We start from the raw sequence: 208660 nt of genomic DNA, 5'->3' as shown, positions 1-208660 counted from the left end.
TCCAAGTGAGTAAACAAAGGGACTTCCTGACTCCTGGTCCAGTGCTCTTTCCCACACTGCACTTGGTCCCTTGGTCACACTGGCCACTTCTTAAATGTCCAATAGCCACGTGTGGCAAGTGCCTACCATACCAGACTGTGCAGATATGTCCATCAACACAGAGAGTTCCATAGGACCAGCAGCACCAGTCCTTGAGCTAGATCAGGTGCAAAGGATGATACACTTCCCTGCACAGAGACCCTTTTCTCTGCAGGGAGTAAAAATACATCTCAGCTGACTGCATCAGGTGCTCTGTCTCTGCCCTCTTAACAGCAGCTTGCAGGGCCTCTCTCAGCCATGTCCCCAACGGGGCAGAAACAGGCACTGGGGATGGTGGCAGGACTCGATTTCAGGGAGAAAGATTTTGTCCCTGGCTCCCTGTGGGAAGCCTCCTGGTGGCCTAGGAGGCCATCTGGGTCAACCAGAGCCTTCTGTGGAACTGAAGAATGTCCCTTCCTTGAGGAAACTTTGTTTCAGATTCCTCATCAGTATAGTGTGTAATTCAGCCCTAACGTTCCCAGATTGCAATATTCCCTCTAAATGTGATATTTTTGCTGCACAGGCTACAGTAGTCATCAGATCTCTGTGATTTCACAAAGCCTTGCTTGGACTGGTTCCTGCTCATGACATCTTAAACGGTGGAAGGACTTTGAAGGGCTGAGGAGGCTCAAGGCACTGGACCCACATGAATTGGAATCTCCAGTTAGGAATGCTTGGGGATCCCTGGGTTGGCTGTCTTGCACATCCCGGGGGAAGATCAGCTCTGGGCTCTCTGTACTGAAAAGCTGAGCACAATTAGCTTCTCCCACCTTCTCTCTCACCTCTTCTTCTTCCAGCCATGGAGTCCCTGCAATTGCCTTCCTTATTCAGGCCGTGGGATGGACATCGAGGAGGAAGAGGCCCTTGGACTATGTATCAGAGGAGCTGAGTTTGAGTCCTGGCTCTGCTGTGTGGCCTGGGCAAGTCCCTTCCCCTCTCTGGTCCTCAGCTTCCCTTTCTGTAATGTGAAGGAATCAGACTAGATGATCACTAAGGGACCTTCCATTTTGACACTGGAAGGAAGTCTGAAAGTGCAGAGAAAGGAGAAATCAGGGCAGGCCAAGATGGTCAGGAAATAATAACATTAATAGCTAATATTTAGGATTAACATGTACTAGGCATGATACTAAGGGCTCCTTAAACTGTTTCATGCATATCCTCATCAGAATCCTATGAGATTGGTACGACTGTCCTATGAATGAAGATACTGAGGCTCACAGTGGTTTAAGCCAACAGCTAATACATAGCACACAGCTGGAGCTCAAACTCAGGTCATGTCTGCAGATCTCACCTGGGGGAGATGAGATCCACGCTGGACCTCAAAAGATGGGCGAAATTTGGATATGCACAGGGAACCTCTCACAGGTCCACTCCTTTGTTAACTAATTGCCCAACCCCATCTCTCCCACCCTGACCTCTCTGGTTTCACTGAGATTATGGGAACAGCACTGGGCCAGTCGAATAATAGTCAATATTTACTTAGCAAATGAATGGATATGACTCCATGGGTTTCCCGAATCACCAAGTCTGTTGAATGCTCCCCAAGGGGAGGAATTCCTCATGCCATAGGGACCTAGTCCAGGGCTCTGGGCAGATTTCTGGATCCTACCACAGACCTAAGAAATCATACTTTCTGGGGGGTAGGGCCCTAGAGGCAGCATTTTTAGTAAGCTCTCAGCAGTTATCTTAGTACTTCGTAGTTTGAGGGCCTAAGCTTAATAACTGGGTCTTGCAACTCCAAAGTGAGAATTATTTGCTCTTATTAAAGCAGCCAAGAACTCACTGTCATGGACCAGTGGGAGGTGCCTAGCGTGCTAGTACTTCTTTGGGTCACCCTTGCATCAAATCCATGACTTTTGCAAAAATGCTTTGAGTCTAGAAGCTTCCACTAGGTGCCAGGCCCAGTGCTATTACTAACACTCTGTGGGACATGAGCAGTCCTCTCTGTCCCTCACCTTCCTCATCTGTGAAGAAGGGTCAATTCTTTCCCCACGTACAATCCTGGGAATACCTGTAGGCATAGAAAAAGTGCCCTTTAAGATAATTTCATAAAGAATATCATAGGTCAGGGGTTCATCAATTTTAGCGTCTGCCAGAGTCATCTGATCCATTTAGTCTTGGGTGGGGCCTTAGATCAATGATTTTCAATCCTGGCTGCATGTTAGAATCACCTGAGGAACTTTGTTAAAATAGAGGCTCAGGCCCCACCCCATGCTAATTATATCAGGATCTTCGAGGATGGGGTGTGTGGCCTGGGGTTTTCATTTAAAAGCTCCCCAGGTGATTCAAAGTCATGACTCCTGCTCTCAAAGCTGCCTTTCTAACAGTTGGTTCTGATGCAGGTGGTCCCAGGACCTCACTGTCCTGCTTTTTGTTCCAGGGAAAGTGCCTTTTCAGTACCAGCATCAGAGACCAAGAGGACACCAGATCTTCGAATTGGAGAGAAGAGAGCTCTATCCCACTTTTTGTGGGTCACAAGACATTATACCTAGTGGCTATGAAAGGAAAAATTAAACCTCAAACCAAGTCACTATGAGGAGAGCATGTACATGTAATTCTGTCAGGATCTGAAAAATGGGATTCAGGAATGCATTTTGCAAAATTGTGCTTTCCAAGGAAAGGAAATGAAATGGATACAGGGCAGTATGTTGCAAGCTTCTTGTCAAAGGAAGAAGATCCAAGGACAAATGTTGCAAGACTGTGCTGCTAAAGGAAGTGGCTTTTTTGCTCATTCGATTTAGAACAAAGCTTAGAGTTTATCTTGACCACTCCCTTGGCTGTACAGAAAGGGAAACTAAGGCCCGGGGAGGGCAAGGCATGGGGCCGATGTCAGGTGGGGAGTTGCTGACAGAGTTAGCACTACTGGTCTCCTCTACCACCTCCTGCCTGCTGCCTTTCCTCTAGTCTTCGAGTATCCGCTTCTGGTTTTGCTCCAGGCCCCCAGCCCAACGTCTACACTCACATTCTCTAGAACAGCACCCCAGGTCACACAATGAGACTAAATCTGTGAGCCTGGATCTCCACCTGCCAGATAAGAGGGGTCAAAGCCAGCAGGAGGCTGGGGCAAGCTGGAGAGGAAGGAGCTGAGTCTGATGATGTGGCCTGACCTCAGAAAGGAAGCCTGGTCACCAGGGGGAATTTCCCAGGGGTGAGGTCTCATGTCTATGCAAATAATGCGCTGCGATTAACCTGGACCCCAGGATGGGAGAGAGCCCAGAGGAGATACGATCGGGAGACAGGGAAATGGGGAAGGCAAGTGATGGAGCCTGACAACAGAGCGCCGTGCCGGGCTCCTTGTATGCTGCATCTCATTTTGTCCCTGCACTGGCCTCCTAAGTAGGCCCACTGGGAGCCTGAGGTCCGGTGAGGGGAAGGTACATTTGCCCAAGAGAATGCAGTACAACCCAAGGGGAGACCAGGCCTGGGAGAGCAGTGATGAAGGTGGATTTGGAGCTGCTGCCTGCTGACCAGAGTGACAGTAACAAGGCTAGAGTCAGAGACCTCTAGCAGTTTCATTTTGGGTTTCCATCTCACTCACCTGGGGAGTTTTATCCTGGGGACAGCTAAAGGCAAAATGGAGAGGTAGTGACCCTGACTTCCCTTGGGCAAATCCCTGCACTCAGGCTTCCCAAAACCCTAGGTGGGGTGTCTGGCAGTGGCACCGTTAACCCTTTCACTGCCAGCTTCTGGAACACTTCTAGAAAAGTGAACAGAATGGAGTGGGGGCTTTTGAAGGAAAATCTCTCCCTCTGGCCTCTTTACATTTCACTCACGTGGAGCCTCACTATTCCAGGAGGACTTCCTCGGGGATTTTGTTCCTTTAAGGCTGATCCCCCACTTACAGCCTGGTTTTCTGAGGAGCTGGTCTCGCCTCCTCAGAGCAGGGCTGCAAGTAGGAGCAGAGCTCAAGCCAGAGCAGTTGGGGGCAAAGTCTGCCCTCCATAGAGCCTGGTTGTTCGTTCTCCTATTGAAGAATGCACATGAGAGCAGGCAGGCCGCTGATTTCTGGAATTGTGTGCTATACACTAAGGCTGTGTGCCAAGAAAAGTATGAGTGTATACACGCCCTCAGTGAGTGAGTGAGGAGCAAGTCTAGATACTTGGGTGAAGTTTCCTGTATGGCCAGTAGTACGTAGATGGACGACAGTATCTGTATTTCTGAGCAGTCTATTTGTGGGTCCAATCATTTTATTTTGCCCCACGTGGTCCACAGTGTGCGTTTCTGTGTGTGTGTTACCAGCAGTGTGCTTCTGATCCTAAATATACATAGTGTGTCCCCGTGGGTATGGCTGGCAGTGATTTGGAATTCTGCGTATGTGACAAACAGTATTTATGGGCTCTGAGTGGACACAAGATGTGTGGGAGAACAGAATTACTAGCTCAGCACAGGCTTGGGATCTCTAGGTTCATTCCTCCCCTTCCCTGCTCACCCATCAGGCCCTCCTGTCCCTGCCCATGGCTATCTCCAGGTCAAGGTCCATGGCCATCCCAATGGAGTAGTCACTAGGCAGTTCTGACTACAGTTGGCAGCACAATAGGCAGATGGTGGTAGCTGGGAGGGAGGGGTGAGTCCATCCCACAGAAGGAAATGCATGTTCCGGAAACTGCTACAACAGCTGGGCTCGGGGGAAGGGCTCATTCTCAGATGGCTCTGGTTTAGGGCTTCTTTAATTCTTACCTGAAAGGTGGGTACCAGAAGCCTCTGGCCTCACATTCGGCTTTTAAAAGCACTTCCTGCCTTTGGGTCCCCAGGTAATGACATCTGGTTTTGTAGAACTGCCTCCCTTTCCAATTCCCCACGGCAGATAGGGCGGCTTGCTTGGTTTCTCACACCCCCCAAGTCTTTCTTCTCTTTTCTCCATGTCTGCTTTTTCTACCCTGGCTCATACCCTCATCCCTCCATTTCTGGGGAACACTGCAAGCTTATGCAATGGTCTCCCAGCCAGTTTCCTTCTCCACGCTGGCCACAGAGATGTCTTTCTAAAGGACATTTCTACTCACACTGCTCTTATCCCTTGCACCTTTGAGGCTGGCCGGGGCCTGGAGGGTAAGGTCCACACTCTAGCCTGGCCTCTGTGACCCTCCCAGTCAGCGTCCTCATACACTGCATGTGGGGTCCAAGGCCCCCAAGGGCACTTCCCATCGCCTCCACTTCCCACCTCCTTGCTTTTGCTCCCACTGGAGCCTCTGCCTGGAACTCCTTCCTCCTTCAATATCCTTTACTATTGAAAGCTTCTTTCCTCATCTTTGAGGTGTCTCCCACAAGCCCCTTTTCCAAGGATCCCATTTCAGTCCTTCTCTGGTTATGTGGCCTTTGCCTGAGGTACCCCTTGCTATGTACCTTGGTTGTATTTTTCTCATTGTCTTCTTTCCCAACTTAGCTCCTGAGGGGTAAGGAACACAGTGTAGGGACTCAGTGGTCATCAGAGGTTGTTGAAAGAGACTCCCCCTCCGAGTCCATCTCCTCTAGGAAATGGGATCCAGCCTATGTATTAATACCAAAGAGTTGGTATTTACGGGATTCTCATTATGTCCCAGATAGTGTGATCAGAGGCATACATGCATCACCCTATTTAATCTTCAGAAAACCTTGTGAATGTGATTCCCATTTTTCAGATGAGGATATCAATGCATAGAGAGGACAAGCGACCTATCCACTTCTAAGTGGTTGGCCAGGATCCCATTCCAGACGGCCTGCCTGCCTCCATAGATTAACTGCTGAGTAGAAGGCTCAGTTAGGAACTAGAATTTCCTGCCTGTCTAACTCAGCTGTAAAGTGGGGAAATCTGCGTGGGGAAAGCTGGGGTCTGAGAGGCTGGCTAGAAACACCGATTTGCTGCTTTTGGGTTCTGAAATTCGGGTTGGGCAATTTGCCACTTCTCCCTCACGTTCTCAGTGCAATCTGGCTTCCGTTAATCAAGAAGAAGAGGAGGAGGAGGAGGAGGAGATGTCTATAGCAGAGTGGGGTCAGGAGACCCAGGCACTAATGCTGGATCTAGCCTTTAGCAATCCCATGGTTAATTTTCAAACTCATGAAACAGGAGCCTTGGTTTGGATGAGCTCTCAGACCATTTCCAGCTCACCCCATGATGTGTCACCTGTACCTTCGGGCAGTCTGCTTCACCACTTGGTCCCTCGGCCTTGTCATTAGGAGAATAAGGGTGATTGTCCCTGTGCTGCTGTAAAGAAAGTAGTAGCTGTGGAGGATAAGCTACTCCCACAGGATTCCTGGTCTTACTGGTTGCTCTCAACAAAGCCTGGGGCACAGTAAATGTTAGGGGGCTTCCAACAGCCAGCAGTCCTACTGCTACTCTCTCAACAGCTGGAAATGCAGCTGTAGCAGTTCCCACAACCCTCTCCCAGCCAGTCAACCTGGAACATTTCCTTGTGGCCCCAAAGTCCCAGGCTGGAGCATCGGGAGGAGGGTTCACCCTGAAGGGAGAATGCAGGAGTGGAAGTCAGGAGCCAGAGGTGAGGCTGCCGGAGGGAGAAGCCCTGGGCCAGGGCAAGAAGGGAGGCTGGGGGAGAAGGTTGGGGTGGGCAGGACTGCGGGGTGCCATCCCTGTCTGAGGCAGAAGCCCCAGACTTGGGCAAGAAGGGAAGCTGGGGGAGGTCGGGGTGGACAGGACTGCGGGGTGCTATCCCTGTCTGAGGGAGAAGCCCCAGGCCGGGGCAAGAAGCCAGGTTGGGGGAGAAGGTTGAGGTGGGCAGGACTGCGAGGTGCCAGCCCTGTCTGCCTGTGGAAATGCCAAGTGCCCTGGGGCCAGCTGCTTCCTCTGTGACTGTTGTCTGTCAGAGTCATCTGTAAGTGGGAGAGGGAGGTGAGACTTCCCGAGGGCCCCTTCCACACGTAGAACATCACCACCATCCTCCTTTTCTCCCGCTTTGAGACAGTGGTGGTTTGGGTTTCTGCTTTCTCTTTCCTTTTAGTTTTAATTTAGTCCCTGCCACTTCTCTCTGTTGAACTGGGGCCACAGAAGCCATCTCCGGTGTCACTTAGCACCGTGTTCTGGAGAAGGCTGGGTGGCAGGGACACTCACACATCAGCTCTTGAAGATCAGGACCCGACAGTCTAACTCATTACGTCCTTAGCATCAGGCCTGGGGGAGGCATCCGGTCAGTATAAGCTGCCTGAGTACCTGAGCTTCGGAACATCGGCTGCTCCCTCCTCTACCGCAGCTCCAAGGAAAAAGTGTCATCTGTTCTGCAGGCACTTGGGTCCTAAGTGAGATTGTTACAACAGCCTCCCAACTGGCCATGCTCCCTTTACACGTTTTTTTCAAGTGCGTGGCTAGACGTATACCTTCCCCATCCAGAACTTCCAAAGGTGCCCCCTGCGTGGTAAGAGAAAATCCTGACAGCCCCTGTATTTGGATACAAACCCTCATTTCTAATCTCATCTGCCTCGACCCCACACCCTCTGAGAGTCTCCCTCCCACTGAGGCCGATCCCAGACTGCAATCCGCCTTAACTGAAATGTGAAAACTGCACATTGAGGAATTAGAACAGTCTTGTACTAAGTGTACTTGGTGAAGCACTCCGTTTGAACTCTCATTCCTGGTTTCTTGGAATTCTAGAAACCCCAGGGCTCTCTGCTTGTGTGCTCCCCTTGGCCTCAGGGGGCCTCCCCCACATCTATTCTCTGGGATCCTATCACTCTTTCCGTTCCACCCCAGAGCTATTTTTTCCCTTGGCACGTATTTTTAAGGCACTTCCTTGTTTGTCTTTGGATGACTTCTGTCATCAGACAGCTGACTTCTTGACGACAGAGCTCAGAAACCATCTTGGGATCCACTTATTAGCTCCTAAAGGCTGGTGGTGCTGACAGCTGATTGTAGGCAGGGCTGTCCCCTGCTGAGCACTCCAGGTATCACCTCACTTCCTCCTCAAAGGCTAGGAGATGAGTGGAACTGGAGGCTCAGACATGCCACACTCAAGATCATTTAGTGGCAAACGTCTGACTCCACAGCTAGCTCTTAACTGCTTTGTTAATTTATCTTTTGGTAACAGTTACATTAAGTTGGGTAAATCCCCCAAAAAGCTCCCAATGGACCCTCCTGGTATTTGGGCTCACAGCCTGGTGGAGGGAAGAAGTGGAGGACAGAATAAGGTAAACCGTCTTGCTTTCAGCCTCATTATGGCAGAGATGAAGACAGGGCTCCTTAAAGCTGTTGGATCCAACCCCTCACTGTACAAATGTAGAAACTGAGGCCCAGTGAGGGCAGTGGCTGGCCCAAGGTCACACAAGTTTCCCAAACCCCGTGTTCCCTGCACAGCTACTATACTAGACACACTGATTTGCCAAAGTAGGTCAGGCCAGTCAGGATAGGGAGCAGGGCCCTCCAGCCAGCCCACACCCTCATGCCACAGTCACCCAACAGCTTCAGACCTGAGTCTCAGAGCAGAAACACAGCTCACGGAAGGGAGAAGCTGTAGTGGAGCCTGCTGCTTATCAGTGATCTTCACAAAGTAGAAACTTTCCACGGGCCTCCCCAGATCACGATCACATCTGGTGCCCTTGAAGAGCTCAAAAGAGGAAGTTTGGGTTTGGTTACAATGGATGAAGAACGCACAGAGAAATATCTAGGCAGCAGAGGGAGGAGAGGGGACTTAGGATCTGGAGGGGCCTGGGCCAGTCTGCTCAGGATGAATGTGAGCTCAGACTCTCACTCGGGGTTCCCAGGCCAAGAGTATGAGGCTAGAACTCACTCCTGGGTAGGTGAATGCCTCAGGCTCTAATGAGGACAATCCAGGCTGCGAGTCTAAGTAAAAAACACAGATCCCCATTGGAAATCTGCTTCTGTGTCTGTATGTCTGTTTTTATTTAAAGTGGGAAGTGGAAAGGGAATGATTTGGGGACGCCGCCTACAATGTCAATGTGAAAAGAGAAAGTCGACATCCTTTAGTCCAACTCTCTCATTTTGTACATAAGAAAGTAGAGACTCAGGGAGGGAAAGACATTGGCAGGACGCTAGAAAGCGCATGCGTGGCAGGTGCAAATTTGAACCCAGGTATCCAGATTCCTGGTTCTGTCTCTCAAACAAAAACCTGAATGGGGGTGGGTGGTGAAACTGTGGGAGGCCTGGCAATTGGCCGGAAGACATTAACCCGCCCCTCCCCTCCCCGAGAACACTCAGTGGGCACCACACCCCACCATTCAAAGCACACACTCCACTCATTTCACAGACAGAGGCTCAGTATGTTTACGATTCGACAAAGCCCGAACCAGGGCAGTGGCTGCAGCAAGGGATGGAAGCCGGGATGAGCTGAGGAGGAGGAAGATGGGGAGTGGAGATGGATGGGATTTGTGGCTACGGTTCTTCAGCTGCTCACACGTGAGCAGGAGTGACCGTGCTGGGCCTTCAGTGGCCCGTGGGAGGGGAGCCTTCCCTAAACCCCAGTTGAAGACAAGAGCCCACCCCTGATCCCCTCCCCCCACCCCGTCCCTCCCTTAGTCTCCGGAGCGATCAGGCTTGGCCAGGCGGCTGGTGCTGCTGACCGCTTCTTGGCAGAGGTGCTGGCCAAAGCTGGTGGCCCTAGTCCTCGCCTCCACAGATGGCCAGCAAGGCCTTCAGGAAGTCTCCAGAGGTGTCACCCTGGGAGGAGCAGAGGGAGAACGGTGAGTGAAAACAATCCCAATGGCCTCAACACCCCTTCCTCCTAGCTGCTGTTAGCCTCATGTCTCCCAAACACAGAAATATGACTATATCCCTTCTGTGGCTCCCCCACTATCCTCAGGAAAATGGTTTTTTTGTGGTCTGGCTTCACCCCCAGCCCCCGCTTCTGGAAGTGTCTTGGTTCATCTTCCTATTTTAATACCTACCTCTCCTTTATCCTGTACGCTGCCCTCTGTACTCCCCCCAGATCCTGCCTGCCCTTTGATGCCCCCTCCTCTGGGAAGCGTTCTTGCTCTTGGTTCTTGCCTTCCTCCTCCCACATGTGTGAACAAGACCCCTCATTTATTTATTTATTTATTTATTTATTTTTTAAGACCCCTCATTTAAACAAATGCTATGGAGCACTTGCTGAGCCCCAGGCCCTTGCAGGAATTTATGTGAACAGCACTGTCTCTATGACACATCATAATGCCTGGCCGACAGTCGAACTATGGGAGGCCAGGCTCTCCCTCCCTTTAGAGAGGTTCCTGTCATTTTTATCATCTATGCTGTTTTTCCTTTCTTTTGTAGTTTTTGGTATTTGATTTCAAAAATGAGTATTATAAACAACATAAGTCCAAGGAAAGATTATACGATAAAAATCTCCCATCCCTGACTCCCTTCTCCCCAAAGGAAGAGAGAGACATGGTCACTAGTTTCTTATCTGGGTTTCCAGCAAGAGTCTGTGCATGTACTAATAAGCATAGGCATTGGATGTCCCTTTTCTACACACATGGACACACAGCATTCACACTCTTCTGGGCCATATTTTTTTGACTTAGGGAACATCCCAAATCAGCAGATAGAGCCTCCTTATACTTCGTCATGGTTGTATTGTATCCTATCTTATGGATGTACCCACACTGTCCTTAACCAGTTCTGTACGGAAAGCTTCCAGTCTTTTGCTACTATAAACAAGCTGGCATAAATATTCTCCTCCACATCTGTGGGAAGTAGGATCAGTTCCCATATGCAGAATCACCAAGTTCAAAGTGTATACATTTAAAATTTTGAAAACTGCCAAACTACCCTCCAAAGATGTGCTACAAGCGTACATCCCCACCAAGTCTGTGTGAGGTTGCTGTGAGATCTCCCACAGTCTTGTCAACCAAGCACAGTATCAAACCTTAAGATCTTGGCCAACCTCGAAGACTAAAGAAAACAAACCGGCCCCGTAAGTGAAAGATGTCAGACACAAAAGATCACATATCACGTGATTCTATTTCTATGAAATACTCAGAAAAAGCAAATCTATAGAGATAGAAAGCCACCCGATGGGTGCCTTGGGCAGGGGTGGAAATAAGTAAGCAGATACAAGGGACCTTAGTGGGGTGATGGAAATGTTCTAAACTCATTAAGTTTACTAAAAAAATATTGAATGCACCTTAAAGCAAGTGAACTTTATGGTACATAAATAATGCTTTAATAAAGTTGTCTTTTAAAAACAAAAAAATGGGCTATTTTATATAGAAATCCTTCATTATAATAAACCTTTGAGTCAAAAAAATAAATAAACCTTTGAGTCATGTGGAATTTATTTTGGTATATACAATGAAGTATGTCTTTATCAACATCCTGGCTGTTCTCAGAAAGAACTCATTGAGGAAAAGACTGTGGGACTAGAAAGGACTTATAATCCCATGGTCAGGGATCTGACACTCACACCCTCCCCCACCCATCCCTAGCCCTTCCCCCTTACTTCAATGGCTTGGTGGAGAGACTTGTCATATTTCTCAATGAACTCCCGCCGAATGTTGAGCAGGTCAATCTCACTCCGGGAGACCATGATCCTGGTGAGGGTCTTCTCATCTGTGCCAGCACCCTGGTGGAACCAGGTGAGAGGGAGACACAGGGCAGGAGGAGGAATAGGGTCATGTCAGGTAAGAACTCAACTCAGGCCATCTGCTTCTCTTCATTTTCCCTCCTAAACCAGTGTTCTGTCTTCCAAAAATAGTCCTGACTCAGATTCCACTGTGCCTAGGGCTGGCCAGACAGGCAAAAACAACCTGTATGAGTTGAATGGTGTGCTGCCAAAACTCACATCCACCTGGAACCTTGCAATGTGACCTAATTTGGAAATGGGGTCTTTGCACATGTAATGAGTTGAGGGCACGCTGGATGAGGGTGTGCCGCAGATCCAACAACTGGTGTCCTTGTAAGAAGAGGACACATGGGTATATACACAGAGAAGACCATGTGAAGATAAAGGCAGAGCCTGAGGGACGCATCGATAAGCCAGGATTCCTGGCAACCACCAGGAGTTGGGAGAGACACATGGGAGGGTTTTCCCTTCAGAGCCTCCAAAAGGAACCTAACGCCTTCATTTTTGACATCTGGCCTCCTGAACCACGAGAAAATAAAATTTCCATCATCACTCAATCTGTGGTAATTTGTTAAAGCAGCCCTGAGCAACTCACAGGGGGCCCAAGAAGCAGGCACAGGACGTGGAATGCGTAGGAAGCCAGGGCCTACTTCTGCCCCGAGGGATCTCAGGAACACCAGCTTAGGAGTCAAAGCTGGCATATGGTGAGTGCTCAATAAATGGCCGTCATGTTTGGTGACTGCAGGCTGAGAGGCGTCTCAGGCTCACTCCCACCAAATAGCCTGCCCAGCAGGCTGAGACTCTGTTAGCTGGGCAGAGAAGGTGACCAGAGTGGCCTGGGTTTTCAGGAAGCCAGGGCTGGTCCCAGAGTCCAGCACTGGCCACCTCTGTGATCATATGTCACAGGAGACACTGTGCCACCTGCTAGACAGTGAGCTCCGAGGGGGCAGAGACAGAGTCTCTCCCAGAGCAAGGTTCTCCACCTCGGCATTTGGGGCCATCTCCTTCTTTGTGGCAGGGATCCTTCCTATGCATTATAGGATGTCGAGTGGCACCCCCACTCTCATCCCTCCAGATGCCAGCAGCAACACTCCCCAAGTACTGGAGACCACAATGCATCTGAGTATTGCCAAATGTTCCCCAGGGGACAAGATCACCCTCCAGATGAGAACTCCTATCCTAGAACCAGACACAGGGCAGACGCTGATAAACATCAAGTGGGTGGAAACAGTTGCCACCAGTCCTGACCGGGATGGGGGGGGCCTGTGCACATCTAGGTTTGTGGGTGGGCAGAAGCGCTGAAGGGGAAGAGACAAGCAAATTGTTTACCTTCATGGACTTGTAAAGTTTGTCAGCAAAGAAGAGAGGCTTGTTCTTGACACTTTGAACTGGTAGGAAGAGAGAGACACAGGACAGTTGGTCAGGGGTGGGCTGCCCAGACACTGGGCGGGGCTGTGTTCTCCCCCTCCTCTCCCGAGGCCTGGGCCTGGGCCTGCAGGTCACGCCAACCCCTGGGTCATACTCAAGCCTTCATTCCCCGTTCCCGATGCCACCTCCTCTGGCTCATCCCTCTCCCTGGGTGGCAACTCACTTCCTGCTAAGGGGCCTGCAGCTAGCCGAGGTTGGTGGAGGACTCAAAGGGAAGAAGACCCTCATCAACCCAAGGCATGGCGCCTCAAACTTCTAAGTGCCTCAGAATCACCAGAGAACTTGTTTAAAACTCGGATTTTAGGCACTGCCCTAACTCAGATCCAAGAAATATTTTAAGCAGTGGTTCTCAAAGCACGGTTCCTGGACAGCTCCGGCAGCAGTGTCTGGGAACCCAGCAGAAATGCAAATTCTCATGACCCACCCTAGATGTGCTAAGACTGCGACCCTGAAGGGGTGACCAGACTGTCCCACTCTGCCTGGGATATTCCTGGTTTTAGTACAAACCAGAATGACTGGTCCCTACTCTGCTGCAGCCTCATTTTGGAGAACTACTGATTTAGAGGAAGACTGTGTCAGAGAATGACTGTCTGCTGGTGTGATTTAAGGCACTGGGCCTAGCCCTGGGTGGGTGTTACCCCAGAGCTTGCACACTCTGGCTGCGCTGGCAGCCTCTGCTCCCTACTCACCCCCCACCCCAGACAATGTCTGCCTGACTACACCAGTCCCAGTCCCTTCTCAAGGCCTAGGGGGCTCTAGCCCTCAACAGCTGCTGGATATCAAGGCTCTGGGGCCCACGCAGGCAGCTCAAGGAGAAGGAGTCAGAAACCAGTACCGGAAAGCCAGAGTGACCCTGGATATAAAAGTATCTCTGTGAGGGGGGCAGGGGGCAAGAGGTTGGAGTTGCATACCCCAAATGCATGGTCACTTGAGATATGGGTCATGCACCAGCTTGGGAACCCATGGGAAAGGTCACATCATACACCAACCCTCCTAACTCCTCATGTACTGTGTGTGTGTGTGTGTGTGTGTGTGTGTTTGTGTGTGTGTGTACACACCCTAGTCCTGCAGAACACTGTGCCCTATTCACCCTGCCACTGTCCTACCCAGGGAGAGCTGTTCTATCATCCTACCCTGCAGCCTGGAACAAGGCCTCACACTAATCCTGCCAACCAAGCATTGGCAGGACCCCCCTATGGCGCTTGGGTTTATTCTCTAGTACTAGGAGCTTAGGAAACGGCCAAGGCCACACTTGCCCAGGGACTCTGGCCACATTCCCAGTGCCCCCAGCCCTTTCCCGGGATATCCATCCCCTTCCCTCAGTCCCCATAAGTTACCGATGGCCACAAACACGTCCCTGACATCCCCGGACATCTCCTTCTTGATGGTATGCTCCACGTCATAGTTGGTCATCTTGACAAACTCCTGGAAGACTAGCCCCCAGAGAAGCCCCGCAGGTGGGGGGGTGAGCTTCAGTTTTGAGGGTGGGGAGATATTGCCCCTTCCCTGCCCACCCAGCTCCCCTCCCAAGGCATGCCCCTGAAAAGGAGAAACAGACAGCAGGTATGGCTGTAGCCCAGGCCCAAGTGCACTGGGCAGGATCGTTGTGGGAGGGAAATTCTGACCTCAAGGCTGCCTTGGGCTCAGAGCCAAATCTGCGTCAAGTCGGATGCTGCCCCAGAGCCTCAGATGAGTTCTAGGAACCTGGGCTGGGGTAGCAAAACCTGAGCTTGGTTCCTAGTCAAGGCTCTGTCCCGAGCCCACTGAATGACCTTGGGAAAACTCCTCCCCCCTTCTGGGCCTTGCCTTCCTCCTGTGTCAGGTTAGGATGGAGATTAATGTAAATAATCGGAAGGACACAGAAAATTACTATGTGCCAGGCATTATGCTAAGTCCTCTTCATGCATTATATTTTTTTTGTATCTCTACAACAATCACATAAGGTAGGAGTATAATCCCAATTGACATATAAGGCAATTAAGGCACAGATATTCACAAACTTGCCCAAAGTGATATAGCCGATAAATGGGAGATTCAAATTAGGGCAATTCAGCTCCCAAGTCTGTTCTTTCAGCCACTATGCTAAAGCCCCTTAAGTATTTTATAGGGCACTTCCTGAGCACCTAATGTCAGGGCCACCATATACAGGTTCACCCTGTGCAGGGTTCAAAGACTTGTCTGTGGTCCTTGTGCCATCAGCACCCCTCATTGCTTTGTTCCTGGCAGACATTATCAAAGGGCCGTGACACTGAACCTCTGAATCCTCAGCACATCATTGGAAGGAGCCACCACCAATCTGCTGGAGTGGCCTTGGAGGTGACAGCCACCTGTCATCCTGTATCCCAGGCATCCCACCTGCTTCTCTAAGGAGGTGAGGGGAGTTGGCCTGAGGGTGAATGTTAGAAGTAGAACCGGGACCAAACTCCCCACCAGCCACAATATTCCATTGCTGGGGTGAGGAATGGCTGGGTGGACACCTGGCTCCTCTTGTCATAGAAAGCTAAGAGGCTCCCATCAGATTGGGGCATCTTCCTGCTGCATTGGGAAGGGGAGGGACTGAGACCTCACCTCTCCGGAGGTGTGGATAGCTACGCGTGCACAGGATCGTCATGAAACGCGTCTCCAGGGAAGTTTTGTCTCCACTGGGTGTGTCTGCTATTTCCTGCAGATCCCAGATGGGAAGGATTTGGGAGGGAAGATACCAGAAAGCCTTGGTTATTATTCACCTTCACGTCTTCGCCTAGGCCGAGGGCGGTTAGAAGCTGGGCCAACCCACCTCAGGAGGCTGACATTGGCCCCTTCATTCCTCAGCCTCCACATCCCCTCCTCCAATTCCCAGGAACCCTCTGGACTGACACAGAGGGGCTGAGCAGGAGGCACTTCCACTCTGACCTCAGGACCTCGAGACTGGGGCCCCAGGGAGGGCAAACGGCAGTGGGCAAGGGGACTCGGTAGTCTTCCTTCCTTAAGCCCCTTCTGAAAGCCTCTCTGAGGAAGTGTTCCTGCCCACGTGCAAGCAAATAGCCTAGCCAGTGTTTCCCCAAGTGCGGTCAGCGAGCAAACATAGTGTAACACACCACATACACGTGTTTCCACAATGATCTTCCAGCCAGCTACTAGTTCCATTTATATCAACATTAAATTTCCCTTGAAAAGAATTCATTTTGGATTAAAAGGGGTTCGTTTAAAGAAAAATACTCACAGCTGGTGGTATGTAGCACAAATCATATGGGAGGTAAGTGGCTGAAATTTGGGAAACACTTGCCTGGCCCATTTTTTACCCAGTGGGGCTCTTAAGAGGCCCTGAAAGGGAGAGAGAGAACCTATGGGCAAGCCCCCCAACCACTGCCTGACTGGCCACTCAGCCCGCCCAGAGCCACAGCCATTCAGCCCTCACTCGGAGAAGCCATGAAAATCCCCATGAAGAACAGGACACTCACCAAGATCTCAGCAGCCACCTGAGAGTGGGGAGGAGAGAGAGGAGGGAAGAGAGGGAAGGCTTGAGTCAGAGGAGGCAGAGAAGATCGGGAGAGGGTGGCTCTGGGGCCCTGGGTGCAAGGGCAGGGACCTAGCTGGGGGTTGCGGGGGGTGGGGGTGGGCAGTGGGCAAGGAGGAGGGAAACACCTTTCCCTTATCTTTAAGTTGGAGCTCCAAATGAGGATAGGACTGGGAATTAACTTTAAAGTGTTTGCCTGAGGGGGGTGAGGAGGACACAGAACAGGGCACTGTACCTGTCACTCCCGGCCACCCAGGGCGACTCCGGCCCTTAGCCTTCCTGTCTCCAAAGAGCCGCCCAGAAGTTGGAGCAAGAGAAGCGCTGAATCCCCTACACCCTTTACCATAAGGAGTCTGAGACTCATTATTTTACCCCCTCATGTTACAGGTGGGAGAGACAGGGAAGCTGAGGCTGGGAGGGAGGGGGGCCTACAGCCAAAATCAGGTGGGAAAAGCCAGCTGTCTAGTCATTCTACAAGGGTGACTTGATCACTGCATTATGCTGAGTCATTCAGACACTATTCAGTTAGACAAGGAGCAGTGCCCTGGAGTGTCAGGGAGCAAAACACAGCCAGCCTTGTGTGCCCCAGACTGGGTTTTGCCTTTGCCTGTTCCCCTGAAACCCCATGGACTACTTGATTCTATTGGGCAGATCCAAACCATCCTCTTTACAAACTTCACAATAGCCTGGGCTTTAGAAACTTCTTTTCGTTATATAAATTGGCAATGTCTTTCGACATTTTAAATGCATGTGACATTTGATCAAGTAATTACATTGCTAACAATGTACCTTTACTGATATATTAGCCAAAGCCTTTGAAGATACAATACTAGGGTGTTTACTGCAGCATTCTTTGTAATAGAGAAAAAATGGAAACTACTAGTAGATGATTTGTTAAACAGACTATGGTTATCCAATAATGGAAATCCACACAGCTATTAGAAAGAATGAGACTGGTCTACAGTGCTGATAAGGAGAGTCTCCCTTTAAATTAAGCAAAAAAGTGAAGTATAGCATAGTGTTTCTAACAGTGTTCCTTTTATCTAGATAAGAAAAGGTAAAATAACACTCACTCATACTTATTTGCAGGGAAGTCATGCTAGAGGTCTGGTCAATGTCATGGACAGAGGTTACCTTTGAGGAGAAGGGCTGGGAAAGCTTTTGCATTTTATTTTTCTTAAAGTTTTCAGTTTACATTTTCTCAACACACAAATATGTTCTTTTTATGTTTTATTTTAATGTCAAATAGGAGTTATCAGGGCCACTGGGATCATGGGATATTTCTGGTTTTTATTCATCCCTGTTTATATTAAAAACCTAGTTGAAACTTGAACATATCACGGTAAGTGAAATAAGCCAGTTACAAATGGGTAAATATTATATGATTGCAACTACACATGGTGCCTAGCATAGTCAGACTCAGAGATAGAAGGTAGAATGGTGGTTGCCAGGGGCTGGGGGAGGAGGATGGGCAGTTACGGTTTGATGAGTACACAGTTTCAGTTTTACAAGATGAAAAGAGTTCTGGAGATGGATGGTGGTGATCGTTGCACAATGTGGATGTGCTTGACGTCACTAAACTATACACACTTAAAAATGGTTGAGATGGCACATTTTACTATGTGTCAGGCTCTGTTATGTGTCATGTGCATTTTACCACAATTTTTAAAAAGTGAGGCTAAAAAATACCTGGTATGTATGCGTGTATGTGTATATATATATATGATTTTTTTTTTTTAAAGAAAGGGAGATATTTTAAAAATCAAACAAAACGGGCACCTGGGTGGCTGAGTCAGTTAAGCATCTGACTCTTGATTTTAGCTCAGGTCATAATCTCAGGGTCATGAGATCAGGCCCTATATCAGGCTCCAAGTTGGGTGTGGAGCCTGCTTAAGATTCTCTCCTACCACATCACACCAGTCAGAATGGCTTAAATGAACAAGTCAGGAAACAAGAGATATTGGCAAGGATGCAGAGGAAGGGGAGCCCTTTTATACTGTTGGTGGAAATGCAAGCTGGTGCAGACACTCTGGAAAACAGTATGGAGGTTCCTCAAAAGTTGAAAATAGAGCTATCCTACGACCCAGCAATTGCACCACTAGGTATTTCCCCTAAAGACACAAATGTAGTGATCTGAAGGGGCACCTGCATCCCAATGTCTATAGCAGCAATGTCCACAACAGCCAAACTATGGAAAGAGCCCAGATGTCAATTGACGGATGGATAAAGAAGATGTGGTGTGTGTATACACAGACACACACACACACACACACACACACACACAGTGGAATACTACTCAGCCATCAGAAAATGAAATATTGCCATTTGCAACAGTATGGATGGAACTAGAGGGTATTATGCTAAGTGAAATAAGCCAATCAGAGAAAGACAATTACCATATGATCTCACTCATGTGGAATTTGAGAAACAAAACAGAGGATCATGGGGGAATGGAGGGCAAAGTAAAACAAGACAAAAATCAGAGAGAGAGAGACAAACCATGAGATTCTTAATCATAGGAAACAAACGGTTGCTGGAGGGGAGAGGGATGGGGGATGGGGTAACTGGGTGATAGACATTAAGGAGGGTACGTGATGTAATGAGCACTGGGTATTATGTAAGACTAATGAATCACTGACCTCTAGCTCTGAAACCAGTAATACATTATATGTTAATTGAATTTAAATACAATTTTTAAAAATGCAAAAAAACCCACCCCTTCTCTCCCTCTGCCCCTCCCCTTTTCTCTAACTCTCTTTCTCCTCCTCAACAAAAATCAAATCAAAAAGAATCTAACACGTCTTCTTCATTTATTTGGGTCAGAGAACCCCAGACACATTTTTTTCAAAACATCTTTAAGACAAAAATATGTGTTATATGAAAAATGCAGTGGGCTACTGAAACAATTTTCCAAATATTTAACACAGAGGCTTTTCCTATTAGGCTAGCTACTTCATGCAAAAATTAAACTGGGAAGTTCCTCCAAAAGTTAAACATAGAGTAAACATATGACCTGGCAATTGCACTCCTATCTACCTGAGAGACACAAAGATATACGTACATACAAAAACAAGTACATGCATGTTTATAGCAAACAGCATTATTCTTGAGAAATAACCCGAATGTCAAGTAGCTGATGAATGGATTACAAAAAGGTGATACAGCCACGCAATGAGGTAGCAGAAAGAATGAAGTACGACATAGGCTAAATACGAATGTTGAAAATACTAAGTGAAAGAAAATCTCACAAAGGGCCATGTACTGTATGACACCATTTATATGAAATGACCAGAATGGGTAAACTTATAGAGCAGAAAGTAGATTAGTGGTTATGCAGGGCGGGCTGGAAGGCTGAGAAGAAATAAGGAACACATACAGGGTTTCCTTGGGTTCTTCCTAAAATTGATTGTGGTGATGGTTGTGCAAGTCTGTGATGATGCTAAAAGCCACTGAAGTGTACACTTTCAATAACATGGTATATGGATTATATTTCAACAAAACTGCAAAACTTTTATATTAAAAAATAATAGCCTGGGGATTGAATCATCCGAAACTGGCCACAGGTCTTCACTTCACTCTGGATTAAATTGCCTATGTTGTTTGTTGCTCAAACTGGATCATGGAGGGAGGAAAGGAAGCTTTCAGCAATCGCTGTGGGATGAAGGTGAACACCACACACTCATAAGCACTGTGGTAGCAGACCTGGACTTCTCAGGGGTGTGCTAGACATGCAGAATTGAGTGGGGGAAGGAGGAAACGTGACACAAACAGTGCCAAGTACTCCTACACATTATTTTCCCAGGAGGAAGCCGGCTTTGCAGATCTAACACCTTCTGTTTTTGTGTATGTTTTCCTCTGGTGTTCCCATTTCACCTCTAGAAACCTATTTAAGAAAAACACTCCCACATATGATGGAAGAGTTGGTGCCCAGGAAGGGGGCTGTTGAAATAAAGCTTGGTAGTAGCTTCTTAAATGGAATAGTACATAGCCATTAAGTGATGTTGGTTTTGGGGCACCTGGGTGGCTCAGTGGTTGAGCATCTGCTTTCAGCTCAGGTTGTGATGCCGGGGTCCTGGGATCGAGTCCCACATCAGGCTCACTGCAGGGAGCCTACTTCTCCCTCTGCCTATGTCTCTGCCCCTCTCTGTGTATCTCTCATGAATAAATAAATAAAATCTTTTTTAAAAAAAGTGATGTGGGGGATCCCTGGGTGGCGCAGTGGTTTAGCGCTGCCTTTGGCCCAGGGCGCGATCCTGGAGACCCGGGATCGAATCCTACGTCGGGCTCCTGGTGCATGGAGCCTGCTTCTCCCTCTGCCTGTGTCTCTGCCTCTCTCTCTCTCTCTCTCTCTCTCTCTCTCTCTCTCTCTCTCTCTCTCTCCGTGACTATCATAAAAAAAAATTTAAAAAAAAAGTGATGTGTTTTTAAAGATAATTTGAATGGTATTCATGGAATACTCATTTCTAACTGTTCTAAAGCAGGAATCCACTTTTAGATATACATATAAAAAGACAACTAAGTGATTATATGCCAAAATATTAACAATGTTACTAGTAGGTTATGGATTGACTTATTTACTGAGGCTTGTCTCTATTTTCTAGAGTTTCTACAAAAGAATATGTATTACTTTAGAAACCGAACATTCTAGCTCTAAGAAAATGAGTCCACACTAAGACTAATCAGGGCCCAGCATCTGTGAATCTGGACAGGCAACTGAGTTGGGCAGGGCTCCCCTGTTCCCCGCCCCCAGGTTCTCTCTCACCCCTTCGGGCCTGCAGGGTGTTTGCCAGTGCAGCCTACCGCTGCCCCTTGCTGGCCAGAACTGGAAGCACAGCCCCATAGGTAGGCCCTGGGGAAGCAGCATCGCCTAGAGGATGAATTTCAGGGTGGATGGTGGATTTGGGGTGAGCTCTAAGGGGGTAGCCAGGCTCAAAGACCAACAAGGGCTCAATGAGTCAGTCTGTAGTAGTACTTAGTACATACGTGTTGAATAAGTGAATGAAATATGACCTTAATTGGCCACCCTAGGGGCTGGGTTCCCAGGCTAGCCCTCATAAACACACCGACAAGCAGCTGGAAAACCACATTTAAGTGCAGCCTTGGAGTCAGGCGGGCCTGGGTTCAAATTACACCACAGCCACTCAGAAAGCATACACTTGGCTAGGATCTTCATTTTCCTCCAGGAATAAGGGGGGCATAATAAAGTATAAAATAGTCTTAGCATCATGCTCAGTGCTTAGTATGCATTTTTATAGTTTTGCCACTGTCAAGGTCATAGCCAAGAATTCTTCTAGCCCAGGGGCTGCTCTAACACTCCACTCCTTTCTATCAATGGAGCGGACACAGAGTGGCTACTTCCACTCCCAATCCAACAGGGCTCTTTCCAAACCCACCAATTGTCAAGGAAGGGAGCCAGATCCCCGGTCTCTGGTGTCTGTGCCCAATGCCTGGACCTGGGCTAGGCCAGAGGGTGCTGGGAGCAAGGTGCAGGTCAGTGGGGGGAGTGCACATGGCCTTAGGAAGGGCTGCCCAATTATTAGGACCCTTAGGGATGATGGATTTGGGGCCATCCAGCCTCCATGAGAAACCGTCTCCAGATCGAGCTCCCCAGCATGGCAGAAGCAGAGCAGCCAAGAGACCCAAGAGAACCCTTGACTCCCTAATTCATTTAACAAATATTTATTGAGTTCTGACCATGTGGCCACTTTGGACACATCAGTGAGCAAAACAAAGATCCCAGCCCTTGATGAACTCATTGTCTAGGTTCTTCCAGGACACTTCCTTCAACCTTAGTCCCATTTCACAGATAAGAAACAGACCTTTAGCACTCAGACCCCCTTCCCAGAAAGCTCCCAGACTTGCCTTCACTGGGTCAAGTCTACCTGGGCCACTGACTTGCTTTGTAACTTTCAGAAGTTACTCCCCCTCTCTGGGCTTCCATTTTCCCACTGTAACAGGAGTTTGACCCGGGTGGTCTGTAAGTCCCTTCTGAAGGTCTGAGAGCTCTCAGCCTACTCTCTTCACACAACAAATGCCAGTAAGACCAGCACTATACTCATTAGAATTGTTTCTAAAGTTGAGAAAATACTCAAAGTCTTGCTTCTAAGGGTAGAGAGGTGCAAGGAGTCCATGGGTCTACAGATACACCGATTAAATCAGCCACATCCCTGCCAGGAGCTGTCCCCACTCCCAGAGTGCCAGGGCCTGGCACAGACAGGCATTAGCTGGAGCTACCCAGGGTGGGGGGGGGGGTGTTCTCACCTGGGCATCTTCTCGGGCCTGGTTCCGGTCTTCTCCTCCCTCCTCTCGGTTCCCCTGCAGCAGGATAGGTGAGAAAGCTCAGTCCTCAAACATCCACCCTCTTGGTCCCTCAAGCAGCCACAGGACCTTGGCTCAGCCGCCGCTCTGCCTCTCTGAACCCTCTTTCTCAGCTAGAACATGGGGACACTAATCCTGCCTTAGTAGGAGAGACTGATGTGAACATTACATTTGAAGGCACTTAGCCCAAGGGAACTCAGACACAGTAAGCTCAGGGCCTAGTGTCTGGGCTGCAGGAATACAAGCGATGGTGAAGAAAACTTGTAACTTGCAGGTAACATGCAGGTCGCCCACATGGCTTTGTCCTGCCAGCCAGGGGCCCAAAAAGCCAGGCTGAGGGCCATCAGGAAGGGCTGCCTGGAGAAGGTAGCACCAGGCCAGCTTTGAAAAGTGAACATCGAGAGACGGCTTCACACAAGCCAGTCATGGCCTTAGCAGTGGGACTGAGAAGGCAAGTGGGGAGGACACCATTTCTTCATCACAAGTGGGCTCTGACCTCCTTACCCCCCTCCCAACTCCTCCAGGGGCCAGGCAGGCCTGGGGCCATGAACTCACTCACCGTGGCCAGAGAGATCAGGATCCTCCTGAAGTGGCCGGATGTGTCTGAGCTCAGAGCATCCTCTAGGGACTTGTGATAGTCTGAAACAGAGAAACCGGGTGTGGGCAGTTGATGGGTAAGGATGGGGGTTGCTTCTTCTGGAAGCTTAAGTCTTGAGCCAGAGCATGTTGGCAGGGGTGATAGGGATGAAGGAGTTTGTAGTTGGTTCTTGGGAGCATCCAGTCGTGCCACTGTGGCTGGATGCCTCCAGCTCATCACCTCCCTCCCCATCCCAGCTGAGGGCTTCGGGAATCTTGCCTCTCCTGCATCACAGCCATCCTGTCTTCCTTCTCCTACCTTCTGTCCTTTAAGACAGGCGCTGGACCCACAAGCTCTGGCCATACCATTCCTCTGCTCAAAATTGCTACCATCCTAAGAGCTTCTTACAAGGTTTAAACATTTTTGACTGGTACTTAAGATTCTTCAAAATAATAGTCTGACCAAGCACAGACTTCTGAATGAGGGCACAGAGTGACTGCACAGGCCACCTACCCAGGAGCTATCCTCCTGCTCCACAGAGGTCTGGACACTCCCTCCAATCACTCCCTGCCTCCAGGCATTCGTCCAGCTGGGACTCTCTGCCTAGGGTTCCCTTTCCTCAGACACAGGGCCGGGCACGACCAGGGGCTTAGCAAAGCCTCATGCCTGAGAGAGGGGAGATGGGCAGAGCCCATGGGGTAAGGGAACTCTCCTCCCACCACTTCTCAGCAGTACTGGGCCTGAGGCTTCCCACCCTTACCTTCCTTGTAGGCCTCACAGATGGCCCGGATTTCTGCATTGGTCCGAGTAGCGAGGATTTCAATGAGAGCCTTTTCATCCGTGCCAGCTCCCTAGAATGTCAAGACAGGAAGCTTGAACCACAGCCCTGACCCCCATACAGAGGCCTGAGGGCCCCTCCTGTTCCAAGAAACCACCCAGGAGGCAAACACTCAGACCACCAAGGCTTCCTGGATTTTCTCCTTATCTCCAGACCAGAGACAGAATAGTTAGGGGGGGTACATGCCAGCCTGTCAGGATTTCCAGAACCTCCCATGAGAATTGCTTTGGATCAAAAAGAAAAAAGAAAAGAATACGTGGTATAGAGAGGTATGTGTATATAAAAAGGCATACACACATGTGTCTGAATATAAACATTTATGTGTAAGTATATAAAAAGAATGGAGGTCATGCATTGCAGTGTAACAGTGGTCTCTGGGTGGGTAAAAGTTCATAGGCGATTTCTCATTTCTTCTTTTTTGCTCTGTGTAGATTTTCTCAGATATTATTTTGTCAGAAGAGAAGAGGTTTTGTGCACTAAGGGAAAAACATGCTGTCTTCGTTGATACTCTGATTTGAGGAGTGATATGGGGACAGGTACATTAGGTCCTCTGGTCTGAGACAGCTTGGGGAAAGCACTATTCCAAGGTCCTCACTTGGAGCAGCAAGAGGAGGGGAGGGAGGTGAACAAAATGGACTCATTGACAGATTCAAATATGCACGAAACACCTGCAATATGCCAGTCCCTGCAGAAGCCACTGCAGCCACAACTCTAAAAAAAAAAAAAAAAAGTAAGGCATATGCACTGCCCTTGGATTTACTGCCTGTGGGGTGGCCAGTCCATTGGCTTCCAGACCTGAAGGAAACTGAGGCTGGCTGAGCTTTTAATAGGCTCTTAACTAAAAGCAGGCAAGTGGGGGAGACAGCCTGACCCCCAGAGCATTCTAAGACAAGATCTAGCCCCACCCTTCTCCTACCTCACAGGTGGTATGGCGCCTTCCTGGGTTTCCCGTTGGTGAAGTACGAGAATGGGAAAGGTTAGGTCAGGTTGGCTCCCTGGTCCCTTCAACTTCTAAACTCTGTGCTCTCAAACCATTTGCTTTTTTTGTCTTGGCATTTTAAGAGGACAATAACCTCAATTTGCTTTGCCCAGAGAAGGTCTGTTCTTTTGTTAATCCTCTAGGGACCCGAAGCCCTCAAAGCCCTCATGGTTTCGTATGGTTGTCGAGTCGGGCTCCAGAGTCAGATGGAATTGGTCGGAATCCCAGCTGTTATCTCCTAGTGCTGTGACTCTGATCAAGTGACTTAGCCTCTGAGCCTGACTTTCCTCATCTGTAAAATGGGGACAAGATAACAGCCTTGCCTTGAGGGTTGATGAGACACGTAGCTAATACACGTAGCCCAGGATGGGTTACCATATGCTCCTAACACAGGAGAGGAGCCCCTGGTACAACTGGTGCCCTGAGAGGCAAAGCAGCTCCTGTGACAGCTGGGCCAGGACATCACATCCTTTCTTACTAATCAATTGCAAGGTCAGGTCTTCAGAGTTAATGGTGCCCTTCATTCCCATGACCTTGCTTGACCCACTCCAATGTTTGAAGGGCCAGGAAGACTGCTCTCCATTCACAGCTGAAGGCATGGAAGCTTAGAAAGTGTAAGTGGTCCAACATTACATATTGTATTAGTAGCAGGGCCGGACTAGAATAGACTCCAACTGCTAAGGTTTTCCTTCCAGCTCCATCCTGCTTCCTCTAGCTGCTCCTTCAGATCCCTCTGACATCACTGATTACTGGGCGTGTGACCTCACTTGAATCAACCAGAGTAGAAGCCAAGACTTTGGTTTAACTCCTAGGAGGAAGGAACAGAGGTGCTAGCTGGTAGGACATACACAAGTCAGCCTACTACCACAAGGAGAAAGACTCTCTGAGAGTGAAGCCACCACAGAAGAGAAAGAACCAAGGTAAGGGAGAGACAAGAGTCCATAGAACATTATTTGAGTCCCTGGCTCAGCCATGTCTAAAACCAGATGGAGTGCTATACCTTTCAGTTATGGGAACCAACCTTTGCTGTTCATGCTAGTTTGAATCGGGTGTGGGAAGGGCTCTGCGAGGGAGCTACAGCAAACCCACACCTGGGCTTGTAGGGAGCACCTATGCCTCTCCAGCACCCGCAGCCTGAATCCCATCCCTTTGATGCCCATGTCATACCTCCATGGCCTTCTTTAATTGCTTGGCATCGTAATGGGCCGGTGGCATCATGAGCCCTAGAATCAGTCTTGCCAGGTCTCCGGAGATCTCAGACTTCAGATCAGCCATCAAGTCCTACAAAGGCAGGGCTGAGGTCATGCCACTATCAGCACGTGCTCATGTGTGACCCAGGACAAGGAGGAGGTACTGAATGTGGAAACAGGGGCACCATGTGAACGCAGGGCATAGCGAGAGCCTGTGTCGGTCTTTGCTGATGTTTACTATTTAGAGGACATCGAAGAGGGCAGGGGGAAAAAAAAAACCCAAGCAGCAGGAAGACCCACCATCCTTGCAGGCAAGGAGACTGACAGGAAAGGGGGCAGTGCCCGAGGACATCATTCCCACCCTGGGGGAAGTTCGCCAGCTTGCCGCTAAGGCACAAGAATCACTGACACGGCCTTAGGGTGTTGAAGCCTCTGGAATTTCGAGATCCAGAAAATGCTGCATGAAAACAACTCATGTCCCTCATCTCAGCCTCATCAAGCTGAGCCATTTCCACAAGGGTTGATCACAAGGAACCAGGGGATGGAGAGAATGCGTTGCAGGCAGCCCCAAACCAGGGTAGGGGACACTCCAAGGACACGTGACCACAGGGCACCAGGGCCATGAAGACTGGGCACCCAGCTGTGCAGAGCCGGCTGTGACAGGCCAACCCTGGGGGCGGGGTGGGTGTGGGGCCCCAGCCGAGGCCTCACCCTGCCGAAGTGTGACTTGAAGGTCTGGCGGATCTGCTGGCGCTGGGCGTTGCTGCGGTGTGTGATGATGTCGATGATGGTGTCCTCGTCGGTCCCTGAGTCAGCAAAGCCCCATGCATCAGAGGAAGGCCCATGGCCCAGCCTCCCCACATCCCCCCCATGGGCTGTGCCAGTCTTTGTCACGTAGAGGCTGGCTAGCACTCCCAAGCCCCTACAGGAGCCCTGCCTCTGGCCCAAGCTGCCCACTTTACTGGCGTTCCTCCCTGCACCTCCTTCTGTCGGCTCACTAGCTGAACGGAGACCCCCACAAGAGCCGAGAGCCCTGTGCTGAGTAGTCAGGGCTTCTGAGTTCCAGCCCTGGTTCTGGCCATGAATGTACAAGTCCTGGCCCTTTCTGAGACTCAGTTTCCACATCTATGCCATGAAGAGGCCAGATAGTTACTAAGGGATCCTTCGACCTGACAATCTAAATCCCACAGGGCCCTCTGTGTGCTTTCTCGTCAACTCCCTGGGAGCTGGAGCCTAAGTCCTTGTAACCACTATAGAAGGAGATGTCAACTCTGGAAGACATCAGGACACCACCTCCAGCCTCTCAGGTTAATGCCTTCGACCTCAGACCCAGCACCCACCTTTCAAAAGGACTCTTACAGCAGCACCTGGGTGGCTAAGCGGCTGAGTGGCTGCCTTTGGCTCAGGTCATGATCCCAGGGTACTGGGATTGAATCCTGCAGAGCAGGAAGCCTGTTTCTCTCTCTACCTCTCTCTCTCTTTCTCTCTCATCAATAAATGAATTTTTTTTTAATTTTTATTTATTTATGATAGTCACAGAGAGAGAGAAGCAGAGACATAGGCAGAGGGAGAAGCAGGCTCCATGCACCGGGAGCCCAACGTGGGATTCGATCCGGGGTCTCCAGGATCACGCCCCGGGCCAAAGGCAGGCGCTAAACCGCTGCGCCACCCAGGGATCCCGAATTTTTAAAAATCTTAAAAAAACAAAAACAAAAGGACGCTTACACCTGTCATCTAGTAGTAATAGATATGCTCGGTAGATATTATCTTCCCCAAGAGACAAATGAAAATGAGGCCCAAAAGGGGAGGACTTTAAGCTAAGGCCCCAGGGAGGTGAGGTTAGATGGGCAGGGGTGGGGTGGGGCGGAGAGGAGGGGTGGAGAGGAGGGGAAGCTTAATGGAAGCCACACCTGTATGCTCTGTCCCTGCTGACCTTTCTGAGAACAGGGCACCCACCCATAGAGTACTTCTTCCCACTAGCTCCAAATGGAGGTCTCAAAGGGGTAACCAGCAGGGGGTACCCTCCATCCCAGAACTGGGTCTGTATCTCTTAACTTTACACCTGGGGAAATGGACCCTTGGAGGCATTAAAGGATTTGCCCAAAGTCACACAGTGAATCTAAGGCAAAGCCAGGGCAAGAACCCTTATGACCTTAAGCCTTATGACCTAATACCTTCTTCTACACCAGGACACTGTTCCTGAGAGGCTGGGGACACCTTTGGTCTCTAGGAAGGGCTTTGTGCCTAGTTCCTTACAAACCCCCTAACCCCCCTCCTACCTAGACTCAGGGAGCGAAGACTCTCCTCGGGAGGGTAGAGACTCACATAAAATCCTCCTCGTTCTGTGGATCCTAGTTTGAGGCCTCAGCTCTTACTCCTGCCTGGCCCACTGCCAAACATGCCCCACCTGCTGCCCCAGAGGCCAACCCAGCCCTTTCATGTGCCCTTACCAAGTCCCTTCATGGCCTTGCGCAGCGCTTTGGCATCTGCATCAGGGTTGAAGTTATCCACTGGACGCACAGTTCCCTTCAGCTGCAAGAGGCAGAAAGAGACTCAGCAGGTGTCTGGAGGCCCCCCTGGGGGCCAGGCCAAGAGAGGCGCATGCAAGAGAGGGGAAGTTTTCCCCACGAGCTCCAAACCAAGCAGCTTGAGGGGAAAGAGGCAGGGGTGAAGGCACAGCAGACAGACCCCCTACCCTGGAGCTGAGAGAGAGAGAGGACAAGAGACAGACCCAGGCTAGGAGCAGGGCAAGTGCTGTTCAAGCCAGCTTCCTGCCCCAGGAGTCAGCTCCATCCTAGCTGCACTGGGGCCTCCCCCGTCCCTCAGAATCCTGCCCTGTCCCCAAGGCTCTCCTGCCTCTTCCAGAGCCCCCTGCCCAAGCCTGAAAAGGCAACCAGAATTCTGAAATACCAGAACAGGATCTCCCAAACTTCAATCACTCCTAAGTGAGGTTTTCAGTATTTCCCTATTTGCATACACCCTGCACTGTTTCTTAATATTTTTACTTAATTCAACTTTATGTCCCAAGTGCCTACAATGAAGTAAGCACTCAAAAAATATTCACAAAATAAATTAATGAATGAAGATAATTTTTAAATCACTTCATATAGAGAAAACTGGTATTATGTGCCATAAAGAGATGATAGCCCATGCAAACAAATGCAATAAAGAAAAAAAAAAAACCACGGTGCCAAATACCACCAAATTTAATGAGATGCTGCTGCTTGTCAAATGCTCTGAACTTGAAGCTAGCTCTCTCAGTTCTGTTTGTGAAAAAGGAAAGCCAGTGAGTGTGGCACCAAACCAAGACTCTCTCTTTGACGGAATGAGCAAGGTGGATGAAATAAAAAAGGAGTAGCTCTCTCGCTATGTGAGTTTGGTGTTCTTTAATGCCATGGAGGCTCCTCTCACCCAAACTAATTCATTTCTTATATAATTTAAGGTCACCCGCAATGACAGTTCTTGCCTCATAATTTGGGAAATGCTGTTCTAGAACATCAGAGCTCAAGAGCCCTTGCAAGGCACTGAGCTTGCTGTGTCTAACACCTTATCCTGAAGATGGAGACAGAGGCCCAGAAAGAGGTAGGGACCTGCCAAAAATGGCTCAGTAAGTAATAGAGAGAATGCAAGGTTCCAAATGTTTTCACATGGCCCAAGTGTTACCAGTCCCCGGAATGGTTTGCCCCAAGTACTTCTGTGGACCTTGGGTCTCACGATGGTCAGAACAACCTTGAGCCATCCAGTACACCTAGAGGTGCCCCTCTGTTCTGTATTCATGCCTCCAGAGGCCAACGGTCTGACCCAGGATGACACAGGCCCCTCCCCAGAACCAGACATGTCTCCATTCAGCAAGCCCTGTTAGTAGTGAGTGGGCCAGGACACTTCCCAGCGGGTTAGAAGGTGATGCAGGAATTAGATGCCTACCAGAGTGCCCACCCACCAACTCCTCACTCCTAAGAGACAAGGAAGCTTCAGATGTGAGAACCAGTGTCTCTGGTTGGCCACCAGGGGGCAGCTGGGTGCCAACCAGAGCAGCAGGAAGGTGCGAGAGCAGAAGACTGGAAGCTTGTGGTCAAGAGGTCAAGCAGGAGGTGGGGAGGGTCTGACCTCTACTCGGGCCACTGCACTAAGCTCCCACATCTGATAGGCCACCTGCGCTGCCTCCGGGAAGAACTGGCCAGCAGCACTGGAATGGAGGGGGTCGGGGAGAGGACAGGAGGGAACGTCATCGCGGGCCACGCTCCACACATACAACACATGGCCACGCGCGCACACACACACACACACACACACACACACACACACACACACCCCTTAAGGAAAGCCACTTGGCTTTCTTTACCTTCTCTCTAGACTCATGCATTCAGAGCCCTCCCCTCCATTTCTGAGAACCTTCTACCTTCTCTTGAGACCCCTTGCAATGCAGCTTTGCCCGGGAGCCTTCCTGGCCCCAAATTCCAAGCAGAATAGGATTTCTTGAGTCCTCTGACCTCCTTTCTTCTTTATGATCTGAGTGATTGCTATCCGAGTCTCCCCTCTCAAACAAGTCAGTGACCAGCTTATGGCCCTGTCACCTCAATATCTCCTCCTGCAAAGCACCTGGGTATACTGGGTGCCCAGTAAATGTCTGCGGAACTTAAATCAGCCCCCAAGGCACTTGCCAGAGGCTAACAGGACGTTCTCCTATCTCTTACTTACCTGGATCCTTATAAGCTCTGGGAGGGGAAACCCAGAGTACCTAGAGCTCCCCTCCTAGCATACAAATCAGGTCAAGTCATGCCCAATTTAATCTCTTTGGCGGCTCCCCACTCCCCCCAGCAGAGGTTCTTCTGCTAGGAGGAGGCCCCAGGCCCCTCCCACTGCTCAGCCTCCTCTCTTCCTGCAAGTCTCCTCCTCTCACTCTGCAAAAGTTTGGCATCAGTTACAGAAATGTACCAGGCATCCCTAAGCCTGTCCTCCTCCCACCCTCCTTCAGACCTTGTCTTCACCTCCTCCTCTTCCTCACCTTCCTCCTCAGGCTCTACTTCTCCACCTCCAGGAGAGGTAGAGTGCCCTGATGTGTGCGTTCATAGGCACATCTGCTTTCCCCATCCCAGGACCACCGCGCACATCAACTCTGGCCTGTTTGCTTCACGGGGCTGTGGGCTTCCCCAGTGCTCCCCGACAAGGCCTGCTCACAGGAGGTACTTGTTACAAACAAGCTGAATAAAGGAGTATGCAAAGCAGGCACCTGTATTTTTCCCATTGAACAGACAATGAAACTGAGAAGCTGCTATGATGCAGCAGGACCTGGACCCTCATATTCTGATTCCTAGTCACGTCCCCCAGACTGACTTTCCAAGCTCACAAGAGCAGACACCTCTGCGTCTGGGACAGCACATGCCCGTTCACACGTACAGACTTTCACCTGTGCACTGCTCCTGGCACCGAGGAATTCCCAAGATCATCCAATCCATCCATACATCCATCCATCAGGATGAGGGCCAGAAGAGCCCAGGCCTGCCACCCCCGGGGGCCACTCCCTCCCGCCTGGGGCCTGGGAGCCACTTACTCATCATCACCCCCACAGAGCTTCAGCAGAGCCTTCTTGTACTCGCCAGAGGTGTCATTCTGGGGAGAAGGAGAGAAAGGTTACTTCTCACTCACTCCTGAGCTCCCCTCAGACAAGGAGGGAAGGTTCTGCATAGCCTCAAATAGGGGAGGGCTGAACACTTACTCATGGCAGCCTTGACTCTCTTCTGGTTTGGGGGTAGCTGAGCCCTCCAACCAGTGGTACTGACTCTTGGTGGGGGTGGTGGCGGTGGGGGGTAGAGAAGCCCTGATTTGCAACAGTTGGGAATCTCTGTGGTGTAAATCCATCCATCAAGGGATAATTTCAAACCACCAATATGATTTCACCGAACGCAAAATGCAGAGGAAACGCTGGCTGCTCTCCCAAGGCAGGGCAAGCCAGCCCCAGCACACCTCTACCCCCAGATAATCCCCAGCTTGGCCCTCCCAAGTGAAATATTCCACAAAAATAGGGCTTCATGAACAAAAAACACTGGGAAATGCCAAACCCAAACAAACATATGCAGCGTATCTTATACCCCTCTTGGAGCTTCATGATGGATTTAACATATTAAAGGCCATGAGAAGTTCTGAAGTAAACCAGCTGCCTTTACTAGTTTTTTTCCCAACATTTCCCATGAAACATTTTGCATGTAACACCTGTAAAATTCCTCTTTGGAAACATACTTCAGGGAACGTAGCTGGAATTCATAAAGCTTTATCTCACTTGCTGCCCAAAGAAAAAAATCTCAACTCTATTTGTGTCTTGGCCAAGTGTCAAGGGCTGGGCACTCCAGTCATCATAAATCTCCTGTCTTGGGGCCAAGTTCCCCCCCACCCCCCACCCCATCTTCCGAAGCCTGAACTCTCACCGCCCTTGGGATGGAGTCCTCATCCTTAATTCCGCCTGCATGCCCTTCCTAACAAAGCTCCGCCTTCCTTTGGGGCTTTGTGACTCACAAGCGCCGCCAGAGCCAGACGCTTACTTCTCCGTTGAATTGCCTTACATTCTCAGAATGTGCCACGAGGTGAGGGCTCCTGGAATTCCCAAGAGACTCCCAGCTTCCTGGGGCAGTTCTCTTCCCCTGGGAGTGGCTCCCAAGCCCTCTGTTCCTCTCTGTACCCTGTTAGCTCCGCTCACCTTGATCATGCTATACAGGGACTTTTCGTACTTGGTCCGGAATATCTCCCGAATGTCAAGCATGTCCAGCTCGCTACGGGAGACCATGATGCGGATCAGGGTGTTGTCCCGGGTCCCCAGGCCCTGGAAGACAAGTGGGTACAGGGGACAGGAACCTGAGAGGAGGCTAGAGTGCTACCAGCCCCCAGCTTAGTTGAAATACAATTTTTGTGATAAAACATTAAAATTAAGAACAAAAGAAACAAAACATTGCCATTCCCCCTGAAGCTCCCTATGCATCCCTCCCGCTTTGAGTTCCTTCCTCCCTCTCATACCTCAGGCCTGTCCTTGGTTTCCCTTATCACTTTACCATAACTTTGTAACTCTAAGCATATATCGTTTACATTAGTACATCTTGGACCGCTGTATATAACACCACTTTGCATTTATTTCTCCTGTAACCCCTGACCGACATGGGATTGTTTCTAATTTTTTCCTAACGTGGACAATGCCATGAGCATTCTTATGAATGCATGCACACAGGAACCTTCTCTCGGGGGCTGAGCTGTACGACCTCACTCTGGCACAATGAAAGACAGTGAAGGGGCCATAGTCCACTTGTCCTTGTGGGATGGCCACATAGGGCCAGAAAGGCCTGGGCTCCCGGGCCTCAGGTCTATGGCCTCTGGCAACAAATGACTGCATTCATGTACCCTGTTTTGCTCTGGAATCATCATCAGTTTCTGTGTGTCCCATGTGCAAAATAGTGGGAATCGGTGTGCTCAGGTACACGTCCAGAGTAGAATCACTGGGTCACAGGGATAAACAGCATGAGCCTTAATAGATAATAACAAGCATCTTCCAAAGTGGTCTAATCTACATATACTGTACATAAGCATTCCAGCTAATTAATATTTTTGAAATGTGTGGGCTTCCAGCCCATCTGGCTGGGTGAATCAAGTGCAGGCTGTCTTAACACCCTGTGATCAATCATGAGGTCAGAGCAGGTATCAGGGTAGACAGGTATATGACCCAACAGCATCCCAGGCTTGGGAGCTCACCTGGGAAAAGTACCAGCACTCTCTACTGTGGCCGATCCCCTGAGGGAGGGCTCTCTTTGTCTAGCGGGTCCTAAAGACTTGTCAGAGGCTCTACAGTCCTGTGGGGCTGGGGAGAGACCCCCTCCTACAAACTTATCCCCACTGACCCCACTACACACCTTCATGGCTTTGAAGAGCCTTTCAGCGAAATACTCTGGGGTGCTCCGGATGCACTTCACTGAGAAGAGGGAGGAAGAGGTAGAGTTATTCTGGCTGCCTCTGGATGGGTTGGGGTGGCCGGACCCCTTCTTTGTTTTTACCCCTTGGGGACCACCAAGTACAAACCCCGGAAGAACCCAAGTTCCTGATAACCTGAGGTCTCACCCACTTTTAACACAAACCCAGGGCATAAAGAAATCAGTAACTGGGCACAACTGGGTTGTGCATCTTAAAGCCCACTTCATCTTTCCAGTCCTCTGGGGGTTTGCAGGGAACTAGGCCAGGTAGGTGGTAGCGTCAGGTGGAGCTGGAAAAGGTGTTTCTTTAGATTCTGCTGCAGCAAAAATGTACTGGCAGCTACATCACTTTGGATCCTGCTGGCAGAGCACGCCAGAGCCTGATTGTTTGAAAGAGTTGGCAGGTGACAACTCTGGGCAGGAGGATGAGGCTGGGGATATAGCTCTCCCCCAGAAGATACACATACAACCCACCCAGCCTCAGACATACTGACCCTTACAAAGTCTAGCTTCGGGGTCAGGCAAGCCATCATCTCTACCCTCACTTATCAGAGGAGAGAACTGAGGACAGGGGACTTGCTCCAAGTCAACAGCAGATTTGGGAGAAGCCTTGGGTTTGAATCTTGACCCCCACCACTGATTAGTCAGCTCCTGGCATGCCCCATGCCTAGAATATCCCCCAAGTCATTACAAAACTACCCCTTGACAAAGTGATGCAGACTCTGTGAGATGTGGTTTCCTCATTTGTGAAATGGAGATAATGCCCACTCCTGGGTCCTTTTTAAATATCAAACACTCCACACAGCACCCAGCACGTGCTCCACACAAGTCCGCTCTCCTGCTGGTTATTTCCCCAATCCCAGGCTCAGTGCTCTAACTCGCCCTACTGCACGCATTGGGGGAAGGAGTGGCAGGAAGTCAGTGCCTGAGGCTCCATTCCCTGCCTCCCTGATTTCATGCTGCCCTGGCCAACCTTCAGAATTCACTGCCTGTCTGATTTTCTCTTTCCTTGCCCCCATACCATATAATCCCCCCTTTCCATTCTGGGCCTCTTGTCCTGGGCCAGAATCCCAGAATCCCGCAAAGCCCCTAGGAAAGCAAGGTCAGGACATACCCACAGCCAGCATCAGCTTCTCGAAGTCCCCGGACAGCTCCCCTCGGATGCTGGCTTCGATCGGCTTCCCTGTGGTCCTCAGATACTCATCAAACACTGAGTCAGAGAGACAGGGATATTGAGAATGCCCCATAACACAGAAGAAACCAGGACCTCAGGAGGGAAGGCCAGGAGCAAAGTGCCCACCATGAAGGTAGGGCTGGTATTTGAGGAGCTAGCTGACAGGGAGTTCATGCACATCACCAGCCCCCATGCTGCCATGCTGTGTATGACATGAGGCACTGGGTATTCCTCACACTCCAACATGAAGACAGGATTGGTACTCGGATGGAAAGGCTGAGCATCCTGTTAATGACTTTGCTGAGGGACTACACAAACCACTATCTAATAAAATCACTGCCAGTACTTGAATTATAGATGAAGTAACTATCCTGCTCTATTTGTAGAAAAGGAAAAAAGAATGGAATTCTTGGCACAACCCCAAGGGAACAGCTGTAGGTCTTTCTTCTCTGGAACTTACCCAACCGAAGATGCTGCTTGCTGCGATTTCCCAAGATGTAAATGAACTGGGCTTCATCTGTTCCCCATTTCAGTTCCCCTGCCTCGTACAGGTCCTGAAGGGGAAGAGGAAGGACTTCACTGAAAGGAGACAGAACTCACTGGCCAAGCTTATCAACTGCTGCTGGAACCCTAAACTACCAGTAATTGGTAGCCTCAGGACCTTTGCATATACCTGTATACCCTTCCTTTCTTTCTGGGGAAATTCCTACTCAGCCTTCAATGCCTGGATTAAATGTCCCATTTGTTCTCAAAGCACTTCCTGATGTCCCCAAAGCCGAGTTCTCTTTCTTCCCCTCCTCCTCTCTTCTAAGCTCCTATAGTTTCCTGCTTCTTTATTATTTTGCTCCACTGTATATTATAATAACATCTTTATATGCCTGTCTCCCCACTAGGGTATGGGGTCCTCAAAGTCAGGGACTATGTCTTCGCATTCTCTGAATCTACCCCTGCAGTGTCGCTGGCACATAGTGGGACACAAAACACCTAGAATGTAATGATATACCCATAAAAAAGGTGTCTGTATGATTAATATACACCTATCTGTCCCAGTACGTCTGATTTTTTTCATTAGTGATCCCCCAAGTGCTTGGCAGAGTGCCCAGCACATAATAGGTATTCAATACATATTAATTCACTGGATGAACAAATGACAAAAGCTCCAAAAAATATCTCACCAATTTTATATATGTTGTATACCTTTGAAAGCAATTTAAATCCTTTCTTTGACAAAGCACCATATAAAAGGCTGGCTGTGAGTCAGTTAATTCTAGTATTTGATGCAAATTACTTCGCCTCCAGCCCTTCCCTGGATCCCCAAGATCCCCACTTTTGGGGCTCCCCTGCCATGCACCAGTGCCCTCCATCTGTGCTGGTTTACCTGGACATCCTGTTGGACCAAGTCCTCGCTCACCACATCGTCTTGCTCCCTGGTTCCCTGGGCAGAAGAGATACAGGGACATGAGGTTCAAATACTGCAGGCGGGGGGGAAGGCCTGGACACCAGAGGTGGAGACAGGGAGAGCTAAAGAAAGCACGGTGGCCCAGGCGGGTCCTGGAGCAGTGACCTACAGCTGCCACTGCACCAAGATCGAAGCATCTATTTTACGGGAAATCATAGGGTCCCTCCTATTGGCTTTTCCCTTCATCCTTGGAGTTGGGACCAAAGAAGGAGTGTTCTGAGAATGAACAAGGTCCCTTTAGGTGCCCCATCCCAGAGCAAGCCAGAGCCTGTACTGAGAACAGGACCCTGCACAAGCCTTGGTGTGGCTCACAATGCCCACCAACAATGATACTGCAGGAGTAGGAAGTCTGCACATCTTTGTTCTACTGAGGGTTCACACCTTAACCCAAAGAACTCACCAGTGAGGATCTGAGACTTGGGTCCTGAGATCCAAAAGGCTTCAAATCCTATTGGTGTTTCTGCTGCTCCACCCATGCCCTGTGCCCCTTTGACAAAGGATGGTACTCACAGGGCACGGGGCCAGCCCTAGTGGGCATCGTGGTTCTGTAGGTACGGGTCAGGCCTAGGCTTATCTCCTCTTCCCCCTAGATGGTGCATCTCCAGATATCAAAGCCCCTGGTTCTCTTGGAGACTGAGCTTACAATGACGGAGCCTGCACATTTATAATCCATGCTGCGGCACTGCCCACTTGGCGTTAGATGTTAAAAAGGAGCTGGAACTCTCCTCTCCAGAACAAATGGCTTTCCCATCCCTGACGTTCTGATAATTCCCCAGCTGCTTGATATGGGACTGGGATTGCTATGGCAATGGAAGAAAAAGACCTGGGAGCGGCTAGGGTGAAATGTGTATGGGAGGGCAGGAAGTGAAAGGAACAATGAAGTGGCTTAATATCTATATAAAGCTCCCTACAAGTTTGGTCCTTGGAGCTGGCCTTGAAATTTCTCAATGCCTGTCCGCACAGAGCCCATGGTCATGGAGCTTTCCCGGGAGCCGGACAGGTGATGTGGTGAAGCAGCAGAGTGGGGCTGTTTTCTAGCCCCCTGCAGGCCTGCTATTGCCAGAACTTTCTATTATTCAAAGGAACGTAGAAATCTGGCTTTCAAGCAAAAGCTCTTCATTTTTAAATGTTAGCAACTAACTCAAAGTATTTTTTTAAAAAAACACATTGTGTAGGAAAACCCAGGGGGGAAAACAACTTGGCAGATTGAAGTCGGCTGTGGATGCCAGTCTGCAGCCTCTTCATGGTCCTTTTTTATGTACTCTGGGGGTGGAAGGGAGGAGCAGCAGGGCTTGGCTGGGGACACACCATGCAGGCAGCCCCAGAAATGCCCCATCCCTGCTGGTGACTCGGGTGCCTGCAGGGGTGGGGTGGAGGAAGCAATGGCTGGTAAGAGGGAGGCCTGGAAAGGAGGGGTGGGGGTATGAAGAGAGGATGGAGGATTCTCTTGGGCACAAAAGAGGGATGTGTGCAAAGGGAATGCGGGACCACCTGCCTATGCAAACCAGGGGCAACACAGCAGACCCTGGATGCTCGGATTCTACAGCCAGGTGAGCCAGAGAGGAACCATCTCAAGTTCGTGGATAAATGGGCAGTTCAGGAGTGGCCACAGCTTATGAGGACTTTATACCCGACGAGCCACCAAGGAACCCCTCACAGCCACTCTGTCTGGGGCAACAGGATAAAGTTGCCCACAGCCCTCTGCGTGTCTCTGCTGGAGCTTCAGGGAGGACCCCATAGTGGACCAACCTGGAGCAGGACCACAAGCATCTTCTGGAAGTGGCCAGAAGTGTCACCAATGATGTCAGCCTCCAGGTCTCGCTCATAGGCTGCAGGAAAGGAACACAAGCTCTAGTCCCATCCCCGTGAGACCTCAGGGATTTAGGATAAAGGTCCTTGCTGCCCCCAGGGTGATTCAGATATTTGTTACAAATCCCAGAACCCAGTCTCTGGGATGATCATCGAAGGACCCAGGGTGTATCTTCACAGGTTTTTGCACTGACCCCTGACACATGGAGATGGAATCTGTCCACTTCCCTCTATCTCCACTCGTGCTATCCTACTCCAGGTACTGTGGTCACTCACCTGGACAGTGGCTACAGGCTTCTAAGTGTGCCTCCTGCTTTTGCTCCCCTCCCTCTCCAATCAACAGCAACAAGAGTAACTCTAAGAGCCCTCTCTGATCATGGGCTCCCCTGCTTCCTGCTGGACTTGGAATCAAACATCACCTTTCTCTTGGCCTGCAAGGCTCTGTGTGACCCTGTCCTGCCCTCTACCAACTCTGGCCTTATACTGGCTACCAGACTCATTTCTGCCCCAGGGCCTTTGGACTTGCCATTCCCTCTGCCTGCCAGGATCTTCTCCCCATTCTTTACACAATTGGCTCCTTCTCATTTCCTCCCAAGACATGCTTTCCCTGATTCCTGTCATGCTTTCCCTTTTCCTGTCAGCTCATATTCTGTGACACTTGTCTGGGGCAGGCAGGTCCTGCCCAATTAAAGTCTGAATCTTGTTACTTCATAGTGTAACAACATGTCATCATCGTGTTTACCTGTGTATTGTCTGTATCCCTTGTTACCTCATGAATCTATAAGCTCTAGGAGGCTGGGACTACATGGGTTCTCCCCACCACCATATCCTGAGAACCTAGAACATTGCTGCACAGAGCAGCTATTTCTGACATGGAGAAATGATGGACAGATCAGAGGGAAAGAGGGAAGAAGTTGGATGGCCCACCACAGTCTTAGGGTCCCCACCCTTGCAATTACCCTCATTTCATATCTCAAAGTCTTGAATGGTCCCTCCCGCCCATCTCACCATCCTTGTATGCTGCCACCAGCTGGTGGATCTGCTCATTGGTCCGAGAGGCCAAAATCTCAATGAGACACTTCTCATCAGTGCCAATGCCCTGGGAGCACAGAAGGGACACAGGAGTCAGGACTGGGATGGGAGGCCACCACCAACCACGCGTTGGGTTCCTGGAGTGGCAAGAGCTATGAAACCCTCAACACTCAGAGTGCTCCCACCACAGCTCTTAGGCACCAAGTTGGAGCTGCTGCCCTGAGAATCAAAAGACATAGGTTTTAGTCCTGCTCTGCCAGCAGCTTGCTTTGTGACCTCTCATTGAGAAACATTGTCTTTCTGAGCTTCTTTTCTCATCTGTAAAATGGAAATGATGCCAGTTGCTCTGCCAAACTCACAAGGACGTTGAGAAGGCAATCTCTCACGTCGCTAAATTTACCAACATATAAAGTCATATTGAATAGCTCATCTGAGGCAAAGATCACAGGTATACAACTGGCTTCTGTAAAGTGCCCGGTACATTTAAGAGCTTTGATCCCTCGCTGCTTGCTTCAGCCAGGCTGCGCTACACCCAGGTCCTGAACACACCTTTCTTACCTAGCCTGGAATGACCTCAGAGCTTTTGGGCCCAACTTGATCTCTCATATTCTGTGACACCCTCTCAAGCTACCCTGGGCCTGCTCTCCCGACCTCCTCTAATATGCCCTTGGTGTTGGGGAGTTGGGCACAGTTTGCCCTTGTGCCCCTGCATCTTGCTTCCTCAGGGCTGTAAGCTGCTGTGTTGAGGTCTGAGCCAAGGGCCGCTCTACGAGGCCTGTCTCACACCAACATCTGTCCCATATCTGTCCATCTGGAGGAGACTGTGGCACCCCTCTGGGACAGCGTTTGAGCAAGCTGCCTCTTGCAGTGGGGCACACTGCTGGTGGGTGCAGGCCTCACTGAATACTTGCTGCAGAGACCAGAATCTTCCCATTAATCACACCCCCACTTGCAACACATATACTGACCCACGCTTCTTACCGAGATGGCGTCTTTAATTTCTTTGGCATCACAGTAGGCAAGTGGCCTCATGAGACCCACAATCAGTCGTTCAAACTTTCCTGTCAGCTCATACTTCAAGTCAGCAATGAGGTCCTGGGTGGGGGTCGGGGGGAAAGGGAGAGGAGATGGAGGAGGAGGGGGAGTTGCTTATTAAATGTGATTCTTATCACATTTAATGAGCACCTGCCCTGCAAGACACCAGGCTAAGTAAGCCCATGGAAGGGTCACTCTGGGAGGTATGGGCTCCCATCAACCCTAAGAAAGGGGCTTAGAGACGTCAGGCAACTCACCCAAAGTCACACGGTGAGCAAATGGGGGGTGCATGACACGGTGCCTCTTCCCTGGCATTGTTGGTTCACTTGTTTACTGAGTGTCCCTCCCACTGTCTGTGGGTCCACAGGGCTGACACCCCACAGGTCTCGTTCGCCTGTGAGCCCCAACAACCTAGCACAGTGCCCACACATCTGACTAATGAGAAGAGAAAAGGAGGGCAGAACTGTCAGCACGGAGGGCTGAGCTGGAGTAAAACAGGAGGGACCCTGAATGAACACACGGGTGAATGAAATCAGCTCCCTAGCCCCATCCCACCCACCTAGCAGTTGCCATGGTTACCTTGCCGTAGAGGGACTTGTAGCTCTGGGAGATCTCCTGCCTCTGCCTGTTGCTCCGAGAAGTGATGAGCTCCAGTATGGCCTCCTTGTCACTGCCTGGAAGACAGGAGGGCACTGGTGACCCAACCTCAACCTGCCTCCGGGAAGCCCACCAGGGCTGCTCCGGGCAGGCCTCAGCACCAGCCTCCCGTTCATCAGGTGGGGGTGTCAGTGGGGGAGGATCTATGGGGACCTGTTAAGGCCCTACTGAGAAGTATCACAGCACCCACAGATTTTGAGCTCAGAGGGCCTGTGATCTAGTCCCTCATCAGACACATAAGGAAACTGAGGCTGAAAGAGAAGCAAGGACTCACCCTAGCTTTCAAAATGAGACCAGGTTTAGAAAAACCCAGGTATCCTAACACCCAAGACAGGGTTGTTTCAACAAGAGAAATAAAAGAGAATAATGAACACCAAGTTCAGGGTAGTGGTTACCCCCAAGAGGAAAGGCAGGGGTGATGCTTTAGGAGGGGACCCACCAAGGAGGTTTCAACTCTATGAGGAGGCAAGTGCTACTTCTCATGGTGGGTGGCAGGTCCTTGGGTGAAGCTTCTATTATTCTTTAGACCTTTTGGTTGGTCTGAAATATTTCATTATAAAATTATGAAAAATAATAAAAAGAGGAGACAAAAGAATGAGTGAGCCCATCTCAGTACCTCACCCCAACCCTCGCCCCCAGGAGGGTTCGGGGCTGAGCCCACATGTGGGAACACCCCCAAGCTCCCATGAGTCCTGCTCCCTTTCCCAGGGCCCCACTGCTGGTGGCTGAGCACCCACCAAAGCCCTTCATGGCGGTATATAGGGCCTCAGCATCCTGGTTGGGGTCAAAGTTTGGGAAGTCATGAATGGAGCCACGGTACTTGACACCCTGTGGAGAGAAGAAGCAGAAGGTGAACTGCTGATCTTGGCCTTAAACAAGGCTCCCAGCCCCAACTCCAACCCCAGGTCATACTCTCAACCCTGGCCATAGGCAGAGTCTAGGCTGAGTTTCCTTCCCCTAAAATTAATCACTGACTACAGAAAGCCCAGGCAAGGGTACGGACGACTCTCTCTGTACCTCCTGACATAGCCTGCCCACAGACATTGCCATTTCCCCAAGGGACAGTGGCTCCATCGAGCCCACTGGACTATATTACCTTTCCCAGGACCTGAAAGAGAAGAAAAAGCCAGGCTGAATGCGAGGGGTAGAAATGATCCCTTCAAGAATAACAAAAGTTCCTTATATTTTTATGGCACTTTATAGTCTACAAAACCCTTTTGCCTCCCTTAATGTGATTCCAACTTGTAGAAGCACTTAAGATGATCTATTCCACAGAAACAAAGAAACCAAGCCCAAAGAGGGAAAGCCTCTTGCTGGGGGTCCCACAGAGCCCAGATCTCTGGCCTGTTCCCCTCTGCTCTCCAGCTCCAGACACCTGATAGCTGCCAGCTTCTGAGAGTGAGGTCATGGCCCAAGGGAAGCCCAGAACCACCCTCAGAATCAATGCCAAGACAAGATGTTGCCCTTTGGGCTCAGTGAACTGAGCTAGAGACTGGCATCTGAGGACAAGCTGGCTGGATCCTTGGGGTGAAAGGGAGGAGAGGCAGAGCCAGAGGATCTGAGACATTGAACCTGAATGCACAATGGACTGGTTCACAGAGAAGTCAGATGTGGGTCAGCTCCATGGCCCCAGAGAAGTTTGGGGCCAGGAGAGTGGCTGGGGCTGCGGGAGCCTGAGTACTGAGCTCACGGCATGGTGAGAGGGCACTTAGCCTAGGCCAGGCCCAATGCTAAGGGCTGAAGTTTCAGGGAGAAAGAAGACCTGACCCTGTCTTTCATGAGCTTCAGACTCAGCAGACAGAGAGAGAGAGAGAGAGAGAAGCACACAAATTAGCATAGAGCTGGTAATAAATACCCTAAAACAGAGGCAGAGTAATTTGGGAAAATAGTGGAGGTCGATTCCATCTAGGGGAGGGAACCTGTGCAAGGACTGGGGGTGGCTCACTGCAAAAAAGAGCCTCCGACCATCTCCTGCGTCTCCCAGGCCCCACTGAACGGCCTGGCCAGACATTTGGGTGCTCCTTGGTTTATGTTTGCAGTTGCTGCTCCTCTGAGATATGCATGCGTGGGCGCAGGGTTGCTATTTAAAGTTCTGACAGGGCGGGTGACCAGAAAGGGACACGGCCCTCTTCCCGCCACCCGTGAATCCCCTGCAACCTGATCACACCCCTGGGCAGAGGAGGAGAGAGTAACCCAGGCCAGATACCCAGGTCAGAAAAGAGACAGTCTGTTTAGAAAGCCCTAGGAGCGACGGCCCTTCTCACCCGTGCAGTCCCGGCACCTAGTGCAGAGCTTGGAGTAACCAAGCCCTGATATCTGCTGCCTAGGGGGACAGGCACCCGGATGGATCAGTGACCGGATGGATGAGTGACCGCACACATTCTGAGCAGATCAAAGACCTCCTGGAGGTAAATTCTACACTGAGCCCCTAAAGGCTGAGTGACAGCTGGCCCCAAGGGCTGGGAGGGGGGATGGGAAAAGCCGAGTCTAGGAGAAAGGCTTCACACAGGAAACAGCACAGTAAGGTTCTAGAAGATTCTCCAGTGCTCAGTGCCAACATCCAGAGCTGCCAGGACCATGGGACTCTAAGTTGCCAGGAAAGAACAAGAAGAGGAGGTGGAAGGGCAGAGGAGCAGCAAGCTGAGGACCCTCTCCCCTCCATGCAGCTGCTCCCCAACCTCAGCTGCCCCTCCTCCCATGGCAGGTGAGGGATGAGGCAATGTCCTCCAGGGGGACAGGAAGCCTAATGACAACAGGGAGCTTGATCCAAATGTTCCCTTCAACACCGGCTGAGTGAGCAGCGAGGCCAGCTTCCCAGGTGTGTCTTTGCCTAAGGACAATAAACTCTTCCAAGGGGCGGTTATCCCAGGGACCCTTGGGATTGCAACAACTAGAAGAGGGGGACACGATGGGGGAGGGGGCTTAGCGCTGGTCACATTTAGAGGCATAGAGACAGTCCTACAAGTCCCCCAGTCTCCCACCATTGGTCATCCTCACACCAACCTGATGAACTCAGTCTCTAGGTGCCACCTGTGTAGCTGTCCCCACTTCAGGGCACCCAGACAGCCTGGTGCTCCTCTGGCAGACAGGCTCCTGGCCTCGGGCACCCATCGCGGAGGGGCGAGGGGTGCGGAGAGCAGAGAAAGGACTTTCCACCCTGAAATATTCAGCAGGTCCTGCTGCCAGCTGGTGAGCGGCCTGGACCCTGAGGCTCTGAGGTCTCGGGACCCATCCCAGCTGCTGCCTGAGTAGGAGCCTGCAGCCTCTCCCGAGAGACGGCTGCCCAGCCAGGACTCCAGCTTGGAGCGATCGTGACCACACCTGACCTGGGCCTCAGCTCTGCAGCTGCTGGAGGTTCGTGGACCAGTGCCTGCCCCCCTCTTGCCCAGACCTCAGTGTTCTCGCGCCCATCGTCAAGTTCCAATCCAGATCACCCCTGTCAAATGGATGCCACAGAGCTATGAGTCTGGGACCTTTCTGACACCACACCATTTCTTCACATCTTTGGTCCTCAAGATCCCCCCTCTTCTAGAAGGAAGGATGGGGAGGATAACCCAATTAACACAGCAGAAGAAGAAAAAAAAAAAAAACACAGCAGAAATGGACCAGAGAAAAAAGTGGCTTGTTCTGTGCATGGGTGTGGGGGGTATAGGAATGTTGGGAAGGGGGTGTACAGGATGCATAATTGGGCTGCCAATAATCGCAAGCAATAGATACAAACTTCAGCTCAAGAATGGAAGAAGACCTGCTCACACTCTCCAGTTTTTGTCTTTTGCAACCTCCCTCCCTCCCCAAACCCTGGCACTCCAAGCAGGCCAAATTGCTTTTGCTGCCCCCCACACTCTGCACCATCCCTCTGGCCTTCTGTTCCAGCGTCCCCTCCCCTGTGCGCACATCAGCCCCCTCACTCTTCCCCAGCAGCTCCCTCCTCCCCCGCAGCTCCCTCTAGGCATCTTTCCCAGCTTCCACAACCTGCACCCACAGAGCTACTTTACTGCCTCCACACAGAGCATGAGTCCTGCGCATCGGAGGATTCCAGCTCATCTTGTGAGATGAGGGACCCCGCAGGCTCTTACACCCTGGGACTCTTGCTGGCAGACTGTCTACCGGCCCCTGGTCCAAGGCAACAAGAAACCACAGGTCAGCCAGGCAGGAGCATGGAACCTGGAACAGGATTCCAGGAACCTGGAACAGAGCCCTGGAACAGGATTCCAAATATCCATGCCCTAGGTCCTGACCCCTCTGACCTTCCAGGATCTGCTCTCTCCACTTGAGTTGTGCGGAACCCTGCAGTTTGAATGCCTCCCAGGAAGTGGCTCTGGTATGACTACATATGGAAAATGGGGAACAGCAAGTTATGCCTTGGACCTTTGCCCATAACCACTAACACTTTCTTCTCCTGGTCAGAGAGGCCACTTGTGCAAAGTGTGCTCCTCAGAGGCTGACAGGGAGGCCACAGCTAGGACTCTTTTGAGCACTGATCCTGTATCACATGAGAAACTGAGCTCTTCAAAAATTGTGAATAGATATCCTTAAGGCCCTTGTTCACTGGGTGGTGAGTCATGAAAACTGAGGTCCAGAGAGAGTAGAACTTCCCCCAAGATCAAGCTCCTGTATTATGTCTGTGGCCAGTCGCTCTGTGACTGAAGGGAGGAGCAAGAGAGGCCAAGTCAGATGTACCTTGGTTTTATCCTCCCTTCTCAATTCCATCTCCTTTTCTACTGCTAGACAAGAGGAGTCACTCTCAGGTAAAGCCTGGCACAGGACAGTTAACTCTGCCCAAGGACAGAACCCGATCCTGGCCACACCCAGGAGTAAAAGCTCTTCCACCACACCTCAACTTCTACTGTTCAGCAAAGCAGTTACACGGCATGAAAGAGTGGGGTCTCCCAAGCCAGGGAGACTTAAACCCAGATGCATGTAACAAGGGACGCTTCCACTGCCAGAGCAGAGATAACCCTCGAATGCTTTTGCCTGACCAGTAGCCATCTCCCTGGGGAACCACCTCTGGCCCACGCAGTTCAGGTAGCACCAACTCAACCACCGGAATCCAAGTCATCATTGGCTCAGCCAATGAGAACCAGACCTAGGACTTTCCCTGGAATCATTAGGAATAAATTATGTTGTTTCCTCCAGCTTGCTCAGGAAACAGAATGGAAGCCTGGAGCAGCTGGTGGCTAGAGTGCCAAGTTAGGGAAGAACCACCCAAGACTGAAGCCACCCAGAGGAAGTTCAGTTCACAGATGCTGAATCCTGACAACATCATTTGGGTCCCTGGAACCAGCCAAACCTGAAGCCCTGGGCTTTTTAGTCACATAAGCCAATACGCATCTCTTCTGCTTAGGATGTTGTGCATTGTCACTGGTCACTTGCAACTGAAAAGGATGTGACTTGTAATGGGATCAAGCAAAGCCTGAGAACCTCTCCTGCTCCTTTCTAGATGAAGGCACCAGGGATCTGCAGAGTGGGCCTAGGGACTCTGGGAGCCCAGGAAAGGCAGAGCATAGCCTTCAGGAGGGGGGAGGCTCCTTACCTGTGGTTTGGCCATGGTATCAGGTTCTGCAGCAGGTAACACTGTGGAGAAGAAAGAGACCCATGAGATCTGGTCACCTCCATGCTTTCCCTCAATTTCTTCACCCTTCTTGCTTCCTAAGGGAAGTATGCTCCCCCTGCTGTTTTCCAGCTGCCCCCAGCCCTTTGGGTTAAATTACATCCAGACCTGCCTTGGGGCCAGTTGCACTTTTCATAATACACTGAGTAGACTGGCCTGGGTCCAGACACTCACACCAGGATGGGAAAGGGAGACAGGGCATTACCTCTGAGCACACACCACTTCTCCAGGCCATACAGGGCACTTTCCCAGATGTCCCACTTAATCCTCATGGTGATCCTTCCCAGCATCAGATTCTCCCCTTCCACAGAGGAGGGAATGGAGGATGGGGAGTCAGGGAGGTTGCGTAATTTACTCAAAGTCACACAGCTTAAAAGTGAATTCAACAAAGTCCAGATTCCAGAGTCCAAGCTATCTGCACCATGCATACCCTATGTCTAAGTCACCAGGAATGGTTCCAGAAGCCAGGGTTTCACGTTCTGCAGATGAGAATGCTCCAAGAGCTCTGGGCCACCTGCTGCAAATGTCTGAAGGGCTGTGGTTCCCATGTAAGTCAGTGAGCCTTTCTTGAGCAACTGCTCTAATTAGGCACTGAGGATACAGCAATCAATAAAAGAGATTTTTAAAATCCTGCTTTTCTGCAGCTGACTCCATACTGGGAAAGAATAAAAATGCACATGGCAAAAAAGTAAGGAGAAAATATAATGCCTGGTCGGGAGACAGTGACAAGGAGCTCAGGCCAAATGGTCAGAGGATGACATGAGCCATGTGGACACCTAGGGCAGTGCAGTCGAGGGGACTCAATGTGGCTAATGTGGCAGCAGGGAATGGAGGCAGGGGATCAGGGCATGAGCCACTGTAAAGACGCTGGATTTTTCCCCCTCTTTAAGGACAAACTGGACACATGATCTTATCCAAGGGAGTGTAGGAGATAGAGTGAAAAAATAAACAAAAATGTCTTACACCTGAAAAGAAATAAAAAAAGGGCTGTAACTGCCTTGGAAAGGGAAAGAGAAAGGGGGGCCAGGGCAGGCTGGTGAGCACTCTCAGCAGGAAGGCAAAGATGGAACTGAAGCAATTTTCCTGGGACAAGAGGAGAAAGAAGGGCCTGTGCTTTCCATTTCAGTCAGGACTGTATCATTGGATCTGTCTTTTTTTGTTTTTTAAATATTTTACTTATTTATTCATGAGAAACACAGAGAGAGAAGAAGAGACATAGGCAAAGGGAAAAGCAGGCTCCCTGTGGGGAACCAGATGTGGGACTCGATCCCAGGACCCCGGGATCACGCCCTGAGCCAAAGGTAGACACTCAACCGGTGAGCCAGCCAAGTGCCCTCGTTGGATCTTTCTGAGCCATGTCTGTGTACTAATTTTTTTTTTAAGATTTTATTTATTCATTCATGAGAGACAGAGAGAGGCAGTGACACAGGCAGAGGGAGAAACAGGCTCCATGCAAGGAGCCCGACGTGGGACTCGATCCCGGGTCCCCAGGATCACGCCCTGGGCCAAAGGCAGGCGCTAAACCGCTGAGCCACTCAGGGATCCCTGTGTACTACTTTTTAAAAGTAAGAATAAGGGGAATCCCTGGGTGGCTCAGCGGTTTAGCACCTGCCTTTGGACCAGAGCGTGATTCTGGAGTCCTGGGATCGAGTCCCATGTCGGGCTCCCTGCATGGATCCTGCTTCTCCCTTTGCCTGTGTCTCTGCCTCTCTCTCTCTCTGTGTGTCTCTCATGAATAAATAAATAAAAATCTTAAAAAAAATAAAAAATAAAAGTAAGAATAAGGAACTCTATCAGACTTACTCAGCAAGAGTTACAAAGAGTGGAACTAGAAGAGTAGAAACCAGGGTGACATTTTACCTCAGTGCTTTCCAGTCCACCACATACCACACCACCAAAACAAACAAAAAACAAACAAAAAAACAAAGAAACCCCAAACCAGCAACAATTTAGGGAAAACCAGCTCTAGACCTCAGTCTGTAATCCTGCTCTCATTCTGGGGTCACTGGAGACAGACAGTAAGGAGACAGACAGTAAGGAGAACACAGGTTTGGGGGGGGAGGGTCAGACGGACAGAAGTAGATTCAAATAGGTTTGTTCTGTTCTATCCACGTCAAAGCAAATGGTGGGTATTTGTCATTTCTAATGGCTGAGTAATATTCCATTGTGTACATAAACCACACTGGAGGGTATTACGCTGAGTGAAGTAAGTCAATCGGAGGACAATCATCACATGGCTTCACTCACACGGGGAATATATATACGTATTTTAAAGATTTTACTTATTTATTCATGAGAGACACAGAGAGAGAGAGAGAGAGAGAGAGAGGCAGAGACACAGGCAGAGGGAGAAGCAGGCCCCATGCAGGGAGCCGATGTGGGACTCAATCCCAGGTCTCCAGGATCAGGCCCTGGGCTGAAAGCAGCGCTAAACCACTGAGCCACCCGGGCTGCCCTCATATGGGGAATATTAAAAAAAAGTGAAAGGGATTAAAGTGGAAAGGAGAGAAAATGAGTGGGAATTATCAGAGAGAGGAACAGAACATGAGAGACTCCTAACTCTGAGAAACGAACAAGGGGTAGTGGAAGGGGAGGTGGGCGGGGGGTTGGGGTGACTGGGTGACGGGCACTGAGGGGGGCACTTGATGGGATGACTACTGGGTGTTATACTATATGTTGGCAAATTGAACTCCAATAAAAAAATATACAAAAAATAAAATTAAAATTAAAAATAAGTCATCAAAAAAAAAACCAAAACAAATAAGGTTTTGTTACTTATTAGCTATGTGACCTCGGACACATTGCTCATCTCTGAGTTCTAGGTTATCTCAAGTACAAAACCGGGCCTTTCCCTTTCCTGCCTTGTAGGGCTGTCAGAGGCTGAGACATTAACTTATGTCAAGGGCAGAGCGCATGAGGAGGCCAGGCATTCGCTGTGCCGGTGGAAGTTCTGACAGCGCTGTGTCCAGTTTGCCCGGATCCCCAGGGCCTGATCATGAGTCCCCCAAACTGCAGTCAGCAGACAGGCAGGAGGTGGGGCCTGGGGATGAACAGCAGAGGATGGCGGCAATCTGCCTGCAACCCTAGCAGAGCTTGAGGAAACCCTGGTGTTTCCCTGACAACCAGGGGCCCCTCTGTACCAATGTACCAACATGCAACTCTCACCAGGAAGTGGAAATTCCCCCAGCCGGGGATGGGGGGGGGGGGGGCGCCGTGTGTGAACATTTGAGTGAGCTCCTGGGTTTCCCAACCTGGGGCACGGTGTGGGCAGGGGGTGTGAAGGATCCCCCAAGGCCAGCATAGAAACAGGGAAGTGTGCTGGGCAGGGAGGGCTCAGGCCTGTCACCTGTACCTCCAGTCTGGAAGCATTTTCCCTTGGCCTTGTCGCTGGAAACTTCAGCTGCTGGCTGCAGCCCAGGGCCATCTGGATGAGAGCCCCTTTCCAAGGAGAGACGGCTTAGGGCTTAGAGGAAGGGCCTCCCAGTCTTTGGGAAAACATTCCCAGCTCAGAGAACAGTTTACATGTGCTTCATGTGAGTGCAGGCTGGTGTATACACAGAAAGCAAACTTCTTCCAGAACTAGATGTTGAGATTGCAGTTGTGGGGAGGGGTGGGCATCTCCAGGAGCCCCTTCTCTGCGGGCTCAGGGAAGCACTGGAGCTAATCACAGAGGTGCCATTTACCCTGCCTTTACAAGGGTCTCTGAGACCAGAGCAACCCAGAATTGGTTGAATCAGTGTTTTATATACAATGTTTCAGAATCCCAGAGGACTCTTAACCATCCACCACCTCCGGCCCCTCATTTTCTCCTCGAGGTAAAGGCACTTTGGAGAGGATAAGTGGCTGGCCAAGGCCCAGACAACAGCCTGTATCTGTGCCTCTGAGTCCCAGGTCGAAAGCCCCCCACACAACCGTGGACCATGGCCGCAATAGGACACAAGGAAGAGGCCAAAGAAAAACACCTACGTCTGGTTTCCAATCTGTCTGTAACCTCCGACAAGTCAGGTTCCCTCTCTGGACCTCAGTTTCTTCATCTATAAAATGGGGATAATAGCACACCGTCTTTGGGAAAATCAGAGTGGATGAGAAAGGCTTTTATAGATTCCAACCAGGGATTTTCACAGGAGAACCTCAAAACATCAGCCCCAGGAGGGTTCTCCCCCAGGTCACAGGATTCTTCTCTCTCCCCCAAACCTCCCCCCTACCCAATATGTAAGTTTTATCCCCTGCCCCGACTGAAATAGCTTCTCAAGACTGGCAGGTATGGCCCCTCTGCACCTGTGCCTCTCTCCTCCCAAGAACCCTGAACGTCTTCTGATCTGGGCATCCATGAGGGCTCATCGTGGCTGATCATTCCAGAATCCATTCTAGGGTACAATGTCCTAGTGGCTCTGTGCTACTGTGGCCAGCCTCTCTTTAGTTCTTCAGCCTGAAAGCAACGATGTTTCCCTACCTCCCCTTTGGGAGCTCCATCTGATGCCAGAAGGAAGGTGCTAGGGTACAGAACACACCAGAGCTGGCAGGACTTGTGGCTTGCCACTGCTCAAGTGCAAGAGTTGGGGAAACCAACACCTAGACAGGGAAAGGGTCTTGTCCAAATCACGCCAGAGGCATGGGCTTTGAGGTCGGACCTAGCTGGGAGTCACAGCTCTGCCCCCAGTGCGTGATTTAGGTAAAATTACCTTCATTGAATCTCAATTTCCACATCTACAAAATGCACATCGAAATTATCTCCAAGTACTGAAAAATAAACAAAACAGCAGAGGAAGAGCCCCAAACCCAGTGCCTATTCGGAAGTAAAGGCTCAAGAAATCGTAGCTTTTATTATGATAAACCCAAATATTTACAAGATAGGCAGTGTAGCACCATAATAAAGAACGGAGGCTTTGCAGTCATGGCCTGAGTTCAAATGCAGACATTCCAGAAAATTCCTAGTTCATGACCTAGGGCAAAGTTTTCTCTCTGACTCAGTTTCCTTATCTGGGAAATGCTAACCTCATAAGGTTGGGGTTTTTTTGTTTGTGTTTGTGTGTGTGTGTGTGTGTGTGTGTGTGAAAATTTAATGAGCTAAGGCAGGTAAAATACTCAGCATGGCTAGGATCATGTTAAATGTTTAATAAGTGATGGCTTCTGTCATGACAGTCACCGTTAGAGGGGTACTAGGCACAATAAGCCATCAGGGTGCAGGACAAAAATATTAGTTTTCTAAATGTTCTTTTACCTTGTCCTTTCCTGCTGCATTTGTGATATGTATATAAAGTTAAAGACACATGTTAGAGGTTCAGGCTGATAGGCACAATCGCGAGTCTGGACGTCATGGAATGAAGCAGTTGGAGAGGAGAGGGGATGTCAGACAGAAGAGAAACACCAGCATAAGAAAAAAGCATGTCTGTCCTCAAAAGGTACCTTGCACACTTTGGAGGAATAGAGCATATGCTTTCAGGGAGGGAAGAGATGCTGAGTGGAAGGGAGTGAAACCAGATATGTGTGGGGAAGGCAATCTGAGAAAAATCAAAAAATAACACGGAAGGTCATGCAAAAACTCACCCAGACCTCTGTGCCCCAGGAGAACCCGGGGGACTCTAAGTTGACCTGTGTCGCTGCTTGCCCCTTTGGCCCCAGTGACCCTCTTCAAAGCAGGCTCTCAGCTCAGCATTCAAGACCCACAACATCCTTTCTGATTTATCTGTCTTCTCCTCTTTCCTCTTCGTCCATCACCACATCCTTTCCCCACTAAGCCAAGAACCTCTTCCACCAGCGTTTTCTACCCAACCTTCTAGCATCAAAACCAGTGCTTTTCAATTCTGACTTCATTAACCTCACCTGGGAAGTTTTTCTAATTTACCAAAGCATAAAGTCAACCCCCAGAGATTCTGATTAATCAGTTCTGGGGTGAGGCCTGGGCTTTGGTAATTTTTAAAAATTTTCCTAGGGATCCCTGCGTGGCGCAGCAGTTCAGCACCTGCCTTTGGCCCAGGGTGCGATCCTGGAGACCCAGGATCAAATCCCACGTTGGGCTCCCGATGCATGGAGCCTACTTCTCCATCTGCCTGTGTCTCTGCCTCTCTCTCTCTCTCTCTCTGTGACTATCATAAATAAATAAAAATTAAAAAAAAAAGAAAAAAAATTTTCCTAGGTGATTCTTTCAACTCTTCCAGGAATCCAAGAGGGATTTCTCTCTTCTTTGAACCCCTACAGTATTCAGAAACCACCTACATTTGACTGGCTTGGATTCAACCATTGTGGATTTATCATTCCTCGAGTAGATGGAGGCTGCTTGCCTTCAAGGTACTCTAGGAAAAAAATCTCTACTTCAAAGTCTCCAGGTTATGATTCCAGTCTGAGCAATTTTACAGCTCAGTAATTTGTAGGTAAATGGTGGCAGCGCAAAATAATTCTTACAGACATGTTCATACTGTTCTATTTGGTAAAGGTCCAATGAATCTCCCTCCCCTTCCACCAGAAAAACCAGTTTGCCTCCATTTGTACATTCCCTTTTTTTTTTTTTAAGATTTTATTTATTTATTCATTGGAGAGAGAGAGACAGAGACAGAGACAGAGACACAGGCAGAGGGAGGAAGCCTGACGTGGGATCTTGGGATCAATCCTGGGTTTGCAGGATCAGGCCCTGGGCTGAAGGCGGCGCTAAACTACTGAGCCACCCGGGCTGCCCTGTACATTCTTTTTAATAAAAGTGTCTACTGATTCTCTTTCAAGCTGGCTATAACATCTACCTGTCCTCATTAGTATGTAAATTGAATAAAATCTTTGGCACATGGTCATTTTTATATCTTTTGAATCATGACTTTACTGTTTCTTAAAAATTACTGTGTCTGACTCTTTTTTAATTTTTTAAAGATTTTATTTATTTATTCATGAGAGACACAGGCAGGGGGAGAAGCAGGCTCCATACGGGGAGCCTGATGCGGGACTCGATCCCAGGACTTCAGGATCACGCCCTGGGCTGAAGGCAGGCGCTAAACCGCTGAGCCACCCAGGGATCCCCACTGTGTCTGATTCTTTGCTGCACCCCCTTACCACAGGGTACGGCTCATAAGGATTGTTGGGTGAAATGCACTGAGCTGTTTTAATGCTTCTTTAGTGACCCCCTTGGGGGAAAAAAATCACACAATAAAAGGACATCCAGCGTACGGGGCTTGAAACTGTGCTTTATTCCTCATTATATAGCCACGAGAGGAAATAACTTGATATAATTTACCCAATATGATAAAGAAAGATAGTGATTAAGGGGCTCATTTAAAAAAAATTGAGTATGTTTATTGGCAGGAGATGAGGGTAGAATAAAAAATAAACAGATGAGTCTCCCACCCACACAAAGTTGGCAATCTAGTGCAGTAATCTGTCATTTTTTTTTTGATCCTATATACCACTGTAACAAAAGGAAAAAAACTGAGTATTTATCATAAAAATATATTTTATAAGCATGAAATTAAAAGCATATGTAATAAGAGCCCTAGAGTTTCCTCCTGTACCCCAGAAAATCATCTTAGTGCCTCCCAGGATGAGTGCACCCAACTTCAGAGGCCCCCCAGGGAATAAGTTCATGATCCTTCCCCTCCCCTTTTCCTGATGGCTCCTCCCCCAGCCCACAGGAAGACACCAGGACCAGCCCCACGGTCCTCCAGGAGCTAGCTTTTGATGAAGCCAGGCTTTGATGAAGCTGGGGTAAATGCCATTCCTGGCCCTGTGCCTGGGCACCCCCCCTCCAGCTCAAGACACTCGAGTTTCTTAGAGAGCAGTATCTTTGCCTCTCCTGACCCAGAATCATTGATCTCGGCTGGGCAAGGCCCCAGGAGATCATCAGGCTGCCCCAGGTTTGGAATTATGGGCCCGGGTTTGAATCCCAGTTCAGTTCATTTTTGTGAGAGACAGAGAAGTATAGTGTCTAACAGACAGAGGCTGCAGCCTCTGCTCTTTAAGAGCTGTGTGGTCTTGGGCAAGTACTTAGCCTTGTATGTAAAACAGGACGAAAATAGTGCCTCAGAAGAGGCCATGGTGAAGATGAAAAGAAGACACACCTTAGAGCTTAGAAGTGGCCCTGACACAGCAGAAACACTATGTGTATTTAGTAGTGTTTCTTCCCTAAACTTTTGAAGGCTGACTTTCCACATCTGCAAAATGGGCATGGAAGCAGCATCCAATATATCAAGGGGTTCAGCAAGGGCCTGGTGAGTTGGAAGGGTTCAATAACAGAGGTGATGATTTTATTATCGTTTGAGAAGTACCAGGACTCTCAGTTTTTCAGATGAGGAACCTGAGGCTTGGGTCACCTGCTTCCTCAAATACCACAACCTTCCGAGACGACAACGGTAGCACCTGCATCTCTGTGCATAGCACTCGACAGTTTGCAAGCTCTCTCACATCTGCCATCTTAAAATCTCATGAGGTATCAACCTCATCCTCATTTTACAGATGGGCAATGAGGCTCAGAGAACCCAAAGACAGTCATTCCTCCTTTGCTAGTCTCTGGGGGAGCTTCTCAGTCTCAGGAGAGAAGGAAATGCAGTGTAGCTGGATTCCAAGCTGAGAAGTTTATAAGCATAAAGGTCCCTCCACCCCCCAACAAAGACTTCCTCTCCTCCGTTGTGGGGGTGGTGGGGGTACGGACAAGACACGGACTTGCATGCTCAGAAATCAGGGTACAGACCACATCCTGCACTTTGTCTCCACCCAGGAAATATCTTGGAGAAGCTGGGCGGGGTGAGGCTAAGTGATACTATTGGGCCTCCCCAGAAAATTCTAGAAAAAAAAATGCAACATAAAGAGTTAGGCAGCCCCAACCCAGTTCACCAGTGGGGTGCCATGGACCATCTCTTACCCCTCTAGAGAGGAAGGGACTAAGGCCTAGGGGTTAGGCCTGCCTGGGGGCCCAGCTGCTCAGAGGCAGGGTAGAGGCTTAGTGGCCCAAGGCTCCTGCTGGGTGCTGCAGTGCAGATGCTCCAGATGCTGGCAGCTACCCAACACTGCGGAACGTCCCCCACCCCTTCCCAGGGTCAGCTCCAATAGGCAAGGTCCTGTACTTCCCAAGGACGGCCCCCTACTCTGCACATTGGTATACACACTCTGCCCCAGCAAGAGCTATGGCCCTAAAGCAGAAACCACAAATATTTTCTGAATCCAAGCAGCCAGTGCCTTGGGAACAAAGGGTGGAAGGCAAAGGAAGATGGATGAGTGACTGTCACAGCTGCAGAGGGGGATGCAGGCTTGGGCCTCCCTCCCCAGCCCCACCCAACTCCCAGAATCCTGTCTTACAACAGTGGATCCTAGAATACCAGCGCCAGAAGTGGCAGCTAGTTCAGCAGTCTTTGCAACAGACAGCTAACTAATTCAGAGAGGGAAGGACCCTGCCCAAGGACCCCTCCAGCTCCTGGAACTGTAACCCTGCTTTCCACGCACTCGCAGGCCAGTGACCTCTGCAGGGCACAGGGCCTGCCAGCCGGAAGGGCAGGGTCTGTGGGAGCTGCAGCTGGGCTGGTCATTCACCTGGAAGGGCAAAGCAGGACAGGATATCCCTTCTGGGTCAGTGGGGCCAGCAATTTCAGGTGTGCTTTGGGTGGGGCAGGAGGGGGAAGTGAGTAAAAATGGCAGGCTGAGGAAACCAGAGTCCTTTCATCAACCCCGGAGCCATATTTCCAAATTTGGAATTGTCAGGGAAGACCCACGGGGGTTTAGAGAAAAGGAGGGGTAGGAAGGAATCAAAGGCTGGATTCTCTTCCCAAAGGATCCACCCCCCCCCCCCCCCCCTTCAGACAGGGTCTGAAGGTTAGGTCAGACTTCCCAGGCCTAATCAAGACTTCTCAAATTTGTCACCATTCCTTGCAGCTGACAGATAAATCAATTTTAAGGATAGCCATGTCCCCCCAGAGGGGCTGGTTTATGAGCGCTGGACTTGGAGAAGTAAATTGAGGCTCAGAGAGGGAAAGCTACCGATTCAAGGTCACAGTGCGAGTTGAAGGTGGAGTTGGGATTGGATTCAGGGTATTTCAGTCCCATGCTGGTATTTTGGGAGTTAGCTGAGGCCCTAAGCTTTGGGAAGGCCCAAACTGGGCTTCCGGAAGGCAAGAAGGGTGGGGCGTCTGCCTTTAGGGCCTGGTTGCAAGTCGCCGTTAGGGCAGCGGTGGTCCAAAGGGCCCCTCGAGGGTCCCTAGGGAGTGAACAGACAAGCCAGTCACCCACTGGTCTGCACGCCGAGAGCCCCCCCTCCCCCGCAACAACACACCCAGTCCACTTCACAAGCCGCTGGAGGGTCGGGCCGCCTCTTCCTACAGCCTCAGTCTTCAGGCCCCGGCCACACCCTGCCCTGCGGGTCCGCAGACCCCCGTCCGGCTGCCCCCAACCCCAGGTCTGCTAAGCCTCCCTAGACCCCGACCTCCCCCCAAAGCACCGCCAGCATCCAGCGCTGCCTGGGCCCCGCGCCCCCAGCCCCGGGACCACACCGCCGCAGAGTCCGCCCGCCCTCCCCTCCCCTCCCCCGGCCAGAGCGCCTTCGCCTCCGCTTTGCGCCCCCCTAGATTTGCGCCACTGTGCTCCCCCAGGCACATTCAGCCCGCGACCCTCTCGGCTTCCCGGCCCCGCGCCCCACCTGCCCGCGCCCCACCTGCCCGCGCCCCTCCCCGGAGTCCCGCGGGAGGCACGGCTCGGCGACGACTGGGCGTTCATCGCGCCCGCGCGCCCCTGCAGCCCCCGGGCGAGGGGCTCCCCGAAGCCATCTCCTCTCTGACCTCAAGCCACTCACCGCGCGGCGGAGGCTTCCTGTCGCGACCGGCGGCGGCGGCGGCGGGGACGCAGCTCGCGGGTGGGAGCCCGTTAGCCGCAGCGCGGGGCGGGCCGAGCACAGCCGCGGCGCCGGGCCCGACACGTGGCGCGCCGAGGCCAATCGGGCTCGCCCCGCCTTGCCTCCTCCCCCGCAGCCCGCAAGTTCATTCGCTCCCGGAATCTGAGAATGTCACCAGCCGGAGGGGCCCCGCAGGAGAGCCCGCGTCGGGGCTCAGACCTAGAGAAGGTGGGGGGCTTCGGCCAAGGTCGTCGGCGCTCAGGGCCGGACGTCAGGGCTTCCCTCATCCGCACGTTTCCCCCCAAATCCCTACCACTCGCCAAAGCTTCGTTGAGAAACAACATTGAGGCTTGACAGAATTGAGGCCAAGCCCTGTATCTGGTTGATCAGATCACATTCCTCAATAGCCCCATCAGACTGGTGACATTACTTACCCACTTTCTGGAGCAGGAGAGCCCAGAGACGTCCAGTTATTTGACCAACGTGGCACAGCTAGTAACTTGTAGAGCTGGGACTTGAACCTGGGCCTAGTGGCTCCAGAGGGATGCTCATTTGAGCTCGGCTCTGCGGAGTGTGTGGTTAAGAGAAAAGGCAAAGAGACCAGCAGTTAAAATCCAGAGCGGTGTGGAAAACGCCTAGAACACAGAACACCATAAACTATTTGGGAATCCAAAGGAAACAGAATGATTGTCCCCCCAGATATTTGTAAAGACTTCCTGGAGGAGGTGATCCTGCAGTAGAGAGGTCAGTAGTATCTCCCAAACCCTACACCTCCTTAGAAGTTCTGCTTTGGTGAAAAGATAGACTGATGGCAACCCTGGGCTGCTATTCACCTGCTGAGTTTGCATGGACAAGACTTTGATTTTCAATTTGCTCATCCAAAAGATAATGATGAGGCTTTTGCAGAGGGTTGTCCTCAATCTGTCACTAGGTCAGAATCCTCTAAAGCTCCCACAAGAAGACCTGGCTGGAAAGTATATTCTTTCATCTATTTGTAGGGGCCAAGGGCAGGCTGCTCCAAGATGAACCACTTTGGCATGAAGATTATTTTGAGTTAAAAGCAATCTGTACCAACAGATTCAGGAAAAGCTCTTTATTTCCCCCGCAACTGCCTAAATTTACATTGGAAAGAGACTGTACCAAGAAGAGACTTTTTTTTTTTAAGGATTTATTTATTTATTAAAGAGAGAGAAAGCAAGAGCTTGCATGAGTAGGGGGAGGAGCAGAGGAGAGGGAAAAAATCCTCAAGCAGACTCCCCACTGAGCATGGAGACTGACTCAGGGCAGATCCCAGGACTATCAAGATCATGATCTCAACTGACTGAGACCCAGGCACCCAAGAAGAGAACTTTTTTTTTTTTTTTTTTTTTTTTTATAGTCACAGAGAGAGGCAGAGACACAAGCAGAGGGAGAAGCAGGCTCCGGGAGCCCGACGTAGGATTCGATCCTGGGTCTCCAGGATCGCGCCCTGGGCCAAAGGCAGGCGCCAAACCGCTGCGCCACCCAGGGATCCCAGAACTTTTTTTTTTTTAAAGATTGTATTTATTTATTCATGAGACACACACACAGAGAGAGAGAGGCAGAGACGCAGGCAGAGGGAGAAGCAGTCTCCATGCAGGGAGCCCTATGTGGGACTCGATTCCGGGTCTCCAGGATCAGGCCCTGGACTGAAGGCGGCACTAAACCGCTAAGCCACCCGGGCTGCCCAAGAAGAGAACTTTTAACAGGACATTCCAATTTATCTAAGAAACCTATCTTCATAACAAGGCAAACTTTTTTCTCCAGCCATCTCTTACCTTCCTGCTAATGGTCTTTCTCAGACCCCTACTCCACTCCTTAGCTCATATAAGTGTCACGTTGCCACAGTGTCCTTGGAATTTCCATGTCTGTGTGGATTCCCCTTAGTATGAAAGTAAATTAGATTTTCTGCTGTTGATCTGCCTCTTGTTAATTTGAGTCTTCATCCAGCTAGAAGGATCTTGAAAGGCCAGGGAATTTTTTCCTTCCCAACGTATTCATTCCCCCAACAAAATTTATGGAGTACCTGCTGCATGCCAGATGCTGAACTGGGAGACTGAAGTGAGCATATAGGAAGTGGGGCCCTGACCTGTCCACAGGGAGCATTCACTCTTACAGAAGACAGAAGCTTAGGTCATTGTTAAAATAAAGTTTGGGCAGTTGTGATCGATAAAGTGCAACACTGGCCTACAGCAGCCCAATCTAGGCATCCAAATGAGAGTGATGTTAATTTGTGACCAGAAAGATGAATGGAGGGATCCCTGGGTGGCGCAGCGGTTTGGCGCCTGCCTTTGGCCCAGGGCGAGATCCTGAAGACCCGGGATCGAGTCCCACATTGGGCTCCCGGTGCATGGAGCCTGCTTCTCCCTCTGCCTGTGTCTCTGCCTCTCTCTCTCTCTCTCTCTCTCTCTCTGTGTGTGACTATCATAAATAAATAAAAATTTAAAAAAATTAAAAAAAAAGATGAATGGAATCTCATAGGAGACCAAGGAGAAATTAACATAATTACCTTATGATGACATCTGTTAAAAATAAAACCATCTGCCCAAAATAGTGTCATTGAGACTGAATTCACAAACTGGGTCTTGGGAATTAATACTTAATCTGTTTCAACCTCCCCCAGAAAGGTAATATTAACCAGTCAGGAATTTCTAAATCAGTGCCAATGAATCTGCCACTGAGGCCCCCCCCAAGAAAGTTAAGATAATCTTCAGGATAAGATCCTGTAGGTAAGGAAGGTAGCCAAGCTGGAGGAAGAGCATCTCAGTCAGAGGAAACAGTTGGAGCAAATGTTTGAAGGCAGGCATAGGCCTGGGATGTTCCAGAAACGGCAAGGAGGCCAGTGTGGCTGCAGTGGAGTGAGAAGGAGGGAGAAAACCAGGAGAACAGACATAAGGAGGGACCCAATCAAATGGGGATGAGGGAGGGGGCTTGTGGGCCATTGGAAGGACTTAATCTTTCATGCTGAGGCATTTGGGGAGCTGGTGCAGAGTGTTGAGTAGAGGAGGACGTGACATTTGTTTTCTTCTTTCTTTGGGGGCAAAATTCACATAACATAAAATTAGCCCTTTTAAAGTGAACAATTTAGTGACTTTTAATACATGTACATTTTTATCTAACCACTACTTCTGTATAGTTCCAAACCATAGTTCCATATCCCCTTAAAAGAAAATTCGAACTCATGAAGCAACTACACTCCATTCTCCCCGCCTCCAGCCCCCTGGAAACCACTGATTTGCTTTCTGCCTCTATGGATTTGCCTATTCTGAATGTATCATATAAATGGAATGGTACTATGTGGGGCCTTTCCTCTCTGGTTCCTTTCACTTAGCATAATCGTATTAGGGTTCTCCAGAGGAATAGAACCAATAGGGTAGACAGAAATAGATATATATAAGAGGAGATTTATAATAGGAATGGCCCAGGAAGTTATAGAGGCTGAGAAGTCCCATAATCTGCTGTCTGCAAATTGGAGAACGAGGAAAGCCAGTGGTGTGATTCAGTTAGAATCTGTAGGCCTTGGGATGCCTGGGTGGCTTACTGGTTGAATGTCTGCCTTTGGCTCAGGTCATGATCCCAGGGTCCTAGGATCGAGTCCCATATCAGGCTTCCCACAAGGAGCCTGCTTCTCCCTCTGCCTATGTCTCTGCCTTTCTCTGGGTGTCTCTCATGAATAAATAAATAAAATCTTTAAAAAATTTTTTTGCATGCCTGAGAATAGGGATGGGAAGGGGTGGTCTGAGGGCAGGAAAAGATAGACATCCCAGCTCAAGAAGAGAGAAAGCTGAATTTGCCCTTTCTTTGCCATTTGTTTCGTTTGGCCCTTGATGGATTGCATGATGCCCAACCACACTGGTGAGGGCAGTTCCTTAATGTACTGCACCAAATGCTAATCTCTCAGTGAATCAAATGCTCACCATCACAGACACACCCAGAAGTGATGTTCTATTAGCTCTTTGGGCATCCCTTAGCCCAGTCAAATTGACATGTAAAATTAACCATGGTGACAATGGTTTTGAATTCCTCTGTGCTGCCTCACGTGTCCATACTTTATTCTTTTTATGGCTGAATAATATTTTATTGTACGTATATATCACCTTTTGCTTATCCATTCATCAGCTGATGGACATTTAGGTTGTTTCCTCTTTCTGGCCATCATGAACAGTGCTGCTAAAAACATTTGTGTACAAATACTGGTGTGAGTACTTCTTTTCAGTTCTCTTACATATTTACTAAGGGTAGAATTGCTAGTTCATGTGGTAATTCTATATTTAATCGTTTGAGGAACTGCTGATCTGTTCCTACAGCAGCTGCACCATTTAATATTCCCACCAGCAATGCACAGGCTTCTCCATGTGCTTGGCAATACTTGCCATTTTCTGTTTTGTGTGTGTGTGTGTGTGTGTGTGTGTGTGTGTTTAAAAAGATTTTATTTATTTATTCATGAGAGACACAGAGAGAGAGGCAGAGACATAGGCAGAGGGAGAAGCAGGCTCCCTGTGGGAAGCGTGCTGTGGGACTCAATCCCAGGACCCTGGGATCACGACCTGAGCCAAAGGCAGACACTCAACCACTGAGCCATCCAGGTGCACCGTACTTTTTGTTTTTAATGCCATTCTAGTCAGTGTGAAATGTATTATGTGGTTTTGTGTTCTATTTTTATAATTGAAGTATAGCTGAATTTTTTCTTTTCTCTTTTTGGTAGATACCAATCTCATGATTTTGATTTGCATTCCTCTAATGACTAGTGATGTTAAATATCTTTCCATGGGTTTATTGGCCATTTGTACATACATCCTCATTGAAGAAATGTCTATTTAAGTCCTTCACCCAATTTAGTCTTTTTTCCTTTTCCCATCTTTAAATTGGGTTGTCCTTTTGTTGTTGAGTTGTCAGAGCTCTTTATATATTTTGGAAATGATATATTTCTGTGTCAAGAATACTGAATACTAGTGGGGGAGCAAGAGTAGAAGCTGGAGCTCTGTTAGGAGGCTTTTGTAGTAATCTGGATGAGAGATGCTGGTAGCTTAGCCAGAGTGGCATAAATGGAGTCAGTGAGAAGTGGTTAAAGGCTGGATATACTTCAAGGTAAAATTAACACGATTTCCATAAAGGATTGGTTAAAAGGTGAGAGAAAAAGAGAGGAGTCAAGAATGATTTCAAGGATCTTGGTCTGAGCTCCTGGAGAATGGAGTTACTATGAACGGTGATGAACAAAATTTCAGAAGGAGAAATTTGAGGAGTGAAAGTGGGAAAAAGATTGACTTCCATTTTCAACCAGTTTGTTTAAGATTTCTATTAGATATCCAAGAGGAGATGTCAAAGAGGCAGCTGTATACAGAAATCTGGCATTCAAGAAAGAGGTCAGGGCTGGGGATGCATATTTGAAAGTCACATGCATATAACTACTATTCAAGGCCACAGAAAGTGATGAGTTCATCAAAAGAAAAGAGAACTATGGGTCACTCTTATATTAAGAGTCAGAAAGGAGGCACCTGGGTGGCTCAGTTGGTTAGGCATCTGACTCTTGGTCTCAGTTCAGTTCTTGATCTCAGGGTCTTGATCTCAGAGTCATGAGTTCAAGTTTCACAATGGGCTCTGCACTGTGCAAGGATCCTACTTAAAAAAAAAAAAAGATTCAGAAAGAAAAGGGGTGCCCAGCTAACTCAGTTGGAAGAGCAACTCTTGATCTTGGGGTCATGAATTCAAGCTCCATGTTGGGTGTAGAGATTACTTAAATTAAAAACTTAAAAAAAGAAAAAAGAATCAGAAAGAGGAGAAGAACCCAGCAAAGGTGACTGGGAAAGAACTTGCAGTGATGTGCAAGGAAACCCAAGAGTATGGTGTTTTGGAAACCAAGTGGAAAAAAGTGTTTGAATGAGGAGAGAGTGGTCAGCTCTTTGCTGCCCTTAGGTCCAGTAGGACAAGTCCCAAGAATCTATCATTGTATTTAGCGATATGAAGATCCACATATCCTGTGAAGAGCTGACTCAGTGAAGTATTGAGAGCAATGACCTTATAGGAACAGGCTTAGGGGAACAAGTGTCAACTACTTATTTCAGGAGTTTTGCTGTAAAAGCAAGTAAAGAAAATGGGTCATTCCTGGTTGGGGGTGTGGGGATCAAGAGGAGGGTTTTGGTTTGTTTATTGATTTAAGATTGGTGACATCAGGAGTGCCTGGGTGGGTGGCTCAGTGGTTGAGCATCTGCCTTTGGTTCAGGTCGTGATCCTGGGGTCCTGGGATTGGGTCCTGCATCGGGCTCCCTGCAGGGAGCCTGCTTCTCCCTCTGCTTGTGTTTCTGTTTCTCTCTCTGTATCTCTCATGAAAAAATAAAATCTAAAAAAAAAAAAAAAAAAAAAAAAAAAAAAAAGATTGGTGACATCACAGCATATTTGTGAGCTGGTGGGATTGATCAGATAAAGAAATGGAGAGAGATGGGAGCGATATTTGGGGAGAGAATGGGATCTAGTGTACAAGTGTAGGGGCTGTTCGTATCCTTAATTTGCAGTAAAGATGACTGAAGTTCAGAGAAAATATGGTGTTTGCCCAAAGTCAGCCCAGATTGAAAGCCTGGCCCCCTTGACTGCTGGGCCCGGGGCCTCATTCTCTGAGCTGCAGAAAAAAGGCTAATAGATTGTTCATTTTCTTTGACTGAACATCTCATTTCTGAGAATCAGTCCTAAGAAAATAATTTGAAATACAGACAGAGCTTTTGAGGTCCCACACCTTACTTTTAGCCACAGAAAGGAAACAACATAAACATCCAGGGGCTGTGGAGTAGCAAGTAAGTATATGTCACACCACCTCACTGGCTGGTGGACACAAAGCCTGGAAGGAGGCAAATATGGGACGGAAACCTACTAAGATGACTTCATCTTTTTGGTGCTGTTCCAAGCCCCTTCCTACATAGAGTGGCCCTTCCAAAGTGTATGTAAGAGAGACAATGTGATGTGGAGATGTGGGCAGAACAATGGACTGGGATTCCAGACTCTCTCCCCTCCTTGTCTCTCTAATTTCAGAGGAGAAAGGTTCAAGATCTGGGGGCTGGGCTCTGGAGAAGCTGGGAGTGGTCAGATACTGCCACCTGCTGGCCGATGCCAGTTCTGCCGGCCTCCATCAGGATGGTGCGCCCTGTGTGCTGTCCCAGAGGGGGGTCTCACTTTAAGTGCACTCAAGGAAGGAGCCCTGGGGTAATGTTCATAGGACCTCCAGGAAGACCCTCTTCCTCCACAAGAAAGGCCTGTCTCAGTGCCTGGTATTCCTTTGAAAGACTTGGGGGTTGCTCCTCTCTGTGGGAAAGAGAGTTTCTAACCACTTGACATGAAGCGGATTATTTTCAGCCATAGAGTCTCAGTGATGTGAGGATGCTTCGTTTTGGGGCAGGCAGGTCACTTGGAAGGTGGAGAAATGGAGAAATAGCATGCAAACAAAAATTGGCTTAAAAAAAATCACAGAACCGCTTTTCTAATGACTTTTGTTGTTTCTCTTGTTGTAAAAATATTGGGTGTTCATTACAGATAATCAAAAGATGAGGGCACCTGGGTGGCTCAGTCGGTTAAGTATCTGCCTTTGGTTCAGGTCATGATTTCAGGGTCCTGGGATCAAGCCCCGCATCGGGCTCCCTCTCTTCATTCATGCTCTCTCTCTATGTCTCTCTCAAGTAAACAAAAATTTAAATATATACATATACATATATATAATCAAAAGATGAAAATAATTTAAAGCCATAATCCTACAATCTAAAGGTAGCCTACGCCTGCCTTTGGCCCAGGGCGCGATCCTGGAGACCCGGGATCGAATCCCACATCGGGCTCCCGGTGCATGGAGCCTGCTTCTCCCTCTGCCTCTCTCTCTCTCTCTCTCTGTGACTATCATAAATAAATTTAAAAAATTAAAAAAAAATAAAGGTAGCCTACATCAACACTGTAATTAACATCATTTTTTAAATTATATAACAACAACAGCAATGATTATAACAGCAACACTGATGGAGAGCACTTATGTGCCACACACGTATACTTTTATTTACAAAAACCTGGAACTTACTGTAAATATTGTTCTATCCTTGATACACCTTAATTTGTTGTAAACACTATTTTATGTGATTAGATACTCTGAAACACTGAGAATAACTATGCCAAATTCTATTATATGGTAATGTAATTTATTTATCTAATCACCTTGGACATTTAAGTTGATTCTGAATTTTTCAGCATGGCTTTGAGATTGTTTCCTAAAATTTGAATTCCAGATGAAAGAGTAGTGAATATTTTTAGAGGCTCCTTATATTTCCAAATTGCTCCCCCTCCCCTCCATTGAGAGAGCAATCCACACTCTCCTGCACAAGGTAGAAGAGAAACCACTGAACCTTAGAATGCTTACATAGATTTCATAAATCACAAAGCATGTTTGCACGCATCATGTCTCCACAACTGAGGTGGACATAGCAGGCACTATAATCGCACCCAAAAGACCTGACCTGGAAGCCAGGGAAGCCCCATTGCTAAAGCCAGCATAACATAGCTATTTAGTGCCTACCCTAAGATGGGAACTGTTTCCTGATGCCATGCTGTTTCTTGGATCCCGTTAACAGACTCACTTCTTTTAGGTTTAACAGTACTTTTAGGTCTTCAGAAGGCTCCTTTGACGTGAGAGTGTACTATAGACTTTCCGGGCAGCTCATCACCCCACAGCAAAGTCGGGCCAAGGGATTACCTTGACCCCTTGCAGGAAATCTTGGGTCACTGTGAAAAGGGCCTGAAAGCAGCTGTAATTAGAAAAAGCTGCATAGCACTATGCTTTAGAGCACAGTCTTTAAATTAAAAAGCAAATGAGCAAAGAAAGCCCTAGCAAAGAACCAGGGTTCCGGTTCCACCACATGCTAGCTGGGTCATTAACCATTTTTATTCCCCCTGAGATTCTGTTTTCTTAGTTATAATACACGAGTTTTATAGAATACCTACCACACGAGTTTGATGTTGCAATTCACTGAGGTAATGATATAAATCACTTAGCAATTAGCATCTAGCATTGAGACAATAAATATAAGCATTGTTGCTATTATTTTTATTATTTATTAAATGGATAGGGTCCTAATTTATTAATAATAAGAGGTGAGAGTTCTGGTTGGGTTCTACGATCATGCACTTTTGTTTTGTTCTGTTACTATCTGTACAAATAGTAGAGAGAAGGGGATGGGAATAAACTACCTCCTAAGATTCCCTTTGTTCTTACATGTTGAAGACTCTAGTCTCTAACATTCAAGTCTAAGGTTCCATTTACTGTTGAAAATCTCTAAGTGCTTGTTTCGGGATTTTGTGAGATTAGGATTTTATAACTCTGAGATTTTCTATCTAGGATTCCAAGATCCCATGACTCACTCAAAACTCTTTTTTTTTTTTTTTCAAAACTCTATTGAAACATTCCATTTCCGTGGAATGAAAGCTCTTCTTGTAAGCCTGGGAGAAACTTACTCTTCTTGTGGGTTTCTCCTTAAATAGCACTTCTTCAGAAATTCCTTCCTGATCCTTTCTCCAGTGCTCTTTATACACCCCTCCCCATAGGCTCTCCTAGGATCCTGTTCTTCCCTATCATAACAGTGTCCTCGTTGGTGATTAGATACTTATTTTTGTGATTTTGGCTAATATCTGTCTTCTTCATGTCTCTATTGCTTGGTAAAGTAGATTCTCAGTAAATATTTGATAAATGAAATAAATGAATGAATGAATACAAAGCTTCCCTGAGTATTTATTCCCAAGGTCTACTATTCCAGACACAGCCCACCTCCCACCCCCGGCCCACCTGAAGGCTGACACCCAAGAAGAGAGTGACCTTTCTAATTCCAAGATGTTGTCTGGACTGTCTGTACCCCAGCCCCTCTGCTCCCCACTCCTCTTTATTTGTCTCTTTGGGAGCCTATGGGTTAAAGAGAAGGCTATGTCCGTGTTGTTGAAACCAGGCTCATTTATTCATTCAGCAGATGTTTATCTAATGCCCACAAAGTATTAGGCACTGTGCTAGGGGACTGGGATAAAGGGTGAGCAATATAGGCCTGGCCCCAGCTTTCACAGAGTTCACCCCCTAGAGGGTGGGAGACGGACATTCATGACTCAATCACACAAATTCCTGTGAACAACAAACTGTGGTAAGTGTTGTGGGTCGGAGGGGAACAGGGTGCTCCAGGAGCATGTAATAGCTCACAATCCAGACTCAGGACCTTGGGCTCCATGGACATTCTCCAGGGCCATGGGCTGGGCTGGGCTGCATGGATACTCTCTGTGCAATCTCTCCACTGGGGAACAATCAGAGAGAACATGGATTCAACAAGGTGCCCTCCTTAGCTCCCAGCATCTGCCTTGAGAGCACTACACCATCACCTCTCAGGTCCCTCTGGCTCCTCTCAGTGTCCCACATCCTCCTTAAATAGCTGGGGAATCTGAAGCCCAAAGAGAAGAGGCTGCTCAAGGTCACACAGCAAGTGGCAAGGTGAGGCTCTCCATTCTCTGCTAGTTCCCACCCTCCCACACTACTTCCAAGAATGACCATGGAGTTTGTACCGAGGGAATCCTGTTTCAACCAGAAGCCAGGAGGCTTCCTACCTGCTTACAACCAATAGTTGGAAGGTACACCAAACTCTGCAGAAGAGCAGGTGGCTTACGGCTACAGGCTACGTGGGAGGGACTTGCCTGCTGGTGTTTCCTGAGTCACAAACACACATCCGCTCCTGTGGGTGGCTGTGTGGAGTCCCATTCTTTCATTTAACAAGTGTTAAATCTTCAAGGACATACAGCTAGTTGAGCATTGAAACACTCCTTCTTGCTCTTTGCAGCATTGTTTCCAACAGCAAAAAGGAAACACACTATGTGTCCTTTGGTAGGGGAATAATAAAGCCACAGAATATTATGTAGCACTTTAAAAAGTATAAAGGTAGGTCTCTACAGGGAGCCAGGGAACATTGTTGAGGTTTTTTGTTGTTGTTTTTGTTTATAAAGCAAGTTTAAGGAAACTATAGGCCCCGTGGGTGGCTCAGTGGTTGAGCGTCTGCCTTCGGCTCAGGTCATGATCCCAGAGTCCTGGGATTGAGTCCCCCATCGGGCTCCCTGCATGGAGCCTGCTTCTCCCTCTGCCTGTGTCTCTGCCTCTCTCTCTGTGTCTCTCATGAATGAATAAATAACATCTTAAAAAAAAAAAAAAAAGAAATAAAACTATGCACAGTCTGAAATTATCTACAGAAAAAAAATTCACAAAACAATCATTTATTTATTTATGGATACACACCTAGGCTTCTGTAAATGCAGGCAGAGATCTAGAAGAACACATACCCAGGTAGTGACCTCTGAGGAAACGGGGTGGGGGGTGGGGGTGGGGGTGGCAGTCAGGGTGTCAAAGGGAACTTAAGCTTCATCTGTAATTTTTTTTGAAAATGAATTTTATTTACATATTCTTTGCTTCAATAAAATTATTTTTTTAGAAACACCAACCTTTACAGCAAGAGTTGACAAACATTTTCTGCTGAGGACCGGCCGGTAAATATTTCAGGCTCTGTGGGCCGTGAGTCTCTGTGGCAGCCGCTCCATCTGGCAGTTGTAGTGTAAGAGCAGCCCCAGACAGTACGGACTCCCATGAGTGTGGCCTCTTTCCACTGCTTTATTTATGGACACTGAAATTGGAATTTTATAACATTTTCCTGTGTCACCAAATATAGGTTTTTAAGCATTTAAAAATGGTAAGTGCTCCCTTAGGCAGCACATCCACTAAAATTGGAAGCATACAGAGAACACTAGTGTGGCACAAGGATGACACAGAAATTTATAAAGTTTCCAGATATATATTTTTTTTAATGTTAAGCCATTCTTTTTTTTTTTTTTCTTTTTTTTAGCCATTCTTATCTGAGGGCTCTCCAGAAGTGGGTGGCTGCCTGCAGATTTGCACAACCCCACCTGTGGTAACGCCCCCCATTTAAGTCCTGTTCGAGCCCCATCCCTCCCAGACCACATTCACCTGCTCTGTCCTCAAACAGTCCTGTCCTTCAGGCCCCCTCATAACCCTCCTGTGACCTTCAGTGACCCCTCCAGCTGTGTCCCAGCTGGGGGGACACTCCTCTCCTGGCTGCAGGACTGTTTTTTCCTGAGCAGCAGAGCTCTGAACAGCTCTATTCACCTTGGCTGGGTGGGGAGAGTGCTGTGAGGGCACGTCAGGGACCCAGAGAAAGGAATTTGTTTGGAGTCCTAGACTCAGGACTTGGATTTGACTTTGAAGTCAGGCCCTCCTCTCCCTTTCTCAGGAGTCCCTGCCACTTCCCTGCTCACACTCCTCAGCCCTTAATCTCTTCCTGGGAGCCCCTGCTGCCACATCTTCTGAGCTGCAAGGCCCCTGCAATGGACCCCCAGGCCCTGTGCTGGCTGTCCTGTTTCCTGCTCATCTGTGTCATTTCAGGTATGGACATCTATCTCAAATCTTTTTATTCTCCCGGGGTGCCCGGAGACCCCTCCTTTCTGCCTTTCCCAGGAATACCCTGACAGCATGGTGGGGGGTGAGCACTCAAACCCCTAAGATCTGCTCTTCCATGGATTGTCTGTGCTGCCTTGGCAGGATCCCCTCTGTGAGCTCAGCTTCCTCATCTGCACAATGATAAGGTTGGACTGCACGATCATCCAAACCCTTTCCAGATCCCTTTGTGAGAGCACCACATAACATAAAGCACAGAAAGCACTTAGTGCAGAGCCTGGGTGCCCACTGGTTTTTATTTATGATCATTATCCTCATCCTCACATCTTGAGATCAGACTTGACAGCTTCCCTAAATTTTCCCAGGTGGTTTGTTGGCTTGGCAAACCCAGAGGTTCCAAAGCTGGGGACATCTTGATGGCTCCCAGAGAGCCACTTCCTCCCCTCCTCAGCCCAGTGTCTGTTCAGGAAGATGTGTTTGCAGCGTGCTCCCCCCCAAGCGGAGGTCCTGGTGGGCCCTGTCAGAATTGGGCAGCCCCAGCTCTTGGGACCAGGCCAGCCCAGCTCTTGGTTGGATTTCAACTCCAGATCAAATAGAATTTCAGACCCAGGACCCAGAGATACCTCCAGCCAGCTGCTGTAACAACAGCTTCTCAGTCAGGCACACAAAGAACCAGCAAGTACCACGAGCCCTCTCTTATCCTGCCCTGTGATTGGCTTGCTTCTGCTTCATGGAAGGCCTCTATTTATGGAAGCTTGGCTGTTAAATCATAGCTTTATATTTGCATTTGAAAAAAAAATTATTTGTGATAGGTAGACTATCAGCCTTCCAAAGATATCTATATCCTAATCCCCAGAACCTTCCATGGCAAAGACACATTAAGGCTGGAGATGGAATCAAATTTGCTAGTTAATTGACCTTAATGTAGGGAAGTGGTCTCAATTGTTCATTCATTCAGTTGGGCCCAATGTCATCACAAGGGACCTTGAAAGCTGAAGAGGGACTCGGATGGCAGAACAAGGGAGGTGGTGGCACGAGGAAGCTTCCATCCAACAGTGCTGGCTTTGAAGAGAGTTAAATGGGGCCATAAGCCAAAGTATCTGGACAGCCTCTAGATGCTGGAAAAGACAAGGAAACAGATTTTCTGAGAGCCTCCAAAAGGACTGCCAATCCCCGACGCCTTGGTTTTTAGCACAATGAGACCCAATTTAGACTTCTGACTTCAGAACTATAAGATAATAAATTCATGTTGTTTTAAGCCACCACGTCTGTGGTAACCTGTTACAGTGACAATTGGAAATGAATACATTGTTCTTGATGAAAATTTATTGAGCTTTTCTTGTAAGCTAGGCACTGCACTCAGTGCTTCCCGTATATTATCTCATTTAATAGACACAACAACAGTCCTGCGGGGCAGGTGTTTTTGTTTCCATTTTCTAAATGAATAAAATGGGCCTCAGAGAAATTAAATGAATTGGCCAAAGTCACACAGCTAGCTTTTAGTGGAGCAAAGATTCAAAGTCTAGCACCCCTGGTTCTAAAGTCCATATTCCATCAGTGCATCTAGGCTCCCACCCCTTCTCTGGAGTGGCCTAGATAATTCCTCAGAGAATCGTTGTTTTTAGGTGCTAGACTGCAGTGTTCTAGGTCACCTCATTAATATGCTGAGCCCAGCTGACCTCTCTGATGCTTAGTTTCTCAACCTGTAAAAGGGGGATAATAATGCTTGCTGGGTGCTCATTTCCGGGCCATGGCAAGGATTAAACCAGAGTGTGAGTTGAAGAATTCTCTTTCCATGGAACTAAGTGCTCTCCCCATGTAAGAACTTCAGAATAAACCTGCCCCCAAACTACCAAACCTTCCTTAAGCTATTGCCGTACCCTATCCCTCCAAGGCCAGGTGAGGCCCCCATTATAGAAGTTCCCACTACGGAGACCTTAACTTTGTTGTGAATTAATTGTTTTATTGCCCATTGGAACCTGGATGTGTTGGTGATGGTGGTTTGGGACATAAAAAGACAGTTGCTAAACTCCATTGGGATCTTTTCTGTTGCTGTTGCCCAAACACCATACCCGCCCCTTGCCCTTACCCCCCAACCTGCTACCCATGATGGATGGGGATGGCCCAAGACTTTTGTAACTGGTCTTAACAGGATGGTTTAAGAAGAGGTTTGTGATGTGTGTTAGATTGGAAATAAGACCAGTTGGGAGTTACAGCAGTAACTATCAGCCTCCCAAAGATATCAGACAAGGTGTGATCTGACCAGGGTTCGGACTGAGGAGTTGTAGCAGTGGGGATGAAGAGAGAAGGATGTATCCGGGAACTACCAGGGCAGAAAAGAAAGAGCCTCAGAACTTGGTACAAATTGCACAACCTTCTCTGTTTGAAGAGAAAATTGGGGGCTGGGGTGGCAGGCAGGCACACGGAATGGCTCTACGTCCTCTTCCACAGGGAAGAAAAATTGGATCAGTGGTAAAAGCTGAAGATTGAGGGTCAGCATCTTAATGTCTTTCTAGCAGTCAGATCCATTTAGCCTTAAGATACACTACGGTGGAGCTGCCATGGGCTCTGGAGCCAGGCTAACCTAAGTCTGAGTCCCAGGTCTCCTGTTCCTCGGCCTAGTACCTGTGGAAAGTGAGCCTCTGTGAGCCTCAAGTTCCTCATCTGTAAAACAAGAACAATACTTACTTTGCAGTCATTAGGACGATGAAATAAGAAAATGTATAGAAAGGGGCTAGAACAACTCCAGAAACATAGGCACATCAATTATAGCTACTAGTATCATTAAATACTGAGCTCCCTACTGCTAGACATATCTAAGTGCAGGTTAAGTGACCTCTTTTGGAGCATATTCTAGAAGGTTTTGAAATATCGGTGGCCGCTCGGGGAAGAAAGTGTGTAAGTTCCCTTCCATAGCCCACCAGTACTTCCATTTCTAAGGAACTCATTCTAAGGAAGGAAGCTGTCAAAGGTGCATTGCAGAACTGATTATTTTGGCTAAGAATGTGGAAAAACCCAAATACCCAACAATAAAGAAATAAATCATGATACACACCTACCACGAAATACCATGCAAATGGTTCAGGATGTTTTGGTACATGTGTGTTTACTGATGTGGAATGGTAATCATAACATATTACCGAGTGAAAAAGGCAGATTATTAAAAATATGTGTTCTGTTGCTCCATTTTATTTTTTTAATGTCTTTAAAATATTTGCATTTAAAAGCCGTGGAGAACTATGCTTCAAATAGGCATGGTGGTTATCTCTGGATGGTAAGTTTTGGGGTAAATGTAATCCTTTTTCTTGGTTGGTCTGCATTTTATAATTTTTCTCTAAAGAATGAGGGTTCCTTACAGATCTCTGGGGTCTGTCAACCGCTGGGGTGAGGGGAGGACCCAATCTGAGATGAATGGTGAAGGCTCAGGGCCCCACACCCACCCCGTCTCCCTACAGCTGAAGTCCAGAAGCCAGCTCTGGAGAGGTGAAGGCCTCAGGAGCCACAGGCAGGAGGAAACCCAAATCAGGCCCGAGCCAGAAGTCCCTGCAGATAGTACTCCCACAGAGGCTCCTGTGCCCCACCCGCCTCCTCCATCCTGACCCAGGTGTTAGGGAAGGGCCACTTCCAGAAGGTGGGGACTCTCTGAGCCTGCAGGGCCGGGGATCCCCTGGAGCTGCGCTGCAGGGGGAAGGTGGTTCGCTGGAAGGTACCTGTATACTTGGAAGAGGTAGGCCAGGGGTGCCTGAGGTACAAGGTAGAGGAACTTCCTATGCATCAGTGGGAGTGGGGCAGCAGTTCACAATCTGACGACAGTTTTGATAGTGATTAAAGTGGTCCAGAACCTACAATGGGCTTCCATTAGGTACAACTACCAGCATCTAAAAGAAACAGGGGGTGGCTGGGTGGCTAGTGGGTTAAGCTCCTGACTGTGGCTCAGGTCATGATCCCGGGGTCTTGGGATGGAACCCTGCATTGGGCTCCCTGCTCAGCGGGAAGTCTGCTTGTCCCTCTCCCTCAGCCCCTCCCCCTGCTCATTCTCTCTCTCTCTCTCTCTCAAATAAATAAATAATTTTTTAAATGTTAAAAAAAAATTAAGATGAGCTCCCAAGACCCATCAGATGCCTAGTGGTTTAACAGAATGGGGGGCACGGCTTCCCGCAAGACTGGAAACCAATTCTGGGGGCAGCAAGTAGTGCCTGTAGGGAGAAGGGTGGCAATGGGAAGGGAAGGAGGCCGACTGTCCCACCTACCCGTGCTTGAATGTCAGGCTGAGACACCCTGATGTCAGGGACGCCAACACAGGGAAGGCAGAAAGAAAGGCAAAGTTGACCCCACCAGCACTGCTCACGCCACTGCAGAAGAAAATTGGGCAAAGGCTGGGGTATAAAACTAGGTTCAGGAGATTTGTCTGCCCTCTCTCAGTTCAGCCTCTTAAAGTGAGATTTGCTGGGACCCCAGCCCCTGCTAGGGAAGGAGCCAAGGAGCAAGCACAAGGGAGCTCGGGGGATGCCATCTGCCATGTGAGGACAGGCTCTGTGAGGAGTAGATGCCAGCGGATGTGCAGGGGGCCCGTGAGAGGCGAGCAGTGGAAACCAGGTGGGGCCGCTCCCAGTCCTCGAGGGGACGAGGTGGGTGGGGGGTGCTGAGCCCTGGGGGGAGCACGGGCCTCGGCTCCACGCTCTCCCTGGGTGCTCCCGGGCTGGCTCAGGGCCCCATCCCCCGCCCGCCTCGCCCTGGTCCAGCCCCCGACTGTCTTCCAGAATCAAACACGGGGGCAGCCCAGCCGCTGCAGCTGGTGGAGCCCGGGGGCGCGGACACAGGGGACTCGGGCCGGCGCGGCGCTGCCGGGACTGCGCGTGCGCAGAAGGCGAGGCCGGCCAGGGAAAGGCCTTGGTCCTCTTCACAGGCGCCCTGAAGTCAGGGTCTCCAAAATGCCAGTGGGAATGACGACGCTGGAACTCGCAGGCTGGTCTTCAGCTCTCAGTCTCGGACCCCTCACCAGAGAGGAAAAAGCACTGAAAACCGGGATGGGCAGGGAAAGGGCGATTTTAGGGCCCCATGAGGGGACCTCCTGCTCATGGGTGGTGGTAAAGCATCAGGAAACTAATCTATGCCAAACTCATTCTTCTCTCTCCCTCCTTCCTACCTAGACCCAGAGGAGCTCTTTGTCCCCACCGAGGATTAGGAGGTGGTACAGTTGCGCAGCCATCAACCAGTCCTACTTCCCTGCCAGGTGACCAACCCCCTGGCCCAGGTGTCGCTGCATCGGGAGATACCCCCGGAGGAAATCCCAGGGGGTGGGAGAGACATCTCCTTCGATGTGAAGAAGGGCTTCACCATCCACCAGCCCCGAGCTTCCTTGGCTGGCTCCTTCTTCTGCTTGGCCAGCCTGGGCGGCTTGAGACAAATCTCTACCAAGTTCATGCTGATTTACATCAACTGTGCATGGGCCTAGGGCCTGGGTGGGCAGGGAAGGGAGGATATGGGGGAGATGCCTCCTTCAGGGACCTCAGATTCGGGTTCTGTGGATTATGGGACTAAACAATCAACCAGCTTTCAACAACATTCCATGTAGTCAACTATCTTGTCTAGCCAGCCAATCAGCTATTGAGCGACCTTGCATCCATGCAGGCTGTCCATCCACTCACTGTCAATCATGTCACACTATTCCATTCATCTATCTGTCTTCCTTCAAATCAACTATTCCAGTCACCCATCCTCCATCAGATCACCTGTTCCATCAACTACTCATCCTCTATCAGTTCGACCACCCCAACCATTCATCCTCTGCGAACTTAACCAATCCACCCGTTCATTTCATTTAATCGCTCTAACAATCAGTCAACACGTTTGTCACCATTTCTCTCCCATCATTTCCATGGTAGACCCGTCTTCCTCCCCCAAACCCATCATCCAAGCTTCAGCAACATCAGTTCAACTTGGAGAGAACTTCAGCGTGACCTGTATGGCTCTGGGTGAGCCGGAGATTGCTGTGGACTTTATCTGGGAATATCCAGGGCAGAAGGTAAGCAGAGGGGAAGAAGAGGTGTGTATGTGTGTCTGTGGTGATGGTGTGTTGGGCAGGAGCATGGGAGTGAGGAATTAGGATGAGGATCGTGGCAGAGCAGAACCACTGCTAGACCAGTACTCTGAGTGACCTTGGGCAAATCACCTCCCTTTCTCTGGGCCTCAGTTTCCTTGTTTAGATTACTGTATAAAATATATAATTTGCTCCTTTGTTAATTAATCCAACAGTAATTACTGAGCACCCACCACATGCCAGACACTGTACTTAGTGCAAAGACCACAATGATGAGGCAAAAAGAGCTATGGCTTCTGCTGTCTGCAGCTTACCATCTAAATAGGGAGGAAGGAGTGGGAAATGAATGTGATCATGGAGAGAATATGAAGTGCTACATCGAGAATACAATAGGGCAATGTGACAGGGTCTTCTTGAGATAGAGTGGTCAGGGAGTGTTCTCTGAGGTGACATTCAAGTTGAGACTGGATGGGCCCAAATCTCATGAATACAGGGCTGGGCAAGTGCTCAGGCCCCATGGCTGGTGTGTGTAGTAAGAGATGGACAAAATCCATTAGCAACTGTCTCCTGGGTACCTGCTGGAGGTCAGACGTTCCTAAGGTGTTGTTCAACAGATGGTTGTGATGTTCCTTCCTCTCAAAGAACTTACCCCCAGAGCCCTCAGACATCTGGAAAGCAGCTGGGTCAAACGGTAGATCCACCAGCACTGACAACTTCAAAAATTCTTCACAGGGCTTCCTGAAAGAGCTAGAATTTGACATGACCCTGGAGGGGGGGCTAGACCAACAAAAATATGGTGAAGGTGAGCTCCCCAGAGGCCACAAGAGGGAAAGAGTGGGGGAACATTCTCCCACTTGCCCAAAACGAAAACCAAGACCCAGCAAGGGGAAAAGACCACACAGGTGGTTGGGAGACATGGCTTCACTGTGCTGGCCTTTCCCCAGTGTGTTCCTTGGAATGGTAGGGCACCGAAAAATTCAGCCTCAAACCCCTAAAAAAGTGTTTTTAGGAAAACATTGCCTCCTATAACCACCACCTGCCTTGGAGATTCAAAACTCACATGCACATGCGACAGACACAGTGGTCTGAGTCTCAATTTAATTTTGCTTAACTCAGTGTTTCCCAAACAATTTAATAGAACCCCACCTCCCCTCCACACCCCGCTTTGGGGAGGTAGCACCCATTAACAATCACACAAAACCAGAGTGCCACACTGGGGCGGGAGGGGGGGGGGTGCTCCCAGCCAAGGTACTTCCTGTATCTCCTTGGGTAGGGGAGGAGACCCCAGCTTCTCCCCAGGGACCTGAGAAGCTCACATTTGCCACAAAGAACCTGCCCTTTCAGGTGCTCTGATATGCATGTACGACCTTGGGCGAGTCACTGTCCCTTTGTCCTTTTCCTGAAGGAATACACAGTGCCTCTTACTCGCCTGCTGGTGCCTGAGTCAGAGGTGACACCTGGGGTAGCTGATGGACAATTATTTTTTTGTCCTTTCAGTTGGGCCGACCCCCCTATGTCAGCAAGTGGGCCAGTGTTGTTCACCAAGAGGGCCAGGTACAACAGGTGGCAGGGAGCACCCTGTACGTGGAAGAGGCTCAGGTTGGGGACTCTGGCATCTACACCTGCCAGGCCACCAACCTCCAGGGCATGGGGACTGCCACCACCCATGTCCTTGTGAACACAGGAAGCCGTCACATCTCCCCTGCCCCTTCCTAGCGCCCTCCCTGACTGCTGGCATCTTAGTGGAGCCAAGGGCAGACATGGGGGTAGGTTACCATGTGACCCTTGGTGCTTTTGATGCCCAGGAGTTGTCACTCGCACAAGGACTACAAAAGGAACCTTCACATCACCCCTTATACCCTGCTGTCCATCACTGCTTCCACCAACCTCACAGCTTCCCTCCAAGCCCTGACCTGTTCTGATGGCCAGTCTTCACTCCAACATCAGGCCCCATTCCAAGGCTGGGCAAAGCTAGGGCCATTGGGGTACCAATACCCCAAGAGGGAGCCTAGAGCCTCTAGGCAAGTCACTCAGGCCCAGGACATTTTCCTCAATGATCCCTGCCACCAGCAGGGGTCCTCAGTGAGGGGCCACCTCCTCCCTCACCCGGGGAAAACACAGGGGCCAGATAAACTTGTCTGCTGGGGTGAGGGCGTGACCACAGCTTAGCTCCTGGCACCCACCACATGCTATATGAGGGAGAAACCTCACTCCCCGCTTGCCCCTTCTGCAGACCAGCCCCTCTCAATTAAAATGATGCTTTCTAAAGTGCATACTGCAGCCTGAAGTGCTTAGGTTGGGGTAGAAAGTTGGTCAAAGGAGTTTAGAAAATGCTGGACACACTGGAAATTGCAGTGCACATCAGCACATTAAAGGTTCTGAGAAGTCCTGCAGGTCTGTTTAACTTGATTGAACCTAGAGTTTCTCAAACTGCTTGGCTACCAATTCTTTTCTTGGTCATGCCTATTAATGTGCAATGAACTAGTGCATCGCAGACAAACTTTGGGAAACATTGCATGAAGAAGTACGTGTATACTTGACTCCAGAGCTGTTTCCAAGACTCCGAGATGGATAACTTGTTTGCCTGTGGCCGGAGAAACAGCTCAGCACTCCCCTAGCCCTACTAGGGGAGAAATGGAGAAACAGATTTGCATCTGAACTCCTAGAACAAGAAATGGCTGAAGACCAGATCCAAGGGAATGAAGAAGGCAGTCTGGGATGATAGAGCCAACCTCAGTTCTCCTGGACTGACTTTTCTTACTTGCTGGTCTGGGGCCTGGGGCTGGAGCTGGGGAATCTCACTGGCTCCTGTGATCTCAGTTTGCTCTGAAGAGAGATAAGAATGGGGCTTCAAGGATCTTAGATGGCTGAGGGGAGGGAGGTGTATGTGAGAGCATTGAATTAAAATGCTCTGCGCAAGGGAGGGTTTATTTTATCATTATCATGTCCAGCTGACCCGAAGCTTCCTGAGAAGAATATAAAATCCATAGACGGTCTGGGCTGGACAGGCCTGCTGAGGTTAGTCTGGCCACCCCTCTGCACTGATGGGGAAGCTCAGGGCCAGGTTCTGGGGTCCTGGTGCCTGGCATCAGGGGTGGCAGAACGAGTAAAGGTAAGGAGCAGGAGTATGAGAGATTGGAAGTGGGTGGGGGCAGGTAGAGGAAGGAGGACAAAGACCAAGTCACACTTCTGATCTTTCCAGAGCCTGGAAAGAAAAACAAGCACAACAAGCTAAGGGCTGGATGACAGATGAGTTCCTGTCCTGGCTTTGTGGGTCCCACTCCCCACCTTGGTTTCCTAGTCTGTACAGGGATGAGGTTCCAACACTGGCAGCTAAGTGTACCCAGACCCACTAGGTGGCCCTGCGTCCAGGTGACACGGAGACTAAGAGATCCAGAGGGCTGAGGAGTGAGCCTTGCTTGCCTGGGCAGGGGGGAGGAGCACTGGCTCAACTCCTGGGCTGGCTGGACTCTGGGACTGGGAGCAGTGGCATGCCCCATGTCATACCCAGCCCATGCCTTGGCTGGGCTAGGCCCTGGCACCCCAGTCCCAAGAGCTTCCAGTGACCCCCTTTCCAGCTGCTCACCTTTCCCTGTTGATTCCCAGGGTCTGGCCCACTTCCTCCCCTGCCCCCCAGCCCCTAGTCTGACCTTCAAACTATCCTAGAATGGTACACCGTAGTGACTCAAGGGTCATTCGTGCAGTTCCCCTGGCTGTTTTAGAGGAGAAGTAAACTGAGGCTAAGGGAGGGCCTGAGCAGAGGCAGGAACATCTGGGGGAAGCTGACAAGTCAGGACCAGGGGGTTGTCTCTTTGTCAGATGGCCGCAGCAGCCATGGCTGCCCCTGGGAGAAGCTCAGGACTTCCCTGAGTGGAACAGAGAGAACAGGGAGGGACAGAAGGACTCCTCTTGCTTGTTCCCTGGGCCAACTCAAGGGAAGGCACACCTGGGGCCCCAAAGCCCCAAGGGTGATCCTGCATGGCCCGAGCCCCCAGGGTCACTGGGCACACACCGGCTCCCCATCTCACTCCTGCCCTCGGCCCCTCCGGGAGAAAGAAGGCCTCTGCTGTCTTCTCTGGTGAGTCCTCAAGAGGGAGCTGCCACCACAGGCGTCGTGGCGGGCCCAGGCCGGGCCCTAGCTGGCCAGGAAGGAGACCTCGGTGGGGGTGACGGAGGCCAAGGGGAAGGCAGCGGAGGCGTCGGCCCCCAGGACCCGGTACAGCAGCTCCTCCTTCTCTTGCTGGAGCTGTCGCCGCAGCTGGGACTCCTTCTCCAGGGCCTCGCGGGCGAGAAGCAAGTCCTCGGAGAGCTGCCTGTGGATGCAGACGGGGCGGCGCGGCCGCGGGAAGAGCCTGTCAGCGGCTGCACACACCAGCCCCTTCCTCTAGGAGGCCTTCCTCAGGTGGGCCGCCCTCCTGGGCTCCTGGGCCCTCTTGTTTGCAGGAGGCCATTTGATCCGTTGCCAGAGGAACGTGGCCCTCAGGGGCCACAGCTCCGGGTTCAGCTGTACCCCACCACTTAGCTATGCAACCTGGAACGAGTTATTTAGTCTTGCCAAATTTCAGTTTCCTCATTTTGTAAAATGGGAGGGACAATAGGAGGAGGACCAGCTCGTAGAGTAATGAGGATCAGGTGAGATAATATGTAAAGAATTCAATGAATTATGTCTGACACACGATACTAGCCCTCATTTACTAAGCCTTCAGAATGGGTTCATTCATTCATGTGCATTCATTCGTTCATTAGGCCATCCCAGCTAGAAATTTCCTGTGTCCTCTTCCTGTATTGGGCTTTGCCATGGAGCCTGCTTAGCCAGGATGGGGACAGATACCAATCCGGGCACAGAGACTTAGGTTTCTGGGTAGAGCTGGTCCATTGGGATTCCTGACTCCCAAGGAAAGAGGGGCCACATTCCCCAGAAAGGCTTGCCCTTCACCCCTGCCCTCCCCCCGCCCCATGTCAATCCATTCCCTAGGTTCTCTGAGACCTTCCCAACTGGAGATTTTGACCAAATGGTGGTGATGGGAGGAAAGGAGGCAGGGCAACAGCTACCTTGACATAATCATCTGGTTGCGGCCCCGGACATGGAGGTCCTCGTTCTCCTGCTGCAAGGTGGTGATTTTTTCCTCTAACATCAGATTTTTCTCTTTCTGTAACAAATCAGAAGGAGCTCAGAGAAGCCACCAAACTCACATGGCACAATGTGTGCCATCACCTACCTCTTATCTGTGGTCACTGAAAACCCTGACTCATTCTGGACTAGATGTTACATTTCGTGAAGCAGGAAGATTACTTAAGAAAAAAAGTGTAACTAAGGAGTGAACAAGGGGCTGCCAATTTTTAATTCTGCTACACGAGACATAGGAAAAGAATACAGCCACTCCCATCTAACATCTCCATCAGTTCATAAGAGAAAGGATATTTTTGGTTCTCTAAAGTCAGAAGGATATAATCTATATAAATAAAATTCCATGTGTCTGCTATGCTCTTCCACAAGAACGGCTGAACAAAATTCACAGGAACATCTGAGATGGTCTGATTAGAATATGGGTCGTGTGGCACACACAGCAGGGAGATTTCTTCTGGAGTAACATAATCTCTGTTTGGATTCAACCCTAGGTTCCCAAGGCCTCCCTTCTCACGGAAACAAAGCCAGCTGTGTGCTCAATGCCCACCACTCTCCAGGCCTGCCCTTGCTGACTCTGGCTGCCTTTCTATCTGATTTTTCAGCCTTGTTTTCTTCCCTGGTCCCTCCTGATGAGCCAGGGTACCTGCCCTGCTGTCACCCAAGTTATAGCAACAGGAATAGCCAAGAAAAGCACAGGGTCTGGATGAGAAGGGGCCACTGCTTGATCCAGATCAGCCACAGGCCAGCCTCAGCTGTCTCAAGGGTCAGCATGGGTCAAAGCCAGGGCAGGTCAAAGCCAGTGCAGACCAGGCTGGAGCCTCCTCAAAGTCCCTTCCCTCCACGCACTTTACAGAGGAAATGCCCAGAAAGCAGAAGCCTGAGAACACATTCCCCCCACCCCCATCAGCTGCTTCCAAGCACAGACCACTGTTTCCATGAGGATCAGCCGCTTGTCCAGCTCGTGAATACGCTCGTTCTTCATCTCGATAACAAAGTGTAAGCTTTCCAGCTCCTGCTCCCAGAACTGGCTGGGGCTCCCATAATCCTAGACAGGGACACAGAGTGATCTCATTAGACCAGCAGGCAGGGAGAGGGGATGCAGGGAGTACCTGTCTCTCTCCCACTCTGCTTGCAAATCACTGTTTGCCTCTCACCAGTCACCTCCCTCCCTTGGCTCATGGTAAGTGCTTAATACACTTGACCTCATTCTAGCCTAACACTAGCCTCTGAGGCAAGTCCCACTACCACCACAGATGAGGAACTGTCATTCAGATAGGTGATGATGCTTGTGCTAAGTGGTAGGTTAGCTCTTTGCATGTAGTTCCTTTCGAATCCAGAGCCCAAGCACTTCCTATTTTCCCTATGCTTCTCTCTCATCCTTCCTTTCCCCTTCAATGACACAGGGATCCTGTTTCTTCCAGGCCCTTGTGAAAGTAAGAGTGTCAAGTCTGGGCCCTTGAAGAGGGCCTGGCCTTTCCTGTTGCCCAGACCCTGACTTCCCTGGAGATCTGAGAAGGGAAATCCCTCCCTGCCACCTACCTGGATGTGCTTCTTATAGTCTCGGCTCAGAATGGACTCTTCTACCCTCTTCATCTTGGCCTGGAAGACCTCCAGCTGTGACGACAGTTCATCAATGGTCTCCTGGAGAAGGGAGTGGGAGGGAGATGGTCAAAGTCTGGTTCATAAAGGCTGTGGTGGACATCTGCATATCCCAGCGAGGGGGCAGTTTTGGGTTTTTCCATCTATCTTCACTCTGCCCTCCCCAATAATGCAGGTTTGATTTGCTGCAACCACTGCTTGAAACACACCTGCCCCGTCTCTCGTCATAGAGCCTTCAAGGACTCCCTCTGCCCTCAGGGACGATGTCCCAGTGTTCAAGGCTGGTGGTGCTAACTTGGCATTCAAAGCTCACCTGAACAGGGCTCTGCACTTTCCCAGTCTTCCCTCTCACTGCTTCTGTGGCCAGGCACCTGCCAGTCCTCCCGCTGCCAGGGACATCCCTGCCTCCTACTTTCTCGCACCCAAACCAAACCTGGTCCATGACCTTCAGGATAGAGCAGGCCTTTCATATGGCTCACGGGCCCCAGCACTTGGCCCTCACCTCCTCCCCAACCTTACTTCCCTCCCACTCATACTCTTCATCTTAGACTTCTTTCAGTTCCACGGGCAATCCAGATTTTCCTTTTTTCTCCATGTCTTTAAGCACACTGTTTTTTTTCTGCCTAGGGCACTCTTTTTACCCCTCTTCATCTGAAGAATTCCAACCTACCCTTCAGGTTCCAGCTAAGATTTCATCTTTCTGGGGAGTCCCTGACCTGATAAACTGGCTCAGAGGCCTTCCTTCGTGCTCCCACATGCCTGCCTGTATCCACCTGGCAGCCCAGTCACAATGTGGTACCCCAAGATCCTCCAACAACAGTCCTCAGAGAAATAGGCCAATCCTAATCTCAGACCAAGTCCTCCTGAGCTAATAGCCCCATCACCACATCAAGGGGCTGGATACACAGAAGACACTCACTTATGCCCCTCACATCTAAGTAGAGGCCATGCTACTTTCCCTCAGGGCCTCCCCTCCCCCACAGAGTCAGCCATGGCCTACCCTCTCACCTGCAAGGTCGCCTTGGCCTCCTCAAAGGACTGGGTAAGGGCTTCCTTCTCCTGCTCATGTGAGGCCCGGAGGACTGCAGGGAAAGGAGACCTCTGTGAGCTCAGACACCCAGGCCCTTTACCCGAAAGCCTTCTGGGAGGTGCCATGAGGGCCGGAGAACCTGGGTGATCAGCTGGGGCCCACAGGGGCCAGGGGTCTGGGGATGGTCTTATTCATACTTCCTTTCCTGGGCTTGCAGCTGTGCCAGAAGCATAGTAGATATTAATTAAAAGCTTGTGGAAATGGAAACAAGTTGTATCTTGAGAGGAACTGTGAACCCTACCAGAGTATGGGAGCCACCCACACCTCACTTTGGCTAAGACCCTGCAGTAAGCTTGTCCATCTTGTTCACCATGCCCTCATATGCAGAGGGTCAATGTTTTGTAAGCTGGGTTACCCAAACTTTGAAACAATTAAATCGTTACTTATCGAACCTTAGCATAAAACTGCAGTAAGTACACTTGATTTGCCACCCAGAAATCTATGTCGTCCTGGTTCTGCTTCTTCACAACTGAGGAACCTTGAGAGGATCACTTCAAATATTGAAAAGTTCTATTGCCTCAACTGTGAAATGAGTTGTTCTAAGGGATGACTCAAGGATGACATGAGAAAACAACATACATGGGCTTTCCAGACTGGGCAGTGCTGGGCAGATTTGCTATCATTCTCCCAAATCAATATAGTTACATATCTTGTGTTTGTCTCTTAAGATTTTATTTATTTATTCATAAGAGACACAGAGAGAGAGGCAGGTTCCCTGCAGGGAACCCAATGTGGGACTCGATCCCAGGACCCTGGGATCATGACCTGAGCCAAAGGCAGATGCTCAACCACTGAGCCACCCAGGAGTCCCTATAGTTACATTTCTTATCCCACCTCCTCTACAGAGTTCCTCATGGAAAATTCCTACCTTGTCTCAGCTAGAAGAAGACAATGTAAAGTGACGAATCAATGGGTGGGATGAAACAGGACAGAGAGGACAGGAAAGAAAAGTTTCACATGACCAAAAGCCTAGGTATACAGTGGGCCTGTGTCAGAGAGAAAACAATGTTCAGTAGTATAAATGTGATAGAGCTGTCAGAAATTAAAGAGATCAGGGCAGCCCTGGTGGCCCAGCGGTTTAGGGCCACCTTCAGCCCAGGGTGTGATCCTGGAGACCCAGGATTGAGCCCCATGTCAGGCTCCCTGCACGGAGCCTGCTTCTCCCTCTGCCTCTCTCTCTCTCTCTGTCATGAATAAATAAAAATAAAATCTTAAAAAAAAAAAAAGAAAGAAAAAGAAATTAAAGAGATCAGCTATAAAAAATTACAGGCTGAATTTTTTTCCAACTATGGGCCAAATTTGTTAATTTGCCTATCAAGACAGGTTCTGATTCCAGGTAAGATAGAGGATATTGACTCCATAACACTTTGTCCTCCTGAATATAGCTCTAAGACCTAGACAGAATGAATGGAGTAGCTATTTGCAGACTCAGAAAAGTAAATGGTAGCAGGGAGACTGGGCAAGAAGATCAGAATTTGAAGTACCATGGAACCAGTAGTCTTAAACAAGACTTAGAATCTCATGTTTTCAAATATTTCAGGATATAATACAAAACTGCTCAGCATATGAATCCAAATGGCTCAGCACACAAATCCAAAATGGCTCAGCATACAAATCCAAAATTGCTCAGCATACAAAGAAGCAGGAAAATCTTAACTTGGCTGAGAAAGACGTTCAGCAGAAGCCAACACTGAGATGCTACAGATGTTGGAATTATTAACAGAGACTTTAAGGCAACTGATGTAAAAATGCTTCATGAAGTAAGGGTGAGTATTCTTGAAAAGAATGGAAAGTAGAAAGCCTTAGCAAATATATAGAAGCTATAGAAAAGAACCAAAAGGAAATTTTAGAACTAAAAAGTGTAATAAATGAAATTTAGAAAAAACCTCACTGGGTGGGCTCAGTAGCAAAATAGAGATGACACAGGTAAAGAGCCAATGAACTTGAATATAGAGCAATAGAGATTATCTAGTCTTAACAACAGAGAGAAAAACGATTGGGAAAAAATGAACAAAGCCTCAGGGACCTGTAAAACAATCTGAAAATGTCTAATATTTGTGCATCAGAGTCTCAGAAAGGGGAGAGAAAGAGTGCAGCACAGAAACTGTATTTAAAGAGAGAATAGTTGAATGCTTCCCAAATCTGGCAAAATATAAACCTCTAGATTGAAGACACTCACTGAACCCCAAACAACGTAAACCCAAAGAAATCCACACCCAGACACATCATTTTGGATAACTAATGACAAAGAAAAATCTGGAGCAGAACCAGAAAAAAATGGTGCCTTAGAAGAAACAATACTTTGAATGACTGGATTTCTTATGAGAAACCTTGGAGACAAGACAAAGTAAGAACATAAATAAGGAATAAGAACTGCCAAAATAAAAGGACTGTAAATCTAGAATCCTATAGCCATTGAAAATATCCTCAGGAAAAAAAGGTGAAACTAAAACATTCTCAGATGAAACAATGCTAAAATAATCCCCCACCTGCAGCCCTTCTTAGAAAATTGCTTAAGAAACTCTTCAGACAGAAAGCACATGATACCAGAGGGAAACTCGGAACTTCAGGAGTGCAGGAGAGCAACAGAACAGTAAATTCCTAGGCAATAGAATAGACTACTCTTCTTTTTCTTCCCTTGTGCCCCTGAAGATATGAGTGATGGTAAATCAACGTTATAAACAGTGTAACACTTTCTGATGGTGCATTCAATGTAAGTGGATGTAATACCTAAGAGAAGTACCACAAGAAAGAGAGAGGTAGAGACCTGCATGATGGTAGGCTTGCTACATTCCACTGGAAGTGGCAAAATGTGAATTCTAGGTAGACTCTTAAGTATTTTGTAATTCTTAAAGCAGTCACCCCCCCCAAAAAAAAAAAGAAAAGAAAAGAAAGACACCAAAACCAACCAAACAAAAAAGCCTATACAAAGAGATATAGTAAAAAAAAAAAAAGAAAAGAAAAAAAAAAAAACACAGAGACAAGCTAAAATGGGATACTAAATGTGTTACTAAAATGCTAAAATGGGATACTATTTCAAATACTCCAAAAGAAAGCAGGGAAAGGAAAGTAGAAGATTAAAAAAACAGAATGACCAGAAAACAGATACAAAAATAACAGACCTACATCCAACCATATCAATAAGAACATTAAACCAGGGGCGCCTGGGTGGCTTGATCAGTTCAGTGTCTGCCTTTGGCTCAGGTCATGATCTCAGGGTCCTGGGATAGAGAGACCCTGCATTGGGCTCCCTGCTCAGCAAGGAGTCTGCTTCTCCCTCTGCCTTTGCTCCTCACCCTGCTCACCCTCTCTCTCTAAAATAAAATAAAATAAAATAAATAAAATAAAATAAAATAAAATAAAATAAAATAAAATTAAATTAAATTAAAATAAAATAAAATATAAAAAAAATAAAATAAAATAAAAATAAAAATAATAAAAAAATAAAATAAAATAAAATAAAATAAAATAAAATAAAATAGGGCACCCTGGGTGGCTCAACGGTTTAGCGCCGCCTTCAGGCCAGGGCCTGATCCTGGAGACCTGGGATCGAGTCCCACATTGGGCTCCCTGCATGGAGCTTGCTTCTTCCTCTGCCTGTGTTTCTGCCTCTGTGTGTGTGTGTGTGTGTCTCTCATGAATAAATAAATAAAATCTTAAAAATAAATAAATAAATAAAATCTTAAAAAATAAGAATGCTAAATTAAATGGTTCAAACATTGTAAAAAAGACAGAGATTGTCAGAATGGATCTTATTAAAAAAAAAAAAACCCAGCTATGGGCTATTTACAAGAAACCCATTTTAAATATATGTCACAGGTAGATTAAAAAGCAAAAAGGTAGAAAAAACATTAATCAAAGGAAAATTGCTGTGGCTATATTCATTTCAGATGAAGTACACTTAAGAATAAGGAATATTATGAGGAATAAAGAAGGACATTACATAATGATGAAGAGGTTAGTTTTCTAAGAAAACATAATCCTCAGTGTTTATATACCTAACAAAGGAGCTTCAAAATACATGAAGCAAAAATGAACAGAACTGAAAGGAGAAATGGACAAATATACACAATTATGGTAGGGGTCTGCAACACTCTGCAGTATTCAGTAGAAAAAGGAAGTGTAAAATCTGGAAGAATACAGAGGAACGGAACACTGTCAACATCCTGATTTAACTAATTTATAAAGTACAACTTACAGTGGCATAATACACATGTTTTCAAGTGCACATAAAACACTCACAAGATAGACCATATCCTGAACCATAAAACAAGCCTTAACCAGAAAAGGAGCAAAATACAAACTATGTTTTCTGACCATAATGAAACCAAACTGGAAATCAGTCACAGAAAGAGAACTATAAATCTCCAAACACTTATGAGTGTTCAATGAGCCAAAGAGGAAGTCTCAAAGGAAACTAGAAAATATTCTGAACTGAACAAAAATGAAAATACAAAAACATCAATCCATGGGATTTAGGGAGAAATTTATAGCACTAAGTGCTTATGTTAAAGGAGAAGGGTCTCGGGGTGCCTGGGTGGCTCAGCAGTTAAGCATCTGCCTTCAGCCCAGGGCATGATCCTGAAGACCCAGGATCGAGTCCTACGTCCGGCTCCCTGCATGGAGCCTGCTTCTCCCTCTGCCCTGTATCTCTGCCTCTCTCTCTCTCTGTGTATGTCATGAATGAATAAAAAATCTTAAAAAAAAAAAAAAAAAGAGAAGGGTCTCAAATCAGTCATCTAAACTTCCAGCTTAAGAAATCACAAAAAGAAGAGCTAAGTATAAAGCAGGCAAACAGAAGGAAGAAAATAAAGATAACAGAAATCAATGAAAATCAAAATGGAAAAATCAGGGGGAAAAAATCAAGGAAACCAAAAGCTGGGTTGGGGAAAGGATTAATAAAGTTGATGGACCCTAAATAAGACTGACAAAGAAGAAAGAGAATACACAAACTACCAATTTCAAGAAATTAAGAGGAAATATCACCACAGACACAGAAGATATTTATAACAATAGTATGAGACTACTACAACAATTCCATGCATATAAGCTCAATAACTTAGGTGAATTGTAGCAATTCCTGAAGAACCACAAACTACCCAAACTCACCCAAGGTAAAATACATAACCTGGGCATTCCTATAACTAACTATTAAAGAATTTGAATGTGTACTTAAATACTTTCTGGAAAAGAGATGTTTGAGAACAGATGGTTTATTCACAAACTCTGCTGAACATTTAAAAATGATACAATACCAGTTCTATACAATCTTTTCCAGAAATGAAAGGGGAAGGGACAGTTCTCAATCATTCCATGAGGCAAGCTATACCTTGAAACGAAAACCAGATTGATGGTACAGAAAAAGAGCCCTAGTGAACATAGACACAAACATCTTCAGTGAAATATTACCAACTCGAATTCAGAAATACATGAAAATGAATAATACAATGTGACCAAGTAGGGTTTATGCCAGGAATACAAGGCTAGGTGCAAAATTTGAAACTCAAATCAATGTAACCCAAAATATTAACAGTCCAAAGAAGAAAAATCACACAATTATATGAGTCATAGATCTAAGTGTAAAACTTTAAACCATACAAATTTTGGAAGACAATATAGAAGATTTTTGTTGTCTGGGGTTCAGTATTGAATTTTTAAGATATGATACCAAAAGCATAATGAAAAAAGAAAAAATAATAAATTGAAATTTATCAAAATTGAAGACTTTGCTTTGTAACATACATTGTTAAGAGAATGAGAAAAAAAAAAAACCCTACAGACTAGGAGAAAATATGTGCAAATACAAAGGACTTGTATCCAAAATGTATAAAGATGTCTCAAAACTCAACAGTAAGAACAAGCAAGCTAGTTAATGGGTAAGAGACTTGAATGGACATTTGACCAGATGATATACAGACCACAGGTAAGCACAAGAAAAAATGGTCAACATCATTAGTCATTACTGAAATGCAAATCAAACCCATGATGATATATCACCACACACCAATTAGAACAGCTAAGGTTAAAAAAAAAAGTTGGCAAGTATTCAGTGAGAAGCAACAGTGGAATTCCTGTACTGCTCAGGGGAATGCAAAATGGTAGCCACGTAGGAAATCAGTTTCCCATTTCTCATGAGGCTGAACATACATTTACTATATGGCCTATTCATCCTACTCTTGCATTATTTACCCAAGGGAAATGGAAACTTATGAACACACAGAAATCTGTACATGAATGTTCCAAAGAGCCTTATTCACATTCGCTTCAAACTGGAAACAATCCATATGTCTTACAAGTGGATGAGTAAACAATGGCCTTGAAAAGACAAAACTATAGTGATGGGGAACAAATCAGTAGGTACCAGGAATTGGTGTAGGGGTGGAGATGAGTACAGAAGGATAGCCTGAGGGGCACCTGGGTGGCTCAGTCAGTTAAGTGTCGGACTCTTGGTTTCCACTCAGATCATGATCTCAGGGTTGTGGGCTCAGGCTCCCCCGCAGGCTTCACACAGTGTGGAGAGTCTACTTGGGAATTCCCTTTCTCCCTCTTCCTCTATTCCTTCTCTTGCTTATGTGCTCTCTCTCTAATAAAATGAAATAAAATATTAAAAAAAAAAAAGGATAGCCTGATAGAATTGGGGGGAGGTGGAATTGTTTTGTATCAGATTAAGGTGATGATCACGTGAATGTATACCTGTGTTAGAATGTATGGAACGGTACACCAAAAAAGTCAATTTTACTGTGATAATTTTAAAAATAAAAACATGAATAAGTAAATAAATCTTTAAAAAAAGTTTTAAAAATAAAAACAAAAAAGAAAACAAAAGACAACAAAGAATCATCAATATGGAAAACTACCACTAGTTTTTCCCAGTTATCTATGTATCATTTCCCAAACAAATAAAATCCTTTATTTTCCCTCCCACTATGCTTTTTATTCATTCATTTCATACACATTTATGTACCACCTAATATAAGCCAAGTGATTTAGAAATATCTATGAAGGAATTCTGACTGGTGGAAAGAACTCAAGACAAGCAGTCCCTTCTCCTCTGGGGTTTTTACAAAAGGAAAATTTTCTTATCAATATATTTATAATGCTAAAAAGGGTATCAAAGCAATGTGCAGAGAACAAAGTTGCTTTCCTACAATAGCCTAGTGACATGGGAAAGGTAGATTTTATTTTTTAAAAGATTTTGTTTATTTATTACAGAGAGAGAACATGAGTGGTGGGGGAGTGCAGAGCATGAGGGAGAAGCAGACTCCCTGCTGAGCAGGGAACCAGACTATGTGGGGCTTGATCCCAGGACCCTGAGATCATGACCTGAGCGGAGCAGACGCTGAACTGACTGAGCCACCCAGGCGCCCAGGGAAGGTAGATTTTAGAGATATGGAAACCCAACTGAGATTCAACGTAGATTGTAGAGGCATAGACACTGAACTAAGGTTGAGTGACAGGCCCAGGATTGCACAGCACGTTAGAATTAAAACACAGCTCTTCAAATTCCCTGGGCGAGGGCTTCAAATCCATTCCAAAACATTTTGTGCTAATGTTGCAATATGTTTCAAGAATCTTAAAATTGTTCAGACCTCTGTTCTAGTTATTCCGTTTCTGGGAATCTAAGGACATAACGTGAAATGTGGGCACATCTTTATGCAAAAGACGTTTAGTGCGGTGTTATTTACAGCAGTTAAAATCTGGAAGTCTAGACTCACAGGATATAAGGAAAACCATGTATGCAATAGTCTAACCTTTATCAACATTTACAAGCAGAATAATTACTTGGAAACATGTGGGAAACAATGTTAAATGAAAAGAACAGATCTAAAATTTCACATATAAAATCATCCCAACTGGGGTCGCCTGGGTGGCTCAGTAGGTTGAGCATCTGACTCTTGCTTTCAGCTCAGGTCATGATATCAGGGTGGTGAGATCAAGCCCCAAGCTGGAGGCTCCTTGAGATTCCCTCCCCCAGCTGCTCTCTCTCCCTCTGCTCCTCCTCCTGCTCTGGTGCTCTCTCTCTCTTTCTCTCAAATAAATAAGTAAATCTTAAAAAAAAAATCCTATCTGTATCTTTAAAAGATAGTTTTTGGCAAAGATCATGCAAATACTAATGATTAAAGTAAACAATGGTATAACATTTTCTAGGTCTGTTTCAATAGAATAAGAAATGTACATAACCTTCTCCAAAGAAGTTATACAAATGGCCAAAATGCACATGAAAAGGTGCTCAGCAAAATTAGGCATTAGGAAAATGCAAATCAAAACCACTAGGAGATACCACTCCACTCCCCACTAGGATGGCGACAATGACCACAATAGCAGCAAGAATGGAAAGACAAGTGTTGGCAAGGATGCGGTGCAACTGGAAGCCTCGTGGTTGCTGATGGATGCAGAGTGGCGCAGCTGCTGTAGCAAACACTTTGGCGTTTTCTCAAAAAGTGGAACATAGATTTACTGTATGAGCCTGCAATTCTACTGCTGGGTGTACACCCAGGGTAACTGAAAGTGGGTGTGCAAGCAGGTGCTTGTACTAGTGGCACTATTCGCGGTGGCCAAAGGGTGGAGGCAGCCCAGGTGTTCATCAACTAATAAACAAATAACAAAGTATGGTGGGTCCATACCAATAATAATGGATATGACTCAGCTATAAAAAGGAATGGAGTAGTTTTTCAAGTGGGAGAGGAAAAAAGAAATTGTAGTGTAAATGTAAGCTGAAGCATGGATGTGCCCTGCAAACATTATGCTGGGTGAAGAAGCCAGACATGGGGTGGGATGGTAGGTCACAGATGGTAAGATTCTATTTACTGAGGGTCGACTGGTGGCAGCCAGGGGCTAGGAGGTTGGGGAGGGATGGACTGCTTGGTGGGTATGGGACTCACTTTCAGGGTGATGAGAGTGTACTGGAATGTGATGGGGTGATGGTTGCAGGGCACTGTGAATGTACGAAATGTCACTAATGGTAATGGTCTTATGTGTATGCTACCAAAATAAAAAAAAATACATGAACTTTGACACACCAACTTTACTAGAATGTTATTCAATTTTTAAAAAGATTTTATTTATTTATTCATGAGAGACACAGAGAGAGAGGCAGAGACACAGGCAGAGGGAGAAGCAGGCTCCATGCAGGGAACCTGACGTGGGACTCTATCCCAGGACCCCAGGATCACACCCTGAGCCTAAGGCAGACGCTCAACCACTGAGCTACCCAGGCATCCTACTAGAATATTATTCTCAGGAAAAAGTCATGAATGTGGCAAAGATGTACAAAACAGAGTTTACTGTGTAAGTATCGTTGCTATTATAAACAATGGCAAAAGTTTGAAATTATCTAAATGCTTAACCAATGGGCTCAGATGAACAAGGGCTGACATTAGAATGCTGTGCAATTACTAAAACTTATGTTACAGAAGTGTAATGACAAGATATTAATAGAATTCAAAGTGAGAACAATTTATTTCCTCCCCCAATGTCTGTGTGTTTATGTGTATAGATGAATATCCCAGGTACACGTACACATACACACACACAGAATGAAAGGGATCCATAGCAAAGGGATAACATTGACTAGTTCTGGTGGAATTACATACAATTTTAATTTTCTCAATAATATAATAAACACTAATAATTGTTTGCTAACTATCTTGTGAAATATTAGGCATTGTTCTAAATGTTATCTATCCATCTACCTGTACATCAAATCATTTAATTCTCATAAAGACCCTATGTATTAGGGTCTTAGAATTTAACTAAATTCTTCAAGTTTACATAACCAGTAAGAGAAGAGGTGAAGATGGGATTCAAACCTGTGGCTGCAGAGCCTCAGATCCCAACCACTATGCGGTAAGATCATTTTGTTTGATCCATAGAGTCTAAATTTTATGATGGCCACATCACATATAAAAAGAAAGAAAGTTATCTGAAAAAAATTGCCTAACTATAAATTTTAAGAGCTGTCATTGTTGTAGGGAAGGAATATGGATATTTAAAAAAGAATACGAATTCTTTTTTAAATGGAAAGGGGGGAAAATTCTCTCAATTAAGGTTAAACAAAGCATGGCGTCAGTTTTAAAGTCATGTCCAAAAGGACAAGTCCCAGGACCCTGAAGATTCCAGCCCTGAAGCAGCCAACTATTTGTGGACCAGAGGCAGGAGGGAGGGGCCAGAAGCGGGGGTGGGGGTGGGGCAATAGTAGAAAGGAGGGGTCAGAGGCAAAAGAGAGGGACCAGAGACAGGAGTGGGGGCCAGTGAGAGTCCGGAATTCGAGAGGTGAATTCGGGAGGTGGGAAGAAAAGAAGGACCCTTCTAAACCCTTGCTAGTGAAGCATCTCCATCCTTACCTTGCAGGGTCTCCTCATGCTCTCCGTCCAGGACTCTTCGCTGTTCATCCAGTTTCTCTCGAAGCTCTAGCTCCCTCTCCTTCTCTACCTGGGGGCGGGAAGTGGTTCAGCGGGGCTTCACTGATCCACACACCAACCCCTGGAGCTTTGTGGAGGTTGGTGATCAGAGTCCCACCCCATCATCCGAGTGATGGAAACAACCTGAGCTCAGAGTGGGCACAGACTTTCAAGACATAGTAAACTTGATGCCCTCTCCAGGCAGGAAGTCTTTGTACTGTGTTAGAGTGTTTCCCAATCTTACACTGCATACAATGAGCATAATGAATTACATGCAAGCAGTTACAAATATTTAGTCAAAAGATAAAGGACTTCCTACTGGGTAAAGGAGTAAGAGATACTTACATCAAAATCGAAAGGTAGTCCTCAAGATTAGAAGGGAGGAGGAAAAGAGAGGGCTTGTGTGTCACCTGGACTTACCTGTTGGGCCCATTTCTTCCTCTCTTCCTCATGTTGCTGGAGAATTCTGGTTATCTCCTTCTGGCACTGCTCGGCCTCCTCAGATGGGCAGAGCTGGACAGCTGTGGCTACAGGTGAGGAAGCAAAAAATTCACACACAGCAGAGGGGAGGTCAGGGATGTGGCAGAGAGGATGTAGGAGGTCAGGGGTAAGTGGTGACAACTCCAGTCTCCAGCTCAAGAATGGTTTTAGATGGGAGATCCAGAGGATCCCTGGGTGGCGCAGCGGTTTGGCACCTGCCTTTGGCCCAGGGTGCGATCCTGGAGACCCGGGATCGAATCCCACGTCGGGCTCCCTGCATGGAGCCTGCTTCTCCCTCTGCCTATGTCTCTGCCTCTCTCTCTCTGTGACTATCATTAAAAAAAAAAAAAAATAGATGGGAGATCCACCTCCAGCACCAGCCCCTCACATCTCTCTGGCTTCAGAGACCCTCTTTAGTGTAGGAGCCAGTGATCTCATTATGGCCCCTTAGGATCTAGAGCAGAGCTGGGAACTCAGAGGACGGACTCAGCCCATTAACATGCTCTAGCTCATATCTAAAATTTAAAAAAGGGGGATGCTTGGGTGGCTCAGTGGTTGAGCATCTGCCTTCAGCTCAGGTTGTGATCCTAGGGTCCTGGGATCAAGTCCCACATCTGGCTCCCTGCAGGGAGTCTGCTTCTCCCTCTGCCTATGTCTCTGCCTCTCTCTGTATCTCTCATGAATAAATAAAATCTTTTAAAAATTTTTTAAAAAATAAAAATTTTAAAAAGTTGCTGAGATTTACTTTTACTTCATATACAGATTTCCAGTTTTGCTTGAAGAAGCCCAAGAACTGGCCGCATATACCTTTGTGCCACCCAGGAGTTGACGCTGAGGCACAGCTGTCTTCCCCTTTGTACAGGATGTGGCTCTGCCATTTGCCACAGTCCTTGCCTCTCTCTCCAGAGGGCACATAGAGGGGACCACTCCATCACTTGCTTTACCTGCTGGGGCTGGAGCCTGTGAGTGTCTGGGTGTGTGACCCCCAACTTTTAGCATCCCCCACCCCCATCCTGGCCAACGGCCAGCTAGCTGGAGGCAGAGGGGCTGCTGTGAGTGGGAAGAAGCCTCAAACTGGAAACCTAGATCTCATTAGGGAAACTCCAACACAGGTCCTGCCAATGCCACTCTGAGTCCAACAGGCTCTGGGTGTGACCCAATGCATGATCCACCCTCCCTGTGCCTCAGTTACTCAATATGGGAAACTGGGAAAATAATATTATCTAGCTCACAGGGCTATAGAGATGATTAAATCTGGAAACAATGGCAACAGAAATTATATGAGCAAGATAAGGAGTACTGAGTGCTTACCCAGTGCCCAGGAACCTGTTGAAAGTGCCCCACAGGGAATACGCAGTCCTCACAACAACCCACTGTGGCGGGTACTGTGTTTATCCCCATTTCACAGAGAAGGAAACTGAGAGACAGAGAAGTTATGCAATTGGGCCAGGATCACCCAGCTCACAGTTGGGGGAGAAGGGCTTTAAACCTGCACAGTCTGATCCCACGGCAAGCACCCCTCATTGCCACCTTAACTCTGCTTGCTTACGTACAAAAAGCAGTAAGTGTACTGCCAGGTATTTAGAGGTAGCTCAATAAATGCGCTTTATTTTGAACTACATGCTCTCTAGAGATTCATCATTGCTTATGACAAGTATTAGAGGGGCTGGCATTACTGCTGTGGCTGGCATTATCATATCCATGTTAGTATTATTATCACAGAGTGCCACAGACAGTGCTGGCAAAGGGCTTGGGGAGAAAGGTGAAGAATGGGGCTGCTAGCCAGTTAGCTGGCACTGGGCCTCCTATCGGGGTGGGGGAGGAGAGTAGTGAGTCAGTGCCCTGGAGCCTGGGGGACAGCGGTGACCACATTCAGGGAACCCCAGACTCTCACAAACCATTTGGCTCAGGCTCCCAAATGTTGGTCCACAAGACCAGTCCCAGACTGGCCCCAGCCAGGGAGAAGCTCATAAAAAACATAAATCATCACCAATACCATCAGCCCCCGTCCAAGAGATTCCCGTTTAGCTGGTCTGTGGTGGGGCTCCAGAATCTATATGTTTGTAGCTCCTCCAGGTAATTCTCGTGCACAGGCGGATGATAGAACCTCTGAATTCTGGTCCAGTTGCTTATCTGGTGCTTGAACTCTGTCTACAACGGCCCTGACAGTCTCCAGTCTGTAACTGAACACTTTCGAGGTGGAGAGCTCATTTCATTAGTAGGTAGCTCTGATGGTTTTAAACCAACAATCACACAAAAAAATCCTTTGAGATTGAACTGAATTCCACCTGCCTGTTTCTGTCACCTTGAGGCCCTTGTGCTGACCTCTGAGTCACACTGAACAAGGCTTATCTTTCTTCTCTACAGGGGCACTTCAGACACTTGGAGAGATCTGCTGTCTTTTATTGCAACATCTTCTTTCCAGGTAGAACATCCTCTGCTCCTTTAATTGCTCCTTACAGGACATGGTTTCCAGATTCCTCACCAGCCTGATCTGTCTCCATTGTACTCCCTCCAATTTTTCTGGATTCCCCTAAAAATGTACTTTCCAGAAATAAACTCAGCACTCTGGGTGTGGCATTAATAGCCAGGAACGGGTCAGGACTATCACCTCCCTGATTTTAGACATGATACTCCTATTAATGTAACCTACCTAAGGTCTCATGAGATAATTAAATAGCTATATCACTTCTGTTGATTATAAAGTAGGAAACCTCATGGATGGAGAGGAGGGCATTTATAGGGCTGCCTACTCACCTGTGTCCCCATTGAGGGGACCTAATTCCTGTGGCTCTGGTCTGGGTGGCTGATCTGGTTTTCGGCGCCTCTGGAAGAAATGAGACAACAATGAAGTGAAGGTAGGGGCACCTGGGTGGCTCAGTGGTTGAGCGTCTGCCTGTGGCTCAGGTCATGATCCCAGGGTTTTGGGATCGAGTCCCACATCAAGCTCCCCTTAGAGAGCCTGCTTCTGCCTCTGCCTATGTCTCTGTCTCTGTGTGTCTCTCATGAATAAATAAGGTAGGAAGTCAATGTGAGGATGTATGCTATACTGGATCCTTCCAAAGGCAAGACAGGACTGATTTCCAGTTATGCCAGACCTTGCCCTGGATCCAGTTGCTTAGGCTGCCTCCCTCACTAGCCGAAGGCAGCACTCCCTCTGTAGGGAAGGGGTTCCCATAGCAGGATTTCTCATCATCACCAGGGAAACCTTCAGTGGGGAGCTTGATGCTGATTGACCTCTCCTTAGATTCTTGTGGTTTGTGAACCAACCAGGAGGCCCTCCCTGCCCACCTCTTCCTTCTCCCAGCACTTACTCAGACCTTTTGCTATTATCCTCACCCCAGTTAGAGCTGAAACTTTCCAATCTTGAATTCAGAGACAATTACCCTTTCCTCTGAGGACCTACGCTTACCACAGCTTCCTTCCAAGTTCCCTATATTTGGGACAAAGCATCAGAAGTCCAAGCCATGGGGGTGGGGGGTGCTTGGGTGGCTCAGTAGGGTAAGTTTCCAACTCTTGGTTTTGGCTCATGTCGTGATCTCAGGGTCCTGGGATTGAACCCTATGTCCGGCTGATGCTCAGTGCAGAGTCTGGTTGTCTGCTCCTCTCCCTGCTCTCTCTCAAATAAATAAATCAGTTCTTGGGGCACCTGAGTGGCTCAGTGGATGAGTGTCTACCTTTGGCTCAGGGCATGATCCCAGGATCCAGGGAGAGGGTTGCACACCGGGCTTCTTGTAGGGAGCCTACTTTTCCCTCTGCCTGTGTCTCTGCCTCTCTCTGTGGGTCTCTTATGAGTAAATACATAAAATCTTTTTTAAAAAAAATCAATTCTTTAAAAAGAGAAGAGGTCCAAGCCATGGTTTTACCATGATTATTCTTTGTTAGAGGGGGTGCTTCTCCAACTATAAAGAGGCAGTGGTACTTACTTGACAGATGAGGATAAGACACCATACTCAGGATGTACTGGGCATCATGATGTCTTATCTATACTACCTTAGCAAATCTTCAGAATGATCCTGGGAAATATGAATATCACCAATTTATTTTTTAAAATATTTTATTTATTTATTCATGAAAGACACACACACACAAAGAGAGAGAGAGAGAGAAGCAGGCTCCATGCAGGGGGCCCGATGTGGGACTCAATCCCAGGACTGCAGGATCACGCCCTGAGTCAGAGGCAGATGCTTAACCGCTGAGCCACCCAGGGGTCCCTGAATATCTCCAATTTAAAGAAGAGGCAGCTGAGGCTAAGTGAAGTCAGGACTCAATCAAGGTAGATTAGCGAATCATTGGCAGAGTCAAGGATTTGAGCCATACCTCTGGGTGCTTTAACCAATGTTGGCCAGTATTGGGTGAATCTGATCAAAGGAGGGAACAGATGCCAAAGGGCTGTATTCCAGAGCAGTGCCAGTGGCTCCCAGATTTTCAAGTTTCGTAAATGGTATCTTTTAATTGGAGAGTTGATATGGGTTGATGAGAAAGGATGCTGAAAAATATTATTTGCAGACTAACACTATCATTTCATAAAATAGAGCACATGATAACCTTCCAAAATATAGTAAGGAAAGCTCAAGACTTTTCTTCTGGGAAAGGGGAACTGACATGCTTATTCAACGTTATACACACACCTACACCTTTAATTTTTCCCACTTCACCCCAGCTGGTGGAAAGTCGGTCAAGGCCTGGCCCTGGCCACTGGGCCAGAATCTGGGGTAGAAAAAAAAAAAGTTAAGCCATTCTGTACACTTTTAAAAATGTTTTCGGGTAGTAACTAGACTTACTGTGGTGATTACTTCACAATATATGCAAACATCTAATCATTGTTGTATACCTGAAACTAATATAATGTCAATTATATATATATATATAAACTAATATATGTCAATTATACCTTTTAAAAAAGGATGCTTTGGGACGCCTGGATGGCTCAGCAGTTGAGCGTCTGTCTTTAGCTCAGGGCATGATACCGGGGTTCCAGGATTGAGTCCCGCATCGGGCTCCCTGTGAGGAGTCTGCTCCCTCTGCCTATGTCTCTGCCTTTCTCTCTGTCTCTTATGAATAAATAATAAAATCTCTAAAAAAATGTTTTTTAAAGATGCTTTTAAAAAACAAAAAAAAAATTTCTAGATCCCATTTTAAGAAACACTTAAAAGGGGCATCTGTGTGGCTCAGTCAGTTAAGCATCTGACTCTTGATTTCAGCCCAGGTCATGATCTCAGGGCTGAGATGAGGCTCGTGTCCAGGCTCCATGCTGTCTGGCTCCATGCTGGGTGTGGAGCCTGCATAAGATTCCCTCTCTCCCCCACCCTGTTCCCCTCCCCCATCTCCCTCTCTAAAAAAAAAAAAAAAAAAAAAAAAAAAGAGAGAGAGAGAGAGAGACTTAAATAAATAAGCCAGCCTATGGGAAGGCTTTGAAAATGTTCCATTACGAATTATCACTGTAAAAGACAAACTTTACTTTTTACTATGGTAACAGATTTTTAAAAGTAAATTATTGCACAAAATTATTAACAATTTCCTGAACTAAAGAATGATTGAAATGCTGCTAGAAAGCATACTTCTGGCTGGAGAAGGAAGTCAAGTCAAGGGAAGGCTTCTACAACCTTCAACTCCTGACCCCAAAGTACCCAGCACAGAGCCTGGTACGATGTGAGCCCCTGGCCAGTTGAACATGACACGGCACTATCACCCCCACCCAGGTCAGTGGCTGGGGCAGGCGCTCCGTGGCTGCGGATGCCTGACAACTGAGTTCTCCTTCCACCCTGTGAAGACGGGGCTCTCCCTGCCCAGGCGAGAGGGGATGCCTGGCCCAGGCACAAGCCAGGGGAGCTGTCAGAGCAAGAATCAGGGAAGTGATGGGAGCCAGCCTCTCTACTCTGGCCTGTAGGAAGAAGGGAGATAAGTGCTTGTCACATCCTGGTTGCCACCACTGGTTATGCTCATCTGGGGATGTTTTTATGGGACTGAGAATTCCTGAATTCCAGTCCTGGCTCTTCTACAAACCTGGGCAAATTTCTTCCCTTCTTTGGGCTCCTGCTCCCTCCTTTGCAAAATAGAGTCAAGAACACAGTAGTGGATCCCCACGGTGTTCCAACTCTAGGCCTCTACCCACAGCCCCTCTCGATAGCGCTGATGGGCAGAGTTATTACAGTGAGGAAACCCAGGGAAGCAAGACATGGTCACATTGTGCCTTGATGGCAAAATCCACATCAGAACCAGGTCTTAGCACATTAGAGATGGAGTGGTGTGTTAAGAACTCTGGGATTTAGGGATGTCTGGATGGCTCAGTCGGTTAAGCTCTTGGTCATGATCTTGGGGTTGTGGGATTGAGACCCACTGTCCAGCTCTGTGCTCAGCATGGAATCTGCTTCTCTCCCTCTGCCCCTTCCCACCCGCCCCCAATCTCTATCTCTAAAATAAATAAATAAATAAATAAATAAATAAATAAATAAATAAATAAATAAATAAATAAAATCTTAAAAAAAAAAAAAAAAAAAGAACTCTGGGATTCTAGAATTACCCAGACCTGGATTCAAATCCTAAATCTAACACTGTATGATGGCATGGCCTCTCTAAACCTTGGTTGCCTCATGAGATTGTTTTAAGGATTAGATGGGATAATGTACCTATAATGTCTGGCACAGTCTAAGAGCTCAAACATTGCCTGAGTGTATTACTTTCTGTTTGAAAAGCAGTGCTTTGGTAGATCTCCCTCAGGGTGGCCTGAAGTAAGATCATAAAGCTCATAAAAAACTGTCTCCTGCCAAATAACAATCACAGAAGGGTGAAAAGCTCTTCTCCACAAACGGCTTCCAGACCACAGGCAGGATGTATAACCAGGGGCTTGAGTCCCCAGATCCTGATAAAATCACTCCCAGAATTACTCCTTCCAATGACGTTCAAGACTCATCACTCTCTGTCCTCAGGCTACTATCCTCCTCTTCTTCCCTATTTCTTTAATGAATATTTATAAACATCTTCCTCCAATTATAGGAGTAGTAATAATAGATATATCTATTCATTATTTGAACATTATATATACTTTATATGTTTTACTTTTTCAACTACATTATAAGCATTTACTACATGGCATTAAATATTCTGTAAATATATTAATTTTCACGACTCAAACATTATATCTTTGTGAACAAATTCAATCATTTGATTAATAATCTGCATGAGTACTTCAGTTATTTACATTTTTAAATTTCCAAATTATGCTTTCACTAATCACCTGCCGATTTATACAATTTTTTTTTTTACATATCCAAAACTACTGGTTCTACCTTCCAGAAAGGTTCTACCAATGAACACACCCACTACTGGCACATGAGAAGGCCAGTTTCAGTGCAACCTTGCCAACATGGAATAGTACCATTTTTTAAAAAATAGTGGGCAGATTTGGTAGGCCCAAACCAAACAAGCCTATGGTATTCCTGGCCCCAATGGGTGCATCCATGTGTTCAAGACCGACCCAAGCTGCTCAAGCCCATCCCAGCATGGTGCACCCTCCAGTTCCTCAGGCTTCCAGGCTGAGCTCATGTCACATTTCTCCTTTGTCTCTTCCCAGGGCTGAGTTAGTTCCTGGTGGCTCTGTGCTCCAGTACCTGTCCGAACACCAGCATGAGCACCTGTCTGGTTACCTGTGTTTCTCCAGCTAGGCCAAGGGGGCTCTTTGAGGATAGGGATCATTTTTGAAACTCACTTTGGATTTGTCCCAGCATCTGTTATGATGCCCAGAACACAATTTCTAGGAATGTGGTCTATGGGTCTCCCGTATTAGAACCACCTGGAAAGCTTGCTTAACACAGCCCCCAGGCCCAGTTCTGGACCCACAGAGTCCAAGGGTGATGTGTGTGCCAGGAAGCTCCCATCTGCCAATCTATGCAGGAGGTCCTGATGCTCACAAAAGCCTAAGGACACAGAGCCCAGAGCTGAGTAAGAATTGATAAGCAGCCACTACATGGAAAATCCCCAGGTTGGGGCTCCAGCGGCTTCCTCCTCAGAGGCTACAGAGCAGAGTTCAGCCTGCAGTGGGACAGGACAGGGGCTGGGAGGGGGACACAAGAATTTCCCCTTCCAAAAGCAGACCGGGGAGGGCCAGGGCTGGGGTGGGGCATCCGGATCGAGCTCTGGAAGAGAGATAGCAGGGTTTCCTGAGTTGATAGAAACTGGAAGAAGAGAGCCAGGGGAGCAGTTGGCAGCACAGGACGTGTAAGCAGAACCCCTGACCGGGGGAGACACCAGGAGACCTGGGTCCCAGCTTTCCTATGAGCCTTTCAGGAAGTCCCTTGCCTGCTCTGGTCCTCAGTTTCTGTATCTGCCAGGCGTCAGGGTTGGAACAGTTCTTCCAAACTCCAGGGCAGCCCTTCCACAATGAAGGCTGGAAATAGGGTGCTTTTATCTTGGTAACACACACAGTTCTGGGGCCCAGCTCCTTGTTGTCAAGCAGACCAGAGCCCTGCTTTGGGTTCAACCTGAAGCCAACCCGATTTGCAGCAGGATGTGGCTGCCAAATACAGGTACAAAGTCAGGGTCGAGGGTATCCCCGGTGGCCCAGCGGTTTAGCGCTGCCTTTGGCCCAGGGCGTGATCCTGGGGCCCCGGGATCGTGTCCCACATCGGGCTCCCTGCATGGAGCCTGCTTCTCCCTCTGCCTGTGTCTCTGCCTCTCTGTGTGTGTGTGTCTCTCATAAATAAATAAAATCTTTAAAAAAAAAAAGTCAGGGTCGAGTGGGAGGACAGTGGCCAGAGCTGTGGAAAAGCCCGATGAGCTCAGATTGGGTCCAGTGAGACCCGTAGAAGACGCTTGCATTTTGAAAAGTAAATTGACAAATTGGAATACATCCAAAAGGAGTTGACAAGATGTGGAAGGAGGCACAAAACCAAATTATAGGAGGTACTGTTGACAACAGTTGGTCAGCGTCAAGAAGAGGCAAGAAAACCTGGCCGCTGTCTTCAAATCTCTGCAGGACTGTCACGAGGTAGAAGCTGCTAGTGTGTGGTCCACACATCCTTAGAGGGCAGGCTTGTGGCTAAGGACTAGAAGTTTCAAGAAGTTTCAGTTCAACATGAAGAAGAATTTCAGAACTGCCCCAGACAGAGATAAGCTGCCTTACTAGAGGTTGGGGGTGCAGTGGTGACAGTGAGTTCCCCATCACCAGGAGCATGCAAGAAGAGGTAAACTTCATTTCACAGGTGGGACTGAGTGATTACAGAGGACCTTGAACTCCAACAGTCTATAATTCTATAAAGTATCCTTGATGTTCAGCAAGTAAAGCCCTCAGGTAAACACAGAGTACAGGTGGTGTGGGAAAGCCACCAGCATTAACACAGTCTCGGGGGCTCTGTTGAGTATTATCCAGGTTGTAGTACTTTGGAGTAAATTTCCATAGTCCTGTACTAAAGCCTAGGGGGTAGAATCCTCAATTTCCCTCAAATTGTGAGCTGCACCAGGCATGGGTGAGTAAGGCAGGAGCAGCTCAGATGGAAGCCGCCCAGCTATTCCTTCCGCTGGGGCTCCTGCTAGGATGGAAGCCAAGAGCAGCCTTGAGGATGGCTCAGCCTTTCCAGAAGACACTTGGTCTCACCTTGCTTTAGGGACATCACTCCATGCTTTCCATGGGCCTTTGGGCTTTGTATAATTCTGACTGAGTGGTATCATTTACATCCTCATTATTTTTGCCTCCCTTAGAGAATTTAATAATCAAAGGACCCTTAAGAGTTACCCAGCTCCTTTCCTGTCGCCTGGCTTCCCTGGGCCAGAGTCCTATTACACCCTTTCTGGCTGAGGAATGCTTCCTGGGACCCAGAAGGCAGGGTTGGCAGGGCCCCTGGAGACAGTTTATTCCATTCTTCATCTCCTATTTCCAGATGGAGAAACTGAGGCCCAGAGGTGGGGCAGACAATACTTGTCAGAGGCCACAAGGCCAGGGAGCAGAACCCTACTGAGAATCCAGATTCAAGGCGGAGCCTGGACGCCGTTCCTTCTCCTATATGCATACACCAGATTGATCTCAGCAGATGAAGTCTAGAGGACAGATGATTCTGGGTCTCACGGGACTCAGGTCACAGCCCTCTGCAGTATCAGAGCTGCCTTTCCGGAGGCTGCGCTCAGCGTGGGCGGGGCCCCTCACCAGTAGTTTCAGAATCTTAACAACCAAGGCAGAGCCTATTGGCTGAGGGTAGAGACAGGAAGGAGGTGGGGGTGGAGGCCCAAAGGCCCCCCTCCTTCCAGAAAGGGGAGGAAAGGCAGGGCCTAAATGTTCAGGGCTGTTGAGAAATATTGGTGCTCACACCCAAATCACAGAGGCCCAGATGGACGATCACCATAAATACAGGTTTTCTTCCCTATCTCTAAGATGGGCAGAAGTGTTTTGCCAAAGTGATGCCTGAATTTGATTTCATTTTCACAGTGTCAGGGACACCGAAGATGTAGCTTGCCTCATTCATGCTACAGAGTGTGACGTCACCACCGCCCACCGCCTGCCTGGGGATAGAGTGGTTTGGCTACACAACCACCCCAAAGGTAGGAGGGCCAGCCTGGACCCTTCGGCTGTGCTGGGGGCACTGCCTATTCTCTGAACACCTGTGATGCCCCCAGAGCACCCAAGTCGGGGCTGGATGTGGTCTCTAGTGTTCCTATCTGATTGACTGACAAATGAGGCCTCAGAGGAGGACAGAACCACTTCCCTCTTGCGCAGACCATGGCAGACAGTGGGGAAGGCCTTGAGCACAGAGCCCAGCCTCGCTCACAGATGGAGGAGCTGAGGCCTACAGAAATGTTTCCCAGTGCACAATATTCCTTTTCTTTCTCCCCAGAGCCCATGCTTCCCTGTCCCCTAGCAGCTTCCCAGGGTGTCTACCAATTCTGGGGCACCTGGCAGGGCCTGGAGCTGGCAAAAGCACTCAGCACCATTTCTGGCATTTGGGTCAGCCTGAGACCCTGAAGGGGTGAGATAGAAAATGATGTCGGTGGCCGGGGCAGAGAAAGAGACATGCTGAGGGCACAGACAACATATCAGATATCCACCCATCTCCCCAACCCAATGGCAAGCAGCCGAGTTGGGAGGTGGTGGGATGGAGCGGGGTTTAGAGTCAAAATCCTGGCTTGCCACTTGCTTGCTGTGTGACCTTGGGAATGTACCCTACCCTCTCCGGGCTTCTGTTTCCTCTTCTGTATGGTATGGAGTTGGGTGATGGGATACATCAGAGTCCTTCTTAGTTTTGACATACTTTGGATGTAGAAGAAGGGGCAGAGTGAGGTCATTCGGACACCTCATCCTGTATCAGTCCTGGCACGCTCATTTGCTCCGGGCAGAGCAGGGCAGGCAATCTGACACACTCAGCTGTCAACCCCTGCACGAAGAGGGCTTCTCCAGAGGCCAAGAAAGAGGCACCCTTGCTCAGGAAGACCTGAGTGGGTGTCCTGCGCCCTTCATGTATACCCTCTGTCCTCGAGCAGCCCCTGTGGGAGGCAGTAATTGCCTGGAGCAGAGGGTGACAGGGAGCCCAGTAGCCACCCACCCCCAGGTTATATGCAGCACATATAGACACCCTGTAGCCCTGCAATTGCACTGCTAGCAGAGAGACACCCATTAGTGAGGACAACAGTACCTCCAGGGTGCTCAGGGCAGAGTCGTGTGTAATAGGGAAACACTGGGAACCAGCTTCATACCTGTCGTGGGGACTGGCTTGATACCCTAAGGTACCTCATACTACGCAAGGTCATAAGTTTAAAAAATGAAGCACATTTTACATACAACGTCGGAAAGACATTTGGTAAAATACCAAAATGCAAAATGAACTATTTCTATTATACAGAAAAGCACAACCTGATGACACTTGTCATATCTTGAGAAAGGACTAAGATCATTGTAGCCAAGGATGGGGAGCTTTAGTCTTACCTGAATTCTTAGAATTTTTTAAACAATGATGCATTCAAGTTTTACTCATGTGCAAAGAAATCAACAACAGGAAGAAATACGACTCTTGAAACCTAAAAGCAGCGAAGGCAGGTCATTATCCAGATGGAGAAGTCAAGGGGCAGGGAGAGGACCCCCTAGCTCAGATCCCCAGCAGGCTAGCGGAAGGGGCAGGAGTCAGACCACCGCTGACTCCCTGGGCAGTGCTTTCCTCCACGGATGCCACGACTGCTGGCCGAAAGCACCCAGGCCTTGGCCAACCACCTCCTTGTTTGCCATGCTCCCTTCTCTTCTGGAGAACCCTGGGTCCAAACAGAGGCCTGGGGTTCCTGCTGCCCTCCCTCGACTGATGGTGGAGGTTGACAGTGGGGGTGGGAGTAATGAACCTGAAGATATATCCACAGTCCCTAGGGCTGCTGTAACAAACTACCACAAAGTTGGAGCCTTAAGACAAAAATGTATTCTCTCACAGTTCAGGAGGCTAGAAATCCAAAATCAAGGTGTCAGGAGAGTTGGTTCTTTCTGGAGGTCCTGGGGGAGAAGGTTTGACCCTTTTCTCCTTCTCTCCCGGATTCTGGGGCTTGCCAGCAATCCTTAGTGCTTCCTAGCTCATGTGTCTACATCCTTCCAGTCTCTACTTCTGTTATCTCTGGCTTTCTCACTGTCTACATTTTCCTGTTCTTATGAGGAAACAGTCATTGAGTGAAGGCCCACCCTATTCCAGTAGGACATTATCTTAACTGGATTCCATCTCCAAAAAAACCTATTTCAAATAAGGTCACATTCATAGGTTCTGTGTGTTCATGAGTTGTGTATGGTGGGGGCACTATTCACTCCAGTACAAGTAACTTTCCTAACGTCAGGGCTATTTCCTTAATCACTGGGCAGCTGGTAGGGTTGTGTGGAGCCGTGAAGAAGTGGCAAGGAGGTCTACAAGGTTCCTTGCACACCCAGTAAAAGAACACCACCACTGGGGGAGAGGGAGAAGCAGAAGTAGGTCAGGTTGTACATCACTTATCTGGAGGAAAGCACGGACGTAGGATGGATGTTTTATGTCTTATAAGGCATTTGGCCTAGATGTTCTGGAAGATTCAGGTTTGAAAATAAAGTGACAAGATAAACGATTTTTAGGGATTAAAATTCACCTGGCAAGAGAAGCAGGATGACTTGTCTTCAGGTAATGGACAGATTTAGATCTCCACATGCTAAAGATGGATGGATTTTCCTCTTGCTCCTACTCTCTGCCCACGTTGGACTCCTGGAACCTCCTCCTCCCCCACCTACAGGTCCAGCTCTCCCTGGTCATCCAGTAGGCCTCACAGTGCTCTGAGGGTGGAGGATACTGAGAGGACAAAGGTGGAAACCAATCAGGCCAACCATCATCAGGCTTTTCCTTTTATTTGGAGGGGTATCCCTACATTTTCCAAGTCTTTTTTTTTTTTTTTTTGAACCTGAATGCTCACAAGTGTTACACTGAGACCCCTTAGAATCCCTGTTCCAGGCAGATTTACTAGCTGCTCCATGAACACTGAGAGGTTAGTTGGCAGTGCCCCCTCCCACCCCCAAACCCAGGACCATCATCAGCTTGACTTACATGGTAGCCCGCTTCTGGGCAATGAATCTGAGGTTTCATGTATTCTGCCTTGTTTACAACAAAAAAGACATGAAATCTGGGCCCCAAACTCAGCACCCAACAGAGGCAAAGATGGATGTCTTTAGGTGACTGGGTACATACCCTGCCCTTGGGGGACCTACATTAGCCATCTGGGAATTCAACTACAAAGGAAAAGAACAGAATTGAAAACATGTACATGTGCAGAAAATGTGTTGCCAAAGATTGTGTCTTTAAGGCAAGGATTATTAGAAATTTTTCTACCCAAGTACAGAGGTCTCTTTATAAAATAGAAATCTGGCTTTCAACCTCACAAGCTTTTCAGAATGCAATGCATGGAAGCCTGTATTGGCTCTAGCTGGGATGATTTTCTGGGGTGGGTAACATACACACCAACATCTCCATGATGCCTGGGGCAAGGGGCTCAGTGCCCAGGAAAGTCAGCTTCCTCTCACGTTCAATTGTCCCATCCTTGGCAAACCAAGCTAAAAGGTCAGGTTTGCCCAGTTTATTGACAAAGTGTCAGGAGCCTGGACTTTTCTATATTCCACTTACCCCAACACAACTATCTAGCCCCACCCCACCAACCCTCAAAACCCAGCCAAGATGCCAGCTCTCTAGGGAGGCCTTCCCTCAGCCCCTCCTCTCCCCTCTGAGCTCAGAGCCACCCCTCTCACCCATTAGGATGAAAACACAAAGATGCTCATGAATAATGAGGGTAGGAGTGGGGAATGTAAACAACCAAGTGTCCAAACTGGTTAAATAAGCCATGGAACATCCACAGAATATTAAGTGGCCATTAAAAATCATGTTTCCATGGACTATTTAACAAGAATGCCCCAGCAAAATATTAACTAGAATATAACCAATTTAAAATATATTGCCAATTGTGTAAAAAGTCACCCTCGTGGATATTATTTATATAGGAAAAATAGAAGGACACTGAAGTGTATGCAGAGGCTATGTCTTAAGGGTGATTTTTTAAACTTCTTTATATTTTTCCAAATTCTGAATTTTCTTTTTTAGGATTTTATTTATTTATTTGAGAGAGAGTGAAGGCAAGAGAGACAGTGAGTACAAGCTGTGGGAGAGGAAAGGCAGAGGGAGAAGCAGGCTCCCCACTGAGCAGGGAGCCTGATGCGGGACTCGATCCCAGGGCCCTGAGATCATGACCAGAGCCGATGGCAGACGCTTAACCGACTGAGCCACCCAGGCTCCCCCAGGTTCTGAAATTTTGCCTCAAACATTATAATAATCGGAATTAGATTTCTTAAGTGGAATCCTAAAATATTTACTAGTCCTAGGCTTGCATCTCCTCTTCTATTCTTGACAAAATGTCACCTGACCTCTGCTTGAACTTCTCCAGAGATGGGGAACTCGCTACCTCTTCCTCAGAACAGGTGGAATCTGGCTTCCTTTAGCTTCCCCTATGGGCCACAATTCTGCCTTCTGGAAAAACAGAAAACAAGGCTGCTCCCCAAGTCTCCTTGGCAACACTTCAATGGCCAGGCTCCAGGCTTCATGTCCCCAACCCCAAAAATCTTCCAGGGACATGAATGTCCCCCTATTTCCTACATCCCTGTTTGCTTTCCTTGGGTACAATCTAGGCAGTGATGTCCTTAAAGTCTCCTTATGACATTCTCCACATGACCTCTATTCTTGCCAGTCAGTGTGTCTCAGGGGCTCCGCTGCATGCATTCTTTCTCCTAATCTTGAGACAACCCTATGACCCAGGAGCTAATCTCACACCCATCTTACAGATTAGGAAACTGAGGCATGGAGGAGCCAAGTCCTTTCCACAGTCACTTAACCAATGTGCGATAGAGCCAGGACTGCGGCAGCACCTAGGCAGAGCCTGCTGTGCCCGGTGAGTAAATGAATGCATGAACCTTGCCCTGAAGCCCATGCCCTTAGCAGCCATGGTTGGTCTCAGAATTATGTACGCCCACGCGGGGCTCTTCCAGGCCATTCACTTCTGCATCCCTCCCCACCCCCCCTTTTCTCTCACCCGGCCTGCTACCTGGAGGTGCTCATGAAGGGCTCCTGCACGACAGACCCATTGAGAACCTGGTGCCCAAGGCCCAGTAGTGGGAGCCGTGCTGAGTGGGTTCTCTGCCACTCTGCTCTGGACTGTGGTGCCATGAGTCAGAGTCCTGGGGACCAGGGATTTCAGACATCATACCAGGCACACACACAGGGGCTTGACCATGAGGCACTAGGTGCCCTTCCCCACCCCTGCCCGGGGGGTGGGGGGCGGAAGCTACTGGGGATGGAAGGCCCCTCTGTACTCCCATGTCACTCTTACAGGCAAATTCGTGGAAAATGTTTCCCTGGCCTCTCCCCTCTCTGCCCATCCTCCTCCCAAGTCTTCCTGGGGACATGACCATATCACCCATGGTATCAGTCAAGATGGATTTAGGAAGGACCAGACAGTGCAGATGGCTCCTCAGCATCCACCTGCCAGGGATCCCTGCTCAGCCATCATCAGGATTTCAACTCATCCCAATGAGGCAGTGACAGCCTCAGGTGGGGTGTCTTGGCTAAGGCCACCAGGCACAGTAGACTACAGAACTCAGCACACCCTCTAATCTTTGAACTTGGAAGGACTGAGAGGTCCCAACGGTCAAGCCTCTGTCCCCAGCCAAGGCAGTGCCCGCTGAAAGCTCTGGGCTCATTCCTTGCTGCTTGCCACCCCTGCTTTCCACAGTGAGCCCATCATGCTGCACTTTCTCTGGCTCAGTCTCAGCTCGGGCTCTTCTCTCTGCCTCCAAACCTTCAGTGCTCAGTCAAGGCATCCACACCCACCCCTCCGTCTCCCCACATCCAAGGAATCTTCCTGTATTTCTCAAGGCTGGGTGAGGTAGTGCTGTTGCGCCCCGGGGCTAACCCCGACCCTGATTGGCTGGCCTTCATCTGCTCACTCAAATATTTACGCAGCACCTACTCCATAGGAGGTGATGAGCACCAGCGGGGGTGCAGAAAACCAGGCTCCGCTGAATAGCTTTGCCACCAACTGGCTCTACGACTTTGGACACATCACTTCTCCCCGAACCTCCGAACCTCCGTGTCCTCACCCATAGAGTGGCGAAGATTCGGCAGCTCAGCCTAACTTCTTGGGCTTTTGTAAGGCTCGCAGGATGTGAAAGCACTCTGTAAACTGCCACTCAGCGTGAGTCATTGTGACCATGACCTAACCCCTCTGTAGTGTGAGCTCATTTTTGTACATCCCATCCTTAGAGCCCTGGGTCTCCCTGAGGGAATGACAGCTGGTGGGGATGGCCTTGGGAGCTCAGGCCTTCCGGGGTTTGGCACCTGGATGAGAAGCTGGGCAGGAGCACAGCCTGGAGGGATGGAAACAGGCATGAACTTTAAGTGAACTGACTTATAAATCCTGCCACACAGGGGCAGGGGCCTGGCATTGCTGGGGCAGGGAAGATGTGCCAGACTGGCCTAAGGCAACAGAGTGAAGGCTTTTGGGCCAAAGGGCTCTGGAATCCATAAGAAGTCACTGGAAGCACAGAGTAGGGGAAGAGACAAAGAGCACTGGGCTAGGGGACTGGATGCCTGGGTTCTACTCTAAGCTACTCTATGACCTCGGTCAAGACTTCCCTTCTCCAGGCCTTACCCTCTGATCCATGCATCAGCCCAGGTGGTACCCAAGGTCCCTTCCCACTGAGATAGTCTGTGCAGGCTTTACTTGCCCTTCATGGTTTGGGGGTGGTAGGGGAGGGTCATCCAGTTCAGACTGTGACAAGGACAGACAGGGACAGCTGGTAAGGCTCTTGGAAGGGCAAGGCGGCAAGGGAACCCATGCCCGCTGTTAGAAGGGTCAGGCCTGGGACAGGGCCCCTCTTCTGGTCTCCTTCTGCCCCTGCCTAGATGGAATTCACTCTTGGCCCACTTTGCAGACTGAGACATTGACACAGGTACAGACTCTCAGACCCTTGGAAATCTTCCTGCTCATCTCCCTCCCTCTCCCCCTAGAGGGAGAAACTGAGGCCCAGAGAGTGATAAGGGCTTGCTCCAGTTCACCAAGCACGTCTACAGTGGAGCCAGGACTGATGTCCACCTATCGCCAGCTCCGTTTCGGGTCTCAAGCCAGGCTCAGCTTTATCTGCCCACAATCCCTATCTGCCAGCCCTCTGCTTCCACTGCTGTAGGTAAGCCTCAGTTTCCCTGCTGCAGTAAGGGATGACGTGAGGGATTCCCAGCCAGAGCTTGACGAGGTTTTCTGAACTAGGAATAAAGGAGGAGCAAGAAAAGCAGAGGAGGTATTGTACTTGGGGTGAAAACTCCTCTCTCAGAACGAGGCACACGGCATGGAAAGTTTGCCTTGGTCCCAGCAAAGCGGGAGAGAGAGAGAGAGAGAGATTCAAGTTTTATGAAAAATAACTACATTTTGTTGCAGTTTGGGGCTTCTCAGGGTCCCCAGGGAACTGCTCACCAAGTTCATGGGACCACCTATTCCCACCTGGCTGAAAAGCAGGCAGTAGTAGGAAGAAGGCTTAGAATTTGAGGGCCCTCCCTTTCCCCTCTGCGGCTCGGGTCCCCGAAGGAAGTCGTCCTTCGGCTCCAGGCTCTGACCTTCTGGGCTGCTCAGAACCCAGGGGCACCTGGTCCCACTGCCAGAAACCCGAGTAGAGTCTCCTGGGTCCTGACCCAGCTCCGAGGCCCCTCGGGGGGAGGGACAGGAAGGAAACGCAGGGCAGCAGCAGGCGGTAGATCTCCTCCCTCTTTGGCCCCTCCCAGCTACCCCCAGCACAGCCCACGTGCACCGGCTGGGGGCCCCCCAAGAGGCTCGCGACCCGCGCTTCTCCAACTTCAGTGTCTGTTGTCATCACCCGGACAGCTCGTTAGAAGGCGGGTCCTGTTTTAGCAGGTCCGGGGCGAAGCCCGAGAGTCTGCATTTCACACGGGTCCCGGGTGGGGCCGCTGCTGGGACCCCGAGGGCCACTCTGCGAGGCGCGGCCTCGGGACGCGGGAGGCGCGCGAGGCCCAGAGAGGTCGCGTCACCTGGCCGGGGCGGCCCAGCCAGCAGCCCCCGACCGAAGGGAGCCCGGCACCTGCCTCGGCCCCGGGCGATTCCGCGGCGGGGCGGCCGGCTCAGCGGCGCTCGCGGGGCCCAGGCGCCGTGCGGGTGCACTCGGCTGCCCCGCGCGGCTCAGCCCGGCCGGCTCTGCCCGCCTTCCCCCGCGCCCGCCCCGCCGTCCTCCGCCCGGCGCCCCGGGAGGCTCGCAGGGCGGGCGGCGCCCACGGGCCCGCGGCGGAGCGGCTCCGCGCCCCCTCCCTCCCGGGGCAAACTTCGCCGCCCCGGCCCTTTACCTTTCTGGGGGCTCCGCAGCAGCTCAGCCGGCTGTGCCCGCCGCCCATCCTCCTCCGGGGCTCCGGCCGCCGCCGCCCAGCTCCGGGCGCCCCCCGCCCCGAGGACCCGCGCGCCCGCCCGCCGGGGCTGCCGGCGAGACCCTGAAACTGAACCTGGAAGCGCAGACTTGAGCCGGCGCTGGGGCGGCCGCGCGCCGTAAATACCCGAAGAGCAGGGCCTCGGGGGTTCGCGGCGCCGCCGCCCCCGGCAGGTGACCCGACTCTGCGAAAGGCAACCACCTCGGGCCGGGCACAGAAGGTCCCTACGAACCACGGATGCTTTTCCGGGCCCTGGGCAGAGAAAAGGTCAGGAAGAAAAAAAAAAAATTAAAACAATTACTTAGAAAACACACAGCTACCGTTTCTTGAGAGCTGTGTCTGTGCCGGCTACTTTGCACGTATTACTACCCCCCCCAGCCCCCCAATCTCCTTGCAACAAAGGTATTATTCCTCCCACTTTACAGGTTAGGGAAGGGAGGCTCAGAGACATCATTTGCCGAAGCTCACTAGCTAGGGAGTAGCCGAGCCCAAATAAATTCTAGTTCTAATTGGTGACCCTAAGCTTTGAACCACTTCCCTACAAATACATAATGATACTTAGTTTAATTGTAATGCCTCTTCACTTCTGGGTCAGCCGTTCTTTCCGGGTCACGAGCATCTGTAATACGCTGTCCGTCTTGGACGGATGATGGTACCCATTACAGCCACCTTGTGAAGTAGACAGGCGGTGGGAATAAGGGACAGATCTTCAGATCTTGTCGCTGCCTGGGCAAGAGAATTTTTATTTACTGCCACTTTGTTACTACCTGGGGTTTCTGAGAGTGGCAATGCAGAGAAAAAACACACCGAACTTTGAAAATCAGCGTGCGTGTGTATCTGTGCATCTATTAGCAAATTATACAAGGCCCGGAGACACTTGGGAAGGTATGCTAATGTGAGAGGGACTTACAGTCATGAATGAGGAAGAGTAAGAGACCACAAAGGAACCTCCCCCTCCACAGAGTATAAGACCAATTGTAGCAGGTTCTAAAAAAGGAAACTAAAGATACAGATGATACAAGGTTCTTGGAAGGAAGAATAATATAGGACGGTGGTTCATAAAGTGTGGTCCCCAAATCAGCAGCAACCTCACTACCAGACAGCTTTGTTAGCCATACAAATTATCAGGCCTCACCCAGACCTACAGATCCTAGACTCCGGGGATGGGGTTCAGGAATCTATAGTTTCCCAAGCCCTGCAGGTGACTCTGACCCTGCTAAAGTTTGAGAGCCCCTGCTGTAGGATGTGCTAAACAGGCAATGAAGAAAGAGTGTCTCCTTAAATTTACAATGTTTATTGAAACAGTGTTCAGGATTTAAAAACAAATAAGCAAACCAGCAAACAGGCAAAATCCAAAACAACCTGAATATCCAAGAAAAAGGAGCTTGATTAAGTAAATTATGATATATCTATAAAAATAGAAAGTCACGGTACCAGTAAAAATACCGAGTAGGATGAATTTATTTTATTAAAAAAGTAGCAAATCCATTCTTATTTTTAAAAAGTATTAATAGTGATTACCTCTGTATAGGTGAGATTTTTAAAAAGGGGTATATCCTTATGACTATTGTTATAAGAAAATCACTATTATGAGCAGAAAAAGTTTTTAATAAAATATGTTTCTAAATCCATTCATGAGACTGAGACTAGTTTTTCACCATCAAGTGAATACAGGGGTTAATATATGAAATCCCAAAGAAAGGGACAATGACTGTAGACTAGGTAGAAAAGAAAAAAAAATAGGCAAAATGGCCAAAAAATGTGGGGAGATCATAACCAGGAGTGCCCTGTTTGATCCTGAACAAGTTGCTTCCCCTTTTGGAAAGTTTTGCATGTGAACCCTGAAGAGTTGCACTTTCCAAAATTGATCTGAAATTTAAATGCCAACAATTGAAATCAATTGCTTGGGCTGGTGGGTAGGAACTAGGAAGGCAAATTCTATTCCTGGAACCTTTGTTCTCAAGCTCTTGCCTCCAGCTTCTTGGTGCTTCCTGGGAGACTGGGCTCAGATTTCCCACTTTCACACAACTGATTTTCTGCTTATATGCTTTAAAGCTCCTCCTTACGAAAAAACTCTAAAGAGTTTTTTGTTTTGTTTTGTTTCAGTAACTTGACTTTGATTAAGTGGCTACTGAAACTTCTGTTGGGTGATGTATCAGTCAGGTTAGGTCAGGTTTTGCTGCGGTAATGAAAATATAAAAATGCTGTGACTTATGAGTGAAGCTGAGTTTTGCTCCCACTACGTGTCCAGTATGGGGAGGCAGGGGACTCTGTGGCACATGGAATTCTACACCATCCTATGATGCAGTCATCTCAACACTATCCCCTCAACTTGTGCCATGGCAGAAGAGTATATACAGAGAATAGAGCATAGGGTCTTAAATGTGCCCACTCAGAAGTGACACGCATTGTCTGCTCATATTTTATTGGCCAAAGCAAGTCACATGGTCATGCTCAACTTCAAAGGGATGAGAAAGTACAATGTGTACCCAGAAGGAGAGGAGAACCAGGAATACTGGTGAGCAGCAGAAATGTCTACCACAGTTAGCAATTAATAAGCAAGTACAATGTGACCATTTCTTGGGCAAATAGGGTGACTATTTGGGGAACGACTATTCTGGTTCGCTCCAGATTTCTGCAGTTCTAGCTCTGAAAGTCCCATGTCTCCTCAGTTCTAGGTCCACTGGGATGATTGGTCACCCTTTGGGCAAGACATAGTGAAAGTACAAGGGAAGCAGACTCAGATTCTTGTCCTGAATTAGTTATTATCTGCTTTTTTTTTCTTACATTAGACCTATGCATAGAAAAAGAGGGGGAACAATACAAAACAAGTTACAAAGCAAATGTTAAGTTGTGCACCCCACATAAAAAGTATTAGCATTAAAACAAGATAAGAGATTGTGGTAAATAGGAATAGGGTAGGAGGACTTCCTGGAGAATACCAATGCCAAAGAATTTTCACGCTGAAAGGAATCCTACAATCTCAGGTTGGTTTCTGTTGCTTACAAATAAGACAAATTTCTTTAAGAATTTCCCTTCTAGGGATGCCTGGGTGGCTCAGTGGTTGAGCATCTGCCTTTTGGCTCAGGGCATAATCTCGGGGTCCTGGGATGGGGTCCTGGGATGGAGTCCCGCGTGGGGCTCCCCACAGGGCACCTGCTTTTCTCTCTGCCTGTGTCTCTGCCTCTGTGTGTGTGTGTCCCTCATGGATAAATAAATAAAATCTTTAAAAATATATTTATTTATTTATTTATCCATGAGGGACACAGAGAGAGGCAGAGACACAGGCAGAAAGAGAAGCAGGCTCCATGCAGGGAGTCCGATGGGGGACTTGATCCCGGGACTCCAGGATCACACTCTGGGCCAAAGGCAGACGCTCAATGCTGAGCCACCCAGGTGTCCCAATAAATAAAATCTTAAAAAAAAAAAAAAAAAGAATTTCCCTTCCAGGTGTTTGTGCAGTCCATATATTCATACTTCCAGTGGTGGGGAGATCACTACCCATCTTCCCATACCTAGAGGAAGAGGAGAAGCAGAGAGGAGCAATCATAAGAGGGAGGAAGAGCATGAGTCCAGGGGGTAGAGTGTGGCTGTTGGCAGCTGAGGAATGAGGAATTAGAGTTGCTGGCTAGGTTGTGTGGAAGGGGCGAAAGTCGGGACAGGGTGCGCTCTTTTGGGAAAGACTGGAAAGAACAATATGGGGACTATCCTGAACATTTTTCTAAGAGAAATACAATATACCCATATATTAAAAGTTTGGTGTAGAATTTCAGGCAATTCAGGGCCCCCGAGGCCCCTGCAGTAAGGCTGTGCCTGCATCTCAGGGTAAGGACCTTTGAACGAAGTGGCTGCTGAATGTCTTTCTATCCCTGAAAGCTTTTTCTTTTCAGATTCTTCTGACGTCATGAGCCCAGTCGTTCCCCAAACATGTTGTCTGCCCACAGTGACTTTCTGCGCCATCCTTCTCTGTGGGATATAATTCTCCCCAACATCAAGAAGCGGATCAAATGCCCTCTCCTCCCAAAAGCCTTGTGGCACCTGTTCCACAGCTCTCTTGGCACACACACAGATTTCCTCTGAGGTATATTGTTTCTGTGCTCTGCGTGTCCTTCCTAATGGACTAAGGGTCACAGAGCTCCATCTCCTCCCTCCTCACCCTCGTAGTCCTCAGGAGACTGTGGCAGAGACTTCCAGTCGCCTTCCTCAACGTCCATTCTTCCCTCTTCCCTGGTTATAGAATCATCATATTCTCCAGGCTAACAGGCTTCCCTTGCATCTAGGGTCTAGGGGTGGCTGGTAAAGGGAAATTACCGGTTGCGGCTTCCAGGAAAACATTTTTGGGGTGGGGGGAGAGAGAAGGAGGAGGGAGGTAGACAGAGAATCCCAAGCAGGCTGCATGCTCAGCGCAGAGGCCAACACAGGGCAGATCCCACGATCCTGAGATCACGACCAGAGCTGAAATCAAGAGTTGGACGCTCAATCCACTGAACCACCCAGGCTCCCCTCCAGGAAAATTTCTAATAGGGAAATGACTCAGCTGGGAAGAGGGCTCCCCCTTTTCCTCGACCCCACCCCCCTTTTCCTGCCTGGAATACAGACATGATGGCTGACTTCCAGCAGCCTTGTTATTACCCTGAGCAAAAAGATAAAGGAGCCTGGATTCCTGATGAATTTACGGAGCCCCCATACCAGCCCTGATCCATTACTTTCTAATTTTTTCACACAATAGAATAAAAACCAAATTTGTTTAAGCCACTGACTTTGAGATTCTGTCTCTAGCAAGCAGCAGAATGCAATTTCTAACCAATTCGTAGATCGTTAGTGAAGGTTTACTATATTGAACTTAACTAGAATATTTTCTTTTGGAGACACTGTGTGTACCCCAACTTCCATTCTTGAGGCAGGAAGTGAGCCTCTGCTGGGAAAAGTTTGCCAGAGCTTTGATGGAAATGTTGGTTTCGATAGCTTCCTCTTAAAATTATATACACGAGAAAAAAATGTGAGAAAACCTAAAATAGTTGAGTCTTTAGGCTTTTCATTGTTAGGTAAGCTCTGCCCCATGACAGGGCTTGACTCTGAGATCATGAGTGGCGTGTTCTACTGACTGAGCCAACCAGGCACCCTGAGTCCTTAGGCTTCTATTGGTATACTTCTCAAGGAATGGGTAGGCTCATGTGCTTTAGAATCCTCTGGAGCCCTCCCTCTTCTCCTATCTATCAGGAACTAGAGAATCAAGTCTGAGAAGTTTTCACACTGAAGTTTGAGTCTTAGTGCTCCAGTGGTTGTGGTGGGTCATCTCACCAGAGAGTCTAGTTGCTACATTAATAATATTGAATTTTGTTGAACTGAATTAATGGTGAAGTTTTTGGAAAGGAGAATGGAGCCTGAGTAATGCTAATTAGCGAGAAGCCCTCCCTGCCTATTTTCCCAGGAGACCCATAATTTGGGATGTGGGGCTGCCTTGGGAGAGCAGGAGAGTAAGATTCGCTTTACCATTTTCTTTATCAAAAGTTGATTCGTGTCCATAATGATTGGTTAGTGTTTTCTCCGTTCAATAAAGTTCAGATGGAAGTCCTCAAGGATCTTAAACGGTAATGCAGAGTATTGCCATATATTTCTCCAAGGAAAACTGCACATCACTTCTTTCGGTGGGCTCTCAGGTCTGGAAACTACAAGTAATGAACAGAAGTGGACATTTCTTCACATCAGTGGTTCTCAAATGTTGTTCAGGGATCAGTGGCAACCCCATCTCTTGGGAAATTGTTAGAAATTCTTGGGCCTCACCCCAGACCAGCTGAATCAGAAACGCTGGGTGTGGGGTCCAGGCATCTGCATTTTACAAGTCCTCCAGGTAATTTGGATGTGTGCTTATGTTTTAGTAGCTTTGATCTTTATGTCCTCTTCATGTCTGACAGCGATTGTTTTTTAATACGTATAGAGATGAGGTAGAGAGTGAGGTCCAGGGCTCAGCGAGTCTATGTATGAGCCCTATTTTCCACGTTTGAGACATTCTTGGCTGGGCTGGGGCTTGCTCACCCCTACCTGTACCCTCCATGTGAAACACAGGGGACTGTGCTATAGGTTCTAAGCCAGGCTGTGAGCCATCTCACATCTAGGAACTAAGAGTGAGTCCTCTGATGAACAGTTTGTGGATTTAAATGCAATTGAATGAGCAGGACTCCAACATTAGCAGCTGTGGCAGGGTCAGGGTGGGGTAGGGGGAGCTTTCCAGATCAGAGATGGATATTCATTTGTCTGGCTGCACCTAAGTCTGTAATTGACCTGTCCTGCCTCCATGCCCCCTGGGTACCCCTTATCAGAGGACAGTTTGTACCTTCTGCATGTTTCCACCCGATATCATGTTCTCAATTCCATTCCATTTCAAACATATTTACTGTGTTTGGTGGGATCCCAGTTTCTAACAGCCCACCTCATTCTTCGGTTTGAAAAATGAGTACTTGTCCACCTATGTCAACTGCTATAGATTCTCAATCTAAGCCACCCTTGCCCAACAGATAACTGCCCCATCCCCCGCCTCCTGGTCCTCTTGGTCCCGATGCCACCCTCCTTGCTCCATTCCAATGGGAGCATCTTACCTGTAGGAAAGTAACCAGAATGAGAGTCAGAGGATGGTGAGAATGGGTACTGTGCTTTCCAAGTCAAAAATTGGAATACATGATATGACAAAGGAATTTGTGACATTTATGTTTTTTTTTTTTATGATAGTCACAGAGAGAGAAAGGGAGAGGCAGAGACACAGGCAGAGGGAGAAGCAGGCTCCATGCACCGGGAGCCCAATGTGGGATTCGATCCCGGGTCTCCAGGATTGCGCCCTGGGCCAAAGGCAGGCGCCAAACCGCTGCGCCACCCAGGGATCCCAGACATTTATGTTTTTATTGACCTGATTCTATTCATTTGTTTATGTTTTGCCAACATATTGGAATTTCTGGGATGCCTAAATAGTTAATGGGGACAAAGAAGTCAAATATTGGCAAATGGGGTGGCCCAGAACATATGTGAGAAATGATCTAGGTCCAAGACTTACAACAAATGTCTACAGGGTCGGGTAGGTACATTAATGAGGAGGGGGCCCAGCAGGAGACAGGGTGGGGAGCAAACTGGGGACCACATAGCCATCTAAAAGGAGCACCAGTGAGTGTATTGCAGTTGATAGATGTAGGAAGACTATAAAGGCCCAGGCAGGCCTGGCTTTCCAATTGTTCAAGAAAAACTAAGAAATCTGTTTTTATTTTATTTTATTTTATTATTTTTTAAAAATTTTTATTTATTTATGATAGTCACACACACACACACACACACACAGAGGCAGAGACACAGGCAGAGGGAGAAGCAGGCTCCATGCAGGGAGCCCGACGTGGGACTCGATCCTGGGTCTCCAGGATCGCGCCCTGGGCCAAAGGCAGGCACTAAACCGCTGCGCCACCCAGGGATCCCTATTTTATTTTTTTAATGTAAAAACTGCATTTTACAAGTCCTCCAGGTAATACAAGCCCCCCTCCCCAAACCATCATACAAGTTAAACAAAAATTTACAGAAGGTTTCTGTAAATATCACCTCTGCTCCAGGTAGACAAGTAATGTGACAAGGGGTAAAGAAAAATACTATGAAGCAGGAAGAGTGACAAATTCCATCTGAGAGAAAGCAGCACAGGGCAGGGTTCGCCGAGGATGTGATGTTTGAGCTGGGCTGTGCGGGTGAAGTAGGAGTTCTTCTTGTCAAGAAAGTGATGGCTGTAACTAACCTTATTGTGGTGATAATTTTGCAGTATATACAAAGTATATATGCAGTGTATATTTTAAGTATATATTAAAATTTTTAAAAAGAGAGAGGGGAAGATCTTTCAGGCCTGGTGCTGCATAGGTTTTCGGGGGGTGGGGGCTCAGTGTGGCTGGAAGGCTGGCAAATGCAAGAAGGTACAGACAGGCAGGAGAGGCCCTAACAGCCCAGCTTCCTTTTTGTCCTGTGGGCAGTGGGAGTGCACGATCAGATCGATCAGATCGGTGTTATAAATGGTCACGCTGGGGCTCCAGTGGAGGCCCGAGAGAGAGCACCAGCTTAGAGCCATCAAATATCTACTGGAACGGTTCCAGATAGAACTGGTGCAGGTCCAAAAGGTACTTCAGTCTGGAAGGACTGCAGCCCCCAGGTCCAGCTCAGGCCCTGCCCTCACTGAGCTCCCAGCCTGATATAATATGGTAACTACGGCGGGCCCTGCAGAGTATGGGGTGCCACTGTAGGCGGTAGGCGGTAGGCGGTAGGCGGAGAGCAGTTTCCTCCCCTCTTAGCCTGGGAGGTAGCAGCTAGCAGCCGGCAGTGTTGTGGTTACCAGGGCCTTGGGTTACAACACATGTTTGTTTTTTAAAAAACGTTGCAATACCTTTTAAATCAGGGCCCTGGACAGGATCCAAGGACAGTAGCAAGGACCAGCCCCTTGGCACTTCTTAAAGAAGCAGCTGCAGAGGGTGGCAGCCTCAGGAACCTGGATTGCTGGAAGAGTGTGAGTTCAGGCGAGGCTGGCAGCAGATTGTATCTACAGCTCACCCCATTCCCCCTCTTCCTTCCTCAAGGTGCTTTTGCATCCAGAGGACTTGAAGATGATCGGTCTCCCAAGCTGTCTTGGAAAACCAGAGGCAGCGGATGGAGGCATCCAAGAATATAAAGTCCATCTCCTTGGGAGGAAAGACCTTCTGACTGGTCCAAGATTCAGGGGTCTGGTTTGACAGGGAGTGAGTGTCCCATTGCAGGAGGTATGCAAACAGAAGCTAACATTGGGTAGGACATGTTGGAGAAAGCATGCGAGGATCTGCTGGGGCAGGGGTCCTGAAACAAAGGAAGCTCAGATCCATTTTCGTTGCCACGGAAGAGACCTTTGTTACGGTCCCTTTTCAGAGATAGAAGTGATTCCTCAAATGAGTCAAGATTGGGATACAAGACACTTTCATTCTGGTATATTGTTAGTGGGAATGTAAAATGGTGCAGCCACTATGGAAAACAGCGTGGGGGTTCCTTTAAAAACTAAAAATATAGTAATATGATCCCATAATCCCACTTCTGGATATATATCCAAAAGAACTTAAATCAGGATCTTGAAGAAATGTCTGCACACCCATGTCTACTGCAACATTATTGGCAATAGCTAAGATACGGAAATAACCCAAATGTCCACTAACAGATGAATAGGTAAAAAAAAAAAATGTGGTGTGTGCATACAATGGAATATTAACCTTTAAAAAGAAGGAAATTCCTCCACATGTGACACATGGATGAACCCGAAGGACATCACGCTAAGTGAAATAAACCAGCCACAGAGGCTACTTCTATGTGGTCTCTCAAATTCTCCTGTGTCAAACTCACAGGAGCAGAGACTGGCAAGGTGGTTCTGGGGATCTGTGCTACAACATAGTGCCTAGAGTTAACAACACTCAATTGTGCACTTACACACTTGCTAATAGGGTGGCTCTTACGTGAAGTGTTCTTACCACAAAAACAAAAGAAAAAAATAAAGGAGCCCAAGGAAACTTTTGAAAGTGATGGATATGTTTCTTACCTTGATTGGGGTGGTTTCAAGGCTATATGCATATGTCCAAACTCATGGAATCATATACATTAAGTATGTGCAGTGAGTGTTTCCCTAAACGGATGATACCTCAAGAAAGCTGTTTTTGTAAAAAGAGACTTTCATTCTGTTTCTGGGCTTGCTATTGATTTGCATTTTGACCTGGATAATTCACACTTCTCTGGCCTCAAGCCTCCGCCCCATGTTTTACCCAGTGCCTGGCATGGAGTAAACTCAAGCAAAGATGTGTTGAACAAATGATGGAAGGATTAATTGATTGGATTGGGTTTGAAGTTAGATTGGGATCCACCGGCTTCCGACCTTACATGAACCTCTTGAAATTTCATTCACAATTGTGTTCGTATGAGCGATTCCCTTTTTTTTTCTGGATAGGGTCCACAGCTTTAATCACCATTGTCGTCAATCATGGGTGATTTATTTATGATAGGCTAAAGTCTACATCCTTTATCAAATGTAATCATCAGGAACCGTCCACTGCACTAAATCGAAAATTCAGGTTTGGGGAGTGCTAAGGACTTGCTTAGGGTCCTGTTAGACGTCATCCAGACTTCACGACCTGGGCTCTAAACCACCATGATGGGTTACACCAGTTTCTCAGAGAGATCTGTGACCCCAGAAGGCGAAGAGAAAACATCCCAGGACCCCGGGGCTTTATTTCTCTGCGGGACTGTGGGGAATAGCGGACAAAGGGCCGAGGTGGAGCAGAGGGCCAGCCAGCCCCAGCAGGGCAGCGCCCACGCGGCAAGGGCTGCTATTTAGAGCAGCCCCAGAGCCCCCAGAAAGGATGATAAGGGGCAGGCAGGGGAGAGCAGTTGTAAAAGGAGCCCCGGGAGGGGGAGGGGGAGGGGGAGGGGGAGGGGGCTATCTCCTCCCCCGCCCCCGCTGCCTCCAGCTCACTCTGTCGCCTGATGTCTAAATAAGGCTTACAGGCACATTCTGGGCAGCTAAAAATAAACTCCTCTCCCCCTCCTGCCCTTGGGCTCTGGCGACCTCCCCAGCCCCGTCCGGGTTCCCCTGGGCAGGACCCGCTCTCCGGAGCCCGCCCCCTTCCAGACTCGCGCTTGGCTGGGGACCCCAGGGTGCTGACGGGCCTGCGCTGATGTCAGGATTCCCCAGTCCCCGCTCTGGGCTCCGCCCTCACAAACCCGGACAAGTCCGTCTTCTCTCTGAACTCAGCCTCCCCCCAGATAAAACGCGGGCGTTGGAATAATGATAACAAAGCGCTGGCGTTCTCGAATGAAGTCAGGATGCCGCACTCTGGGGTCGGACTTGAGTCCGTGCAGAGGTTCCCTGGGGTGCACGTGTCGTGCACACTGATTTTAGCTCACGCCGCCTTTTATAACGATCTGAGGTAGCTGCCCACACGGAACGATCTGAAGAATTCACATAAAATTCTGCATTTCCAGCTTCTCTTGAAAACTCAGATCTGTGCACCCCGGGCCGCGGCGTTCGCCCACCGAAGCTCGAATTGGGTGTCGGCCGCCCCCTGCCGGCGGGATGCGTGTACTACAGGGGCGGCCGACACCCTGGCCCGGGTTTCCGCCAGACAAGGGCGTGCGAGGTGCCGCGAGCCACGGCGCTGCCGACGTAGAGCGCAGGTCCGCGCAGGTCCGCGCAGTTTTGCATCCCAGGGCCTGAGCCCCCGGCTTGGCTCGGCCCAGGAGATGCCCGTCGAAGGAACGGTCGGGACCGCTCATGGAAGCCTTTGGAAACTAGAGGACTCGCGTGCAGGTTGTGACGATGGTGCCGCCTAGCGGAACTCCGGGGCCAGTGCACTGCCTGCCCCTGTCCCGAGTCCAGGTCCCAGGTCCTAAGGATGCGAGAAAGGAAGGCAGAAAGAAATGAAGATAGAATTAAATGTCCTTATCAGGCAGCCCGTTGACAGATGCTTGAGGCAGGAGGAGTATGACGTTCCTCCAGGAAGCTCCCAGATGTCTCCGTGTTAGTGCCTTGCTAGAGGGAGAAATAACCTTGGTTTGACAATAGCAAGGCCTCAGGTTTCCTGAGTCTTCTTTTAGCCCATGAAAATGGGGCAGCCCGGGTGGCTCAGTGGTTTAGCCCCGCCTTCGGCTCAGGGTGTGATCCTGGAGCCCCGGGATCGAGGCCCACATGTAGTCCCACATGTAGTCCCACATCGACATTGAGTCCCACATGCTCCCTTCATGGAGTCTCTCTCTGTGTCTCTCATGAATAAGTAAATAAAATCTTTTTTTTTTTTTTTTAAAGGTAAGAAAATCTTGTTGGGGGGCTCAGATGGTTGAGTGTTTGCCTTTGGCTCAGCTCATGATCCCAGGGTCCTGGGATGGAGTCCCACCTTGTCAAGGGGGCGGTGCTCAGTGGGGGAGTCTGCCTTTCCCTCAGCTCATGCACTCTCTCTCAAATAAATAAATAAATAAATAAAAATCTTTTAAAAAAAGAAAATTCTGTTGGGATTTCCCTTACCTTTACTTCCCCAAATCCCAAAGTATGTAATCAGTAGCTCCTCACAATCCTGGGGCGGCAGCAGCTCTTGCTGCCCACGAATCCTGTCCCCATGCTTTAATAAAACTGCCTTTCTGCACCAAAGACGTCTCAAGAATTCTTTTCTTGGTTTTTGGCCCCGCACCCCACCACCCTCACCTATATTGCAAAGTGACATCACTAAGGGGCAAGATTCTCATACTACCCTCCCGAACCCCTAAACCCACTAGGAGTTACTAGACAATTAAGGTTCTTTGAAGGCATTACCCAGACCTCCTGAGAAGTCAGTGGGATTGTCCTTGGTTGACAATTACTGACAGAAACAGCCAGGGTCTGTTTAACTCAATCCTTCAGAGCTCCTTGGGAGGCCAGCAGGGGAGCAGAGACAGAAGCAGGAGGGGGGAAGGGGAGGAAATGTAGAACAGAGCTTTTCAAAGAATAGCTTCTGGTCAGCCTGCTGGGATTCACCCAATTCCCTGGAGCTGGATGCTGCCTCTGGACTGGCCCTCAGACATCCTGAAACCCATCCCACGTCAACACGCAGTAGGGTGATGCGCAGAGATGAAAGCCTGGGAATGCCAGGCTTTGTCCTTTCTGCTCTGTCTCAGTAAACGGAGAAGAAGGAAGGTCACCTATAGCCTTCCTTGGAAGGAAACAGTGACCCTGTCTGTATCCTACCTCTGCCACTTAGTGGTAGAGAAAAGTCAATCAGTCTGGACCCTTGCTACTCTCCTTGTATCCTCAGATCAGCCAGCGTTGGCTTCCAGAAGAGCCTGTTAGAAATGTACATTCTTGGGCTCTACCTCAGACCTAGGATCATAATCTGCATTTTAATGAGATCCCAGGTGTTCTGCATGCATTCTACTGTTAGATAAAAGTGGCTTTAGACCAGTGGTTCTCAATATTGGCTTCACCTTGGAATCCCCTGGGGGGCTTTTAAGAATGCTGATGTCTGAGGTGCCTGGGTGGCTCAATTGGTTAGGCATCCAGCTCTTGATTTCAGCTCAGGTCATGATCTCAGGGTTGTGAGACTGAACCTTACATCCGGCTCCACCCTCAGCAGGGAGTCTGCTTGTGATTCTCTCTCTCTCTCTCCCTCTGCCACCTCTAAAATAAATAGACAAATCAGTTTATTTTATTTTTTTCATTTGAGAAACTGCAAGAGAGTACAAGCAGGGGGAAGCAGAGTACAAACAGGGGAAGAGGGAGAAGCAGGCTCCCCACTTTGTGGGGAGCTCAACACAGGGCACAATCCTAGGCTCTGGGATCATGACCTAAGCTAAAGGCAGAGGCTCAACAGACTGAGCCACCCAGGTGCCCCATAAATCTTTTTCAAAAAATGCTGGTGTCTGAGGCAGACCTTCAGGGCAGACCCTCAGGGGCAGCCGGAGCATGGGTTCTCAGGTCATTTGTTTAAAGCTCCTCAGGTGGTTTCAGTGTGTGCCAGCACTGAGATCACAGCTCTAGGTAAAGCCTCTAATGAGATGAAAATTTTGGGGAATCAGAACCATGCAAATTTGTACAGGGGCCTCCCACCCTGGGCCTTCAGACTTAGGCTGGTGGGGGAATCAGATAGGTGTGGCTGGTGCTCCAGAGGCACCTTCCTCAGTGCAGTCTCACCTGTCAGACCAGGCCAACCCCTGTCCCCCAGCACATTGTCAGGCCACCAGGTGCTCAGATTTCAAACAGGTGGGGTGAGAAGCAGGTGGTGCTCCTCTGTGCTCAGCAATCCCGCCCAGGGGTGTGGCCCTGAGCCAGGGGACTAGAAGGCATTGCTTAAGGCTGGAAATACCGTTTACCATTTAGATAAAAATTTTTGGCTTCAATGGAAAACTATTTATTGCCTAGAGCGTCCCCTTCCAATATCGGCTTGTGATTCTATGGGGCGGGGGGCTCTGTGCCTGTCATTGCCTCTGAAGATAACTCATGCCAGCGGAAAATCATCTTCTGGACTTGTAAATGCTAGTCCTGTGGAGGTTAAATTGACTTCTCTCACCTACCATGGAAGAGGCAGTTTTGCCTCCATTTGTGCATTTATCTCAGTATTCCTGATCTACAAATGCGTTTGTTCTTTAGACTTCCCTTTGCACTGGTTGTAGCATCTGTATCCCTCACTGAAAAAAATAAATAAAATCTCTCCTGTGTGCTCGTTTTCTATCTGTATGAGAGCTATGATTTTACCTTCTTTTTGAAAATGACCCTTTAATCACAAGCACAGCCATGATTTAAAACCAGATGTCCAGGGACACCTGGGTGGCTCAGTGCTTGAGCGTCTGCCTTCAGCTCAGGGCCTGATCCCAGGTCTGGGGATTGAGTCCCACACTGAGCTCCCTGCATGGAGCCTGCTTCTGCCTCTGCCTATGTCTCTGCCTCTCTCTCTGTGTCTCTCATGAATAAATAAAAATCTTAAAAAAAATACATAAAACCAGATGCCAAGACTACATGTGGGTTGAAACCACACGGAGACCTGGCTACAACAGAAATGAGAGATGCAAATGCAGGGGCTCTGGAGACTGCTAAGTTCAGGTCCCATGTAAGGGGTCAATGATCATTCAGCTTCAATGGAATGTTGTCTGCAGGATTGCAGGCTGATGTGTCCAGATTATCTCTCTCTCTCTCTTTTTTTTTCCAGAAAAAGTTGGAAATCCACAATTTAGTGAGGAATTACTTGTTTTTATTATACACTGGCAAGTAAGTACATCTCTAAGAAATACCATACAAACAAATTGTGTTTCAGGCTGGTATTGCCTGTCTGTGACTTCTGATCTGACTCAGTGCCTGCTTCATATGTGTTTAAAGCAGTAAGCACTCCTCACTCTACTCTGGGGCACTCACCAGACCAGCCTTTCCACGCATGCTGGGTCCTAGGAACATTGACTCACACCCCAGGGGACACAGGTGCTAGGTCATCCTGGGCCATACCTAGGTAATCCTCTGGGAAGGGCTCAGACCTAGGTAATCCTCTAGGAAGCCCATGAACATAAACATTAGAGTACTAACAATTTCCAGGCTTCCAATCCATCACTCCTAGAATGTGATTTCTTCAAGGACAAGAACCTCGTTTTAATAATTGTCACTTTTGGGATCCCTGGGTGGCGCAGCGGTTTGGCGCCTGCCTTTGGCCCAGGGAGACCCGGGCTCGAATCCCACGTCGGGCTCCCGGTGCATGGAGCCTGCTTCTCCCTCTGCCTGTGTCTCTGCCTCTCTCTCTCTCTCTCTCTGCGTGACTATCATAAATAAATAAAAATTAAAAAAAATAATAATTGTCACTTTTATGTATGCGTGCACTTATTGTCAGGCAGGTGCTTCACACCACTAGATGTCGCTCTCAGCTACACACTTGAATTGTCTGGAATTTAAAAATGTACCAATGCCAGAGATTTAGGTGTTGTTGGTTTGGAGTGTGGGCCTGGGGATGGGGATTTTTAAAAGCTCCCTAAGGTGATGGTGGTGTGCAGTCCCAGCCAATAACCATGGCCTGATGGTCTTGACCATGTTTAAGTTTTATCCTGGCTCTCAGCCCAAATGTCTTTCACTTCTCCCAAGGATGATTCTCTGCCTCCGCAGAGAATTCCTACCAGACTCAAGAAGGCAGGCCCACCACACTTTCTATTTTTTTGTCTTCCAGGATAATTACTCTTGGATAGTATCTTGTTAATGCCTTTACTTGCTGACTGCCTTTCTGGAATGGACTTTGTTGGGGTAGGGATGGGGTTATGACGTGGGGGCAGGACTTTTATATAGTTCAACTTTAAATCTGTATTTGTTGAATGAGAGAATAGTTTAACACCAACAACTAGTTGTTTGCCGTCATTATTATTATTATTATTATTATTATTTTAATCTTTGTTTTGTCTTACAAATGAGGAAACCGAGGCTGGAGAGAATAAAGCCCTTGCCTAGGCTCTCACTGGGCAAAGCCCTGGGTCTGCCCAACACGGAGTGAGTGCTCCGAATGAGACACTGTCCTTGTGGTTTCACCTCCCACCTTGGTTATGGTCTTAGTTTCCAGGCAATGTGTCTGTGGCGTTCCAGCATCTCCTCCAAAGCCCTTCAGATGGAGGTGTCAAATACTCTCATCCACAAGGAATGTACCAACTCACTGAGAGATCCTCCAAGGTGGCTGAGAGCATTAACCTTTGATGCCCAAGATCAATAAGTTCTTGTTTGAAGGGGTGTGCTTCCAGGCTGAGGGACTGGAGCATTTAGGAGCGGGGAGGAAGTGGGTAATGGGGTTTAGGGGCCTTGGCAAGTGCAAAGATGAAAAAGAAATGATGCTGGAAGGGAGTCAGTACACCCCCCTTTCTGTAGCCAATGAGGCTCCAGGGCTGACCAGCATTGGCTTCCAGTTCCCCTATCCAGCACCTGCACAGCCACCAAGGAGTGAAGCCACATGAGCATCTCTCATACCACTGTGGGATCAGCTTCAGGAGAAGTGAGTTCTCATTTTGCTATTGCTGTGTGTCATTGGGCAAGTCCTCTATCTCAAGGGGCCTGAAAGTGCACTTGCATATAATGAAGAGTCTATTCTAGATGAGAGAAAGAAGACCTTATCAGAATGGGAGGAAGGTGTGCAATTTACGAAGCATATTAATTTTAGCCGTTCTGACTGGTGTGAGATGGTATCTTATTGGAGTTCTGATTTGCATTTCCCTGATGATTGATGTCCAGCATCTTTTCATGTGTCTGTTGGCCATCTGTATGTCTTCTTTGGGAAAATGTCTATTCATGTCTTCTGCCCATTTTTAATTGGATTATTTGTTTTCAGGGTGTTTAAGTTCTTTATATATTTTGGATATTAACCTTTATCGGATATGTCTTTTGCAAATATCTTCTCACATTCCGTAGGTTGCCTTTTAGTTTTGCTGATCATTTCCTTTGCTGTGCAGAAGCTTTTTATTTTGATGAAGTCCCAATAGTTTATTTTTTTGCTTTTGTTTTCCTTGCCTCAGGAGACATATCTAGAAAAGTTGTGATGGTTGGTGTCAAAGAGGTTGCTGCTGTGTTCCCCTCTAGGATTTTGATCGTTTCCTCTCTCACATTTAGGCCTTTAATCCATTTTGAATTTCTTTTTGTGTATGGTGTAAGAAAGTGGTCCAGTTTCATTATTCTGCATGCTGTGGTCCAATTTTCTCAACACCATTTGTTGAAGATACTGTCTTCTTCCCATTGGGTATTCTTTTCTGTTTTGTTGAAGATTAATAAACCATATAGTTGTGGGCTCATTTCTGGGTTTTTTATTCTGTTCTTTTGATTTGTGTGTCTATTTTTTTTTTTTTTTTGCCAGTACCATACTACCTTCATAATAGAGGTTGAAATCTGGAATCATGCCTCCAGTTTTGCTTTTTCTTCTCAAGATTGCCTTGGCTATTCAGGGTGTTTGTGATTCCATAGAAATGTTAGGATTGTTTGGTATAGCTCTGTGAAAAATGCTAACCAACAGGTGTTGGCAAGGATATGGAGAAAGGGGAACCCCCCTTACACTATTAGGAATGCAAACTGGTGTGGCCACTCTGGAAGATGGTATGGAAGTTCCTCAAAAAGTTAAAAATAGAACTACGCTATGATCCTGCAATTACACTACTAGGTATTTACCCAAAGACTACAAAAATACTAATTCAAAGGGATACATGTACCCCAATATTTATAGCAGCATTATCTACAATAGCTCAATTATGGAAACAGCTCAAGTGTCCATTGACTGATGAATGAAGATGTGGTATATATACACAATAGAATATTACTTAGCCATGAAAAAGAATGAAATCTTGCCATTTGCAATGATATAGACAGAGCTAGAGTACATTATGCTAAGCAAAATGAGTCAGTTAGGGAAAGACGAGTACCATATGATTTCACTCATATGTGGAATTTAAGAAACAAAACAAACTAACAAAGGGAGGAAAATGAGAAAGAGAGGCAAACCAAGAAAAAGACTCTTAACTTTAGAGAACAAACTGAGGGTTAGCAGAGAGGGTGCATGAGGTGAAATAGGTGATGGGGATTAAGGAGAGTGCTTGCTGTGCTGAGCACTGGGTGACGTATGAAAGTGTTGAATCACTATATTGCACACCTGAAAGTAATATTACACTGTATTTTATTAATATTAAACTGAAATTTAAGTAAAAACTTAAAGCATATTAAAAGATTGGATAAAGTCTGGCAACGTACCAATGCCAGTTTCCTCGTTTTTATAAGAATACCCTGATCTTTTTTAAAACTTAAAATCAATTAGTTAACATGTAGTGTATTATTAGTTTCAGAGGTAGAGTTTAGTGATTCATCAGTTGCATACACCATCCAGGTGACTTTTCTGTAAATCTAAAATTAATTACAAAATTAAAAAAATATTTTAAAAAAGCTGATTAGGTAAGTTTTAAATTCTACTTATGTATTCATTTATTCAACAAAGGTTGATTGCTCATTATGGGTCAGGTCCATGTTAGTGACCAAAACTCATAGTCCCACCCCTTGCAGGGTTTACAATCTAGTGGTGATTTGGCAGGAATAATATCCCTATTGCTTTTTTAAAAAGCAAAACTTAAAAGCATTATAGCTTAACAAAATCTTGGCTGATGGGCTACATAAGCAGATGGGCTATATATCCTTGCTCTATCACTTCCCAGCTCTGTGACCTTGGCAAAGCTAAACCCCACGGTGTATGTATGTCTTCCTCAGTGCTAAGATGGGGCAAAAAGATTTCTCATAGGCGTTTAACGTGCTTAGCATGCATTAAAGCACTTGCTCTCGGTTATTACAATTGTGATTATAATTATTGAAAAAACACAGTGATTCGGAACACGGATACAGGAAAACGTAATATGAACAGGGAGCGTGACATTGGGTCAAAGAATGCACGCGGGTTTCAAAACAAAAAGGCTTTTCCGCAGCTAAGGTCACTGCGTCGGTTTAGCAACTGCAGTTCTGGCTCCGCCCCGCCCCGCCCCGCCCCCGCGCTCGGCCCCGCCCCGCCCCGCGCTCGGCCCCGCCCCCCGGCCCCGCCCCGCCCCCGTCGTCCCCCGGCTCCGCAGTCTCCCGCCCGAAGGAGGGGCTGCAGGGCGGTGCCTGGAGGCGGGGGCTGGAGGAGGAACCTCTGCTGGGGGTTTGTCGGGAGAGACCTACCCAACCGCAGGCCCCGCAATCTCTGGTCCCCCCACTGGGCGGGGCAAACCTGGAAGCGGCGGCGCTCGGTTTTGCATAGCAATGCCCAGCTTTGCATAACCGACGAAGGCTAGCATTTAAGGGCGCCGCCGCCGCCACAGACCTAGTAACCCTGCACGGACCCGCTCTTTACAATGGCCTCCCAGGTGGATGCTGTGCTCCTGATCGTCTTGGGCTTGCTTCTCGCCGGCCCTGCGGACCCTTCACGCGTCCACCAGAGAAGGGTGAGTGTGCCCCCCACTCCCGCCCGCCCTCGCTCCTTTCGGGGCTGCTTCCAGCTCGCCGGTCCGGTTGGGGTGGGATTATGGGGGTGGCTACTCTGCTTTCTAGAATTCCTTCTCCTCTGCAGAGCCTCCCAAAGTCACTATCTGTGGGACTCCGAGTGGGTCCTTTTCTCTCTTGAGTCTCGGTTAACCCATCTGTATAGTGAACGTGGGCTATTAGGCCTTGTTCTGCTCCACTTTTAGGGAAGGTTCATCTCCCTTAGGTCTCTACCCTCTTGCTCTCTTTCGGAATATCGAACATCCGAGTGAAATTTGGCAGAACTGCAAGGCTAAGGAACTGCTCTCAGGCCCAGAGACTCAGCCTTGTTTACCTGCCCCCGCCTTCCACCTCCCATAAAAAGGCCTGGCACTCATCCCTTCCCCTTCTGTCTTCTCTGTGGCTCAGCTTGTCGTGACAAGCGTGGGTTTGAGAGGCAGGTAGGCCCAGACCTGTTCTTCTGGTGACAGAGATCCAGCCCTGTGACCCACTGCTTCTGATTACAGGCCACGGAAGAGTCTTCACTTTTCACTCACCCCATGCTCCAGACCCTTGGGAAGGGGAAGTTTGCCTTTCTGAGACCTGGAGAAGCCTAGTTGCATTTGTCTCTTTGCTGCATAGCTGTGGGCAAGACACAGATGGTCTCCTCATCTGTAAAATGGACATGATGATACCAGCCTGCCTTTCTCAGATGGGTGTGGGTGAAGGGAAATGCTTTCATGGTTGGAAAGGGGCTAAAGTAACAGGTAAAGTGATACAAGCCGGTAGACTCGGCCTCACCCTGCCCCCGGGGGCCAAGGGGTCTATTTTATTTTTCCTGTTGAATGAAAGCATAAGGACCTCTTGGCCTAGAGGCCAAGACGAGAAGGACTCCCAGTGTGTCCCTGAGTATAGGTTGAGAATGTTTCTCTTGGCTCCAGGGCTGACCGCTATGAGGTGGAGTCGAGCTAGACCTCGGACTTGGCCTGCATCCCCAGTCTCTCCTATGTCTTGACCATGGATGCCATCCCAGACCAGAGGGTTTTAGATCAGCACTTTTGGAAAGGCCCTGAGACATCATAGAGTTCACCCACCTTGCTCAGGCCGGTAGAGAATAGGTGCCACCTGTGATGTACAGCAAAAGGCACTTTCAGTTTTCTCTGGGCTCATGTGATTCAGAGTCTGGTGCCTGAGACCAGGAGCCAGATAAGGGCAGTGGGGTGATGGTAACAACTTAAGCATCTGGAAACTTGTTTTATTTCCTCTTCTCGTGTTAACCACTCTTGTGTTGCTGGGCTATGACCGGCATCAGACAGCGGGGAGAATGTCTAATCCCGTGCAGGCATACGGTAGGTGCTTAATAGACTCTGTGACACTGTATAATGACTGTCATTTATTGTGTACATACTCTGTGCTATGTGTTGAGTTGTGTGCTTTTTTTTTTTTTCTAATAAGCTTTTTTGGGGGAATAATTTTAGATTTACAGACAAGTTGCAGAGATAACACAGAGTTCTCTCATAAACTCCCCACCCAGTTTCCCCGATGTTAACAGCTCGTATTACCATTGTGCATTTGCCCAAACTGAGAAACTAGCATTGGTTCATCAGCATTACCTAAAACTCTAGACTTTATTGGATTTCACCAGTTTTCCCATGAATGTCCTCTTTGTGTTCCAGGATCCAGTCCAAGGTAGCACAGTGCATCTGTCATCAGGCCACCCCAGTCTCCTCTGGTCTGTGACAGGTTCTCAGTCTTGTGTTTTCATGGTTTGCCAGGCTTGAGGCGTGGCGACTGTACTTTCTGTGCATACTTCTCATTTTCCCAGCAGCCCTGTGAGAAGATATAATTATGTCCATCTAATAGATGAGGAAACAACCTCAAGAGGGTAACTTTGTCCAGGGCCTCAGCTCGTGTGAGTGGCTGAGGTATGATTGGAACCCGGGTCTGTGATATGATATATACCTGTATTTTTGCCTCCAGAGCTGTGCATTTTCCCTCTGCCCTCTGTTGCCTCTTCCCACGTGTTGGCCTATCCTGGGGATGGCAAATACAGTAGTCTCTCCCTTGTCTGTGGTTTTGCCTTCTGTGGTCTGTAAGCCCAGTGAGTCGCAGGCTGGAAGCAGATGATGCCCCTTCTGACTTCATCAGATGTTTAATAGTAGCCCTAATGCTATATCACAATGCCTGCATCACCCACCTCCCCTCATCTCATCACACAGGCACTTTCTCGTCTCACATCATCACGAGAAGAAGGGTGAGTGCCGTACAGTAAGATATTTTGAGAGGGAGAGAGACCACACTTACATAACTTTTGTTACAGTGTGGTGTTAATGATCGTTCTGTTTTCTATTAGTTATGGTTGTTAATCTCTTACTGTGCCAAATTTATAAATTAAACTTCATCATAGGTATGTATAAAAAAAAAGCATGCATAGAAGAAAATCCATAGAATATATAGGGTTTAGTACTATGTGTGGTTTCAGGCATCCACTGGGGATCTGGGAACGTATCATGCACAGGTCAGAGGAGCTCCTGTGCCAGGTCTGGCCCTTAGTGGGCATTGCTAATCCTCTGTGCCTCCTCTTCCAGACGAGGCTGGACCCAGCTGCAGAAATCTTTGCCAGAGCGGCTTCTAGTCAGGCATGGGGGAAAACTCTGTTGTTCTGCCTCCCTCAGGGGCTGAAGGAAAAGGTAGCTTAGAAGAAGGGAGGGAATTCTTCATCTCCAACAGGACGCTCGGGACACCTGCCCCAGCCTGGAATCAGCCCTCGATGTGAAGCAGGGTGCCTCAGAATCTGTGAAAACAGCCCCAGAAAATGGCTAGTCCTCCTACCTGCCTTCCAGCCCAACTCTTAAGTCCAGGCATTCTTTCATTTGACAATGGCCTCCTAACTGGTCTCCCCCTTCCAGACTTGTTCCTCTCCAGTCCATTCTCAACCATGAACCAGAGCGTGGCACTCTCTTGCAATGGGGTTCTGTTGCACTTACAGTAAATCCAGGGTCCCAGTTTTGACCTACGAGGTCGTACATTAAATGACCTTGCCTCCCCTCCAGCCTCATCTGGGTCAGTCATCTGCTACATGTAGCCCAATAGCCTTCTTATAGTGCCCAGCCAGGCCAGCGAAACTTCCTACCACAGGGCCTTTGCCCATGTAGTCTCTGCCTGGATAGAACAATCTTTCTCTCTCTACTTACATGGCCGACTTCTCATCCTGCAGGGGTCCAGCTTAAGTATCATTCCCTTACTACCCTGTTTAAGTAAGTCCTTTGTTCCTCTCAACATTACCTCTGTTCATTTCTTTTCCGGTGCTCTGAAATCATGGTGGGTAACATTTATTGGCTTTAGACTCTAAGCTCCTCAAGGCAGGGCAAGAACATTTCTAATTGTTTACCACTATGAACACAAACCTAGTCCAGGGCCCGTGATCATTGCTCCATAAATATTTGTGGGATGAATACTGAAGGAAACATTTATCGGCACCTACCCTGTGTAAGGGGCTGTGGGGCACGCAGGCATGAATCAGACCCTGTCCTGTTCTTCTTACTCATGTCATTACATTTCATTCCAAGGGACAGAAACTCATTCCAAGGAGCTCAACTAAAGGGAAGTTTACTCCAGGTATACAAGGAATCTCTTGGAACTAATGGCAGGAAGTGGAGGCTGGGCCATATAAATGGCTTTCATTCAGTGAGCCAGCTCATGCTTTGGGCCTGGCATTGTTAAGAGCTTACATGCACGCTCTCATCTTCACATCCCTAAGAGGAAACTATAAAGCCTCCACTTAAAAGATGTGGAAATTGGAGTGCCAAAGGGGAACTGACCTATAGAATCATGTGATGCTGTGGCTGAGCCAGGCCTGTTGACTCAAGCTCTGATTTACCCTATATCTCACTCCAGAGTCCTGCCTTTCACTGCTAACCCCATATTGCCTATTTGGACAGGGGTGGGGTTGGGGAGGGGACACTTCTGTTCTCTCTTCCAGAGACCAGCAGAGCCCTTAGTTCTTGTCTCTTCCCAAACTTTGGCTTGGTCGTGGGTCACAGGTCTAGGTGCTCTGACCTTATCCCAAGTATTATGACCCAATGACGGCAGAAAGCCTTCTAAGTGATTTGTGCCTCAACCTCCATTTCCCAGAGGCAAAGAGAATCTGCCAGCCTCGCTTGGGTTAGAAGTTTCCTTTCAGCCCAGTTGGCTGTGTTGACGACGGGGTCAGTTGGAGGTGTGGGGCTGGCAGGTATTCCTTCTAAGATGGGATGCACATAGTGGGAATGCCTAAAGTGTTTCTTAGGTGGCCTTCAGGGGGCTGGGAAAGGTGCAGGTGGGTGGGCAGAGTCTGCACGGTGTAGGAAGTGTTAAAGATCATAGACGAGTAGGCAGGTTCTGTGGGAGTGGGGAGTCAGCGGTCTTGTGTAGCCAGACAAGATGGTGAAATCTAGAGACCTCTAGGGGATGTTGAAGAAGAAGAGAAAGTGGCTCAGCAAAGGGGAGGATGGTGATTCAGATGGGACAGGGTATGGGCAATGGGATAGGAGGCAGGAAGCACTGGTTAGGATTGGGGAAGCTTGTTCACTAGGATTCATCGACAAGCGCCCCACTGGGTGTCTCTCTCCGTGTGTCCTATTCCCTCCCGAGCTGATTGCATACTCCTTGAGGGTAGGGGTTTCCCACTGTGTTAGTTTCCAATTATTCCTGGCCCTGGATTGGGCATGGGGTGTGACATGAATAAGATCTGGGTATGAGGCTGCAAAGGTGAACCCTCCAGGAACTTCCCTCTTAGGAGATGCCAGGGCTGGCTGGAGAGGGGTGGAGGGGTGGGGGGCTGAGAGTGGAGGTCAGAGAAGGCACCAACCAAGGGTGGATGTGGTTGTTCACCGGTTTTGAAGCTCAAGATCTGACATCTTGTGCTTTCTAGTTTACAGCACACTTTGGGGAGATTATATTTTTTTGAGTTTTCTGGTATAGTACTACCTTGGAGATGGGTACCAAGGTGTTATCCTGGGCTAACAGATACAGAAGTGCAGATAAAAGCTCAAGGAGGGGAAGTGCCTCGCCCACTGTCACACCATCCATAGCCTGTTCTGTTGATGCTTCTGCCCTGTGAGCGTTCCTTTTGTCAACATTTCTTTTCTTTCTGTCTGATTTTCTTCAGCCACCCAAGTCCGGGAGCTTTTTCTGGAACAACTGCGATAGGGCGAAGGACCCTGTGTTGTTCAGAAGCCTGTCTCTGCTACCTGACCCTGTTCTCTTTCCTGGGAACATGACTTTCGGCTTCGAGGTCCGGACCAGTGTCCCCCTCAACGATCCTCAGAAGGTGAGCCTGGAAGTGGGCAGGGTTGTGGAGGTGCTGGAGGGAAGTGGCATGGGCCAGCTGGCGGGGCCCCTTAGGGATGTATGCTCAGGTGACCGTGAGTAATTCTGCAATCCTGGAATCACAGAGCAGCAAAGGATGTGTGAATTCTACTCCAGTTGGGCAATTTTGTTTTGATGCTGTTGTGAATTATAAAACAGGGATGTCACTTAGTGATATGTAGTCACTTTAGAAATTACAAATTCTCAAAAAGTGGGGGAGATACATCCCCTGAAATCTCAACTACCCAGTGATAAGGGGTAGGCACTTTAAACATTTGGTAGGCTAGGATTTGGAGCTGTCCCTCATACAATCACATATAACATGCATATTAATTTTGAGTGGATATGTATGAAAATAAGAAGCAGTGTACCTTGTAAACGTGTCCTGCAATGTGCCTCCTCATGAGGTAGTCACTGCTATTTACATAATCGTCAGAATATTTTCTACATTTGTAAATATATGTACATTTGCGTTGTAAATATATGTACATTTACAATAGTGGATTTTTATGGCATGTGCTATTAAACTTGCTTTTTTGGGGGTGCATGGGTGGCTCAGTTGGTTGGGCATCTGCCTTTGGCTCGGGTTGTGATCCTGGGTCCTGGGGTCGGGCCCTGCGTTGGGCTCTCCACTCAGTGGGCAGTCTGCTTCTCCTTCTGCCCCTCCCCACTGCTCTTACTCACTCTCTCTCAAATAAATAAAATCTTAAAAAAATAAACTTGCTTTTTTTTTTTTTTTTTTAGCATCATACTGTAGGTTCTATACCTCTTTCTGTGGCATTTGGCATCAGTTTACCTAACTCTTCTTAATGGCAGAAATATTCGGTTGTAGATCTGTCCTGGTGTACTTAACAAATCTATTGTCAGACATTTAATTTGTTTCTAGGGCAGTTTTTGGTTTGTTTGTTTGGCTTTGTTTATTTTTTGGCTGTTATAAACACCTTTGCCAACATTATCCTTGTCATGTATCTTTTTGTACTTTTCTGATTATCTAGACAGAGACTTTATTTTATTTATTTATTATTTAATTATTTATTTATTTTTAGGCACAGATTTTTTTAGGTCTTTAGGTACATATTGCCAAAGTGCCTCCAGATATTTGAACTCCATATATCCTCTCCCAACAGATGGCCAGCAACAGATTTGCCTTTTTTCACAGATTTGATTCTGAGCATTTTCTAATAATGTTTTCCACTATTTTATGTCATCCCTAGTGAGGTTCGATGTCTTTTCATTAATTTGGTTGCCTTTTTTTTTAAGTATTTTATTTATTTATTCATGAGAGACACACAGAGAGAGGCAGAGACATAGGCAGGGAAAGAAGCAGGCTTCTTGTGGGGACCCTGTTGTGGGGTTCCATCCTGAGATTCTGGGATCAGGCCCTGAAATGAAGGCAGATGCTTAGCCACTGAGCCACCCAGTCATCCCAATTTTGTTGCCTTTTGTATTTACTTTGGGATTAGCCAGTTTGATCATGTCTGTTGCCTCTTATGGGAGTGGCTGTTTACATGCTTTTCTACAGAACAATAGAGGCTTTTCATATATCTATTGTAACACCATACATTGTAGTCCCTCTCACTACTTTCAACTGCTTTCTTTATAACATTTTTAAAAAGATTTTATTTATTTATCTATGGGAGACACACAGAGAGAGAGACAGAAACATAGGCAGAGGGAGAAGCAGGCTTCCTGCAGGGAGCCTGATGCAGGACTTGATCCCAGGACCCCAGGATCACGACATGAGCCGAAGGCAGATGCTCAACCACTGAGCCACCCAGATGCCCCACAACATATTCTTATATGCCCTTCAGCTTGCCCAGGTGCAGATCTATTCTGGCACCAGTTTTGTTCTGATTCTTTAAAAGGCTTCTGATGTGGAATGTGTCCTGGTAACTACTCTTCCCCCTGGCTGAATCACAGCCTCTACCTTCTAGGTTGCTTGTGGACATAACTGGGCTGATAACATGCAGTGTGCTTTTTTACATAACCTGGCACGCAAGACCTGCTCGCTACATGTTAACTCTTGTTAATAGTTCAATTAGTGTCAGTCTGTTCCTGTGGCCCCTCTGACTTGGACAGAAGCCCGGGATGTGTGGACAGCTCTTGGGCCCTGCCTTCCTCTGTACCTCCCTCCAAGTCTTCTCCAGGCTAGATCATTACATTTCCTTTAGCTATACTTCAAGCGATAATCTACCAGGGTCACACAAATGCCATTTCCGTGCTCTTTCTGCTGAGTCTGGAGTGTTGGGCTCTATGGCAGGTGCCATCATGCTTGTTCTGCTGTCACTGTTGTGCAGAATGCTGGCATTTCTGTGATGCTTCACTTTTGATTGGTGAACTCTTTCTGCCCCTGGCCTGCTTTTCTTGGTTTTTTTGAAGGCCATTAAGATGGACCCCCACCCCTTTCCTGATACTTTATGACCTGTCGTACTTAAGTTTGGGCCATTGTACTTTATAAAAACTGTGCTTGGATTGCCTCTGCTCCTTCCCTTGCTCTTAACATTTCTCTTGTATATTTTCAGTTTAGTTCTTTTCACTTTTCAGGTAATATGCATATTAGCTATCAAATGAAAGCCCCTGAACACTTGTGTAGGAGAAAAGGTGATGAGCCTCGTTTTACAGATCAGGGGTGCTGAGGCTCATAGAAGGGTGCAGCTTGCCCAGGTCGCGTAGTTACTAGCACATTCAAGGCTGGGTGTCCTTATGCTGTTACCTGTTCTTGAACTTTTTCAGGCACGAAGGTGGACTTAGTGCTTGGTGTGTCTGTAGGAGAGTGCTCCAGAACTTTCCCTTGCTCAGCAGAGATCCCCTAGAGACAGCCCCTTATGAGCCTGGAGGCCTCAATGTCTTCCATCTCTTGTTCCTGAGGCCCAGAGAGGAGAGTGAGGGATCCAGGCCCACACAGCTTGCAAACAGGAGAGCCAACTCATCCTCTCTTCCGCTGACCATGCTGAAGTGGAATTTTTTTAATCCAGAGTCTCATCTCAGACCTGGATGAATTTAGCCCCTGCTGCAATGTTTAGAAGCTGGATGCCCCAGATTCCATGAGCCATGGGCAAGACTGGGGCCACCCAGGAGCTCCCCTTTCCTCTTTTGACTTGCTTTATAGGATTCAGCTTAATTTATAACTCCCTCCTGTGGGCCCTCTCTCAAGTTCCAGTCTCTGAGACCCTTGTTTTCTCATCCTCAGGAATCATAAATCGCTTTTTTATTTGGCATATACACTAATTTTGGGCTTTTAGATGTGGCTTTCAGGCCTGATAGTTTGACCTATTTTTCCCCCGAGAATCATGTACCTACAGTACTCAGTTTATAACTGCCTCCTTCCGTTGCATCAGGTGGCTCCCCTTCAGCTGCTCCCCATGTATCTTTATTTAGAGCTTTTGTGTGCCTATCTGTGTGGGAGAGGCCAAGATAAAGAATTTCTTTTCAACCCATAAGAAATTTTCACTCTTAGGATGTCAGGACTGGTAGGCCTCTTTGAGATCATGAGATCCAAATATTCCATTGTCAGGATGGAGGGGTGGAGACCTGAGGACTTGCTCACAGGCCCTGGCAGGTGCAGGGATCCAGCCCTGATTATTGGTCAGAGCTTCTGTCTGTCTGGTTGTCGAGACAGGTCCCATGACAGAAGTTTATTTAAATCAAGCTACCTAATTTGCAAGGAAGTCTTGGACTAGAGAGATAGATGGTATCTTATTATTCAGCCTTGCTTGCTTTCCTGAGCCATAGGAGGAGGCAGATTGATAACAGGGGCTGGGAACTGAGCCATGCAATCCCCAAGTGGAAGGCATGGCACTGCCTCAAAAGTACCTATTGCCTTACGTTCCATGCACTCCTACTGAGTACCTCCGGTGCTGTCTTTGGCCTGGGTAGGCAAGGCATGGCTCCTTCTGGTAGATACAGCCCCATAGGCTTCTAGCCTGATGGGAGGACCCCAGCCAGGACTTGGCCCTCACTGGTCCCCCCATCTGGGCGTTTCTGTTCAGGGCATAACCGACTTAACCATTTTCATTGGGATACTGGAGAAACAAGGGGTACTGGCTGAGGGAGAAGGTAGGATAGGTAGTCCTGCAGGAGTTAATGTTTGGATTTCAGGCACTGTGCTAAGCATTTTACAGGCATTGTCTCACTCGATGGGATCTTATGAAAGAGGTTGGCACTCTAAAATATCCTGCTTTTGGAGACAAGGGAATGGAAACTGAGCAAAGTAGCTCGATGCAATGGCACAATACTAGGAAGTGGCGGGGATAGCTTTCCAGTCCAGGCCTTCTGGCTCTCCTAGGCGAAGGGGCTGGAGTAGGCTTGGCAGGAGAGCACAGAGGCAGACTGGCAGGGGACCATGTGTGAGTGGGGGTGCGGAATACTGTGTGTGTCAGCAGAGCGCCATGAGTTCAGCGAAGAAAGCAATTTGAATCTATCTGCTCAGGATCCAGAGTACACTGATGCCTCCCTTCCTCTTGAGCCTGGATCCTGACATCTAGGGCTGTTGGAAGACTGAGTGCACAAGCTGGGGAGCCAGCCCAAGCCCAGCAGACTCTAGGGGAATAAGTGCCCATCCAGGATTTGTCTCTTAAAGACAAAAGTCCTAAATCAAGTGAGCCTGGAGGCTGGGAAACATGACATTGCTAGGATTTCAGAACTGAAAGGGACCCTAAAATTGTGGTTTCCTGCCATAACACCCACAAGAAATCAGATGTTCGAGTGAGCTAACCTCCCCCTTCCCTTTCCTTACTGTTTTCCCTTAATACATTTGGCAGGGGGCAGGGGGTTGCTGGTGGGGCACAAACACGGTCAAGAGAGAGAGCTCACTTAGTGAATGCCTGGCACACAGCAGGCACAGCTGGGACTGTCTGCTTTGAAGTCCTGGCCTCTTCCGGCTCAGCTGCAACCTCTAGAACAGGAGTAGAATCATGTCAGCATGGAGGTGTGAAGCACATCATCGATCTTCTCATCCAGCTTCTTCTGAGTATGGGGTCCTTCGGTGGCTTCCCCAACTCAGTCTGGAGAGCCTGCCACTTCTTGGGGGGTATTTCTTTTATATCCTAGCTATGATTGTGACGAAGATCTTCCTTTATATCAATCCCAAAGTGAGCTCCCTATAAATTCCTACTGTTTTAAATTCTTTTACAGCTCTACAGAGAAAATTTACCCAAGGATAGAAAAGAGGTTTCTACTCCAATCGGCTGGCAATTGTTGCCTGAGGTCCTACACAGGAAAGGGCTCTTGAAGCCAAGATGGGGCTGAGAAGGAAAGTCTAGCAAGTGGTGCCAGTTAGCAGTTACATGACAAGTGCATTTCAGCTCCAGTGTTAGCTTCAACCTATGGTAGTGATTACCTAAAGAATTTTAAGACTATGGTTCAGTGGGGGGGGGGGGGGGAGGCGGGGAGCGGAATATCACAACAATCATTAATTATCTGCCATAGGTACCGGGAAGGATAACACTGGGACATGTGCCACATGGTCACTTCTGGATCAGAATATCTCCAAGACCCCATCGATCAAAAATTCCGTGATCAAAATAAAATGCTGATCTTTTAAAAATGTAGAGGAGTTGGTATGTTTGCCTTGGAGCTTATACTGTTTCAAACTCTTTCTCCCTAGGTGGAAATAATTGTGGAGAAGGAATTGGCTGGTTTCTGGGTCAAAGTCCCATGTGTGGAAGAACTTGGTAGCTGCACCTATGAAGACATCTGCCAAGTACTTGACACTTTTATTCCCCCTGGACAGCCCTGCCCGGAGCCTCTGCACACCTATGGGCTTCCCTGCCACTGTCCCATCAAGGCAGTAAGTACATAGGAAAGGAGAGCATTCTTTCTGTGGCTGGAGTAAACACATGGGACTTGGAAGGAAGGGTTCTTGCATTCTCTTCCCACAGATCTGGATGTCTATGGGTGATCTATCCTGAAATGCTTATATTTCGGGGGCTTTGGTTGATCCATCTGTGGGTTGGGAGACTTAAACCGCAGTATGACCTCCAGTGCCGGTTAGCTCTAACATTCCATGCTCTGTAGTGCTATGACTATCCCCAGTCTCATGTGGCTCTCAGGGGAGTGGCAGAAAGGGCAGTTCATGGCCCTTTTGGGAGAGTTCCATGAGAGTCCCCTCGGTAGGCTTCCACTGACCTGTGATCCACTGGTTTTCCTGCAGGGCATCTACTCGCTGCCTCGGACTGAATTCATCCTGCCCAACATGGAGCTGCCCTCCTGGCTCAGTTTTGGGCACTACCGCATCCAGGGCATCCTCAGCAGCGGTGGGAAGCGTCTGGGCTGTGTCAGGATCTCTGCCTCTCTGATGGGCAAATAATGTGGCACCAGCAATAGCAGAAAGAAGGGGCCTGAGAAAGGTATCCCTCTTCTTCTGTCTTGCATTTGCTGAGGTCAAATCCTGACTCTCTGTACCCCTTCAAGCCCTTTCTGCAATGATGCCACTTCCCTCACTGAGAATCATTTTGTGCCACCTGCATGGCATGGGTGGGCAGCCCTGACCTAGGGGTGCGGCTTGGCAGCTCTGATAGCCCACAGCAGCTGCCAGGCTGGCCCCTTCATTTCCCTCCTTGACTCTATAACTTTCTCTCTAAGAGCTTAATTCATTTTCTAAACAATCAAGGAATGGGACCAATGTATTTTGTGATCTTGAGTTCAGACCAACCCAGTTGTAGTTTTCAGAAGTTACCTTTGTAATTTTCTTTAGAAAAATTTTTTTGGGTCACTGACTTAAAAGCAGAATGGAAGTATTAATAACACTTTTTGCTTTACTTTTGTCCCCCTTATGAGGAAGGGGCTGAAGTAGTTCACCTCAGTCTATTCCTCCATTAACTTCTGTGATTAATTCAGTATTCTTTTCTAGTTTTGCCCAGCAAACAGTGGGGCATAGTGTATCCGGGGGAGGCAGGGCACGTGGTGGAGCTTCACTGGGAGAGGTATTTAAGAATGCCCTATGTGTTTAAGAAAGTTTACAGACTCAGGTGCCTGCAGGGCCAAACACGAGACCTAAATGAGTGAGGATGATGACAAGGAGCATACTGTTTCCAGGCATGTCTTCCTACCCACCCCCCGCCTTTTATAGCAGCAGATATGCATTGTTACAAGGCAGCTGATGTCCAGGCTTGAGCTTGGGAATATTGTCAGGGATGATGGGGCCTGGGCTGAGTTAGAAAGGGTGCATTCAGCCCATAGGGGCAGCTGTGGTAGAGCCGTGGCCAGTTGGTGCCACATGAGAATGCCGTAGGCCCAGTATTGCCAAATAGTCTCAAATTTTTTTCCCTTGGAGAAGCCAGAAGTCCAGACTTTTATATGAAATCTTATAGTTTTTAAATATTGGCAACAGATGATTTTTTTAAAACACTGTGCAGGCCAAAAGGGCAAAACCGACATGTCAGTAGGGGAAATCTGGCCCACTGTGGCCAGTTTGCATCCTCTGATGTAAGAACATGCATTCCTTGTCCTTTCAGTCTTGAGACGACTCCTCCAGGGTTGTTTGTCCCTCTGCAGGGCCGGATCCATAGGGTCTGACCCACAGAGCAGGCTCTTGCAGGGCTAGGGACGGGGGAGGCAGCCTCTCAGAGCTGTCGGTGGCAGGGATCATGAGGCTGCCTGCCCCAGCCTTGCAGCATTGTCAGGCTGAATGGGGCAAATGCGGAAGAGTTGGAACCCACCAGCAGCTGCTCTGTGGAGCAAAGATCCAACGAAGAGAGATGGACTCACCTCGGGTTCCTGGGTTCGCCCATCGTCCCATCCTCCATGACAACCTACTGACCCCTGGATTACCCCCAGCTCCTGGGATCATTTGAAGCTTGGAATGGCAATAAACCTTTTTAACTTGCTGAGAATTCCTCCTTTGTCTTGACTGCACATTTGTCCATCGTCGAGTTTTTAGGAGCTTATTTGGGGTGGGCTGTTCCTGCTGGTAGGGTTTCCTCTGGAGGCACAGATGAGCCGAAGTGATTCCAGGGACTGTCTCTTCTGTTTCTGCCTTGTGAGCTGCTTGTTCTCCCTGCTTCAATCTGTCTCGTCACCATCCAAGATCCTTGGCTTGTTTTTATTTTTTTGCTTTCCTATTGCTCTGTGACCACTCCAGCCTATTCCCCTTTTGGTTTTTTAGGCCTTGTTCTCACAGTTGTTCTCAGTTCATATCCTAGAATGGAATCTCATTAGCTTGGTTAATCTTTCCATGTCCTGCCAAGCTCTTGGGTCAAATGCTTCCCTGGGTCTCAGTGGGGAGGGTGTGAAAAATCTCAAATCACAGGCAAAATAGACTTTTTTAAGCAATGGTACTGAGCCAACTGGAAAAAGTTGAAAATAGATTCATACTTCACACCAAATGCAGAATAAACTCCAAATAGATCCAGGGTCTAAATATCAATGAAACCATACAACTACTAAAAGAAAACATAGATGCAAAATCCACAAGAAATAAAAGATTGGTACATTTGACTACATTAAAAAAAAAGTCGCTTTTTACGAAATACCATGAAGTCGAAAGACTGTGAGAGGGACGCCTGGGTGGCTCAGTGGTTGAGCGTCTGCCTTCAACTCAGGATGTGATCCCAGAGTCCTGGGATCAAGTCCTGCCTCGGGTTCCCCTCAGGGAATCTGCTTCACCCTTTGCCTATGTCTCTGCTTCTCTCTGTGTCTCTCATGAATAAATAAAATCTTCGATTAAAAAAAAAAAAACCAAAACCAAGAAGACTCGAAGAAAACATTTTCAGCACATATCATAGACCAAGTGTTAATATTTCTACTATATAAAGAATGAAACATCCAAGGGACTAAAAACCTGAGAGAAAAATTGAGGAGACGTGAATAGACAACTCTCCTCTCACACATACACACTAAGTTGTAAAAATAGGCCTTAAACATGAAACCTGCAGACTTACCTATGATTAGAGAAATGTCTGTCAAAACAATAGAACATCACCTCTCAGACTGGTGCACAATGGAGATAGAACCACACTGCTAGTCTAGGCTGTAGGGAACAGGCATGCCTACACAGCTGGTGGGGATGCAAAGTGGTACAATCCTTGACAGGAATTTGTTAGCACCTAACCAGACTTCAAAAGTGCTTATTCTTTGATCCAACATTCCACCGCTGGGAATCTCCTCTGAAGATACACCTCCCACCATACAAAAATACACCTGCATGTGACTTTTCATGGCAGCATTGTGATTGCAAATACTAAAAATGTAAACATCTCTAAGAAAGTGACTGAATAAGCCACAATATGTTCACACTGAATCCTACTTGGCCATAAAAAAGAATGAGGGAGATCTTTGAATCGATATTGAGTGATTTCCAGGATATGCTGTTCAGTGCAAAGGCAAAGTGCAATGTGCAATGTGCTACTTTTCATGTAAGAAGGAAGATGTGGGTATAAATAAATATACATTCATGTGCTCATTTGTAAAGATGAGCCAGCATTAATGAGATTAGTTGTTTGCAGAGGGTAGGTAGGGATATTTTTTTTATAAATTTATTTTTTATTGGTGTTCAATTTGTCAACATATAGAATAACACTCAGCGCTCATCCCATCAAGCGCCCCCCTCAGTGCCCGTCACCCAGTCACTCCCACCCCCCGCCCACCTCCCCTTCTACCACCCCTAGTTCGTTTCCCAGAGTTAGGAGTCTCTCATGTTCTGTCTCTCTTTCTGATATTTCCTGCTCATTTTTTCTCCTTTCCCCTTTATTCCCTTTCACTATTTTTTATATTCCCCAAATGAATGAGACCATATAATGTTTGTCCTTCTCCGATTGACTTATTTCACTCAGCATAATACCCTCCAGTTCCATCCACGTCGAAGCAAATGGTGGGTATTTATCGTTTCTAATGGCTGAGTAATATTCCATTGTATACATAAACCACATCTCCTTTATGTTAGGTAGGGATATTGTGGAAAGAAGGGAAAATCATAACAGGGTATAAAGGATGAAGGAAGCAGGAGACTTCTGAGTGTATCTTTTCGTGTAACTGGCACTCTTAGAACTATAATAATGGTCCTCATACCTAAAACATGATTAAAATCAGTCAGGTGATGAGGAGAAACAACATGGAATACAAATGATAACAAACGAATTATATTTCAAATGAAGAATGCAACTGCATTGAAGGAGGTAAGAAAGATAACTGAAGTTACAGTACTTCGATGGGATACAATAAAGCTAAAGTACAAAGGATCTGCACACAAATATTGGATTCTACTCAGTCAATTTGTTTTTCACAGGAGTAGGGGTTAGCAATTGAAAATATGTCTATTAGGATTGAAAAAATAAATATATTGTGGATAATGAGAGCATGGGGGCATACTGTAAGGACACAGGAACCAACTTGAAGGAGCTCTCAATGGCCAAATCTTGGATATTTTGAGCAATACTATAAATAATGACAGTAATGTGTTCTAATCCATTGAATAAAAAAAAATCCATTAGTCCATACACAACAGAATCCCAGTTAAATGTAGAAGGAATGTTGGAAAGAGAAAAAAAAATCACCATTAGGCAAATATCATTGTAATAATTGCTGCAGACAGGAGACACCTATGGATGCTAAAATTGTTAGGTCAAAGTATAATGAAAAACAGGATTTTGTAGGGCGCCTGAGTGGGTTGGTCAGTTAAGTGACTGACTCTTGATTTCCACTCAGGTCGTGATCTCAGGGTTGTGAGATGGAGCCCAGTATTGGGCTCCATGCTGGACGTGGAGCCTGCTTAGGATTCTCTTTCTCCCTCTCCCTCTGCCCCTTCCCTCCCCACTTGTGCTAGCACTCTCTCTCTCTCTAAAGAACAAAACAAGATTTTGCAAGGTTTCAAGGTATTTCCCTTACAAGATACCAACTGCAAAGGGGAAAGTAGTCACTTTTTAGTGAGGAAAACTGGCAGGCACCACCTTAACCATGTATATCATTAAGTTAACATCACTAGTAATAAGACATTGACACCATGTATCTCCCAATATGATGCATCGATAAAGCACAATGAGACCTCTGTGGCATTGTCAAAAATGGATTAACCTCCAAGATGAGGAAAGATTAGAAAAACCCAAATTGAAAGACACTGCAAAATAAATGGCCAGTATTCTTCAAAAGTACGGGGCCATGAACAAGACTGGCCATGGCCAAAACTGAAGGGTGCCTGGGTGGCTCAATCGGTTGGGCATCTGTCTTCAGCTGGGGTTGTGATCCCAGGGTCCTGGGATCGAGTCCCATGTGGGGCTCCCTGCTCAGCAGGTAGACGGCTTCTCTTTCTGCCCTTCTCCCTCCCCTAAATAAGTAAATAAGTAAATAAAATAAATTAAAATAAAATAAATAGGAAAGACTAAGGAACATTCACAGATTAGAGAGAATAAAGATACTGTGAGCTCTTGAACTGGATGCTGGATTAGAAAAAGGCCCAAAAACAGGATTTCACCAGTTAATTACTTTGGCTTTGATTGTTGTATTAGGGTAAGATGTTAACATTAAGTGAAAGCTAGGTGAAAGGTATATTGGAAACTCTGTATTATTTTTGCCACCTTAAAGATTTTTCAAAAATAAAGTTTAAAAAATATGTTGCTGACGTCTCCATTTTGAGGGAAAAAAAGAGTTTGAGCTATCTCTCATGTAACTTCAGTGCAGGAAGAGAGACAAACATGCAAATAAACACCACAATTGTGATGTGTTACAAAGTAGAAGTTACTGGGGACTGCAGTGTCTGGGTCAGTATAGTACGAAGTCAGAGAAGGTTTTCTTGAGGAAGCGATGGCTGACATCTGAGAAATGAGGACTTGAGTAGGGGAAGAGAGGAATAGTGTATGTGGAAGCTCTGAAGCAAAGAGGAACATGGTGCTTTCAGGGAACTGGACAAGGACCGTTAAAACTGGAAGGAAAGGTGCTGCTGGTGCACGAAGCAGCTGGAGAGTTCAGGAGGGATCAGATCACCCAGGGCCTTTCGACTGGGTCCCAGTTTTTACCAAAGCAGCACAGACATCAGAGAATTTATCCTAGAGGATCAGTTCGGGTCCTATTAGTGATCTTCAGAGTGCTGATTGTAATCAGATAGTGTGCGTGTTCGGTCACACGGTGCTGCATGTTCCTTGTCTGGGAACTTACCTCCCTGACTTGTAAGTCCAGCTTCTGAAATTGGAGTCCTCCTGATGAACTTCCCTTTCAAGAGTCGTATCGCCTCAATTTCACTTTCAAGTGGTATTTGCCATACCAGACAGTTCTGGCCCATCACCCATTTTTGATCTTTGAACTCAGGTACTCGTTTGAGAGGCTCCTGTGTAGGTTTGAGTCAGCCTGGACACTGTTTGCCAATAGCAAATCTTGTCTATCCTTAGGAATTTGCCTTTCAGTTTCATTGCCAGGGGCACTGTGACTTATAAACCATTGCACTGTGTCACTAATGTCCACTTGGGGCCAACTCTGAATGCCTCCATTTCACTTGGGTGACTTCTGCTGCCCACCCGCCCATGCAAGGCTTGTGTTGCTTTAGCAGTGAGTTCTGTAGCAACCCCAGTTCTCTCATCATTCCTCATTTTGATGGGCTTGCCTGCTGAAGATCCAAATTAAGCATCTCCCTAAAATGATTCTGCAGATCATTCCACTTTATGCCCCAAATGTGGTCCAGCTCTATCATTTTAAGACTGATCACATTTATGCAGCAGAGAACTGCAACAGGAGATATTTCTGAAGGTCCTGAGGTAGGGGAAGGAATCCCTCTCCATCCTCGATATCCCCTAAAATATCTCTATTCCAGCTACCAGGTCCCAGTTTTTGCCAAAGAAGCACGTAGCAGTAGAGAATTCAGCTTACATTGTTGCATCAGGAATGAGCAGTTTGGGTCCTATCAGTGATCTTCAAAGGCCAGGCTGCGATCAGATAGTGTGTGTTGCACCAGTCACATGGTGCCTGACGTTTAATGTCTGGTAGCTTACCTCTCTAATCTGATTTTGCATTGCTTTATTTTGCATGCAAACCTTAGTGCCAGGGTTGGCTATCCACTATCTATAGATTGTTCAATGCTATGAGAAACAGACATTCTTGCATTCCTCTTTCCAAAGGTTCTTTTGCAACCCAGGGTCTATTAACTTTATGGATTTTGTGATTGTTCCTGAAATTGCACATACAGTTTAGCATGCATGCATTTACGTGAATTTTATGAAGGGGGATCTATAGCTTCCCTTAGAATCTCAACAAGGTGTATGACTCCCCCCGCCAAAGTCATAAACCACTGTCTTAACTTGCTCTATATTCTATAGGAAAGCTTCCATATATATCAAAGCCTCACTTTCTCCATGCTTGTAGCTTTCTTATCTAGGGATGGGATGCTCCCCTCTGGCTCCCCTCTCTTTCATAGTTATTTCACATCTCCTCCAAGAGCTAGTTAGTTGCTGGACATCTGACTATTGGTAAATGGATGATGATGTGCTGAGGATGAGAAGTCAGCTAACTCCAGTTGGGATTCCTGGGATTCCATAGCATCAGTCATGTCATAGAAGGGGAGGTTGAAAAGTGACATTACCTGTAAGTATTCATTACACTGTACATTTATGCTTTATGTACTTTCTCATATGGGTTAAAGATGAAATTTTTATTTTTAAAATTGTGTTTCTGTTATAGTGAAACAAATCATTAAATTTCCCCCTCACACACACACACAAATTTTCCCCTCACATGAAGTTTCTTTAGTTATAAAATCAACGTTACTGCTAAAAACACAATAACACAGGCAGAAAAAAAAAAAAACCATAAAATTTCATTTCTAACTCAACCAACTTGTGAAAATTCCTATAACATTTTATGTTGTGTATACTCTTCAAAATTGCTTGAGTATATGCAAATGACTTCTTTTTTAAAAAGAACCTAAATGGAATCATGCTTCACATTTTGTTTTTTAACAACTGTATTGAGGCATAGTTAATATTACACAGTGTATACCTAAAGTACATAATTGGTAAGTTTTAAAATATATATACACGCCTGGGAAGCCACCCTCACAATCAAAATTATGAACACATTCTCCATCAAGCCCAAAAGTTTCCTCATGCCCCTTTGTAATGCCTCCCACTCACTCACCCACTCCTTCACCTTTCAACAATCTTTCTGTCCCTACAGAACGTGTTGCATTTTCTACTATGGTAAAGCTACCATGAACATTTATGTATAAGTCTTTTGTAGGTATATGTTTCCTTTTCTTTTATGGGAGCTGGAGTTCCTCTACATATTTGCCAACATTAGTGATGTCAATCTTTTAAATGTTAGCTATATGGTGGGATCTCATTATGGCTTTTATTTGGGCTTCTCTAATTACTAATGGTGTTGAACATATTCTCATATGCTTATTCACCATCCATATATCTTCTTTGGTAATGAGTTATTCAAACCTTTGCTTATTTAAAATAAAAAGGATGTTTTCTTATCACTGGGTTTTAAGAGTTCTTCATGTATTCTGGGTATGAGAGTTTCAATACACATAACTTTGCAAAGATTTTTCTCTCAGACTGTGGCTTTTCCTTCCATCCTCACAACAGTGTCTTTTGAAGAGTAAGAGTTTTAATTTTGATGAAGCTTACTGCACTGAATTGTTCTGTTATGGATTGTGCTTTTGGTATTGTATCTAAGAAAATCTTTGCTTAACCCAAGGTCATAACATTTTTTCCCCTATGATTTCTCCTAAAAATTTTATAGTTTCAGGTTTTATACTGAGGCCTAAGATTTATAGGTCTATTTTGAGTTGATTAATATATGCAATGTAAAGTATGGAACCTAGGTCCCTTTTTTGGGCATATTGATATCCAATTTGTGTAGCTCCATTTCTTGAAAAGGCAATCCTTTTCCAACTACTTTGCCTCTGAACCTTTGTCAAAAATCAGCTGCCCACATACGGAGAGAGTTTATTCTGGGTGCTATTCTGGTCTATTCATCTACTTGTCTGTCTTGGCACAAACACCATGCAGTTTTGGTTACTATCGCTTTGTTATAAATCTTGAAATCAGACAGTGTTAGCCCTCCACCTTTGTTCTGCTTTTTCATAGATATTTTGGCTCTTCTAGGTCCTTTACATTTTCATATGAATTTTAGAACCAGTTGGTCAATTTATACAAAAAACAAAACAAAAGCCTGCTGAATGTGGTAAAAACTGATATCTTAACCACAAAGAGTCTTCTGAGTCATAAAGAAGGTTTATGTCTCTATTTATTTAGGTATTAATTTCTTTTACCAAAATATAATAGTGCCTGCAAAATAATATTAGTGCCCGCCTTCGGTCCAGGGAATGATCCCAAAGTTCCGGGATTGACTCCCACTTCAGGCTCCCTGCATGGAGCTTGCTTCTCCCTCTGCCTATGGCTCTGCCTCTCTCTCTCTGTGTCTCTCATGAATAAATAAATAAAATCTTAAAAAATATTATAGTCTTCATGAATATTATATATTATAGTCTTTAACAGGTGTTTCATGTCTTTCATCAGATTTATTCCCCCATTATTTCATCTTTTTTGATGCAATTATAATTGGAATTTCTGACTGTTCTCAGCTAGTACAGAGAAATACAGTTGGATTTTGTATATTGACTCTGTGTCCTCAAGCTTTGTAAACCAATTTGTAGTAGCTTTTTCTTAGATTCTGTTGGATTTTTCTATATTTGTATAATGACATCTTCATAAAGACAGTTCTTTCTTCCTTTCTGATCTGGATGCCATATATTTCTTTTTCTTGACCTATGTCATTGTTTAGATATCCGGCACAATATCAGATAGAAGTGGTGAGAGTAGACGTCTCTGATTTGCTTCTGATCTTTCGTACAGGGAAAGAAAGCACTGAGTTTTTTTCCATCCAGCATGACATTAGTTGTAGGTTTTCATTGACACTTTGTACTGGTTGTGAAAGTTTCCTTCTATTCCTAGTTGCTGGGAGTGGGAGTTTGTTTTTTGTTTTTTTTTTTTAAGAGTTATTTATTCATGAGACACAGAGAGAGAGAGAGGCAGAGACACAGGCAGAAGGAGAAGCAGGCTCCATGCAAGGAGCCCAACATGGGACTCGATCTTGGGTCTCCAGGATCATGCCCTGGACTGAAGGCAGCGCTAAACCACTGAGCCACCCGGGCTGCCCAGTCACTAGGAGTTTTATGTTAGGAATAGATGTTGGATTTTGCCAAATGCTTTTCTGTGTCTATTGAGATGATTATTTTTTCTATTTCAGTTTATCAATAATGGTGAATGAACTACACTGATTTCAAATATTAAACCAACCCTATATTCCTAGAATAAATCCCATTCTGCCATAATACATTACCCTTTTAATATACTGTTGAATTTGATTTGCTAATTTTTTTTTTACAATTTTTGCATGTATGTCCATGAAAGATTTTGATCTATAGCTTTATTTTCTCATAACGTCTTTGTCTACTTTAGGTTCACATAATGTTCTTAATAAACCAGCTTTACCTACTGATCAATCACAAATATATTTGCATATCAATGGGTGCATTTTTGCCATAGGTGGGGGGCATATACCATTTTATTTTGGAAGAGTCATAATTTAACCTAATGTGTCTATTAGGTTAAAAGTTAGGTGTTTCCAACTTTTTAATATTATAAAAATATAAGCTCTCCTTTTACATAAATTTTTGCAAACACAAAGTATTCTTAGGATAAATTCCCAGGATTAGTGGGTCAGAGGGCCACATATTTTAAAACTTATGTATTATAGAATTGTCCCTCAGAAAAGCTATAACAATGTATATTCCCATCTGCAAAATACAAGATTATCTGTTTTTCAAAACCCTTCCCAAAACTAGGTATAATTTTTTTTAAAGTAGGTCAGTAGTCCTTGCACATGATGAAATCCTTCTCTCTCACACAAATTGCATAGACTCTTTGGCCTAAATAGCTCTAAGTGGCCTTAAAATTTCAGAGGGAGAAAAGAGAAGGAGAGAAAGAGGTAATGTCTTTCTAGGTAGGAAATCACCATAATGACAGATTGCTAAGAAATATGTTTGTATCCCTTACTCTACTTCCAGTAGGTCCATATCTCCAGGGCAATAGTATGGCTTGCTAGATGGCAATCACTTTGATTTTCACACATGTGGTTGAAGGACAAATTAACCTATTTTTTCACTTACAGAATGTTAGATCTAGATGAACCCTTAACAACTGATTCGTCTAGTCCTGCATTTCATAGATGGGACAGAGAGAAGGAAGAACTTGCCCAAGATCCCATAGGACATTAGTGGCAGAGCCAAATGGTCGGATAAAATTACTACTAAGTTCTTTGTTCCATCTGTGATTCTCCCACTTAGAAGAATATCCAAATAGAACACTGCCCTTTCCCCAACACACACTTCCCTAAATCTTATGCTTTAAGGGAAGCAACTGCAGAATAGAGAAAACAATTGCTTTTGCATTTACATTTGTGCTTGGTCTGTTTCCAGGGATTCCATGGGCGAATGGCAGTCCTCTTCCCAGTAAATGAGGGAGATGATACAAATAATTGAATGTGGTTTCGGTTCATAGGTGCAAAAGACCTCTGAAGACATCCAAAACCAAAAAAGGCATAGCCTGAGAGATATGAGTACTGACTTGTGTCATGTACATTTTTCTTGGAAAGATAAAGAAGTCGCTAATTAATATAGAAATGTTGGGATTTGATGAATGTATATAACATCCACAATGGAAGTCAAGTTGGGGATGGGAGGGAGAGCTACTAGGATAAAAATAGATAATTATGCATAGACACCTGTGGAGTTGGCTATGGAATGGTTGATGGGTTGGATCAACTCATAGAGGGCTTGGTATGTTCCAAATACACACCCTAAAAGGCCCAGGATGCTGATCATGATGTCTTTTGCAATGGTGACACAGCTCATGTCTTCAGGATAAAAGGTGATGAGCTCCAGGAGGGGCGGGATGATGAGGGCCAGGGCACTGCTGCTCACTGAGCCCACAAAGGAGATGACCAGGTCCAGGCGGGGGATGAGGATGGCTGAGACACCTGCAGAAATAGAAGAAATTTAGAATCATTGATGGTTCCTGCAAGAAGGAAGCTCAGAAACAAACTATTTCTTTGGAGCCTTATAATCCCATAGATGCCTGACAGACTATTTTGGAAAGGTGGGAAAGAGTTTCATTGCAGATGTGAGCAGGAGGTCAGGCACTGTGGTTCTGGACTCCCAGCTCTATTTTAATGGCCAGTATGGATGCTTTCCTTCTATCTATTGGGTTTTTCAAATATAATAGTTATTTTAAAGGCTCCTCTGTCATCTATCTATTATCATCATCTTCTTATTAAAGAGGTGGGGGCATCTAGAGCCCTCGAGGGAATGGGATATGGCCGAGGTCACATATTCTCTTGATGAGAATCCATCGAAATGCCTGTCTAAGGCTCTTTCTTCTAGGTGCTCAATAAATGTCTGGCTCTTAATCAGACACTGAATCTACTGTGAATTTTTACTACTCTACAAAATATAGCTACTGTCGAGAAGCAAGAATGAATTAAAAGTGAGATGGCTTTGTCATTGTCAGAATCTCGACTACTTGTTTTCCTACTCCTAGAATGATCCTGGTAATTAAAAGCATAAAACATAAACACAGCAATAGGCTGCTCTCTCCCCACCTTTTCTAAAACGGGGTCTTCTTAAATCTCCATTGTTTATACCTATGATGAACATAAACATGAATTTTCCATGGGGGTCCAATTTCAATAATGTATGAATGAATAAATATAGCAATTATGTGATTTCACTTTGCACAACTGTATGATTTTCCTATGAACAAATTAGGGGAAAAACTGTCTTGGAAAGCACTCATACTAGCCTGCTGGATTTGAAGAAAACCTCACTTCTTTCTGAAATTGCTGCAACATCCAGTCAGATAATGAGACTCATCGACTCTCACAGTTGAGAATTCATCATCCCTCTGATGGGATGGTCATGTCCACAGCTTTCCCTTCTCAGATATTTAATAAATTGTTTACTTAGAGGAGGCCACAGAGAGGAATCAGTGTCTGTTCTCCAAGAGAGCCCATACTGACAGGACAGAGAAAATAATGTAAAGGAAAGCTATAATGCAAGGTAGGCTGGAGGAACTCTCTAGAAAGATCATGCTCATAGACCTTCCATAGCCCTCCATTGCCGATCTCCTTTAGCACAAGGTCTCTGATGACTCCCTGCCAGGTCTTCTGGCTTCAGATCTTATCACTCCCCACTTTTAGTTTTCCAAAGAGGCCGGTACATAAGTACTTGTCTCAGATCTGTGCACAGCCTGCTGCCTACATATGGTACCTTCTTTGCTCCTCCATCTACTTCCTACTTGTCTCTTAGATCTCAACTGAAATATCACTCCACTGGAGAGGACTCCCTGACCTGACCTAGGCTAAAATATAGGACCTTCTTATGTACTCTTAGAGAACCCTCTTCTTATCTTAACCATCATATGGTGGTACATCATTATGTACCATCATAACATTCATCACAATGTGCTATAGTTATTTCTTTGCATATATTTCTTACTCAGCATGTCTTCTTTATTATTCATTATTGTATCCCTAGTGCCTAGCACAATGTCAGGCACACAGTAGGTGCTCAACAAATGACTGTTGAATGAATGAAGGATAATGGAATTGACATAAGAAGGAGGAGGAAGTGGTCATACCACATATAATAGAAGCAGGGCATGTCGTTAGATGGTCAGCTCTGTCTAACACTGCCTTCCCTGATCTTAAGTGGCCTGAACTACTCAGTTTTTCTCAACTTAGACCCTTCCTATTAGGAATGATCTCAAAACAATAGAGCCACAGGTCCCTAATGTCTTGGTACAGACTGGAAACTCTGTGATCTCTTAAACCATCAAATGTGCTGCTTCTGCTTCTAGAACTCCATCTATGTGAACATCTGAAAGCATGTTCTTCTTCTGGAAGCCTCCAAGAATTACAGTTTCTTCTGACTCTGAACTGAAACTGCATTTCCTCAACTTTAAACTAAGAGTCTCTAAAACCAAATTCTCTCTCTCTTGTGTGTTACCTCACAGGTGTTTCAGGACAGATATAGAAGTTCCCAAGCCTTCGTTTCTCCAAGCAAAACATCCCTAGATTTTCCCCCTTTCCTCATGGGGCACCATTTCTGATTTGCTTCAGAGAAAAAAATTCCCCAGCCCCGCTCATGATGTTTCCCAAACATCTACAACAGTGCCTAATGTAGAATGAATGAGTGAACCAATGAATGGAAGGAAGCATTAAGAGAGGAAGATGGAAGGAGGAGAAGAGTAAATATTGCACCCAAAAACTGATCTCCAAGACTAACAATCAGCCCCTTGTTTGCTCCTATAGTTCAATGCCACTTTATGATAAGGGACTTGATCTTAATTTATAATAGGAAGGAATATGGCACATGATAGAAGAAGACAGGCAGGCTTAGATGCTATAGAACCTGTGTTCAAATCCCAGCTCTGTCACTTAGCAGCTGTATGATTTGAGTGTGTTACTTAAATTCTCTAGGCCATAGTTCCTCCAGTTGGTAACATTATGTTGCTAGGCTGTCACGAGTATAAGGCAATGTCAGTATGGTGCCTGGCCTCTAGCAGGAACATAGGAGTGTGAGTGAATGAATGCTACTTCTTTCTCCCATAAACCAGCCAATGGATACTTTCCATGTGAGGACAGTAGAGACGATTGCAACATGTGATCGTTCTGTTAAGCCCCCTTTTCAGGTGGAAAGTTGAGGTGCAGGGAGGTGAACTATCTTGTTCAAGGTCACAAAGAAGGTAAGTGGCAGAGTCAAGGATACTGGAGTAGACGCCAATGTGACTCACAGCCACAGCTTTGGGCAAAGAGTGCCCTTATATTCTACTCACAGGTCAGACAGACCAAGGCTGTGCGGACAGACAGGTCTATTAACAGTGTCCAGCTCTCTGACACCTGGGAGATGACGAAGGGGATGATGATCTCAGCTGGGACGTGGAACTGGAGGGCGTAGGTGAAGAAGATGCCAATGGAGTACATCAGCTTGACCGACTGGTACAGCCTGCAGACAGATGGATAGGACATGACATTTGATGTAACTTCCAGACAGGGCCATTCAGGACTCACTCATTGCTCAGAAGCTGGTACCTGTCACCCAGTTACAGAACTGGCTCAGGCCTGACCTGCCATCAGAGCCGTCTGGGAAGCTCATTAAAAGTGCACATTCCTGAAAATTCTGATTCAATAGGCCTGTGGCTCAGGTGTCTGTGCCTTTAATTCTTTTACTTTCTTAAAAAGGTATATTTGTATAGAGTAAAATTGCTAGTTCAAAAGTCATATAGTAAAAAGCTTCCCTTCCACACTCGATCTCCAGCCTCCAGTTCTTCTTTCCATAGGCAGTTCCTCTAACAGTTTTCTTGTAGCCCTTTCAGAAATAATCAGTGCACATAAAAGCTTATACCTGATGTAGGTATACCTATACACACACACGGTAGCATCCTCTGCACACCACTGAGCTCCGTTTTTGTTCATTAAATATATATTGGAGATTGTTTTCCGTAAGTACACATAGACTTGGCTCTTCTATTTAATAGATGCTTGGTATTCTAATAACATAGATCACTATAATGTTTTTGGCCCAGTCTCCAGCTAATGGATATTTACTAGTCTTTCACTAGTAAACAATGCTGCAAAATATATCCTGCTACAGACATATCTATGCACATTTAGTATACATCATGAGAGGTGAAAATGCTGGCTAAAAGTATATGTGATTTCAATTTTGGATAGCTATTAACATATTGCCCCTTTGTTGTCCTGGCGTATTGGAATGCTTGCTTCCCCATATCCTTGTCAAAACACAATGTGTGAATGTATGCTAGTCTTTGCCATTCTGTTTTTTTCTGGCATTTCTATCTTCTCAAACATATAAAATGCCATTTTAAAAATTCGCCTGTGAACTGTGTGCACATGCCCATTTTTTTCTTGGGTTGTTGGTCCTTTTCTTAATGGGAAGAGGTATTTGTCTAAGACTCCTCTGGGGAATCTGATGGCCAGCCCGGTTCAGAGCAGATGTGAAGTTCTCATGGCACCTGATGCCTGTTTTCTAGCTGAGGCCCACACAAGGAAAGTGCCCTGTCCAGGGTAGCCAGTGGCAGCCTGAATGGCCCAGAATAGAAATAACATATTAGAATGATTATCTTGACTTTAAAGAAATCACATTATTACCCCACCTAGTCATTATCACAACACAATGAGGTAGGTGGGGCTGGTGGTATTTTTCTCATTTTATTAGCTGTGGCCTTGTGGGAAATGAATGCCCTACCATTCTACTCACCTCTGAAGGAACAGGCTGTGGGGAGATATAACAATGGCAATAGCTAATACTTGGCTAGTATTTACTATGTGCCAGGCACTTTTCTTTTCTAAGTAGTCTCTACATCCAAAATGGAGCCCAACGTGGGGCTTGAAGTCATGCATGACCTTGAGATCAAGACCTGAGTTGAGATCAAGAGGTAGATGCTTAACCAACTGAGTCACCCAGGCACCCCTGTGTCAGACACTTTTTAAAGATATATATATATATATCTTTATATATATATATATATATAATATATAAAACTATATATATATATATATATATATATATATATATATATAAAACCAGTTAATCCTCACAATCACTCCCTTGCCCTTTGGGGTGAAATGTGGCCATAGGACTTGCTTTGACCAAAGAAGTACAAGCTGGGTGAACATACATGTCACTTCCCAGGGAACCTTTAGCAGCTTCATGGTGAAGGGCCTGATTCACCGCACTCTCTGCCATGGCAGCATTTGAGGGAATGGCCATCTTATCATTCTGTGTCCTTGAGTGGGGATAGTATAGAGCTGAGCCCTAGCCACCCCATACTGGGCATGTAGCATGAGCATAGATTAAGCATTTGTGTGTGTTCAGCCATTGAGATTTTGGAGTTGTTTATGACTGGAGCATAACCAAACCTATACACATAGGCATTAGTATTGTCATTTACCAACAATGGAAATGAGGTCTGCAGGATTAGGTAGCTTGTCCAAGGTCACATAAGAATCAGGATGCAAATCCCTTTACTTAGCTTTAGAACCTGTGCTCTTCAACACTTGGCTCTACTGACTGCATAGTCTCAATGCACTCAGTATACTGCCAGAATAATGATAATGGACAACACTCGGTGAATGCTGTGTGCCAGCCCCAAAAATGTTACCTGGATGAATGAATGGATGAGTAGATGAATGATCAAGTGTAAGAACCCCAAACTAAATTCCAACTGAGGCATAACAATGGTGTCTTAGGTCCATTTCTGGAACTGGAGGCCTGACTAATAGTCCATCTGTGGGACCCTCAAGCATTATTCTGGAATTATACTTTTTATTGTTGCTATTTGTGCTTCCTAAATACTCCCAGATCATTCTGTGTTAGGGTCTTTAAACCATAGAGTCAGACAGATTCAGTGTCAAATATCACAAACAGTGTGAGCTGGGAAGGTTCCATGTGGTCACTCCAAACAGCAACTTCCTCATCTAGGGAATGGATTTCATAATAATCATGCTAACTCATAGGGCTATTATGAGGGCTTAACCAGATAATGCACAATGCCTGGATTGTCAAACCTACCTGTTATCATCATACGAACACTGGCAGTTAATATATGGTGTTAGTGACAACCCGAAGGAATGCCACATTCTGTCGCTAAGGCTCAGATCCCAGGACTCTGCTCCCCTCGCATCACCCCAGGCAGGCAAGGACATACCAGCAATTGGGTAAGTTGAGGGTGATGCTGGCCTGGGTACTGGACCCAAACTTCATATAGCCCAGTGTCCCCAGGCAGATGTAGAGGATGATGACAAGGGACATCCCCAAGTACAGCACAAAAGAAAAGTGTTGTGGATGCTTCATCTGATTTTTGAGAGGCAGAACCTAAAAGTGAAAGGAGATTGAGAAAGAAGAGTCAGAAGCATGGCTCCTCATGAAGGATCAGGTTTCCCCTACGGGTACAAACTTTTTTCTTTGGGTGGCCCAGGGTCAGGAAGGGCCACACTCCTTTCTATTTGCTTCCACTCTATTGCCAGGAGTGCCCTACTCGGCCTGGGCTAATGAGTATATTTGCACTCAGGCTTCAAGGCTTAGTGTGGTGCATGGAGTGGTTGGTGACCCAGTGGATGGGTCCTAATTTTCCCTTCCAGCAGGAGCAGATCATAAATACTTTTCATATTATGAAAAGTATTTATGCACTTTTCATAAATACTTTAAGACTTCTGGAATGGCCAGCTTCCCCAGAGGGCACCGGGGACCATTCTTGCAAACCTCATGTCCATCTTACCATACCGACGCCTTCAAATGTGAAAATGGCTGTACCAAAGAACAGTAAGAATGTCTTCCAGCTCGCCATCAAGGGGAGGCTACTGGGATCTGGAATCTCCTGAAAGGGAGTAGAAGAAGGGCATTGGTTTTGCCATGGCATAGGAGTCATCCTCCAACTTTGCCTGGTAGACAGTTGGGCCACATCTGCCATCAACAGAGACACTATCAGGAGCACCTGTGAGATAGCTAGAGCCAAATCAGCCTTCTTACCTTTAAAAAAGTTCTTGAGGCACCTGGGTGCCTCCATCAGTTAAGTATCTGACTCTTGATTTTGGCTTAGGTCATGATCTCAGGGTCCTGCAATGGAGACCTGTCACCATCCCATCATTGGGCTCAGCACTCAGTGGGGAGTCTGCTTGAGAATTTCCCTCTGTCTCCCTCTGCTCTTCCCCCCACTCATGCTCTCCCTCTCTCTCTCTCTCTCTCTCTCTCTCAAATAAATAAATCTTTAAAAAAATTTTAAAGTTCTTTATTTATTGTGGTAAATTATACATAGCCTAATTACATATACATATAAACTATACATAGCCTAAAATTTACCATTTTAAACATTTTTAAGTGTACAATTCAATGGTGTTGAGCGCATTTTCACTGATGTACAACCCTCACCATCACCCAGCTCCAGAGCTTTTTTATCCTCCCAAATCGAAGCTTTGTATTTGTGAAAGAATAACTCATTACCCAGCTCCTGGTCACCCCTATTCTACATTTCCATGGATTTGACTATCCCACGTTATCTCATATAAGTGAAATGATATAATACCTGTCCTTTTGTGACTGGCTTATTTCTCTGAGCATAATGTTTTTAAGCTTCAACCATATTGTAGTGTGGATCAGGAGTTCATTCCCTCTTAAGGAATGCATTGAATGTATTTACCACATTGTGATTTCCCACATCTTTACATGTGGGAGAAGTGGGACCCAGGGAGGAGAAGGGAGTTGCCCAAGGCTTCTCTGCAAGTTAGTGGCACAGCCTGAGTGAGAATTCAGGTCTCCTGTCTTCTCATTCTCCAAAGCCTCTTTCTCATCACTTCCCCCAGAGTCCTACAGTCTAGTAGCTGGTGTGCATGCAGAGAGGATGATTAATTTAAGAGACTTCCTGTGGTGGGCGGAATAATGGCTCTTTTCCAAAGATATCCATGTCCTAGTCCCTGGAATCTGTGAATATGTTATGTTATATGGCAAGGGAGAATTAAGTTTTCAGCCTGAATTAAGGTTGCTGATCAGCAGACCTTAAAATAAGGAGACTATCCTGGGTTACCTGGGTGGGTCCAATGTAATAACAAGGGTCTTTAAAAGTGGAAGAGGGAATTGAAAGAAAGAACTAGAGAGAGGGTGGCATCTCAATGGAAGGGTGAGCCTTATATTGCTGACTTTGGAGATGGAAGGGGACCATAAGCCAAGGCATGCAGGTGGCATCTAGAAGTTGGAGCAGGCAAGAAAACAGATTCTCCCCATAAGCTTCCAGAAAGACACCCAGCCCTGCTGGCACCTCGACTTTATCCCAGTGAGACACCCAGAAATGTAAGATAAATTTGTGTTACTTTAAATGGCTAGATTTGTGATAATTTTCTACATCAGCAATAGGAAACTAAGATTTTCAGATTCAAAGAAATGAAGCTATAATGGTAGAATTTCAGGGTGGTGATAATGGCAAAGAATGGGCCTGGGAGGCAAATTTTTCTGTTGATCAGTTTCCTTGTCTGTAGACTGAGGATAAGGGTAGTACTTACAAAACATAAAATATATAAAATAGTATCACTGTAAAGATTCAGTGAGTTCATATATGTTAAGAACTTGACTCCAAGTAAATAAAATGTCTTTATCATACGTGTATCCCTTGTCAACCTACCACCATTGTAATTTTTGTTGGTTTTTAGTGAGGTATATCCTCCCGAATGGATGTGACTTTCATGAGAGCAGATACACCACCAGTTTCACCTACCACTGAATCCCAGTGCTTTGCACCATGCCTGCGTCACAGAAGGTATTCACTGTCAGCTGACTCACTGCTATCCAGTGTGACAATGAGGATGATGGTGATGATGTTGACTAGCTTTTGTGGCTTGTGGGCAGAAGTGTTCACAGATGTCACTTAGCAGAGGCTGCTCAGAGGAGGGCACCTTTCTCACCTTCACCCGCCCGTAATGATACTATCCTACCTTTCCCCTGGTTAGTATCTAGAACCCCTTCTGCAGTCAATTTCAGGCACAGACCTTTATGATATACTCAAAGATCAGAGCCATGCTCCCCAGGGTGGTGATGTTGGCCAGCGTCGAGAAGATGGACAGCATCCTGAGGTTCTGGATAAACACCAACAGGACCACGAAGGGCAGGATTGTCAGCATGTAGAAGCGGATGTCCAGGATGGGGGTCAGCGCCAGGATCTTCCTGGGCTGGCAGTTGTTGGAGGTCACATGGGCTTCTTCCACCATCTGACATAGACATAACGAGGGGCAGCATAGTCAGAGTTGTCAGATTAAATACAAAATACCCACATGAGTTTCTAGTTCAGATAATTAACAAGTAACTTTTTAGTAAAGTATGTCCCAAATATTCCATAGGACATACTCATAGAAAAAAAAATTCTTGTGTATCTGAAAATCCAACTTACCTGAGTGTCGTATATTTTTATTTGCCAAATCTGGTAACCCCAACTGTAGTGCCCATGACTTTGACAAAAGGAAACCCTTAGAATCTTAAGATCTCTTTTTGTCATTTAACCCAAGCTCTTCCTCCTCGTCAAATGGTTTCTTCTCATATACTCGGAGAATGGAAGTTGATTACACAAGAATATCTTCTTTAACTTTAGATAGCCCTAAAAGTTAGAAAGCTCAAATACTGAGCAAAATCTATCTGCTTGAATATTTCAACTACAACAGTTGCCATAGTTCTGGCTGTTTGAATGCACAAAACCAATTATGCTCCCTCTATTCCATGAAGCCAAGAAAGAACACTGTGATTGATTCGTTATGCCTCATGGATTGCAGCTTGTTTGTCCTACATTTAATTAGTCATCTTCACTGTGACAACCCTGAGATACCTGAAGTGAATCTCACCAACACTTTTCAGGCTAAAAATTCCCAGTTGTTTCTGATTGGACATGATTACAAGCCTCTCTCTTCATCTTGGCTATATTCCTCAGATGTTGCTTTGGCTTCTCAATAATCCTCTTAAAAAGTTATTTTGGGGGCACCTTTGTTTGGCTCAGGTCATGATCCCAGAGTCCTGGGATGGATCCCCGACTTGAGGCTCTCTGCTCAGTGGGGAGTCTGCTTCTCCCTGTCTTTCTGCTCCTCCCCCTGCTTATGCTTGCTTTCTCACTCTCTCTCAAATAAATAAACACATTTTTTAAAGGTGATTTATAGGACTGAGAGAACTCCCAAGTAGTCTGATCAGGCATGAGAAATGAAACCAACTCCTCCCAAGATCTGAACACTACACTCTTGCTAATGCAGTCCTAGCAGTGGGATGTCTGCTTTTCTCCCACTCTACCCAGAAGAATCCTCTTTACCTGTTGTAAGTTGTCTGCCATAAACATAAAATAAACGCTGCAGAATCCCAGTTGGGTGGTAATTAATAAGAAGCTGACAGTGTACCTGAGTAGGAAAAGAGGAGACAGAGGGAGAAAACAAGTTACTTTAAAAAATGTATTTATTTTTATTTTTAAATGATTATTTCTGTTATTTTTTTAATACTTTGCTTTTTTTATTTTGAAAAATTTGAAGCCCACAGAAACAACCAAAAAATCGGTATAATTAACATCCATATATCTTTCAAATAAATATGCCAATTGTTAACTTTTGGTCCTACCTGCATTACATAAATATGTATGTGTATGAATGTACGTATTCATCCGTACACACACGTGCATTCTTTTTCAGAACCACTTGAAAGTCAATTGCAGAAATCATAATACTTCAACCTTAACTCCCTCAGCATATCTCTTTTAAGACTATGAGATTCAGTATTTTGTCAAATGCTTTCTCTGCATCTATTGAAAGGATCATATGGTTCTTGTTTTTTCTCTTGCTGAAAACGGATGAAAGATCTAAATGTGAGACAAGATTCCATCAAAATCCTAGAAGAGAACACAGGCAACACCCTTTTTGAACTCGGCCACAGTAACTTCTTGCAAGATACATCCACGAAGGCAAAAGAAACAAAAGCAAAAATGAACTATTGGGACTTCATCAAGATAAGAAGCTTTTGCACAGCAAAGGATACAGTCAACAAAACTAAAAGACAACCTACAGAATGGGAGAAGATATTTGCAAATGACATATCAGATAAAGGGCTAGTTTCCAAGATCTATAAAGAACTTATTAAACTCAACACCAAAGAAATAAACAATCCAATCATGAAATGGGCAAAAGACATGAACAGAAATCTCACAGAGGAAGACCTAGACATGGCCAACACGCACATGAGAAAATGCTCCGCATCACTTGCCATCAGGGAAATACAAATCAAAACCACAATGAGATACCACCTCACACCAGTGAGAATGGGGAAAATTAACAAGGCAGGAAACCACAAATGTTGGAGAGGATGCGGAGAAAAGGGAACCCTCTTGCACTGTTGGTGGGAATGTGAACTGGTGCAGCCACTCTGGAAGACTGTGTGGAGGTTCCTCAAAGAGTTAAAAATAGGCCTGCCCTACGACCCAGCAATTGCACTGCTGGGGCTTTACCCCAAAGATACAGATGCAATGAAACGCCGGGACACCTGCACCCCGATGTTTCTAGCAGCAATGTCCACAATAGCCAAACTGTGGAAGGAGCCTCGGTGTCCATCGAAAGATGAATGGATAAAGAAGATGTGGTCTATGTATACAATATTGCTCAGCCATTAGAAACGACAAATACCCACCATTTGCTTCGATGTGGATGGAACTGGAGGGTATTATGCTGAGTGAAAGAAGTCAGTCAGAGAAGGACAAACATTATATGGTCTCATGCATTTGGGGAATATAAAAAATAACGAAAGGGAATAAAGTGGAAAGGAGAAAAAATAAGTGGGAAATATCAGAAAGGGAGACAGAACATGAGAGACTCCTAACTTTGGGAAACGAACTAGGGGTGGTAGAAGGGGAGGTGGGCGGGGGGTGGGGGTGACTGGGTGGCAGGCACTGAGCGGGGGCACTTGATGGGATGAGCACTGGGTGTTATTCTGTATGTTGACAAATTGAGCAGCCTTGTGAATATCCACATTTTTTGGTTTTCCATGACATTGGCTTTTGGGGAAGGATCCAGGCCAAATGTCCTATAGAAATGTCCCACACTGGAAGCACCTGAGTGGCAGGATGGTTATGCATCTGCCTTTGGCTCAGGTCGTGATCCTGGGGTCCAAGGATTGAGTCACATCGCAGGTTCCCTGAGGGGAGCCTGCTTCTTCCTCTATGTCTCTGCCTCTCTTTGTGTGTGTGTCTCATAAATAAATAAATAAATAAATAAATAAATAAATAAAATCTTAAGAAAAAAAAGAGAATGTCCACATTGTGGACTTTGATGACTGCTTCCTCATGTTTAGATTCAGGTAAGCATAGTTGGCAAGCATACCACATAGGTGATATTTTGTACTTTTTCCATCATATTGGGAGGCCCTGGGGTCCTGTGGCTCCACTGTGATGATGACAGTCAGTTGTCTCCATTGCCAATGCACATTTCCCTTGTTATAATCTGGAAGTAAAGCTTTGAGACAATATGAATATCCTGTCCTCTCAAACCAAGGGTTTTAACATTCATTGATGATCCTTGTCTGAATCAATTATTTCATCTGTGGTTGCAGGGTAATGGTTTTCTAATCCTGTAATTGTTTCTAAATTTATTGGTTGGCATTTAAAAAATATGTATTCTTCCTCTTTTTTGGTATCACACACACAAAAAAACTCACATTAACTTTGAAAATTTAGTATATTATACTCCATTATTGTCATTATTCTTTTGGATTCTTTAATTATCTCAAATTTGAAGATGCATTTATTGTTTAAGGGACCAAAATATGTTCCTCTACTTAGATCAGTTTAGATGAGATTGGGTGCGTTCAGGGTGACATGGCCGTAGACTTTAGTTCAGTGGTTTTCAAAGTTGGGTTGCTGTACCAGTTGCATCAGAATTACCTGAGGTTTATGCCAAAAATACAGATTCCTGACTCTCTAATGCCTATCAAATCAGAAGCTCAGTGATATCATATGAGACCAGAATAGGGATGTTTTCTCTCTCTTTATTATGGAAATTTTAAAACATATACAAAAGCAATGACAATAATCCATGACTCCTCGTGTGACTATCCCAGTCAACAATCACTAACTTTTTGTCAGTCCTATTCCAACCATCCCTTTACCTACACACATGCTTATTTTGTTGGAATATTTGTAGCAAACTAGAGAACTCAAGGTACTTCATTGTAAATAATTCTATATGCAGCTCTAATGGACAAGGACTTAATATATATATATTTCCAACATTATCACCCCTTGAAAAATTAATAATAATATTTATATCATTTAATAACAGTCCATATTCAGATTTCTCCAAATATCTCAAAAATATTTTACTGCTGGTTTCTAAAGTCTATACTCTGTGTTTTGTTATTATGTCTCTTAAGTTTTTAAAACTGCTATATTCCCTTTGCTCTCCTTTTTTCCTTTACAACTTTTAACTTTTTGGAGGATGTTGAAGATACCAGATAATTTATCCTGTAGTGTGTCTCACTTTCTAGATATGGTTGATGACTTCCTCATAATGTCAGTTAATGCATTTCTCTATGCCCTGTGTTTCCTGTAAACTGATATTAGTTCTAGAAGCTTGACTAGATTGAGGTTCTTTATTTATCTCTCTGGCAAGGATATTTCCTGGGTGATAACAGTACTCCCTGCTGTCCTGCTGTATCCCATCATAAGACACATTGCGTCTGGTTATCGCATGTCTAGACATGAGATACTAAGATTAATACCTGGGGTCAGATGACATCAGTGTTGTCTTCCTTCATAAAGTTTCCCAATGACTTTTTGCCTAATGGCTTGAGCATCCATTGATGATTGTTGCCTTTATCAAGCTCCCAGGTATCCCTTAGCACACTAAAAATTACAAATCATTGTTTAAAATATGTTCCCAACTCTTTTTCAGTTACTGAGCTTCTTGAAAAATGGTACAGTATAATGAGTGGGAGCTAGATGTTCAAGATTCAAGCTCTTGCTCTGTCACTAAATTCCTGTGTAACCCTGGGCAGCGTTATTGCCCTATCTGGGCTTTACATTTCTCCATTGAATAAGCATGGATATGGTGGTCTCTAAAGACCCTTCTTACCCAAAAGTTTTATTCAGGGGTCATCAGAAACAAAAACTTTGGTGGGAAAGGATGAACAATTGTGAGTCATTCGTTATTATTGCCTCATGACCTCACCTGTCTGAAAATCAGAGTGACTTCTGATCAAGAGAGCGATGACCTACTGAGAGTCCCAAGAGAGGAGCTGCAGAAGGGATCTTGGCAGTCACAATACTGACTCACTACCTCCTGAAGGGCTCTGCTGAGAAAGGCTGAAATGTTAGGTTTGGGTTGAATTTCTGTGCAACTGCTATCTATATCTGTTTGTGGACATGTTATTTTTTTCCTTATGAGCTTTGGTCATCTCATATTTCCAGGACAATAAAGACTCTCCCTGCCCATCTACAAAGTCGAAGATATGATCAGAGGCACTAAGACAAAGAAAAGCCTCTTGTATACCAGGCACTTTTTATCACGCAAGGAAGCAGCCTGAATGTTCATTAGGGGAAGGCTTGAATGAAACCATGGCACATGTCCCCATGGAGGAACATCCTGAACCTTCACAAATAATCAGATAAGCCCAGGACCATCCTAAGCTGCCACAGGACACCACAAAGCTGCTGCCAGTTGCCTGGAGACAAGTTAGGAAAGCAACATGGAACACCTTTACACATGCACACACCCTGCACCCTGGAGACAGATCCTGTGCTCCAGTTGGTCAGAGCTGTTCATATCAACCCCCAGCAGGTGGTGCTGAGAGGCAAGGTCTTCATTGTTGGGGGAGCAGATCCAAACAAGAGCTTCTCAGATGTGCACACCCCAGATCCGGGATTTAGCCACCTTGGAGGGCCTCTTGCCCCATTCCAAGCATGCCGGCTTTGTTCTTTCTTATGCACCTCACAGCGTCTGGGTGTTTGGAGGTGATGACTAGTCAGGAAATTGAAATTGCCTACAAGTTCTGAATCCTGAAACTAGGACTTTGGGACCATGCCAGAGGTGAGCAATCCCCCACTGTTCCCAAGACCATTCACACATCATCTGAAGCCACTGGAAACCAGTTGTATATCTTTGTGGGTGGAAAGAGAGGCACCCAGCCCATGCAGGATGTGAAGCTGCATGTGTTTGATGCAGACACTCTGACCTGGTCACAGACAGACACACGTGGAAAACTTCCAATCTCCCGGGCATGGTCATGTGGTGGTGGCAGCAGGGACAAAGCTCTTCATCCCTGGAGGCTTGGCAGGGGACAGATTCTATGATGATGTGATTGCACTGACACAAGTGACCAGAAGTAGCAGAAACTAAGTCCCACTGGGGCACCTCCCACAGGCTGCGCTGTCCACTCAGCTGTGGCTTTGGGGAAACTCCTGTATCATCTTTGGAGGGGTGACTCCCACAGGAGCACTGGATACAATGTACCAATCTCACATAGAAAAGCAGCATCTGGGGGACCTTGCATAAATTTGAAACTTTTCTACCACCTGGACCATTGGATCATTCTATGTGTCATTCCATGGCCAGTGATGTGTACTTCTGAGAAAGAAGATTCCAATTCTGTCACTCTGAACTGTGATGCGGAGAAAGGGGCTTCTACAGGCAAAACAGTGACCCAAGCTGGTGTGACTCACATGAAGAAAGTCAGGCTAACATGCTGTTCTGTATTGTACTTGGTAAGATGAATAGAGAAGGGGAAATCTAGTGATTGCATTTTGACTCTAGCTGACTAATAAATCGCACATTTTTGTTAAATGAAAAAAAATCAGGTATGTCTCCCTGTCCCAGTGTGGAAAGAAACTAGACACATTGTTAGATGAAAGAGCAAATTTCCAGAAAAATATTCTAACCAGTGTACAGGAAAATGCAAAATGAAATCTAAATTTCCACTCACACACATATACTCATGAACATGCAGAGACAAAGTCTAGAAGAATATTTACTAACTAGGTATCACTGGTTACTTATTGGATGAAGAGTGGGGATGGAGCTATCAGAGGAGGTTCTCTGTACTGTTCTACAGTTTGTAATAACAACATATTCACTTAACCTTGCATAACTGGGAACAAAGGAGGATCCGGTGAGGATTATTATTGATCTTACTACTCCTGCCACTACTACTATGACATCTATGAGTAAATACTACCTGCCCCACACCGAGTGGGTCCTCAGCCAGGCATTTGGGCAGGTTTCCAGGCTGTACATCATGGCCTCTCCATAGTTCACAAAAGTCTTTTGCAATCTAGGGAAAGGACAAGCAACATGTAACTTAAAACATTTTTGTTAAAGGCACAACTTACTCCCAAAGTGAGTAATTATTATATATTTGTGTGTTAACATGAAGCATTCTAGAAATTTTCTAGCAATGGTATTAACAAGATATCTTATAATACACTTTTAAAACTTTGAGGAAACTGCCTTTCCCCCCTTTTTTGTGGTGGTCTTCTTAAACATTATTATTTAAGTGAAAAAAGTTTTTTAAGGAAACAGTAGCTTTGCATTGACTTAGGTCATGCAGACCAGGAAAAAGGGGTCATGAAAGGTGTGAGATGTGTAAACCTAGTCAGGGGGAGGAGGAAGTAGGAGAAGAGGGGGTGTGGGTATGGCCAAGCCAGTGATCAATTGCCAAGGTTGTTGGAACATTTGAGATCCCTGCTTCAGACCAGATCCCATGCAAATGTGGTACTGAGGTTTCTGCCCAGCACCCGTGTAGGATGTGACACCCCAGTCACAGCCTCTGCCCTAGATGGCCCTTCCTAAGGACCAGGAAGGGCCTGAAGAGAAACCACCTGTGAACAGTGGAGCAGCAGCAGTTAGTCGGGGGATGGATCCCCACTAAGGGGAGTAGCTGGGAGAGAGAAGGAGATTCAGACTTGGGTCTTGGGTTTAAAACCAACACCCCTCTCTCCCTTAGATGGCTGAGAGACCATGAACAAGTCTCTTTAGGTTTCTGAGTCCCAGTGTTTTTCACACACAGTCTGGGTTTATTTATTTATTTATTTATTTATTTATTTATTTATTTATTTATTTTTTACAGTCTGGGTTTAGGGGAGGAGACAGTGACCAATGAATGTAGAGATGCGCTGAAAACATGGCATAATCCTTCTATTTTTATTATGGTTCATTGTGCTTGATATTCCCAAATAAATGAGGTCACATTGCATAGGAGGGGCATATTTATTAGTCTAAATGTTATAAATTCAAAAGCTGTGGGGCCAGGCAGGTATCAGTAACCTGGGGAGAAGGGCTGGTATACCACAGAAGCAGGAGAGTGAAGACTGCACCAGGCCCTTGGAGCACATCCTATTCTAAAAGGGATCAACTGGGACTTGGTTCTCCCAGAGCAATGAAGGAATGACACTATAGAGGTGCCAGGTTGTCTAATTGGCAAGGAGAAGGTGGTGTTTGTTTGTTAATTTTCCCAATGTGACATCTCTAGGGTTTTAAACATGGAATAAAACAAAACAAAATAAAAACACTGGGGCAGCCCGGGTGGCTCAGTGGTTTAGTGCCACCTTCGGCCCAGGGCATGATCCTGAAGACCCGGGATCGAGTCCCATGTGGGGCTCCCTGCATGGAGCCTCTTCTCTCTCGGCCTGTGTCTCTGCCTCTCTCTCTCTCTCTCTCTGTGTCTCTCGTGGATAAATAAATAAAAAACTTTAAAACAAAACAAAACTGTGAAGCTCTTAGATCATCAGTCTGTAACATCTATATTAGAAAAAAATGAAAAACAAGTCATCAAAAAAAAAAAAAAAAATCAAGGGTGCCCGAGTGGCTCAGTCAGTTAAGTGCCTTCGGCTCAGGTGGTGATCTTGAGGTCCTGGGTTCAAGCTTTGCATCAGGCTCTGTGCTCTGTGGGGAGTCTGCTTCTCCCTCTGTCCCCCTGCCCCCTTGCTCATGCTCTCTCTCTCTCCCAGGTAAATGAAGTCTTTCAAAAAATCAGGAAAAGACTTATCATGAATGGCTTAGGTATCAGAAACCTACAAGTGATATAATTGTCCCAGTAGGCTTGAGGGGAAACAGGATTTGCAGAATGGTTGGCAAAAGCAAAAATGAACTATTGGGACTTCATTAAGATAAGAAGCTTTTGCACAGCAAAGGATACAGTCAACAAAACTAAAAGACAACCTACAGAATGGGAGAAGATATTTGCAAATGACATATCAGATAAAGGGCTAGTTTCCAAGATCTATAAAGAACTTGTTAAATTCAACAGCAAAGAAACAAACAATCCAATCATGAAATGGGCAAAAGACATGAAGAGAAATCTCACAGAGGAAGACATAGACATGGCCAACATGCACATGAGAAAATGCTCTGCATCACCTGCCATCAGGGAAATACAAATCAAAACCACAATGAGATACCACCTCACACCAGTGAGAATGGGGAAAAGTAACAAGGCAGGAAACCACAAATGTTGGAGAGGATGCGGAGAAAAGGGAACCCTCTTGCACTGTTGGTGGGAATGTGAACTGGTGCAGCCACTTTGGAAGACTGTGTGGAGGTTCCTCAAAGAGTTAAAAATAGACCTGCCCTACGACCCAGCAATTGCACTGCTGGGGCTTTACCCCAAAGATACAGATGCAATGAAACGCCGGGACACCTGCACCCCGATGTTTCTAGCAGCAATGTCCACGATAGCCAAACTGTGGAAGGAGCCTCGGTGTCCATCGAAAGATGAATGGATAAAGAAGATGTGGTCTATGTATACAATATTGCTCAGCCATTAGAAACGACAAATACCCACCATTTGCTTCGATGTGGATGGAACTGGAGGGTATTATGCTGAGTGAAGTAAGTCAATCAGAGAAGGACAAACATTATATGGTCTCATGCATTTGGGGAATATAAATAATAGTGAAAGGGAGTAGAGGGGAAGGGAGAAGAAATGTGTGGGAAATATCAGAAAGGGAGACAGAACATAAAGACTCCCAACTCTGGGAAATGAACTAGGGGTGGTGGAAGGGGAGGAGGGTGGGGGGTGGGGGTGATTGGGTGATGGGCACTGGGGGGGGGCACTTGACAGGATGAGCACTGGGTGTTATTCTGTATGTTGGTAAATTGAACACCAATAAAAAAATAAATTTATTAAAAAAAAAAGAATGGTTGGAGTGGGTGCCACAGGCCTTTGAATACTGGCTCTGCAACTTCCTAGAGTGTGACCCTGAGCAAGGCATTTAATTCACCCAGGTCTCAGTTTACTCATGTGTAAGCTGGGGATAATAATAGTACCTGCCATAAAAGTTTACTGTAAGGAGTAAACTCTTGTTACTTAAACACTTGTAAAGCTCTGGCCAGGTATCTGGCACATGTAATTGTGTGATAAATTTAATAGTTGGATAAGTAAATGCTCTTAAAAGTGTTTTGTGAGCTGGAAAGTGTGCTGCAAGTTGGGTGTGACTGAGATACTCCAGATACACCTGTTTGGTTTGATAATTTGGCTTTATGAGAAGTTTCAGTTACTGTCTCTACTTTGACCTATGGGGAGTTTCTGCATATCTATAAGACCCCTTTGGATTTGTATGCCTCTGGAGCAGCTAAGTGTTACAGACAGAGAGCCACCAGGCAGTTGGCTAGAAGGAATTACTAATCACCCACGAATTGGTTGGTTTATAAATATGAAACTCACAACAAGTTTGTCTTCACTGCATTTGTCTTCTCTTTCAGGATTTTTTTTTTTTTTTGGCATGGCAGTTTCAAATATGTAAACACCAAGTATTGTATGGATGCTTTATTAATGACTAGAGCCATTGTGAATTATTCACTTCAACTGTTTTTTTTGCTTTTATTAAATATGTCCCAGAAAGAATTTGCCTGGGACAAATTACCCCTACAAGGTGTGTGTGTTTTGGAGTTGGGGGAGGGAGGGTGTGGGGAGATAAGAGGGAAGGAAGGACATCCTAAGTATCTTGTATGTTCTCGGTAGTTTATAAAGCATGCTTGCGTCTTTTATCACCTTTTTTTTTTTTTTAAAGATTTTATTTATTTATTCATGAGAGACACACAGAGAGAGGCAGAGAAACAGGCAGAGGTAGAAGCAGGCTCCATGCAGGGAACCTGACATGGGACTTGATTCCGGGTCTCCAGGATCACTCCCTGGGCTGAAGGCGGCGCTAAACCGCTGAGCCACTGGAGCTGCCCCCTTTTATCAATTTTGATCTTTCCAGGTACAGATATTTAAGGCAGAGGGTGCAGGAACTTGGCAAAGTCATCCAGCAGGTTAGCAGAGTTAGGCCCAGACATAGGAGTTTCCAGTTGGGATTGTCTAACCCTCTCTACCACCTCTGTAGAATCTAGAGCAGTAGGTGTGGGGGCGTTGAAGTGGCTGGTTAATTGGGTCAGTGGTCAAAGGAAACTCAATACGGGGTCTGGCCCTGGGGAGAGAGGAAAGCAGGATTCTCACCTCTGACTGAGGTGGTGGGCACAGTTCAACAGGATGACCATGCAGTGCACAGTGAGGATCCCAATGGCTAGCAGGCTGATCGGACCCACCTGGAGGGGAAAGAGAGGTGGGGACAGTGAGCCATACACTGATCATTCCCATAACTGGCCCTCTTCCCGTCTGGGTGCAATGGTCCCTTTCATCATAAAGCTGCCTTTGGGATAGAGGTCCTTGCCTGAATGTCCTTGTGGCCATAGACACTCTAGTTTGAATGCCTTTGGAGTCAGCATCACTGCAAATCAGCTGTCTAATCTCTGCTGGCAAACTTCCTGTGACTACCCCACCACCTCCACAGATAATCCATGCCTTTCCTTATCTGCCTGGAGTTCTGCCGTCTAGATCCCTTGCTCCTTTTCTCATACCCTAGCCCTTACTTCCTCCAAGATACTCGAAGACCAAGGTTTCTTTTAGGACTTCTCTTCCTCTAGTATAGAATTGCCAATGGGGGCATCAGTGATATTTTGGACCAGATGATTCTTTGTTGTGGAGGCCTTCCTGTGCCTTGTAGGATGTTTAGCATGTCCCTTGATCTCTACTCAAGGTGCGTGGCACTCCCTCTATGAGTCTGGCAGCTCATCTCTAGACACGTCTCTAGACACTGTTCATGTCTCGGGAGGTGTGTGCAACATTGTCCCCAGTTGAGAATCATTGCTCTAGTATATCTAATTCATCATTAACCCTTCTATTTTTTTAAGGATTGCATATATTTAAGGTGTAAAACATGACAATTTGACACACATATACATAGTGAAATGACTGCTGCAGTCAAGTTAATAGAACTACCTTATCCTCACATAGTTTCCATTTTTTAATTTGTGTGATGAGATTTAAAAACAGAGGTCATTAGTAATCCTAATCTCTCAGATATGATCAGAGGGGCATTGAATAAAGAGAGACTCTCTCACCTCTCCTGTGCTGGACACTTGTGCCTTTATAGATGTGCCCTGATGTAACAAATGAGAGATGAAGAGCACCTGTAGATTTCACTAGAACATAGCCTCCATCTAACAGAGACTTCTTTTCATCTTCTTTACTTCTATATTCCCAGTACCTAAGAATCCACATAGTAGGTGCTGGTATGTATTTCTCAAATGAATCATGGTCAGAAGCTCTGGGAGATGGAAGGCAGAGGAATCACTAATGACTCTTCAGAAGCAAAAATAAGAAGATAACAGAGCTTATCTTCTTTTTTTTTTTTTTTTTTTTTTTTTCAGAGCTTATCTTCAATAGCATATACCACACTGGTATAGATAGTTTGGCTGAGGGCCATGTGGTAATAATACTCTTCAGAAGTTCTAGAACTCTGAGGATTTCAAGGGGGAGAGTCTCATCTGTGGGTTGGAACTGTTACAGGCTGGAAATCATGTCAAAAGGAGCCAGGGTCTTTATATGCCTTCCTTTGACATGCAACCCAATTACCAGGCCTGGAGAAAGGGAGAAATTAGCATCACCTAAATGGAAATAATATATTTGGCATCCATCCAATTCAATAGCCATGAATTGAAACTTCCTGTGTGTCAGTCTCTATAGCAGTTATTGTGAGGAGATGTAAGACTACATCAGCGAGTTCCTGCCCTCAGGGCTTTCAGGTAAGTGAGGAAAGTAGGTATACTAAAACATTATGTCTTCTCTTTGTAAGAATTCCAGGTGAGGTAGATATAAGTTCTAGAAAAACACAAGGGGAAGGTGGCATTGATTTTAGCAGGAAACAGTAAAGTTTCACGGAGGAGGCAGATTTCAAAAGACAAGAAATAAGGCAGAAGAAATGGCAGATGTGAAGAGATAGAGGTGGGATGATGCAAGGTGTCAGTGGACTGGCAAGGCCTTTGCTATCTTCCTCTTTCCAGCTGCTTTCTCACGGTCAACCTCCTGGTTTGAAACAAGAGCCAGTGTGCACATGTCTGTAGGGAGTAGGCTGCGAAGGTACATGAATGAAATGGGCTGGGTATGTGGAGGATGATGGTACGTACCAGTGTGTGAGGATGGTGGGTCTTTATAGTGTGGGGGGGCATTCGATGAAGGGGTTCAAAAGGTACCAACTTCCAATTACGAGATAAACAGGTACTTGGGAGGTAATGTACAACATGATGAACCATAGTTAATACTGCTGCATAATGTGTCTGGATGTTGCAAACTATATGATATATAACATCTATATGTGTACATGAAGAGATGGATGTTGACCAAACTTACTGTGGTAATCCTTTTGCAATATATGACTACCAAGTCATTATGTGGTACACCTTAAACTTATATGGTACTGTATGTCATTTATATCTCAATAAAACTGGGGGGAGAAAAGAATAATGGCCTATCCCCTCTGGGAACACTCCATTGGACTCCAAGCTGACTCCAGGGGATTGATGCCAAGAGGCACATTTCCTATTGCAGAGGGTATCCCCAGTTGTCCATTGATAAAAGTGCAGAGTCTTTAGGGGCCCACTACCGCTTTGCCCCAAATTGGTATACCTAGTTTCCATTGCACAGGTCCCTCTTACCAATAAGCCAGCATTTTTCATGGCCAAGGGAAGTCCCAGGAGTCCTGTGCCAATGTTGCATTTCAGTAAATGGACTAACGTTTGCATGATCCTGTAGGGGGAGAGTAGGGAGACAAGAGGGTATCTTAGTGGATGGGAAAGGTGACCCAAAATTCAGGTTCCTTCCAGCATCTCCAGCACTGTCTTTTGGGAAGAGGGACAAAACCAGGTGAAGTGGACTCTGGAACATCTGATCCAGGGCTGGTGCTAGTTTAGGTGACTCAACGAATATTTAACACACAACAGGCTCTAAAGAAAAGATTAACAATTCCTCCCATTCTGGATAACTCCCTGCCAGCAGTTTATGCATTAACACATCCAATGATTTTTTTTTCACAGCCAATTCACTCAAATAATATTTATTGAGACTACTAAATGCCTGGCATTTTAGATAGACAATGAAAAAAATTACTAGTAATTTCCTCAATTTCTAGAGTAATCATCGATACCTGGTCATTTATTAATTTGCTCACTAGAAAAAACATAACCTTTCCCAGCATATGGAATATTTATGCTGGTTCTAGTTCACTCCATCCATTTTCTCAACCAACATTCCTGTGAACTATTCCATGCTCTGCATTGGATACAATTTAATAACAATTGTTATTGTGCATATAGAATTCTTACTATGTGCCTGGCAGGGTGCTGGGTACCAGGGTTCTAAATACTCTCCACACCTGCGCTGGCAGTTCCTGCCAAGCACCCCCCATCCATTGGGAAGGGAGAAGGTGGGAAGGATCATGAGAAGAGAATCAAGAAGGAACTGAAATGAAAAGCTGGGTGCAAGAGCAATGAATTCAGAGGTAAGAAGCACTGAGTTCTGAGTTCTAGCTGTGCCATCGACCTACGAAGTTTGGTCACTACTTTGCAAAGACCCTTAGCTGCGTACATCTTCTGTTCATCTGCCAAAAAAGATAGAAAACGGCAATAATTCTTGCCCTGCCTACCTCCCAGGGAAGAATCAGAAGAGGTAATGACATGATGAATCTTGGAATTATGAAGTGCTTCTAGGATGTGAGGCATCCTCACCACCACCACCCTCATCATGACCATCTTCTTCATTATCAGTATCACTACCACCTTTAGTCTGACTTTATGGTGCTCACCTGCTAGCAGGGCCCCTGGAAGGGGAAGCAGAGTTGGGTTAATAGAAAAACAGCAAGTAAGGGCTGGGTTAAGTAGGTTGAGGTGTCCCCTGCCCCTGGAATGAAAGGTACATTGAGGAGGCCTTTGGAGGTACCTCCTTGTGCAGTCTTAGGACTGTCTACAGGCAGCTTGCCTCGGTCACACAGTGGGTCCCTTAGAGACCGTGCTCATCTCTCCAGGTCTTTGTCCCATCTGTTAGGGATTCAGGACTGTGTCAAATTTTACAATTCAGTAACAACCTGGGAGAAGGTTGGGGCTGAGACAACAGGGTAGGCCCTTGGCATCCCCCTGACTTCACATCTTCATTAATTTGAGGACGGAGGAGGGTACCTGTTGTCCTTTCACTTACAAGAAGCCATTTTTATAACTTTCATTTCTTGATAATTGCAATTATTGGAAAACATGTCAAAGCAAAACAAAACTTTTGTTTTGTTTTGCCAAATTTCTTAGTAATTTCTCCAACAGATAATGCTCTTTCTCCCCCCTTCCTGCCCTCTGTCCTTCCATTCCTTACTTCTTTCCTATAGCATCATCTTATCCAAGTTGAATCAGATCTCTTTTCTGATCTGAAAAGGTGAGACCAACTTTTGGAGAAACCAGGTGCCCTAGATAACAGCATTATACATTAGTCAGGGCCTTGGATGGTAAAACATATGTTAGGTTTTTTTTGGGGGGGGCGGATTTTTTAAAAATTATTTTTCCTTGAGAAATGATACATTGCTATTATAAGATGAAATACCAAAATTCTACTAATTGGAAATAACCATGGTTAGCATTTGGATTAGCGTCCCTCTGGGCATTTCTGTTTGTTTTTAAAGGTGCACACTTTCACATATGCAGAACCATTATTATACTGTTTCCTAAATTAATTTTCTTTATGAATGGTGTGTTCCACACATTTTCCACAAACAGATTTCCTTCACCACTTGTAATGGCTGTGTTATATTCTACTATATGTGTGTACCATACTTTATTCAAATAATATCTTATTATTTCCAAATCATCCATATTATAACTGGTGCTTCAATAAAATTATCACGAATATGTGTGTTAATAGCTCATTAGGAAGAATTCCTAGAAGTGGTATTTATTGATCAAAGGATATATTTATTTCTATCTGTACTTAAAAAGTACCTAAGTAATACACAGTATGAAATTTAAAAGGTAAAACAAAAACAGAACCAAAACCCCTTATGTAGTGAATATAAACCTCCCTGCCTCTCTGTCTCCCAATCCTCTTACCCCAAAGCAGCCACTGCTGCCAGCTGTGTGTGTGTGTATGAGTGTGTGTGTGTGTGTACTTTCAAAGGAAGCATATGCCAAGTAAGTATTTGTATGTTTGATATAAGTAGGTGTTAGGATTTGACATACAACATTGCCATCTGGAAAGGTACCAGTTTAATTCTTCCTAGAAGGACGAGCAAGAGCATTTCCTGACACCCTTATCCACACTGGGTATTGTCATTTACAATCTCATTATGACCAAGGATGTTATTTGGTCTGATTACTAGATAATAGTTAAATTGCCAATAAAGCTCTAAGAAAAAGTTCTGTGTGTCTGAGTTTATAGTAGTAAAAGTAGGGTCAAGGGGCTAGGAGGTGACCTTCTGTGTCCTGGGTGGGTTTGTAGGAGGGAGGGAGGGAGAATGAATAATAGCAGATGTGGAAAGAGTCTGAAACCGTGGAAAAGCAAGCAGCGTATGATAGAAACTGTTCCTAGAATCAAGCTCACACTGGGGCGGCTACTCTGCTTGGATTCTCTGCAAAAACTGGGAGACAAGGGTCATACCCAGAGCCACACGGATCAACCTTCTTAGATTCTGCTTTCATCTTTCCTCCACACATGTGTTCAGTTGGGCTAAGAGTGTTAGGAAGAGAGAAGTAGGCAGATGTGGCCTGAGCTGTGAGGGCAGCACTCGCTTGACCTCAGATCTGGAAGGGCAGTGAGGCCACTTACGATAATCTGTTGGCTTCTTCAGTAGGATGGACATTCTCTGAAGCAACACTGCCTCTACTCTCCGAGAGTGACTTGGACCTGTTGTCCAAGGGGCTGGGCTCACTGTTGAAGTCTCTTCCAAGCAGTGACGTCTTCAACATGGTGGGTAGCTGGTGGCAGCTCAGGGTGAAGGCCTGTAACCACCTTGAACCAGCCTCCCATGGGTTTTTCTCCAGAGAAACCAGGGCTGCAGGCACAAGATGCTGGTTCCTGTTTCCCAACGATGCCTGACCCAGAATGAAGCCCGGATGTGCGAATCAGTGAAGCGCTGGAGGCAGGGGAAGCTGATGTTGGCTATGCCTCACCTGGCTTTGGGGGACTTAGGAGAGTCTCAGCATGACACTCAGGGCCCCTTATATTTGGTTGACCATAAGCCAGGACTTACCTGGGCTTCCAGTCCCTCCCAGTTCAGCCCTAAGTGCTACAGGGCAAAGTGAACAGTGTGACTGGGAGGAGGAAGTCACCCTGGGATTGCAGGTCCTGGTGCCTGGATGTGGGGCCAGGCTCAGTGCTCACCTACCTCCGCGAGGAGGAAGCCACAGCTACCTCACAATGGAGGCTGCCCAGCCAATAAGGTGCTGCAGAATCCCAGGATGCAGGGTGGCCCAATCAATAGTGGATCCAGCCACCACCCTCACCGGGTGGGAGTGAAGAGTGGCCCTTTTAAGGCGCAGTTCAAATGTTACCTGCTCAGGATTCCGGTACAGGAAGGGTATGTGTTCTGTACCTATTTGGAAGTGAGTACAAGTAAACTTTTTTAAAAAATAATTCATTCAAGAAATATCTCTTGAGTACCTGAGTATACTAGGCACTGTTCTCCCTGCTGGGAATACATTAGGATAGAAACTTACTGTAATCTCTACACTCATGGAATTACAGTCTAGTGAGGAGACAGATAATAAACAGATATGTCAAGTTATGTTAGTTGGTAATAAGTACTATAGAGAAAAATAAAGGAATAAAGGGGAATGGGAAGTGTTGGCTGGTGGGGGAAGGGTTGCAATCCTGGATGAGGTGGTCAGAGAGAGCCTTGCTGAGAAATTGTCATCTGAGTAAAGGGCTGACTGGGATGAGGGAGCATGCCTCGTGTATGTTTTGGGTAAGAAACTTAAAGCAAAGGAACAGTATGTGCAAAGGTCCTGAGGCAGAAGAGGGCCTGGGTATTTTGGGAATGGCAATAAGGCCATGTGGCTGGCTCAGCATGCACAAAGGAGAGGGGAGATGAGCAGAGTTGACACATGTCTGGTTTGCCCAGGACTGTGCTGGTGTGTTTTTATTGCCCTGGCATAATCACCAATAGTGCCTCTTTTCCTTATCAAAAAGTGTCCTTGTTTGGATGATAAATTACATGGTCACACTAGTGGTGCAGTTAATGAAAGTGGAAGTAATGGAAGAGGGATGGAACGGGATAGATAGGATCTCATAGGCCACTGTAATGCCTTTAATTTTTACTCTGGGATGGGAAATTGTGAAAGGTTTGAGAAGAGAAGTGACATGACTTGCATTTTAACAGGATCTCTCAGGGCCATTTGGTTGGGAGCGAATTCAAGGAGGGCAAGGGTCAAAGCGGGGAGATAATTAGGAGACCACTGTGATGAGTTGGGAGCCAGTCAACAGTGGTTTAGACCAGCACAGTAGCTAAAGAGATGGTGAGAAGCACACGAAGTCTGGGTACTTTTAAAAAGTAAAGCCAAGAGGATGTGCTGAAGGACGGACGTGGTGTGGGGTATAGAGGAAGGGGAGGGATCAAGATAACGTCAAGAATTTTGACATAATGGGAAGGATGGAGTTAGTGTGCACAAGCCTTGTCTTGGAGATGCCTTTGCAGAGCAAGCCTGGGCACACCAATCTTGGCTTGCACGTTCTTTGGGATGGTCTTAGATAGGCTACTTATGAAGATTATGGGAGCCACATGCTGCCCACGTCAACTCAATACTGCTGTCAAATCTGCTCCAAGCGCCTCTTCCTTCCTCTGAATGTCATCAAATGAGACCTCTCTTTCCTCTGATGCCCCAAAGGTTTTTTCTCAAGTTGAAAAGAATCCCCCCGCCCCCACCACCACTGCATTTATTTACCACTTTAGTACTGTCTAGTGATTGTCTCTCCACATCAGGCACTGCAGGCTTCGCAGTGAACACTTTCAAGGAGTCCACACTTTAGTGGGAAGCAGGAAGATGACACAAAACAAATAAACTAGATAGTGAGAGATTATAGTCAAGGCCACGCTCATTCTAAAGCAAAGCAACACAAAACTCAAGAGGGTGAGAGTCACCACCATCTAGGGAAAACGACTGTGAACATTTGGATGTGCTTCATCACTTGTACACATCCCATTACCAACTTCCTGTGTAAGGAAAATAATTGTGTTCCACATAACATCAAATCTAGCATCTTAACTATTTTTAAATGTGCAGTTCAGTAACGTTAAATAATCCCAACAGGGCAGCCTGGGTGGCACAGCAGTTTAGCGCCACCTTCTGCCCAGGGCGTGAGCCTGGAGATCCCGGATCGAGTCTCCATCGGTCTCCCCCGCTTCTCCCTCTGCCTGTGTCTCTGCCTATCTCTCTATGTCTCTCATGAATAAATAAAATCTTTAAAAAAAAAATAATCCCCAACGTTGTGTAACCAATCTTCAGCCCTCTTTTCTTCTCGCAAAACTGAACCTCTGTCCCCATTAAGCAGCTGTGTGTTCCCCTCACCAGCCTGCCCCCATCATTCTATATTTTTAAGAGTCTGACTCCTCCAGGTACCTCGTAAAACTGGGATAATAACATTATTTGTCTTTTCGTGACTGACTTATTTCACTGGACATGTTTTTCCTCTTTTTCGCTTTGACCATATCAGCATTCGAGATCCCTCCTGGGCCCTACAAAGTGAGGGATGTTGGTATACAGCTGTGTAAGTCCTGAACCCAACTACATGTTTGATCATCAGTAACTTCCTTCCTATCTCTCAGCCTGTTTCCTTATCTGAAAACTAGGGACAATGACAGTACATATGTCATAGGGTTAAGGATTAGGTGAGATAATCCCAAGCAAAACACAGTAAGTGCTCAGTGAGGGAAGGAAGAAAGGATTTTTGCTAGGATTCCTTGATTCAAGAGCAAGCTCTAAAAGTTAAAGAATCAGTGGGGATGGGAGGTAGAAGGTGGAGGGCCTCTGTGTGTGTGTGTGTGTGTGTGTGTGTGTGTGTGTGTAAACCAGTACCAGACAAAAAAAATTTAATATCCCCACCACTGAAGCACAATTCTAGCGACTGGTATTCTTTAGCACTGCTGACAATTACTAATGAGTCTCCCCAGCTTACTTTTCTTGGTTACATCCATGTTACTAAGTTTTTTTTTTCCGAAATTGAATTTTAGCCAGATTAGTCTAAATGGTAAGATTGACCTGAGCATCTTACACTGTAGGGCCTTGTCCCTGGCAACGAGTGACCATTTTTTAATAACAGAGAGGACAATCTTAAACTTAGCAAGGCTGATTGGGGCGATGGTGGAAGATGGTGGGAGAGGCAAAATATAGAGAGGAAGAATGCTTTGCCTGGAAGTGCTCTGGGTTTGTTGATGAAACACAGAAGTGCAGCGTGGAAATAAGCCAGCTCTCTGGCCAGGTGGGCTGTAGACCACTGCATAACCTATGAGTGCCCTCCCAGCAGGTATTCTGTAGTCTATGGGATCTGGGTGCGGTCTGCTGGCCCTTCTCTCACCTGAGCGGGGCTGGTACGCATGAAGTACCTTCTGGAAGTCTAGCAGGTAGAAAGCAACATACAAAAGGAGCAGACCAGGATTTAGGAATTGGGGTGGACACTCTCCTCCAACATCTCTCCTAGGCCGTTTAGGAAAGATCATGGTTGAAAATAAGTAGGAAAGGGCTTTTTCAAATATTCTCTTAAAATGGAAGCAGAGGGCAGCCTGGGTGGCTCAGTGGTTTAGCGCCACCTTCAGCCCCAGGGCGTGATCCTGGAGACCCAGGATTGAGTCACACATCAGGTTCCCTGCATGGAGCCTGCTTCTCCCTCTGCCTGTGTCTCTGCCTCTCTCTCTCTCTCTCTCTTTCTCATGAATAAATAAAAATTTTTAAAAAATGGAAGCAGAAACAAGCATGAGGGCATTCCCATAAATTACAGTAAGTTTGATGAAAAACTCTCCCCTGAGATTATAGATCTGCCTATAATATCTACTTGGTTATTTCGGGGTGCTTTTCCAATTTTAGTGATTTTAGGGAGGAAGGAGCAAACACTACGTGGAAGCTTGAGATAGTGTTTCATTCAGGTTGGCTGGCTCTTGCAGCCAGCCAAGCTCAGACATGAGAAAAGGCCCAGGACTGTGAAGGAAGCAAATTGAAGTGGAAGGAGGGCAAGATTCAGTGTCAGGAGATCCAAGTTCTACTCAAAATCCAGCTCAATGGCGCCACCTGTGGAAAGCCATGCTTAGTACTCCAGAGCAGTTAGTGTCCCTCTGCCCTTATAAGGACCTATAATGGTACCAACTAAGTGGGTTACCTGTAATTCTTTCCCAGTGGACAGAGAACTAGTTTTTTGAGGGAAGGGGTGTTTTTATCCTTGGCATATCTCCTTTAAAGTGAGTTTCAGAAAAAAAAAAGTGAGTTTCAGTTAACTTTTGCTGCATAAAAACTCCCACACTTTATGGCTTAAAATTACATTTATCATTTCTCACAATTTTGTGGATCGTCTGGGCAATTCTATGATCTGGATCAGCCTGAATGGGGCTGGATGTAGTCTAGGAGTCTTCCCTCATGTGTCTTGAAGTTGGCAGGCTGGTTGATCTGAGGAATGGCTTCAACTGAGATGATTCACTTCTGCTCGCACGGCCTCTCATCCTCCAGTCGGCTAGCTCAGGCTTCTTCACTGGGTGGTCGTGGCTCCACAGCACAGTGAGCAATGAAAGTCCTGATGCACAAGCTATCACCAACCTTTGCTTATATCACATTTACTAATGTCCCGTTGGCCCAAATAAGACATGAGGCCAAGACCAGATTCAAGGGGTAGAGACATATATTTCACCTCTTGATAAGAGGAACTGCAAAGTCACATTGTCAAGAGGAATCTCTGACATTCTTGCAGCCTACTAGGAGAACCTTGAACTATGCTTGACACGCAGTAGGTAGAATGCTTGTTCCAAGAATTAAGAGGTAAATAACATCAAATACCATAATAGTATTGTCCACCTACCTCCCCCTGCCACTGACTGATCTACTTCCATGCCTCCTATCTACTGTTGGGATCTTCAAACTGAGCCAGAACTTTATCCAGTGGTTTAGAAAGTTTATTGCCCTGGACTTAAATATGATGATGGCTCCTTTCTGAGAGTTGCAGTTCACATTGGACCTCTTTGTCCTACCCATTTTTGTCATAGGAGTTGTGTATACTTTATTGGATTATAGGTTAGGCCCTCTAGTCTTTGCTCTGGAAAAGGGGAAACCCTTTGTTTACCAGATCAGCGTCAGCCTTAGCCAGCTGCACATCCTTTTGCCAGTTGGTGTCACTTGGTTTCCCCCTGGTGGCTGCTTCTTGCAGAGCATCACTCAAGGTACAAAATCCACCTTGTGAATTGCCAAGAAGTTGGATGGAATCAAGAGCCTTCCATGGGAGGCTCTCAACTTAATGGAAAGCAAGAGATGGAAAGAAAAGTAATAAGCAAAAAATTTTAAATTACCATCTAGACCCTGTAGCTGGTGAGTCCTTGATTGTTTCACCATAACTTGGCCCGGAGGAAAGGTAAAGCAGCAAAATAAAGATAATACATACAAAAGATATCCATATCAGTAGAAGTCAGGTGCTGGTGGGTAAGGAGTAGCCATTATCATTGAACAAAAATGGTGGAGTTGGAAGAGGTGAGGGGGTGTCCTGAGAAGATCAGCTCGTCCAGGGCCTGGTAGGTCCCCACGACAAAGCCCACAAAGCCCAGGATGCTGATCAGGAGGTCCTTGGCGATGGTGAGGGGGCTCATGCCCTCTGAGTAGTAAGTGGTGATCTCCAGGAGGGGTGGGATGATGAGGGCCAGGGCGCTGCTGCTCACGGAGCCCACCAGGGAGAGGACCAGGTCTAGGCGGGGGATGAGGATGGCCAAGGTGCCTGCAGGAGATGATACAGGATACATGGATCTTCAGCACTTAGTTAAGGTTTTCGAGTTTGGCTTTAGAATCCGTTTCTTAAAACAAACTAGTTGTTTCTCACATTTAGTTACATAAGGAAAACATCAAAAGTCCTGTAATACTCCAAACACATTCATTAGGCGTTATGAATTAAAAATTTGGTGTGTGTCCTAATAATTTTTCCAAAAAATGCATTCATAATGTTGGGAAGAGAAATCTTTCCTTTTTGAGGTTCAATGATGGGGGGGGGGGGGCATTGGTAGGAGCTGGGGATTTACTGACAATGGACAAAATTAACAGGACAAAAGACAGAGTTTACTTCAGGCAACACAGAACAGCCAAAGATAAGAGGTTCACTTGCTCATTTCATAAGGGGAAAGAAGGGGGCAGAAAGAGCATCTATGTAAGAACAAGTAGAAGTTATGCAAGGTTCAGATCGTTTATTTAGGGAATTAGTGTGTGATGATGGTTAGTCTCCTTTCTGGCAGAAAACCTTCCAGAGGGGATTTATGGTGGTTGAACTTGTCAGAAGTTCCTGCTTAATTCAGCAAATGAAGTTCAGATAAGCATTTATTTTTTCCCTCCCTGTGGCTGCTGTTTGTTTAAATGCTTTTAGCTTAACATAATTTTTATGCCACTGAGGTGCACTTCAAATCCCCATATTATTCAACAATGATTAAGGGACACCTGGGTGGCTCAGTCAGTTGAGCATCCAACTGTTGGTTTTGGCTTAGATTGCGGTCTCAGGATTGTGGGATCGAGCCCTGTGTCGGCCTCCCTGCTCAGCACAGAGTCTCCATGTCCCTCTCCCTCTAATCATCAACTGCTCTCTCTCTCTTTCAAATAAATAAAATCATCTTAAATAAAATAGTGATCAAGCTCTTAATAAATAACAGTGCTGGGAACTGTCCCATCTGCTTGGGACATATCAATGTACAAAAGATACAACAACTTTTAAAAAATGCCTTTATAGAGCTAACATTTTAACAACTAACATGACTACACACACCTCTTACTTGCAAATAATTAGAATATGAAATTATTTATAGGAGAAAGGGGGTGTTCAGTTGGAACAAGAGCACAGGGTCTCATTAAGAGAATGTCTTTGTCAGGTTTTACATACATGTCAGAAAACAACAAACACCAGAAGCTAAAGATTTTGAAATTATGTATTTTTCAATTATGTTTTACAGGCCTGGGCTTCTACATTTTTTCATTTGACTTTTTGGAAGATTTTCACCAAGAAAGCCCAAAAGTCTCCCCCGGGCCTCCTGTGGAGGAGGTGTGTGGTATATCAGAACCAAAACAGGGCTGGGAGGCAGGATTCTGGTTTCCCCTGTGTGGCCGTGGTTCTGTCCCTACCTCTTGCTCAGCTTGTTTCCTCCTCTGCAAAATGGGGATAAATGCTATGTGTCCATAATGGTATTATGGTTCACACTGCAAATGGTGTTCAAGTTTTAAACTCATTTATGTCCTGGGATAACTGAGTTACTTGATGTAAAGCACCCAGAAAAGGTATCTTTATTGTTACTTCAATTTATTCCTAATTTGTGTGGATTGGGGCAATGCATGCAGAAGCCATAGGCTTCAGGAATTATCTTCATACTTAGGACAAATTTCTTATCTCGCTAGAGTCTCTAAGGTTCCGAATGGCAGTATCACTGCTTCCTGGGGTAAATCGGGACAAACAAATCATTTCAAAGAAAGAAAACTGGTGTCCACTGCATTGCATGGGTTGGTCTAGTACAGCAAGAAGCAAGAATCGCCCCAAGGAGAAGTCTTAGAATCAATTAAAAGGAGCCTTAGGGATAGCTGGGGAACACAACACTCTGTACAGGAATCACTAGCATCTCCTTCAACCCTGCTAAAACACTTGCAGAAGTGGGGTACCTGGATTAGTGGGCTTGAGGCATAAGGAGTACTGAGAGGCTGTGATCGGGGCCAGCTGAAGCCCAAGGGGCAAGTCCAGCTCACTGCTGCCACTGGGGAATGTGATCCTAGGCTTGCCAAACCATTTTAATTGTCTCTCTCCCAAAACATCAGAAATCTGGATTTGTATGTGAGATCTTGGACATTTTAAATGTTGGCACAAATTTATACAACATTCTGAGGCTCAGAAAAACACCTCTTCTGCCAGATTGGACTCGCTGGCCACTGACCTCTGTCTTGGAGGTGAAGGGTGCTGATGATGTGGGTTCAGATCCAAGCTCTGGCGCTCCCTAGCCAATTATCGCTCCCTGCTTCAGTTTTCTCACTTGTAAAGTTTATCATAGTCCTACCTCATGAGAGTCCCTGTAGGGCTGAATAAAATACTTTGAAATATGGCCAAAAAAGAGTACAGTGGCTGGTACACAGCAAGTATTTAATACATATCAGTTCTTAACATTATGATTAGTGTTCAACCAGCTGTGTCACTCTCTCAGGCTGGACACCTGTGACTCTGTCTAATTAGGTACATGGAGAAGAATTAGGTGTCCCTGGGCTTACATGAGTTACTCCTTGTAATGCTTTAATATGGTCCTTGAAATACAATTAGCACTTAATCAGTGCTGGTTATCATGACTATCCCTCACCATCTGGTGGATTCCTGACAGCCCTCAGGAAAAGAGCAACATTTTGCTCTGCCTTGTACTCACACGTCAGGCAGACCATGGCGAGGCGGATAGACAAGTCCAGAGGCAGCGCCCAGCGCTTTGACACCTGGGAGGTGGCAAAGGGGATGATGATTTCTGCAGGGACGAAGAACTGCAGAGCATATGTGCACAGGATACCAACGACATACAAGAGCTTGACCGACTGGTACAGCCTGCAGGACAAACCAGAGAAATGTTTCCTAAGGTCACCATGCTCAGATACCTGGCCTCCTCAGAACATTAACCCCTGACCTTGGGATAGTCCCTTGGGCTCCAGTTTCCTTGTCTGAAAATGATGGGCAGGGGACTTGCCAGAGTCAAGAGGGAGTCATGGCAGAGCATGTGGTGAAAACAGAGGGAAGTATCACAGGTTCAAGTGACAACAGGGGGGTCATCTCTAAATAAAAAGAACCTTGAGCATGCTTCTATGGAATACCTTCATAAACCACTATCACTTGATGGTCAATTTTAGATTTTAGGAACTAGAGGCTCAAGGCCAGCTACCTTGCCCAGGTGAAGACCAAAAAACCTGGGTATAAACACGGTAGTCCTTTGTGATCTAATGTCAGTCCTTAGCGATTCTCTGGATTGCCCCAAAGCTCTTGGCACATAACAGGCCATCAACACATGCTTCTTATAGGTTGAGAGAACTGCAGAGTCCCAAATCTTTGGGGGAAGAGGCAGTTTACAAAAGTCCCCAAAGCCTCTCTGCTACTCTGGAGGGTTTCTTGTTCTGTTCTATTTGTATATATAAACTAACCCTCCCTCATTCTCACTAGATCATGAGCTGGGGAAGGTAGTGAAATTCAAGATCATAGCTTACTTGGTCAGCACCTTCCATGCCCCTATGTGCCTAGACTGGTGTCTGCACAGAATTGCCATGCAGTAAATGCTTGATAAGTGATATTTGTCACCTTGGGAAAGGAGCCCCATTTAAGCAAATGAAGCTCCAAGTGACCCTTAAAAAGATAGCATCCTGTAATTAATGACATGTCTCAATGTGAGAGACAGTGCTGCACAATGCAATACAGGCTCATGTGTCTATTTAATATGGTACTGGGCAGCCCGGGTGGCTCAGTGTAGTTTAGCGCTGCCTTCGGCCCAGGGCGTGATCCTGGAGACCTGGGATCGAGTCCCGCATCGGGCTCCCTGCATGGAGCCTGCTTCCCCCTCTGCCTGTCTCTGCCTCTCTCTCTCTTTGTCTCTCATGAATAAATAAATAAAATCTTTAAAAAAATAAACAAATAAATGAATATGGTACTGTTGGGGCACTGAGGTGGCTCAATGGGTTGAGTGTCTGCCTCCAGCTCAGGTCATGATCCCAGGGTCCTGATATTGAGCCCTGTGTCAGGATCCCTGCTCAGTAGTGAATCTGCTTCTCCCTTTCCCTCTGTTGCTCCCCCTGCTTGTGCTCAATCTCTCTCTCAAATAAAATCTTTTAAAAAAAATAAATATGGTACTGTTGAAGTCTGGGTTTCATGAATTGGGTTCATTTAAACATAAAATTTTTACAGTGGTCTTCCCAAATTGGTTCTTGTTTTACTACTTTTTCAACCTAGCTATTCTAACTTGGAGGATGTGCATTCTTGGTTAGGGCAAGCAAGGCTCTGTAGCACAGGCCTTAGGAAATGTAGTTGGAGATGAGTGTTGCCACCCACCAACTCCTCTCTCTGCTGTTTGTTCTCCCTGAGGACCCGACCCCTCCCTTCTCTCCTTAGGTGAGCAAGGACTGTCACTTCTTCTCTCTCTTCCTAAATCATGTCCTCCTTTATACTAAGCTATCAAAGCCTCACTCAACATGGGAAGCTATTGAAGAAGGAGCTCCTTGGACAGAGATACCAGAGCCCAGGGTTCCTGTGATAGCTCTGCTTCTCATTCACTGTGGGGGCCCTCTAGACCCTATTTTGCCATCAGTGGAAGGGAGGCAGCAGTCACCCACACATTTCCACCTGACCCTGAGTGCCCACCACCTGAGGGCCCGTGAAGTTACCAGCAGTTGGGTAGATTAAGGGTTATGCTGGCCTTGATGTCATTTCCAAACCGCAGGTAGCCCAGAGACCCGATGCCAATGTACAGGGCAGTGATGATAGACATTCCCAAAGACAGGATAGCTGGGAAGCGGCGGGCGTCCTTCATCTTGTTTTCCAGGGGCAGAACCTACAGAAGGATCATAGTGTAAAAAGAGAGAAGGGGAAAGAGGAACATGAACAAAAGAAGAAAGGCATGTGACTTCTGAGTATATCCCAAAAGTACTGGAAGCAGAGACTTGAATAGGTATTTGTACAGCTATGTTCATAGCATCATTTACAATAGCCAAAAGGTGGAAGCAACCCAAGTGTCCATTGATGGATAAATGGATAAACAAGGATGGTATATACATACAATAGATATTATTCAGCCTTAAAAAAGAAGGAAATTCTGACATATGTCATAACATGGATGAACCTTGAGGTCATTATGCTGAGTGAAATAAGCCAGTCACAAAATGATACATGGTACATAATTCCATTTACACTGGTACCTGAAGCAGTCAAATTCAGAGAGTCAAAAAGTAGCATGGTGGTTTCCAGGGACTAATGGAGGGGGAAATGACCATTTTGTTCAATGATTATAGGGTTTCAGTTTTGCAAGACAAAAAGAGTTCTGGAGATGGGTGGTGATGATGCTTTCATGATAAAATAAATGTTCTTAATGTCACTGGTGTGTATATTTGAAAATGTTAAGATGGTAAATTTTATGTTAGATATGTTTTACCACAATAAATGAGAAAAGAAAGGAAAGAAGGCCTGGAGTCACAAGATGAGCCCTGGACCATTTGGAGCTGGAAGGGCCCTTTTTAGGTTGTGCAGACCAAGGAACTCAGCCTCTGGGGCAGCCTGATCTGGCTAGCAGATGCATTTTGTTTGGCCAGCACAGCCTTTTAGACAATTGAAGGTGAATGCCTTTGGGCACAATATTATTGCCCCATTCACCAGGCCCACCTCTCCCCCTCATGTGGATGTATACCTGGCCTCTTCAACCACATTGCCTTCTAAAGGCTTTGGAGTTTGAGACTTCCAATTCTAGTGCATTCGCTGCTGTCTGTTCAGATGGGAAGGCTGCGACACAGGTTACACACAGTGGGCTGTGGCAGAGCTGGGACTGGAGGTTCCTGGTTCCTCAGCAGGACATTCCCTATACACCATGTTCTTGGGATCCTTCTTCTCCAGATGCATACCTGGCTCTGAGAGAATCCAAGTTGAGACAGCCTATCTGGAGCCTGCTGGGCATCCCAAGTTCACTTCTGTCTTTGGAACCAATCTGCTGGCCTCTCCTCCCATAAATTCTTCCTTAGGCTTCTATCAGCTAACAGCCCACCTCCACCTTCTCCTTCTCATTGATCAGGCCATAGGCTAAAGCACATTTTACATGCATCATTAGGCTAATCTGTGTCTCGGTTTCTTTATCTGAAAACTTACCTACTGGAATTTTTTTGAGATTTATATGAGCAACATAATGGCATACAGTAAGGGTTTAGTAAATGCTAACTGTTCTTTTTAATACTGTGAAGACTACATACATCTCTATGAAGATCGTGTTTGTCAAACTAGGGGTGATGGAAGGGGAGGAGGGCGGGGGGTGAGGGTGAATGGGTGACGGGCACTGAGGGGGGCACTTGACGGGAGGGATGAGCACTGGGTGTTATTCTGTATGTTGGTAAATTGAACACCAATAAAAAATAAATTTATTATTTAAAAAAAAGATCGTGTTTGTATAATTCTTATTTTATAGATGAGGAAAACAAGACTCAAGATGTAGTAAATTGCCCCAATTTACACAAAGATGAAAGTGGCAGACTGAGGCTGCAGACTGGGGCTGTCCTCCAAAATTCAAGTACTTGCTTCTACCCAATCTTGACTATATCCCTCCAGCATTCGATATATTTATTATTCAGTAGGACCTTAGTGTTTACTCCCTTGTACTGTTAACTCCTTTTTTTGTCCTATATGCATCTCAACCCCATGCAAATGAAAAATGCTTGAGGGGAATGCCATGTCAAGGTCATCATAATGCCTTTCCACTTTCTTTCAGATTAGGGGCAGGTTCCTAGTAGAAGCCAGGAAAATGTCTGAGGGATTATGTGGAGCCTGAATGACCCAACCTGAGCTTTCCCACCCTGCAATACATTTTCACTGCATAATTTCTACAGGCTAAAAAATTATCTTTTTTCTCAGTAGCTGGCTCTCTCCTTCTCTCCTCCTATAATCAAATTGATAAACAGCCATTTACATAAAGTGCAAAGGTCCCTGGATTGGGAGTAAGGGGCACTTGGCTTTAGCTACAGCTGTAGCTGTTCCCAGCTGGTGATCTGGCTCAAGTCCCTTTCCTCTTCAAGGCTTAGGCTCTTCTTCTGTAAAGTTAGAGACTGGGCTAAAAGATTTCTAGAGCTGATGTGAACTCTGAAAGTCATCATCATTAGCACGTAGTAGGTGTATTACTAATACTTATTGAACAATTACTACTATCATTTAGTTGGGGAATTAGAGTTCATGGCCAAAGTAGATTCCAGCATATTCTGCTTCCAAAGTCATTTGCTCAACCACTGCACTCTTTCTTTTTGGTATTTCTGTCCAAAATCCTAAATATACTGTGCTTCCACTTGCATTAAGATGTTGTAGACACATTCCACCATAGCTCTCTTACTGATTAAAATTAAAATCTCTGGAAAGAATACATAAAACAACTATCCATGGACCTGCAAAGTATATAATAGCACGTGGATTGATCAAAACCAGTACAAATTACCTTTATGGTACTGGGTTTCTTGATTTTTTTCTTACTGTATCTCCCAATTTAGACTCAAGAGGACCTCAAATCCTAGAATTCTATGCAGGGGATGGAGAAAGAAAACCGTCCAAGAGAAATCCTCTTTCTGGCTAGAGGACATGGAACAGAGACCCCTGTGGGACAGACAGTATGGAAGAGATCCCTATTTTGTTTGTTTGTTTGTTTGTTTGTTTCCTTTTTTACTCTCACAATCACACTCCCAAGGCAAGTCCCAGTCACAAAACAGCATCCTAGTGTATCAATGACTATGGTGTTCACACAGGTACCTAAAAATCTGATACAAATTTTTCTCTTTGAGCAAAAGAACTAGGAAAGGGGGCTTTGGGACTTTAAAGAATGTGAGGACAAATCAGCTCTGGTACATAATTTGCAGGGTCCATTGCAAAATGAACATGCAGGGTTTCTTGTTCAAAAATTAAGAATTTCACGATGATAAAAACAGAGCATTAAACCATGTGTGGGATTCTTCCAAAGACAGGTCCCTACCCTATGTGACTGCACAGGTAGCATGTCCAGGAAGCAGGGCCTAGAAAGAATCACTGTTCATTCATCCATTATTTTTATTTTAGTTTTTCCCTCTCTTTTCTCTCAGTGCTTAATCCCAGTCAGACTCAGTCACAGGAAATGCACAGCACCATAGGAGGTTAAAACTTTGGCTTTCTAGCCAGAGAACCAGAAAAAGAAGCCATTAGAAGCTGGTGAGTGTTCAGGAAAATATGCATAAGAGGAGGTTGGAGAAAGTGATCCCCTAAATCTGTGGTGAAGTCCTAGGCTTTGTTCTAAGTTGTGCATGTGTGGGAGTGATGTGAAGCATCAAGCATTGTTCAAAGAAATTAAAGAAGACCCAAATAAATGGAAAGACATTCTATGTTGATGGATTGAAAGACAACACTGTTAAGGTTTTTGCACAGATGCAAAAACAATTCAATGGAGAATGGATAGTCTTTTCAACACATGATGCTGGAACAATTGGGCATCCTATTTAAAAAAATGAACTCCAACATACAAACACCTTTATCAAAAATTAACTCAGAACAGATCATAGATCTAAATGGACAATGAAAACTATAAAATATTTAGAAGAAATATAGGAGAAAATCTTTGTGAACTTTGGTTAGGCAGAGTGTTTTTAGATAAAGTACTAAAAGCAGAATCCAGGGCAGCCCGGGTGACTCAGCGGTTGAGCCCAGGGTGTGATCCTGGGGTCCCAGGATTGAGTCCCACATTGGGCTCCCTGCATGGAGCCTCCTTCTCCCTCTGCCTGTGTCTCTGCCTCTCTCTCTCTCTCTCTCTCTCTCTCATGAACAAATAAATAAAATCTTAAAAAGAAATAAAAAAATAAAAGCAGAATCCATAAAAATAAAAATTTTGACATATTGGACTTCATCAAATTTAAGCCTTTCAAAGAGCTTTGAAAGGCATGGTTAAGAGAAGGAAAAGACAAGCAACAGACTACAAAAAACATTTGCAATTATATAGTCAATAAAGAACTTGCATTTTAATAATATAAAGAATTCTTAAAAAATAATATAAAGAATTCATAAAACTTAACAGCTCAGTTTTTTGGAAGTTTGCAGAAGATTGGAACAGACACTTCATCAAAGAGTATATACAGATGACAAGCCCACAAAATGATGCTCAAAATTACCAATCAAATACTACTATGTCCCTATTAGAATGACAGAATTTAAAAATGCTGACAGTACATAGAAGAACTAGCACCTGGAATGTTCATCTATTCCGGTGGGAATGCAAAGTGGTACAGCCATTATGAAAACCTGTTTGGCAGTCTGTTATAAAGTTAAACATACATTAATATGTGACTAACAGACTTTTCTAGAGAAATGCAAACTTCTGTTCACATAAAAACCTGTACACAAATGCTTGCTTATAGCAGTATTATTCATAATCGTCAAAAACTAGAAACAACTGTTCTTCAGTGGGTGAAACTAATCAACAAATCCTGGTGTTGTCCATACAGTGGATACTCAACAATAGAAAGCAAGGAGCTGCTGATGCATGCAACAACACAGATGACCTTAACGTGCAGTCTCAAAAGGTTACGTACTGCATGATCCCAGGTATATAGACATTGTGGAAAAGACAGAACAACAGGAGATGGAGAACAGAAGGTGGTTGCCAGGGGCTAGTGGGAAGTGAGGAGCTGACTACAATGGGACAGTATGAGGGAGTTTTTTGTGATGGGGGAGTTGTTCTGTGTCCTGATTGTGGTCCATCTGTGACTCTCTGCATTTCCAAAACTTACAGAAATGTACACATACCCCGCAAAGTGAATTGTATTGTATGCAAACTAAAAGTAAACAAAAATCACATACATAGCACTACCCTTCCTCAAGTGTGGAAACACAAACTATGTAATAATCCATTGTAAATATATAGTACTTCCCAGCTTAAGACTCCTTTTGTTTCATTAAATCCTGTAAATTGTGTTCCTCCATTTGCCTTGATTTTAAAAGATTAAGAAACACATCTTGGTATGAAGATAAATGTTTAACAGATGAATTGGGACAAGAGATTACTTTCTCCTGTGTGCACATAGAGACTCAGAAACCCAGAGTTCCCTGCTCCTGTTCAGAGGGCCACCCAGAGCACAGGAGAATGTCTACCCCAATTCAAACCTTACCACACCAATGCTTTCAAATGAAAAAATGGCTGTTCCAAAGAAGAGAGGATAGGTCTTCCAACTTGCTACCAGGGGCAACCGGCTGGGGTCTGGAATTCCCTACAGGAGACAGAAATGTAGTAAGACCTTTATTCTCAAAGCATGTTTTGGTTCATATAAGAGGGGAGTATTCTGAGAGCAGACCTACATTAAAAAGGAATGTCAGAAATTCCAAAAACTTCAAAAGGAAGTAGGCATCAAACTTAATTTTATTTTATTTTTAAATATTTATTTACTTTTTCATGAGAGACACACAGAGAGAGGTAGAGACAAAGGCAGAGGGAGAAGCAGACTCCCTGCAGAAAGCCCGATGCGGGACTCTAACCTTGGACCCTGGGATCATGACCTGAGCTGAAGACAGATGCTCAGCTGCTGAGCCACCCAGGTGCCCCACCAAAGTTGAGTTTAACATGCACCATACCATAGGGCCAGAGGACAGAAACACTGAAGTACTGTCAAAGAACTAAAGGGTCAGCACCTCATGGGGAAGGAGTATGGTTTACTAGAACCCTCCAAAAGAAAATCTTATGCACCATAGGTTGTACTAGCTTCAAGTCCCACAGACACTTGGAATGTACCAGTGGTTATGGGTGACAGAAACTGTTGTGACTATAGTTAGTGATAGTCTCAGGAATCCAAAGTAATTAGTTAGATATGAAAGTCCCCTTTTCTTCTTCAATGAGCTATAAACTGAAAGGAAAGAAAGAGTGTGGAATAAATATGTTATGTACCCTGTGACCTGAATGAGACAGTAATTACAGAGACATTTCTCCAAATAGGCAACCTTAGGAATTGTCTATAAGTAAATTGAAGGTAGTTATCTTATTAGGAAATTCAATTTTGGAGAATTTCTCAATATTGTCTTGAGGAATATAATACCTATTTATAATTATCCTTAAAAAATTTGACTGATTTGTTATTTTTACTAAATTCCATGGACAAGATAATTTTTTTTCTTGTGATTTCTGAAAGTGAAGAACATCTGAAAGGTCTATGACATATGCCAGGGGGTTTCTAGGTTTAAATTTCTATGTAGCCTTGGGATGCCTGGGTGGCTCAGTGGTTAAGTGTCTGCCTTTGGCTCAGGGTGTGATCCTGGAGTCCCAGGATTGAGTCCTACATCGGGCTTCCTGCATGGAGCCTGCTTCTCCCTCTGGCTATGTCTCTGCCTCTCTCTCTGTGTGTCTATTATGAGTAAATAAATAAAAAATTAAAAAAAATCTCTATGTAGTTTTGTCCAGCAAATAAATATTAGAAAGAGTAGAAAAGTAGGAAATTGAGGGAAAATCAATATTCGCAACTCAACCTCAAAGGTATTGTAATTTGCATTGTGATAGAAGGCCTGTAGCCTTCTAAGGCTGTCTCTGTGACTAAATACTATTTTTCTTCTCTTGAGTTCCTATGGGTAATTTTGGACACCTGGAATTGTAGCCTAGAGGATATAGGGCTATAGGTAATTTGGTAAATTTCAGCTTTAGTACGAGCTCCTGCTTTTCATTTGCCTTTTGCTGCTATCCAATCATTGCAGGAATTGCAAAGCATAATTTTTTTCAAAGGCTAGAATTTGACAAGGATTGGAGAAGCAATATAAAAGAGGAGCTATCCAGAAGAATAACAGAGACATCTTTGTGGAAATAACGGTACAACGGTACAAGGTAGAAGAGTGAGGTACACACCTACCCTCAGAGCTGACCCTAGGTAGGAATCAGTCTGTTATTGATAAAAAGCTCTGCCCAGTGGAGGAATCAGGTGTGTATATGTGTACTCACCTGGGCAATATACTGGGTGATGATGATCAAGCTGACCAGCATGCTGATGTTGGCCAACATGGAGAAGATGGTCAAGACCCTGAGGTTCCGGATAAGGACCAGCAGCACCAGGAAGGGCAGGAAGGAGAGCATGTAGAGTCGCGAGTCCATGGTGGGCGTCAGAATCACGGTCTCATTATAATGGCAGTTGGTCGTTGTGCCATTAACTGCTTCCACTACCTGAGGAAGGAATAGGAAAAGCAAGGGGGAAGATTCAATAAATCTACTAGCCACACGATTAACTTAGTGCCTGACCCATAATCAAACTTCCTCACAAAAGGCATGCCTCACATGGTAGGGCCTCATAATGAGGTAGGCTGTTTCTTTTGCTTATAACCAAAAAACCCATCACTTACTATTTCTTAATTGGACTAATTCTGGTATTTGAGTGAGAGAGTTATTCCTTATGAAGACTGGACCATTCACTGCAAGACATATTGGCATTCCTGGATCCCACCCAATAATAGTTATTTGCATCCCCCAATCATTGTGACAGACAAGAAACACCCCCCACCCCTGCACACAGTACAAACACCCCTGGCAAAGTCAGGGAGGGTGGGAGAGAAGAAGGATGGTATTACTCTGACTAAGCCTGACTTAATGGATACAGTCTTATTGCATAAGCAATACAATCCACTGCAGAACAATTAGAAACTAGAATTAGGCAAGATGTGAAAGCAATGATAATCTCAGTACCCATTAGTAGCCAGGGTCATGTCCTAGAATATATTCATCTATGCATTTTATTTTTTTTCTTCTATTTTTCATCTATACATTTTCTATACCATATCACAAGTTACATGTATTATGCTCATCCTTTTTATTTTACAGCATATGTAAATTGCTCTTATTTTGAAATCTCCTTTTCCCTTAAGAACACACCACAGTTACTTAAATGAACAATTAAATCTTATTTTTTTTCTGACTCCTTGACTTCTAATTCCTTTCAACAGGAAAAATACTTGAAACATTAGCAGGCATTCATGGCCCTCAACCTGGGCCCATTCAATCCTGAAGGCTTATCCTCTCCCAAAGTCCACACCTTCTCCTCCAACCAATTTTATTGCCTCTCCTGAGCCAGTCCCCTACATTCCTGCCTCCAGGTGTTCACTCCTCCCTTGTTGGCTGCCCACCCCTCTTCTCCTCAAACCTGTCCTCCAACATCTAGCTCAGATGCACCTCCGCAAGGGAGCCTTCCCTTACTCCAGTGATCCTTTCTGCCCCCGCACATTTTTGTTCCTTAAGTTCATTATGAGGCAGCCCCGCCTTCAGAGTGTTGTTAGTGGTGTCCTGACCCAGCACCAAAATATACTGATAGCTAACTTTTTTGTTTTAGGACACATCCTACTCAGCCTGCAAACTCTTCGAGAGAATGTTTGCCTTGTCTCTAGACAGATTATAATATTCCGCTGATAGCAGATTGATTTCCAATCTGGTGACACGTTTTAAGAGCCTTCAAGCAATCAAACTCTTTGACCCAATAATTTTACTTTAAGGAATAGATGCCAAAGAAATAAGGGGTTTACAAAGACTTCCACAGATTACAGTAGAAAAACAAAGGGAAACAAATAAAATATCCAATGATAGAAGACTACATCCTAGCCAATCTGTGTGATGGAATATTATGAAACTAGTAAAAATTATATTAAAAAATGTAAGGACAGGGCAGCCCCGGTGGCACAGCGGTTTAGAGCCGCCTGCAGCCCAGGGCGTGATCCTGGAGACCCTGGATGGAGTCTCACGTTGGGTTCCCTGCATGGAGCCTGCTTCTCCCTCTGCCTGTGCCTCTGCCTCTCATTCTCTCTCTGTGTTTCTATGAATAAATAAATAAAATCTTTTTTAAAAAATGTAAGGACAAAAAAATGGTAAGGACATTACAAAATGCTAATCAGGTAATGCTAACTTAAAACAATAACTATGAATGGTTGGATTAATAATAATTTTCTTCCTTTCTTTCTTCCTTATTTTTTTAAGTAGGTTTCATGGAGCCCAACATGGGGCTTGAACTCACAACCCTGAGCTCAAGACATGAGCTGAGATCGAGTCCAATGTTTACCCAACTGAGCTACCCAGGCACCCCAAATTTGTTTCATTTTTAAAAGCAATATAGCATAGTGCTCAAGAATTTGAGCTCTGGGGACACCTGGGTGGTTCAGCAGTTAAGCATCTGCCTTTGGCTCAGGGTGTGATCCTGGAGACCCGGGATTGAGTCCCACATTGGGCTCCCTGCATGGAGCCTGCTTCATCCTCTGCCTATGTCTCTGCCTCTCTCTCCCTGTGTCTCTCATGAATAAATAAATAAAATCTTTTAAAAATAATTGAGCTCTGATGTCAAAAGCCTGGGATTTTTAATGTTGGCTCTGCAATCGTCTATCTATACATAATAGAGTTTATAGCTTCAGTTTTTTCATCTGCAAAATGGGAATAACCACAGTACCTACTTTGATAAGGCCATGGAGGGAATTAAATGGGGGAAAGCATACATAATACTCCCTGTTCCTGACCCAGAATAGATGCTAACTCTGAATGCTTGCTATTTATTCCTTCTTTCTAATTTCTTTATATCTCTAAATTTCTGTGGTATTATAAGCAAAAAAAGAGCCTAAAGAATAATTTCTTTTTTAAGACTAAGGATGTCCTTTGTTATTACCCATAATATTTTACTTAAATTGCTACAAGATAACTTCTGGGCTAGATCAAAACAACTTCTTGGAGACACCAACTGTTAAACCAGAGGTTAAGCAGCTAACGGTAGATAAGGATGGTCTAAGGAAGATTAGGTATCATCCAAAAAGAGCTGTATCAGTCTTAGGAGAGTTAATAATGATTAAGGTCCAAGGCAGGACAACTAACAAAAATCCAAGGTTTCTTCCAGCTAGGTTTTAGAGAATGGCTTTGAGAACAGGTCCAAGATACTGGAAAAGTAACCACTGTAGAACAGTAAGTGGATTGGGGAATTCTGGATTCTTTCGTAACATCTAGTTTAACTTCCTTTGTTGTATTGATGAGGACAGTAGGAGCCCAAAAGAAGAAGCCACATTTGCTGAACCACTAAGAGAAGACCCTCCTTTTCCATGTCCTTTCCCCTTCCACCTTCTCTAGAAGACTCTACCTGTTTTAAATTATCAGCCAGAAACACAATGTACACACAGCAGAAGCCCAGCTGGGTGACTATAAGGAAGAAGCTCACGATACGCCTGGAAGAGAGAAAGAAAATGAGTTATAAAAGAAGAATTGGTTTGTCATTTCTATTTCTGTCCCCAGGGGCTCATGACCTAGTTCCAGCACCTTTCCTTCTGCTATCGCAACCAGCAATGGGACAATAAATCAAGTGACAATAGTTCTTTTAAAAAAAAATGTTTCTCAACTCCCAGCTCAGCAAGTGGCAAAATTCTTCATGGTTAGGAACTCCCCACACCTGGCTCTGCAGCATTCCTCATAATTGATACTAATTGATGTAAGGAAGTAGGCACACCATTTTTATTAGCTATCATTAACATGACAATTTTTTTCTACCACGTGCCAGACACCGTATTAGGTTCTGAGGAAACAAAAAGAATACATGGTCCCTTCTTGAGTGGTTTATAGTTTAGTGATCAAAAAAGAATATGGCACTAAGGGCCACGATGAAAAGAATATTTTACCCTAATTATAGAGTAGATAGCCTTCATAGAAAAACTAATATCTGAGGGGGAGTCCCTTGGGAAGGGGAAGAGAGAGAGAAATTTTTAAAAAGACAAGGAGGAGGAGATGGAGAGGGAGGAGTGAGGAAAGCATCTCAGCAGAGGGATTGGGCAGATTTCTCTGGCTGCGGGGAATCCACTGGAGGGGGCCAGCCTCAGCATGGGGTAGACTGCATAGGAGCTTCTTTATTCACAGAGGTGTCCAGCAGCCTGGCCATTAGGAGGAGAGCATTAAAGCATTTTACGAAGTACTAGGGAGCTAGAAGTTACAGAATCTGGTGATCACTTACATCTAGGGGAAAGGGAAAGGAAATGATCGAAGGTTACTGATAGGCTTTGGTCAGACAATGAAGTGCACTGGAAGGAACAGATTTTAGAGGAAGGGGAAGAAGTGACACATTCAGTATGTGAATCGTTGAGCCAGGGGCTCCTACAGGAGACATTCAGGTGGCAACTATATGAGGGTCTGGAACTGTTGATTTGTCAGTAATGGATAAAGCCTTGAGAAGACAGGTCAGTGTTAGGGAGCCTGTAGAGGGAGAAGAAGAGAAGGTGGTGTGCCAAACCCTGGAGAACACCAATATTTAAAGGGAAGATAGGAACAAAGGAGCCTGAAGTGAAAACAAACGACTGGCCAGAGAGGTAGGTGGGAAACTAGGGGTGGGGAGGCGTTTAATAGAAGCCAAGGAGAGAAAGTGTCTGAAAAAGAGAATAGTCAATTGTACCCACACTGTTGAGAGATTCTCTAGGGCAAAGAGGGTGTAATAAGGAGGTCTTTTAGGACATTGGTGGAAAGAACTTCAACAGAAGTATAAGGACAGAAAAGGCAGGTGACCCATGGAAGAGGTGTATGGAATCAGATGTATGGAAGTCAAGGCAGAGGATGTGCTGTTCTCTCACAGAGCTAAGGGTGAGCACCAGTCTTGATGATGCCCATTCTGTCCATCGTTGTAGATCCATTGCTTCAACATGTCCTGATACTGCAGGAATTCAGTAAATATCTGCTGAATAAGCAGCTGCTGAATAGGAGCTAAGACGGTGGCTAGAGGATGGTGTAAGGTCCAGGAAGCTTTATGAGTTTATTTTACTATTCTTAAGATGGAGATACATGAATGCATTTAAATGTTGAGAGGAAGAGCCCACAGATCCAAAAAAAAAAAAAAAAAAAAAAAGGTTGAAGTTATAGAAGAGGAAATGATTAGAGGAGCAAGGTCTCTAAAAAGAGCAGGAAAAGCTGCTTTACATGTTCAACGATGACTACAACGATTTGAGGGGTAAGTGACAGGCAAAATCTCCTCTTGGGTCACACATTAGGAACATTCTGGTTATCATCCCAAAGCCTTCCTTGTCTACTCAGAGGCTGAATCTATTGATTCAGTATGTGAATGAGCTTTGGGCCAAGGGAGATGCCAGAGCCAATGGTTTTCTGCAGACTATATTATGTAAGAGGGCACACAGCAGGGCTGTAATGGTTGAGTATCACAGTTCAAGAGAGACTTTGATCTAGATGGTACTCAGAAAAGAGTATGGAGAGGGGGTGGGCACAGGCCTGAAAACAAAGATAAAAGAGCAGATACAATCTCAAGTACCAGAGGATGGAAGGGATTGACTTGTTCTGTGTCTTTCCTGAAAGCAAAAGGCAGGAGCTGCAGCTCAGCAAAAGGTCCTTAATATCTCCGTCTTTTTTACTCTTTTCTTCTCACTATAAACTCTCTCCCTGGGGAACCTGGGTGGCTCAGTGGTTGAGTATCTGCCTTTGGCTCAGATTATGATCCTGGGGTCCTGGGATTGAGTCCCATATCAGGCATGGAGCCTGCTTCTCCCTCTGCCTATGTCTCTGCCTCTCTGTCTCTCATGAATAAATAAATAAAATCTTAAAAAACAAAACAAAACAAAACAAAAAACAACAAGCCACAACAACTCTCTTCCTAAGGGACCTCTTCTGCCCCCTGGCTTTGTGGTTGATGACTTCAGTTCTGTATCTCCTGTATGATGACAATAAGTTCAAACCTATACATATCACTGGCCACTTGGCATCTCCACTTGAACCTCAAACCCAACTTGTCCAAAACAGTAGCCATCAGAAATCTCAGTCAACCTTGACTTTCCTTTTTCCCCACAGTCCCAGGATCTGGGATTTGGGATAACCAAATTCATTTTTCTCCATCCCCACTGTTACCCAGCTTGGTCCCAGCTGTCACTGCCACCTGCCTGGCAGTTGTCACTGGCCTCTTCATGGGTCCGACTTAACTGATGATTGCTCACTTACAATGTATTCTCCTCACAGAAACCAGAGAGATCTTTAAATGATGCAAATAGGATCACTTGCCTGATTAAAACCCTCCAGTAGCTTTCTAGTTGTTTTAAAGAAAAGAACAAAAACCCTTAGGAGGGTCTAAAATGTAGTTTTCCAGGCTCCTGCCCACTTTCCCTTGGGTAATTCCTCATCCTTAAGAATTCCATTCCTTCAGGGATGCCTGGGTGGCTCAGCGGTTGAGCGCCTGCCTTCAGCCCAGGGCATGATCCTGGAGTCCGGGGATCGGGCTCCTGCATGGAGTCTGCTTCTCTCTCTGTCTATGTCTCTGCCTCTCTCTGTGTGTCTCTCATGAATAAATAAATAAAATCTTGAAAAAATAAAATAAAAAAAAGAAGGGCAGCCCAAGTGGCTCAGCGGTTTAGCTTCACCTTCAGCTCAAGGTGTGATCCTGGAGACCGGGGATCGAGTCCCACGTCGGGCTCCCTACGTGGAGCCTGCTTCTCCCTCTGCCTGTGTCTCTGACTCTCTCTCTCTCTGTGTCTCTCATGAATGGGTAAATAAAATCTTAAAAATTGTTAAAAAAAAAAAAAAAGAATTCCTCTCTTCAGGGCTCATCTCAACTGTTCCATCCTAGGAAGCCCCCATGAGCCCACACACATCTCCTTACCTGCTCAGTAGCAGCTAGTATTTCTTCATCATATTTATCCTAGTGGTTATTAAGTAACTGTTTCTTAAACTGTGTAATGCTTGTCTTTCCTACTGGATTATGGGTTCTGTGAAAGGAAAGTCATTCACATTGCTCTCCACAGTATCTCCAGGGCCTGGTATATAGGATAACTGGATAAATATAGTTTAATAAATAAGTGAAGATTATTAAAGCTGCCAAACAAAGGAATGAACACACTGTCACTGGAGGTATACAAGGAGGGGGGCTGGATCAGGAACGTTGCCAATGAACCCCTTTCCATGCATAAAGTCCAACATTTTGTGCCACATGAGCCAGCTTTCCAGGGAAGAAGGCATCCCTGACAGCCTCATCTCCTCCTCCTGTACCTTAGTCTACTTCAGGGAAAGCAAGAACAAGTTACCTTCCCCAGTGGGCATGGTTCCGGAGCCAGGCGCTGGGGCTGGCTTCCAGTCCGTGCTTCACCGTATCGCCATAGTCCATGAAGGGCTTGTTAAGCCTGTAGGAGAAGGTGCATATATAGTTACCAAGACAGGGTTTAACCTAAGATCATATACTAAAAAGTCAGGAGACACATAGCAGGCAGGACCCAGCTGGAGTAGAAAGACCACTAGGGCAGAGACCCAAGTTCTAGACTTAGACACCTGGCAGTATTTCCAGTATTTGCTTGTTTTCCTTACCTGTCAAGTAGGGGTGATTACTATATAACAAGGTTAATAAAGCACACCTCACATGGGTTCAGTAGTTTTCATATCCATGATCCCAATGGAGTCTCATCACAATTCTCCAAGGCAGGGTTAGGCATGGATTATTTATGCCCAATTTACAAATGAACCAAGCAGATAATCACAGTGGCCTGATTCAGATTACCTAATATCCCAGAGCCTCACCTTAGGTCTCTGTCCCAAATGCTTTTTGGATACTTGTTGGAAGAAAGAGGGAAACTCTTGTGATATGTAGGATGTTTCTGGGATATCCTTGAGAACTGAGTACCAAAGGAACCGACATGAGAACAGTTTTCCTCACCTGTGGCAGAAGTGCTGGGCACACCTGACCAGGATGTGCATACAGTGGCAGGCGGTGAAGCCCATTGCTAGCAAACTGAGTGGGCCCATCTGAGGTAAGGAGGAGCCAGGGGAAATGGGAAGAGAAAAGAGAATGGATTTATGAAGAACAATGCAAGGAGAGATTTGCTAGTACAGATACCATTTGGCACTCAAGGAACTTTCTAACAAACTGCTTTGTGAGTCCTTTTTTAGCAGCAACAACTATTCTTTCAAATACAGTCTCAAGTAGTACTTCAATAAAGTACATAAAGCAATTACAATAGGAGTTGTGACCCTTAGTGGCCTCTGAGGTGTCCCTGAGAACTAGTGCTTCATAGGGCACAACTGGAAAACTCATTATAGTCC

General features: G+C 46.4%; 5 protein-coding genes, 1 long non-coding RNA gene, 1 other non-coding gene and 1 pseudogene across 13 annotated transcripts in view; 4 read left to right on the top strand and 4 right to left on the bottom strand.

Moving 5' to 3' along the window:
• Nucleotides 1–9255: 9255 nt before the first annotated feature.
• ANXA6 (annexin A6) lies at nt 9256–57980 on the bottom strand. 3 transcript variants are annotated; one of them, XM_025435170.3, is made up of 26 exons: nt 57861–57980; nt 47027–47067; nt 42231–42321; nt 41416–41510; nt 40783–40896; nt 39778–39868; nt 38710–38789; nt 36880–36936; nt 35962–36055; nt 35442–35537; nt 34271–34329; nt 33073–33195; nt 31933–31991; nt 30489–30567; nt 28832–28913; nt 27093–27187; nt 26359–26472; nt 24135–24225; nt 23357–23436; nt 22741–22794; nt 16424–16441; nt 15552–15645; nt 14321–14416; nt 12885–12943; nt 11433–11555; nt 9256–9673 (listed from the first exon to the last, which is right to left on the bottom strand). In XM_025435170.3, the coding sequence occupies exons 2-26, from the start codon at nt 47039–47041 to the stop codon at nt 9614–9616; spliced, it is 2019 nt and encodes a 672-aa protein (XP_025290955.1). In that variant the 5' UTR covers nt 47042–47067; nt 57861–57980; the 3' UTR covers nt 9256–9613. The 3 variants fall into 3 exon arrangements, with proteins under 3 accessions (XP_025290955.1, XP_025290956.1, XP_035571094.1); XM_025435171.3 differs by having other exon boundaries at nt 57847–57939; XM_035715201.2 differs by lacking the exon at nt 16424–16441.
• On the top strand, nt 57960–75818 carry LOC112651855 (uncharacterized). Its single transcript, XR_007410303.1, has 3 exons — nt 57960–58643; nt 70202–70353; nt 75516–75818. It is a non-coding gene; the product is annotated as an uncharacterized LOC112651855 (long non-coding RNA).
• On the top strand, nt 69648–69753 carry LOC112652040 (U6 spliceosomal RNA). The gene has a single exon (XR_003131209.1). It is a non-coding gene; the product is annotated as a U6 spliceosomal RNA (small nuclear RNA).
• A 1663-nt stretch (nt 75819–77481) lies between the features above and the next one.
• Nucleotides 77482–125335, bottom strand: CCDC69 (coiled-coil domain containing 69). Its single transcript, XM_049109436.1, has 10 exons — nt 125096–125335; nt 113963–114292; nt 97860–97929; nt 95043–95149; nt 94566–94653; nt 84141–84214; nt 83073–83174; nt 82459–82578; nt 81458–81555; nt 77482–80718 (listed from the first exon to the last, which is right to left on the bottom strand). The coding sequence occupies exons 1-10, from the start codon at nt 125333–125335 to the stop codon at nt 80541–80543; spliced, it is 1407 nt and encodes a 468-aa protein (XP_048965393.1). The 3' UTR covers nt 77482–80540.
• A 7773-nt stretch (nt 125336–133108) lies between these two features.
• Nucleotides 133109–146680, top strand: GM2A (ganglioside GM2 activator). The gene is made up of 4 exons (XM_025434666.3): nt 133109–133483; nt 138649–138810; nt 144454–144636; nt 145000–146680. The coding sequence occupies exons 1-4, from the start codon at nt 133394–133396 to the stop codon at nt 145153–145155; spliced, it is 591 nt and encodes a 196-aa protein (XP_025290451.1). The 5' UTR covers nt 133109–133393; the 3' UTR covers nt 145156–146680.
• Nucleotides 135131–183093, bottom strand: SLC36A3 (solute carrier family 36 member 3). Of its 5 annotated transcripts, none has more exons than XM_025434662.3 (12): nt 182945–183082; nt 182521–182786; nt 179379–179469; nt 176842–176930; nt 172582–172677; nt 166688–166772; nt 165390–165608; nt 163133–163231; nt 162563–162729; nt 159668–159837; nt 156632–156812; nt 135133–135329 (listed from the first exon to the last, which is right to left on the bottom strand). In XM_025434662.3, exons 2-12 carry the CDS (start codon nt 182658–182660, stop codon nt 135209–135211), a joined length of 1458 nt encoding a protein of 485 aa, XP_025290447.1. In that variant the 5' UTR covers nt 182661–182786; nt 182945–183082; the 3' UTR covers nt 135133–135208. The 5 variants fall into 5 exon arrangements, with proteins under 5 accessions (XP_035571056.1, XP_025290447.1, XP_048965184.1 ...); XM_049109227.1 differs by lacking the exon at nt 182945–183082 and adding an exon at nt 180365–180538 and having other exon boundaries at nt 182521–182658; XM_035715163.2 differs by lacking the exon at nt 182945–183082 and having other exon boundaries at nt 135131–135329; nt 182521–182815.
• Nucleotides 170212–172140, top strand: LOC112651251 (rab9 effector protein with kelch motifs-like; annotated as a pseudogene).
• Nucleotides 183094–187549: 4456 nt separating the features above from the next.
• LOC112651703 (proton-coupled amino acid transporter 2) overlaps nt 187550–208660 on the bottom strand; it is a 24725-nt gene continuing 3614 nt past the window's right edge. The window contains exons 3-10 of the mRNA XM_035715471.2: nt 208275–208363; nt 207652–207747; nt 203736–203820; nt 200585–200803; nt 198777–198875; nt 193296–193462; nt 191309–191478; nt 187550–188652 (exon numbers count right to left, since the gene is read on the bottom strand). Coding sequence (XP_035571364.1) covers nt 188381–188652; nt 191309–191478; nt 193296–193462; nt 198777–198875; nt 200585–200803; nt 203736–203820; nt 207652–207747; nt 208275–208363 — 1197 coding nt within the window. The 3' untranslated portion in view covers nt 187550–188380. The remainder of the gene's footprint in view (nt 188653–191308; nt 191479–193295; nt 193463–198776; nt 198876–200584; nt 200804–203735; nt 203821–207651; nt 207748–208274; nt 208364–208660) is intronic.

This window comes from Canis lupus, chromosome 4 (genome assembly GCF_003254725.2).
Source record: "Canis lupus dingo isolate Sandy chromosome 4, ASM325472v2, whole genome shotgun sequence".
Lineage (NCBI taxonomy): Eukaryota > Metazoa > Chordata > Mammalia > Carnivora > Canidae > Canis > Canis lupus.
The sequence above is the reverse complement of the archived record's forward strand: the minus strand, read 5'-3'. Positions and strand labels throughout refer to the sequence as shown.

Bases quoted from the DNA above. Each gene is read 5' to 3' on its own strand.
- GM2A (XM_025434666.3), top strand. From the start codon at position 133,394: ATGGCCTCCCAGGTGGATGCTGTGCTCCTGATCGTCTTGGGCTTGCTT. The intron at 138,811-144,453 runs GTGAGCCTGGAA...CTTTCTCCCTAG, and splicing joins CCCTCAACGATCCTCAGAAG to GTGGAAATAATTGTGGAGAA. The intron at 144,637-144,999 runs GTAAGTACATAG...GTTTTCCTGCAG, and splicing joins GCCACTGTCCCATCAAGGCA to GGCATCTACTCGCTGCCTCG.
- SLC36A3 (XM_025434662.3), bottom strand. From the start codon at position 182,660: ATGTTGAAGACGTCACTGCTTGGAAGAGACTTCAACAGTGAGCCCAGC. The intron at 165,609-166,687 runs GTAAAGAGGATT...TGTCTATGTCAG, and splicing joins TGGCAGACAACTTACAACAG to ATGGTGGAAGAAGCCCATGT. The intron at 163,232-165,389 runs GTCTGTGCCTGA...ACTCCCTTTCAG, and splicing joins TCTTTGAGTATATCATAAAG to GAGATTCCAGATCCCAGTAG.
- CCDC69 (XM_049109436.1), bottom strand. From the start codon at position 125,335: ATGAGCGGTCCCGACCGTTCCTTCGACGGGCATCTCCTGGGCCGAGCC. The intron at 95,150-97,859 runs GTGAGTAGGCAG...CCTCACCTGTAG, and splicing joins TCCCCTCAATGGGGACACAG to CCACAGCTGTCCAGCTCTGC. The intron at 82,579-83,072 runs GTAGGTGGCAGG...GTCCCTGTCTAG, and splicing joins ACTATAAGAAGCACATCCAG to GATTATGGGAGCCCCAGCCA.
- ANXA6 (XM_025435170.3), bottom strand. The intron at 12,944-14,320 runs GTAACTTATGGG...TCTTCCTACCAG, and splicing joins GGACGTGTTTGTGGCCATCG to TTCAAAGTGTCAAGAACAAG. The intron at 11,556-12,884 runs GTAAACAATTTG...TGGTTCCACCAG, and splicing joins AACTTTACAAGTCCATGAAG to GGTGCTGGCACAGATGAGAA.